Here is a 288358-nt window from a genome sequence, read left to right as displayed (position 1 = left end):
TATGTCTATCACATGCATGCTTTACCTCCATCACGGTATGTCTATCACATGCATGCTTTACCTCCATCACGGTATGTCTATCACATGCATGCTTTACCTCCATCACGGTATGTCTATCACGTGCATGCTTTACCTCCATCGCTGTAGTAACTTCTAGCTCTTCTACTGCAAGAGTGTTCCACTTATCGACACCTTCTCAGTAAAGTAAACTGGATTAAGAAAACTCAACAGGTTACAGAATCGACAACAACAACAACAGGCTGCTGCTTGGCCAAGGTATAGAAACAAAGATCTAAGAGATCAAACACCAATAACTTTACTGCCAAGTAGAAGACTTCATGTAGAGGTGCGTCAGGTTCTAGGGCTCACACCCTGAGCAGATCTTCAAAATTAAAACTATTACAACCAAAGCATACACAATCCAGAGGGATCCTATTGAAATAAACATATTCCCGGCAGGTTCAGGAGGGCAGCAATTTCTGGCCTTCTTAACATTTACCAAACGTAGAGCCGCCACCAATGAAATGAAACGATATCTATTTTAAATAGCTCTTTTATCAAGACATCAACCTTTTTCTACTTTAATATATATTGTGACCAGTTGCTGTGGAATTGTTCTTAGTTCCGATCTTTTATTTATCATTTTGGTAAAAAGAACACATCTGTCATCAGCGGTTTTTGAATTGCAACTCATTATATCCGTAAAGCTCTATTATTTATTTAGGTGATAAACCTGCACAGCAATAGAAATCTTTAGCCCAGAGCTTTCTAAATTCCGTCTAAAGGAACACTGTATCCCTCAGGTATCACAACACGGAGAGCTTATAAAGGGTTCCATTTTTTTCATTGCTTTAATGGTAATTTGCAAGAAGAGCAACTGGTTATTTCTTATTGTTTGCTTCAATAACTGTCCCGGCAATTTTATTATTTGCGTAGAAGGCTTTCATCTTGGAACACACAAAAGGGACATCACCGTATTGTTGCCAGAGAGGATGATCCCAAATAGTTTGTAATACCTATTGTCACTGTCCCGGCTCCGGATGCCCCCGGAGGAGGACTGGCCGCGGTTCTCGAACGCCGGCCGTTCGGGACGGCGGGCGGTCCTCCGCTCGCAGCACAGGTGTTAGTAGCCTGAGGACGGTTGGCCGTGGGTCCCGGGAGAACATCTCCCCGGGCAGCGGACAATCCTCCGCCCGAGGTACACGACGATCTGGGGAATCGGTCCTTTCCCTAGATCGTCACCCTAGGAAGGGGAGATTCAGCTCCGGGAACAGCAGTTCCCGGAGCTTGAGTACTTACCCGTCCTCTGGTCGTCGGTCCGCCTCCCGGGCACGCTTCGTGCTGCTGGGGAATTGATGGACAGCTGGGGGGCATGGTTTTTGTTCTGGTCCGGGAGGGGCTTGTGGAATGGCGCCAGTTTTAAAAAGCCGGCTGTGCCTTTCACAGGCACCCTGTTGTGGTCTTTCCAGTTTTGTGAATTCTGCTTGTGCTACCAGTCTCGTGTTTTGACCTTTGGCTTGCCTGATACTCCTTTTACGCTACGATTTGGTACCTTCGCCTGTGACTTCTGGTTTTGACCCCTGGCTCGTCTGACTACCTGCTCTGTGAATCTGACCCCTGGCTCGTCTGACTACCCGCTTAGTGAATCTGACCCTTGGCTCGTCTGGCGTCCCGCATTGTGTTCCTGTCTTGTGCTGCGCCCTTACAAAAAATTACTGCACTTTTTCTGAAGTAATACTGCAGTTTTTTGGACATGAAAAAACTGCAATACTGCACTTTTACTGCAGTATTACTGCAGTTTTACTGCATTTGTACTTCACTGTACTGCAGTTTTACTGCACATTTACTGCACTTTTTTTTTTATATTGCAAACCTACAGTTGTACTTCAATGTACTGCAGCTTTATTGCATTTGTACTTGCGTACAAAAATAACTGCAGTAAAACTGCAGTACAGTGAAGTACAAATGCAGTAAAACTGCAGTAAATGTGCAGTAAAAGTGCAGTATTGCAGTTTTTTCATGTCCAAAAAACTGCAGTATTACTTCAGAAAAACTGCAGTAATTTTTTCGTAAGGGGCGCCTTGCTGCTTCTGCTCAGAACCTATCTCCAGCTGGTGGGAGGTTGTCCACTGTTGGGATCATCTAAGTCCTGGACTGCTGCTGCCGGGAACTCCCCTCTCAGTAGCAGTAGTGTGGGCAGAAGAACTTCTGCGGGGACGACCTTCCTTAATAGTCCAGCGTAATAGTGACACCTATAAGATGAAGAAGATTCATACTGTAAAATGTTGTGAACCAAAAACTCAGAGGAGATGTCTTCTTTCATCTTTTCCAATTCTTCTGGTTAAAACTATAAATGATGTACCTTACTTAACACTAAATACATGATAGAATTAACACCCTCAAAATAATTTATTTCTAAGACACGTCCATTCCAGGAGACCATCTGCTAGAACAAGGGTCTCCAAAGAACTTACACAAAATGTTGAAAACCTACCCTTAATTCCAAAAACGACAATATTTTTGGCTCTTGGAATCATTCGTTGGCCAACCTTTATGAGTCTGCTAAGGTAGACTGGGAAGCTCTCTTGATTGTGGAAGAGCGGACAGGTATGCTTTGGTCATGAGTGAACAATCGTTTTGTTGTTTGTTTTGGTGATGTTGTCTTTTAATAGAGTCATATATTGTCCCTTTAAGCATGTTCACACATCATCAGTATGCATTTTTCTCTGTTTTCTACAAATAGCATGAATAAAGCACAGCATGGGGTGTGCCTCCAGTCTCTGAGGAATGAAAACCAGCTCAGTTTTTAAAGATTGTCAGTTGCTATTTCTAGCTACATTACCTCACTCCACTAGAATATGAGGACTGTAATCACTCTCATGCCGTGAGTTAGTCATTCACCAGGAAACATGATTTTTTATATCCTACTTCAGGTAGAATATTTGCAATGCTATAAACAGGTTCACCTCTCTGTCACTACCTATCCTTTACTCATATGTTAACTCTAGGCATGCTTCACCCATTTCAACAATCACTGATATTATTGACGCGACTCTTGAAATATTCATAACATCGCCTTCATGATGACGATAATTCATGGCTGGTTAGTTGTATTTCAATGCCTGGAGGTAAGGCATCACAGCCTGAAGGCTTCTTATACACAGCAGATGGTTGTAGACTGAAACTTAGCGATTTAGTTGTTAGTTACATATGACATTTAAAAAAAAAAAATACCCCCACCTACTCCTCATTTTCATTCGGTTTCTGGTCATCAAACACTGGTAGCAACTTTCCTAATGTTTGTTTTCTCCCCTTAAGTTAGACAGCCCCTAAAAATAAAACATCCCCTAAATCTCTACTCATGTCTCCAAATATTCTACTAGCCACCCAGTGTTCTGCCCCTACTTACACCTGCCCTCTACTACCTTCACCTCAACCCACTCATGTCTCCAAGGCATCTCCCATAATGCACCAGTGATCTGGAAACCTACCTTGTCACTCTCTTAGATGCTCTCCAGCTTTAAACATGAAAGCTAATGTGGAGCCTAACCAAATAGAGACAATTTCATTCGGTTTAATGCTTCCAAGGCACTGAGAAATGTATTTCTCCACTTTACTTTTGGTACAATCACTTCATACTTGTTCAAACAGTCCCCTTCCCTGCCAGGGCCATCCCCATCCATATAGGCAAACTAGGCAGCTAGCTAGACCACTAAGCTGGTAGGGTGTACCACGACGCGCTACTTCCATGAGTAAAAAGCAAAGTGTACGTAGGAGATGGTGCTGGAGACAGAGGAATCACCTAGGGTGGTTGACGAAGCTAAAGGCTGCTAGCGAAATACCCATATTTTGGTTGTTTTTTAGTTCAGACCTTTACAATTATTGAACCGTAGTCCGCGTCTTCCCTAATACTATCTGAATTACTGAGCCGTGGATAGCAGCAGCGGTCAAGGCGTTATTCTGTTACTAATTTGGTCTGTCATTCATTTTCCTAATGAAACTCAGCTACTCCTTCTGAACACATGTTGAAGGATAGAACAGCAAACCCTATTATGTTGTTCAATGGATTTCTCTCCTTCCCAAATCCCCACCTGATAGAGGAATCAATTCTGACATGATTTCGATCGATACATGTTCCCATTAGGTTATTGTGGCAATTTTGTTGAAGTTGATTCCCTGACAGCTTTTGATATAAGAGTGAGAAGGAGGATGGAGCAGCGCCAGGGTGAATCATTATAGGGGACTATTATTGTATTGAGGTCTGGAACTAGTTTATAGTGGCTTCCAACTTTTCTTCATTGACCTTATTTACTATTAAATACCTTTCCAGTAAATTGTACTTTTTAATATCTTTTCTTTTTTCTCTACCTTTTAGTTTACTTTGATAATTGTTGACTGTGCACTAGAACAAAAATAATAGTTATTCCTGGCTACAAGCATCTTCCTTTCCTCTAGATTCCAGAGGGAGAACGAAGTAATGTGTTCGTAATATTTAGATTATAGTAATAATAACGCATAGGTCATTAAAGTCCCGCTGTGTTATATTATTAAACAAAATATTGTTTGTATTGTAGGTAGAGTGTAAAAAAATGTTGTGTTCTATATCCCTGGGGGCTGTGTTATTCCCACCATAGAGTATAGGTAGATGCTGCTTCTCAGCACAGGTGACACCATCATCAAGAATAAAAAAGAAAAACACTTATTTGGAATTTCCCTGGAGGCAGACGTTTGGTACATATTTAATCAATGTTTAGACTAGCTTTCAAGGCATTAGAAGTTTAGGTCAAGATCTGCTAGTTTTTTTCCTTAGCTGTGCCTTCCAAATGAAACATTTAACAAAAATCCCCAAGGACAAGTGTAACTGGTCCATGAAGTGTAGTTTTACATCGTTCTTATACTATACTTTAATGATGCTTTTTAACAACGTTCCGAAGCATTATTCAGCCAACTGGGAGATCAGAAGTAAGGAATTCTGTTACAGGCTGGTTAACAATCTAATGTAGCATTTCAAATTGTTATTGTAATGCAAATGTTATAGATTTAGTATGCAACAGGTGCGCAATTATTTCCTAGGATATTGCTTAAACTCCAATGAATCGTTCTGAACTGTATCTGGCAAAACCCAAAGGGCTCTTCAGGGATTAAGCTTTGAGAGAAATGCTGGGAAGCTACACCTCACTGATGATGGCCTACTGAGACGGCAGGGGAATTTATCTTCTCCTTACCCCGCATGTTGTTAAGGGGGGGGGAGTACAGAATTATGACATCATAACCCAGTGTGTACTGGTTCTTTGCACATGCAAAATACTCTGGGGTCGAAGCTCATATTTTGAAAGCATTCTACAAATAATTAACTGAGCAAATAGGTCAGGGTTCTGTTTGATGGTCAAGGCTGGTATGCTTCCTACAAAACTCACTTACAGAAAATCATGGCTAATCTTTCAACTACATTTTCCTTGTATTTGTTCTGGATTCAACTCACATGTAACCTGTATTGTATTACTGGGGAATGCAAATTATGTTCTGCCATTTCTCTATTATTTTTTTTTAAACATATTCATGATTAACATCTACCTTCCAAAATAGAAACATTTGACGATTGTAAGCTTGCGAGCAGGGCTCTCTCCACCAAATGTATCGGTTTGTCTTAGTCTGTCAATTCTTGTCTTGTCATATCCCTTGAATTTATGTATTGTATTAAGCGCTGCGTAAACTGTTGGCGCTATATAAATAAAGGATAATAATAATAATAACAACAAACTGACCAACAATGCTGTGGTTATAATGCTGGTTGCTGTATCAATAGCCACATTAAGTTTACAGCTGTGACAAATGGCTGTTCCATGCAGCCTCACCATCAAAGAATGCATATTAAGATACTCTAATTTACATTTGTTACCTGTGTCTGGGAGTGTGGAGAGAAGCTGCAGCTCCAGCGTATTGTTTCATTCCTCTTTCAAATTTCACACACACATGCAGTCTCGCTAATCCAACTATGGAACTGGCTAGCAGTAAGTATGCTGCGAATGCACAACACCAAAGATGTGCTAGGCCAAAAACACAGCTCCTGGTGAGGAGAGATTGGGGCAAAAAGGGAAAGAAAAGGAGAAAAAGGGAGATAAAAGATAATGAGATAAAGAGAACAACCAGGAGGGCTAAACAGAATGGAAAGGATAAGGAAAACAGGGTAAGGGAAAAAGAAAGTTGAGAGATAAAGAGAGAGGCGAAGAGAAAAAGGGAGAGATGAAATGGATCAAAGGGGAGGGATAAAGACAAAAGGGAGAGATAAAGATGGTAGTGAGAAAGGGGAGAGATAGTGAGAAACATGACAGATAATGAGATAAGATAGACATCATGAGAAAGGGGAGTGTTTGTGTTTTGAATTTGTTTGTATGTTAGGGCAAGTGCAAGCTAGGATGTTTATGTAGGAGCAAGCATGAATGTATGTGCTTATGGGCGCACGCATTTTGAAAGGGTAGAGTATATGTTTGTTTTCTGACAGTCTATCCATTACTTTTTTACCTAAAAGGTATACAAATGAATAAAAGTTGTGCCTGAGCCAGACTAAGAGGAGCCCGGACTTAGACTCTGATAGGAGACCTGAGACTCTAAGAGGTCATCTGGGTGCTGGGTAAGTCCTGTAGATGTGGATTAATTAATTAGGAGTATATTTCATTTATTTAAAAAGGTTAGTTTTATGATCAGAAACTGGTGTCAAATATGACATCTTAATTAAGTGCATTGCAATTCTACATAAACTTCTTTGGTATGTTTTTCTGTTTGCAAAATACAAATTATGGTGACAAGGGATGGGTGCAGGAAAAGGCATGAGTTATGTGATGGTTACTTCATGAGTAGGTGTTCATCATGAAAGATCCAAGGTTTAAAAAAAAAACACACAATGAGATACCGACAGCCACCTCCCAGGTAACCATACATTAACTTCAATATTTACATTTCTACAAATATATTGAAAGGCTCTGTTCCACTTAAACACTTTAATCATACTCATTAATTAGTGTGTTAAGAAAATAAAGATTTATTTTTTTCCTTTCACCGAGGGTTTAATCACATATGGCAACAGTGTGAGCTTTTGTGCCACATGACTAGGGTGCCTAGTACAAAATCTGAATGAGGCAAAACATTTCTTGATTTGTAAAGAAATATTTCAGAGGAGGTTTTTGGTGTTCAATAGTACTGTGGATGAGGCTACTAATTCAATTATAATAAAACAAAAATCAGAACATGTGGTACAGCACATTATTATAAATAATAATTAAATATTTGCATGAAGAATAAAGCTATTTAGATAATCGACCACTAGATGTCACTGTGCACAATTTACATGACCCCATCTCTATAATAAGACAGACTTGGGTGACTACGCAAGTAACGCAGTACATCATTGCATTGGTTTCAAATGGAAGAGCTCAGCCTATGGCAAGTGGCAGCATGTGGGAGTTGCCTGGTTGCGGGTAGACAGACCCCTTATCTCTATAAGAGAGAGTTAAAGGAAAGGAGAATAAATTGTCATTCCATCCACTGTGTCCGCGGTACTGTGGGCTTTGAGGCGACATGTGGGAGTTGTTTGGTTGGGGGGACGTTCCCTGTATATGCTTTATAGCGAGAGAAAGGGGAAAAACATTTTCATCCTGTGCTCGAAAATGCACCTCCGTGTTTTACATTAGTACAAAGTTCCAGCAGAGCTACACATAAACTAACATTTCAGAAAAGTATCAGGGGTAATAAGATGTTTTTATGCCGTGCTGAAAACAAGAGATAACTTCAAATTCCTAAATAGACCCAGTCGACAGGCAACAACTTCTGCAGAATCCCTCCATATGCATTTGCCCTCCCCTCTTCCTAGCTCTTTGCTGCGCAGGAGATGCGTTTGGCCCGGCGCATCTCAATCGCAGTTCTGGCTGCACAGACCCACAGGCGCATGAGCAGAAACCGCTGCCCTTGATTTCAACCAATCAGCAGCAAGAGCCGCCGTTCCAAGGAAGAGCGCAGCTACACCTTCTACCGCCGCTAAACGCTTTATTTTACGAGAATGCATATTTAAGTACCTACTCATACTAAGGAGTACGTTAAAATGTATTCTTTTATATGGAGCGTGTTATATATAAACTGTCCCTTTAATGCCCTTAGCGGCAGCCAATACAACTCTCAGGTCTGCTTGAGTTCCAAACTTTAAGCCCGGCTGCTTGCTGGATCTCCACGCTGCTCTTATGTCATAGCCGCCACTATCCGATGAGCTGCTTTTTGCAAAACCAACTTCCCTCACTCGTTCCGTATTCAGATCACGGGCGTTCAGACTCCGCTTCCAGACATTTCCTGTCTTGCGTCCCAAATTTTGTTCCTGTTTTTTCACATGGAGTCTTCGCCCCGATCTGTGTCTGTTAGCGCCGAGTCCATTGTTCCCTATCCTGCTTGTATTATAGTCAATTAGGATGAAAGGGCACAAGTCTCATCCAGTTCTACCTGGTATTGGCCACAGATGAGAACAAAAATAAATTCTGCCATCGACGAAATAGATTCTACCTTTCTACTGCGCTATGGAATCTGCCGGCGCTATATAAATGTAATGTTCCTAAATACACTAAACACATGGCCCAGGCCTGTGTCCAGTTCCATTGCTTTTTAGAGGTTAGGCCATGTGACTTGATGATAATTTGTGGCCCAATGCATACACCTGGGGGCTTTCTAAAATTGCTGACCCAGGGGCCCTTCACATATTAACCCTTTAATAGCCCATTTTGAAGATTTTTTATAGCGACTTGCCAAATGTGTTACCCAAATGCCTCTAAAACGGGTCCTCGTGGAAACCTGGACTTGTCATTATTTAAAGATACACTCGAGTCACCTACATTCAAGCAGGGATATCAATAACATACTGGTAACTAAATCACCAACGGGGAATTATATACGATCACAGCAGAGTAAAACAGGAGGGAGTCGGACCCAGACTGTGACCCTGAGAATCTGCCCTTTCACCCCCCTGACATTTGGGGGTCAAACCCTGAGTGTTGTCGGATACGCAGTAGACAAGATTACGGAACCAAAAAAAATGATTTCTTCTTAGGGCATAAGCTTTAGGAAGCTTCTCAAGCCCCGCTCTCGCCCGCCAGCAGCAGGACCCAGATAGCCCCCTTCTCCACTCTGCTGTCAGCGGCGTGGAGAAGGGCGGTGCAAGCTCTCGCGAGATTTTCTGAGTGGGGCGGACCGGGAGTTGCCGGGCGCTCTAGATGCTGGGTAGTTTGTGCCACTGGCTGCCATTCTCAGACCGAGAGCAATAGGAAACGTTTATCGGTAAAAAGCGTGACGGGAGCGGCAGACAGCACTGCGCTTTGGCTTCCGAGTGGGGAAGGAAGAGAAGGCGGGTGTGGGTCTTCCAACGCCTTCTTAACGAGGTGAATGTACGCCGCGCTCCCGGGTGCCCCCACTGTGCCACCCGCTTCTAGCAAGGCGCCATCTTGGGCGTCTAGTACCCGCCCTTCAAGTAGAGGCGGAGACCCAGGGTCCGGTCACCTCTGCAGGCCGCCACCATTACCACCGCCCCTCTCCGCCTCCTTCCCTGAGTTCCCCGCCCACACTGCCCCGGGCCGGCCTTTGTTTCCGGTGCTCGGAGCGCCCTCCTGCCGCCCCTCCCCAGCTCGTTTCGGGATCTGTCCTAGGCCGCCCGGACCGTGTCCAGGATAAGGTAAAGCCTGTGTTTCTCACGCTGTGAGCCGGGGAGCAGAGCTGGAATCGGCAGTGACCCGCCCTAGCATTGTATACTGCGAGTGACACATGACTTGCTCTTCCCAGGCCCTGCCATGGAGAGAGGATGAGGCCTCGCTCAGATGCACTGGTTGTCGGGGTAAACATGGGCAGCCAGCAGGCAGGGTGCCCCGGGAGCAGGCGCCTCCCCAGGCCTCCCTCCGGTCTGTTCAGGGCTTGCTCCGGTTCCCTGTGTTGACAGCTTCTTGGCACTTGGATCTGTCTAACAGCACGGACTGCCCCTGTTGTTGTGAGATTAGGTTGTGGGTCGCTGTGTGTTATGTTTGTTAGGTAGTTATTGTAACAATGCGTGCTGATTATTCTACAGCATAACAAGTTAAAGGGCTTTATTCACTAAAGGGATTCCCTCACATCGCTTTTCATTTCATACAGCCATCCTTGGCAAAGACCTCTAGCATGGAGAGCTAAACTGGCCCTTCATAATTTATAGTTCAGTAAGTAAGATTGAACTATCCACCATTCAGGGCCAGCCAAGCTCTTCCTGCAGCAGACTCTCACTGGTGCTGGCCCTTCATAATGTATAACGAAGGACCTCAAACACAACTCTCCCTTTAGTGAATAGACCCCAGAAAGTATGGGAAACGATCTCACTTAATCTGCCTGCCCCGGCGGATAATGCTGGTTAATTCTTTGTGTTTAAGCACAATAATAATAATAACCCGGTTTGTTTTAGGCCTTTCTGTCCATAATTAGATCAGTACGTTATACAGCTTGACGTCCCCTATTTACTAAATCACTGACAGCAATATGGATGACAGCGTCCGGCGATGCAGCAGACAGCCTAAGCTTTTCATGGCCGTCAGGATAAAGATGACCTGTCCGTGGGTGCTCGTCAGTCATTCTGTCCTTGGCGTCAGACGTTTTTTCCCCCCTGTTCTAAATCAATAGCCTCTGTTGTTTGGTAATTGGATGGGTAACAACGTACAGGAAGGACGTGTATTTCAAATGAGGAGAAATGTCAGGACAAGACGCCGCAATCAAAAACTAGAAGGTGAAAGGCTTTAGATGTAATGTGAGGGTGTTAGATACACGGAACAGCTTCCCAGCAGAAGTGGTGGAGGTTAATACAGTGAGGGAATTTAAACATGCATGGGACGGGCATAAATCTATCCTGAATTGAACTGATTAAGGTCTGAGTCACTAGATCCGACTGGATGGGCTGCATGGTTGTCGGATTCTGTGTTGGGGAGCGTTTCCTGCCTCCCTTCTGCGTTTGATCTGTTTCTGTGTTGGTTGGGAGTGCTGCAGTGCTGCGGATCTCCACTATCCTCCCTGACAAACAGCCTGGATGTGTGTTTGTTACTGTAAATGTTATTGAAGGGGAGGAGGGGAGGCCTGAAACGGCAGCGGAAGGAGCTTAGAGGAAGGTTAGTGGCTCCACATACTTGCGCTTAATAACAAAGACAAATCATTCTCATTGTCTCTATACTGTACTGCTTTCCAGCCCCACCTCTGCTCGCATGTTTCCCTTCGCCTGTGTTCATGTGGTGTGTGATTTCGGTTTGGTGTTGCTCGTTGTTTGCCGGTGAGGCTCTGCAGATGTGTAGGGATCTGTGCCATAAGCTCGCCAGGGTGTCCTGTAAACACGCTTGGTACGATAGTACGTTGCCGAGTGGTGTGAGTTTAGAAAGCGGTGTAATAATGCTCTGCCTTTTTACTGTCTGATGTTTTCTGAACGTTAATCTGTGTCTTCTGATATGTGGGGACTATGTATTAAAGCAACTAGGATGAAAAGTGTTGTAATCACCATAGCAACCAAAGGAATGTTGAGGATGATGAATGCACTAAACGTCAGCCGTGCCTTTCCAGTGTCACCCGAGCACAATTCATTGACAGGGCTAGTTATTTTAATTGGAAAAACGTGTTTGTCATTTCTAATAAATGCCCCATATATATTTTGTAAAACATAACGAAACAAGTTATATCAGCGGCACCCGAATTTGACAGCAGATAAGAACCATTCGTGTCTTCTAGTCTGCCCGTTTTTCCTGATGTAAAGCCGTAGCTTGGTGTTGACTTTGGATAGCCTTACGCCTGTCCCATGCAGGTTTAAACTCCCTCCCTCACGCTATTGTATATAATACACACACACACACACACACTTTTTAAGAAGACAAAAATTTTTTGGTATATAAATCAATAGTCACTATTTGCAGACCCTCAAACAAAGGGTTAACAGGGTTTGCTCTTCTATTGTGTGCAAGACAACAGTGTAATTAGTGCTTAGTTACTAATACTTAGTTGCCGTACGTTAATACCCTTTACCAGCATTATCTTTTGTCGTTAATAGTTCTGTTGTCGCCTTTTAACTAAACCAAATTTGTGAGAGATTTCAGAGATGTGGTTCCTGCACTAGATGGTTTTTAACATATTGATGAAACAAGAGGAAACTTCAGTCTAAAATACAAACCATACATATCTTTCTTGGCGTTTCTGTAGTATAATAATACTATTCCCGGCCTTCCGCCTGTTCTGTTGGGTGTTTTCATGTGAAAAGCTCCCGGACTCTGCCTCTTTTCCTCTTGTTGGTACATTAGCCTGTTTCCGAGTCTAGCGTGCTATTAAGCCGGAGGGCGACCAACAGGGTTCAGTGTCTGTCCCGAGAGAAAGCATTTGGAGCAAACGCGTGTCTCAATGCCTGTGTCTCTGTGCTGTGATTGCGCAAGAGGCCAGGATTAAATTAGATGAACAATTCTTCAATTCCCACTTGTTTCATTGAAAATAAGGCAACATTTGGGTTTATACACTAAAGGGAGTTGTGTTTCTGCTCCTTGACTTCACTATACGTCATGCTCAAGGGAAGAGCTTGGCTGGCCCTGTATAATGTATAGTTAAATCAGTCAATGGTCTCATTACACATTGAACCATGCAGGGCCGGCTCAGCCGTTCACACAGCAGAAACTTGGTCTATAAAAATAGCCACCCAGCCTCTTTAACTGTATGATCGTCGTCTTAAAAATGTATGACAGTTTATTAATGCCTGCTCAGGTTTATCTATACATAAAATACATCTAAAATTCATTTATTTTCCAAGTTTACATATTCGTTCAGGGCTGGACAAAGTTATTTTGAAGCAATTTTGGCACTTATTTGTCTTTCCCCAATGCGGTAAGAAGGGAATGCGTGTATTCAGGTGTGTGTATGAAACGCAGGGTTCCTTAGTTTACACGGTGCAATTACATAATCAAATAGCAGACATTTGACAGCGGGTAACCACATTCAGCCCATTTTAATCTGCCCATCTGTCCTGATGTGAAGACTCTGATCTTAATCAGTACTTGGTCTCCTCTTAGGTTCAGGATAGCTCTTTGCCTGCCCCGTGCATGTTTAAATCCCCCTTACTGTATTAAGCCTCTGTCACTTCTGCTGGGAGGCTGTTCCACTTTTCTACCATCCTCTCATTAAAGTTAAATGCCCTTACCTTCCACCTAAGTTTTAGATTATGGGCTCTTGTTCTAACATTTCCCCTCCTTTGTTTCTATCACATCCACCCTCTCTCTTCTTCCCTTCCAAGCTATACATCTTGAGATCCCTTAGTCTTTCCTGCACACCCCGCTGCCATTTTTTTGTTAGATGACCTAATAGGCATGATATGGGATATACCGCAATCCCACGTACGTTATGAGTCTGACACTAAGACCTATTCCCCTCTGACTAATTCCGGTCTAGATAGTACTAGTTAATTTGTTGGGTTGATAAAGCTGATCTGTCATGTGCAGATAAAATGTCTAACGGTATCTGTAAATTGCAGGCATGAATGTACATAAAAACGTATGTTTAAAATGTTCTTGGTGTGCCGTTGTGTGCCGACAGTGTGCTTTGTGTTGAATACCTTGTGTGCTCTAGTGTGGATATGTCCACGGCTGCGCATGCAGGGATCTGGATGTCACTGGAAACTGTTTGCTGAGAAATAAATGGGTTCGTATCAATTTAGGTGTGTCCCTTCATGAAGTTAATAAGGTAATATTCAAATGCAGATTAACCGGCACACTCAATATGACCTCACTTATTTGCATAAGAGGATATCGTAGAGGTTTCAGGGTTCGAGTCTTTCGCCTGCTGTGTTTGTTTATCGTAGGATATTGTAAGGGTTTGTAGTGTTATCATTTCTTCATTGAGTTTTAATCGCTAATGATTTACTAATTTGTATGCTAAGAGCAGAGCTACCATTGAAAAGCAGCAGCCAATCCAATTGATGCTGTCTGAGCACATGCTTTGCCAGCACACATATGACTGGCTGCTACGTCAGTCGTCGGCGACCCACTGAACATGTGCGTTAATGCTTCCTGGTCTCTCGAGAAACTAGTTTCCCTTTCTAATTCCTGTATTATTTCTTATATAGTGCCATCATATTCAGTAGCGCTGTACAAAGGTTAAACAGGACATAACAATATATAGTAGTATATAAGAGAAACAACAGGTGAGGAGGGCCCTGCTCCAGATTACATGCAGTAAAATGAGGGGTTATTGTTTATGTATTACACACACTCTTAATTACCTCACCAACATTTTACCTCTCTATGGGTGTGCGACAAAGTGATGGGCTGCTTGCTCACCAAAATGAGAAGTTGCCTTATTTTCGTGTTCTGTAATTGTCTGGGGACTCTTCACTTGGATAGCACTGTTGGAAGGTGATGTATATTCATTAGTTTTGAAAGTGCCTTTTATTTACTTTAATGATAGAACGCCCCCCTTTTCACTTCTTAGTGCTTTCTTGGGTGGTTGTTTCATTGGACGGTTATCTGTGGTGGGACATGCTTTATATGCCAAGAATTGCATTAACCCAGACCAGTACATGGTCCGAAGTGATCTGTTGATTTGGTTGGTTCTTCTGTCATCAGTAAAGATTTTTTTAACAGTTGGGTTTTAGTATGACTACTGACTGATTTACAGAATAGCGTATAATACTGTGATTATGCAGAAGATGAAGCTTGGGAATTCACAGACCGTGTCTCGGCCAAGGAATTTGGGAACGCAGCGGAGTCTTCCACGACTTCTTATTTGGGAGGCTTTATCAGAATACCATTAATCAGCACCGGTTAGAGCCTCAGTCCCTCGATAATTGATCACCTATCATCTACCAAAGCTTGACACATGTAGCTTTCAAGCTGTTGTAGACTTACAGTTTTCTTGATGGCCATAGCAGCGTCATAGTAGATGTTCTACTCATTTGGAGGCCTCTTAAGTTCTGACCTAACCAACATCCAGGCCTTGGTGGTAGAAATGTCATGATGTTTAATTATGTAAAACTTAAAAACAAAACCCCGGCAATCCTGTAAATAGCAATTTCTTTACATCCGAAAAGTCATGTTATGTGTTGCTGCTTCTATTCCGAAGACTAAAACATGCACGTTGTTGTTATGATCTGGCAAATATGTGGCATGTAATTCTAATCTGTGCGATAATGTGAGGCCAGAAATGCAGCCTGATCTGAACTCCTTAGTCATTCGTATGGCATTTAATCAGTTTCTTTGTTGGAAGATGGTTTCTATTGAGATGCAAACCACCATCGAGTCTGTGGAAAGGGACAAAACATTTAGAATCTCTGCTCTGTCTTAATTGTTCCCATTTTGTTTTTTAAAACAAAATATATGCGGCAACCTTTTGTCTTCTGACAAACGGCCGTAAATGCATTTAAGAATGAAATTTCTTCTCTGGATACAAGATGGAATTCTCAGTTTATAATTTTATGTGTATGAATGAGCTGGAAAAACATTACATAGGCTAGTGGAAGTATTTTCCTGCCTGGAATTACATACATTTTGGGGTTTATTCGCTGTAGATTGTCATAGAGAAACTCAAGTGAGCTTCTCCTGCGTGAAGGTCTGGGTGGGCCATACATAATACACAGGTATATGGAAGATTCCTTAAAACGCATCAAGCTAATTAAACTATGTATTATATAGTGCAAGCTCAACTCTTCTTGCACAAGAAGCTTACCAGGGATTGCCCTTTGTCACGTATAGCAGTACCAGCGAGTTGAAATGGTCAGCTCTCCTGCAAATTTCCTCCAGCAAACAGACCCGATTGCTGGGAGTCGCTTTGGTTAACGTCCGTGTAATAATTCACTTATTACACTGTAATGTAAGCGTATTTACAATTAAACAAGTGTTTGCACCACTCTACAGTCATAGTGTCGTAACCCAGCTGGAGTATTCCTCAATATGTTAAATGGGCACTTCAGCCGTTATATGCACTCAGAGGTCCCATTGAGTTTACGTGGTGTCCCTCTTGCAAATGCATGTGAGTATTCTGCAGAATCCCCTCCATATACATTTTCCCTTTTCCTGCCCTCCAGCTACTTTCAGCGCACAAGATGTCAACTGAACGCATCTCCTGGCATGTGACATACTTACCGTCCGTCATCCCCAGCACTGACACGGCGAACTCTTTTTGGGTGAGGGTCTAGTGAGACTCCCGTGCACTTGGACGGAAAACTCTTCCATTGATTTCAGTGGGGATGCTTTCCTGCCCCTGGTTGGCTGCTTCAAGAGCCAAACATAGGTCTATAGAGAGGGTGGGCAGATGCAGCTTCTCACTTGGGTATGCATTTTTTATTTATTTTTTTGAATGAATCTCCTGGTCTTCCTCCAGAATATGACCTAAAACCGTTTAGCATACAAACTCTGCATAGCCTTCCATGTGAAAAAACTAAATCTGTACCAATCTGGAGCTAATCTATTAAACATTTGTAATGAATAGATTTTCAGAAATGCGTTGGAAGGGCATTTAACTAGAAATGTTAAGCCGTTGTTTTGTGGTGGCATAATCAACGTACGGACATGTACTTTACCTGGTGTGAACGGCACATTTAATCACGCTGGTGGGTTTTGTATGTTGGGATGCACGGTGGCTTTTGAATATAATTACAATCCACTTCTGCCATAATACCTGATGGGGCGACTATGACATAGTACAGGGCTGTCCAACATGTGTCCCTCCAGCTGCTGCAGGACTACATCTCCCCTACTCCTCAGCCAGCCCCTTAGCTGAAAGAGCATTATGGGAGATGGAGTCCTGCAGAAGCTGGAGGGCCGCAAGTTGGACACCCCTGACATAGTATATAAGTTCACAGGAGATGAAGTCTGGGATGTTAACAGTCTCTGCAGCCATTTGCATCTTAGATCACTTTCCCGTTAATAACAGAGAAGTAGGCGCTGATATAACCCTTCTCTACTAGCGCAGCAGCTTTTATTGCATGTGTCCATTTTCAGGGGCTGAAGAGAAGCTGCAGCAGGACGAGTGGAACCACCTATATGGCCTTTCCACTATAGTGATGACAGAGTATATGTATATATATAATAATTTATATATACATATACTCTGTCATCACTATAGTGTATATGTATATATAATAATAATTTACTATAAGGGGGTTGTCACTGCTGAGCTTTACACTCATGCTTCCTCCATTCTGTGTGTCCTTTAAGGCAAGCAGCTGCACTAAAATAGATTTGGAAAGCAGAAAGCATTTCATGCAGGGTTATTCATTAATACAGGGCGTGGTGTATTACACAACCCTTACTCATTTTTGGAATAAAATCTTGATACCGAGATGGCTAGTATGCTCAGAAGGATTCCAGATCTGGTCCGCTGAACGTTGTCACATAGTTATTAAGACTTTAAAAAAAACATTTTCTTCTCGTAGTGTTTTCTGAAAGTTTTGCTTAAATGAAACAGCAACGTAAATATCCGATGGCCATCACAGATAATGAATCACGGGTTTGACCTTGCAATGCAATAGCTTAAATACCGTATTTGCTCGATTATAAGACGAGGTTTTTTTCAGAGCAAATGCTCTGAAAAATACCCCTCGTCTTCTAATCGGGGTCGTCTTTTATAATCAGACCTCAAATAGAGGTCTGACTATGAGACTAAGATCCAGATTCCCCGCACCACTGCAGGGGACCTGGATCCTCCTGTCTCCCCCCCCCCACACACACACACACACACTTACCGGTGCTTCCAATTTCCTGTATACCGGGGCAGCGGGTTGACGTCCACGCGATCCGCGTAGACCACTTACGCTGCGGCCGGAAGGAGGTGTGGCTAGCAGCGGGGGTTGTCTGCGTCCATCGCGCAGACCTTCCCCGGCTGTCAGAGATGAGAGTACCCCGCACCGGTGCAGGAAATTGGAAGCACCGGTAAGTGTGTGTGTGGGGGGGGGGGATTGTTAAATGGGGGGGAGACCGAAGGAAGACTGCTGCCCCGGTATACAGCAGGAAATTGGAAGCCCCGGTAAGTGTTTGGGGGGGGGGGGTGTTAAATGGGGGCATAGGGCATTTCTGGAGGCAGAGTGCTCTATGAAATGCCTTTTAACCCCCTGAACGCCACTCTGCCTCCTGAAATGCCTTATACCCCCCTAAATGCCAGAGTGGCATATAGGGGTATAAGGCATTTCTGGAGGCAGAGTGGCACAAATTAACATTTACTGGTGAAACTTTTTTCCTATAGGGTCGTCTTATATTCAGGCTTTTTCTTTTTTTCCTAAATTAATATTCAGATTTTGGGCGGTCATCTTATAATCGAGCAAATACGGTAGTTCATGTGTTTTCATTCTGAAACATATGCAGTCACATTAAATGTACATTCCATTCTACTGTATGCACTATAACACATGCCATAGTGGAGTACAACCTTTTTTTATTACCTTTTTGTTTTGCATGTGTAGAGGGATTATTCAGAATTATGCTTTTGCTATCTTTTATACCCCTCTCCCCATTTTATTAGCCATGCAGAATGCATGCGTCGCGCAATCTTGCGCAAGAGTTCCAGGGAGCCTGAGACCCCCAACACACACATGTGGATGATGCTGCAGTAGCTGTGGCCATGCTGTGCAGTACAAGCAGTTGTATGGGTACTAAAGTAGTTGCTAAGTACTTTATTCTGCATGCACACACATTATGAAGCTGTTGGGCAGCAAATTGCCCCTTTAAAAGGCAATGTTTACTTAAATAAGGATATTTCTGGGAAGGGGCAAAACACATTAAAGTGCATACAATGGCCGTTGTGTCCCCTTAACAGTGGGTGTTGGTTTACCTCTTGTTGATGTGCGAGTGGAAAAAGAAATGGTGGTAGAAAAACTGAATCTCTGATGGCTTCCATGAAGCTCAATGGGTAGACGCTCCTATCTTACTGGAGCAATCCAGCGGTGCATGTCTGCCCTCAATTCATATAACAGCTAATTGCCCCCTTTAAATTACCCGTTACTCCCCTTGCAAATGCATAGGAGTCCAGCAGAGTCCCTCGCTTTTAAGTCCCTCTCTTTCCGGGCCTACGAACTCATTGGCTTGCAGGGTAAGTTAGGATGAACATATCTCCTGCTTGCCACTACATACGTATGTAAGGTAGCCAGGTGCAGCTAACATGACCATGCCTAGAAAGATCCCATTAATTTCAGTGGAAAGTGCTTTTCTGCCACTGCCTGCCTACTCCAAGCAGGCATTCCTTTCTACATACAGGTTTATGAATACTTTTCTAACAAACTTACAACATATTTCATTGTGAACATACCACCTCCTTCAGTCCGATACATCTATGTGTATGTAAAGGGTTTCGAATTGTCTGTGCCGATATAACAGCTGCCCCCTGTGCTTGGTTACAATACCATTCTATGGACTATCATCTCTTTATCTTATTCCCAGTCCATACTGTTTGGGGTGTAAGTCTATGCAGGGACTGATGCTGGCACTGCTGACTATTTTGCCCCATTTCTGATGCCGGTCCTTAATTCCTTAAGGCCAGCAAACCCAGTTGCCTGCCTCTCTGGAAAAGTAGAGGTTGCTATTCCACATGGCGTCTGTAAGAAGAATAAGAGAAACCTATTTCTTAATAGTGTTGTTTTTTTTTTTCTTCTTCTCTCATCTAATAATTAATAGAAACACAATCCTGCTATTGGCTGATCTTTCATGGGAGCTGCCAACTTACACTTGTATATCATGTTTTGTTCGCAGTCAAGCACTACCTCTATCATAAAGAGGAAGACAAACACGTGTGCTGACACAGCGTGAGTAGAGTCCGGCGAGAAAGTTTCACGTTCTGCATGTGCTCGCAGCAGGCTTTTAATGCGGTCCTTAATGAGTGATCATGGGTAATAAAGGGACATTTCTATAAACCGCCCCAGGTTTCATGAAGGTACATATGGCGCCAGAGCTGAAAGAGATGAGGCTGAAATACTTAGGCACAAACAATAACACGAGAATGGTTTTACATAAGATGCACTAATTCATATTTAGCAAGGGAGATAAGATATCAGCTGTTAAGGGGGAAGAATAAGATAGCGTACCTGCACATTAGGCAAAGCAATAGGTAAATGGTCACTCTTTATTTACTTGTGCTACACTACTAGTCCTGTTTTTATTGATTTCATCCGTTGGTGGATTTGGTATTAAAGACATCGTCCATAGTCCCGCTACTTTACGTGCTAAACGCTGCTGCTCCAGTGCTGGAGCTTCCTGTGCACGCCTGGTGGGGACTCATCAGGCCCACTTGGAACTCAGAAAGTGTCAGATCTGCGGGGGGATATTTTATCAATCCCGCCGTGCATCTGTATACAAAAAAGGTATGCTATAAAGTGCATATGATGGCTAGGCTGTGCCTCTAATACAGCGCTATATACAGCAGTTAAGCATTGATGATAAACCTGGTTTTATCTCATTTTGCCCAAGTAAAGTTTATCAGCAGGCCAGGAGGCAGCCATTGTTGTCAGTCATGTGATGTTTTGGGTGACTTTCACCGCTGAGCTGATTCTTTGTCAATGACTTCTGTCGGCTTTCTTTATTTAGATTGTCCGACTGGGGCGAGTAATGTCACGGTTTAGATTCGGGATAGCTTTACGCCGGTCGCATGCGTGTTTAAATTCCTTCACTGTATCCTCTACCAGTTCTTGTTATAAAGAAAAATCCATTGATTCATTGTTTTTGTAGATTTTTTTTCATCTCGGTAATGCTTTCCAGTGCTGGGATGTTTGTTTATATACATTTTATTCTATGACACCATAACAAAGGGCATTAATAACAGAACGGTGACACAAAATAGTGAATCTGCGTTTCCCATGGGCCATAGTTTGTGAGTGGATCAGACGTTTTTATCATTAGCCCCCCCCCCCCCCCCCCCAGCGCAGCTCTCAGCAGTTTTCATCAGCACAGCAAAGTTGGGGTATTCTTTACCCCTCCTGCGCTGTAGGTTGATCCAGTTTTTAAAATCAAGCAACTTCAGCTTTAAGTAAGCCAATCGACTATGGTGTCAGATTCATGAAGAGCAATGCAAGTTCACCCTACTAAAAAAAGAAAGTATTATTGTGAAGGGTCATTGTTTAGAACTGCTATACAAGGGGTTCTTTATGGACCAGCCATGAGCGCGATTCCTCCCCACTGGGACCTGATCACTTGAATCCTGAGCTAGGCTTCTCTGCATTTGAGAATCTTAACAGCAGTTTTTCATAGGGAACAATAGTTTGCAGAAATGAAATCATCCTCCGAGATTGCTCTATAGCAGAGAAAACTAAAAGATATTCAACAGAGTTAGAAGCTGGCGGAGAGTCAAGAAAGAAAAGTAAAAACAAATCGTATGCCACCATTTCTTTTTATATAAAAGGGGATGTAGTACATGGATCACAAATCTGATTACAATGATTATTTCTAAATTCAGCGTTGGTGTGAAGGAGCCGGTCGTGAGCTGTGACGTTACCCCACACGGTGTCTTGCGCTGTAGGAGCGCTCCTTGATCTGGGGTCTGTGTGCGTGATGTGTGAGCTTGCAGTGTTCGTTGAGAATACTATGTACGTTCTGGTTGGGAGAGGCATGTGGGTTTCAGTTTGTCCATGTGGCTGAGGGTGGTCTATATCGGTATACATCAGTGGGCCTGAATGTGCATAAATTTGGCTGAGAGTGATTATTGTATTTGGGTTTGCATCAGGTTGGCTGAGTGTCAGTCGATCTACCCCAAGGAACGTGACTCGCCGGCTTCATTCACTAGACTCGTGGTGTCAGGAGGCAGCTGTTACAGAGCAGTCTTTTCACATCATCCATTTAAAACTGGGCACCAGGTATTACCTATTGTTCAGAGCGTGTGAGTTGTGTGATTAGGCGTATGACAATATAATTATACCTCTATCTCTCGTAAATTTAAGGGAGTATTCATGTGAGAATTTTTTTCTTACGCTTTTATTTATTTTTGCAGCATTCTTTACAATGTTGGCAGAGCCTTCACGCACACACACACGCTTTTCTGCAGCAATACATTATGGTGGCTGAGAAGTGCTATTCTTTGTGTTTAAAAACCCTTCCCTTTTAATGCATCAGCAGCCTGGCCCATCCACAGTGTCCACACTATCGTGTTGGTGGCATTGATGCGGCATTGATGGGTGGTTTGCCGAATCAGCCATACGAGCGTGAAAGTGCTTGGTTGTACAGATACCTGGAGCCGCTTGGGTTATAGGGAGATGGAAACAGAGAAGCAAAGATTGCCTGAAAAGAAATGTATTGCGTTTAAAGGACCAGACACCCAAGAGTTGTATGTAGACTGTCTACAGGGCATGCAAAATCAATGTTGAGGTTTAGAGCTCTTTTTGTGCACATACCGTATTTTTCGCTCTATAAGACGCACCTGCTGATAAGACGCACCTAGATTTTAGAGGAGAAAAAAAAGGAAAAAATATTTTGAGCTAAAAAATGGGCTATAAAAAAAGGACATCATCCTCCCGTCATGCCTGCACAGAAAAAAGCTGGTCAGACATGATGGGAAGTGTAGTTGGACTACAAGCGCCGTACTGCGCATGCGCCGGCGCCATACGTGACACTGTCCTCCCTCCCCGAGATACGCTGCCACTGTCCTCCCTCCCCGAGATACGCTACCACTGTCCTCCCTCCCCGAGATACGCTGCCACTGTCCCCCTCTGCCCCCCCCTCCCCAACTTACCGGAGCAGACTCCCGGGTGTCTTGCGGGGCCGGCGGGGGACATCTACGCAATACAACTTCCGGTGCGGCACATCCGGCACCGGAAGTTGTATTGCGTAGACGTCCCCCGCCGACCCCGCAAGACACCCGGGAGTCTGCTCCGGTAAGTCCGCGGGGGGTGCAGAGGTAAAACGCATCCGCACGATGCGCTTAGACAACCTCCCGTGCCGGCACCCCCCCCCCCCCGTGGGAAGTGCTGGCAGGGGAGGCTGTCTGAGCGTATCGGGGAGTAGGATGCAGGTCCCCTGCACCGCTGCGGGGGATCTGTATCCTAACCCCGCTGCATGTCCCGGGCGTCGGGCGCTAGACCCCGAATATAGGCCGCACCCCCACTTTAAAGTCTTAAAGTGGGGGAAAAAAAGTGCGGCCTATATTCGAGCCAATACGGTATATCGTTGCCCCCCCCCCCCCTCCCTGCCTGCATCTTCGCTCCATAAGACGCGGCTGATTTTTCATCCTACTTTGGGAGGAAAAAAACTGCGTCTTATGGAGTGAAAAATACGGTACATACATCTATCTATGCATGTATGTATATATATGTGTGTGTGTGTGTGTGTGTGTGTATATAATAAATATATATATTTATTTATTTCAATTCCAAACCAATATGGAGGTATTTGTTGTGCTCGGTAAGTCCCACACAAGACGATTGTATGTGACACAGCTACTGGACCTTATTTGAAGGCTATTTAATATACGTACTGCTTTGGGAAGATAAATACACATGTGAAAATGTGCGAGTCGGTGCGGCAGTGCCTCCTTTTAAATCGTGCCGAGTAATACACAATAGATCCTCGAGGAGAGATTTTGTTCACATGAGAATTCCCATCAGGGAATCTACGTTTCTATGAGCTTGAAGTATCTATGTGTTTTGAAAATGGTAAAAATAAGTCTGTTTTTTTTTTTTTGTGTGTTCCTTTCTGAGTATTAATATAAGTTAGAAATTGGAGGGCGAAATTCAGGAAATGTAGATCTGTAAGACATTTAAAATATGCGTCTTTGTTTTAGCTTTCACACCGGCAGCAGTGGGGTGAAACATACAAAGACACGCGTGTGCTTTACGACCTTAACGCGTAAAATCGGATTCTGGTGCAAAGTTTGAAGCCGCCTTATCTCTGTAGCAACCGTTTCAATGTTCTGTGGATCAGGCCATTGTCGATTGAGTGATAAAAGGATGTGACCAGTACTCGTTGTTATGAGCGAGTAGCAAAGGGTGTTGGACACTAAGTATATTTCCCTAATGGCTTCTTCCCGCAGCAAGGTGACGCTTCCACACAAGAGTGTCCTACAGAATGTATTTTTGGACAGTCTTAGACACACATTTGTATTGTGTACGAGAAGAAATGTTGCGATGGAACTCAATATCTCAAGTAATGGAATAATTCATGCTGGTTTACAGATGTGGGGTCTGGCTGAGCCTATTAGTCCTCATATATTGAAGAAATCTTCCAAGGTATGGTTATGTGGAACAGTCACTAAAAAAACCAGAGGAGTCTTCTGATTGTATTTCTTATTTCGTACCATATTATGACGTCATAAATATGCAGTAAGAGGTATAACTGGTGAGCGACTATCTACACTCATAAGCATAAGTAACTTTTCTTAACTTTTCTCAAAAAAAATGTCAGGTTTTTCCATAGTTTCAAGATCAGACGTGTGAGGTGTAAGCTTTGCACTCGCGTTTGATATCTTGTGTGACCCCCCCTGGACGAGGGACAGCTTTTATGAATCAATATTTTTTTCTGGAAGGATAAAGCGTTAGTCTTGGTTGGGGGTGGGGCAGTTAAAGGAATTATGGCAAGAAAGGGAATTCTCGGTTGGCAGAATCTTCCAGCTTCGGGAGGCTTTGCTTTCTGTGGCAGCGAAAATCATCCTCCAGAATTTTGGGTTTTCTATCTGCGTTCTCCAGGGCGCCCGGGATGGTGGATCAGAAGAGACAGAAGAGACGCTCTCACTCCCTTCAACTGCCTCTTTCTCTCCCCCGTCTTTTAAAGAAAAAAATGCAACCTGGTGACCAGGGAACGCCAAGCACAAGTCTGTTTTGGGAGGGTCAGTCCTAGCAGAAACCGTCTGGCATTCTCTTTGTTTAACTTGAAGGACAGGTAAAAAATATCATTTGCTTTAGGGACGTTAAACAGTTTTCGTTGTTCTGGAAACCTTTTGTTTAAGGAATAGTCTCACCCTCGGCATACTCCTTATCTATCGTGCGCGGTAAGGTAACGGGCCGCTAGTGTCCCAGACAGCCGGCTCAACCAAGAAGTCATGTTAAAGGACTCTGTAAGTGCTTGAATATGCATTTATTAAACCGGTAGAAAAAATATTTACTTTTAATCAGAAGCCGGAAAGGGCTCCTTGAAGAAGAAAAAAATAAATATATATATTTTATTTAGACATTTTCCTGTCAAATCATTTCGTTTTGATGAATGTTAATGTCACAGGCAGAGTATGTCTGAAAGTGCCTTACAAATTACACACACACATACACACATACACACATACACACATACACACATACACACATACATACATACATATACAGAGGAGCCAAGAATTATCATGTTTTTGGGGGGTTTTTTGCCTTCATTGCATACCTTCGGGGTGATAAGGAATAAACCTTGTCATGTCCCCATAATTGTCTGGAGTATAGCATGACCACAAACTTGGCCAGAAATGTAGAAAAAGATAAACACGTTTAACTCGGTTCCCTTCATTTGCGTGCCTGGGCGCTATGCGCGGGTGCTTTGTTACCTGGTGTTTGACGAGTAGTGTAATGGGTAACCTCGCGATGATGTGTTTTGCTGCATGCCTCTCATTCCTCCAGCACCATCCCTGATCTGTTGACAAACTTCGTCACCCGGACTCCAAATAAATATCCAAGTGGTTGTCAGATTTAGACAAGTAGATGGCGTTCAGTGAATCCCATTGTGTAATGATTAGGCATTGTTCATCTTCACGCTCGGCTTGGTTTCCTCTGAGCGCGTTCTCTCTGTGTAAGGCAGCGACTCCCTGTATCGCTGCTTCAATTACTGATAATAAACGAAGCTTGAAAAGGGGTTTTTAGGTTCAAATTATTGTTTGGAGGCGAAACGGTGCCTTTTTTTTCTAAAGGGCAGCCATGTCTGTTTTTCAGCGCTCAGTAAAGTATACCGTGTTTACTTAACAGATCTGTTAAGCAAAGAAGTGGCATTTGTCTTGCAAACATCGGTCATCTGGTGTCCCGGTGGCAGGCAAGCAGTACTAATGTATCTCTGCGCATGTTCATGTGCGCAGGCACTGGCAGTAGCCACTCATTAATTTCATTTACCCCAATATCTCCTCACCTACAAGATCCAGCTGTTGTCATATGTGCCAGTAAATCTGCATGCTTGGCCATTTGGTGATTATTACTATTATTATTATTATTATTATTATTAATAACCTTTTATATCGCACCAACAATTTCCATGTCGCTTCCCACAGTACATTCATTACAAAACTAGAACTGACGGACTGAGTAACGGGTTCCAGTAATTTAAAGTTACCGTCGGAACAGCAGAAGCCCTAAATTGATTTTATCGTCACGTGGTCTTTCTCGCTGTATATTAAGTTCCAGTTGATCTAATCAGTGCGATATATATTGAATTATAATTTTTTTTTTTTTTAACTAGTTTTCTTTAACGTTGTTTTGTTCCCCAGACATTATTGGGAGCGTAAAACATTGTATAGGAGAGCTGGGTTTGCAGTTCTAGTAACGAGTGGGATTCACATTAAACATCCCTGCGCCCGTCATTCTATACAGATGACCCATATAGATGGCTGTAAAAGTTGTGTATTTTTTCTGTGTATTATATAACATACAATACAATGCAACGTGAGTGGACTTGATGAATATTTATTCCTATATCCTAAATAAAAAATGCATTGACAAATTTAGTAACTCGCTTCTCTGCTTCTTAATATGTGAAGGGAACGTCCCAAAGTGCTGAATATAATGGAGCTTCTCTTCAGCAGCCCCATCTGCGGTTTGGTTTAGGAAAGAAACCCCATGAAGCAATTATTGACTTTGTCATTATTCATTAAGATTTATACACCGGCTTTTGTCATCAACCCAAGAGAGTGAACCCCTTCGCTTTGCTTGATTTGTAGAGACGGTGGCTTAACCCCTTTCACCCCATAGTTTTTGGACACTTTTGAGTTTGCCTTAAGTTCTTTTGAGTTTTTACTTCTCAATCTTGCACGAGTATCTTATGAAGAATGAGGAGGAGTCTTTGAAACAGAATACACTCGGGCATTTTATTGCCGCCAGATGTTGGGAAAATAAAAGAAACGAAGCATCAGAAAGCTGAACAGGGTGTGTTCACAGGGTCACAGAAAACATATTTGCAAGTTTCATTCATGTTGCTGTAAAAGTATACATTTCACCGGAAGCGCCCAGTGATACAGGCAGATTCAGAACTGAAGTATTATTATTATTTATTTTAATTTTTTTTTTCTTGTAAAAAATGAGTTGCCCCTCGTTCTGTTTTTTTGTCACACAGACTGTTAATAATAATAAATTTTTGGATCTTTACTGAAACGATGGAATGAATTAGCCAGGCTTTGAAAAATATTTCTGCCCTCAATAAGCCATTTTGCATTTCACTCTAGTCGAAGAATTTCAGATGAACAGATGTTGAGTGCGATGCTTTGTGGGATCTTTGTAGTCCTATTCCAACAATGTTCTTTTTGTAAGACTGACGTTTCTTAAGAGATGGAACAGCATGACATAATCGCTGCTCACGAGAAGAACATTCTTTCAGTGACCCTCGGCTAGCTCTCCCGGCTACTTTTCAATTGTTGTTGAGCTTTGGACTTCTATTGTTAATTGTTACTCCTTTTTTACCTTTTATTTTTTTTGTACTCGAGATTTCTCGACATTTGTAAAATATATTTCTAAATAGTTCTTCTCTCTTTAATGCAAATTCTTCAGTTTATTTCACAGTGATTTAGAAAGAAGGCTGCGTTATTGTAAATGTCTAGTTCCCGATTTAAAAATATTACCGGTATTCACACAAAGATGATACCTTTTATTGGTTTACTGGCGTATAATGGATATGCCTGAAGAAGAGACCTTGATAACTTGCGATCTATTATATGTCAGTTAGCCAATAAAGGCGTCATCTTTACTAAATCTGTACACTTCTGCATATTGTTTGGCGCTGTGTAGGTGAATTGTGGAAAAAAATGAAAACAGCCTGAAACAATACATCGGGTACTTCCCAGATTATAATTTTTTCTTTGTTTTAGCGCATACTTTAGAGAGAGTGGTGTATATTTGCTCACTTTTAGATCATACATGTCTCCAAAACTGGCCAGGCTAACATGCCTTCTCTCGCTTTCTTCTTCAGTAATCCATGCTGCCGAGGTGCCATTCACACAGATGAACCAAGAGCTGATAGGACAGTGCGAGCCCAGATAGTTAGACGGCACGATGCCGTCGACGAGTCGAGCCGGAAGTCTGAAGGACCCAGACGTAGCGGAGCTCTTTTTTAGAGATGATCCTGAGAAGCTTTTTACGGATCTTCGAGAAATTGGCCATGGAAGCTTTGGAGCCGTTTATTTTGTAAGTGGCAGTGGATGTCTGTATAGCTCTTGTTTTTGGAAGAGGACATTTCTTGTCTGTAGTATTATTAGTTTTGTTCATTTAAAAAAAAAAAAAAATGAAGTAGCTTGAGTAAAATATAACATGAAGCTTTTTATAAACCTTTTCACCCTGTTGGTTGTTTACTGCTAAGACCCGCGTTTATGGTCCCAAACTGACATATTAGACGTATATATTGCTTGCAAAGGTTCTCATATCCCTTTCCAACAATCCCATTATACTGAGTAACTAACCCTAGCCGCACCTATAACCACAGCCCTCTGAATGAAACGGGGTCCCTCTTTGGTCGTTTCGGGTGTTCTGAGGTATAATATAAATTATTAGAGTTTAGCATATAGAGCAGTGCTCATAAAACCTTTTCCCATGACCCAGCGCAGTAACATCACAAACTCAAATGCCTCTGTGTGCTAAAAGGGCTGGGGAGGAGTAACTTTTGACCCATGGGTTAAGCCCATCCAAGTGGCCTGCAGAGATAGCGGCTACACATGCTGCAGCTCAAACGCTTATCCCAGGTTTAAAGAACCTTGACATAGAGTATTTTCCTGTTTTCTAGCTGATTCCGATTAAAACTAGATGTTTTGATCTTTAAGGTCAGAGTTACGTATACACATAAAAAAAAACAATGCATATTTATCATTAAAAAGGAAAATGTCTCAACTAGGGCAGAAACAATGAATCGATAAAATCTATAATAATCGATAACGGAAATCGTTGTCGACGATTTCCGTTATCGATTAATTGAGTGATCGATTAGTTGTTGGAGAACTTGGCTCGTTTTACCTCCTCCGCGAGCGTTTCCCGGCTTCTGCTACGCGCGCTGCAGTCTCCGCCTTCTTTGAGCTACGTGACGCGCTTCAATGTTGGTCTGCCGTTCGAATAAAGTTTTCAACTTCTTGAAGCTTGGAAGTGGAACGAGTCCGTAGCTGAGGTAAGTGATTCTCTATGTGTGAATGTCTATGTGTGAGAGTGTCAGAGTGGGAGACTGGGTGCCGGGCTGGGTATGAGTGGGGATGCAGGGCAGGGCAGAGTGTGGGGGTGGGGGTGCAGGGCAGAGTGGGAGACTGGGTGCCGGGCTGGGTATGAGTGGGGATGCAGGGCAGAGTGTGGGGGTGCAGGGCAGAGTGGGAGACTGGGTGCAGGGTGTGGGTGCAGAGCGGAGTGGGAGACTGGGTGCGGGGCAGGGTGTGAGTGTGGGTGCGGGGCAGGGTGTGAGTGTGGGTGCAGGGCAGAGTGGGAGACTGGGTGCAAAGTGCTGGGTGCAGGGTGCAAAGTGAGTGGTTTAGGTATTAAAACTAGTTTGATAAATATTGTGTTTGGGTTCTCGTAACAAAATAAGAATGTTAATGTAAATTTTAAGTTGTTTTTTAACATCCAGTTCATTACATTTTAAATAAACGAAAAGTTTGCATATTGGTTTTTTTTTAATCCGATTAATCGAAAAAATAATCGGCCAACTAATCGATTATTAAAATAATCGTTAGTTGCAGCCCTAGTCTCAACCAGTTCCTGCTTTGTTGTCTTAATATAAGCTTTTGTGGTTCATACAATGCTCTTAAATAAAACTGGACCATCCTAGGATTGTAGAACAAAAAATCACTATTCTTTTAAAATGAATAAACACGATTTATAGCAGGCAGTAGAATTGTAAGAGAGGGTAGCGCAAACATTGGTCTGTAAAACAAAGTGGTGTTTTGTTTTGTTTAGTTATTTTGTGAGCGGCTTTTTAGGGAAAGGCATCGCATTGCTAAATGTTTAGTGTGATGTTTCTAATAATTGTAATTGTATTCTTTTCTTTTTTTTGTGATTCCAGCAGAAGGTTAACCTCACATTTTAAACTATTGTTTGTCTTTTTCAGGCACACGATGTGCGTACCAATGAAGTGGTGGCCATCAAGAAAATGTCCTACAGTGGGAAGCAGTCAAATGAGGTATGTAACGTCTCATGCTATGTATCAACCGTTGCCTATTTATTCTTCTGGACCATTTGTGTTTGATTCCTTGTACTTCTTTCTCTGTTATTGGAACAGAATTTGATGGCGAATAAGAACCATTCGGCCCATCTAGCCTGCCTACATTTTTTATTTTAAGACTTTATGTATTCACAGAATGTATTCACACATTTATTCAAGCAAAGATAGCAGAACTCTATCCTCTTAAAATCCCTTGTTTGTTCTGCTTTCCAGTGTGTGTGTGTGTATAATATATATGTGTGTGTGTGTGTATATATATATATGTATATGTATGTGTATATATATATATATGTGTGTGTGTGTGTACTCTGTATTAAATTCTGTAATTAGAAAAGAGGAAGATTATATGTGGAGTATACACTTTCCATAACAATAACGTATCATACAAAAAGTGCGCACCATTTTGATGGTCACTTATACTAGTATTTAAAATAGATTGTATTTTGGGGTTGACTACTGTGTTGAGATTTCATTTAACCTTTATGGGAACATTAAGCACAAACTGAAACTTTGTTTGTAAAAGATGAGCACCATGTCAGGTGTTTGCTGGTAAAGGTTCTATGCACCAGGCAAGCCATTTTTAATATTTTTTGTTTTTACATAAAAAAACCTTTGTCAGGTGATATCATAACTTTACAGACACAGGGCTCAGTACAATAGGTTTTCCAAAGAGAATTTGTGATGAGGCACGGTGCGCTTGATTTAACGTCCTGCATCACTTGCATGAAACCGTATGTTGACAAGACAGTTATTGGGGAAAGTGAGTAAAGCATACAGTCGTTGTCATGCTACAGTTGTTTAACAATAAATAAAGCTTGAAAAATAATGCTTGAAAGGAACAAACCAGCTGCCGTATGTAACCTTGTGACCCACATTTCTCATTGCATGACCACCCAGGTACTGCCTCAACACCTGACATGTCCTCCTCCTGTAGTACTAATACTAAGGATGGGGTGTTTGCCTTGCAATAACTGCGAAGAAATCCATATTCTGTCTCAGAATACAGCTAAGAGGTCTTAATCTAATGTGTCAATGTAGGGGTGCTATTCAGTAATAAAATAATTCGCTTTAAATTCCTTATCCAATCCATCTGGAAGAGGATTTTAAGTCTGGAAAGCACCATTTATAACGTTGGTGGCTGTGAGTGAACCCACTGTGACAGAAACTCCTTTTCTTCCACCGCTGAAAAGACCAACAATATGTTTTCCCCTTTGCTGAGAATACTATGTATGTCTTGAGACAGAATTCCAAACAAAATCCAGCTTCAGGGCTTGCTTTATGAACCCCTGGACCCCAAAAGGGTTTAATGTTCTGACAAGTCCAGATGCAATGCGGCAGTTTGGCACCATTCACTCTGCATTAAGGACATCTTTGGCACTCTGGCCACTCTGAAATCTCAATTTAGGAGTCGCATAGGCCCTATATAATTTTCAAAGCATTTCTCTGTAAGATCTAGACACTAAGATTCGGGAAGCTAGATTTGAGGCATCTATAATTATTCAACTCATAACCAGGTAGGTCACCCTCCACGCAAACCCTTCTCTTGGGCCACTAGATCTAATGTGGGTCTGATAAGGTTGGTTCGAGGTTCTAGTCATTGTGGTCATCTGCTTTTACATTTTAAAGTGTTTATTACCCTTCATCATGGTAGATCTACAGCTGTTGTCAACATAATTTTGCCAAGTTCTTACAATGAGATTCATGGGAAACACAATAGCAGCTGAAGGTGTAACTTGTGGAACACCGGGCTCTGTGTACTCTGTTCTTGTTGGGTCGTCGTGGGATGAAGAAAGGTTCCTCCAAATGGGCATAAGATGTATGGGTTCTCAAGTAACTGCACAGGGTTAAACTAGTGCTGGCATGTAGTTGTGAAAATGAAACACCCAACACAAGGATGTTGTAGTTTTGTGTTTGTGTGTATATATATATATATATATATATAATTTTGTAATGTGTGTGTGTAGTAGTGTGTGGTACTAAAGAAATGTGTAGTCCGTAGAGGCAAATCTGAAACATTTGAACCCTGGATAGCTTGTATCTTCTGAAATATTTTAGAAGGAATGGCTACTTGGCTCCTGGGATTTCTTCAGCCTTAAAAGTCTGTGTGTATATTTTAGATGATTAGAATTACGAGTGACTATTTCCCTAGAGCGGGCAGAAGTTTCCCAGTGCAATTTTCGAAGGCCTTAGTCCTGTGAGATTGTAAATGAGAAGTAATCATTCTACGAACGTTACATTTCTATTTATAAGTTATCTTTCCCTAGGGTTTCAGACTTTAACCATAGATCAGTCTTTCCAGCCTTTAAACACTAGTGTTTCCATTTACCATTTACATTATTGTTATAAATTGCTGTTTGAGTTACACGTGTTCTTTTAAGGCAAAGATTACTGTATGTGTTCCATACTGTCATCTTTTTTTTTTTTTTTTTATCCCACCACAAAAAAGGTTAAATATATGTGGTGTTGGTACTCATTCACTTCATAGGCCCTTATGAAATATGCAAAATAATAGTAGATACATGCTGAAGTATGTGGTTGTAAAATGGCTGATTTGATTAAAAAAATACTTTTTCTCCCATAGTCATCATAGGCATAATCATTCTTGCCTGCCTGTGTACCCTCTGCTTGACATCGTTTGGTGAAGCAGATTTGCAATGTATGAATGTGTTCTTCTGCTGGTATTGGCTTTTAGATCAGTTCACTTAAGACATAAGTAAACTTATATTCTATTCAGTTATTTGGATGTATTATTTATTTTGTTCCCTGGCAAGAGTCTTGGGGAGAAACTGTTTGTTCTTTTAATAGAAGTGGAAAAACAGCATTAATATCATCTTTTGTGTTTAATCCTGGACCTTTCCTCCCCCTTTTTGTGCTTTAACTGGCCAGGAAGTAGTCTTTCAGCATTTTAGTTTGTATAAGAAATACAATAGTTAATTTTTAGTTATAAAAACAACTGTGATGCAAAGTTGCAAATCTGGGGTGATCACCGTGAAAATAATTTGAATGTTCCTTCTGATTGATCTCTATTTGGGCTGTTACGTTATTCTCTATACATGTTGCTTTTAGCCATCCACATGGGCCAAGAACAGGATTTGTGACCCGGACAGATTGTGTAACTTAGACCTTTTGGGCCCTGCCAGGTTCAGTGTCTAAAGTATTATGAGATGCTACAAGAATTTTTGCTCCTTGCAGTGTGCCCTCAAACCCATGTCAACCATTATAATTTGTGAGGACTCTTTTTTTTCTTCTAAAATAAAACATCTTGTATACATGCAGCTTGGATTATAAGTGAAATTAATTTAAATTAAGTGGTCATACCCCAGAGCACCTTAGTTACCCCAAGGTTTGTGTGGCTTCAGTTGGAATGGTGTATATATACCTGGTTTTCTGAATTAATTAATCTGATCTACATCACAAGTAGAGACAAACACATGTGTTTAACCTATTAACACACAAACAGTGATAATCTTTCATGTCTTTATTGAACACACTCATTAAACTAGGGCTGCAACTAACGATTATTTTAATAATCGATTAGTTGGCCGATTATTTTTTCGATTAATCGATTAATCGGATAAAAAAAAACAATATGCACATTTTTTGTTTATTTAAAATTTAATGAACTGGATGTTAAAAAACAACTTAAAATTTACATTAACATTCTTATTTTGTTATGATGTAATAAAAAAACAATATGTTCAAAGTACAAAAACCCAAACACAATATTTATGAAACAAAATAACCCCAAACATTCTGAAAAGAGGTGGACTATTACTGTTCAAGAAACTTTGCCCCAGCCCTGGCACTTTGCACCCAGCACTTTGCACCCAGCACTTTGCCCCACCCCTGGCACTTTGCACCCAGCCCTGGCACTTTGCACCCAGCACTTTGCCCCAGCCCTGGCACTTTGCACCCAGCACTTTGCACCCAGAACTTTGCACCCAGCCCTGGCACTTTGCACCCAGCCCTGGCACTTTGCACCCAGCACTTTGCCCTGGCACTTTGCACCCAGAACTTTGCCCCAGCCCTGGCACTTTGCACCCAGAACTTTGCACCCAGCCCTGGCACTTTGCACCCAGCACTTTGCACTGTGCCCCTGCACCCAGTCTCCAACTCTGCCCTGCACCCAGCCCTGCCCCCACACTCACGCCCTGCCCCCACACTCACGCCCTGCACCCACACTCACACCCTGCACCCACTCTGCCCTGCACCCACACTCACACCCTGCACCCACTCTGCCCTGCACCCAGTCTCCAACTCTGCCCTGCACCCAGTCTCCTGCCCTGCCCCCACACTCACACCCTGCCCTGCATCCCCACCCCCACTCTGCCCTGCACTCAGTCTCCTACCCTGGCCTGCCCCCCCACCCCCGCGAACCGCTCTGTGCGAACGGAGCCACTCGCACAGAGCGAACCGCTCTGTGCGAACGGAGCCACTCGCACAGAGCGAACCGCTCTGTGCGAACGGAGCCACTCGCACAGAGCGAACCGCTCTGTGCGAACGGAGCCACACGCAACTAAAAGAAGGCGGAGAGTGCAGCGGAAGCGGGGAACGCTCGCGGAGGTAAGTAAAAGGAGCCGAGTGCTCCAACAACGAATCGATCACTCGATTAATCGATAACGGAAATCGTCGACAACGATTTCCGTTATCGATTAATCGAGTGATCGATTCGTTGTTGGAGCACTCGGCTCCTTTAATCTCACCAGTCCACCAAACATTTTCCAAGTAGTGTTGTGGAGTGTCGAGGTGCTCTTTTGCAAACCTCATGCGAACAGCGATGTTAAATTGGAGAGCAGCGGCTTCCTCCGTAATGTCCTGCATTGGACTCCATGCCTGTTTAGTGTTTTGTGTATGTTATACTATCGAATGGAGATTTTAACCGGTTCCAATGATTCCTTTAAGCCCTTAGCTGTTACCCTAGGGTTCTTTTTCGCTTTATTGAGCATTCTGTGTTATGCCCACAGTATCATCTTGGCTGGGCATCCACTTCTAGGGAGAGTAGCCACAGTACTAAACCTTCTCAATTTATAAACAATTTGTCTAACGGTGGATTGACCAATATCAGCAGATGCTTCTTGAGAATAAAACAAACTCAAAATTTTAGTTTTTTAATGTTAAAGTAGCTCTACAATACACATCCAACCTTGTTTCATTAAGTGGACTGCAGATTTGCTCACTCCTGACTCCAATTGGCTTTTGTTGAAGTGATTAGCATAGGGTTCACATACATTTTCTAACTCACCCTGTGAATGTGTGATTGATGTATTCAAGACAAGAACAGTGCAACAAATTGTAGTTAAACATATTGTCTGTTCATTATTGTAACTATATATGAAGATCATATCATATTTTAAGACAAATTTATACGTGAATGCTAGTAATTTCAAAGTAGGTTCTCTTACTTTTTCTTGCCACTGTAGATATACATTGTGTCTTTGGTCTCCTCCTTTTGAATCATGGCATAATATATGTATCCTCTGTATATGCATTGCAGAAATGGCAAGACATCATCAAAGAAGTCAAGTTTCTTCAAAGGATACAACATCCTAACAGTATAGAGTACAAGGGCTGCTATCTGAGAGAGCACACAGCATGGGTAAGAGGCTTTTCTATCCAGATCCAGGGTTATATATACATTTTTGCTCGCAGTTGTAAATGATACGGTATCTGACAAAACGATTGTAGTTTTAAGATTTTCTCCTCGCCTCGTTTTCCTCTCTCCAGCTTGTGATGGAATATTGTCTAGGATCTGCATCTGACTTACTAGAAGGTAATTATTATTTATTATTATTATGACTTTACTGTTGTGCAAGAAGAAAAAAAAATATTTCTGACATAATGTTTTATGGATGTAACCGTGTTTTTTTTGTTTGATTCTCACAGTACACAAAAAACCGCTGCAAGAAATTGAAATAGCCGCTATCACTCATGGGGCTCTGCAGGGTCTAGCTTATTTGCATTCACATAACTTGATCCATAGGTACGTATATTGGTATGTGTGTACGTGGTTCCAAGTGTAAATTAGTATCCCTTTTTATATTACTGCTTCAAATGGCACATTTTAGACCCCCCCTTCTTGTTAGGATTGACCTTAATCTTTACACATAAGTACTCAGAATGGCATCTTGCTGGCTGCCTGTTAACTGTATAGAGTACCAGACTTGGAAATTATGTCCGTTTAGCAACAATAAATGTAGAAGTCATCAGTTTATCTCGAGATTACGTGATTGAAACGTTGAGAACTATTTCGTGACTAACGTAGCGCGACTTAAAGGGTGAACCTTTATAACTGATGGTGTTACGAGGCTTGTCTCCCTTCATGGCATCAATCAAAACAAAGGAATACAGTAATAAATGCTGATACCTGAAGCTGCTCTTCCTATCGTTTAGAGTTGTTTAATGTACAAAAACCTTCACAAAGCTGTATTAAAATATATATATTTTGCGTGAGTTCATTTTTCCCCCCAAAAAATATTTAAATCCACATTTGGCTATTTCATTTAGGGCCCAAAAACGGTTGATTTTTTTTTTTTTTATTGCTATGTATGCGAACATCATCCAAAATACACATTTTGTCCTTTACCGTTTCTAGCCAATACAGGAAATACGTTTATCTTATAACTTCCGTGTTCCTAGAACAATTTCCCTGTCCAAGTAGATGTTTAAGTAATACATTCATTCCGTAACCGTGTTTTAATCACACGCCGTAATATAGGTTTGTGACAAGTTTATAATCGTGCAGATTTTATATACACATAGACAAATATAATGGCCAGGTAAAATATTAATTAATTTATTGAGCCATTAAATTGAAATGCCTGCGCTCTGTTGACATTCATAACCGTGTAGGTTATAGGCTGTAATTTTCAAGGGTGCTGCCGGTCTCCGGTACTCCGATGAAAAAATTTTGATCCGAATGGTCTACTTTTTACTATTTGTAACAACATCATTTCCTCCTCAGAGATATCAAGGCGGGTAATATCCTTCTCACAGAACCAGGCCAGGTAAAACTTGCTGACTTTGGATCTGCTTCAATAGCTTCTCCTGCCAATTCCTTTGTGGGGACACCATATTGGTAAGAGAATTTATGCCATTTTATTTTATTATATTTTTATTTGCATTTCTTTCTTTTATCTCAATGTGACTCTGTGCACTTGGTATACTGTCCAGAGCCTGTATATTTCAACAGTTATCGCTAGTCTGTTTTGTATGCTTGTCTGCTACAGTCTGATAAGAGTGCTGAGCATCGTTCCACCGTAATATCTGCTCCTAGAATATGACCTCGCATATAAACCAGTGGCCTCCCAGCAACGACGAAAGACCAGAGAAAGAAGCGAGGACTGATCGAATTCTGTAAATGCAGACGTGTCGCTACTCTTCTTATGAATCAGTATTAGAATTCACAGTGTGTTTTTGTATTATATTTTGCCATGTCTGCATGTGTACCAACAGGTTACAAACTTCTTTGTTTTAGGATGGCCCCAGAAGTAATCTTAGCCATGGATGAAGGGCAGTATGATGGAAAAGTGGATGTATGGTCTCTGGGGATCACTTGCATTGAGCTTGGTAAGTCCCGACAATCTAGATAAATATTCAATAAAAGAGCAAGACAGACTGAATAAGGTAAACATTGATTGCAGAGCATGCTTAATGCCACCGCACAGAATGTGTACAGGGATAGAGGACTGATATCCCGGGACACATGCAGTTGGGTTTTATGGTTTTTAGTCCAGAATTTGAATGAGGACTCCAGACCCTTTTTCATGTTAAATGCATTTTGAAATTGATTTTGGATGGAGTTCAGTGTAATTTACCGCATGCAAATCAGTGCAGACATTCTTTAGTTATCAGATTTCCAAAATGAGCCGTCTGTCTCGTTTAAAGGGCCGGTTTAGTGTCCCAGACACTCCGAATGCATATTAAAGTTATTTTGTATTAAAAAAATAAAAGTACAACTTTTGGGAACTAGACTGTTGCTTTATTCATTATTTCCTCCTTTGGTTCTGTAAGTGGAATTGTTAGATTTTATATACGACTTGCTGTGTCCTGTTTACCCTGCGTACAGCACTGCAGAATATGATGGTAGTATAGAAAACTATACGTAATAATAATTATGCAGGGCTTCTTCCACACGCCTCAACTGATGGCCTTTTATAAACCAGAGTGCAGTTGGTGAGCGAAAATGTTTCTTCTCTCCTCCCGCTCACAGTTTTTAGTAAATATGGCTTTTTGGCCTCTGACATGATGCTTAAACAGAAACCGTTGTGATTCGGAGAACTCCAAATGCTTGCCGGTGTTGCCGGTGGTCCCTCCATAAGCACAGATGACGAACCAACCTGTTAACACACAATGTACAGTTCCAATAAACAGACATTCCCATAAACCGTTTTTAGCCGCTTTCCCTGGGTTATTCATGTGGTCATCTATGTTTCCTTACTCTGTTGGAATTGTTTCACTGAATTCCATCATGAAGTTTATTTTATTATTTTTTTGGACAAAAAAAAGAACAAATATCTTTTGGGTGACATTATCCAAAGATAATATTGTCCTCGTTTGATTAATGGCTCGCTGGCTGGGTTTCGGAGGTACTGGAATGTAGTGAGTTCATAATGGGAACAAAACCCTTGTTTGCTGAAGTTTCTGTATATTTTTTTTTTTAATACAAGGAACATGTTTTCTTCAGAATAAGCCTAGACTGTTTTCTCATTCCCTATGATGGCTTTATGTCGCTCCTTTTTACTTTTTTACAATTTAGATTTTGTGTTCAGTATCATCAATAACTGAAAAGTACACTGTGCAAACATGGATGAGATGTAATAGATATTCAAAACGTTCATCCAAGTGCCCTGTACATATTAACAACATCAATACCCACCCCGGTGTCCTTGTTTAGTTATGTAGTGATGGTTGGGAAATGTAAAGGAAGGATGAATGAGAATTTGTATGGATATCATAGCTAGCCACTCCCTATCGAGCATTCATGAACACGAGCTAAGCTACGGAAGTACCTGTGAATGTTTCTTAGTATTATAGGTAAAGCCATTAAACGGTTGATTTGTGTTCATTATTTGTTTTTACATTTTTATGCAGCTGAAAGGAAGCCTCCTTTATTTAATATGAATGCAATGAGTGCCTTATACCACATAGCGCAGAATGACTCCCCTACTCTTCAGTCTAACGAATGGTGAGTATGCCACATTATTAAACGTATATTTTTTTAAACGGCCCTCAATGCTGTTTATTCTGTAAGCCTTGCAATTCAACTTTATGCTAGTCGAATGCGATACCATTCAAAGAAAATGCTTTTCAAAAAGACAAAATATATAACCTGTTCCTGTCCTTTCTGACTTCAAAGAATTAGGATTTGGGATTGGCATTGATCTATTTAGTTCGATTAATGGCAAAAAAACTGCTATCGACATTTGAAACTTTGAGGCTGTAAATGAGTGTGAATTTAAAGTAAAAGGTTTAACGTGGTAAACGTCATTCATTGACCTGGAGCTCCTGCTTGTAGGATAGCGTTCATAAACTCAGATTATATTTATGTAGATTTTCTTTTGGCCTTTTTCATATATTTTATAAAGGGATCCTCAGTCCCTAATTTTGAATATTTTTTTAATGTATGATGGAGTTGAGTATGAATGGACTTCAGTGTATTTCACAACTAACAACCCTGTCTCTAACAAATTGGAGATAATTGGTGTCCGCACAGAAGGGAAATCCTATGGTTTCATAAAAATATGTTTTTTGTGTATATTTTCTTTAAATTGGTGTTAATCTGTGACGCACACGTGTTACCTTCCGTACACCATCTCGGAGATGAAATGTGCGATGTTTTATTTTCTTTGGTTCGGACTCGAGTTGCCACCCAGAGCCCTGTGAGGTTCATACGCTCCGCTGCCAGGCAGCCAGTCCCTTTCCTGGAAAGATGACTCGTTATAACACGCTGTCCGCAATACGAATACAGCCTTTAACAGCATGTTAACTATATGTTTCCTGACTGTGCAGAGCATTTAGGTATTTGGAACAACCTTTCTGATATGTCCAAACTAGATTACGCATTTTTTATTCTAATTAAATATAGGCTTAGTATACCGTCTTCTATGGTAACATAGCTTACCAGAAACGCACCTCCTTCCCTTTGTCTTCCACTGTCCCGGTTTGATATGGATTATTGAGAGGACAAAATAATGTAATAGTAAGAACGTTTGTGTTTTCAATCCTTGCATGTAGGGAAACATTTATGTCAGTCTGCATACAATTCTAAATTGCAACTGTATAAAGACTGATCACGGTAGAAAAAGAGAGTTTCTTATCCTCTAGAGTTTAAGCTCTCAGGGATATTATAAGGCGGTTTCCAGTAGTGATGCTGCCTAGTGAAAGATGTATACCTGTGTGTGTGTGTATGTATGTATGTATATATATGCGTGTGTGTGTGTGTGTATATATAGATATAGATAGATAGATATATGTGTATGTATATGAATAGATCAGACCTTCTCTGTGTGCGCGTGTCTATATGGCCATGAAACACAAATTCTTTTTTTGTAATTTTTTTTATATATCTGTCCCCTTGTTCTATTATCTGTCTTGATTGTTTGCACCACTTGTTGCACTCAACGCTATGATGCTTATCAGAAACCTTTCTCATTTGTGTTTATGAAAGAAAAAACATGTTTGATAGACAACTTAATCAATGCATGCTGTGCATTCATGCAAAATACATTTGGCAATGAGCAAAGAGAAGGTCCAGGCATTCTGTAAATGATGCCTAAAATGCTGCCTTCCCTAGTGGCTATTTGTAGAACTGCAAGTAAAAAAAAAAATTAGTTGTTGACCCAGATTCTTTGCATGCCCTTCCTTGATATACATGATATGGTATTTGCCGGTAGTAAAAACAGTTATACGGAAAATGCGATATTTTTTTCTTAAACATAATTGAGAATTTTCCCTTACGTGTTTTGGGGTTGTTTATTTTTCTAGGTCTGACTACTTCCGGAACTTTGTAGATTCATGTCTTCAGAAAATCCCTCAAGACAGGCCGACATCAGATGAACTGCTTAAGGTCAGTGTTACTAAAAAGGAAAATATAAATAACCTTTGTATGCGTGTTTTTTCTTTTTAAACTTCCTTTGTGAAATGCCTGAACATTCCAATCTTTACTGTTGGTAACCTTTTCTCAACTGCCTACGTTTATTTTAGCTTAATTGTTACAAAATTCCTATTTTCCCTCCTCCCTGCCAAAACCTAAAGTAGATAAAGGCATTTCATAAACCCACCTGTAACTTGTGGTTTTTGCTTGTCTATCAGAGTAATGGTTTTAAAGGTTTTGGTTTAAAACCAGAGAAGTACATTTCTTTATAAATCTGCGGCAGAACTGGCATATTTAGTTTCCTGTCCTGGTGTAATTTTCCCTTGCCACCTTTAACTAGAGAGGGTACAGTGGCGATAACCCCCTCTACCGGCTTTAACTTCCAATCCCACTGTTTTTATTTTAAGCCCCATTGAGAGGCCTTGAATATAGCATTGTACATAAAACTTCATTGTGGAATCTGTGATTATAACTATCAAAATGCAAAAAAACAGTCTTGTAATACCTTTTTTATTGGACTAACAGTATTTAAAATAATAGACGAGCTTTCGGGAGTCCTCCCTTTATCAAGTCAAAAGCATTTCTGACCAAGCAAGTGAAAAACACAGTTTAAAACTGACCAGTACATGTTCTGATACAGGGTTAAAACAGGGGTTAAAACAACAAGGTAGAGAATTTGCAGACAAAAAACTAAGAGGGTCATAAATAGTAAATAGTGGCATATACTGCACAGATAAGGCTAGGGGGGGAGCAGGGGTAAGCGTGTAGGAGAGAGAGAAGAAGAGAAAGAAAAGAAAAAAATAAACAAAACACACAGGTTATAGGAAGTTTTGATAGTGTGCCAAGAAGCTCAAATTTTTGGATTTTCCTAAAATATGACGTAAAGTCATGATTTTATGAAAGACACGGAGGCGAATATTGTGCTTAACCCTTTCTTTACTCCCATACAGCAGCAAAGAAAAACTACAACAGTGAATAGAAAAAACAAGTAGGAGTGTACATACAATAACCCCTCCCACATAACCTGCATCCCATAAAAGGTGACACACATCCCAAAATCCTCCTCTTTCTAGGCTGCGACGAAGACCGGATAACCCAAACCGGAACCAACAGGCAACATGAGCCAAACAGGAAACCGACTCCGTCGCCAAAACCACTCGCAGAACGCCGAAGGACAGGAGACTGGTCGCATCGAAGATCAACCACCACCACGTAGGGGAGGACTAAAAGGATGAACCTGAAACAGAAGACGAGGAAAAAACATGCGGACACGAGTTAGTGATTCAGTCAACAAAACAACCGCAGAGGCCAAAATATGCAGAACAACCATGAAAAAAGGCACAGAACAAAGACACAACAGCAGTCATATAAACAAATACATAGATACACAGTACAAGGAAAAAACAGCCCAACCGCAGCACGGAGGAAAAGAGAAACCTACCAGACCATAGCAACCTCCCAACCTGCCAAGAAAAACACACTGCAAAAAACCCACAACCACGGGGGGGAAAAGAAACGGGCAGGGAACAATATTCGCCTCCGTGTCTTTCATAAAATCATGACTTTACGTCATATTTTAGGAAAATCCAAAAATTTTAAGTCAAGACACGGAGGCTCATATTGTGCAAGTTCAAAGCTAGGGAACCCCGGAGGAAAAAACATGATCAATAGGCTTGAAATAAAAATCCCGAAAAGTGGATTCCCTGGACCAATCCGCCGCACGTAAAATATCCTCCAGGCGGCCCCCCAGAGCCAGGGATTTGGACGCCGCAGCACTCCTAGTAGAATGCGCCCCGAACTTGGAGACATCGACACCAGCAAGGGACATAACCCACTTGATCCAGCGAGACAAAATAGCTGACGTCACCGGAGAATGAGGGGACCGAAAAGAGAGAAACAGCTGAGGAGAAAGAGCAGAACGGAAAGCCAAAGTGCGCGCTTCATACTCCTGGAGACAAACCACAGGACACAGAGCAGCATTAGCCGGGAAGGCCGGATAAGTGACCGACATAATAGAGGTCTTAGTGCGACGCGAGATATCGAAACGCACCCCCTCAGGCACAAAGGAACGAGCGTCCCAGTCAAGAGCCCTAACATCAGAGACGCGTTTACACGAAATGAGACAGAACAACATAGCCAACTTAGCTGACAGTTGCCGCAAGGACAATTCAGAATTAGGGGGCCACGAGAGAAAGAAGCGAAGAACCAGAGACACATCCCAAGTAGAAGAATACTTGGGTCGAGGCGGCCGAGCAAACCGGATACCCTTAAGAAGACGGCAAATCAACGGATGCTTGCCCAGAGGGACCCCGTCAAACCCAACATGAGCCGCGGAAATCGCCGAACGATACAGGTTGACCGTCCTGTAAGCGCGACCCAACTCAAACAAAGAGGTAAGAAACAGAATAACAGAGGTTAGAGGAGCTGAAAAGGGATCCAGACCCCGTTCCAAGCACCAAGCAGACCAAGCTTGCCAGGCTGTACCATAAGACTTGTGGGTACCTGGAGCCCACGCTCCGGCCAGGAGCCGCTGAGCCGAGACCGAAAGGCTGGCGGACTGTCCGGATTCCCGGAGACCAAACAAGCCAGGAGAGAAAGACTGCCGTCTTGAATCAACGGGTGAGGAGCCCCTGAAGGGTCTAGAAGAAGAGGCCCGTGAGAACGGAGCAACCGCGGCACCTCTACCAGAAGGTCCAGGAGACTGGGGAACCAAGCCTGGGAGGGCCAAAAGGGAACCACGAGCACCAGAGAGACCTGTTGCCGGCGGACTTGAAGGAGCGTCCTGGGGATCATAGCGAACGGAGGAAAAGCGTAGTGCCGGCCTCCGGACCAATCCTGAAGAAAAGCGCCCACCGCCAGCGCGTCCGGATCCGGCCGCCAGCTGAAAAAGAGAGGGAGACGTGAATTCAACCGGGAAGCGAAAAGATCGATGCGGAGCGGACCCCAGAGCTCCATAATAGAGAACACCCCCCACTCCAGGGTCCAGTCGCTGGCGTCGGAGAGATAGCGCGAATTCCAATCCGCCACCACATTGGAAAGGCCGGGAATATACTCTGCCTGCAACGTGATGTTGCGCTCCAAGCAAAAGGACCATAGGTCCTTGGCCAAATCCGCCAGAATGGCTGACTGGGTGCCCCCCAGACAATTGATATAGCGCACTGCAGAGACATTGTCCATGCGCAGGCGGATGCAAGAATTGATGCGATCCTTGGAAAAACTCCGTATGGCAAACGAGCCCGCCAGAAGCTCCAGGCAATTGATGTGGAGACCCGTCTCCCTCCTGGACCAAGGACCGCCCGTGGAAATCTTGCCACATCTCGCGCCCCAACCGTGGAGGCTGGCGTCCGAATCGATTGACAGATCCGGGGCAGTGCCGAAAATCGCCTTGCCGTTCCAGGCGGACATGTTGGCCAACCACCAACGTAACTCCGCTGGAGAGGGGCCGGAAAGATTGCCTGGATGGAGGCTGCCAGGAGGCCGATAATGCGGGCTAAGTGGCGCAGCGAAACTGTCTGCAAACGTAGAACCCGCCGGATTTCCTTCTTGATGGAGTGGATCTTTGAGACTGGAAGACGAAGAACACTGCCCACGGAGTCCATGACGAAACCCAGGAACTCCAGTCTTCTGGACGGGATGAGGTGAGACTTGTCCTCGTTGATGAGGAAACCCAACTGTTGGACCAACTCCAGCGTCCACTGGGTGTGCAGGTGGAGGATCTCCCTGTCCTGAGCCATGAGAAGCATATCATCGAGATAAATAATCAGACGAACGCCCCGAGACCGTAGGAGCGCCACCACAGGCTTGAGTAGCTTGGTGAAGCACCAAGGAGCTGACGAAAGACCAAAAGGGAGACAAGTGAAACGCCAGGAGACATTGCGCCAATGAAAATGAAGGAGATTCCTGGAGTGCTCCGCCACGGGAACCGTGAGATAAGCGTCTTTGAGATCTATTTTGACCATCCAGTCGTGCGACAACAGGAGATCCCGAAGGAGATGGATGCCCTCCATCTTGAAGTGGCGGTAGCGAACATAACCGTTGAGGTGCCGGAGGTTGATAACCGGACGAAGGCCTCCACCTTTTTTGCGCACAAGGAAGATATTGCTGAGGAAGCCTGGGGTGTCCGGGGGAACCCGTTCTATGGCGTTCTTCTCGGCCAGGGAGAGTATCTCGGCATCTACCAGCTCCGCATCGAGTTGGGAGAAGTGGAAAGGCCTCGGAAGGGAAGACATCTGGGGAGACCCGACCAGCTCGATGACATAACCCCTGACCGTCCGTAGTACCCACGCGTCGGAAGTGACAGCTTGCCAGGCCTGTAAAAAATGGGTGAGTCTGCCCCCGACAGGATAACGGGAAAAATGGTGAGATAGAGAGGGACTTACCGGATGGACGGCGTGTAAGCTGGGATCCACGATGACCTCTGGAGCGCCACGAGCGTCCGCGTTGTGGGAAGAACGGCTGTCTGCCGGCGTCCTGAAACTGAGGTCGCTGAGAGTGGAATGGAGAATAGGAGCCTCGACTCGAGCGACCCGAGCCCGTGAAGGAGCGGCCGGACAGACGGCTCCTACCTCTGCCGGCCCTGGGGGAAACCCGAGGGTTAAAGACTTTCCTCATAGAGGATTGAGCCTTATCCAGAGCCGTGAAGGCCCCTACATAGCGCCCGAGGTCCTTAAAGGAATCCCCGAACAAGAGGCCCTGGGCCTCGCTACCCATCTCCGTGAGGGCCAAATTTGACAATTTTGGCTCAATCTTAAACAGAATGGCTTTACGCCGCTCAATAGAGAGGGAGGTATTCGTGTTGCCGGCAATGCATATCGCTCGCTGCATCCAGCCACGGAGAACCACAGGGTCTGGAGGGGAACCGGAGGCCACCCATTCTTCAATGATTTGGAACATCTTGGTCAAGGGACCGAAGATATCCAGCAGCTTATCTTGTGTGGCCCTAAGGGCTGATTCCAGGCCTTTACGGGGGTTCCACCCAGACTTAGCCAAAAACTGGACCATCTTGGGGTCAACAACAGGGGTATCACAGACCTTGCCCGGGATAATAGGTCGCGGGCATTCCGCGCGAAGTTTACTGCGCAAACTTTTGCTTAAGGGCTTACGCACCCTGGATTGCAAATAGCGGGCCACATGGTCCGAAGGAACCCACTCGGCAGAACGGGGGTGATGGAGTTCCTCAGGGTCGAAATATGGCTCACCAAATTGATCAAGGACTGCCGTGTCCTGAGTTTTTGTAAGGGGACCTGACTGCGAGGAGCTAGCCTGCGCAGCAACCTCAGAAGGTGGTGCAGAATCGTTAGTTAACTGCTCCTCCATACTGGAGTCAGATAAATCCCAAGCCTCCTCAACAGCTTCTGAGTCAGAGTCAGAAGAGCTAGAGGAAAGTGCCCTGGCACTCCTCCACTTCCTCGCCTGTTCTGCCCGGCGGGTAAGGGCTCTTTTGCGTTTGTGTGGAACGCTATCATGGATGGCAAAATCGTCATCTGTCTTAGAGGTTCTGGAGGCAGATATATTAGTATGGTGAGACTTAAAGGACACCTTTCTTCCCCCAGATGTTTTATGGGAAGAATCAGAGGGAGGATCTGGAGTTTGAACAGATACAGGTAGTGATTTTTTAATGGCCTGAGTCAGAGAAGCTGACAAGGCCGTAGTCATAGAGGACATTGCAGAAGCAATGGCCATGGATACAGAGGAATTTAATTCCTGTAAAGGATCAACAGAAGGTAGATCAGCAATGTGATCCTCTCTGGGAGAGGACTCAATATCAGACAAATCTTTTGATGGGGAGTGGTGACCAGCCATAGTAAATTGTATATAAGATCAATAGCAATCAATTTGAACAAGAATAGCAGAACAGGGATATGCCCCTTTAAGAGAGAAATGGATAAAGCAACCGACAGGGAGAAAGAATCTACCCTAGCGAAGCTCTGGGGAAACAAACTCAAAAGCTCAAGGGTTCAAGAAGAACACCTAAACGCCAAGCTACAGGAGATGGAAAGACCGAAAGGCAAACCGAGCAGCTACCGGACTCTCGACCCGAGGCTCCTATCCAGAACGCGTCCGAGGACTAAGAAAAAGCCCGCGAAGCAGCGTGGGAGGAGCCAGGGGCATGCGTGAACGGACGAGCAGAAGGACGTCCGTGACGCGAGAGAAAAGCCTAGAATGCGCCCGAACGAGCAGACGCACACGCGACCGCCGAAGGGGAAAAGAAGAGAGAGCCGGAGAAACGTAAGTAGAAGAACCGCCGGCGCGAAAAAGTCGCCGGCAAGAGACAAAGCCGCACGATACGGGGAAGGGAAGGGAAGGGGGCCGAGGCCACCCAGAAGGATCCTCGGCCGGCCGAACAGCCCGAGGGCACGGGGAGAACCAACACGAAAAACACACGCACACAACGATAACAGAATAATCAACAGTAATAATCAACAGTAAATGGTAATAAGTCACGAAAAAACAGCTAGACCACACGGAATCCCATAAGGGGAAAACCGCAGCCCAACCACAGAAGCCAAAAGCAAATTAATAGAGTAAGAAAACCGGGAATACTTATCTGCTGTCTGGGAGCAGCAAAGAAAGAGGAGGATTTTGGGATGTGTGTCACCTTTTATGGGATGCAGGTTATGTGGGAGGGGTTATTGTATGTACACTCCTACTTGTTTTTTCTATTCACTGTTGTAGTTTTTCTTTGCTGCTGTATGGGAGTAAAGAAAGGGTTAAGCACAATATGAGCCTCCGTGTCTTGACTTAAAATCCACATTAAGTCCTCTGTTTTTACAATCATAAAAATGTATCATTTTGGCTTCAAATGTCTTTCTTTCTTGGGTGTTTTTGAAATGTCCTCTCAGTGTTTTGATTTTAAGGTCACATATGGAGTGACCGGTTTGGGTGAAGTGGTGCCCAACTGGAGTGCAAAGGTTTTCTTCATCATGATGATTGATGGAGTATCTGTGCAGATTCATCCTTTTATTGAGTTGCTGGCAGGTTTCACCGATGTAACACCCTATAGTACATTTGGTGCATTGAATCATGTATTCAACATTTTGTGAAGTGCATGAGTACGATCCTTTAATATTGTATGTCTTGTTGTTGTGGGTGGCTGTGTTGCTGGTACAGATGTGTTGGCAAAGTTTGCATCTGGCTTTGTTGCATGGTTTGCTTCCATTATCTGTGTGTGTTGTTTCAGTATGTAGTTTGCTACTCACCAGCTTTTGTTTGAGATTAGCTGGTTGTCTGAAGGCCAAGATGGGGGGTTCAGGGAGAATTTCTTTTAACACCACATCCTCTGCTAGCATTGGCTGCAGATCCTTGATGATGTTTCGGATTTCTTCTAGGGCAGGATTGTATGTGGCTATTAGAGGTATGCGTGAGGATGTTTGTCTGTGTATTGCAACAGGTGTTCACGTGGTGTTTGTAGAGCAGAGTTAATTTTCTTATTGATGATCCTAGGTTTGTATCCCTTTTGTTTGAGTGTCTCAGACAGTGTTTTTAGATGCATGTCTTTGTCATCAGTGTTGGAGCAGATGCGGTGGTACCTGGTGGCTTGGCTATGGATGATGCCTTGCTTTGTGTGGGATGGATGGAAGCTGGATTTGTGCAGGTAGTTGGATCGGTCTGTGGGTTTTCTGTATAGGGATGTATGTAGTGTGTCCTTGTTTATTGTGACAGTTGTATCCAAGAAGTTTACACTTTCTGTGGAGAAGTCCATTTTGAGTTTAATAGGTGGGTGAAATGTATTAAATGCGTTATGGAACTCTCTGAGGTTTACTTTTCCGTCCGTCCAGACAATGAAAATATCATAAATGTAGCGATAATATTTGTAGGGTTTGTGAAGTTGTGTTTCGAAGAATCGTTGTTCCAGGTCAGCCATAAATAGATTGGCATATTGTGGTGCCATTCTCGTCCCCATGGCAGTGCCCATGGTTTGCAGATATATATTGTTGTTGAAACTGAAGTAGTTGTGTGTGAGGATGAATTCTATGAGTTTAGTAATGGTTTGAGGACTGTATTTCTGGTTATGAGTATGTTCTGAGAGGAACAGAGAGCAGGCCTCAATTCCATCTACGTGTGGGATGTTGGTGTATAGAGATTCCACATCCATGGTTACAAGTATAGAATTGCCACCCACAACCACAAGACATACAATATTAAAGGATCGTACTCATGCACTTCACAAAATGTTGTATACATGATTCAATGCACCAAATGTACTATAGGGTGTTACATCGGTGAAACCTGCCAGCAACTCAATAAAAGGATGAATCTGCACAGATACTCCATCAATCATCATGATGAAGAAAACCTTTGCACTCCAGTTGGGCACCACTTCACCCAAACCGGTCACTCCATACATGACCTTAAAATCAAAACACTGAGAGGTCATTTTAAAAACACCCAAGAAAGAAAGACATTTGAAGCCAAAATAATACATTTTTATGATTGTAAAAACAGAGGACTTAATGTGGATTTGAGCTTCTTAGCACACTATCAAAACTTCCTATAACCTGTGTTTTTGGTTTTTTTCTCCTTTCTCTTCTTCTCTCTCTCCTACACGCTTACCCCTGCTCCCCCCTAGCCTTATCTGTGCAGTATATGCCACTATTTACTATTTACGACCCTCTTAGTTTTTTGTCTGCAAATTCTCTACCGTGTTGTTTTAACCCCTGTTTTAACCCTGTATCAGAACATGTACTGGTCAGTTTTAAACTGTGTTTTTCACTTGCTTGGTCAGAAATGCTTTTGACTTGATAAAGGGAGGACTCCCGAAAGCTCATCTATTATGTTAAATACTGTTAGTCCAATAAAAAAGGTATTACAAGATTCTGCAACATTCTGTTTTTTTGCATTCTTATACACTGGACTAATACGGCTACCCCAAACTACAGTAACTATCAAAACAAATAATATATTCTCCTTAAGCAATACCGCCTCCTAGTGGTAACATATATAATTGTAACTGCATCTGTATTGTAAATATGTCTCTACCTAAAACTCCCACCTACTCTTATGAATTCAGAGCAGGACTCTTTGTAGATGAACTCATACAGACGTGTATTTGATTTTTGCTTTTGCTGCCTTTATCTTTTTGCTCACGATAAGCAGATTGAATAAGAGGCATGCTGCTGATCTTGAACAGTTTAAGTTCTTTCCTACACTACATTCATGGGATTTAACAAAATCAAGATCGCTGTAAGTTGGTGGAAAGCTCAGTCTCATATAGTTGCCACTCGGTGCCATGCTCAAAGCAATGTATATAAAGTATACACTAATAAAAGAGCTTGTGTAATAGTGGGTTAGGAATCGGTGACCTACCTCGTGTCCTTGCCTGCACGTCTTAGACTAGGATTTACATTGGAAACCTATTTGGTTTTATTGCAGGGTTGTTCTCAATATTACTATATTGCTATAAATGTTTTACTTTCTATGCTTTATTATGTAGTTTAATATTAATATATTTCACACACAAATTTTTTCTCATTATCTAAACATTTTGTACTGTTAATACTTATGATGAGCCTTATTTTCTGCGTGTCGAGTACGCTGTCCGTGGAACATACGTTACGGTTGTTAACTGTAATACAGTGATTTTATGCGGTTTGTCCGCGTTCGTTTTGTGTTACTGTGATTTGTACTGCCTAATACTCCTGTTATTTGTATAGCACATGTTTGTCCTGCGGGAGAGGCCTGAAACGGTGTTAATTGACCTGATCCAGAGGACAAAAGATGCTGTTAGGGAGCTGGACAACCTCCAGTATCGCAAGATGAAGAAGCTGCTTTTCCAAGAGGCTCACAATGGGCCCGCTGTGGAGACGCAGGAGGAGGAAGAGGTACCCGACACACACCTTAGTTTCATTCCGTTATCATACTAGTCAATGTTTCTTTATCTTGAAATTGATAGAACTCATAATTTGGGCGCTTACAAAATACTAGGCCAACACATCTAGAGAGCAACCCCTACTGCATAAGGTATAGCTTAAAACAGATTATACTATACATAATACAGGGCTAGTGGTATCAGGGAATTGAAATAATAAACTGTCCAGCAAATCTCCTGCCAAATGTTTAGCGAGTACAGTCATCTGCCTCACTATAAAAACAAAACTCAGTGGTTGTTCTTCAAGGGGTCTCGTTATTCAAAACAACGATACCTGTTGTTGGTGACCCTAAACATGCCCGATTTCTACAGCCGGCAGCATTAGAAAAGCGACTGTGGCTGAAGTGCCACCTCGTTGTATTTTAATGTGCTATGATGTATTTGGAAATGTTTTGGGTCATGTAGCCGTTGGTCATATGTGTAACACTCTTATCATCTTATATTTCTACCAGCACAGTATACAGATCATGTGTAGCCTTTTGGGTAAATTGAGGCAAATGGGGGACCTACAAAAAACGGAAAATAATGTTTTTAAGTGTATATGCATTGCGTAGGGTGTAAGACCAGAGCTCGGTGTTCAGTTGCTAGGTTGCAAAGTTTTAATGTGCGGGTAATTTTTTCCAGGATCAAGAACATGGCATTGGCCGATCAGGGACTGTCAATAGCATTGGTAGCAACCAGTCTATTCCCAGCATGTCTATTAGTGCCAGTAGTCAAAGCAGTAGTGTGAACAGTCTTCCTGATGCCTCGGATGATAAGAGTGAGCTGGACATGATGGAAGGAGATCATACCGTGATGTCAAACAGCTCCGTCATTCATTTAAAGCCGGTGAGTATACCCGCCACGTGTATGGATTTTAGCCCTGAAATACCATGTGAGAGGCTATTGCTAATTTTTCTTTTTGGTTTCAGGTTTTACATCCCTTTATAGATTGATTGTCGAGGCCTCACATTCACTGTAGTAAAGACATAAGTTGACTAAACTACTGTTTTATAAAGTTTTTTTGTTTATTTTTTTGTGTTAAGGAGGAAGAAAGTTACCCAGAAGAGCCGGAACCTAGAACGCGGCCATCAGAACCGCAGTCTCCTCCCCAAGTCTCTCGTCATAAATCTCACTATCGCAACCGCGAACACTTTGCCACCATACGCACAGCCTCTTTGGTAACTTTTTAATTTGTGATTTAAATGAGCTTTAGTCTCTGATCCCCCGAATGGGAATACCTTTACGTAGCAGTATCACTGAATGTCTACACACGTGAAGTGTTTTTCATTGTGGGCAAAACAAGCCTTACCTTTGTGACGTTACTGTTTGTGCTTGCACGTTGTCAGATTGTAATTGTGTTTACATGTAGAGATTGTAAGTATGCTTGATGAATCAGGGCTTCCACTCCACATTGTACTGTTTCTGGCATTAATTCAAGGTGATCATTTAAGAACTAAAATGTAGCCACCATATTTGGAGACATCTTGTATCACTAAATTAATGTACATGCTGAGCAAAATGGCTGTTACATGCATTGGTTGTTAATGTACAAAGGATTACCCACCCAATACACCCATCCTTGTTTGATTTTCTGCTTTTAGGTGACGAGGCAGATTCAGGAGCATGAGCAAGATTCTGAGTTGCGGGAACAGATGTCTGGCTACAAGCGCATGAGGAGGCAACATCAGAAGCAGCTCATGGCATTGGAGAACAAGCTTAAGGCAGAGATGGATGAGCATCGTCTTCGCTTAGACAAAGATCTAGAAACACAGAGAAACAACTTTGCCGCAGAAATGGAAAAACTTATTAAGAAACATCAGGCGGCTATGGATAAAGAGGTGAGGTTGTGAGTCTTTCGTGTGCTCTCAGCACATAACAAAAATACACAGCATTTGCTATGTATTGTATACCAGCTCAATGTAAATATTTCTATGCTAACCTCTTTGTGACCCTTGGAGACAGAGGACGTAAAAGTACGTCCTATGATCTTTGCCCTGGTGGGAAAACAAGAAATCGGTCTGTTAGATAGCCTGGAGTCTCCCCTGTTCGCTGGAGCTAGCACCACCAACTTTTGGCTCACTGATCTGATGTAAAAATGCTACAATAAAGATATCAGGCCCTTTTACTTCGTGACTAAATCTAACTTATTTGTTATGGCCCCCCCACCACAAAATTGCTCTCTGATTTCTGTATCCTCTTTTTTTCTTTCTTTTTTTTTATAGCTAAAGCTGATGGCAAATGAAGAGAAGAAATTCCAGCAACATATCCAGGCGCAGCAAAAGAAAGAACTGAACAGTTTTTTAGAGTCACAAAAACGAGAATATAAACTTCGCAAGGAGCAGCTGAAAGAGGTGAGGTCATTTGGAAAGTGTGAACAACTCGGTCTTACTCAAGTATTTGTCACTTCCTTGAAGTTGGAAGAAGTAATAAAGTTTTTAAGCTGGAGATACTATATAACAAATATCTGGAATTACACATCTTATTATGTTGTATCCCAAGGCTTTTCTTTTGACAGTAGAATGGTACAGCAAAGCAGTGGGTTTTTCTATCTCTTTAGAAGGTACCAAACTCTAATCCTTAAACAAATCACGTTCCGTGTTATTAAACGCTGTACTTATTGCTACCTTGAGACCTGTGCTCAGTGGTTCATGTAGTGCTCTTGTTGAAAGTCGGAGCTAAGAGGTCAGTACACCCCAGCTTGTATATTTGCTTAGAATGAGCCGTTTGCCTGTTTAAACTTTATGTGCAGTTGTACTGATGCGTATGTTGTATTACTAGGAGCTAAATGAAAACCAGAGTACCCCAAAGAAAGAAAAACAGGAATGGCTTTCCAAGCAGAAAGAGAATTTCCAGCATTACCAAGCTGAAGAAGAAGCTAATCTCCTGCGACGACAAAGGCAATACCTGGAGTTGGAGTGCCGCAGATTTAAGAGGCGGATGCTGCTTGGCAGGCACAACCTGGAGCAGGATCTAGTGAGAGAGGTGTGTGATAGGTTCAGATTGTTATACTATGAGCTTTTTACCTATGGACTGCAGCCACCCAGACCCTCCGTCTGAAATATTTTGGGCTTACATTACATATTGTTGTCTGTTTGGCTTCTAGTTTACTCGTTTGCATTCCAAAACAACTGTTTTATACAGAGGATCTAATTTCCACAATATATACTGTCTGTTTTTTAGGAGCTCAACAAAAGGCAGACTCAAAAGGATTTAGAACATGCAATGCTGCTTCGACAGCACGAATCCATGCAAGAGCTGGAGTTCCGACACCTTAATACTATTCAGAGGATGCGATGTGAACTCATAAAGCTGCAGCACCAAACAGAACTCACAAACCAGCTGGAATACAATAAGAGACGCGAGAGGGAACTTAGGCGCAAGCATGTCATGGAGGTCCGACAGCAGCCCAAAAGCCTCAAGGTAACCAGCTTGTTGGGGGAAAAGCTATTGTGGATTTGCTAAAGTCTACAATAAGAAATTCCCTAAAGAGAAAGCAGGTCTTTATTTTTCCCTTTTTATTTTATTTTGTCTCGGGGTGTAAAGATAACAAAATATATTCAAATTATGATGATTATGATTGTCAAATCAGGCTAATTGGCTACTACTACTTTCAATATTATTAGGACCGATAACATCATACTGATTTGTGAGCGAGTCTAGAATAGTGTCGTTCAGTCCATTTTTCTGACTTTCTCTTTAATTCCTTTGCAATTTTTCTATTCCCTTATGTGCTGCCAAAAGAACACTGTCCATAAATCCAAAAGAAATCTATTCTTCTGCTGGAAACTGAGCTAAGTTTTACTCTCAGGAAACCTTATTTGCCAGCAAATCAATTTGCTGTTGGAGACGGCCTGAGATCCCGATTCTGCCTGATCATAAGCAGCTTCCCATTGAGCAGTGACAGATGTTTGATTTCTGCCCTGTTATTAACTTTCCTTGTACTAATTGGTCATGATTTTTTCTCGGTGCCGAGGCAGCTGTCCCCGTGAGATTGTGTGCATTTGGCTGATTACCCTCTGAGGCAGAAAATGGTTGAATAAATCCATCCATTCCCACAATGAATTATGAATCCTTCTCTCCATAGGGGTTACAGGATTATTTCTTCCCATTTGTATAGAAATGCACGTTGTCAGCCATTGTCTGATACACATCTTTATCTACAGTTCCCCTATTGGTTTTCTATAATCTTGTGATTGCTTTTCTGCTCATGTAAAACAATGGTGGTTTGACATTTATTGTTACAACCCTGGCTTCTTGCGTCAGTGTCTACTAATTCACCCAAGGACAGAGGTTTGACATTTTCCTAATTTCTTATACTTTCTCATTTTAATTGAAATATTTGTTGTTGTTTCTCTCTTCCGCTGATACTGCGGCAGTCGTGTGTGTGTGTGTGTTTGTGTGTGTTTAGAACATTGGGGAAGGTTCACGCGGCTACCTCACCTGGTCCCATTGCTGGATATGGCCCTTGTCTAGAATATGACCAAGTGTTCTACCTACAGTGTGGTGACCAGCTTTGTCATTGTGTCATTTATAAACCTTTTTTGTATCATGTAATTAATGCATGGCTGCTTCTTATGTTCAGTCTAAAGAGTTACAGATAAAGAAGCAGTTCCAGGACACATGCAAAATCCAAACACGCCAGTATAAAGCTTTGAGGAATCACCTCTTGGAGACCACACCAAAGAACGAACACAAGGCGGTGCTCAAACGGCTGAAAGAGGAGCAGACCCGCAAACTCGCGATATTGGCTGAGCAGTATGATCACAGCATTAATGAAATGCTGTCTACGCAAGCAGTAAGTTTCTTTGTCAGCCTGAATTTGGATGTCGTAAGCGATCACTCGTAATAAAATTCAGTCCATCTTTTTTTTTTTATATAAATGTAATGTAGATCTAGATATTATCTGAGAAGGCAGCGGGCCGTGTGTAAGTAAAGGGAGCTGTATTGTGTTGTGACACCCTATCCTTACCTGGTTTGGCAGCTGCGTCTGGATGAGGCACAAGAAGCAGAGTGCCAAGTTCTTAAAATGCAGCTGCAGCAGGAGCTGGAATTACTAAATGCCTATCAAAGCAAAATCAAGATGCAGGCGGAGGCTCAGCACGAGCGGGAGCTGCGGGAACTGGAGCAGAGGGTTTCACTGCGCAGGGCCCTGCTGGAGCAAAAGGTACATAGCATTTCCATTATTTCCTTCCTTCTGGATGTGGCAGATTCATATCGTCAGTAGGGTACCTAAAATAAATAAATTTAAATAAAATTAAAAAAAAATGTGCCAAGTAGGTTTTTGTTACTTGAAGTAGAGTAGCACGCTTGCACAAAGTTTTGTATGGGCATCCCTTTAGTTTCTGGTTTTCCCAAGGCATCTAATCGCAGTACATCCATTATTGGATACAGCTGAGTGTCACCTGAGCCAGACTTCAGACGCTAAGGTGCTATTATCTAGGGATACATGTCTTGGGTAAGGACATATGACAAGTAAATATTTATGTGAATACATTGCACGCTGCGTCGGGGTACGTAAGAGATGCTGCACTTCTATCTCCGAGATGCTTTTAGTTCGTAAGAACTAGCTTCTCAAATAGCAGAGTATCTTGGGCAGGTAAGAACTCGGGAATAAATGATGACGTTGCTATCCATGCAACTTCTTGCATAATATGACATATGTTCCTTAAAGCCATGGGAACATCATAAAAGTATAGTGGGCATTGTCCTTTAACAACCTGTGCTCTGTAAAAACATGGGAGGTGAGACTATGATGAGGTTTGTGCTGTTAACACTGTTTTGTTGTATATAATGTGTGTTTTGCCTTTTTTTGTAATTGCTCTTTTTTTCCTATTCGTAGATTGAAGAAGAAATGTTGGCTCTTCAAAATGAGCGCACCGAACGGATACGAAGTCTGTTGGAGCGCCAAGCACGGGAAATTGAAGCGTTTGACTCTGAAAGCATGAGGCTAGGCTTTAGCAATATGATACTCTCTAATCTCTCCCCCGAGGCGTTCAGCCACAGCTACCCGGGAGCTTCTGGCTGGTCCCATAATCCCACTGGTGGCTCTGGATCTCAGTGGGGTCACCCCATGGGAGGCCCACCTCAAGCCTGGGGTCACCCAATGCAAGGTGGGCCCCAACCATGGGGTCATCCTTCAGGGTCCGTACAAGGTGTCCCCCGTGGCAGTACGATGGGGGTCCGCAACAGCCCCCAGGCTCTGAGGCGGACAGCTTCTGGGGGACGGACAGAGCAGGGAATGAGTAGGAGCACAAGTGTTACTTCACAGATATCCAATGGTTCCCATATGTCTTACACATAACTGCAAAAAGAACTTATTGGCCATTCCTTTTGACCATTCAACGCAAACTGCCTACAGATGTCCTCACAGCAGCTTTCTCAATGGTACTGAGCAGCTGCAAAAATAAGGCTTCCTACACATGATGTATTTTAATCAGTTTGTACAGGGTTACATGTTTGTGTTATCTAACGTATGATTGTATTGGCTGCTGGATTTCTATCTGTAAAAGATGGATGAGTGCTGGAAATTAAAGCATGTGATGAGAGTGGCTTTCAGCAAAGATGATTTTAAGAGGGTCTTTCCAAAGCATTTAAAATAATTAGATTACAATTTATGAAAATGTACATTACACCAATTCCTGCTCCTCAAAATCTTGGCTCATTCCCTGGTTATTAGAATGTTTTGGAACGCAGGCATTAAGGGTATGTTCTAGTTCATGGTTAAATGAGAATGGCACCTTGTGTGTGATACCCTGTGCAGTCAATACATTTTCTATCCAGATGTTTTTGGGAGCATCAATTTTAAATCTGTTGAAGGTATGCAAGATTACTTTCAGCTTTAAATGGGCCAAAAAAAACACACATCAGATTCAGGTATTCATTAAGTTGGTGCTTAAACCAGCAAATGAGATTTCAGAATATTATATCAAGGGTTAGGCCAAGTTGTTATTCCTTAGCTGATTTTTTTAAATGCATCATCCTAAATTAACCTGGATAGAGCTAAATTTAAGGAACGAATGATGAGAATTGTTGAGATTAGTTCAACAATAGCCTGAGAAACACAGCTTCCACTCCTACCTTTCCTCCAACACCAAAGGGTAGTTTTCATATTATTTTCTATCATGCGATGTGGCTGTGCCAATTAGTCTTTTATCCCAAGCTTTTTATTCATTGATCTCAAACTCAAAACTCATAATTCCGACCCTTATGTCTATACATTTATAACCCATTTTTCATTCATGCACATTTCCTCAGCATGCAGTTGTAATAATTTTTACTCTTTCCATTTCCACCCATGGTGTATGCAATGGTATATATAAATTGAACATAACATTTCCCTTTTCTCGCTAATATATTTAATATTTTAACAGTTGGTTGAAGCTTGGCAGCCCTTTGCTGAGAATATTTGCAAAGCTTTTCAGAGCTGCTGTGATTTTGGTTTTAACAGGTTTCCTTTAACTGGTTTGATGTTCGTATAAAACATAATGGCGTCGTTATTCCTCCTATTCCCCATAAATTTCTGCATGTGCTTCTGGTAGTTCATCTACTGTTCCTACGTGGCCTCACAGGTATAAACCAAGAAGTAGGCTAATTGGAATCCATGCTTTTGCGTCTTTAGTCTAATCTTATGATTGTGCCACAATACTAAAGATACTGCTAAGAGCCAACCATTCGCTCGTCTTCTTTTTCCCCCATAACATAAGATTAACTGCTAAATGCTTATGCATTCCACATGCGAGTATGTCAAATCACTTTTTATGTTACCGTGTGTTCTGTTACTATGATTGATTGCATGTGATACAAGATGACATTGAAGTGTCACATGCATGTAATCCTATGAGCCAGATAGATGCTGATATGTTGAAATAAGGATCACATTTATGTATTTTACTAATTTTATCTATTTAGATGCTGGTATTGGTGCCAATTGCAGGGCATTTACTCCTGCGGAACCTCACAAGTAATATAAGAATATAACGATAAGGTATAAAGGTTTAGCGATACATGAGAATTGTTCCAATGGTATAGATTAAAGGAACCTAGTCCCCGTTTCAGAGTTTTAAGTAGATTGCCGAAAGATTTCTAACATTTGGTCAGGTGAACGCTGTTTTTCCGTACTGGCGCACTTAGTCTTGCATTGTATGCATTTTTGCATCTCTTGGTGAGTCCATGTGCCTAAACCTTAGTTTATCATATGGTGCCGGGCAGCAGGATCCTAAAGTCATAACTTCTCAAGAGGTTTGGTGCTACTGGACAAAATTGGTAATGTCGACCAAAATATAGTTTGTGAGGGGAAGCTGTCAGATCGTACTTTTCTTTTTAATCATGTATGCCAAATTAAAAATGGATATCTAGGGATTTCACTTTATTCTCATTGTTGGGGGATGTAATGCGCCCCTCTCCCGGTTTGCCTGGTATCTTGTGCTCCTGCGCAGTGCGTGGAAGAAAATGTTAAGGTGTTTTTAATACTTCCGTTTAAAACGGTAGATAAAAGGTAAACGTCAACACTTTTTCTTTCCAACCATATCCCTTCTAGAGGCAGGATTTTAGAATCGCCCGATAATTATCCCCTTGCAAATCGCTAACTAAGCCTCACCCGCAGATTATTGCTTTAGTGCAAAACATTGGTAGTGAATATAACGCGGCGGTGGTCAGATGCACGGGACCCTCAATTGTTTCAAATAAATAAAAAATAAAAAAATAACCTGCAAAATTTCATTGAATTAGTTTTTTTGGATCTCCACTGATTTTGCAGCAGTTAAAGCTGAGATTATGCGATAAACTTGTAGAAAAAACTGCAGCCTTTCTTATGTGGATTAAACACTATTTGAGTCAGGGGGATCTGCCCCCCCACCCCCCAGGGGATCTACTCTAAAGCTCTAACTGGTCAGGCATCCTAACAGTTTATCTGCTCGTTTGGAAAAGGATAACTAGAAATATTGTCTGATTAAATATATTTACTTGACATATATAACAATAACGGCAGGGGTAATATTCTGATGTCTGTCTCCATTTTCACTGACAAAATACTAAAGAATGGGATGCCAAATTCTTGTCCTTTAGAACTTTTGGGTGATTTTTTCCCCCCTGCCTATTTGCATGAAGGGACATGGACACAGACAATCCATAATTGTGGATCTCTAGAAAGACCTTACGTTATCCAACACTATTATTTGAACAATATTGCATGGAGTGCACTGGGCTTGTTCGCTCATTGTACGATGTTAATACAGGCTAAACCACTAAATTAAACAGCCGTGTCTTTCTATTTTAAGATGTTTTAATTATACCTGCGATATAATCATGCCAAGGCAGAAATATTGCTTTAGTATGCTAGTAACTACTATAAACATTCACCCCCCACTCTCATAGCTCGTTATTTTGATACTCAATTAAATTATAGTTATTTCTATCCAACACGTAAAATATTTTACAGAATGGTTTTCTATTGAGACTTTACCCCTATACACTTCTTAGGTCTTGATAGTTAACCTAAAGTGTGACCGCAGTAACTCTGCCTGTTCTGTCTACTTGGTTGGCCGTTTGGTAGCGAGGCGTAAAAATGCTTTCCAGCCGAAGGCGTTCAAGTCAATTTCTAATCCATGAGTTTAGAGCTTGACGTATGGATATAAACATTAAGTGCTTCTTTTTAAATGGAAACTCTGATGTCCTCCATGTTCTTGTGTTCAAGCAAAATATTATCTATCATGATGGCTTTACATTTACACTAGTCTCCCCTAGTATTTCACAGCTTCTACTAGGTTTTGATTTTGTCGTCGAAAACAGGGGTTTTCAGATGCCAACCCACCACAGAGATTCATTGCGGCAATTCTCCATTTATGTTTAGACTGATGGTCCGTAGTTGCCTAGGACGCAAACTATTTCATTTCTTCCGGATCAGATGGTTTGAATGAATGAGTTCAGAACAGTGTGTATGAAGAGAGGTATGGAATGTTGTGATGAAGCTGATGGTAAACGTTGGCTCTGGGGTGGCCCATCCTACCAACTTGGAATCCATAAGCTCTAGGAACCATCCAGCAACCCTTCATACATTCAACTAGTAATGTTATTGCTGGTGCTCTTGGGACTGCTGTGCTGAGCATTCTTAAAATATTCTTTATTGGACTCAAAAACCTGCCAAAATAAGTTTTTAAAATAATATTGCAAAATTTTTAACCCCATGTTCTCCACTCTGCTTGTGTCATGTTGTGATATTTGCTACTTCAGTTCAGTGAAATCATAACTTTTAATTAGTAAAGTACAAGTCAGTAAGCATACATTAGAGCATGCTATAAATTATGCAGCTATCATGTAAATGCTTCACAGTCATTGTACAATTAATTGGAATGTATTTTAGCCAACATTTTTTTGTTTTTTTTAGTGCACGTGGTTGAGGGTGGTATTACATTGTCAGTGTTAATTATGCCGTTTTGGACAATAAATAACTTTTGGAAGGCTTGTCTAGATTAGGCAGTTGGCTTGTGGGTCATCTTTAAGGAGGTATGTATGGTTGTTATGTATGAACTTTCAATTTGAAACGCCCAATTTAATCACCGCACTGTTCCTAGTAGAAGCAGGACTGGCTTACCAAAGTGATTAATATCATACCTGTTTCTAGGGCTGCCAATTTTCCCCCATCTGGTTGCATGAATAAAACACCGTGCACCGTGTTAGACGTGCCAATGCACGGGGAATGTGCAGAAAGTTGTAGGTTGCCAGAAGCTGTTGTGTTCAGCTGTTGTGTTCAGCTGTTGCGTGAGATAAGCCTATTGTGATGTTGCACTTTAAAGTTGCTAATGTTCTGAGAGGGGGAAAAAAAGATAGTACTACATACATACATAGTACTTATAACTAAATCAAGGAACCAAGCCATTTTAAAGAGTCACATGCATTCTGCTTCTTATAGTAGTTTCTTTTGAAATCTTTAATATTTACATACATGCTTGATGTTGATATATTGGAAGTACCATAAATACATTCCTGGTTTCTAGCTGCCATTATACACTACACTGCTCTGGTTTTTTGGCAACAGTAAAGTATTATTATTTTGTTTGATTGTCAAAGCAGCCGTAACGTCCTTGGGGGGTTATTACGATTAACAGGTAACCTTGTTCCACATCTTGTGTAGGGGCCATCCACCTGAAACGTGTTGTCAGTGTGGCCGTTGTTCAGGAATATATCTAACTTTGCTACAAGGAGAGGTGTTTACAACACAGGCAGTAACATCAGTGCCTTGATGGAAGAAATCTCTTGTACATTGATCATTTGACGGGTTCTGAACTGAAAGTCAGCAGACTAAATGTAGAGGTCGCCAGGAGTGTAGAAAGTGTTTGGTAGGAGGATACAATGTGTACTTCTCTGGAGTAATGTCCAGGGTTTGAAGTCCTATCTTTGCCACTTAGCCTCAGATTGCGCATGATTGCAGTTTGGAGTTACTAGAAGAGCTGTGAATTATATGGGAGTGTAATGCAATGTAATACAAGCCATATGTTTACATGTATAGTGACACATACATTAGTTAAGCCAAAATAAAAAGAAAATGTCTAGTCCATTTTCCATGAGCTCCAATACATTTTACTGCATTAAGTTGGAGCATTCATAGTTTTAGGGACTTCTGTGAATTACATCCCCACCTGGCTTCATCTACTGAAACCAGGAAGCATCAGCATGTTAACTTCATTCTCATTGACGTCATTGAAGCAGCAGCCAATCGCATGTGTGCTGGCAAAACATAATCGTTCACATGGGATGCATGTGATTGGCTACTTCTATTTCCATTGATTCCAGTGGGAAATCGGCTTCCGTGGAGTAGAACGAAGGGGGTTGTACGAAGCTTGGTTAAGAAGCATACCACGGTATGCTCCCCGCTTTTAGCAGAGGCAGCTGGGGGAGGAGTTGAACTAAAGAACGCCTGCATCTGTTTGCATGCATTTAAATGTACTGGAGTCCGTGCATAATTTACTTAAATGTGCATTTAACTTAAAAATAGGGCTGGATTACTCAATTGGGGATAGTGCAGTGATATCACAAGTGGAATGTCTACCCCTGGTCAATAGGGAAATTAGAAACTGAGTTGGTCAACAGGGCATGTGACAGTTTTGTTGTTTTTAGTACCGCAATATATTTTGCCTATCGCTGGTTCCCAGCAGGGGATAATTTACCTGTCGAATAAGAGGACGGTGAGAGGGCAGCAAAAACACTGGTGTAAATAAAAATAATTAAAAAAGAATTAGTGCATATTACACAGATATATTGACTTAATAAATTGTAAATGCTAGAGCCTTTTTTATTAACACTTAAGTTGCTAAACATGAAAGAAATCTATTTATAAGCGTACCCTTTGCCCATTTCAGCCAATTAAGAGGGACTTATATTATAGGACTAATATAAACGTCTAATTTGTAGGCTCATATTTGAGACGCTGGGGTGGGCAGTGGGTAGAATTGTGTATATTGTACATTTTAAAATTGTTACTTGTATTGTGAAGAAGAAAAGGTCAGAAAACAGTAAAGAAACAAGATGCTGTTGTCTAACAAAACAATTAACTCAAATTCTAACATTGTTGCTACCAAATAATTGCCTCCCTTACACACTTTTTTTCCTTAACATTTTCCTTTATTGGCAAATATACAAATTCTATAGGGAGGGGCCAGGAATGCATTGCGGGTCAGTTTATTGCTGAAAAATAAGGAATAATAATCACTAATGCTTTGAAAATAACCTTTTTTTTTTTTTTTAAGTAATCCCGTAAAGATGATTCGTTCTTATGACCGTAAACTGCATTTTCTTTTTCTTGCAATGCGTTCCAGGTGCTTCTGGCAGCTCTAGTTAAAAGAAAACATGCAATTTATCATTTTATTTTTTATTTTTTTTATTATAAAATTGTTGCATTCGAGGCTTATTTCCAACCCCAGCATGTTTGAGAATTTTTATTTGCACATTTATTTGTAGAACTTATACGTATGAATATATATATTTTTTTTCTTCGTTTAGAATCTCTACACCTTTTCATTCTATTTACCCTGTACACTCCCACTATCTATCATGTCTTTAGTGAAGAAAATGCTTAAGAACTGAATTTTATAGGGAGGATTTAAATGCACACCCGCAGGCACTGCCAAAAGAACCCACAGTTAGTGGTAGTGGTCTATATATTTTTTTTTTTTATTTTTTTTTTGCACTCATTCTTAGCCAAAATCCTATTTCACTTTTGCATTCATGTGACCGTTTGCACTTGAGACAGGCGAAGAAGCGTCAGACAAGTATTGACAGTTTAAAGAACTGTAGTGTGATGGATTTAAAACATTTTAATGCTCAGGGCCGTTGTGTTTAATATACAATATTGTGCGTATGTCTGTTTTATCATTTCTCCAAATTTTTATTTATAGTCATTCATATTATGTATGCTGCTAGCCCCTTTCCATGTTTTATGTGCTTGCCAATGTGTTTACCCACTTGCCCCGAAACCTCTCTGACACTACAATAATGACCACTGTTGCTGAATAATCCATTAGGTATTTGTCAATTTCGTTTTAGTTTCCCGCATGAAATCCATATACTAAAGGAATAAAGCAACACAATTATTCATCGGCGGAGGCTTCTCCTTTGCACGTGTTTATACGGGCTATGAAGAGAGTTGGTGCTTCCTTTTGTACCTGTGGAAGCAGCTCCAGTGGGCTTACTTGGGTCGGATATGGGGGCCACTCGGATTCTTTTGCAGTCTAAAAATAGGTTGAATGATAGAGAGATACTGTAGATGTTTTACATGCAGTTTTGAGGAGGAGAAAGTTACTAGGATAAGGAGTTTTTTTTCCCCTTTTTTTTTTTTTCTTCAATAATATTTCTAGAAGTAAAAATGCTATTAAATCAGGGCCTGCATATGATTAGTTCTGTAATTTCCAGGTTAACGTGTCAGTTTCTCAGTCGATAATCAACCACACTGCCGTGCCTTATAACCTCTGCATAGCAAAAAAAATAAATAATATTTCTTAAGGTCATGATTGTAACCATGTGAAGACACTCGAGTGTCACTACTTAAAGAACCAACAGGTTCCATGTTTATATCTGCCAGGATAGTCATACAAACCCTGCGTCAGGCTTGGGGCAGAGCTCAGACTTGGCGACAGCATTGAAACCTTTACATTATGAGATGGATCTGGCACTCTTTTTGTTCTTTTTATTTTTTTTATAGATATATAAAACTGTTACAACTTTGCCATCAGCAGAAATTTTTCTTGATCAGCCATGCATGCTTTGTAACGACACGAGCGTATATTATTGTCATTTAGCCAGCACGAACAAAAAGACGTTTTTGCGCGTTTTAATACACAAAGTTCATTTTAGGTCTTTATGTTCCGGCAGAGTGAGGTCGCGAGTTGCTTAATTCTGTGGTATGTAAAGGCTTAAAGTGACTTGGCTATGTAACATAAAGTGTGCTTTGTTTTCGATTTGCTCTGACGCTTCTGCCGTTCATCATTATATGACTAGTGAATGCAAAATGAAGGACTTCCTTTAAATGAAATTGATCAGCACAATTCCAGTATGCATTTCCATCCCATTCGGCTGCGGGTGTGCATTTATCTGCGGTGGGGTGCACTCGCCCCACCGCTTGCTGAGGTCTTGTACAGTGAGGTCTCTTGTACAGTGTAATGTCAGTATTCTGGTATTCCTCTGGTTTTACAATATATTATATAACTTGTATTAATTGTATAGACTGTGCATTTAAAGCTGTTACCAAGTTGTCCGAAAAAGGGGAGAAAAATAAATCCTATGTAAAATTTTGTTTGTAATTATCCTTTGTATCATAGCAAAGGAAATGTTAAAAAAAAATCAGACAAAAAAAAATCAACTGTAATAAAGTAATTTTAGTACACATGGAGCGTGTGTTTCTTTGTTTTTTGTGTAATACCATTTCTTGAATAATTATACGTTTTTTCATATGAACCAAACTAAGACACAACTTGCCCCTACTATCACACCAACAAATAAGAGAGAAAAGGGAGATAAATACACCTAAAGTTAAAATGTAACTTTTAATATGAAGGCACTAAAAAGGTAAGGAAAGAGCACACATTATTATTTATTGCTTTATATAGCGCCATCAAATTCCGTAGAGCCGTACAATGGGTAGACGGAACAGGTAGTATATAACATAACAATTTGGCTTACAGAAACAGGTGAGGAGGGCCCTGCTCAAACAAGTTTACAATCTAGAGGTAAAGGGTTAAAACTGCTAATGTATTTTACCCAAAGCACACAAGCTCCATACCGGAGGTGAAAGGTAGTTACTTGGCCAATTAATCCAGAATAGGGGGAATTATATCTTCCATGCTAAGCAGAAAAGCTGAATTTTTTTAAATTTTTTTTATTGTAATGATGCTTAGGCTTGGTGGATTTAAGCCCCACCCCTCTTGGTTTTAACTTTGTGTTAAGGGTTAACTTGGTGAGGCATTTAAACCTACCCCTTTCCTTATGATATGTATTTAAACAGAAAAGCAGAGGAAGTAAACCTCATGCTCGTGGAACGTTCGTAACAGAAGTCCTGCAGCAGCTGGAGGGCCGCAGGTTGGACGCCCCTGTTAATATCACCAAATCTGTTTATAAATAAAGAAGCCTCGTCACCTCACTATCTAGTGTATGACCTTTTCCAGCTAAATATCTCTTCGGGGTCTGTGTGCCGAGGCCGTCGTTGCAGTGTAGCTCTTCTCAGCCTACCAATCATGTTTGAACTCTGACGTCTGGACTGTCCCCTTGTTTTCTCTTCTACACAGAAAAAATCTGTAATGGATCTGAAGTAGTGTAAAGTAACTTCGTGACTCCATGATTCTAATGACCCAGTAAGGAAACCACAATGTCCTCCATGATGTGTCAATAAAAGGAAAAAATAAGGATTAGTCCGGAAGAGCTCAATGGGAAGAGTGGCCTCTGGAAGTCCTCGAATGGGGTCATCGGTGCTACAAATACATAAAACTGGTACAGCAACTTCATCCACGTCACGAAGGGGGTCGTTACGCTCCCAGTAGCTCTCCCAGCTTATGCTGTCGCTGCTGGTCGGGCAAAAGAAAAGCTTCTGGAATTCTTGCAGGGAAGAGCTTCGAAAAAGTTTATCAGTTGGAAGAACCTCTGCTAAAGCGGTGGAGTATCTGCAGTGAACAAGACAAGGGGGAACTCTATTAGTTACTTTACTAGACTATTTACCCGCCACACCACATATAAACACGCATGAAGTGATTAAAACTAAGGGTTTTTTAATATATAAAAGCCTTTTGATTGAAAATAAAATAGTAAACCGCTGAAAAGCTTTAAAATACAGATTTATTTATTTTTTTAGCGGTCTCAGAATATATGATAAAATATATATTTTATTTGAGAAGTAATAGTCCCAACTTATTCTTGATCGTGATTTTTGAATCGACTTTAACAGAGTTACAGATACCAAGCCTGGATCGATTAAAAAAAATGGAAAACTTTAACTACCGTGGAATCAACATAAACATCGGTGTCTAAAGTCCCCATTTCTGCCCTTTGTTCTTTTCCTTGTTGGGCTAAAGTTTCCGCTAGCAATACCGTTAGGAGGGGTATTCCTCGTGTACAGTTTTGGGCGAGTTTAATTGGTAAAGTGCACTTCTGTGTGTGTTTTATCAATACTAACGGGTCCCTTTAAATGCACAGCTAATTTGGACGGTTGCGTCCTGCGAGTGGGTCGGAAAGTAAAATGCTTTAGGAGGTAGCAGAAGATGCAAGGTGGGTTGTTATTCGCTTGCATCCCAGATAGCAGGGGAGGACAACTTTGTGTCCTGTAGGCAGGCCAGTGTTCTATGGTAGGTCTGTAAAGGTATCTCTCTGGACTTACCTGCTAAGAAAAACTTTCTGATAAAGTAGCAGAGCCCATTCATAGAAACAGGGCAGACCGGTCTCAAACCATTCCTGGCAGCGGAACACTGGTGATATACTGCAAGCGGCTGTGATATAGCTGGATGACCCACACTCTCCTAGATAGGAGAGCAGGAGTCCAGAACCCAGACCCTCACTAACCGCAAAGAGCAAGGACGATGGATGCTTGAAACGAATGTATGTGACAGCCTCTTTAAGGTCAGCAGGATCTCCAAAAGCTTGGAATTTTGGACTGGTCAGTGGACAGTCGTTTTGGCCTCTCTGGTTAAAAATGACTGGGTAATAACCTTGTTCTAGGGCTTGCAGAGAAAGTTTCTGTAGGTTTCTGGTCATCTTCCCAAATGAATTAGGAATTAGCAAGAGAAGAGGTGGGTTGACCACTGTGTTTGTACTTCTTCTAGGTCTGGAAGATGGTCTTGGGCCCACCACCCAGTCCAAAGCAACTATACCTCCATCGGTCATCTGCAAATGGTCCCTGGCCAACTCCAGTATTCTGTCAGCTGGTAGCAAGTGTTGAATAATTGTCTGGAGATGTGGCCAGTTCTTCCACCAACAGGGATTGGAGTCCAGATAAGACAACCGCTGGATATCTCTCCGAAGCCAGTTGGCAAGAGCTGACGGCTTACAAATCAACTGATAACCCCCAGGCAGGGACTCCCAAGTGCCTCTAAAAACATCTCCATGAGCCTCCTCCTCTTCATCTTCTACAATACTGTCATCCCCTTTCCTTTTGGTCCAAAATAATGTTGCTAAAAGAATAAGCAAGATAATTACACACAACAAAGCTATAGAGCTCAGATAAAGCACTGAACCCATATTCCTCCCATTTCACAGCACTGATCTGATATTCTTTCCTGTTTTGTCTTTGAACCCTTCATCAATGCCAATCTTTTTTTTTCTCAGTTACTTAGCAAATTATTTATTTAAGGGTTCAGCCACCTTCTAGTTGGCTTCAGGGTTTTTGAAAAGGTTGAGCTGTTCCCGCAGCGCACTGTTTAAACACTGATTCATGTTTGTGTTTAGATGAAGCCTGCCGTTCCCTCCTCCGTGCCAATGCTCCGCTGGGCTATGACCTGTTAGAAGTGGTAATATTTCCATTAATGGCTTTTATTGAAAGAAAGCACTTCTATTGTCTTTAGTGGAACGCGGTTACAAACTCAGGATACTCGAGGACAGCCAAGTGCTGCGAATATGTGCATGAAGATCGTGGGGTCAGATTACCATCTGTTATAGCTTCAGAACCAGAACAGGCAGAAGGAATATATTCGTAATAAGAGGACCTTAGAATGATGAGGATCAATTCATTATATGTTCCCTCAGTCTCTGATAATGGTACATAGCGGTAAAACACGGATACAGCATGCTGGGGCGGCTCGCCTAGAAAGGTATAGACTCCTATAGTGGGGGTGATCTACCTTCAGGTACCTGGCAGAGGGGCTACACCCCCAGTAACTGACATCACATGACAATTTGGGAGGGCCAAAAAAAAATATAGAAATATTGTATCTTCCCCCCTCCCTGCTAAGAGACCTCTTATGAATGTAAGTAAATGCCCTGGTTTTTTGTTTTGGTTTTTTTTTTACAAAACGTCGCCGCGCACAGTAACCTAAAGCCTGGAGAATCAGAGCGCACGAGCCTGGTAACGCGGGTTTGTGTTGGGTACGATAAGTTAACGTTACACAACGTTCTCCGGCGCTGGGAAAGTCACAATACAAACACTCTGAAGGTCATGTTTGAACGCTCAACTATAACATGAATAGACGTAAGCGCGGTTAGATAACCAGCAGCCATCCAGCACAGCTGGACCACAACTCCCATCATGCCGAGAACCATAAGAACAGTTCATGGATCACATTTTGTTGAAGATACAGTCACAGGAGCAGAGATACTCTGTACAGAAGGCTGCCGGAAGTCAGCGTGTGTGTGTGCATCGCATGCATGTGTGTGCATGCGTGTGCGCATGCGTGTGCACAAGCGTGTGTTTATCGGGGAATGTGACTTTATGAATTAACGTTGTTGTGACATTAAAGTGGCTGTATATATATATATATATATATATGTATGTATGTGTGTGTGTGTGTCTATGCATGGATAAGCCTTGGGTTTTTAAGATCTGTTCACTAAAGTAGAAGTTTGCTGGAGAGCTCAACATTTTAATTCAATTCAAAGAGTTTTAAAGAGAATACTCAAAGAAAAAGCGTTATTTACTGAAATCGTTCGGTATGAGCTATTCTGTGATTTGATTCTAGTATTACGGTTGGGCGCGACTGTTAACGCGTATTTTAGGTGCCCGGTTAATGTACTCTTTTGACGTATAGGTTTGGAAATGCTATTTCTTGGCTTTGTCAGTTTGTGAAACCCCATTATACGTTTTTAGCATTAAATAATAAAAATGCTGCGCAGCTTTAGCAAAATCGCAGCCAATGAAACATTCAAGCCGCTGCTAACGGATAGAAAAACGAGTGGTGTAAATGTTTACCAATATGAATTTTAATATTATTTATGCATGTTCCCTGCCATATTTTTCAGCAGGATAAATATTTACATATCGTTACAATGTACCGAATAATCACGAACCCCCGCCCCGCCGCACAGCGCGTTATCGTACGGGTGTACAGCCGTTCGCACGTGCGTTGGGCAACTATTGGGTTAACAATATAGAAAACATTCTCCACGGGCTGGATTTCGTTCAACGTGTGCGGGCGGGACCGGCTTTATCCAATCACCGCAGAGCTGGCGAGTTGTTTGTTCGCTGATTGGTGGGGATTTTCCTGGAACGCAGGCGTCACGTATGGAGCAGGCCGTAGTCCACGGTGTGGGAATTCTGTGTAACCGAGATGTGGCATCTGTGTGCCCGCTGCCTGCTGCTCCTGTGCACGGTGCTGGACTCCGGAGCTGTGTGCGATAACGGACGGGTGAGTGCCGGGTCCAGCTGCAGGCTTGTTCTCGTGTAAGACTCACACAGCAACCGGGACTATAGGACCGGACAGAGAACTGACAGAAGAGTAAAGCAGTCCTAGTCCAAACTCGCCCAAATAAAGTGCATTGCCGCCAATAGGCGCCTGTCTGATAACCCGCGACGGGAAAGTCTCTCTAAGAATTGAAGTCTTGTAATTATGTACAAACAAGCGAAACTGCGACACAGAACGTGAACATCAACAGCTGACCCGAGTGTGTACAGCGATGGAATCCGTATACTGTCAGTAACCAGCAGTATACCTGAACAGTATAAACGGTTCCAGGGGCAGAAAGAGTGTCCGCAGGGGTAACACCCGAGGACGGGGCGAGGGGTATTAATCCTCCTCCAGATGTGCCGGTTTCGGACAGCGACCTGTTCCCTCACCGGTGCCGCTTGGGGGTCTGTTAGTTGGGTAACGGTGTGTTAATGAACCAAAACACGAACTTTAACCCCTTCGTGACAAAGGCTGATTTTACTTTTTGTACCCTTCGTGACAATGGCTGTTATCGTTTCTGCGGTGTTTGTGTTTAGCTGTAATTTTCTCTTAACCCATTTACTAAACCCACACAAGTTATATATTGTTTTTTTCAGGACAAGAAGGGCTTTCTTCAGACACCAAAAATTTTTTCATATGATGTAATTTCCTATAATAAAAATAATAAAATATGACGAAAAATTTAAAAAAAAACACATTTTCTCACTTTTATTTGAAAAATCTTTTATTCATCATAAAAAAACTACTGAAAAAACCTGCTAAATAGATTCTACTATTTGTCCCGAGTTTAGAAATACCCAATGTTTTTATGTTTTTTTGCTTTCTTCTACACGTTATGGGGCAATAAGTACAAGTAGCGTTTTGCTAATTCAAAACCATTTTTCTCTGAATCTGGTAATTCTGTCTCTATGTGGTATTTGGGGCATCTTTGAAGCCAGCAAATTAAATTTACCCCACCAAACCATATATTTTTGAAAACTAGACACCCCAGGGTATTTTAGATGCTGATAGTTTAACCCTTTCCATGCACTAATCCTACCACCAACCCTTGTCAAAGTTTGGGATAGTAATTGTTTTTGGTGTTTTTTTCACATACTTTGTACTTCAGGTGTGAAATTACAGCTCCTGGTATATGTTGCTGTCACACAACACCCAGATATGTGTCCAGCAACATCTCCTGAGTACATTGATACCCCACATGCATGGGTTTGTCAGATTGTTTGGGGGCAAAAGGGCCACATTTGGAACATGAGCAATTCAAATTCAGTAGGAATTTTACATCTGGGTAAAGAAAAATGCTTGTACCCAACTATCAGTAGGGACAGGTTACAAGAAAGCCTGGCCTATCTCCAAGAAGGGATTTGATCTAGCACCTTAAGTGGTCCCTCATGCCACGGAATGGACACAGGGTTCACTTGACAGTGCAAATAAAAATGCTTAAAAATGGTGGAGCAAATAAAAGCTAAAAAACAGTAAATGTAACAAAAAATTAAAAAAAAATACAAAAATGGAGCAGGAACAAAAAAAAAATTAAAAATGGGAAACTGTGTGATACAGCTTGAAGCAGTCACCGACACAGAGTGCAGGTTTTCCAGGGCAATCTGGACAGTAAAATGTGGTGTCCTTTCTTTGCCCCCTGCTGTAGCATACCCTGCATCTCTTTTGGGGATTCTGCTTCTTTGCTGTAGGGGGGATTTTAAAAATAAAATGGGTAGCCCCAATTCTGTTGGTTCCCATCACTACTTGGGGACCAGGTGCATCACGGTACAAGATACCTGAAATTACTTCGAGCTGAAACTGCAAAAAAGACAGCTTCAGCCCAGTGTCTGCTTTTTTGTGCAGCAAAAAAGCGTTATAGGTTGCAATTTGCATTAGATAAATTGCAACCTTCTTGTACCAGGCCTTTGTCTTCCTCATAATGAGGTAGGGCTGTAGGAGTTGATCTGACAGATCAACTCCACCCATGTTCTTGTTATAGGCCCTGATGCACACTGGCTTTGTAGTGACCCCAGCTCTGCCACGGACAGAAACCTCCACGGTTCTCTCATCGTGGATGGTGGTCAGCATGCACACCTCTTTTCTGTCCCTGAACTTCAATGCCAAAAGCTCCTCTTGGCGTGGAGCTGAGGTCTCCCCCTTTCCTAGCCGGGTTCGTACCAGGCGTTGTGGGAAACCCAAGCGGTTCTTTTTTATAGAACCGCAAGCTACCGTATCGAAACAATACAGCAGCTTGAACAAAGGGACGCTTGTATAGAAGTTATCTACATACAAGTGGTAGCCTTTGTTCATAAGGGAATATTAGGTCCCAAACAATCTTGGCACTGGTGCCCAGATGATCTGGGCAACCTGGAGGGTCAAGGTAGCTATCCTTACCCTCGTATACCCGGAAGGCATGAGTATATCCTGTCTCGCTCTCGCAGAGCTTATACACCTTCACTCCATACCTGGAGCGCTTGGAAGGAATATACTGCTTGAATCCCAACCTTCCTTTATATTTCATTAGGGATTCATCCACGCAGATATTCTTTCCAGGTGTATAAACCTCTGGAAACCTGGCAGCGAGATGGGTAATCAGGGGGCGGATTTTGTACAGCCTATCAAACTGGGGGTCCTCCTTAGGGGGGCACAGGCTGTTGTCGCTAAAATGCATGAAACGAAGAATCATTTCATACCTTTGCCTAGTTATAGTTTGGGCAAAAATGGGGGTACTAAAGATGGGGCTGGTGCTCCAGTAGGAGCGGATGGAGGGCTTTTTTATAATGCCCATTAACATTGTGAGTGCCCAGAATTTAAGAAATTCTGGCACGTCAATGGGAGTCCATGGCTGTTTTGCCCAAAAAGAATTAGGGCTAGCAGCACGGTGCTGCTGGGCATAAATGTTTGTTTGTGTGACAATGTCTCCCAAGACATCGTCTCCCAAAAAAAACTGCACAAATTGCAGTGGAGTGAATCCTGTAACATCAATATTGATGCCAGGAATTCCAGAAAAAGGAGGGATAGCTGGCTTGTACCTATTAGGCGCTACCCATGCCTCTGGTGCACTGCCACGACTACGTGTGGTAGGCGTCCTAACAGCCACAGATACATCACTAGATGTATCTGTGAACTGACCAACGTCAAAATCTGACGCTGTATCAGTGGCCTCAGAATCTGTGGCCAAAAAGGCATACGCCTCCTCAGCCGTATACCGCTGCATGGTAAGAATTGCAGCAAAAATAGTGGGGAAGGAAAGGGTTAATGGCTATAATAAAAAATAAAAAAAAACCTAAAAAAAAGTAAAAAAACATGTAAAAAAAAAACAACCCAAAAACAATTGCCACTATGCAAGATCACTGTTTATGCAGTGATCAATGGCAATGAAGGGGTTAATATTATATGGGTGGCTCTTATAAGAGCCTTTGGATCAATATATATATATTTTTATTAGGGAATACCTGAAATACCAGAACACACCGATCTGTCTCTCTCCCTCACTAGAAGCAAGTGAAGGAGGGGGGCAGATCCAATACTGATCAAAGGCAATGTTTAGAAAACATTGCCTTTGATTTATCAAATCATGATCACTCTTATGAGTGATCTGACCACTAGGGGTGTTATTCACTGGATGTCCATGACATCCAGCAACACCCCCCCGATGATGTCAGCAGGCTCCGCCCCCCGGCTTGATGGGCGCCGCCATCTTGAAACACCGCGTGTGTTTCGAAGACACCGGCACCGGGAAGGTAAGTTGAGCATTTAGGAAGCGATCGCGAGTCGCTTCCTTTGCTAAACAGGTGTTGCAAAGATGCCTCGATACTGAGGCATCTTAGCAACACCAGCTAAGCAAAGGAAGCGACTCGCGATCGCTTCCTAAACCCGTTTTTCGGCGGCGGGCGCCGCCATGTTTGAAAGACGTGCAGTCTTTCAAACATGTTTTTTTTTTGCTCCTAGGAGCGATCGGGGGGGGCGGGAATGTTTTTTTTGGTGTTGCTCAATGCCTCGATGTCGAGGCATTAGAGCAACACCGTTTGAGTGAAAAAATCGATCACGGATCGATTTTTTTCACCCGTTTAAAGACATGCCGGTCCTGGCACGTCAATTGTCATAATCGTCACGATTTTCAGTGACGTGCCCGGACCGGCAATTGTCACGAAGGGGTTAAATATTATTTATTTGAGCCATGTGGTCATAAAGCTTCTGAATGGCGTGTATCTCTGCGCTGGCGGCTGCCGCACGTACACGCGTGTTTGCATGCTTCACGTTAAAGTTGCCGCTGGGATCCCCTGCATGTATTTGCCGTCATGTTTCCTGCGTCACGGCTCAGGCTGCGGCGTTTACATACGTGTTTCTATCCCGGATCCCAGCTCCTGACTTGTTTGTCTCTTACAGTTTAACATTGATGTGGACGTCCCGGATAAATCTGCCTACTTGTGTGCCGAGGAATACTGGCCGCCCCCCGAGGTAACCGACCACCAAAGCGTTATAGTAAATGGCTCTTTATCGCCCAAACCCCTGTGTGTTACAGGGTACCGTTAAAGTCACACTATTAAGTTTACCGGCCCCGGTTTGTCTTTCACTCTTTTTATCTTGTAAATGTTTGATTAGTTTTGTTTTATGTGTTACTTTTCCTCTTGCATCCAACTTTTTTTTTTCTTTAGTCCGGACGTTGGATATATATATATATATATATATATATATATATATATATATATATACTCTGAGTAGCGGTAGGTCAGAAATCTGTGATGATTCCTCCCAGGTTACTTAAAATCCGGCACATTCTGACGTTTACAATTCCTATTTGGGTTTGTAAATCTCTCGTAAAAAGTTTTTGCTATTTCCCCCCCAATCGTTGACTTCTTATTCTAGAATTCCATTGAAATAGCAGCTAGGAGAAATCAGCCCACAGCTTTCCAGCCGAACTAAACGATCCTCTGGCTGAGGGTGTTCGGTGCTGTGGTGTTGAATATAAAGGATAGTACGGCTGCTGTGTGATCCTTACGGCTTTATCTCTGTTTCTCAGGTGCTTCCGAGTATATCCAAGCGCTACAAGGAAGAGGTGAGAAGGGTTTTCCAGAAATGGCCTTTGTTCCTGTTGAGTTAACACCCCATTGTGTCATTTCGTGGTTCACTTTCTCCAAGGATATTGATGCTGAAATACAATTAGTATGTTTTTCTTTTCCCACTATGCTCAAAAATGGTGAAAAAAACACTTATGATTGTATTTTCCATTTTTTATAGTTGTATTTTGGCGTGAACTAATCTGTTCTTGTAAATACTTACTAATAAGTTGTGATTATTAACCACTCTCCATCCATGATAAATACATGTTTATAGAGAAGGTATACATGGAATAGTACAGTCTTTCTCATATATGTAATCTCTCCGTAGAAGTAATTGCTGGTGATTTGTCATTGATGGTGATAATCGGCTGTTAATGTGTATGTGTGTGTATATATATATATCTATATATATATATATATCTTTATCTTATAGAACTCCTACCACGCCTGTATGGACACCAAGATAGAGTACACGTCCCGTATCCCGAATAGGTGGGTGACAGCAACTACTGATAAGGCTGGAATGTATATTAAGGAGCATATGGCAGCGTGACAGCGAGGCGAATGACAGTACGTTTACTGCCTGGCATGTCCTGCTATTTACTGATTAGATGATTACCACTGTGTGACACACAAAGGGTTAAATGATGATTCCTATATGTTTCTATATATATATCTTGAGTTACAGTCTAAATGACAGGGTCCAAATATTATAAAGTCTATGCGAGCAGTAAAAGTACAGAGCATATACCTTCACACAGTCAACCGAAATCGGTATGGATCAGAACACACGCTAACGTTCAAATGTTTGGGGTCATATCTAGCTGTGACATAACTACAAAAGGGTTTTCTAACGATCAATTAGCCTTTTAAACTAAAACTTGGATCAGCGAGCTCAACGTGCCATTGGAACACATCTACGGTATGTGGATATATACAGCTCATTGTAGTAGTATGCTAGTAAAAAGTGATACAAACACAACAGAAGATAAGCTAAACCCCAACAGGTGATAACAGTGAATGTCTTATCTGAATAAAAGTCCAAAGGATTAGAGTAGTTATTTGCAAGGCGGCGTCTTCTCACATTCTCTGCTTGGTCTCTGTGCTACGTAATCATTTCTAGACCTTAACGGTTACTATAAGAACCTTTTATAACGACTGCTCAGTAACAGCATGGCCTGTATGTATATCACGGGTCTGTCTTAAATTCATGAATGCGTTATTTTACATAAAATGTGATAGCAGAACCGTTCTGCTATCCTGCTCATTCCCCTGATCGAAACGTAAAAATCCAAAGGCAGAATGTAGCGTGTCGGGGGGTGGGGGTCGGTGACAACACAACAGAGGGACTTAATGATGCCCTCCTTTACGGTTTGCCTTTATTTCCTCGGAAATAATTACTCTTATGTTCTGTTGTTATTGGGGTTCATATGGATATGTGTGTTCTTATGTTAAAGTGGGATGCACCGACCAAAATGGGCCAAGTATGGAGAGTACATCTACTGCCCACCCCAACGATGGGTGCACAACCTCATGGTAGGTCCCTCTGAGGGGGTAGCATGCTTTCTGGTAGTTTCCATGTGACTTGGTATTTGTCTGTAAAGTGTAGTATTTATGTATCAGTTTGGACCAGCAACAGGACACCGGTATTTGTCCCTTTCGCAACAACTGTTACTCCAAATGATTTCATGTTGATGAGTCCTATTTTAATATAAATATCCTGTAGCAGAAATGCAGTGGTTTGTGCAGATTCATAAATTTTTTGTTAATTTGCGCACATCTGCAATGTCGCCTTCTTAGAACATGCACAGATCAGTCTGCTTCTACGCTGTGTTTCTATAGCATGCGGCTGATATCTTGCACTTTAGATTTTCATGCTGGGTAATGCTTGAGAAACGTTGAACGTGTAGAGAGCTTCTTTCCTTCGTTTGTTTTTCCTCATCCATTGTATAATGTATATTTCACATTTTCGCTAAGGTACTTCCTTAAAAATATTGTTTATACACCTATTTTTGTAGGTTTTTTTAAATCACTTAGTGTCCTTTATGTTGACTATAATTGTCTGCACACCATGCAATTTCACCTCTTCGTTTTCTAGAAAGGAGGGGTGTCTTTCCTATATCACCCCTGTGTCAACCCACAACTGAAGGAAGAATTAGCCAAAGTGGCCCGATCCTCCATGTACAAGCATATCATCACCCCTCTAAAGAGCCTCTCAAGAGATCGGGTACATTTGTTTTGCTTGCCATATGCTTAACCTCTTAACGACAATCCACGTACATGTACGGGCTGCCGTTAAATAGCTGCGTCGCCGCTTTGCAGCATCCACGGAAGCCTCACAAGTGAGGCTGACCGTGGATCCGGGGAGGAGGGCCCTCCCGGAAGAAAAATGGCCGCCGCCGCACCGATCAAAGATCGCGGCGGCGCCCGGCTAAAGCAGCTTAGGAAGCGATCGGAATTGCTTCCTTAGCATAAACTGTGTTGCTGACATGCCTCGATATCGAGGCATGTCGGTAACACTACCCCCCTATAGCCTTGTGATTGCTCCAAAGAGCAACCACAAGTGCCATCCTGTAAATGACGTTGCCGTCATTCACAGGATGGCATTAACAATAGAAAATTAGTTCACAGAGGGTCTATCCAGACACTCTTGAGAACTCTCGAGCTCCTCCAGGAGCAGTTACTGCATCCAACCATGCAAGGTCAATGGAGCCCAGCTCACTGAGTTAAAAAAAAAAAAAAATATTGTTCAAAAATGTTTAAAAAAAAAATAAAAAAAATATGGTAACGTAAAAATCCCCACTGTCACCAAAAAAAAAAAGTTTTTAAAAAGCAAGTCCTAAAATTCTTTCTTTACAAAAATTCCAGCATGGAAAGAGTTAAAATATTGGCATTACAAATGCCCATAGGGTGTCCCGTATTAAAAAATGTATGATTTGATGGGGTAAATTGAATTGGCCGGGTTCAAAGATGTCCCAAATATGGGACATGGGGCAGGGGATCAGATGTCTAAATGGCATCAAAATACACACCTCACAAAGGCGGCCTTTTACCTCCCAAATAACCCAACAAACCCATGCATGGGGGGTATCACTGCGCTCAGGAGATGTTACTGAACACATATTGGGGTGTTGTTTGACACGGACATATACCAGGAGCGATAAATTTATACCTGAAGTACGACGTGTAAAAAAAATGTGCTACCATAAAGTTTCACAAAGGCTGGTGGTAAAATTAGTTCATGGAAAGGGTTAAAATACCAGCATTTGAAATACCAAAAACCAAAAAGACAAATAATCAACAGATGGAATGTTGAGATTGTTAATTTGCTTTCCTGGTGTCTACTTATTTCAGCCCATTGCCTTGGCTGCATGGTGTGCGACGTTGGAAATGTCTCGCTTACGCCTGAATGAGGTTAGGGACTGGCTGCAGGCCAACGTCTACCTGCAACATGATCGTGGAAAGAATGGCTTTTATCAGCACCTGCTCATCCAGCCGTCATTGATGATGTTTGATAAAGACGCACGCTCTGGAAATCACACAGAGGTAAGATCCAAACCCAATAGTCCCAATGTTTCAATCATTTCTGCCAATTCTTCTCCTTGCAATTAATTTTCAATAAAAGGTTTAAACATAGAAAAATGTTTCCCCATCTACACAATGAAAGGGGCCATCCTTGTCAGTCCACATCTTTGTACATAGCGGTTAATTGCTTGGGTTCATGAGTAGTGCCTCAAAAAAGCCAATATACTCTTAAAGATCATTGAAATTTGTATCCATAGAAAATATGTGGTCTTTATGGTTTTTTTGGAACGTTTCTCAAGAAATTCTGTTCGACCATTTTAATAAATTTGAGTCCTTCACCTTATCTCTTATATGACTAGGTGTTGAGCAATTCCTTTTTAAACCTTGGCAAATGGTTCAACAAAGCTCACCCGAAGAAGAGGAGAGCAGTTTCCTTCCGTGGGTCTCTGTTACCCATCACCCCTGTGGCTGAAGTTACCACAAAGCAGTCACAGAATGTATTTGAATCTCTCAAAACAAAACTTGGAATTCCAAACCTATCAGACGCTGGTACTGTAGTTTCTTCTACTACAAAAACTGAGCATGTAGAACCGGCCTCTTTGGCAGCTTCTCCTACGCCTGAACAAGAAGGTCATCTTGGAGGTACAGGAGGGAGCATTCAGAGCACAGGGTTTAATAAGACTGCTGATAGCAGCATTCCTGAGCATCCAGGACTGAAAGATATACCAGTCTTGGGAAATAATTCACAACATAGTAACAAGGAGTCACCTCCGATAGAAAACCGTGAAAATACCTTTGTCAAGTTTGAGGACAACGAGGAAAGACTGTTATCATCTACCCCAAGTCAAGAATCGAATGCTTCTAAATACCTGGACAATCGTGTAAACACGGTCCAGAAGGACAATGTTGGAAAACCAGATGTTGGAAACTCTGAAAAATGGACTGACCAACCTCCGAAAGACTTGCCAACTACACCTCCAAAGTCCTTGGAAAACAACATGGGAGCACAGAAAGAGTGCATATGTCAACACGAGCCAACACCACCTCCGCCTGCAGCCCAAAAGAGATCTGGGACTGGACTGCATAAGTCTTCTGATGACTACTTGCTCACACCTCGTTCAGAGGATGCAGCCTGGGCTGCCGCTTCTTTGATCTTCTTATTTGTATTATTGACCATTTGCGTCCTTTACACACAAATTTATAAGAAGTTCCGGAAGAGCCAGAGCCTGTACTGGGCTTCAGAAAGGCACTCTGAAGAAACCGAAACAGTGGCGTGTGAGTAAATCTTTTAAATTAAAATGAATTAAAATAAATTGGTGGCTTGTGGTTGCTTTGGCATTGTCCAGCCATGAGCACCCGCCACTTGTTCCAACAAACGAATCAGTGCTGGAGGAGAGCATTAAAGTGCAGCTTGCAGGCCCCCCTCTAAGCCCTTGGTGTTTTATTATCAGCTACACTAAAACTCTTTATTGTATGTAAACATACACCTGTCAATCTGAGGGCGAAGCAATCTGTTTTAAATCAGATGTGGTAACATTCAAGGAAATATAAGTACTATAAGAAAATGACATCATAGGACAGTAATAAGGTTTTTTTTTTTTTTATCTTATCAACAAATATTTGGTATTCCTGACAATTTTAAATTTTAAGGGACTTTAAGACTACAGAGAGTCATTTTGACTTTCTAGCAGGTTACTCAAACTTAGTGTTATGTTTTTATTGCTTATGAAGACCAATCATTTATTAATAAAGCCCGTTAGGTTGTTTGTTGGGTATACATATTCCATAAACATATTTATAACAGTTTTTTGTGTTTGTTTGACAGCTGTTATTAAGAGACGATTAATACAAGGCCACAGCAAGAGGAAGAAATGGATCAGACAGAAGAAAAGCCCTGTGCTGCTGTATGAAAGTTTAAGCGAGAGCTCTGACTAGGACGCAGGGGGTTGCACTTTAATTTATGGCTTAAGTGATATGTGTGTGGCGTCCAGTGAACATTTGGAAGGTTTACATGCAGATAAAGATTATAACTGTGGGTGAAGTAACGCCACCATTCCACTGCAATGTCCATTTCATCACGAGGCCCCCTTTGATGTGATTCCGACATCGTGTGGAGCGATACCGCCGATTAAAAAAATGCCTGATGATCAATCCTTGAAACCAGCTTAGAAACTCCATGGGAACAGAAAACAGATGTGGATAGATTTCCAATCGTTTACCAGATTTATCCTGAATAATCTTTAATGTTCAGATCCAACCTGATGCTTTTTTTCTTTAAAACATATATTTTACACACAAAAAAAATAATCCGTGTGCCAGAGAGCTTTAGTGTCCATTTTATTTTCCCACAGCCTGTTTCAGAAAGCTTTATATGGAGTGAATTCCAATGTGCCATTTATCTCCGCATTGGGACTTTACCTCTTGCTATTTAAGAGTATTTAATTTTTTTATGTTTGTGGAAATGTTTTAAGCTATTTGTACATGAATATAGTTTTCTTAAGTGCCTTCAACAAAAAGTATATTTTTTTATAATTGATTGTTGTAATTTTGCAACGGCTGTTTTATCATTTGTGGCTTCAAACTCTAAATGCATGTGTGTGTCCTGTCCCCTTCCATGTGTGCAGATCAAGCTTTTCATTTTGTATGTAGAATTCTGCTTTGCACCCAGTGCAGTAAACCGTATTTTTATAGATGAGTTGCACAGTCAGCGGCACGTATGAGTTATGGATGACCATTATTCCTCCTCTACCACCACCAAACGTTTCACTTTACATTATCCGTTCTGGTAGGTGGCATCTGGCAAGCATCGATTCGTCCATCAGACTTCCACACAGCGAAGTATCCTTCATCGCTTCCGAGAACATGTTTACACTGCTGCAGAGTCCGTAACGATCTTCACTATGTGCTGCCGCTTAATGGCTGAGCTTTCGCAATAGTAGTCACTGAGCTCCTCTGTACAGCCCGCTCTGCTGCCAATGTTTGTCTATGGAGCCGGCTGCTTCATTTTATACACCTGTTTGTTAGCAATAGGTGTGGCTAAAGAACCAAAACTCAGTGATTAGGAGCAGTGTCTGCATACTTTTGGTTAGACTATGCTTAAGGTTGGGTAATCACATGTTACAGACACACAAAAACTTGATAGCTAACCGTAGTCCAGCTGGCTTGATAAGAGCTTTATGGTTAACCCCTTAAGGTCAATAGGCAGCCTCTAAACCCATTGAAAACAATGCATTTTTAGATTAAGGGGTTAAAGAAACTCCAGAGTCCAAAAAGCCTTTGCTATGAAGCATGGCCTATACAGTATCCTGGGTGAAAGGCGCGGAGGTGTGTTTATCGGGGCAGGGTAAGATGTAGGAGACGCAAACAGAGAGTTCTGGTAATTGAACAAATGTTTAATTCCATAAATTAAGGTCATCTATACCTTTTTGCCGAGTGTGTGTCTTTTTGTCTGAAATGGTAACATAACATTACTTTTCTATAGAAATACATTAATCGGGATTTATTTACTAATGGGAGAGTCGTGTCTTATTAGACATTCTTAAGGACCAACTCCAGTGAGCTGTAGGAAGAGCTTGGCTGGCCCTCTAACATATAGAGTTAAATCAGTGAGAGTTATCCAGTCTCATATTGAATTATACATTACCCAGGGCCAGCTCAGCCCTTCATAACAGATAGTGAATTAAAGTGAAATGTATTGCAGGACAGGTGTGGTTCAAACACTGGGCTACTTGATGCCCAGGTCCTTGACATAATTGTGAAACAAAACGTATTTAAAATAATAAGCTGTTATATAAAATACGGCCAGGAACCGAAGCGGTATTTCTGCACTTTCATGTAGGTTTCCGTGTCTCTTCTGTGATGCCGCTGAACTCCATAGTATGGGTTTCTTTATTTTAATAACTAGCTGAAGCCAACTGAATCAAAACATACATATTAACCTCTGTAAGGGAACATTACAGTAACCATGGGAACGGTCCTAAAATAACATTTTTCTATCCATAAAGAGACTAGTACCACTAAACCACTAATTATAAGAATGGATGAATGTTATCCAAGTACAATGTGCCACGTATGTGCAGAAGGGGAAAAAATAAAAAGCAACGGGGCAGTTTCTTTAAAATAACATTAAAAAACCACATGACAACACGTTACTGGTTTAATTTGATACAAATGTACATTATGCATCTTTTGTACATAAAACACCCATCACCAAGCGTTCATAGCAGTACAGAGTATGGCATGTGTTACCAAAAAGCAGAAACACAACAAAAAGAGAGGAAAAAAAACAGTAAAAGAAAAGATGTTTAAAGGTGAAAGCATTGTACTGAGAAGCTCACTAGTGGTGGCGATGTACATTTTTGAAGGAAAAAAAGAACGGAACGGTTAATTTTTTTTAGATAGATTACATAATCATAATATTTTATTTCAATGCCAAATTATTATTGCTGCCTGTGAATAGTCTTTTTCCTTATTTTCCAGTTGAAACCTCAGCCAGTATTAGCTGCTGGTTTGTAGCCTGGCACTGGTGAGACACATGAAGTAGTGGATTTATGAACAGCAATTAATATATTTTTTTGCACTAGCTGTTGGTACGATATATTAAAGAGCTAAATCTTCGCATTGCTATAATTCACAGCTCAGACGAGGCGACAAGAGTAGAAATTGGCCGTGAATATCAAAAGAAAGGCAATGTAAATGACAGCAGGGGAAGAACCATGCCAAGGTGCCATTCACCGCCGTGCGAGGCTATGGTGTTAGAGGGGAGGACATCAGAGAGCGATCCGGCTAGCGTCCTGCAGGCTATGGAGCGTCTGTATTGTGCTACTCTGTAGGGTAACAAGCTTGAAGCGGTTACACACCAAATACTTAAAACAATCTTCTAAGTTCACCCCCCATATCACCCCGATAACAAAAAGAGATGTTTAGAATATATTATATATATGTATATATATACACGCACAATGATTCCAGTGTAAGTTTCAGATTAGCCTCACTAGTTCACAATAACCCCATAACGCTTTACAATGTAGTGCAGAGGGGCGCGCTGGCTGCTCGAGGGTTAGTACTGCATGTCTTCCGGGACGCCAGGCGTTTTGTGCTTGTGCTCGATGAATGACACGGTCTGATAACACAAGTGCCATCCGCTTCATAGGTGCCTGGGGTGTCCGTGTCTTTCTTTATGCGAGCCGCTGTACTACTAACCAGCTTTGCTCCATGCGCTTGGTGACCCACAACGTGAAGACAGACATGTAGACATCACAACGCTCCACTGCATAGTTTACGTGTTCCCAGGGAGGCATTTAAAGGTGCAGTCCCAGAGTAAAGCTTCTTTCCTTCTGATGTCAAAATATCTGTATCGAATTCAGACATTCTCCAGCGATGCCTTCTGGGGGTTTCTAAAAAACGTGAACGTTCTTTGGTCCTAACTGTGAAATGGTGAGTTGGTGCGCATTCTTTTATGTCTCAGAATAGTAAGAACATACAGGGTTCTTGGTGCCTACAGACACGATGTGCTTTTTGAGCCTCGGTATATGCACAGCGAAGTTGAAAATACATTCTTGTCTAAGTACAAATAAACAAGAGTCCGGTGTATAAACATTACTTTTGGATAACAATTTGGCAATTGCTGTAAAGCATATTGTATCGTAAACCAACTAGCTGCACTCCAATGCTTGGCTGAACAGCACAAAGCCTGAACCATAAAGTTAACTAACTGATGGGAAGGGCCGTTTTGCGGCTTGGGACTGCACCTTTAAGCCTTCCGCTGACAAAGGGGACCAGCTCTTGATGGATGACAGGAGTGTATAAATCCATATCCCAGTCTGTGTAGGTTGCACAAGGGTATCCTGATGGCTGTGCACTTCCAGAAGAGTACAGATTAGAAACACATCACAGGCTTTAGGGACTTGATATGAGAAAGTGGAAGGGCCACCAGGCTTCTGTAGGGGGTCACTGCTTCTTTTCCCGGGTAGTGATGGTGACCAGCTGCTTGGCTGCTTTGGCGATGTCGTAAGCGCACTGGATGACTTGTTGAGTGAGTAGCTGGTAGTCTACTGGGGCACCAGGCTCTGGCGGAACCGTCTTCCTACACTCGCTCTGCAGTCTGTAAGCGCTGGCATTAAGTAACCTCAGGGAAGAACGCACCGTTTCCAGAGCAGGCTTCTAAAACAGAAAAAAAAATGCTGAATATGGCAATTTTTCCCCAATCAATTTATGTAACGGTGAACTATCCTCTCTAGGTATTCACTAAAGTCTATTCACTAAAGGTTCATGTTGCTAAACTCCAGCTGAAGCTCACCGATAAATGTTAAGGCTAATGTAAATTAGCCTGTAGTTGTGGGAGGGGCTATGGTTACTTAACCAACGCCTCTCCTGCTCTAAACTACGTTTCAGCGTCTGACGTTGACGCTGTACGGAAGGTGATTCTCACGTGGATCGGCGGCGGGGGTTCCAGCGGCGGCGGTTTTGTCTCGGCGGCGGTTTTGTCTCGTTCCCGGCGGCGTTTCGGTCCCGGCGGCGTTTCGGTCCCGGCGGCGGTTCTTCTCGGCAACCGGCGGTAATTCTGCCAGGCGGTTAGGAAGCTGTCCGTCCTAGCAGGTTCCGTCGTTCCTGTTAACATCAGAAGCCCTTCTTCGGTTCAGGTCGTATGTTTCTATCGGTTTCTTTTCTTCTATACTCGAGTCTGGTCTAGTGCATATTACGGTCACACACCGCCATCTGCTGGTGGTTTTTCAATTTAATTTGGTGCTGTTTTTAAAGGTATCCTTTGTAATATGATTTTGGGATGTGGTATATTATTTTGGATGTCGTTCTTTCCTGCATACTTAGAACTGGGAAGTGTACCAGTTATTGATATCGCATTCACATTTTAGGGGCATACTACTCGGTTTACGCGATCTGCATATATAACTACGTGTTAACCCCCTCTTTTCTTCCTAACAACAGGGAGGGGTTTAAACCTCCTACTCTGGCCCTCGACATACGGTACTTACCTCACCTTCGAAATACGTGTTCCTCTCGGTTCTCCTATCTGGACCCTCACTTCGGCGTTTTGTTGTGAGTCCAATTCTATCCGGTAGCTCCGTCTTGTTGCTTTTATTCAGTCTGATTCATGGTCTCACGGCATGGAGCGCTTTTCTGGTGGTTTTAGGGTTAAATTCATTGTATGACTGTCCTGAGGGTTCTTGGGCTTAGGCAGGCGAGTGGGCTTCTTCATATGATCCTGCTGGGGGTTTTACTGCCCGCTATGTCCCAGCTTATCATTGTGTTATTGGGTGTGTTCTCACTATGTTGGTTTCTGTGTACAGCAGGTTATGTTTCTGGAGGGTTCAGGCCAGGGTAACGTATGGTTTTACGCAGGTAACTTGTTATATTTGGACCGTGTTCACGCAGTCATGTGGTCGTGTTTATGCATTTTACCTGCTGTAGGTGCTCAAGTTCATTCGGCGATAAGTTCGGTGGCCTAGACATTTCCCAATCTCAGGCCAGTTTTTGGTTGTCGAAGCTTGGACTCCCCGGCGAATTCATAGGATAAGGTAACTGGTTGAGGTCCCTATCCGGGGTTGTATGTTTCAGCAAGGTAGTTAGGAGGCATTAGAGAGTTCGTTTCGACACCGGTTAGGCAGCCTGCCTCGTGTACGTTAGCTATTGGCCCACCTCTCCCACCCCGAGGCAATTTCCCCTCCTCGCTTGGAGGTTACGTCACTCGAGCTAGTAATCCGTGCCTCACTGGTAGTTAGCTAGGCCGCCCCCTACGTTTCATCCCGCTCTTTCGCAGAGCTCGTTTAGCTAGTGGCTAGTTAGGTAGGTGCTTGGGTGTAGGGGTTCTAATAAGGCTCCTTCTCCTTATGTTCTTAGTATGTCGTTCCAATCCGACCAAGAAGACAGGCCCTCCATGCCTTGCTCACCTGCGCCAGGGTCAGACGTCGCCACCCCCCCTTCGCTCCGGGCATGGACAATTCCAAGATTAACGGCCGAATTAACTAGGAGAGGCATTCCGTTTTCGGCCTCCGCTAGGAAAGCGGAACTTTTCCGCTTACTATTCCCATCTCCCCAGTCTCCTGCTACTAGGTCCAGTCCGCGGCAGTCCACTTCCGTGGACCTGGCCCAAATGAGAGATATGCTTACCTCACTGGTAGCATCGGTCTCGTCATTACATGAGAGACTAACCAATCTAGAGACCCAGCCAGTGGCTACCATCCCGCACCTCCTTCCCCCCGTTCAGGTCCTGCCTAGCCCAGGACCACCCCTTGCGGGGCCCGCAGGGTCAGGTATGTCATCTGGTATTTCTCCTACAATTTCCCCTGCTCACTTTATCCAGGGTAATCTGAGGAAGGATATCCTGGAAGGGAAAGACGTTAACCTGGTCTCCCTTCTCCTAAGTTCCCATGACCTGGCGGAAAATAAAGCCTTCTCCTGTGGCGACATTTCTGTGGTGCTTAAAGCAAAAGACCCCAGGCTGGCCAAAAAGTTATCTATTCCAGAATTTGTCCTGGCCTTCAGCATGTATAGGGATGTCCTGTGTTCAGCCTTCCCGTCCAGAAGGGAGGAGCTGGATCAATATTTATATAAAATGGTAGAATTGGGCTATAAGTACGGGGGTAGTGCGTTTTACGATTACCACAGGTCATTTTCCGCCAAAGCAGCTGCGGCACTTGCCCAATTTAACTATGCGTCTGACTGGAGTAGAGTAGACACGGAATTGTTTTGCAGGCATTTCGCGGGTCTCAAAACCCCGGCGTGTCAGCATTGCCAGTCCACAGCCCATGCAGCTAACCTTTGTCCGGTTATCGACAACCCCCCTTCCACCAGCTCGGCTGCTTTGTCCGCCCCCTTTCGTCCTAGTCAACTACTTTCCAAACCCCATGATAAGTTTGGTAGACCGATCTCATTTCTAGGCAGATCGCAGATCTGCAACAATTTCAACGCTAACGGTTGCCATTTTAGTCAGTGCAAGCTTCTCCACATATGCATTAAATGTCATAGGGCCCACCCCCAGACCATGCGTCCGGGGACTTTGTTCCCTAAGCAATGACTATCCCCGATTAATGTAGAGGGTCTTTTGGGTATGTTACAGGTCCACCCCTCCCCAGATTTGGTAAACTTTCTGGTCCAAGGTTTAGCTTTTGGTTTCCATACGGGTGTAGTAGCCATGCCCCAGGAGTCCTGGGAATGCCCGAACCTCAGGTCAGCCTTATCGGACCCGGATGCGGTGGATTTACTACTATCCCAAGAACTGGCAAAAGGTTTTATCATAGGCCCCCTTCATTCCCCTCCCTTTCCGGTTTGGAGGGTTAGCCCTCTGGGTATTGCGGTTAGCAAGTTCTCTAATAAAAAGAGACTCATTATGGATTTGTCTGCCCCTTATTCCTCGGCGTGCCCTAGCATTAATTCCCTCATTCCGGCTGAGGAGTTCTCGCTGAAATACGCCTCCGTCGACAATGCCATTCAGGCTATAGTAAACGCAGGGAAGGGCGCTTGGTTATCCAAGGCGGATATTACGGATGCTTTCAAACTATTACCGATTCATCCTGATTTGTGGCATCTTCATGGGATTAAATGGAGGGGGGTTTACTATTTTGCTACCAGATTAGTTTTTGGTTCCAGAAGTAGCCCTAAGCTTTTTGACACCTTAGCTGAGACGTTGACTTGGCTCCTCCTGAATGTTTCCCGGTGCCCGGTTGTGATCCACTACTTGGATGATTTCTTGTTGGTGGAGGCCCCCTACGCTTCCCCGTGCAGTCTTCGGAAGCTATTAGAATTGTTCGATGAGCTCCACGTCCCGGTAGCCCAACATAAATCGGCAGGTCCGGTTACCGCTTTGGAATTCATGAGATCTGAAACCTGTTCCAAACTGCAATTGCAATCCCTTTTAGGCCATCTTAATTTTGCAATGCGGATTATTCCCCAAGGCAGGTCTTTCATTTCCCATCTCCTGTCTCTGCTGTCAGAGTCCCATGCGTCCGAGAAGGCAGTGGTCATAGACCAGTCCGCTAGGTCTGATTTGCGTATGTGGGCCAGGTTCCTGAAGACATGGAACGGACGTTCCATGTTTATTTCTCGACCCAGTCTGTCTTCCCCTAGGGTTTTTACGGATGCTACGCCGTCCCTTGGGTTTTCAGCTATTTTCCAGGATCTGTGGTTAGCAGAAAGGTGGCCGTCACAGATGCTTGAGATTCCCCGCTTTCAAATTACCTCGGCCCTATTCGAAATTTATCCTATTGTGGTTGCAGCGACAGTATGGGGCAACAGGTGGACAGGTGATACAGTCACCTTTTTTACTGATAATATGGCCACAGTGGAGATCGTAAATAAGGGTAGGTCGTCCTCATTCCACATTATGGGGTTGATGCGTAAACTCACGTGGCTATCATTATATCATAAATTTTTTATTAAATGTTCACATGTACCGGGAGAACAGAATATAGCAGCTGACGCATTATCTCGTTTCAACTTCCAGAGGTTTTTCGAGGTCCTACCCTCAGCGGCAGCAGCACCGACGACTGCGCCGCTTTTCGACGAACTCGTTCGAGTATAGAGATGCATCTGAACACAGCTCGCCATATTATCTCAAGAGCATTGTCAAAAAATACCAGAAAGGCATACGATAGAGCTTGGTCCCTATTTTGCAGATTTGTGGCAGCATCGGCCCCCAGGGACACATATTCAGTTGCCACCCTCCTGGCCTTCGCAGCATACGGTCATTCGAGCTTAAACCTCTCATATGGTTCAATTAAGCTTTATCTAACGGGAGTGCAGCATCACATATCTTTAATCTTTCCGAACAATCCCTCTCTGATCGCTTCACACCCAGTCAAGACATTTCTGAGAGGTCTGCAAAAAACCAAGCCAGTTAAAACCCCCAGTCGTTTGCCGATCGATGGGGAAGTTTTCAAAGCCTTGATAAACTGTCTAGATTCTCACCCATTTTCTCCAGCCACTTGTGTTGTGCTTAAAGCCGCCATGTTTTTAGCTTTTTATGGTTTTATGCGCCCTGGGGAACTGGCCACAACACCTTATGCGACATCGTTTCTGAAGGTCTCTGATTTGCATCCTGTTGCTGATTATTTTGTTCTATCCCTCGGGCATACTAAAACCAATCAGTCCGGGCCGAGTACTCAAATCACGTTCTTTCCAACAAATTCTGCTTGGTGCCCAGTTGCAGTCCTGTGTGCCCTTTTGGTGTTTTTGTCTGGGAAACCGGGTAACAGTCCTCTTTTGCCCTTTCCAAGGGAGCCTTTGTCATCTGTTACATTTGTCAGATATGTGAGGTTACTACTGGCAAGGGTGGGCCTCAATCCGCTGGCATATTCGGGGCACTCTTTTCGTATCGGGGCGGCCTCAGCATCTAAAAACAAGGTGCCAGCCCATGTGATTAAAAAGCTAGGCAGGTGGAACTCCTCCTGTTTCTCTCTGTATATCCCTCAACCAACGGCAGAGATGCGTAATGCCTTCGCGTCACTAGTTCTATAAGCTTGTTATGGTTTTCATGTTATGTTTTGTTTAGCAATAAAGTTATGGTTTTCTAACTTTGTGTCTTCTTCTTTTGCCCTCTATAGGCCTACCTGGTACGTCGGTCATGGCACACCTCAGACCGAATAGACCCTCTCTTGGTCTTTGCGTCTCCATTTCACTAATCCTATGCGGTTGCCCCTAACACAAATGTTAAGGCTAATGTAAATTAGCCTGTAGTTGTGGGAGGGGCTATGGTTACTTAACCAACGCCTCTCCTGCTCTAAACTACGTTTCAGCGTCTGACGTTGCCCACCCTTACCCCCCCCCTCGCTATTCATTTCCTTCCTTTTATTTCCTCTTTTTCTCCTCTATCCTTTCTTTCATCTCTTTTACAGGGTGGCCCTCTATAGGCCTACCTGGTACGTCGGTCATGGCACACCTCAGACCGAATAGACCCTCTCTTGGTCTTTGCGTCTCCATTTCACTAATCCTATGCGGTTGCCCCTAACACAACTCACTGGTAACTTGGATAGTGGTGTTACAAAGTTAAAGTGGACTTGCCACTCTTCCCAAACCCGACATTTTAAATTCTATATGCTACATATGAACTATGTGTACAGATTATTATATATATATATATATATATATATATATATATATATATATATATATATATATATATATATATATATATGTGTGTGTAGAAACATTTATATATGTGCCCATCTTTCCTGATGTAGAGACTTAAACCCTAATCAGTCCTCCCTGGTCTAGCTCTACCACTTCTACTGGAAAGCTGTAAAACTTTGTTACATTACATATAAACCTCTAGTTTGGATTGATATAGGCCAACCAGGCTTATTCCTAAAGAGGCAGTTCCAGGCAGGGTCATCAGCCCCTTGGCCACCTAAAGCGCAACTGCACAGTAGGGCACTCAGACTCCTGTGAGGGGAAATGAGAGCGTCCCCTTGTAACTGCCCTGAGTACGCTACGGAAGGAGTCTGGCACAGCCCTTATAGTAACCCTCCTGGCGCTGCATGTCCTCCAGAGGTGGAGCGTCTCCGCACAGAGATCCGGGGCTGTGGTCAAAAAGTCAACACCCCCAGCCAAAAAACTTGTTTATAATTTTGGGTTAGCGTTGATCAGAAAAGCATTTCACCCTCTTCCTTGGGGGAGTGCGTGTCAACATGGTTTAAAACAAATATTTAAATTGCATCTGGTGACGTCAGTAAACGCAAGTACAATAACTAGAGAATCGGTTCATATCTGTAAGCAAAAAAAAATAAATAACTTACTTTGGGGAAGAGCGATGCCATTTCTGTTACTGCTGAATGGATTTTCTCTGAGCAGGGAACAAAACTGCAGAAAAAAAAATAGAGAATTAGAATTTGCTCGGTCATACTGACTAATTTTACAAACCAAGGGACAGAATCCACTATTATTTATTGTTTTTTTATAACTAGTAGTATATAAAATAACAATTAGACTTCGAGAAACAGGTAAGGAGGGCCCTGCTCAGATAGTTTACAAGCTAGAGTACATAGTTCCATGTTCTCTGACATCACCAGGCATTTGATTAAAGCCCCACACATGATAAACCTCTCATAGACATAGTTCAAACATGTAATCTATGGATTCTACTAATGGATCATATGACACTTATATTTCTATAAAACCTTAGCGTCTACAGGTCTGTACCTCAGTGACTCTCCCATCAGGAGTTATGAAATAACGAGATTACCTGTCGTGCTTGAACTCCTGCGCAGCTCTCAACAGCTCCTGGATGTTCTTGGTCACTTGCTCCGTCCTAAGGATGACATCCTCTGTACTCGGCAGCGTAGGGTCCAACTCCAACTCCACATCTTCAGACTCTGGATGGAGGTCCTCATCCCGAGATAAGTCCAGGAACCTTCTCCCATCCACTCTGTAGAGGAAAAAACAAAAAGCTGCCTTTACTGGTTATTTCAAGCTCCCAAATCAGCCAGATTTCTTGGGAAAACTCCAAACAACCATGAAAGCAAAAAACAGCGGCAGGCTATACAAATACATCCGTCCTGGGGCCGCAAATGAAGGATCATGGGTATGTACAAGACATTCATCAGCTCTAGATATAACCTAGTACTCAAACAGCAAGAGTGCAGCTCTTTCATACAAAGCAAGTCATTCTTTAAATAGGCATAAAAAAAAAGAAGACACACAGACGTGGATACGATGATATATTATCTTTACGTACCCACTGCCTGTGTCAGCGCTCTGGGTGTTGTCGTAGTCGCTGTCCGTGCCGCTACCATGTCGATCGGCTTTAACTGGCTGCAGAAAACACAAACTATTAGCCGTCTCTTTCCTGCTCATACAATCCATTATCCCGTCCTTAACGCCCTAACCAATATACAACAGTATACGGACGGCTTCATACAAACAGGCAGCCACGATATGGCCAGTAAGGTAACGTTGCAAAGGGTTCAAAGAGCGTGAGGCTATTTTGCGATTAGAGCCATAGCTTTACCATACATTTGTTAAAGAAAAAACCCTCATTATTAACATCATTATTAATATTTATTGTTTTATATAGCGCCATCAAATTCCATAGCGCTGTACAATGGGTAGACAGGACATAACATCATGAGTTAGATCCCATTTTTTTTACATAAAAAGTGAATACATAAGGAAGGGGGGATACGTCACCATGTTCCGAGCAGTGTCCAGGGGTCCAGAGAACAGAGGGGAGGACAAAGGGGGAAAGGGCACAGAAGAGGCTGAGATGCCTTTCCGGATCTAGAACAGGAAGGGGACTGTCAAGGAGCATGCAAACAAACATTAGGAGAACACGGATACTGTATAATCTATAACAGGAGAAACATAGGAACTACATGAGACATTTACCTCCACCAGGACGCGACGGGCAGACAAGACAGACACCCGTTTGGCTACTACTAAGATCGCTACATAATGCCCGGAAATTAAAGGGTGCAAAACGACTCACGGGATTGGCCAGTTCCACTCACCATATGGCAGTAGATTTACCTAGTGTCACTAAGAACATGTTCAGTATTATAGTTTCATCATCTAAATTGGATGTCATAAATGGGAAGGTTTAATGGAACAAAAAGAAAACTCTTGGTCTTGTACCCTACAAGCTAGGCATGTATTATGACATTTGTTTCAATACACACCCAGTGTCTTGTGTTAAACAGGAATGCTTGCATGTGCTGGTTATAGTACATGTAATAAACACCCAGAAACTGGGTTCAATAGCCTTCAAAACCCCTGAACATCAGCAAATACGCTCGTTCACCCTTTTGTATTTTTTCCCTAGACAGCATAACTGAAATTTGGGGAGTTGATGAAATCAGTAAGTGGGGCAACGGCTCATCACGACAAGCGAGCATTCACAAAAAAAACAGGGAAATTAGGCAATACATGGATCAATAATTGTGTCTGAGAAGGAATTCCATAGTACAATGGAAAAAAGTTTCTAATGCCACATTTAGTGGAATCTTAAAGACACCGAGATAGGGAAATGTTTCCACGTGATGGTTGGAAGTAAGATTCACGTACCCCAGAATGGAAAGGTTGAAGTCTGTTGCCCAGGTCATCTGTGGATTGCCCGAATGGTTTGAGGGCTGATCCAGGCTCGTACATGGAGAACGCCTGGCGGTCCCGCCGGTGAGCGGCTGACACCTGGTGCTCAGTCCTCTCTGGGTTTGCTGGCGGAGGTGGCGAAGGGCCGGTGTGATGTCTAATCTGTGAGTTCTCCGATTGCAACTTATGAATCTACAGTAATGGTAATAAAAGAATGATGTATCACTTCGTCTTAGTCCGTCAGTGACTGTTTTGAATGAATGTTCCATAAGAAGATATAAAGAAAAGATAATATACTGCAACATGAAACCAGGGAAGGGCGCTCGCGAAACATATTTATACTAATTGCTAAAGACGCATATATATATATAAAATGCTTAACATGGTCTATGCACTTATAAATAAATTCCCACACCTGATTAACCGTTACAGCATAAGGAATGAATAAAGCCTGGTACCTCTCTCTGCAGTCGGCGCAGCTCCTCACTTAGGTTGCTATTCACTTTCATCAGTTGCTGCACTTTGGCATCAGATGTGGCGAGCGCTTTCTTGACTTCCAGGTACTCCTGAAGAGTGATGGGGCCATCAGAGAGGTCGGACGAGTCCATACTCTGCGCAGAGAGTAGAGACAGACCGGAACGAAGAATGATTAGACACTAAAGAGCCTGAGAATTATATTCTAGATACCAATGCAAGCCAAGCAGTAGCATGACGCCAACTCCCATCACCCAAATTTTATGGGAAATGCAAGAGCAGCTGACTCACTAGTCACTACAGACACTCAGACTCACACCACACCACGCAAGTAACAGTTAAATACTAGAAAACCATTAACACGGGATGGCGAGGCTGGAGCACGCTGCCGCCCGTCTCACCCTGGCTCGGTTGTTTCTGGAATTCCTGAGCAGCTCCTGGTCCGTGTCTTCATCAGAGGCTACGCTGTCATAGTCGTGCTGATCATCGCAGTCATTCGCGTTCCGTAGCGAGTAGTCTAGATTGTCTGAAAAGCCCAAAGAACCCAGAATTTTCATTTCTGCTTGGGTCAGCTCCTGGACCGTCTTTTTAAAGGATAGGTTTATTTCACGTGATTAGGAGAATAAAAAACGTATTAACCCGAGCAAGCAACACACTTTGTATCAGCTGCCTGCCAAGAAAGAATAGCAGCTGCAGGACACCGAGAAAGAATATTAAAAAAAAGCATGGGTATTTACAGACATGCGATTTATGAGAAATGCACATTGGAATTGAATACTTTTCATGAATCAATTGTTAACCGATTAACATGATTTTGTATCTTTATACAATCAGTTAATTTACCTGTGGGGATAATAGTGGTCTTGCCCTGCTGTCGCCTCTTGGCTTCACTGAGAATATCAATGATCAAAGTGGCAAATTCCCTGGCGTTGAAGCGTGCCAGCTTCTGGCGCCCCTACAAGACAGACACCAGTTTGGAAAAGATGCCACGAACTACTGATTATTGCACAGAGCACAATAACGGGGAAGAAATCACATTTTACGGTATTTATGCATAAGTTACTGCAATCTTTCGGGCTGAAGAACACGAACACTCTCATACCCAGCAAACATTCTGAAGTCCAAAGAGAGGAGGAAAGAGGGACAGGGGGGGGTTTGTATAACAGGGTCAGGGTAGGCGGTATGCCCAATATATTTAACACTGAGGTTTATTTGTCGAACTTGTAATTATTACGCTTATCAGTTAAGCTAATAAGTTCCACCATATGTTTCAGCATGAGTAGTTTTGTGATCAGAGCAGCTAAACAGTCAACAAGGTAAGATCAGTTCAGGGACCTTTTTCAGTTCATGATGATATATCGCGTTTTTAAATCACTAATCTAGACTGACAGAGGTCACAGACCACATCTGTTCCTTCCTATAGCTTTGACTGAGCCTTCTTCATATCACATTTTAAGCATGTCAGGAAAAAGCAGGACTGCTACCTGTTGGTCAGTGAATTTTGCAAGTAAGACTGAAGTCAAGACTATCTTTATAAGCACTAATTTTGTGCTTACCTCTATCTCTCTAACTTCAAGAAGAAGGTGAGGTCACTCAACATCGCCGGGCAAGTTGCATCAAAGACAGACTGAGTTGTGTGTATGTGTCTGCCTGGGTATGCGTGTAAGCATGCGCCTGGGTATGTACATAGTATAAAGTATGTATATAGTGAGAAAGCGAACGATTAAGGGGGGAAATAATGAGGATAAATAAAGGGGATATGAGAAGAGAAGAAAATGAGAATTTGAGATGGGGAAAAGCTGTAGAGGTAATGAGAGGGAGGAGAGATGAGAAGAAAGGAGAGATACAGATAGAAAGAAGGAGAGATAATAGAGATAAGAAGGGATGAGAGGGAAGGAGAGAGGGAGAAAAGGGAGAGATATAGAGATGGGACGAGTGCTGGGGCCGGTCCTGGGTGCTGGGCCGGTCCCATTAATGCAGTCTCAGTGCTGGGGCGAGTCCTGTGTGTGCAATATTGGTACAAAGGGCTGGTCTTTGGGTTGAGCAACCTGTGATCTATGTCTGCAATGTAGGTGCCCTCCACGCAGCGGAGTGGGTCATGTATGATGTGCTCACGTGACTCGGACTCCAAGGGGGTGGTAGACAAATACATTTTTGTCTAGGGCGGCAAAAATCCATGCCCCAGCCCTGCATGTATTAAATACGTTGCTTTAAGTTTTGGTTTTGAATAACCAGTTCTAGTTAGGAGATTCTGTTCATCAACTCACCTGGTTCCTAGTGGCAGAGTACTCCGGATTGACGGGCAGGAAGGGTACAGCACTGCGCTCGGTGACCAAAGTACTGTGGTTCTGTGTAGTCAGCCAAACTATAAGAGAGAGAAGGCATGGATAAGGAGAAGTACATTACAGCCCCGCCAGGCTCAAAATGAGGCATCAATGTAATAAGACCTTCTTTTTTCCACTCCCTGCTGATCACTCCGCAAAGTATCTCTTTGAAACTCTGCAGCCGCCATCACATCACGGTTTAAAGTCGCCTATATCACTTCCGTGAATCTTCATTCTAACACTTTCTTGATGAACCACAAATTCTCTGGACTATTTCTGCAAGCTCTTTATAAACTGCAGGCACGAGGTTTGCTATATGGCTTTTACCTGCATCTAAGAAAAGTGCCAATGCAAAAAAGAGTATGCGTAGTGTTTGTGAAAACAGGAAGAGGATAAAGAGGAAAAGGGTAGTTTTGTCTCATAAGGCTGGGAATCCAGAAATGCACCTCTCTTTCTCTCATTATATATATATATATATATATATATATATATATATATATATATATATATATACACACACACACACACATACACACATACATACAGACTTTAAAAATCTCCATGACTTTAAGGTGGAAGCATCTAGGAGTAACTGCTTAGCCACAAAGCAGTAGACCACACACACTCACAGTGGGGCTGCTAAAGTATGGAACATGTTAAAAAAGAAAAAAATCCATAACAAAAAAAAGTTTTTTTTTGTTTTTTTTTTTTGTGAGGTCAAGCACTGAAGGCCTGGCTCGCAATCTCCGTTCTAGTTCATCCCAAAGGTGTTCAATGGGGTTGAGGTCAGGGCTCTGTGCCCCCTGGTCAAGTTCTTCCACACCAGACTCAAGGCCATGTCTTTATGGAGCTTGCTTGGTGCGCTGGGGCACAGTCATGCTGGAATAGAAAAGGCCTTCCCCAAACTGCATGCGTGCACAACTGTGCTTGTTGTAAACATGACAATAAATAAAGGCAACTCAATGTAACCTTCTTTCAAACAAGCAAAACCATATTTTGTAAGATTTTAAACCACTCCTAAGCACTCCGACAGGCACAGACATGCCCATACGATCGGAGATTCACAAGGTAGGCAGCAGTGCCCAGCTCACGGCGTCATCACACACAGTGGGGAGGTGAAGGAAGAATGATGAAAACACACAATGGGGAAAGAATGTCCACAGATTGTAAATAATAAAAGTATGCTTAATTTGTGTTTGCAGAACCTATTGTTCCCTTGGGCTATACAGATCGATTCACATTTTTAGCATAGTTACCCAGCCATTTCATACACTTTTCAAATATACGCTACACATTTTTGCATTGAAGGTATACTATGTTTAGCACATTTGTGAGCAGCACATCCAGTATCAATTTTGTATTTTCTTCTCTCGCCACCCGAAAATTTGGTTTTGTGGTACTGTCACTATTTTTTTCATTTTAATTATTAGATATTTTGCCAGCGTTTTAAGCTGCCATTATCCGTGTCTGTAGTAAGTATGAAAATTACAAATATTTTTCCTCTCCCTGCTCGCAGAAGTCTTGCCAAGTTGGAGGTTGGTTTGACTTCAAAGTGCTTAGGGTCTCAAACAGGGACTGGCAAGACCAAAGTTATTTTTCCTACGTCATTAACAAATGTGGTTGTTTTGGGTTCACTTCAGCTTAAATTCCTTCTTAATTGCATACAAAGATTTTTCCAGTGGTTCTTGGACTTGCTTGGGCCTAAAGGAGCTCTATTAGTACAACTGACTTCACAACAGACACACACTGCCCCATTTAAATCAGGAAAAACAGGCATACTAGAGCGGCCAATGGTTCTTATCTGCCTTCAAACTATGCTTCTATGTCCCCTTACTGCCTACAATGGTGAAACACCAGATACGCTCCGATAATGTAAGAACATGGAGCATACAATAGCTGGGCAATGTAGTCCTGGTTTGGCCCGGCTCATAAAGATTAGTGGAACGTGAGCAGGAGCCAAGCTGGATCAAACTCTTACCCGCCATAGTGTCTTGGCCCATGTGAGGATTTACGCAGAGCTGGTGCCGCTAAACCTTTTGCGTCACAATAATGATCTTTATAGCTAAAACTCAGCCTTCTTCTTAAAAACACAGAACATTTACATTTCACTTATCTAACAGAATCTGGTTATAGTCAGAAGACACAAGGTTCTACTGTCACATTGTTCTAACATAAGGGTTCTATGTTTTGTAAAACATGAATGTCTTATCCAACAGCAACAAGGAGACAATATCCCTCGTGGCAAAACCTGAGCACCTGCTCTTGCAACATGTTCATTTATGCCTACTCAGCATTCGTCTGTTTTTCTGGGCACCCAAGCGCTAATTATACGGCTCATATTAATCCCACTTTGTTTTCCCAGCTGCTGCTGTTGGAAAGCCTAAACACAAAAGCACATTCATACTTATCGTGAGCATTACAGAGCCCTGCCATCTCACGAAAAGCTCTATCACACCGCTGATATAAAGAATATTTAACATGCTAATGGACAATATGCTGGTGTGTCCAACATGAGCATTAGTGTAGGCGCGGGGCTTGACATCACATGTGTTACCGAAACCCAAACCAGGGAGCATGCCAGCTTTTATCCATAATCCCCTAACATGGCTCTGCTGGGAAGCCCCCAGGTATGTGGGAAGCCGGGGGAATCTTCATCAGCTTTGTGTCACGAAATCACAAGCAGAAGACACTGCGCCCCTTACCCAGCTTAGTCAATTGCCTGATCTGGGCCAGACAAATCTATCTAGAAATGAGTGGCCATCCATGAAGAGGTAGAGCTGTAGAGATCAATATAAAAAAAAAGGCACTTCTACAGGTTCTACGCTAATTTTCTTAATATTGATCAAACTATATATGTATCCCAAGGAACAAAAAAAGAAAGAAAACCATGAGAAAACCCACAATAGTCAGTTCAAGTAAATTCCATAAAACATTAAGAAAAAACATCAAACTGTGACTTCATAACATAACAATAATTAAGAAAAGAAGGCTTAATTAAAACTATCCTCGATACAACCCTTAGCAGAATACAGAGAATCAAAGAACATTATATATAAATATATATAGCTCGTCTAATATATGGTTAACCACTCAATATTCTACTGAAAGTAGAAACACCAGAAGCTCATTGTAAAGTGAACCTGCCTGAGTCAGTGTGAAGATGACAAACAAAACTGTCTAGCCTTGGTCTTTGCAGTTTTTCAAAGCAGTCAGTGACATTGGATCTCATATTAGCTCTCTTAGGTGACGTTAATGTAACCCCGGCCAATTTGAAACGGAGCCCACCTGCGGCAGACATTTCCTGTGCTAAAGAACGGAAGACCAGAGCTGTAAAAACACAATGCTTTAACACAGGTGCAAGAAGCAGGGATTTATTTTTTTTAATATTTTTAAAAAATAACTATAAGAGGATGAAATAGGGAAGGATAACAGTGGGAAGAGCAGAAAAATACCCAACACTGAATGCAATAAGCACAAAGAAGCTAATACGTTCTAAACCTGGCCGAGATTAGCAGCACACAAACACTCCTATGGTAGGACTCCATGGATGTTGCTGTCCCCATGCTCCTAAAACTCAGACGGGCTTCTGAATAAAGCCGACTACAGACAGACACGAACATCAATGGCCCCATATCAGCCATCTGCACACCAGCGTGGGGTTTTGGCTCTATCACTCTGCGACGATCATTATTTCTGTGTATCTACTAAACTGGGACTTTATACAAAAGTTGAATATTTTCAATTTCCCCTTCACACGTTATGACAGGCCAACCCCCGTGAGTTTCTCCTACAGGATAGGTAATGCAAGGATATTTCTTTAAATTTAACTGTGCATCATGTCAGGCCAGCTCAGCCATTCTAGGATTGGTCCTCTAGAATGCATGAAGATATTAAGAATGAGAAAATCTGTTTAATGGATACATAATACACATCTCAATCCACCACCCCTGCTGTGGAGCTTCTGTCATGGTCTATACCCTTTTGTCAACTTTTTATTACTGATACACTTACAGCCCCAGCTCGCTTCCGACACAAAACAAAACACTGCAACAGGACTTGGAACAGACAACCCCTCAAGTAAAGCAAAAATGATCTTAGAGGAATGGCGTGTTTAGTCGTTACACTGGGTGATTCAGACAAGTAAGCAGCTCTGGATTATCGCACATCACCTTGATAGACAAGAAACATCTTCAGACCAAAAGAACATTATAAATACTCACTGTTAGTATACAGAAGGCAAAACAAGTACGGACATTAGAGGACAAACAACGAACTATTGCAAGCCACACACCCTTAAAGGCTGTACTCTTGAACCTCAAGCATGGATGATGTTTGCATACCTGGCAGGGGTTGGCCTATAGGTAGCACCTCTGTCCACAGCAAGCAGGATCTGACACACAAGACACAACTTGCACCCAACAACAGGCAATCTGGAACTCTGGGACCACAGCAAAGGAGCAGAGCGTGTCCTTAGCTCGGGGTGGAGAATGTGTGCAGCCTGCTGGTCCGCTGTCTCATGAGAACTGGGTTAAGCAAGGAGACAGAATAAAAGACTCGGTCTGCTTCCTTAAGCTGAAAACGTCTTTTAACGTCTGCTTACACTACTGAGGAATTGGCAGCCGTATGGAATGTGGGTTGGGCCAGGAACTGTTTCGGGAAAAAACTGTATCAACCACTTTTGTGAGTTGTTATTGTTGTCAGGATTAGTCACTCGCGGATTCCGCTGTGCTATAAATTGTGTGTTCTGGCAGTCAGGACTATATTGGGTTAACCCCGTCTGACTTTAGAGCAATGGAACGGGCTTATTATTAGGTGGTTGTTCTTCCCACATTCTCCTGGCAGCTCTTACATCTGACGTCCCTGTCTGGAATAAGCAGGGTGGGTTGTGCTGGGGCAAAAGAAAAACTTTTGTTGACTGGAGTGTTTAATACAGCTCCAAGAAACACAGATATGGATGGAATCTGGGGGAAATGTCATAATTGAGACTTGTAAACACGCAAAAGAAGGATCAGACTTCCTCATAGCTTGTAGGGCACACACATATCACACAAAGTTAATGTCCCACCAAGATATGACTCGTTCATAAAGGAATTCCTCAGGTAGCAAGGTTAAACCAGGACCCGTGCTATAGTTATAAACACGCTTGAATGTGCTTACTTACATTAACATATCTCTTTGTCAATAAGGAAAAACAGCTCAAGGCCTACCATTCAATAAGATTAGTGCTGTACAAAACCTCACTGGAGCCATCATGTGCATTAAAGCATCTCTAATGCATACGACAGCTGTGTGGTCCCTTTAACCCCTTAAGGACAGAGCACTTTTTTATTTTTATTGTACCCTTCGTGACAATGGCTGTTTTAAAGTTTCCACAGTGAAAAAAAATTTACTTGAAAAATATTTACCTCATCTTCAAAACATCTAAATACATTCTAATATTTCTCCTGAGTTTAGAAATGCAAAAAAAAGCATAAAAATGTTTGGTAAGTCATAGGGCAAAAAAATACAAGTATAATAATGCCATTTTAAAAACTTATTTTTCTTCATACCTGGTCATTCTGCCCCATGTCCTATTTGAGACATTTTGAAGCCAGTCAGTTCACTAGTAACTTTGTTGCATTTTTTTTCCACACACATTGTACTTCAAGTATGAACTTACGGCGCCTGGTATATGTCACAGCCAAATAACACAGCCAATATGTGTTCAGCAACATCTCCAGAGTACAGGGATACAACCCATGCAAATGTTTGAGGGCTAGAAGGTGCGCATTTTTCAATTTGGAATTTTGACATCTGGTCATCCTGTCCCATGTGTTATTTGGGAGATCTTTGAAGCTGGCCAATTCAATTTATCCTATAAAATCATAAACTTTAGAAAACTAGACACCTCATGGTATATCAGATCCTAGTATTTTAACTCTATCCATGCCAGGATTTTTGGCACAGTGCCAATTTTAGGACTTCTACATTCTTTTTGGTGTTCCGAATGCCTTGATGTTGAGGCATTGCAGCAAAACGAAGAAAGCAATCGATTGCTTTCTATGCTCGTTTAGCCCCATGACATGCCAATTGTCGTTAATGGGATGCATTTCTGTGACATGTCTGGAATGTCAATTGTTGTCAAGGGGTTCCATTTTTTTGCAGAACCCCCCCCCCCAAAAAAAATTTATATGCCCCTTCCCCACCCTCTAACTGAATGCATCTCCCTGTATGTGACTCATCTCCAGTCAAATCCTGTGCTGCATGCAGGGATCTGTTTAGCCCCCCATAGCACGTGTGGCAAGAAATGTGAGATCATGGAGGAAGAAGGCATCTTTGCAGCATGGCTAAGAATTCTGTGTCAGGTAAGTGCTTCATTTTTTTTTATTTTTTTTTAAAGAATGTATTAAATTACTCAAATGGTTGGGTTTATTCACAGAGTGCTTTAGTATGCATTCTTCTATTGTAGATTGTCCCTTTAAGAACAGAACTCCTTCAAATTAAAGGGAAACAGACACCGTTTTTACTAATGTTATAAAGCATTTAACATTGTATTTTTTCTAAGAACTCTAGTTTTTAGACGGCAGAGTACTCATTATATGCATGTGTTCTAACTATTTTATCTTAGACCAACTAGACGATGAATCCTTTTTGTACTGCCTAAGCAGAATGGCTCAGACTTAATCTCCCATCTGGATGCTGTGACTAATAAAAGCTTTTAAAGGGAAAAATTAACCAGGACTTAGCAGGGCAATTAGCACTTCCATAACGAATCAGACCGCATTGTTTGAACTGGGACAAATCACTCAAAATATCACAAACAAAATGAAATAAAATCAAGTTTTCTTTAATGCAAAACTACATTACTGTATTGGGCACTTGTTTTTCCCATAGATTTCCCCTTTATAAGAAGTTGAGACCAACACACTGCCTAGAGTCTGCCTTGCCCTCAAACGTGCTTACTGTCACCTAATTTGCTAAAGATGTATTGCTAGGACCACTGCACCTTGCTGCAGAACATGTTGATTCCTGTCGAGTAAAGTAAAACTTCAGACACAGATTGCTTATGGCTCATTGGAATCTGACCTGGCTCAGCAGAAAGAAGAGGAACGCCCCAAAAATTGCATTTCTAAAAAAAAATAAAAAAAATGTTCCTGTCAAGCCAACTGGGCTTTTAGTAAATTACAACAGATTCTTATGGGAAATGTATACTATAGGGCTATAGAACTCCCCAGCATTTCTTTTTTATATATGTGTGCCTAGTTACTGTTTTTTTTTTGTAAGTGGGACAGCACCTTTAATCTCTAGTACGTAAGGAACCTCAACAGATCCGTCACGTCACTCTTTCCTTTTAATGTTTAATAAAATACAGAATCTTAAAGAGCCTTTTCAGTTTTTATGGCATTTATAACATGAGGAAAACATGTTTACACAACTGAATGTTAAATTAAGTTACAAGAGTGCTCAATTCACCAGTGGAGGTGAAAAAGCAGATTTAAAAGGATCCACCAGAAAGTCAGAATCACACTTGATCTTTCATATTTTACGAGAGGGAGCATTGTGTTCAAAAATAAAATACTATAAGGACTTTAATTTCAGAAAACACTCTAGATCCCTGCGAAATTATGGTAAGAGTATCTTATCCATGACCACATTTGACTGGCCTGTAAGTTTCCGAATTAATCCTTATCGGCATGTGCTGAATCAAAGTACCTTTTTACACATAACCGGTTATTATAGTCACTATTATAATACATTGGATCCAGCATGTAACTACACTTGCTCACTGAATGGTTATCACCATATTAATAATAAAAAAAAGATGAAAAATAATAAATAATAAGTTAACTGGTAAAATAAGATAAAAAGGTGCATTACCACTTGTCTTATGAATGAAAACGGTTTAAAAAAAAAACATAACTGGAAGTGTTCACAGTACCATTAAATTAAGGGTTTTAACTTTTGTGCTACTAGGTAGATTCTTAACCAAATACTTCGTATTGTAATTCCATAACAATCCTAAGACATTGTAAGTTATCACTTTTCGGTGGCACGTGTTAAATCGCTACAGAGGCATATAATATATCTATAGTTACCTGCATCATTTTCTCTCCGATCCACTTCATCATAGACATCCATGGCCAGTTCTTCAAAAAGTCTGTTACTGAGCTGTGAACACAAGGGTCCTGTTAATCATGGAGGACGGGGGGGGGGTGTAGAGAAAGTGGCACTCACACAAAGACAGAAGTCGTTAACAGAGAGATAATCATATATATATATGCAGAGGGAGTCATCCAAGCCAGGTAATTATAACGGACGCTCGGGGCTCAGGCAGACTCTGAGCAGTAGGTGCAGATGAACATAGAAAATGTCAGAATAAAAAGGCAGAAAAGAAGATAGAGGAATGACTGTCAAAAAAAATAAGTAAAAATAATAAGAGTTTCTCTGGTCCCCATGTATGTCATTATGGAAGAAAGACTTACTGCCTGAAGTTTCTTTTTGGCAGCTTTAGCGAGCTCAGACAGATCCAAACTACAAAACAAAAAGAGAATAATAAAGAGGTAAACAACCGGTAAACATCAATGCAAACCGTAATCACACGGTAACAGAACGGAGTGCAAACAACCGTCTCTGCATGTGTCAGGCTTGGGTGCTGCTCAGATCTTACACACAACAACATGTCTGCGCAGGCAGTTGCCATCAGCGACTACAAGAACCACAGACAGCAGCAGTAAAATAAGAATATAGACATTAAAAGGGACAATGCTACAGTGCTTACGACGCCTAGAGTGCCCCTTGAAGAACATTGGAATGTACGCCTATTTGTCAAAACATCCGACAACTCTTATTGACATCACACATAGTGAGCCAGGTACACATCTGTATGGGATGGTTTTGTGCTGGCAAGGTTATAAACTTCAAGTGAAGGTAATCCTCATATCCAGACAATGAATTTCGGTGTTCATGCCCCATTAAGAAAGTATAGTAGGGCTGCAACTAACGATTATTTTAATAATCGATTAGTTGGCCGATTATTTTTTCGATTAATCGATTAATCGGATAAAAAAAAACAATATGCAAATTTTTTGTTTATTTAAAATAATTTAATGAACTGGATGTTAAAAAACAACTTAAAATTTACATTAACATTCTTATTTTGTTATGATGTAATAAAAAAACAATATTTTCAAAGTACAAAAACCCAAACACAATATTTATGAAACAAAATAACCCCAAACATTCTGAAAAGAGGTGGACTATTACTGTTCAAGAAACTTTGCACCCGGCACTTTGCACCCGGCACTTTGCACCCGGCCCTGGCACTTTGCACCCAGCACTTTGCACCCGGCACTTTGCCCCAGCCCTGGCACTTTGCCCCAGCCCTGGCACTTTGCACCCAGAACTTTGCACCCAGCACTTTGCACCCAGCCCTGGCACTTTGCACCCAGCCCTGGCACTTTGCACCCAGCCCTGGCACTTTGCACCCAGCACTTTGCACCCGGCACTTTGCACCCAGCCCTGGCACTTTGCACCCAGCACTTTGCACCCAGCCCTGGCACTTTGCACCCAGAACTTTGCACCCAGCCCTGGCACTTTGCACCCAGAACTTTGCACCCAGCCCTGGCACTTTGCACCCAGCCCTGGCACTTTGCACCCAGCCCTGGCACTTTGCACTGTGCCCCTGCACCCAGTCTCCAACTCTGCCCTGCACCCAGCCCTGCCCCCACATTCTGCCCTGCCCCCACACTCACACCCTGCACCCACTCTGCTCTGCACCCACACTCACACTCTGCCCTGCACCCAGTCTCCAACTCTGCCCTGCACCCCCACCCCCACTCTGCCCTGCACCCAGTCTCCTGCCCTGCCCTCACACCCTGCCCTGCATCCCCACCCCCACCCTGCCCTGCACTCAGTCTCCTACCCTGGCCTGCCCCCCCCCACCCCCACTCTGCCCTGCATCCCCTGAAACCCCACCCCCACCCCCGCAAATCGCTCTGTGCGAATGGAGCCACTCGCACAGAGCGGTTCGCTCTGTGCGAACGGAGCCACTCGCACAGAGCGGTTCGCTCTGTGCGAACGGAGCCACTCGCACAGAGCGAACCGCTCTGTGCGAACGGAGCCACTCGCACAGAGCGAACCGCTCTGTGCGAACGGAGCCACTCGCACAGAGCGAACCGCTCTGTGCGAACGGAGCCACTCGCACAGAGCGAACCGCTCTGTGCGAACGGAGCCACTCGCACAGAGCGAACCGCAACTAAAAGAAGGCGCGTGTAGCGGAAGCGGGGAACGCTCGCGGAGGTAAGTAAAAGGAGCCGAGTGCTCCAACAACGAATTGATCACTCGATTAATCGATAACGGAAATCGTCGACAACGATTTCCGTTATCGATTATTATCGATTTTATCGATTCGTTGTTTCAGCCCTAAAGTATAGCTTTCGGTAATACACGAAACTCTTAAATAAATGACCTATGTATCAAAATCATATGTTGGTCCATCACTTTTAGGGTAAATCAATGTTTATTGAGATTTCCAAAATTTTCAAAATATGTGGGATACAGAAAAGAAAGGGTAGGGGAGCAAACAAACCGTGACATCCAAGTTGGTACACATCAGAACAATGGCATCCCGACAATCCGCCCCCCGACAATTACCCGCCTAGCGACAAGATAACATCAGAAGACCCCTGACAGACACATGTCTTAAATAGCACACCTAAGAGAGGGAGTGAGGAGCCTCAAAGGTTGCTGACTTCAGCTCTGAATGGCCTTAGTGGCCTTAAGTGCTAAATGAGCGCAACCACCAGCGTAGAGGCGCCAGGGATGGAGCAGCCTGTCAAGGGGGATCCTTGCACGGGCATACGGCCCATATAACCGCAGAGGAGAGAACGGGGGTCGAGCGGGTCGAGTCAAGAGCGGCATGCGAAGGAAGGCAGGCCACGGGGGAAGGGAAAAAAAGGGAGAAACAAAAAAGGGGGGGAGAAGAAGAGAAAAAAGAGAAAGAAAGAGAAGGGAAAAAAAAAAAAAAAAGGGGGGGGGGTTAGAGGAGGGGCCACAATATCGTCGGGCAGGGGGGTCAAGATATAAGGGCTGTAGGTAAGTCCGCAGGCGCCTGGGACAGTAAGGAACGGGCGAGGGGACCAGAGGCATATGCCAGCCAGTGGTACCAGGTGCGTTGGTATCTCTCAACCGCATTCGAAGCCGACAGGGCCAATTCCTCCAATGAGCGCTTATTGTCCACCCGGAGGAACCACTCCCTAAAAGAGGGAGGGGAGGGGTCACCCCAGTGGAGAGGTATGAGGGCCTTAGCGGCCGTGATCAGGTGCCTAACAACCGTCCGTTTGTACCAGGAGAAGGAGAACGTCATATGTTGTAGGAGGTAGAACTCCGGGGTGAAGGGGAGGACCCTGTCAGTGAGGGACTGAGCACAATCGTGCACGGCGGACCAGAAGGGAGCGATACGAGGGGAGTTCCACCAGAGGTGAAGGAGAGAGCCCGGGGACTCCCCGCACCTCCAGCACTCGTCTGTCGACCCAGGCCGGTAGCGAGACAACACCGAAGGCGGGCGGTACCAGTGGGCTAGCAGTTTATAAGACATCTCCTGGTCTTTAGCGCTGAGAGAGCAGCGATGTGCGAAGATGCACATCTTGCTCCACTGTTCCTCAGTAAGGACGACCTGCAGCGCCGTCTCCCACCTCCCCATGAACGCAGGGGGTGAGGGGGTCAAGGCGGACAGGAGGAGGCTGTAAAGTTTGGAGATACCGTGGGATAGAGGGGCATCCATCACACACAGGGACTCAAAAGGGGAGAGGTCACGCAGCACGTTATGTTTCCGAGCCAAAGAGCGGTAAAAGTTTTGCAGTTGCAGGTAGCGAAGCCTAACCATCAGGGAGGTCGTCCCCTGGCCGACAAGGTGATCCTTGCAGGGGTCACAAAAGATCGTAATCTCGGGACACCCTCCGGAGTCGCTGCAGGGAAAAGATTGAGTCCCAGCCCAGGCGGAAAGTCGGGGTTCTCTGAGTGGGGTGAGTGGGGAAGGGACAGAAGAAAGCCGTGTAGTGCGGAGCAAGGAGTGCCAGACCCGTAGCGTAGCACACATGAAGGGGTGAGGGGAGGCAAGACGACGCGCCGTATCCACAGCGAGCCAGGGGAGAGAGGAGATCGGGAGGCCCAGCAGCGCGCTCTCCACTCCCACCCTGGTCCATCACTTTTAAACCCTTCTTATGTTAATATTGGTTGATTATTAATCTTTAATGCCCAAAGCAATGCAGAAAATTGGAAAGGGGCAAATCATTTTCTACTTAAGAGCGTTTGAAACAGAAAAAAAAAAAAAAATGTATCAAGATTTGAAGAAACCCAAATCTGCTGTGATTTCATAAAATAAAAAACAGATTTCACTTCTGATAGGCAGACTAGATGGGCAAAGTGGCTCTTAATGGCTGCCAAAGGATTGTAACATCCTTGTTCATGCAGTGGTATCCCAGGCCTGTGTGGCAGGTCACCATGCTGTGGGCACAAATGGGCACACAGGAGCTAAACGGACACCGGCTACTAGACTTGTGCATTCTGATTACTTCATATTTTAATTTACCAATGTTGTCAATTTGTACAAATCTCCAAGAAGGGACCCCCAACTATACAAACGGAAACAAAGCAAAGAGGTCAGAATGTTTGTTTCACTCACATTCTCTCATACAGGCTCTGAATCTCTCCTTACCTTCTCCGCTGACCACTTCCGTGTCCTTGCCATGCAGCTCCGCTCCTTCTCTTGCATCTTCTGTTCTTCTTTCTTCATGCGCTGCTCCTCATGTCTTCTTTCTTCACCTCTTCTCTGTGGACATGGCCTCCCTTTGAACTTCTGCAAAAGGTTGGAGCCACCAGGCACACTCTCCCCCCAACTGGCAGAACGGGAGAGGCTGTCCCCATGGTTCCCCTCTTTTGCACAGAGGCCATAATAATACAGATAGATTTGCGGAGAAAGAGGTGCAGAAACAGCTTTTTTCCTCAGCAAATTGGTCTTCATTATTCTGGCCTCTCTGGGAACTTCCGCAAAGTGGTGGAGCCATTGGAGGAACAGGTGGCAGTTCTGGAAATGAATGCATTATTGGTTCCTCTGGCTGCTCAGGGTTTCTGGTTTGGAGCAATGAAACAGTTTCTAGGAACAGATTTGCCCAAACCGAAAGAGCGGGGACAGGAGTACATATTGTTGCAAGGAGACCCAAGAACACATTGCCAAACCCGGGCATTGCAGGGCATTCTCTAAATTTACTAGTATCCAGTGCAAATTACCAAACACCAGAGAGCCTCAATCATACTTCACAACTCTCAGGGTTTGACCTGGAGCGTCTGGGTTTTTCTCCCAAACTCAGGGTGTTGGGGCACTTTCTCGGGGTCACACAGTCTGGTGTAGACATCTTCCTGTTCTGCACTCATGTGACCATATACAAGACTCCCAATTGGTGCTTTTGTCGCCAGTATGTTATAGTTGATATTTCTGCTTGAATGCAGGTGACTCAATTAGGTGTATCTTTTAGCAATGACAAGTAATGTTATCCATGAGGACTACTATTAGCTCCATTTGGTTAACACATTTAGCCAGTAACTACAGCTTCAATGCGAGCGCTGACAAAGGTCTCAAAGGAACGAACCGTGAGATTAAGTGCATCGCCGTGAACTTAAAGTTCATCATCTGGTTGGCAGCAAGAGCTTTACAGTCTAATTAAAAGCCAATAGGCCTTGTATGAAATACCGAAACGTGTTAGTGCTCTATGTCTGGTATAATCCAGGTATTCCACAAGACTGCGTTGGCAAGAGTAAAATATTACATTTATTCTTCTCAATGCAATTAAACTAGATTAGGATGTGCTGCTTAATGAAAATAAAAGCAGTGCTCATAAACATGTACACCACTAGGGGCAGTGCTGAGCTCAGCGAGTGTGGTACATGAACCAGTGCAACACTAGCAGGTGCCAGGTAAATGTCCCTATACTATAGGTACGCAATGCAGGACATAGCCAATGAAGATCAGCTGTCTGGAATACACAGGCAACAATAACTGCGATACAAAGCTAGGGGAGATAAGGTGTGAGGTTGTACTAATGCTTCAAAACAATTCTCTGCTGAGCCTATAACATTTATAAGAAGCACACAGGGAACAGCTGGCACCGAAGAGCTGTGGAAGATAAAATAGTCTCCTTAACCAGAGCACGTACATCTAGTATGGTTAGTACATGATCCAGGGCAAGCCACCCATGGACTGGCAGGGCACAACAAGAGGGTCAAAACTTGCCAGTCCTTCCATAGAAACCTGCAGCGGCCAGTATGCTCATACGACACGCAGATCTGTGCATAACTGACCACAAGGAGAGCTGACCGGCCGGCCTCATGTTGGGCTCAGACTACAGCGAACAGCTCTAGCTATCACCGATACAGGAGATGAGGCTTCACCCGTCCCGAACAGGGCTTTGGGATGTGCCGTGAGACACTGCTGGTTCATTGGTACATGGTCTGCCAATCGCCAGTCAGATTCCAACACAGTTTTCCTATTGGCTGAATTTGGATAGGCTGCTGGAATAGATATAAACTATTTCATAGTTTCAAATATTTGTTTCCCCTATTAACTGTGTTTTTATCTTTATATACCCCAATCCTCATTAACGATGAGCTACGTGCTGTGATTGACACACAGCTATTCTTGTCGTCCCATATCACCGAACGGTCTAGAGATTCATTACATTTCACTTTGTATAACAGAACCACATTAAAGGGTATGATCCGGCCCAAGTCACAGTACCTCTGGGGCACACCTCGGGGACGTGTTCTACATCCAGGGCAGCGCAAGAAAGAATAGAAGAAAGGAGGAGTTAAACAGCAAGTTATCTTTACAATCAGAAGCAGAGATGAGGAACAAAAACCATTAAACAGCAAAATAGGACACTTAGCGTATATATCCAATAGTGTGCACACATTAAATCTTTACAATACGGATTCATGGTAAATACGATTATTCCCTTACCAAGCTACCACACACATCACGGCAACGCTAGAGAAAAAAGTCAAGTCACCGCAGGTGACATCATTTTGGCTTAAGTGAGACATGACTTTGCAAAATTAGAAATTAAATAATCGTCCAGATCTTCCTAAGGTGAATAAATTATGTGCGGTATATATATTCTTTATATTATTAAAACACTTCCAAAACTTCATGCTAGAATATACTTCTAAGTGCCTGCTGATTGAACCATTCCATTGGTTGCCATGGTAATGGGAACATTTCACAGTTTGCACCATGACCAATTTTTTCATGTGTTTAATTTTCACAGTGAGGGCATAACTTTCTGAGATGCTTTTTTTATTCAACATAATGAAATAGTCACTCTGTATTTAATCCATCCATCAAAAATTCAACGGAATGAAAGAAAAAGGTTTGATTGCTTATTGAGTTTATTTGTGAGTATAATCCACGTATACAATAGAGCATAGCAATTTATCTCTAGTGCCCATCTTCAAGTGATGACAATCGTGTCGAATAAGGCAGGACAGAAAAAAACTTTCAATCTTTATTTTATATATATATATATATATATATATATATATATATATATATATATATACATATATATATATATATACACACACACACACACACACACACACACACACACACACAGCAGAGTGGTGTGGAATGGTAATTACTGTAGAAATACAAAAGCTGGACACAGGGGTACACATTTTGAACAAAACCACAGAAAGCTGAAAGCACACATTAAATAAAACAAGGTATAAAAAATAACCGCCTGCATTATGTACAGTACGTACTCCGTTGTAACTTACAAGAGCATGTTTATATTGTCCTTCTGTACAAGTATTTCTTAACACAAGTTAATGTTATCTTCAATTTTGCATATGGTCTCTTAACATTACGGCTAATTTTAACCCTTCCTATTGCACTACAAGATGTCTAACTAAAATATAAAATAGCCTGCAGTACTCTATGCTACCAAGAGATGGAGATCTTGTACTTGTAATCAGACATTTTTCACTGCATTACATGTGGAACATTTTAAAATGGAATGTACTTTTAATGTGCGTTATATACAGTATCCTTACACAAGTCGCTCTTAAAATTAATAAAGTACATTTTTATATTATGCAAATGCGGAAGCTAACATTATATGCCAACATTTTAACTTTATCATCGGGATTGTGCAGCATACAATCCCGACCTGATGCACCTTCACTACATACTATGGGATCCGTGGTTCAGCAACCATCAGGGAGGTACGGTACAGTAACAATACAATAGGACTTTGTATAACTGGGATTAATGCCAGCGATTTCTATTACAAGCGATTTTTGGGGACAAGAACAACTAGATGAAAGAAATTCCTGCAATCTGCTTTACTTTCCTCCTTACAGAGGTAAACTCCAAAAATACTGTTTGTATAAAAAAGGCTGATAAGATTAATATTTCCTTCAGTTCTTTGCAGTATATATATATATATAATATATATATATATACACATGTATACAGGATGCTCTCACATGACTACTACTTCCTAGACACTGATCAGAAGTCAATGGGACTTTAGCATATCCAAACACAACGACCACAAGTGATACGTGGGAGGTATTTTATTGACTTGCATAAGGGAAAGTCTGAGATAAGGACACGGTTACACAGTCATTTCGAAATGTGAAACACTTACTGGTGGACTTAATGGTAACTGAAAAGGTTAATGTCTACATGCAGCATTGGTGGCAGTCGTAATGAAACACTTGAAAAAGTTACATGTATGATATAGATGCTTTGATGTAACAAAAGGGTATATTGTGCAAGGCTTTCTAATCATCACTAGGCTAACGAAGGGTCAAACAAGTCTATTACTTGACATTTGGAAATCACTCACCTGTCAGCCATCTGAGGAATAATATAATGCCCATTTTTATGATCTTGAAAAGAAAAGAAAAAAGGAATTATCTACTGCTTATCAGGGTATTACTCATGTACAGTAATATATATATATATATATATATATATATATATTACACACACAATGCAGTTTTAAGTGTACATAGCATGGTGTACATAGCGACAGCTTGCTACGTTACTGTAGATTTCTCTCTCTAGATGTTATGACTTGACACCTTCCATTCTCACTAATGCTTTCTGAGCATCATTTGTCGAAGCAAGCTGCACGATCAGACTTTTCCAATGCGTTAAATGTACATCAAAGGGTCGGCTCATTTGATAAACGCAATCTAACAAACCAAAGTGCCAGCGCTGTGCGGATCCATTCCGGGCTAAATTAAGGGTTCATTGGATTCTAAAGTGCTGAAGCAGACATGTGTTCTATTTAGCTCCAGAGAGCAGTTTATTTCCCAGCACAAAGTTCCACCTACAATACGCTGGTTAATTATCGCACTTACCATAAATACCATATCTGCCTTCATATGGAGGACGCGTTTTTGCTACCGCACAGTTTTGCGAATGCATGCTACAGATGGGCACATTATTTATGATTCCATCTCTGACTGTCAGAACCCAAAGTAAACAAAGCCATCATCATCAGGGATAATTGAGGTTTTTTTCAACAAAATTAATTGTATTGCATTTTCCAAGTATAAAAAATCTTCCTGATGGTTGAAATGTATACATGTGCTCTTCAAAAGATACTGTTTTTCGTACATAAAACGATCAGCTAGGTACATTCAGGTGGCTCAGTGATGAACTCACCTGGTTTGCGTCCGCAGAGGTAAAAGGCCAGCCTGTCTGTAAGCTCGTATTGACACTCCACCAGTCTGTCCGCCAGATCATGGTGACCCGCCTGCCTGCAGAAAATAAATATCTTTGCTCACTCTCATGGGAGGATTGCGGATCAAGATATAAGATCTGCGAAATCGCATGCAGAAGAGTGAATTGCCCTCTCAGTAAAAAAATGGAGATAAAACATTTTTTAGATATATAAATGAGAAAAGGAAAGTTAAACAAGGATTAGTTAGACTAAAAACAAAAGGAATGTATGTAGAAGAGGATAAAGGTTTAGCTGACTGCCTCAATGAATATTTCTGTTCAATTTTTACAGATGAAAATGAGGGAATGGGACCTCAGCTGGGAAAAAAGACTGAATCATTTGAAATACGTGAGTTTATCGAGGCGGAGGTTCTGCTTCAGTTGTCTAAGGTAAAGACAAATAAGTCGATGGGGCCTGATGGGATACACCCCAAATTATTAAAAGAGCTTGGGGGTGTACTAGCAAAACCGTTAACTGATTTATTTAATGAATCATTGGTAACGGGAGTCGTCCCTGAGGATTGGAAAGTAGCGAATGTTGTGCCCATTCACAAAAAAGGCAGTAGGGAGGAGTCGGGCAACTACAGGCCAGTTAGTTTTACATCTGTAGTGGGGAAATTAATGGAAACAATGTTAAAGGAAAGGATTGTTGAACATCTGAAGTCACATGGGTTTCAAGATCAAAAACAACATGGGTTTTCCTCAGGAAGATCTTGCCAAACAAATCTTATAGATTTTTTTGATTGGGTGACTAAAGTAATTGATCGCGGTGGTGCAGTAGACATTGCGTATCTGGATTTCAGTAAGGCCTTTGACACTGTCCCACATAGAAGACTTATAAATAAACTGCAATCTCTGGGTTTAGATCCCAATGTTGTTGAATTGGGATTAAGGAGTGGCTGAGTGACAGACTTCATGGAAAGGGATGTTTATTTGCTGACGACACAAAAATTTGCAACAGGGTTGATGTTCCTGGAGGAAGAAGCCAAATGGCAAACGATCTAGGTAAACTGGAAAAATGGTCAGAGCTGTGGCAATTGGCATTTAATGCGGATAAATGCAAAGTAATGCACCTGGGGCATAAAAACCCAAGGGCAGAGTAAAGAATATTTGGTACTGTCCTAACCTCAACGTGTGAGGAAAGGGATTTAGGGGTAATTATTTCTGAGGATTTAAAGGTAGGCAGACAATGCAGCAGAGCAGCGGGTAATGCGAGCAGAATGCTTGGCTGGATAGCGAGAGGTATTAGTGGTAGAAAGAGGGAAGAGCTCACGCCGTTGTACAGATCACTGGTGAGACCTCACTTGCAGTATTGTGTACAGTACTGGAGACCGGATCTCCAGAAGGATATAGAAATGTTGGAGAAAGTGCAGAGAAGGGCTACTAAAAAGGTTTATGGATCACAAGATAAACCTTACCAGGACAGGTTAAAGGATCTTAACCTATATAGCCTGGAAAAAAGACGGGACAGGGGGATATGATAGAAACATTTAAATACTTAAAGGGAATCAACAAGGTAAAGGAAGAGAGTTTATTTAAAAGGAGAAATACCACAACAAGAGGACACAAGCATAAACTAGAGGGGCAAAGGTTTAATGGTAACATCAGAAAATATTACTTTACGGAAAGGGTAGTGGACACATGGAATAGCCTTCCAGCAGAAGTGGTAGATGTTAATACAGTAAAGTCATTTACGCAAGCATGGGATAGGCATAAGGCCAAGCAAGATATAGGATAAGGGCAAGTACTAAAGGAAAGTACTCAGAAGTGGGGCAGACTGGATGGGCCTACTGGTTCTTATCTGCTGTCACTTTCTATGTTTCTATGTAAGATCATCAACACATAATTAGCATCAGCGTGAAATGAATAGTTTTGGGAGGTTAACAAAAAAAAAAAAATTGGGAATTTTTGGTAAAAAGTTCAAGAGTGGTCTTTTGGTAGCACAATCAGTAGGATCATTCTACTAAGGGCAGAAGATCACATTCCAAAGAATAGAAACCCGCCAGGATGCCCATACCTGCTGTAATCAATGGGTGTCCTGCCATTCACATCGGGCGCCCCAGGATCAGCTCCGTAAACCACCAAGAGCTCAGCCTGGAGAATCTGTCCAGCTTTAGCTGCTACGTGCAAAGGAGTAGTGCCTTTCTCCTAAAATAACAAATGTAGCGTTTCAGTCGTTCTGAAGACTCAACAATCAAAGCATTCTCTGCAAAAGACAGAACGGAACTGTGGAAGATCACAAATGTCATTTAATTCTGTTGGGTCCTCTGCCAGTGAGCATTAAAGAAGTTATTTCTGCAGCAGATTTACCTATAACTGCAACTGATGTGCCGGGATATGTTGTAAGGTTTCATCTGAGCAGTTAATTAAAAGCAATGTTTTATATTACATACACATACACAAATTGGTGTAAACATTGTCAATTGAGACAACTGTTATTGCTTTCCTAATGACAGGATGTCAGAGGCTCACAAGGATAACCACCCTTTATTAAGACATTTTCAAGCAAAAAGTAACCTCATACATTGAACTTTAACACACAGAATCAGACGGCAGAGAAGCATTCGGTTTATCTAGCTCACGGATTGTACGCAGCAAACTTCAAGGACGTTATTACCGGGTGAAAAAAATTGGCTTGAGCACCAAGAGAAAGCAGGCGTAAGCAGGTCTCCAGGTTCCCAGTTCTCACGCTGGAATGAAGTTGCTGTTAAAATAAATGAAAGAATTCAACATTAAGTCAACAGTACAACCCAACGTCGTATACTCCAAGCGAGGAGCCCTCAGCGTGGTCACATCAGAGATGATGAACCAATCCTAAAACCATCCATGGACAGCACTAAGACTACGTTCTTTATGTAAAAGCTAATGTATACAATTTATTAAATGTGTGTTGGGATATCACTAACAGGACCTTTAAATAGCGCATGGTCTAGCTCGCTTAACAGCAGCGACCTGATCACTTGCTTCTAAAAACGCTAATTCCAATTTAACATTTTATATTAAAGATTGTATTATTGTACATAATCTCCAGATGTCAAGTTAAATGTGAAAACATGATGCGAGTTTGCTCCAAACTATCACACGCAGCAGTCTCTTTGGCACTGCAGTGCTAGCACACCCAGCTGCCACGCGGATGAATGAGCATCTGAATGAGCATCTGAATGCACTGCAGAGGAAAAGAATGGCGCCGTTACAAAGCTTCCGCTAAATGCAGTATTGTGTAGATCTTATTAGCAATAGTAACACACAGTTGTCTGTTCACTAAACAATAGGAATACTAAAATCGTTTGGATTCCATATGTGCAGCTTTATATCAGCAGAATTTATTATAATTATAGCAAAGATATAAAGCTGGAAATTCTATAACTCTACCTGCAAATAAACACCCCTAATTTGACACGCCTTTAATTGAAACTTGGTTACCCAGCTTTAGTAAAGAAGATGACATTTTATTGGTAATTGCCCTAATTATTTACTACTAGATCTAGAGGATCCACTACTTCCACTCCACTCCACTCCTGTCACGCTCAATACTAAAAATGCTACTCAGCTGCACTAAGAGGGGCACTTCAGACATCATAGGCACTTTAAAGCGTATGATTGCTGAGTGGCCTCATTATATGTCCCTGTAGTTCACTCTTGCACACATGCTCCATCACCCAGGGACTTGGCTTGCAGATGTGTTCTGGCCAAACAAGATTTAAACTACCGGCCACTGATGGCTTCTTTACGATGGAGCTGCGGCTTTTTCTAAATGTAAGCAATTTATTTTTAATAAACGCATGGTAAACTACTTTGATATGTATTCTTCATTGAGGAGGCTGCCTAGATGTAGGCGCAACGGGCCCTTCATAGCATTTATGGTTTGCCTACCTATGGTTCACCATAAGGAAAGTATGGCGATTGTTCCCCTAGGAGACACATAAGAGGAGGGGTTCTAATACATGTGCCCTGCTACTTTTAATTTATGAGCAGCATTAGATGGGTTCATTTAGACTGCTGACTTTAATGAACGACCAGGCTGCTAACAATCAGGAAACCTACTCTCTTTAACAAATAGTCCATATAGGAGGGACTTGGCATCTAACTTGGTGAGACCACATAACATGGTGGAACTGGTTGCTTCTTTTTCTACCTGTTAAAAAAAACTTATATCAAATTGTCAGACTGGAATTAAAATCCCATGAGTTGTTAAGCTCTGCGAGTAATTGAACAACTCGGTTAAGAGTCTGTACCAGATGTTGTCCGAGAGATGGCTTAACAGTGAGACATAAGACGCAACTTTGTGACTATCCTGGTTTTATAAAATAAGTAATATCTTTTTAATACCAATATTGATGTTTGAATGAATCATACAAAATAAAATCAGGGAGTTTATAATAAGACGTAAAGGGCAAAAATAAAATGCATCAATATTAAAATGTAAGATATGGGGACCTGTACCAAATTCACTTGTCAATGCATCAGAAGATCATTTCTGTGTAGGCACAGCAAATGACTTGGAAATGAGACTTAATCCTGAAAGGAAACAAATGTTACCTTGCTAAGGTCTTTAGCAGTCACTCCGTCATCATCACGGCACGGTAATTTGTGTACAAAAGCAAGCATCTGATACTTGGCACGGATGAATTCTGATTTTGTTGGGCTGGGTGGGAGAGAGAATTTAGGACAGTTAGATTGTTTATGGTTTCCTTCTGTAAAGCTCAACTATTAATGGGCTCTGATACTTACTGTAGCTTGTCTTGGGGATTGGCCTTGCGTCGACCACTCTGAACCTGCGCAGGATCCAGTAGAGAGTGCTCCCAAATGGAGTTGGCGCCATTGCTGGCCAACGTGTGCACCATCTATCAGGAGTGGGAAGGGGGGTAGATCAGTGCAAAGAAACACAATAGACTTTCCATACAGGAATCCCATTGACGTCAATTGGAGTGACATTTGATAGTGATGGGATCTCATTTGACCCTATTACTATCTTGCACACGTGAGCCGATATGGGACGGAGCACATGGCGTGTACACAGTCCCAAGCGGGTGATATATCCGCTGAAATCATCCCATGCATTTAACACGGGAAACATGCTAAACGCATAAAGCAGATTCTGCATACAAAAAACGTAAATTACAAGGTAACGATTAGCTACCACACAAAAAGTACATACTTTTGCTTATACATTTTCATATTCACTTACATTTGAATGAGAAAAGAAAAAATTGATACACCATGCAACGGTTCAATAAAACTTCATGTGTGTGTGTGTGGGTTTTTGTTTTGTAACGAAACAGTTTCTCCACTTAATAAGGATGTGGAAATACTTACTACCCACATGCATTTACCGAGATCGTACATGTTGGAACACACACACACGCTTTCTTGCCAAAGCACTGTTTACCAACTGTAAATGAATGCGTGGCTGTTTCATTGAAGAAAACCTGGCATCGGTGGCATTATGATCTGTTTGTGAATATACAGTACCGCTCAAAAGTTTAGGGTCACTTAGAAATATCCTTGTTTATGAAAGAAAAGCACATTTTGTCCAATAAAATAACATGAAATGGATCAAGAATACAGTGTAGACGTTAATGTTATTCACGTTTAAGTTTAAAAGGCTAATCGATCACTAGAAATAGTGGATGCAATTTTGACAGGCACATATTGTAGTTTATACAATAAGTGTGATTTCCCCCAAAACAGAAACAGCATTGTCGCACAGTAAATTCTGAAAAAGTAATATAAAGCATGGTTATACAGCTCTGATACATAGCTAGGACTCCTTTCAGTGAACCGGGCAAGACGAGAGAACCCAAAGGCTGCATCCAACTAGAATACACGATTGTATACATACTTGCAAGAGAGAAGATGGCCACATGCTGTGCCGGAGATGTTTCACTATGGAGATGTGTCTTCCCAGGCTTCGGTGTACACTGCAGCACTCATCGCAGATCAGGACGCCTCGGTTTATGGAAGCCCAACCGGGATCTGCACATTAGAAAAAGAAACCAGATGTTTTCAGGCAGATAGAGGAGATTAACAAGTTGGAGATACCCATAGAGAGCTATGTGGCTACAGCATACTCTTCACAGCCAACTATCCAAACCATCTGTAAGAAAACCCTAACTAAAAGTCAGAACCCTTAATAATCCCTTGTGATTTGTCTATGATACTCCCAAACCTTTTTGATTTGTGCTCAATTCATCTATATGGACGAATCCTTTGATGACCTCTGAAAATCCAGCAAGTGCTTAAATTCTATATTATTTTTCCACATAGATCCCACAGGACACAATAATTACCATTATTCATTTACATAGCACAATCATATTCCACAGCGCTGTACAATAGGTAAACAGGACATAACAGGTAGTGCATAACAATCTGTGATCTTACTTATAATAAATAGATCTCCAACTCAGTCACTAAAACCGTAACATTAAAATACTTGTGATCAACATTTTAAAATATGCTGTACTTAACAGAGAAACTGCAATCAACTCCATTTCATTGCATTGATTACCATCAGAACGGCTGCTAGAAATGTCTCTAGGTTGTATCTGACAGATCCCCCCCAAACAAGTTGAAAGTTACAATGTTAACCCCTTCGCAACAACTGATGTGCCAGGCCCTCTTCAAAAAACCACAGTAAATGACACTTGACATGCCTGGAACGTCATGTGGTGAAATGATCTTAGAAAGCGATTAACAATTGCTTCCTTTACTCAGCCAGTGTTGCTGAAACACCTTGATATTGAGGCCTTCAGCAACACCAAAAAAGAATGCATGGTCGCCGTACGATCGCTCTCTGTATCTGGCATCCCTTTTAAATATGGCGCTGCCCTGTTGCTGGCAAGAGCGTTGGGGGAAGTTGCTAGTCACAAGGGGGGGGGGGGTGACCGAGATTCATGACATATCAATGCTACAATGTCACCATGCATTTTGATTAAAAAAAAATCAACCTCATCTTATAACTTTGATCACTCAAGAACGCCCGCTCCTATTTTAACACAGTAAAATGCACTGGAGTCCATGCAAATTCAACCCTAGCATGCATTTAAACTCCACAAACTAGAGGACTAGACTATAACTTTAATTCTAATAAAGTATCAACATTGTAATATACCTAACTCTATACAGTGGTCTAGTATTAGCACCCACTACTTTAGCACTGTACAAATGTGCATATGTTTTGTAAAAAGTATTTTCAACTGCATTGCCTGAAACAAAACATTAAAATGGCTCCATTTTGGGCCAGAAACATATTACAAAACCTACACACTTTCCTAAAACTTACTTGGTAAGGCTATTGGTGCTAAAGCAAGAAGCAATCCAAAAGTAGGGGGGGTCAGCAACTATCTGCCGGGGAGGGGGGAGTCAAATGGGCTAGTAACAGACCACTCTCTACACATCAAACACTCCACTCCATACATTCATTCAAAAGGGACATAACTGAAGCCCATAAGAATGAGCATCGGGTGGATCCAGTTGTTGCGTAAATGCTGCCTACAAGTCCACATTACTATCTCCACCCAACACGGGACACAAAAAAAGCTAGTAGTAGACTCAGATTAAAGCAGTCCAGAGGGTAATTGCCCTCTTAACCATAAGGAAAAATAGTTGGCCTTTACAGCAAATATCTAAGGTTAGAACATTACAGAAGGAAGCGATTCAGTATATAGCGCATGTCTATATGCACCCAGCACACCTTGGGAGACACCTTGCTCCTTATAGCTGAATAAACTCAGATGCTTATATTTTGCACAGGCAGTACCCATAACTTTGGACATATAGGATACAAATAAATCAGATTAAACCACACATTGATTTTTTTGGTATTTTTGTATTGCTCAATTTAACTCTTTATTACTAAATTCAGCATTGGAAATACCATTCATAATGTCACTGAATGCCTAAACAAGAAGGTATGACGTTACAGAGAGGGTGGTGGAGAGTGGAATCGCATCCCGCCAGGGGTCGTAAAGGTTAACACTATGAGGGAATAGGCGTTTGACTATCCTGTATCCAAGACAAGCCCAGTGACTGATGATTAATGCCAGAGTCTTTACAGCAGGAGAAACAGGCAGACTAGATGGGGGGGGGGGTTCTCCCAACAAATTCTATGTTTCCATGTAAATTCATTATTAAGCATGTAAAACGTTGCCTCAGTTGTATCTTTCCAGGGAATGACTTGTCATGTGACACAAAAGCAGGCACTGATAGGCTGTTGGCATGGAAACCACCTGTTTTATTATATTTTTTTTTATTTTATTTTTTTAAACAAACACTGCGAGGATCTGCCATGGTTTGTTTCCTTAGTATATTTGAGTGCAATGGAATTAAACTTTCTTCTGTTATACCAAACTGCTTGGGAGTCGTCCAGGTCCCCTCTTTAGAACACCTCACAGTTATTTTATTTTAAGGAAATGTAACAATATTAACTGTAATAGAATGAATTCTTCGTTTATCCAAAGCCTTGGTGTGGAAGATATTGCCATAGAAACACAAAATTGCACAAAGAAACGTGCAACGGCATAGGGAGAATCGGTAATCCTTCTATATAGAGATGCAGACTTTGAGATGACTCTTCATGCCATATAGCGTTTTAAAATAAAATACATATGAAAGCCAATAGTTTTGCGGGTACCGCATTAAAAAAAATACAAAATATGGCAAAAAAAAAAATTAGCAGCCATTAGCATTTTTATAATTCTTTTTGTGAAGTTTCAAGACACTGCAACGCATTAGTGCGGCAGCCTTCTGAGTCTACTCACAGAATGATTATTGCTTTGGCAAGTCATGGCAAGTTGCGGACAGCTTAAGCAAAATGAGACTCAAATCAGTTCTTGAAAGTGTAAGAAACACAGCAAACTGTGACAAAGGCACAAAAATCAAAGGATTACATTCAGAAACCTAACAATACGATCTGGAGCAACTTGCTGGTAGGAAAGGGGTTAAATTAACCATATATTATGTTCTAAAGGACATTCTACCCCCGTTTTTTTTAATTATTTTAGCGTGTATTGGATTCTAATGCATTCACATTTTGGATGTTGCGGTCAGAAAATAAGACTTCTGTGTCAACACATCCCCCCCCCCCCCCGCAAGTCTGCTTTTAGTTAAAGAGGAAGCATACTTAAGTATGCTCCCTGCACCTTCTATATCAACTACCTCAAGCAAAATCGGAGCTCAGCCTGTATTATACAAGTGGTAGGGCAGTGGTTCTTTACACTTCACCCTATGACCAAAGGTACAAAAAATAATGGGAAGTCTGTGCGGCGGAATGAAAGGCTAATTAAAACCGTACAGAATTTTGTACAGTTTTAAGACATTTTAAACAATGAGGTGATTCAGAGTGACCAGCACTAGACAGAGCCTGGTTCTTCTACTTAATACAATGTAAGGATTGTGGGCAACTTGTCAAATTGCCCAAAATAGGCAAGTGTACCAAAAATTACAAGCAAATCTTTTCTATGACTATTAGCACACATAGCAGTGATGGACGAATCCACAGACAGAGGAAATCACTTTCTCTGAGATTCTCCATTGTCAGAGTCTTTAAGGAACGTATAGTAGTTTTTTCATAAAATACTGAATATCCCCTATACTCCTATTGGAAACGTTATAATTTTCGTCTACCACCATTGTAATAATCCGCGATCTTGTCTAAGCAGACAGCCACTTACGTGAAATGAAAAATAACCCTTAGATTATTGAGAGGCAGGAACAGTAGAAGAAATGTATTCTGCATTAATACCCCCTGGAGATCAGAGGTCTGGTAGTTGTAAATTCTCATTACTTTTGATACTGGGTGAGAAAAGCTTGAGAAACACTTAGTTGAGTCGATGTTCTAGAACCTTAACAATTCCAATAGAGAAGGCAAAAGGCAAGAACATCAAGGACAAGAGCTACCACAGCTCATAGAAGACATTACAGACTATACAATATTTTATGAAAAGGCATGTGCTAACAAGAAGCACCATGAAGTAGAAGGAATACAAGTGTTTGAAAGTAAAATAAAACCATCAAACACGACACTGACCCTATGACAAAGGGGATCATTATTCACAGAAATAAGATTTCAGCTGTATTACTAATGCTCCACACGGAGGACTATTTATTATGGCACATGATGCAGTTTGACATTTCTAAGAACCCCTTGTCCTCTACATTTGACTAGAGAGAACAGGGAAGAACTTAATTAGATTTTAAAGCGAAAGTAGGGAGAAAAATGCATATGAAATCGGGAATTAATCTTCTGACAGACTTTAAATCAGGCAAAGCATACGGGATAAACTTTTCCAGGTCAGAGTTTAATGGAATGTGACAACAACTACTGGCAAACATGGAGCAGATCTCATTGTAACAGGTCCACTTTTGATAAAAAGAAGCACTTTCCCGAGATAGAAGCTGCAGCCCTGCAGCCGCCCTCCCCATGCATGGAGGAGCCGGTGCTGGAGCGGACTGGGAGTATGTCCCGTGCAAGGTGATGTGTTCAGCTGAGACATCTACTGCATGGAAAAGAGCTGGAGGGCAGCAGAGGGGTGAACGCGTTACACGAAGATTCCGCAGAAACCCCCCCAATACATCAAAATGTAATGAGACCACACGGCTATTGTATGCATTAAAGTGCATTTAATGGCTGGAGTGTCAGTTTAAGTGGTGGTTGTACTATGTCACACACACACACACACACGTTTCCTAAAACAAATCCCCTTCTTATTATCCTGAAGACCTCCAGTCATTGGGTTCTGCTGACTGTCCACAGACTGTGTGTATTACAGGACATAGAGTACAACATAATATCAAATATGGAATTAGGTCCACCAATTTATGAAATGCAAGAAACACACTTTGTATTTAAAACCTATTTTAACCCTACATCTGTTCTGCGGAAAAAAGAACACAGGGCATTCGTCATTAAGGTGTTTTTTGTGAATGTTGACAGCTTGTGCAGTCTTTACATGACAAAGCACGCATTTCTGAACTTTAAACAAACTTGCTCGGGGTCAGAAAAACGCATCAGCTCCGTCTTGGATGCACGCTGTGTATATTGAGCGATGTATTCACACATAATGGAGTCATTTCTAGGTAACCGTGGAGTGACCTGCCCATCCCTTACACTCCATCAGTTTCCAGCAACAGCCAGGAGTTATTTTCCAAAGCAAGGAGTTCAGGCATATCTGAAAAACGAGCCATGACAGTTACTTCCAGTCCTACCTTCAGACGTTCACGCTGAATACCATGCCCAACACCAATCATGCCCAACACAAGTAAATGCCCCCCCCCTCCAAAAAAGCTACAGAAACTGTGACGAACACCCATAGCAGAGTAAATCAATATAACAATGATGTAAAAGAACACTCCAGCCCATCATATGCACTTTAATGCAGAAGATAGCGGAGAGGTCCCTCTTTCCATTGCCCCCCCCCTTGTTGCTACAAGTGAGAGTCATGTAGAATCACCCATATATATTTGCTCCATTTCCCTATTTTCCATCTGGGACATATGTTTGGCCACACAAACCTCCTAGTGTGTGACCTTACCCCCAGTCAGCTCCAGCGCCGGCTCCGTGAATAACGAGCGTGGGGTCTGTTCATAGTCCTACGTGCATGCAAGGAAAGCGCGCCAACTGATTTCAATGGGATGCTTTCCTGCCACCGACTGCCTGTTTTAAAGCAAGAGGGCAGCTGTAGCTTTGAAATGACCGCTTCTATCTTGCTTTTGAAGAATGCATATAAAACTACTAACAGAGTACTATAACATGCATTCTCCTTTAGTGGGGCAGTCAGGGACAGTTACTTATCCATGACATCGTAATGTCAAAACATGCAGCCAGCAATTACTATTCTACTGAACTGCACAGTATCTATTCTGCTAGCGCAGGCTTGCGATCTTTTTATTGGGCTCCACGCACCTGTTTATAATTCTGGCAAACACCATTTAGGAGACCGATCCCATTGAAGTATAGTCCCGGTGAAACACAACGAGCTGCCCCATGGATGTCTGCAGTACACAGAACCCTCTGGGACATAAAAGGTTAACAGCACAAAGTATATTTTTGGAATCTCTGTGTCACAAGGCAGGAAGCTGTGAAATCAATGCAGAGCTATTCCATCAGGAAGAAGTCGCTAATTGCATACTAACTGCGGCAATAAGTGCTGCATATTCAATAATGCATTGTTTATTTTAGTGCCATATTGGAATCCTATTAGAACAGATCTTGAAATGCTGTTGCTTGCGGCAGCTTGAATGCCACAGGACAAGCAGGGAAGCACAATGGGGGTTTTTTGAAATCTCAGTTGTAATAAAGGTATCCGGTGGGCAACGACTTATTTTTCAGCAATACCTACCATACGTTATTAAATGAACCTTGCCTAAACACAGTCTGTTCCCAACCTGGCAATGTCACCACTGCTAAGATGATAGAACATTATATGATCAGGGCCTGGGTTCCAAAAAGAAGTAGGTGGCCATTTGGATCATGGTGGAAAGCATGCATGTATTGGTGTAAATTCGTACAACTTGGCAGAAATACACTTTTACATCATGACAAAAAAGTGTGGTGTCTAGGCAAGCAGCCCTTTTAATTTCACCAGGTCTAGACGCCCTCTCTGTTAATTGGAAATCTATCTCCCACCATGGGCGTAGGAACCCCTAAAAATCTGGGGAGGACAGCATTTTCCCCCATCAGATCCCCACTTTCTCCCCATCTCTCACACTATCTACCCCCTCCCTACTCACACTATCTACCCCTCCCTTCTCACACTATCTACCCTCTCCCTACCCTCCCTTCTCACTAGCTACCCTCTCCCTATCGCCCCCTTCTCACTAGCTACCGTCTCCCTACCGCCCCCTTCACACTAGCTACCCTCTCCCTACCGCCCCCTTCACACCAGCTACCCTCTCCCTACCCCCCTTCTCACTAGCTACCCTCTCCCTACCCCCCCTTCTCACTGTCTACCCCAGGGGTGTCCAAGTTTTTTCTGCAGTGGGCCACTTCATCAGAATTGTATACGTTTTTCACTGTGAGAAAATATGGCCTTTAATAAAATATGCAGATTAAAATAAAGTAAATGACACAAAACCTTTATTTTTCCTCTCACTGATTTCTGGGCCTAGAAAGTTTTGTGACTACAAATTCAGGACTCATGATAATTAAAAATGAAATAGTTCTATTTATTCTAGGGATGCACCAAAATGAAAATTCTGGACCAAAACATTCACGGTTCACTTAACCAAAACCGAAAGTGACCCCCCACCTTTAAAAACAATAATAAAAACTCACATTTTTAATAAAAGTAGGTAACACACCACAATTGGACAAAAAAAATTAGCAATATGACTTGGCATGATAGGAGTGTGATTGCTAACAGCAATCACACTCCTATCATACCCAGGCAGCCAGTACATGCTGGTAAAGGGTGGCTGTAAGTGATGTGCAGACCCCATACTGCTGGCAACATCAATACACCAGGGGGCAGCTAGCTAGGTTTCAGCATGTACTGGCTGACTTAGCAATCACACTCCTATCATGCCAACAGCAATCACAGTCCCATCATGCCTAGATTTAAGCACTTACACATCCATGCTATCACACACACACACTCATTCATATACTCATTCATTCCCTCAATCACACATACTGATTCAAACACCCTCCCCACCCCCTTGCCTGCACTGCAGCTCCTCGATGCCGCTCACAGACTTCAGAAGGCACGGCCTCCCTCTGCGTTCTCTGGTACTGCACAGAGGAAGCAGGATGTGATGTCACGTGAACTTTGCTGGGTTCCGCTTCCTCTGTGCAGTACAAAAGACCCTCCCCACAGGTAAGTAGCAGGGCTCGAGGTGCGGACCGCGTAAGATCGGTCATACAAACCTGTATGTAAGTTTACATCTATCTTAATCCATCTACTTTTGCAAGGGTGCATGAACAATTACACTCCCACTGGTACCGATTCTGAACACGGGCATAGGAACCGTGGAGGGACGAGGGGGGGATGGAACCCTCACCAGGAAATCATCCGGGGGGGTATGGATAATGGGGAAATCCCCCAGATAAATTGGCAGGGCCGCAGGAAGGGTGACTCGCCTTGGTGTAGCTGCGAGAGGGCGGGAAAAGCAGCTGCCCAATCAGCAGCTGCAGGGCTGCAGATCAAAATCCCCCCTCTAACTGGCCCAACATTAGGGAGAGTGAGATCTGTCACTTCAGACCTTAGCTTCCGTGCTCCCTAATCAGATGGGGAGAAGGGCAGTGTATGTGTATATGTGTTTGTAAGCATTGTACGTGTGTGTTCATGGGCAGGTGTTTGTAGAGGCAGTATGCATGGGCAGTCGTAGGTTCAGTGTATGTGTATACGTGTGTTCATGGGCAGATGTGTGTTCATGGGCAGGTGTGTGTCAAGGTAGAGTATGTGTGTGTTCATAGGCAGTTATGTGTAAAGGCAGCGTGTATGGGCAGTTGTGTGTAGTGTAGTGTATGTGTATTTTTACGTGCAGGTGTTTGTAAGGGCAGTGTATGTGTATGTGTGTGTTTATGGGCAGGTGTGTGTAAAGGCAGTATATGTGTAAGACTCAGGGGCAAGATTGAGAAGAATGCTATCCCCGCGATTCATACATAAGTGATGCACCTAGCATGGAATGTCTGCACCTGCTCAAAGACAACAAAACTGCTGCCAACATGCAAGCATTCTTACAGCTGGAAGAGGGAACGGAAGGGTTACTGTGGACTCTAACGCAGTTTTCACACTGTGAGAATTAATGGAAATGTCTTTGCTGAGAAACAAACTGTTCTCCATTCTCCCACACAATGCTGGGCCTTCCTCCCACCTACTTTATGGCAGCTTGAATATTTCAGGGTGATAAGAGACTGCTTTGAGATTTTAGGATGGATAGGATTAATGAAAAAGCCTTTCGATTATATATATATATAATGCAAGCAGAGGATCAACCTGTAAGAAAGTCTAAGATTTTACCTATAGACAGTATAAACCTTAATTATACACATCATATAAGAACATACAGTCCACTGGGACATTAAGAGTAAAAATTGGCTTCCTAGAGGTTTGAATGATAGGTCATAAGAAGCTAAGGGGGGGGGGGGATTAGCAGACAAGCTGAACATTTCAATTCACATGCATATTAAAAAGAGCCAGCCTCTGTAATTCTCTCTAACACAAAGCCCTAAACTGGTATTGCTTAATAAAACTGGAGAAGCGACCCCAGAAATCTCATTTTATTAAAGGGACACTCCAGTAATATGCCCGATAGCATTTGTGGTCCCTTTAAATTTGCCACAGAATCGCCCCCAATATGCATTTGCCCCTCAGCTATTTTCTGTGCTGAAAACATCTCCTTTCCACATGATATATGTCAGCCAGTTAGTGGCAAGAACAGTCATACAATAGAGGAGGAGGGCAGCTCCAGAGCTGCAGCTTCTACCTCAGTTATGTTTGCAAAGAGCAAACCAGCCATATAACTGGGCATTATCCAGGGCAGCTCAGCCCTCCTTTCCCCGCCAACGTCATAATAGATTGTAAGCTTACAGTAGCGAGAGCTCAGTTTAATAAGCCCCTTTTCTCTTTGGTTCTCACACTTATTCTTCATAGAAAGCTTCCCACTAACCATGTCGCAAGATTTTTTTGACACGATATTTACAGATAATTCAAAATGATGGTTTCTCGCTGCTGTGATGTCATCAAAAAGGTAACTTCCAAAATTCCCCCTTAATTTATTTTTAGGATGGATTCCAAATCTTTCTTCCTTGGCAATACACAACTTCACAAAAGGGCATCTTAACGTGCTCATCATACCTGGGAACCAGTGGGCGGCCCCGTGACCTCATTGGGGGGGGGGGCACCCCAATTTAAAGGTGAAATTGAAGTGTCAGGACCCGCTCCCGCAACCCGGCGAGTTCCCAGGTATAGCGATCATGTTTCATACTATGTTACGTGCAACGGCATCGCTGCAGACTCCTGAGCTCCAGGAGGCCTCCGGATCTTGAGGAGAAGAGGAGTACTTAAACAGAAATGTATAGAACATTAACAATGTACCAGTTACATACATAATGTGTTATTAAATATGGTGCTTTAAAGGGACACCCCAGCCATCATACGCTGTTTAATCCACGCGATTGTCGTGCTAAGAATGCATTCGTTCTTATCCCATTCACATCGATTTACATGCTTACTCCACGGTGCTGAAAGAGCATCTAAAACGGATGCCAAATCTGGACGCAGGAGGAGTTCTGCTGTGGCTCTGAATCTGCGCATGTTTTATTAACGGGCAGGAACACACATATTAAAATATTTATGCATTCTTCATTGGCGCGGCTGCACGAGGCATTAGACCATCCCTTTAAGGCCTAAGGCTGGCATTAGTTACTGTTTGTTGAGACTATGACAAGCTGGAAGCCATGTGACAATGACCTGACCTAGATTTTCCACCTGACATCAAAACTTGAATCGGAAGTAAGTAATTTCCATTTGGATGATGACTGACTCGGTATATCACACACACCAAAGGAAGAAAAACATGGAACAACAGAGCATCAGCACGCTAGTCAAGTCCCTGTAGGCGCCAATAGTAAAATTCACTTTCACATTTTTTTCCTCCCCTTTTTAAATCCATGTTGTTTCTTTGAAAGGGGAAGACAGTGGTGCAGGCATGCAGCAAGATCTTTATATGATGCTTGGTCAAAAGAATTTAAGCAGAGGTCTGAATTAAAACTCACAACCCTTATCAGTGCCGGGTAAATTACCGCGTGTGTTTATCCCGACCACTTATTAAAAACAAGTAGGAGTTAAACAGCTATTCCTAGCCAATTATAAACATATAGAAACATACATTTTTCTGCATACCCCGAACATTTCAAATGTCCGAAGAGGGAGACTTGCTTTAGCGGAGTGGCTATGAGCCCACCAACAAGAACTTTAATCTTCGTTCATGACTTGGGTTCTACAAGCTTCCCAACTATTCTTCAAAAACTTTCAGGTCTTGCAGATGCCATAAAAATGTATAGACGGTTAGGATGACATCAGGGTTACGAGGGGCCATACATTATTAAAGCAGAGCCTCATTGCAGTTAGCTCTTTATAATGGCACATATTATGAACGTCCAAGACCAATCATTTAATGCTGCAGGGACCGTTGGGACCGCTTGGTCTGATATAAAGCATAGTGAAACCAGTAGAATCCTTCAAAGTCTCCTCGTCCATCATCGTTATCCAGAACCAGCTCACCCTCCTAGCTTGAGGAACATGAACTCGCCTACAAACTCTAGATCTTCCTCCAAAGCAAAGTCAGTTGGATGAAGATGCAACTTTAACGCTAACTCTCTCCCAACTTTCCTTTAGCTAATGGAGCCAGGGGACTAATTAAACTGGACCACAGATAGTAAAGGCACAGTTTGCATATACTGCTGTATCATCATTCATTTCTTTAATAGCACATTGCAGAGGTGGGAAAGGGAAGATTATTAAAAGTTGACACACTTTTGCGGTGGGTACGCATTTTTAGCCGAGCCGTTTTTTCTTTAATGTTCTGATCGTTTCTTTAGTTTCTGGGATTGTCTCCTTTACCAGCTGAGGTGGCACCGGCCAGCGTATTGATTCAAAAACACAATTGGATATTCACACATCAATATTGGCATAAGGACATTTGTTGCAACTTGCAGCATGAATATTTCTGCAAATATATAGGAATTATTTATATAGTGTCATCTTATTCCGCAGCGCTGTGCAATGGGTAAACAGGGCATAAGCTCTGATCTCCAAGACGCTTGTAGTTCACGAAAGCTAGCGCTTTATTAGAGGATTATGGGTAGGTGAACAGTCACATGAAACGGTCCATATCGAGGGATCTGTGTAAACCAATACGACTTTTTCCTCCCAGGAACACATAATATAATCCAGCTGTTTTCTGTGATAAGCCACCTCCCTGTTATCAGCTATGCTGCTGCAGATAACGCACATTTTCTATTGTGTCATTTTCCACCAAATCAGCACGCCGGAGCCAACGGGAGAAAACAAACGCTGCTATTGTCTCGGAATCAATACGGGATATCAGACAAGTCTCAGCCCTTCACTAAATAGATAGATGTGTACTTCATTCCTCACGTCATGTGATGACTTAAAAATATTCTTAAAGCAAATATTAAGTCCAGTATATTAAGTAAACCTATGTAATACTCTCCATAAATAAAACAAATTATATATACACACACACACACAATATGCACGCATGTACCCGGCACGAAAGGACTAATTTTGTGATTTTAATATATATCTCACACACACACACACACATATATATATATATATATATATATATATACACACACACACAAACATTTAATGTCTACAATGTGTCTATGCTGAGATGAGCTAGCCATTAATCTACATTTGTACCCCTCAATACAGTTGCCGTATGAGACATGTGATTTTTGGGGTTGTTGCTGACTTCCTATATACATATATACACACACACACACACACACACACACACAATATAAAAAGTACAAGAAACGCTAATCGACAAACAAAAGTGAAACAAAAAACAAAGTTAAACAGGGCCTAGCTAGTTAACCCAGCAGGTAAACCTTGAGACACGATTTGCTTTATTAAGCACTATCAAGAATTTCACATCTTTCCAGTAACATAGAAAGGGACTCACAGCCCAGATGTAAAAACTAATGATTAGAGAAGTTACAAGTGATACCCCATTATTGTACACACAGTTACTGGTTTTTAACAACCCATTTTTAAAGGGAAACGCCAGCATTCATATGCATTTTAACGCATATGACCATTGCGCTGTCCCTTAATTGTCGACCCCCACCCCCCAACGCATACACATTTGCTCTTCCCCACCCTACAGCTAAATGCTGTGTAGAAGATGTGTTTGGCCGAACACGTTTTTCTGCACGTGATATAAACTATATGACCAAATGTATGTGGACACCGGACCAACACACTCCCAAAGCTTGTAGGACATCCCATCAAAACCCACAGACATTAATGTGTAGCTGGTTCCCCTTTGCAGCTATAACAGCTTCCGCTCTTCTACGAAGGCCTGGAGAGTTTCTGTGGGAATTTTCACCAGTACAGCATTTGCGAGGCCAGACACTGATGTTGGACGAGAAGTTGGCTGACCTCCGGTAGGTAGCTGACAGACCTCCAGAAGGTAGTGTTCTCCTGGCATCTGCCAAACTCTGATTCAGCCATCAAGACTTCCAGATAGTGACATTCATCATTCACTTAAGTCTAGAAGTCTAGTGGAGCAAAATGAAAGCCATTCTTTCAAAACATATCTATATCGCTGTAGACAAGATATTTCACGCTCAACCATTAGACTTCCATATTAATCAGCTTCCTGCCTCAATGTCCTCTCGCTTCCTGCAACCCAATTCTTTTATGCAGATCCGTGAAAGCAGAGAGTCCAGCTCCCTGCTCCGGGTGGTACAGAACATGGGATTCTAACACGGCCATTACTTCTTCCCATCTCTAAACATCATTGTATAGGTTTATTAAGGATTTTGGAGAAGTGGCAAACGTCACCTGTCATCGGACCACAGCATATGGCTTTGTGGGACTCCTGGACTTCATTCAGTTATCAGCACAGACGGATGGTAGGCGTAGTAATTCAAGACAAAGGAAAATACATAGAGAACCCCGGTGAATAATTGTTTTTTAAATATTGAAGTGCGTGTGCAGGAGCATTTTGTGCTCGACGGCACTATCATTAATAATCCCAGATGATGTGATATCGCCAGATCAAGGTTTGGTTTTTTTGCCCAGACAACACCCTTATTTAACTATCAAATCTACATTATACTTTTTCTTCCTTTGAAGTTAAACAGTGCTGTTTTCCATGTCCCAGATTACGTCACCGCAGGCTTGATCAAGAGTCAAAGGTTTTCTGACATACGAATCCCAGGAGCAGCAAAGCTTGTGCACCAGCTGTGAGAGTCACGCTGCCCCACAGCTTTCTAGGAACTGTCATGTGTAACAGAGATGACATGGACTAATAGGAAACGCATGCTCTGAACAAGCATTCTGAAATGGGGTTTTTTGTTTGTTTTATTTTTATAAACGTATGTTTTTTTTCTTCTTGCTATAGCATGGTTGAAGATAATTATATGGCATTTAAACTCTTTCCCGGGTTGTAAATTATGAAACTAGATTCTTGTCATGGCTAAACAAATCTCAGTTTCACGGAACCATACCTGGAAAGCCTCTGGTTTCACCCCGGAGACTCCAGGTGAAGCGTCACTTCTCAAGTTCACTAATTTGAAACTCTCTGTCCCAAAAGCTGCTTTGCAGCACACCCCACCCCCCACCCCGGCCGCTTCCCCATTAAAAATAACATGCATCCTGCAACACCGTCGTCAGCGGGACCCCATACCCACATCCCCCGAAGGGGGTTCCAAGTAGCCCAAGCCGGAAAGTTCCTAGGTACGCCTGTATCCATAGGATGACCACATCAGCCTCACTCAGAGGAACTGGTTACACACGGCGCACATTGCAGGGCAACAGCACATTAAATGGACACTCCGGTTCATATTAAAATACTTTACCATGCATTCTTTAAACTTGGAAGAAAACATTTCTCACCTACAGTAGAAGCTGCAGCTTCCCACTCCTCTATGGTCCAATGATTAATGCCACCAAAGTAGCCAATAAGGGCAGAACGGTGCTCCCAAAAAATGACATAGAAATAGGAGTGTTTCCTGTGCATGCACACAGGAGGTCTCCTTTGCCCCCCGCCCTCCCATTGCAACAACGCCCCCTTCATAATGACCCCTTTAATCCATACACAGGTTTATCATATTCTTTCAAATGTACAATTCCCTGTTGAACTTTGTTCAACCCATTTACTCCAAGTTTTACTTGATGAGTTTCACCTACCTGCAGGTTCACTGCCAGGGTAGGCCTCCCACCGACGCCATGGGGTCCCAACCTCATCTTCTTTGGCGGGGCCCTCCACCAGCCGGTGTCTCTCTCCACCAGAGGGGTCGTTTCGCAGCAAGAACCTCCAATAGCCCATCTACTGTTGCTGCTGCCCTGGCTCCCTTAATCTACAGCAGCCTTGCACACAGCCTTGCCACACTCAAGATGGCCCCGGGTGTATGAATGTTACAGAGCAATGTCACTCCTTTTTGAATTTTGGTGCCAACTCTGATTTTGACTCCTTTCCTCTCAGTTCATTACACTTTGGCCTCTGATGGTTGTACCCATGCTTGTCATAGTGTATCCCGTCCAAGCGCATCATTACTATTGATCCAGTGTTTGACCTGACTTGACCTTGGCTCTGATAACTCCGGCTCCCCAACTATGGCTTGTCTGGACAATCCTGCATGTGCACCTCTAGAGTCTGTCCCCATTTTGAAAGGATCATCAGAATCCCGTGACTGCTCGAACCCAAAAGGCACAATCCGAGCAGGAACTCTTCTGAGGCCAACGGGCTCTCTCTTGTTAGGAGAATGACAATGAATGGTACGCTGAGAATGACAATGATGCTTAATAATTTTACAAATGACCAAGTAGCTGTAAGCATGTTGGTCACATCACACCGTCTCTACCCATTTCCACTCAAATCCTGCCAAACGCAAGAAAAGAAAATCCTTATATAATCAATGTAATTTACACATAGCTAACAGGTCATCAGACAGGGAGCTTTTCTCCTGCTACAATCATTTCTTGTGGTTTTATCACAGCAACAGAAGGGGAAAAAGTGCAAGAGCGTCCCTAGTTCATCCGACGCAGAGGCCGTTAAACATTAATATATCTTTACTTGCGGACAGACCGATAAATTGTTCATGGAGCCGCAGCAAGGCCAACAGAAGAAGAGAACTGGTTTTCTTCGCTAGTTGTTTTCGTACCTGCGCTAGCTTTACCTGTAACAGGGCTAAACAAACCACTAAAGCCCTGGAGCATACGGGGATCCCTCTTTATCAGGTCAACAATTTGAAGTGGGTTCCAAGCGTCGGACTTGGGGGATCACTATATTGGCGTCATCGGTCCTTTCTGTCAGATATAAGACAGCTTGGTGAGAAACGCATGTCGTTTACCCATTGCACGCCATCTGCCTGCCGTCACAGAACGAGAAGAAAAGGCATGTCGGGTGTGCCAGGCATCTGCTGTCCAACACAAGTACTGCAAGTTTACTTATAAACTTATACAGTTGGCAAATAAACCTATTACAGAAACGTAGGGAGTTCCCCTCTCATAAAAACATAGAATTTGACGACGGTAAAGAACCATCTAGCCTGCCCAGTTTTCCCAATGTAGAGACTCGGACATTTAGCAGTCCTTGGTTTTGTCTTAGATTCAGGTTAGCTTAATGCCTATCACATGAATTTTAAAATTCCCTCACTGTATTAGCCTCTACCACCTCCACTGGGAGGCTATTCCACTTATTTATTTACCACCCTCACTACACAGTGGTAAAAATGTGCTAAACCACTCATAAAAGTATTTAATAATTAGAACACAGTTCATTAACAATGGTAGAAAAGTATCACTATTGAAAGACAACAAGAACAGAACACTTTTTAGAAGAACTTTTTTTTTTTCTTTTTAATAAAACGCTGGAGAAGTAAATTATTACATGATTCGCTGCTTAATCTGACAGCTACAACAGGATTTCGTCATAAAGTAATTAGACAGTAAACTAAATTGATGACTGCCCCTTTTTTATTCCTGCAATAGCCTTTCAAGCAATCAGATTTTAATTTAATCTATAAAAAAAAAAATGAATAAATCACACAAAAAAACTTCACAAGATGTGTTTCATCACGACGAGTATATCAGACGATGTGTAAACGCAAGCAGCACAGAAGACTCTTGGGGGCAAGCAATAAAAACTCCAAGCAGCGGCAATCTCTGCTCGTTCTCCGACGCTTACAAGTCCCATCGTGCTCAGCACACTTATAGAAATGTATATAGAAAATGACATATCACACAGCACAGACACTTATAGAAAATGACATATCACACAGCACAGTATGATGCAGGAACTTTAAAAGGTTAATAGAATCCTGATCTGTGATGTCATCTGATTTACTATCCTAGGTAGAAATTGGTTATATATACATACTGCGTGCGCGTAATTATATATATATATATATATATATATATATATATATATATATATATATATATATATATATATTAGTAGAGGTTGTAGCCATATTAGTCCAGTGGTGTCAATATCAAAAAACAGATGAAATAAGTATCTTGTGATAATACCTTTTTTATTGGACTAACAGAATTTCGGAATGACAGGATTTTGGGAGCTCTTCTCCCTTTCTCAAGTCTAAAACATTGTCATTCCAAAATTCTGTTAGTCCAAAAGGTATTATCACAAGATACTTATTCCATCTGTTTATATATATATATATATATATATGAGAGAGAGAGAGAGAGAGATATAGATAGATAGATGATATACAGACAGGAAAGGTAGGAGCAATCCTTGTGGGAGAGAAGCTAATTCTGCATGGAAGCACTTATTGGGAGAATAGAGGTCTCTTGTAACACTTACAAGCGGAGTAAACTAACCAACAACCGATGATTACAAAATCACACAAATGAGAAATGCATATCGCTACATAAGGCATCCATGCGCAAAGGGCCAAGATTCACGTTGAGGTTGATTGACAAGTATATTTCCAACATAAAACCATTAAGCCATCCGGCCTACCTTCTAACTAGGAAACTCTCCATTAACATGGAGCTGCGCTGTCCGAATATCACGCCGGGCGCTCCCAAGAGACGAGTACGGACCCGGCAAGACCCCAAATTTACAACACAGATCTAAAGGGGGTCTTGGCGACCACGTAACAAACCTCGACTGAACGAGAGACTTTACGACTTTCTAAAGACTCCTTTGTTAACCCTTTCAGGAGCAGTGGAAACATGTGCTAGTTTGTGCCACGCCGTATGAGCCTGCAGGTTGTTCCCCGCTCTTCTGCGCAGGACAGGAGCTTCCTCTCTATTAAAGAAATAGTTATGAAAAAAATAGCATTGCTGTTCCTTTAATGCCACAAACCACCATCACTCAAAAACAATGCCCCTTCATTCAGACAGAACTTTGGAACGGATCTCCGGGCTTTAAAAAAAAAAAAAAAATCACATGACATTTAGTAGCCAGACAGATTCTTTTTAGGAACCTAAAAGAGGAGATCAATATCCAAGAAATCAATACAACACAGCACACACCGTTAGGCTCGAGCAGGTAAGCTGGAACAGCCGTAGCTATCACCCACCAGTTGGCATCACTATTGCTGCCAGCTCTACTGGAATGCACCCCTTGTAACTACTACATATAAGAGCTTTTCAATTGACCCTGACTTTCTTTCCCCATCTGACACTTGTCCAGCTTCCTAGAGCTAAACAAATTAAAATACAATGTAACGCAGAACATTGCTCATTTAACAATACATTATACAGGGTCAGCCAAGCTGTTCCTGTAGCAGAAATTCACTGGGGTTGGATCCCCATAACGTATAGCATAGGTAACCCTTGATCTCTACAAACGCTTCATTTAGTGAATAGCCCCCCCAATGAGTATGAAAGATTCTGTATATCCAGCCTGTGAACAGAGTAAATGGGAATTACCGAGACGGATTATTGTGTAAAAGCCATTGAAGGTTTCATGAAAGCCAAGACCTAACCAAGTCTCTACACAGACCTCCCGGCCAAGAGCTGCTATGCTAAGAATCCCTTTTTATACATAACCCCAATGTCCCAACCAGAGCCGTGATCAAAGACAAAACTAAAGAAGTCCTTAACACGGATAACTGTCAGACCCTGGAGCGAGCATAATTTACGACAAATGCAATCATGCATTCTTTTTACGTGCAATTGTAATTTGGGAAACATACCTATTAAACAAAAGCCATTAATGCATACTGCTTGCTACTTTTACATACGTTATTCCACGTGATAACATCATCTAAAGTTCTGTGTAAGCTGGAATCTAAACGATGTCGGTTTCCTAGATGTTCCCAAATTATCCCAATATTCCAGAACTAACTTTTACAGGACGTGCAAACAATATGAAATGACATGTGGATGTAATGCGGGTCCTATTCACTAAAGGGAGAGTTGTGTTTCAGCCCCTTGACTTCACTATACATTACGAAGGTCCAAAGCCAGTGAGGTTCTGCAGTAGAATTTGCATGGGCTTGCCCTGTATTATGTATAGCTAAATCACTGAGCTATCTTCAAGTTGACCTTGCGCATTGAACTATACATTGTGCAGGGCCAGCTCAGCTGGAGAAACTTGGCAGCGTGGTCCTTTCATAATGAATAGTAACAAGATGGAGCCACAACTCCCCTGCGAACTCACCATTTAGTGAATAAACCCCCTAAGGAGTTCCTGTAAGGAATAAGTACATCCTAGCTACTATCACAAGCAGCTTCCATGATGACGAGGTGATGACATCATACATGCTCAAGTCCAGGTAAATTACTACATGGCACTAGATGCACAAGGAATAACTGTATACTGCAATAAACACCCATCACACCCGATCAAACATCTATTAGAGGGAGACACAGGCCTGCAACAACACCCAGGGTAGTAACCCCCTGCCGGCACGGTTAGGGAGAGGCACTACAGTGGCATGGTTACCTTTAGCGCCCTGTAGTGACTCCTGACACCCGTAAGGCGCCGACATACAGCGAATCTCTAACACACATGCACCGCTGACTCCATTTACAGGCCTGAGGCACATCCACAACCCCTCCTTGTATCAGGCCCGTGGAAGAGTCACTTGGATCCCGGGCCCTTGTCAGTGATGTCACCTGCCTGCCTGCAAAGACTGCCGTGTGCCCGGCGCTGCGCCTCTTACCTGGAGCGCTGCAGTCAGCACACACCTCGCCCCTCTGCACCTTCCGAGACATCCTCAGAGGAGAGGAAGGGATCACCTTCTGAGCCACGGTGCTGATTGCAGCCTGCGCCCAAAGCCAGAGAATACGGGCAGATGCTGCCGGCTGGAGGCGGGGGAGAGGCCTGCAAGCCCCGGCGGCCTCCCGCGCCCCCGTATATTATCACCGAAACGGGTTGTTAGGGCGCTTTGCCCGGGATGTGATTTCTCTCCCCTCACTGAGTCTCAGCTGCTGAAGCCAGGCTGCAGGAAACTGAATGAAGGCCTGCCCATTGACAGGGAGGGGCAATATCCCAGGCTTCTCCCCCAGGGGATGGGAAAAGGAAATGGGAGAGAGAAGGAGGGAGGAGGAAGAAGGAGAGAGGCTGCACGCCGAGCATCTTCACGGCAGGATGTCCGAGAGAAGTTTCAGGGGTTTCAGATCTCACATGTGTGCAGCTAGCATGATGACTGACTGCCGTCATACATGTTACAGGCATGTTAAAGGGACGGCCCTGCCTTCATATGATAGCTGCCTGGTCCCTTTAAATGTTTGTGGTGTCTGCCTTGCAGAAGCATGGGGGGGTCTACAGAATCCCTCTATATGCATTCCCCCCTTTGCCTGCCCCCAGCTACTTTCTGCGAATGAGGCGTGTTTAGCCGAATACATCCTTAGCCACCCGATATATAGAGTGGGTAGGTGAGCGCACATGCGCAGAAGGAACTTGTGTTGACTTCCCTTCCACTGATTGGGACCATGAAGGAGCTTCTCCTAATGGTCAGTAATTATAATTTGCCCCGTCCCCTGCCCCCCTCGGCTATTTTCTGGGCAGGAGATGTTTTCGGTTAAACGCATCCCCTCGCCAGTCATATAGTGACCTGCGGTCAGCTCCAGCACTGGCGGCGTTTCAGACCCCTCATTGTTACAGACCCCTTTACATTGTTATGGTGTGCCCCTTAGCAAGTGCTTGGAGAGGGGATTCTGCCAAATCCCCCCCATATGCATTTGCCCCGTCCCTTGCCCCAGCCATTTCCTATGCATGAGATGGGTCCACACGCATGTGAGCATGAACAGAAAGTGTCCCCTTTGATTTTAATGGGAGCTCTTTCCTGCCACTGGTTGGCTGCTTCAAGCAGCCAATCAGTGGAAAGAATCCCCAGAACACGGAGGAGAATGACCGCTACAGGGCTGCAGCTTCCCCCCCCCCTTTTTTGTTGTTGTTCATGAAGAATGTGTATTAGAGTCATCACAGTGTACTCGCTTTATTATCGATTCTTTAATAGGGCTGCCAGGGAAACTAAACAGTACATTGTCACGTGACATAAAAGCACTGGTAATAAACGTTAATTAAAAGTGTCTGGTTTTATGTGGTTAAACCTTCAGAGGAAAGAATAAAGTGACAAATCTGCGAAGGTTACTTTGTTAAACATACTAAAGAGCGCACATAATATTTTCCTGAGTGGCACCCAGGATACTGTAAAACCGCGTGGACGTTATTGTATTAAATTCCGTTTACAGCCTTTGGTTCTATGGCTTGTAATTCATAAGGGCAAGTACTGTAGCTCCCTTCATTAAAATACTCAGCAGCCCTGGAGTCCTCCCAGGTACCATAGAGCTTCCCCTGCAGATGTATAAATGGTATTAGATGTCACGTTGACTTATGTTCAGTGAGCCGCACTTTGGCTACTACATTAGAGAATGACTTGGCTCCGTGCGATCTGATCTGTTTCTACCTGACTATAATATTGCACAACCTCATAGTCCATAGAGCTTGTAATTACAATGAGTAATGCTGCCATAGAACTTTCTCTTACTCGCTGTATTGGAGCCTCTCCCATGAGCCATAATCCCGGCTCTGCCTTTTATTAAAGCCTTGTTTTTAACTCCCTAGCATATGTTCCAATTTGACATGCCTTGTTGTTTCACCCAACCCCTGTATTTCCAGAACGTCACTAGATGGATCCTTCACACGGCCACCCATCGTGCAGTATAATTAACACTTTCCAATGATTATTTTTAATCAAATGCATAATTACACTAAAACTTGGTGTTCTACAAGAATAAATTATTAGCACCATATCAAACACTTTTCTAAATGGAGGGGGGTAGAGAAGAGAGTTACCCATTATTAAATCGTCACCTATGGTCTGGCAGCATCAAAGCATCCAATGCGGTTCTAGACACCCACACCCCACAAACTTATATGTCTCTTAGTATGGCACCTAAGGGTTAAATGTAGTTAGGTTAGGTATAAAAAGCCATTCTATGATACTTGAACCATTTCCATCCCTTTACACCAGACCTGCCCTTATGACGGCTACCATTTTCTATCTAGGTCATTGCTCAAAGCACACGGTCAGAACCTTCAGTCATCTTCGCACCCAAGGAACAGGTGGGTAATAGGTAAACTCTTCTGATAATGGGGAGCTCCACCTCCCGTAATGATCAAGTCAGCTACGCACCATGAGCATACCTAGGAACGCTCCAGGGCTCAGAGACTCCGTATTCCTGGCTGTTTCAACAGGAGAAGGTCATCGCTGCAGATAACTTGCAAGCAGAACCGGGATAGCCACCTTCACTGTTGCCAGCCATCCAGATATGTGTTGCCGTGAAAACATACATACATACACAGCCACTCTACCGCCCTACACTCACACATATACGCATACACACACAGCCAGTGTTACACCATACACTTACAGATACACACAAAGCTCACACATACATACACAGCCACTCTACCACCATACACTTACGCATACATACGCAGCCACTCAATATACTTACACATACATACACAGCCAGTCTAACACCTTACCAATACTATGGCAATCAATATTGTTTGTATGAATTTATTACACAAATTAAGAATGCAGCAGCGTTTTATTTTGGGACGGTGGACCATTCCTGAAAGTTCCCAGGTGTGACCGTGAGACCTGTAGTTATACAGCACATTGATAGCTACTAATTTGCCTGCTGTGCTCGTTAAACATATCTGCAACGAGTTATGGTGATAATCTTCGTGTAAATGCAGTAGTCGGCTTAAAAAGCTGATATGTGGATATGGTGCAGTCAACGACGGGCTGGAAAAAAGAAAACAAAGAGACAGAAAGGAAGGTGTGACCGAGTCTGCCTGAAAGATGATGTCATGTTTCTTGGTAAGGAGGAGTTCAGTAATGAATGGAGATACAGCAGATGGGGCTAGAGAGAAAGCTTCAGTACTGAGGAGGGAGTTTTAAATCCGGCTGAAGAGAAAAGACAGCAGACTTTATAATTATTACATTTTATTTATTACAGCATCGGCAGTCTCTTACATTCACGCGGTATGACAGAACTAGAACTGGCAGAAGACAAACAGCTACATGAGCTAAAGAGGCCCCTGCTCGCCATCTAACAATCTACGAGGACGCATTAGTGCAGCGATTGCAGTCTGTACTCTTAAGGCTGAGTACATAATTCCGCTTCTGCACAGACAATTGGTTATTGGTTTTCATATTTGTATATAACTGGTAGCAGAGATAGTGGTAGAGGGTAGTAGATAAATGGAACAGCTCCCCATCACTAGTGGTAGAGGTGTATACGGTGAGTCATCACAGAAAATCACAATGTATTCCTGGCATGGGTGCAACAGTAGACTCAAGCATTGCATTGGGGACATGCGCACTCTAGCTATGCCTCTACAGGCATTCTCAATGTATGAAAAAGACGTCTGGGTTGACGAATGGGCGTTTTGCCCGGGCTGTTAGTTGGTCGAGAATAACTGACTTTTGAGTCCCTAACCATGTCCTTTGAGCTGGCTCAGAGGAGTTACATGATATGTTATATCTCACTACAATTAATCTGCAAACTCCCTCTTTAGTGTTTGAACGCCAGAATATCCCAATGTTCCGAAATTATAATGTGAGATGTGCAATCGCAGGTAAATAATAATGGTTTCATTGTCCCACATCACAATTACACAGAATATTTCTCTGATGACGGCTCTAAACGATCAGCATGCTTCTAGTAGAAATGTATTATGTGCTGTGGGCCATTTTCTTTTTCTGTGAGCCATCTATTGTAAATAATGACCATTGTTTCATACGTTGGATTCTTGGAAGTATGGAATTAGGTAGAGGGGGTTATTTTAAGCACCGTAAAGCTACGCTGAGGTCGTGTAGGGACACGGAATCGTCCTTCTTTTCTGCATAGTTCACTGTAAGTGCGGAATTCCAGCCTCAACAATGGAATTTACAAGGGGAGAGCAATCTACGTTTTATCTTTCAACGTTTTATACATGAAAGCAAGACGGTAAAATGCAAACCATGAAAGGTGTTCTAACCTTTTCATTTTTTTGAGTAATTAGGCTTTTATTTATTTTCACATTGGATATAATTTCTAAAAAAAAAAATATTTGCATTAACTGAGCTGCCGTGCAAGAGTTCATAAAAGTCTCTAATGGCCAGTTTGCTTGTTTTTTTTGCTGTATAATTGTCTATTACAGTTTTTATGCCTTTATTTGTTTTGGGATTTAGCACAAAAAAATTGGAAAATATTACAAAGGCGCTTGCTTGTTTGGTTTACAAGGAAACACATTGAGCTTATTTTTAAAGTAGGTCAAAAGAGAATTGCACCATATTGTTTTATTAATGCTCAATAAATGTTCCAGGAAGGCTGCCAATATGGTCATACAAAAGCATTGTTCTATTCACAACAATGCCTGTAGTTTATCCATTAAAATACCGTGTATACTGGCAGATGAGCCGACCCTCGAAGTTTCAACCAAAATACCAGAAAAATCAGATAAGCTGGTTGCGAAAATTTAAACACACACACTTAGACGCTCAAACAACCAGACACTTACACATCTAGACACTCACGCTAACACACTCAGACACACACTAACACACTCAGGCACACAGTTACATACCAGGTCTGGCCAGGGTAACACGAAGTGGAACCCGATTTTTTGTGTGCATTTTTGAACCCCATAACCTCACCTTGTCTTCGAGTATATAGGGTACATCTAAACTACTACCTTTTTTGCTTCAATCTGTTTAGGAATGAACAGAAATATTTACTTCTTATAGTTTGAATTCAAAGTTAATATGGGTCAGAGTAACATGGACATGATTTTATTAGCCATTCAGGGTGCTAAGAACACGCCATTGTTTCATACCGCCTAAGTTTCCCTGTTGTGGAGAGACAGTCCTTCTTTTTCAGCCAAATATTACTTATGTGTTAATATATATATATATATATATATATATATACTGTATAAGCTCATGAGTAAGCGCCAGATGGGCGAGAAACGAGATTAAAGAAGTTTATCGGAACAAAATGAGATAAAAATATTTTTTGTCAACGCTAACCTACTGTATACAGCATTATATTTTATGCTGCATGGGACTTCCCTTTTAATGATGATAAATGGAGAAGATCCTGGCAACTTTTGGCACATGTTAAGCCTCCTAAATTAACGTGAAACATCATAAAATGTGACTTTGGTTCAGAGGTGGCCAACAAAATTATGAAAAATTAGGTACTTTGGGTCATAATCATATCTGTGAACTTTCTTAATGAGCTTACCCTGAGACTTTAGAAATATTAACCCTTTAGTAGCCCATTGTGATGATTCTATGTAGTGACTCTCCAAATGTGTTAACTTGTCATTATTTAAAGATACACTTAATTGAGTCACGTGTATTGAAGCAGGGGTATCAACCACAACATACTGGTAGTAAAAACACCAATTCGGAGCCTTAGATATTATCTACGACCATGATAATCTGCCCCTCCACCCTGACATTGGGGCAAACACTGGGGTATGGTCATAATATATAGAAGCTGAGACCATGATACTATATGCAAGTGTACAACAAAAAGTACAACTAACATATTCGGATGTATGGCCAAACCTGAGAAATCTCTGGGTTTTGGCTAGAGACTCTGGTTAAAGTGCCGCTTCTCCGGTACTCTATGGGGAAACCCTGGGTCACAGGACCAGCGCTGCGGCACAGGGTCAGAGAGACCGCCTGCAATGTCAGCGAGATGGTCTACCAACATCAGCGGGACCTCCTACCCGCATCCCGCAAGGGATGGCTCTGAGTAGCCACAAATTTCCCGGGTATGTGTATAGGATAATCTGTTACCCATTAATGATGCTGACACTATTTATTAATGGTGGTTTGAGACGAACAGACATATAATACCACCCAATAACCTTCAGGCTTTAAAAATCCTCTGCAAGTTAACGCCAGAAAGCAGTAGCAGGGTGCCCGTTATATATAACTCAGGCATCCTATTTATAGTTCATTGTGTGAGGGTGACAGTGTCAGCAGGAAAAGCGTCATGAAAAGGAAATGCAGAACCTTCGCTGCTCCATCATTACTTAACCCTCTCCTGCCAAAGGCCTAGAAGTATTAAAGATCGTAAGCTCGTTTGAGCAGGGCCCTCCTCGCCTGTTGTCTCTGTTAGTCAATTTGTTATGTTACATACTACTTGTTATGTCCTGTCCACCCATCTTACAGAGCTACAGAATATGATGGCGCTATATAAAACAATAAATAATAATAATAATAAAGGGTGATTCTGCATAGTCTAGTAACTAAACACTGGCATTACAAATGGATATCCACCGCAACATGGTCTTCCTAATTCCTTCTTGGCTCTTTTTGTTCCACTGATTTGAATGTGAGCTCTGCCCGTTTCTATGCTTCTATTACTAGTATCAGATAAGAATTACCGGTATCAGATAATGTTTTGTGCTGTTTCCTTTTTTTTCTGAATCAATTCTCTTTTATTGAAATATTAACCCCTCACATTTACATACATACATTGTCAGTATTGGGGATTTTGTACAGACATATGTCATGTAGATAAAATATAATAGCATAAGTTGTACAGAGTGATGACAGGCAAAGTGGCCCAGTGAAATAAAATCCAGGCATCAGTAAGACCAAACAAACATTAAAATGACAATGTCAATTGGTTCGTATACAATGAAGTTCAATTAAATGATCAGGGGACGTAGGAATAAAGGCCCAATGAGACCTACATATTACTGGCAAACAATTTAGCCTGAGTATAGGCAATAACAGGTAACAAAGAAGAAAATAAAAGAACTAAAACTAAATGGCGAAAGGTGCGACTGCCATTAATAAATAAAAATAATAAGAAATAGGCAGTGGTAGAAGTAACCATACAAACATATAAGCGCAGAGAGAATAATTTATATCTGTTCAAGAGACAAGCGGGGCTTCAACCCCCATAATTGTCTTGAACCTCGAGGAGAAGATAAATTCCTTGCAATATAACCATTTGAGCTCATGTCTATGAGCCAAGCCCCAGGAAACCATCACCAGGTACGCCATATGGTAAGTGAAAAGTCACCTTTTCAACCAGGCCTTTATTGGAGGAGTGGACTGAGATCTACAAAATTGTGGGATCTCAGCCCAATATATTTCCCTATAGGGAAAGTAGAGGCCTGCAATAAAACCAATTGAGGTGTTACCTGAAATTCAGGTTCACACACTTCCCTAATCACCGCCAGCACCCTCAACCAGAAGGGGGCACTCCCACCACATATGAGTGTGTAATTCACTCCTCCAGCAATTTGGGGAGACTTGTGGCAGGCACCGGTGCAAGTCTGCTGGGATCCTATACCATCTGGTAAGTATCTTGAAGGCTGATTCCTGTGTTTTGCTGGAAATAACCCCCTTTTGCGTTAACTAAACAATATGTCTCTATTCCAAGTCTGAAAAATGAATGCCCAACTCACCCTCCCAAAAGTTAAAAAAGTAAGACTTGGTCGAATGTTCAGCTGTCAGAAGGGCAGAGTATAAAAGAGAGAGTAGATGAGAGGTTTCCCTCTCAGTATCACAAAGCGTCTCGAAACGCGTGAGAGGACGCAGCACCCGGGTTTTCCCCAACACACAAGAGACAAAATGTTTCAATTGTAAATAAAATTTAGGTAGATGTTTTGGTATGGGATGCATCCTACTAAGGTCTTAGAGAGGTTCCAGGGTGGAATTATCCAGAACATGATGCAATCTGAGCACAGGAATGCCTGATGGGAGCAAGGCACTCATCTGCGCAACTTTACAACCTGGAGGAAAATCAGAATTATGAAAAATAGGCAAAAGAGGGCTAGGATGTGAAAAGATAGCACCTTTCCGCAATACTCTATTGAGAACCCGTAACGTAGGAACAATGGTTGGATGGTGAGGAATGAGAGGGACTCTAGCTCGCTCGTGTACCCAAGGTATGATGGAAATATGTTGCCTTAAAAAGAGTCCTCGACATGCACTGTTTCCTTTAAAAAAAAGTTTTTGCTTAATGTTTTTAGGCAGCTGCATGTTGGCCATTTGCATGTATTCTAGCAGTGTTATCTTAGACCAATCTACATCACAAACAATATGACTTGTTATCATTCTGCCTTTGGTAAACAATATAATGGCATACCCAACAATCTGCCAGGCTGATGTATGTTTCCAAACAGAGCCAGGTTTCAGCAAGGTCCCAGAAAGTTAGAAGCATGCCGCTGTCCAAAAGGTCTTGGTATACTGGAGGGGGGAGGACAATGCCATGCTTCCATCTTTGTGGGAACAGTTTGGGGAAGGTTTTTTCTATTCCAGCATGACTGTTCCCAAGTGCACAAAAAGGGTCCATAAAGACAGGATTGGATGAGTTTGGTGTGGAAGAACTTGACCGGCTGCACAGAGCCCTGACCTCAACTCTATGAAACACCTTTGGGATGAACTGGAACGGAGATTGCGAGCCAGGCCTTCTTGTCCAACATCAGTGCCTGACCTCACAAATGCTCTACTGGATGAATGGACAAAAATTCCCACAAAAACGTTCCAAAATTTTGTGAAAAGCCTTCCTGGAAGATTGGAAGCTGTTATAGTTGCAAAGTGGGACTAACTATTATAACTATTATTGTCTGTGTATGTCTATGAATGTAATACCATTAAAGTCCCTGTTGGTGTAATGGTCAGGTGTTCCGATACTTTTGTCTATACACACTAGTGTATATGTTCAGGGCCGGCCCGACAATGGAGCCAAGTGGGGCAACCGCTCCAGGCAGCACTTTTGAAGGGGCGGCACTTTGCTTTTTTTTAAAAAGCGAAAGAGAGAAAGGGGCGCCGAGTGGTTTTCGCTTACCACGCTGTCAGTACCCGCTCGGCGCCCCTCTCTCTCCTCTGCGGTGAGTCTCCCTCTTCGGTCTCGGTGCCGGCTTGTAATGCTGAGTGCCGGAAGATTTCCGGAGCTCAGCATTACAAGCCGGCACCGAGACCGAACAGGGAGACTCGCCGCAGGACTGCTGAAAGGTAAGTACAAGGGGGGGGACGGAGGGAGAGGAAGGGTAGATAATGGGGGAGCGGCAGGGACGGAGGGAGAGGAAGGGTAGATAAGGGGGGGGGCGGCATTTTAAAATTCGCCCCAGGCGGCATTTTGCCTTGGGCCGGCCCTGTATATGTTTACATTCTGTCAGTTTAAATGCCATAATGCCGATTAATGTGCTCCTTACTTGACGTGTAGCTGTACTGCAATATGCAACAGCATGTCATGGTCGTGGGATTAGCTCTGGAAGAAACAGGAGCACGTCTCATAATGTAAAATCAATCCCAAGCCTGCAAAAGCCATTAAAATCAGAAAAAAATTGTACATATATTGATTTCAAGTGTAACCAGGAACGGCCGCAGTCAGCATATTTATAGTAGGGGTGACAGCTTAGCCAAGACATCCTGGTTAATGCTCCCCTTTGTAATTTAAGTATGAAAGCTATATGTACCAATATAAATCCAATGTATCTGCTTTCCTAAACAAGTGGTTTTCTTCATATTTGCTCAGCAGGACTAGGTAGTGCGTTTCCAGACAGTACCCAGCTATGCCGAATTATATGTCATGATTTATTAGGCAGGCTGTGATAGAGACTGGAAAATGTGAATCCTAAAGAACTGCGATTAATGATTATATCATTGTTTTATTAACCACTGATTAGAACAGTGATTCCCCAAGGACAACCAACATAGGTTATCTCTGTTGGATAACAATTTTACAGGGGGCTCTGATATATAGCATGTTACCTAGGGCCCCAATATATCAAAAGGACAAGCAGTCCGGCCCTCTCTGGAGAATTAGGAACAGCCCAGGGGGCAATTGCCCCCTACTTCCTGGGCCAGCTTGCCCCTGATAACACAAATACTAGATGTTTTTTAATGTTAGATGCAGTTAGATTTTTTCACAAATGTAAAAGCAATATTACTTAGATTTCCACAAAAAACTACATACCAATACATCATCATCATCGAAAAATGTAGTTCATCTTAGATGAACATAAAGAATGTGTTCGAGTCCAAAGTGAGGAAAGGTAAATTTCTGCCTTGGGGCTTTGCGGTCCATGCGCTGAGCTATAATATGCGTTATGGCTGCAGGGTAGAACTTTCTACCAGACTGTTTACATTCCACTTGCTTTTCTGGTTGATGCGCACGTTACGGTGACTTTCCTATCAGGGTTTGCGGCATGTCACTAGAATGACTGCACAGTATGGCTCATATATTTCTTATTTGATTGTGACATGGTCTCTGCACTTGCTAGTTTGTGTTGTTGATACCAGTGTATATAATTGTGTTTTAATAATTACATTTATGCTTTAAAGGGACACTCCAGTGTCTCTTTAAAGCATGCATATGAAAGTACTTTGTAAGTGCTCAATCCTTTTCTCCCTGTATCTCACTCAGCACACCACCTTCTCACTAAAGCTCACATGCTATCATCATACACTAACACTCACTCTAACACCATACATTAATACTACTCACACAATCTAAAACTGTAAACCGACTCCCAAACACATACGTGCACACACACACATTCTAACACTGTACACTGACACCCATATGCATTTGCTCATTTCCCCACACCCAGCTAAATGCCATGCGTGCCATGCCACACATCTCCCTGCATGTTATATACTCACTTCTAGTCAGCTCTAGTGCTCTGTACAGGGGTCCCCTCAGAGAAGGAGGGCAGCTGCTGCAGCAAGGCTGCCTCTTTTGTGTCAGAATACATATTAAAGTAACCTCAGAGTATTTTAATATTCATTCTTTTTTAGTCGGTGCAGCAGGGACATTAAACACTCCTTTTCCTAAAATAAGTTAACTTTTCAGTTTTCTTTATAATGACCAATTTACCTTCAGACATAAGAAAGATTTCAGGAACCAATTTGGATGACAAACAGGAACTCGTCACGAAGTGTGAATAAGGATACTATGCTGGTCTGGTCCTAGACCAAATGGCACCACAAGCAAAAGTATTCTCTAGAGTGCCACCCTTTATAATTTTTTTCCCATTTTTTTTGTACTTATAAGCACATTTTCTGTCTCACATTGCCGTTTTAGCTAAACTTTTTGTATTGTATAACACTCTAATACAACTGTAACAAACATTCCAAAATCTTGGAAAGAAGGCAGATCAGGGGAGGAAAAAGACACACAAGGCTTGCGGTCCCTATTTGTCTCTAGTAAAGCTGTCCAAGCTCTGCTACCACTTCGGAAGTGACCCCATTTTAAAAAATGAAGCTGTGCACACTGCGGGTAATATAAGGGGTGCGAGAGGGAGTATGTCTGCAAGTTAGAGTAAGAGTGTATGTATAAGTTTGTGCTAGCATAAATGTATATGTGTGAACATGTATGTGTAAGTGTTTATGTGTGAGCATTAATGTATGTGTTAGTATGTATGCATTAGTATGTATGCATTAGTATAAGTATGTGTGTTAGCATGAATGTGTATGTGTGTGTTTGTAAATATGTGTGCTAGTGTGTGAGTTACCAGTGGGCGGCAGGGACAAGAGGCTGATGGGGCCACTTGGTTTTACCTGTCCCAGGGCCAGAAGGTTCCAGCCTTTCCCTGTATACAGGGACATAACGAGTTATAGGGACAGGAGTAGTTATAGCTTGTTGATCCAGTGAGATATCAGCTTGCCAGGCAGGAAGAAATTGTTCCCCTTTTTCAAGCACAATTGGAATAGATTTTTAGCTTTCTTCTGGATTAACTGCAAGGTTGAACGTGATGGACTTGTGTCTTTTTTTCAACCAAAATGATGATGTTATATTAAAATACACTGACAAACTCACATTGATCATCGAACACAAACTGATGTATACACACATAAACAAACTTCACTAGGACATCTATTCCACCCACTTAGGCCTGGCCCTGTGGTAAAAACGTTTACTATTGAAATCTTTCTGTGGAAACTAAAAAAAAATAACCTTTTTGTTTTCCCAGGACATTTTAGTCTAGATTTTTTTATTCTAGTTTACAGGATATTTTGTTATGAACAGAAGCAGAACAATCAATGCCTTAGAGACGATCTGACAGAACTCTGACACGAATAGCATTGCTTGAACTGTACATATTAGTGAGTGAAAGAAGTGGCGACCATTGCTAAAGAGTCTCATGCTGTGTGTCAGCAGTAGGGGGCGCCCATGCAAAGACAACTATTGCGCTCTGAGAACTTTGCACATGTAGATTATGTTATGTAAAAATGTGGTCATACCCTTCCACCTTTAGGTATCTCATTTACATATGTGTGCCCTGAATAACTGTACACAATAGTTACTTTGTAGCCATACAGTAAGTGATCTTTAAGTAGATAATATGTTGCTCTGAAGTCTGACGTTATTTTCGATAATGATCACATGCTTATTTATACCAGAATCAGAACACAAACAACCGCACTGACATTGATTAGGAGGCAAGTGACGCACAACTAAATAAAAAAACTACATACACCATACCTCCCATCTGTCTCCCTTTAGAAGGGACAGTCCCCTTTTGGCCCCAAATCCCCTCAACCCTCTTTTCCTGCCCTTACTATTTTTTTCATTATGTTTGTTGGTTATGAGTGTATCCCAGTGTGCTACAGCCCTAAAAGCTACAATAATATGTATAGAAACAATGGGAAATGTTATTCTTCTATATTCCTTACTTGGTTAAATAAATATCTAGACGTCACAAAGTTACACAAAAGACTTGGTAAACCCCCGTTCCCTGGTTACTCTATAACAACATCTTCTAAAACAAAGGGGTCCCTCTTTGGTCACCTGAAGTGTTGGAATGTGTAAGTATACTATTCAATATGAAAACATTTATACAAACTTTCACCCACAGAATAGAGTTGGGTGGTCTGGCCTTGGGGTGGCATGTGTCATCTGTGGTCTGGAATGAGCCAAACGCCCCCTCGCCCAGTTACCCTCCATGCACCCCCTCTCCTCGTTACCAGTCTTTTGGGCTCCCTGTGTGGCCAGTGGCATAACAAAAAATCTACCCTGCAAGTTGTGTTATTATTATCTTTTATTATTTATACATATATTCAAGGGGTCTGATAAGACGAGAATTGACAGACTAAGACAAACCGATACATTAGGTGGAGAGAGCCCTCCTTTCAAACATACAATCTTGAGGGAAGCTTAGGGGCTCCTCCCGATACATGTACCTTGTTTTTGATCTAAATATCATGGGTCAAATAAATGCAATTTCACTCCAAATATGAGCCAATGGTATGTTAACAAATGTTATGGCATGCTCAGTAATAAAAAGAATAATGACATAATTAACAGGAGATTTGGGACAATTTCAAGGGGTGCATTGAGGCCCCAAGGACTTAGAGGCCTCTTGCACCACATGGGCTGTAGGGGCCTTTGTTATTCCACTGTGTGCGGGGCGCCTTGATGTAACTTAACATCCTGGTGCACAGTATGTGAGACACAAGACTGGCCAGGGTGATTAGAAGAAAAAGTTGCCTCATTGTGGGACTAATCTCCATTTCGCAGGATCGGATAACTTTTGTGGGAGAGAACCCCATATTCATGACGGTTCTATGTTAATCGGGACAGTTGGGAGGTATCCCTTTGCAAATTCTCCCTGCAGCACCCCCTCATGCATGCAGTTTTTCAACAACAAACCCTTCCAGTACGTAGATCTAGACAGAAGTCTAATTGTCTTATATGGCAGGGCTTGGACTTGCCCACCATATTCTGGAAGTCCTCATATGCCTCCGTATGACTACTAACTATGGGTATAACATACCTGTCAAATGACAAGCATACTAGGGGTTAAGTTTACAATGTAAAATTTATTTTACTCCTTCTTCCACTTAATTATACGCTATTTTTCAAAACCATAGGATTAAAAATACACTGATCACAAGGACTGTTTTGCAAGTATTAAAATATTACAATAACTAACAAAAATGGCATTTATTTCAATTGTGTATTTACATTATTTACATAATAGACATGCCACGTAAATAAAGATACTCAGTGTATTTTTTTGTATGGCGGATGTCACTGCAGGAAGCTTGTGATTTATATACAAAGTATATTCACAAGAATCCGTCTGTAAGATCTTGCTTGATGGGGACAGCCATGTATTAAGAGCCACACCTGCTGCTGGAGCCAGACACCGAACTACAACCCCCATAATGCAAATCTCTCCTGCCTGTCACTGGCAGCATCCAGCGCAATGCACAGGCAACGGAGCAGGGGCAGCGCTGCCAGGGAGGAGTCCTGAGCCCACCAGGAGCCCCTGGCACTGCCTCTCCTTACCCTCCTAGCTGCCCTGCAGGCTCTTCTCTGCCTGCCAGGGGTTACCCCTCCCTGGCATGCCCAAACTTTGCCCCTATAGCCAGCCTCTCCCTTCCAGTCCTTGCTGCTGCTGGGTGCTGTGAAAAGAAAAAGGAACTGTCTGCTGCCGCTGTGGATCTGCGCTGAGCTCCTACCCTTCCCTGCACGGCTGCTGTGTAGGGGGAGCAGCACATAGCCATACACACTCAGGCACATCCACTTGCACCCACATCTCCGCTAACACCCACCAGAGCCTCCCCACTCGAGTCCCCTCTCCCACACGGTTCTGCATGACGATTTTGGGAACAAGGGTGGACAATCCAGCATGAGACGAGGATGATGCCAGGAAGAAAAGGTCCGGAGAGCAAATACCCCCTGCACTACCTGGTCTGGCACAATAAATACAGGGAGCTGGAGAACGAGCTGCCGGAGAAGCAGGTGGGTTCTGGGCAAACTGTGACTGTGAATGGGGTGCTATGTGGGTGTAGGATGAGGCATCAGCGTATGGGTGGCTTTCCTGTAGCGGTACAAAGTATGCATATGCAGGTGCCATATAGAAATACATTCTGCACAGAAGACATATTGATGTAGCAATGTGGGGATTTATACAAACATTATATTATGTTCAGGGGATATACTGTTTAAGGATATACGTGCCCAATGTAATGTAATTCAATGTACATTGTGTAGAACACTCAGATTCTGCATTATGTAGATGTACAAGAACCATATGTAATTATATATTATATAATATAAATTGAATTTTATGAAAACATTATGGCTTAGGCTTATCAACCAGTCCATTGACATCAAAAGCCATCTATATAAAAGTTAAGGGAAAAGGGGATTAAGATCTACTATAAGCAGAAGGAGCTATAGATCTACAATGATGCCTTGATAAGACAAGGTATTGAATGAATGCTTCTCCTTGTCCTCAGGTGGAGGAAGCTAGGAGATGTGTCATGACATGTAGTAATGTGTACTGCTGCCTATTAAAACTAGCTTTAAAGTTCCTTCAAATGTTTCAATGCATATATGTGTTTAAAATAATGAATTTGGCCTTAGATACCCATTAAGCAATAGGTGTATGAACTGTGAGTTATGTTATGTTGTTGTGCTATTCAAATCATATCATCCTCAGCCAGAGGTAGACTGAGGATCCTGACTGTTGTAGCACTACATCCCATTTACACAGTATTATGCCACTATTAGTGCAAGGTGTAGGCTAGACAGACGTGAAGACTATAGGTCTGTATACTATAGATAGAATCCATAAGGGCTTAAAGGAATTTAGGAACCACGCCTGTGATTAGGTGCTTGGATGCACCAAGCAATATAATAATACATGTGATAATATAATAATAGCTAAACATGTGTGATTGTGGAAAGCTTATTAAAATGAAAGGTAAAGGATCATAATGTATCGGTTGACAGTGTACAGCACCGTGATACCTGGTGCCACCTTACCGTGAAATCATTCAATGGACTTGTAGGTGAAGGCTATGCACTCTGCACTGGTGAGAGTGAGTGGGTGCAGTCAGCAGTGAGTAACCACATCACCTCTCTTATCTTGTAGCGTGTGACCAGTCTGAAATAAACAGGGTAATTAGTCATATTTGTAGTCAGATGTATGTTCATTATTAATCTGTGCATTTAGAAAGCTCCTGGATTTACAGGAATCAGGGATAATAAGCACCTCAACGTGGAGGTTGTCCTTATAATGGTTAGAAGGTGCAAAGCTACAATTCTGTGTAAGGGTGTGCCATTTTAAGAACATGATTTTATATAAATATATAGTGTCATCTTAAGGAATTAAAGGGACAATCCAGCCATCATATGTATTTAAATGCATATGATAGCTGGGTGGTCCCTGTAAATTTCCATTTAATCCCTGTTGCTAATTCATGGGGAGAAGTCGGCAAAACACATGCATTTTCCCCATTCCCCCATCCCCAGCTATTTCTGATGTAGGGGATGTGTGTGGCTGAACGCATCTCCTGCCATGTGATAAGCTCCAGGGCTGGCTCGGCGGGTGCGTCTAATGAGAAACCCTGTGCACATGCACAGAAAGCACTCCCAATCAATGCAAACCTATAGCTCTTAATGTACTTATGCCTGTGACGTTAAAATGTCCCTTTAATTTATAACGTGTTAATAATTCTTAGGTTCTCTGACGTCAGAGACATGGGAATTGACTGGAGACATCAGTGTTAGCCAATAGTACTAGGGCATGTATTGAAATGTACCTAAGGGTTCTACAGGGTTTCAAGTTAAGAACAAGAATGTAATGGTATTTTGTGAAAACTCTTGTTCCAGGATAACAAGAATGCGCCTTGACCCTCTGTAGGGTATTTACACTACACACAGCGTTGATATACATCTGATGTGTCAATAGTGCTTTCCATAGGTTTTGGTCATTCATCCCTTATAGAACAGGACATCTGGAAACGCTCCACCCTATTAAAAACTCAGGTTCATGCAATTAAGGCTACCTATAGATAGTTGTATGGCAGGAAAACGGCTACAGAAGCTCTGCTTTGGAGATTCCACTTGGTGAATTTGGTGCTTCCAGTTGATCAGCCAGATACTCAAGACCCTCTTGAAAAATGGGACAATGAAAAAATTGGAGTGGGCTTCCGTTTTGCCCTCGTATATACTGCAAGCTTAATATTATCTTTGTAGCCTACAGATCACGTTCAATGTGCTCCTGGTGGTAAATAACATTTTTAATTAAATACCGTAATCTTGTCCATTTGAAGTGCACCAATCCGCACCCCTTTGAAAGACTACTAGCCTTCCGAGTGCCCCTAACAAGAGACCATCACTAACTACAAATAAAGACATATGTTAAACAGGCACTTACCTTTCTTCCGAGTGAAATGTTTTCTATTCTTAGCTTTCTTCACTTGGACAACTAGCTAGTCTTGCTGCCAGAAGCTGATGGCAATCCATTAGGGAGGAGACTCATATTTTCTATCTAAAGATATATTTTACAGTATCAAGATTATTTTAGAAAACTAAATTATTTTGTTCATATTGAAAAATAACCTTGGTAACATCTAGGTTAGACTGGCCATCAACTTTTAGAATTAATTTTATCTACTTTTAATTATTCATCTTTTTACTGCATAAAAGTTTAAAAAACAAACAAACAAAACACCTCATTGCTGCAAAATACAAACGAGGAACTTGGTTTTGTATGGAACAGTCTAGTGTAAGCCCATTTGTATGGGAGGTCAGATGAGTGTATTGTGTTGTGCTGGAGCATTATTCTGTATGCAAAGCAGGGTATTCCTTGGAGATTGTGAGCGCTTTGACATTTGTAAAGATAAAAGTGAGTACAAAGTGTAAAGACTGAACGTCTGAAAGTTTGTGCACTGTGTTCTAGATATGATCATAGTTGCCAACTGTCCCATGTTTTCCCTGTTTTTTCTGTGTTCTGGGACATGTTCCAGAACATGAGCAGTTGTGAGTGTCAGGTGAAAAAGAGACAGCCTCTCCCCCATTCCTCCAATCGGGGGAGAGGGTGTGCTCGGAAACTCCTCGGTTTTGCGGAACAGCTCTGGGATGCCTGGTTCACAGAGCTGGTACCAGGGAGAAGCATGATGAAGAAAGAAGAGAAAAGGAAGAAGACAAAAGAACAAGAAAAGGCAAGAGAAAAGGCAGGGAAATTTTTAGATTACACAGAAGTGGTCGGTGGAGAAGGTAGGGAGACATTGAGAGAGAGCATGAGCGTGTGTTATTGAGAGTGTGAGTATGCATGACAGTGTGTGTGTGAAAGAGCGTGAAGGGAGGAGCTATACTTGAAACCACAGCGCCCTCAAACAGCTTTCCTGTGCCTTCTTTGCCATAGCTTGTCTGTGCATCCAAACAGCCTGCCTATGCCATCTTTGCCACCAAACAGCTTTACAGTGCCTCTAAACAGCCTGCCTGTGCCATATCTGCCCTAACCAGCATGCCTGTGCCTTTTTTGTACCCCAACAGCTTGCCTGTGCCATCCTTGGCTCCAAACAGCTTGTCGGTGCCAACTAGCTTGTCAGTGCTACCAAACAGCTTGTCAGTGCTACCAAACAGCTTGTCAGTACCCCAAACAGTTTGTCTATGCCATCTTTGCCCCAGCTTGTCTGTGCAATCTTTGCCACCAAACAGCTTGTCAGTGTATCCAAACAGCCTGCCTATGCCATACCTGCCCAAATTGCCTTCTTTGTACCCCAACAGTTTGCCTGTGTCATCTTTGTCCCCAAACAGCTTGCCAGTGTGCCCAAAGAGCTTGTTAGTTCCCCCTTTGCCAACAAACAGCTTGTCAGTGCTCCAAACAGCCTGGCTGTGCCATCTTTGCCACAAACAAGCTTGTCAGTGCTACCAAACAGCTTGTCAGTGCTACCAAACAGCTCTCCAGTACCCCCAAACAGTTTGTCTATGCCATATTTGCCCCAGCTTGTCTGTGCAATATTTGCCACCAAACAGCTTATCAGTGCCATATATGCCCTAACCTGCCACAATTTGCCTTGTTTGTACCCCAACAGTTTGCCTGTGCCATCCTTGGCTCCAAACAGATTGGCAGTGCCCCAAAATGACTTGTCTGTGCAATCTATGTCCCCAAACAGCTTGCCAGTGCCCCCCCAACAGTCTGCCTTTGCCACAAATGAGTGCTACCAAACAGCTTGACAGTGCCCCCAAACAGCCTGCCTTTGCCACTAATAATATAAATAATATTTATATAAATAATAATGGGGATTTTGGGCAGAGGGTGTGGTAAAATTTCAAGTAAGTAATTGATAACTGTGTGTCCTTGAATTTTTTTTCCAAATATTGGCAACTTGTGTGAAACCAGTTCAGTACCGTGCTGCATGTAAAGAATGCTTTTTCCACAAATGATGTCAGAGATGACCTCAGGTGCAAAATAGTGGGCATGTCCACCTCTATGACATACCACAAATAAGTAATCAACAAACCAACTTAAAGAGGCAATAGCATTGACATATTTTTGAGATGCTGGTCACCTTCAGTTGCTTAAATGAGCAGGTTTACACTTCCTTTTGGAAGCTGGGTGTACTGTACATGTACAGGCATTTTAGGCAAATGCGCTTTCAACGCTTTCTTCCTTTGTGAAAGGGATTAGGTTTGAACCTTCTTATATCGAAAAAAATACATAACTGTTCCTTGAACAGTGAACACAAGAAGGAAAGCTAAAAAGATTATAAATATGTAAATTAACAGTGACCAAAAACAAGATATCAACTAAAATATTCTTAATTTTTTTCACAATAATTCACATTGAAGCAGATGGATAACAATCTAAGAGACACATTCTAAACCTACTATTAGATGGAAACTGGTGAGTGAGTGCTACTGTGCTAGAGACTTATGTAAGAGAGGTTGTATAAGGAAGGAAAAGGGTGAGAAAGAATATATTTCAAGTATCTGATTATATGCATATTGTTTTTTTTGCAGTGCCTGGCAATTGTTACTATAGTAACAGCCAGGAAATTGTGCCAATTTAGATATTTTGATAAATTGTTTGACAGTCTCACACAAGGCAAATAATTTTGATACAGTTGTTTCAACGTTGAGAGAACCAGCTGCATATCAGAGTCACTCCAGATAATGTGAACATAGGAACATTCGTGCAAAAAAGATTATTGTCAACTTCACAACTATTGTGAACAGTCATATTCCTAATAATCACCTAATTATGGAACACCTACAGTAAAGGATAGTTTTATCTCACTTTATTTTCTTAGGAATCAATATAAAAATGCCTGCTATTTTTTAATTTATAAACAGAATTTGCCAGCAGATGAGAACCATTGAGGCATCTAGTCTGCCAGCAATATTCTTGGATTCAGGATAGCCATATGCATATCCCATGCATGATTAAATTAGCTTACTATAGGTATATATATATATCTATATATATCTATCTCTCTCTCTCTCTCTATATATATATATATGACAGCTACAATCTTTATATCGCATCACATCTTGTTCTGCACACATAAGAACAACTTTACAGAGTAACCATGAGACTACAGACAATTTCTGGTTATAAGCAATGCATACAGGAAGCGTGTTACAACTTCCTGCTTGTACTAATAATAGGATTCCAATAGAGTTCATTAACCCCAGAGACTGCTGAAGTGTTATTATTATTATATTTTATTTATATAGCGCCAACAATTTACGCTGACAATGTAATGGTGCTACAGATCTAAATATATATATATATCAGTGGCGGATCTACCGGGGTCGCAGGGGTCGCGACTGCGACCGTGCCCCGGCGGCAGGGGGGCCCAAGCCAAGGGGCCGCCCGAAATCTTTTTTAAGTTTTTTTTTTTTTTTTAAATAAGGCAGGGGCGTCCAACATGCGGCCCGCGAGACCTCGAGGTGCGGCCCGCGTAAGATCGGCAGCCAGGGCAACCGATCTTACACGAGCCGCACCTCAAGCCCTGCTACTTACTTGTGGGAGGGTCTTCTGGACAGCACAGAGGAAGCGGAGTTCACGTGACATCCTACTTCCTCTGTGCTTTAGCAGAGAAGGCAGAGGGAGGCCGCGCCCCCTGCTGAAGTCTGTGAGCGGCATCGAAGGGAGATGCAGTGCAGGTAAGGGGGTGGGGAGGGTGTTTGAATGAGTGTGTGTGATTGAGGGAATGAATCTGTGAATTAATGATTATATGAATAAATGAGTGTGTGTGTGTGTGTGATAGCATGGATGTGTAAGTGCTGGAACCTAGGCATGATGGGACTGTGATTGCTGTTAGCAATCACACTCCTATCATGCCAAGTCAGCCAGTACATGCTGAAACCTAGCCAGCTGCCCCCCTTGTGTAGTGATGCTGCCAGCAGTATGGGGTCTGCACTTACCCTGTACCAGCATGTACTGGCTGACTTGGCATGATAGGAGTGTGATTGCTAACAGCAATCACAGTCCCATAATGCCTAGGTTCCAGCATTTACTGGATGGATGTGTAAGTGCTGGAACCTAGGCATGATGGGACTGTGATTGCTGTTAGCAATCACACTCCTATCATGCCAAGTCAGCCAGTACATGCTGAAACCTGGCTAGCTGCCCCCCTTGTGTATTGATGCTGCCAGCAGTATGGGGTCTGCACATCACTTACAGCCATCCTGTACCAGCGTGTATTGGCTGACTTGGCATGATAGGAGTGCGATTGCTAATAGCAATCAGAGTCCCATCATGCCTAGGTTCCAGCATTTACTGGATGGATGTGTAAGTGCTGGAACCTAGGCATGATGGGACTGTGACTACTGTTAGCAATCACACTCCTATCATGCCAAGTCAGCCAGTACATGCTGAAACCTAGCTAGCTGCCCCCCTTGTGTAGTGATACTGCCAGCAGTATGGGGTCTGCACATCACTTACAGCCACCCTGTACCAGCATGTACTGGCTGACTTGGCATGATAGGAGTGTGATTGCTAACAGCAATCACAGCGAGCACAGTCCCATCATGCCTAGGTACCAGCATTTACTTGTTGCCTGGGTATGATAGGAGTGTGATTGCTGTTAGCAATCACACTCCTAGCATGCCAAGTCATATTGCTAATTTTGTCCAATTGTGTGTTACCTACTTTTATTAAACATGTGAGTTTTTATTATTATTTTTAAAGGTGGGGGTCATTTTCGGTTTTGGCTAAGTGAACCCTGAATGTTTTGGTCCAGAATTTTCATTTTAGTTCATCCCTAGAATAAATCTAGGGAATCCTGAATTTGTAGTCGCAAAACTTTCAAGGCCCAGAAATCAGTGAGAGGAAGAGTAAAGGTTTTGTGTCATTTTACTTTATTTTAATCTGCATATTTTATTAAAGGCCATATTTTTTGTCACAGTGAAAAATGAGTGCGGCCCGCGCACGTATACAATTCTGATGAAGTGGCCCACTGCAGAAAAAACTTGGACACCCCTGGATTATGCCCTTTGTACATGCGCCCCTTTTTCTTTGATTTTTTTACAGATATGATTCAATATGAAAATTGAATTTGTTGAATTAGTTGAAAAAAAATTGTTGGGTAAAAATCATGTTTTTTGGGGGGGGGGGTGGGGGGTGAGCGGGTGGGGGGGCCCTTAACAGATTCTCGCACCCGGACCCTGAGGCGTCTAGTTACGCCCCTGATATATATACGTAGCTATATATACTTATACAGTACTGTGGAAAAGTTTTAGGTAGGTGTGAAAAAATGCTGTAAAGTAAGAATGCTTTCAAAACTAAACATGCCAGATGAGCGAACAGAAGAAAACTCTAAATAAAATCGCTATTTGGTGTGACCACAAGAAAGCATTTTTTGGCACATGCCTAAAACTTTTGCAGAGTACTGTCATAGCCGGGAAATTTCAGGCTCCTGCTATCCAGAGCCCACCTTGCGGGATGCGAGTAGGCAGCCCTATTGACGTTGCGGGTGGTCCTGCTGGCGTCGGTGGGCTTTCCCGTTGGTGTTGATGGGAGAGCGGGGCGTACTGCAGTGCCGCCCCTGCCACCTTCTGTCTCCGGGTTTCGTTCCCAGCTATATATACTGTATATATTACCTGATGTGGGTAGCATGGGAACCATCTTTGGATAGTGTTTGCCAATCTCTGAATTAATGGCGGTACTGGGTTGCTGGAGGCTAGATCCAACCAATCCCAATACTACCACATGTAAGATTGAGTTAGCAGAGACGTAGGTGCTAGGGTTTGGGAGAGACAACATGTTTATATTTTAGTTATGAGATGATATATTAATTTAAATGAAAGTTTTCCCTGTCCTATGTTTTTTAGCGTTGTAAAAGGGTAAGAGTGAGAAATCCAAATCAATATTGTATATTCTGTGTGAAAAAACAAATTTTTTTGCCAGCAATTTGTTGTGCCACTTAGTTTTTATGTATTCACTTTTCAATTAAATATCCTTTATTGGTATGACGTTAATGCCCTGGTTCCATAGGAACTAAGTTAACTGAATTAAGGACTCGCTATGTGTTGTGTTTCCCTTATATGGTAAAATGACTTAAAATAGAGCCAAATCCTACTGTTCTCATTCAATTTTTCCTCTGGAATCTGAATAACTCGAAATCTATTAGCTTGTGGAATTATGGTGTTTTATGACCCTAAAGTGAGACCCAAATGATATGTCAACCTCGGTTGTTGCCCACAGCGAAAAACAGAGTGTGGGAATAAATTTGTATGCCTAGAAGTTATTAGAAGAAAACAACTAATAATATATGTTACTTTTATTGCCTTAGTAAGCAAACTATCTCTTAGGTAAGTTATGTGTGTTTTTTTGCCAGTACCTAAAAACTAACATTGCTATTAAGAAATTAAAAATTACTAATATATATTTTAAATAATAATTGGCGTTTATCTATTTATAGTTCTTTGTACCTCAACTGTTCTAGTGTTTTTGACTTCTGATTCTGTTTTCATGGTGGAATTTTGTGAACAGATGCCTTTATATCCTCATGAAAACGCAGTAGAAGCAGCTGGCAGTGGCAGAGAGCTGCACATCTGGAGTTATTCCAGACCATTTAGAACGCAAAGTTCAGGGGCTATATATTTTTATATTTAATCCTTTGCTATCTCTATCACAGTGCGTAAAAATAAATAAATCCTATACAATTGTTGTTGAGAGGTCCACTTAAAATTCTTGGGGTGCAGGATACATTGAAAGAGGGAGTAGTGTATTTTTGTCTTTTTTAATAAATAGTTTACTATTTTTATATGCACTTATCTTATAGGTAATCAGTTATGACCCCCTTTCTGTGTGGTATTTTCTCACTGGGAGTCTTGGTGTGAAACAGACACTGGAGATGCAATGCGTGCCTTGGTAGGCTATATGCACCTCTATGATACCTTTTTATGAGGAATTAGCTCTCCCCTTTAGGAACGCCACACATGCCAAACAACATTTAGAAACTTAGAAACGGGGACATGTCTTTGTGTGAGTTTGATATCTATTTATTCTATAAAGTAAGGCACTTAAAATGCCTTTTCTGTGGTGTCTATACAGTGATGTGACTGTAGGGCTGTAGAACATGCACTCATACACTAGAAAAGAAAAACATCGGGGAGAAAAAAGGTGACAGAAGGATTTGAGTCCTAACGGGTACAATTGGGACCTATGCAGCGATGGATCAAGACCTCTTCAATACAGGAAACCTCAGCATGAACTATTAGATGAGTGCTGATGAAATAACATGACCGCTCATGTAGGATGATGAAAAAAATACAGAATCCATTTCAAGACATTTTTTCAATCATATTCAGGCAATTAAGGTGGTAAAATGAAAACTGACATGCTCTTTGTAGGAAAAAAACATTCCTTCATAACATTAAGAAATCTTATTTTTCAGTGGAAGACTCATTGGGATGATTGCTGTCCCTTAACATGGTTGTTAAGGTCTCTCCTCCAGAAAATAGTGTGGCTAATTTATTTAGCCTCTTTGAGCAAAGCTGTATCATGCTTTGCATTCAGTACGACTGCTATATGTTACAGGCCTAGGGTTTTAGTCTTCCTTCAAAGCCATTTAAGCCTCATCTATTAGAGTAATTGGAATAAGGCATTCCACAGATCAGGTTACTGTTTGGCAATCATTAATGGCTTAACTCAAACCCCCTTTGAAATTGAGAAGGCAGAATTACATTGCTGCATTAATATCAAAGATTTTTTATTTTTATTCAAGTATATGTGCTTGACACTGAGTGATTTAAACCCCAGTGACAAAACCAAGCTCTTGAATATGTGCATTTTAATAAAATAACAAAAAAACCCCAAACATATAAAAGCAAGCATATGCTCTTTAAGCCTGTACACATATCAGGACCGGTGCCTATACCTTCTTAAAACTAGGAGGTGCCAGGTCATACAATACATTGAATAGAACGTATCCTGTATATGCAAAAATATGCTCAAAAATTGAATTTACTTGTGCATTAATAAATAATATGTCACTTATATCCCATGCTCAAGTGAGTTTACGCTTTGTGACCACAAATCATACATAATCTTTGTAGAACCATGTCTGCCCATTCTTATATCTACCATATACAGTATCTGCATGTTCTATTCCCTGTTCTCCTTCTGTTGTGTTTGGGCTCCAAATCTCAGCAGTCTGAATCAGCCAGGACACATTTTCTGGAATACATTTTCTCTTTTGGATTAATCATAAAGCAGACATCGGAATTAAATTACCGGCTAACCCGATAGTAATGCAACTGAGTCTCGGCCACATTGCAGATGTCTAATGTCTACATTCACAGGAAAATCAGTTAAAAACAGTAATTGGGTTCCACTTGAATAAGGCAAAATTAGTAAGTGGGGGACACTGAGCAGAAGGAAAAGAACAAAGCTTAATTTGACTGATTCTAATATGATTCTAGTAGAATATTTGTGCCTTCATTATTTTTTATAGATAATCTTGCAACCTATGTCACTGTATATCCAATATACAGAGGGTCCTAAAATATGATTAATGATCAAGGGTAATTTAGCTTTCTTACTAAACTAAAAAAAAGAACCAATCTACATATTCTGTCAAGGAAAGCTATTCCAAGTAGCTCTAAACAGATGACTTTTAGATGCCAATCCTTTAGAGAATGCAACAACACCTTTTGTCTTTTGGTACAAAGCATTGGACATATTTAATTACAACTGTGACATGTTTTAAGTACATGTTGTTTTCTTTAAGCATTTTAATTTCTGTCTCTCAATTTAGTTCAATTATAGCAGTTAACTTTTATTTATTGGTTTCATAAAGATCTCCCTGATGTTCACCAGTTTGTGTAAAACTAACTGTATAATGTTTTAATATAATTCCCTTTTGAAATATTGCTTCCTTATATATGTATCATTTTATGTTTACCCATGTCTTATGCCAGGGGTGTCCAAGTTTTTTCTGCAGTGGGCCACTTCATCAGAATTGTATAGGTGCGAGGGCCGCACTCATTTTTCACTGAGAGAAAATATGGCCTTTAATAAAATATGCAGATTAAAATAAAGTAAATGACACAAAACCTTTATTTTTCCTCTCACTGATTTCTGGGCCTAGAATGTTTTGTGATTACAAATTCAGGACTCAGGATAATTAAAAATGAAATAGTTCTATTTATTCTAGGGATGCACCAAAATGAAAATTCTGGACCAAAACATTCACGGTTCACTTAGCCAAAACCTAAAATGACCCCCCATCTTTAAAAATAATAATAAAAACTCATATTTTTAATAAAAGTAGGTAACACACCACAATTGGAAAAAAAAAATTAGCAATATGACTTGGCATGATAGGAGTGTGATTGCTAACAGCAATCACAGTCCCATCATGCCTAGGTTCCAGCACTTACACATCCAACCAGTAAATGCTGGAACCTAGGCATGATGGGACTGTGATTGCTGTTAGCAATCACACTCCTATCATGCCAAGTCAGCCAGTACATGCCGGTACAGGGTGGCTGTAAGTGATGTGCAGACCCCATACTGCTGGCAGAATCAATGCACAAGGGGGGCAGCTATCCAGGTTTCAGCATGTACTGGCTGACTTGGCATGATAGGAGTGTGATTGCTAACAGCAATCATAGTCCCATCATGCCTAGGTTCCAGCACTTACACATCCAACCAGTAAATGCTGGAACCTAGGCATGATGGGACTGTGATTGCTGTTAGCAATCACACTCCTATCATGCCAAGTCAGCCAGTACATGCTGATACAGGGTGGCTGAAAGTGATGTGCAGACCCCATACTGCTGGCAGCATCAATGCACAAGGGGGGCAGCTAGCCAGGTTTCAGCATGTACTCGCTGACTTGGCATGATAGGAGTGATTGCTAACAGCAATCCTCGAGGTCTCGCGGGCCGCATTTGGCCCGCGGGCCGCATGTTGGACGCCCTCTTATGCCTTCCACCTCACCAACGTAAGGAGACACATGAGGCCATCACTGTTTACTACTTTGAGGTACATAGAGGTGACTGATGTATCAGTGTTGGTGGTATGCCATTGCATTGAAGTTTGCCCTTATTAGCTGACCCTAGGAATTGCTCTCCTACAATATGTCACATCTTCTGTGTAGGCAGTCTACTTGATTCAAGATGGATAGACTGTCAGGCAAAGGAATGTACCCCTCGATAATAGAGTTTTTTTCAGTCAAGAATAGGAACTAGCTGAGCAGGATTGTTGAAGTCAGAAATGTCAATACAGCAACAGAAGATCTTAACCATGACACGCTGCTGCAAACTAGCCGCTAGCCCGCACAAGGGTAATGGCGATAAGGAGGAGCAGCCTTATATAGGACCGGGGAATAACTCTGCTGAGGTAATGACAGGTGAGCACTTCCTGTGGCCATAGTCCAGCAGGAAGTGCCACCATAGGAATAGCAGCTATTGGTTCCAGTGGTGTCACAGCCAACTTTCTAAATATATTTGAGTTGGGCTAATGCAAAAGCATAGCCTGGAACAGGGTCCTTACACAAGTCACATTATCCCCTTTAAACCCAAGGATAATCATAATGGTTTAGCCCCCTTCCAAGCTCCCAATCTTGTATACATGGAGCATGCCATGCTCTTTCAGCTAAATGGCCCAAATGTATGTTTTAATATAGACAAAAACACAATTAATTGCTAGAAGGATTGGGAGCTACATAAAATAATGCATTATAGAAATTCCCTTAAACTTTGAACTTGGAATTTTGTTAAAGGGATGAATAACATTGACATTCTCCAACATAAGTTATTACATTTAACAATACAAATAAGTCCATCCGAAATTCTCACCATACACAAGAAGGAAAACATCAGGAAAGATCTTCTGATGAATGAGATGAAAACGATTAAAAGCAGAAAATTTAAGTTGACAGAGCACACCGTGGTTGAATAAAAAATATAAACCTGTCAAACAGTAGAAAAGTAGAATATGCTAGCAAATGCGTAGATCAAGAGACAAATGATCAACAACAACGTGGGATGTCTGTAGTTGTGATCTTGTGCAGCACAACATTACATTTACAAAACTGATCTAAAAAGGACAAAATGTCTTATTTATTACACATTTTTTCCAAAGGATTTGGTGTTTTGTTCCCCAAAATAATCGCATTATCACTTTCTGAAGACTAGATAAGATCTTACTGGTAAAAGGTCATGTGCATAGTAGCAAAATAATATTTGGCTATTTAAAAGAAGATCAATGGTAATTTAGGCTAGGGCCTAATGAATTGGTAATTAAGTCTTCATTTTGTGATCGACATCCTACAGGGATAGGCCAAACCTGTAAACGGAAAAAGCAGTCCAGGACGTAAGCCAAGATTGGAGGCAACTGGGGTGACTCTGCCAGAGGAGGAAATATAGGTCAATAGAAAAAGAGTGTTAAGTGTGCAAATCACAAATGGAAATGTAATGCGTTAACTTAAAATGTTTTGGGAAAGTGTGTAAATGAGAAAAATATATAAATGTCGCAGTATCAAACATTCAACTAATGCATTGTGCAAGCTTGCATCCTCATCATCCTGACCTCATACGCAAATGTGCTTTTCGGATGAAAGATTTGGTAGATGACATCACAGAGGAAGTTATGACTGCTCAATTTAAAATCCAAGATAGATATTCATTCGGTGCTCTGCGTTGCTGAAAAAAACGATCTCAAAGCAACACTGTGTACAAAGAAAACTAATCGGAGAAATGTGTGATTGTAAAGGGAATTAACAATGCAGTTCGGACTCCTGCGGCACTAACAGGGTTAATAGGATGTGTACAGTTTAGAGGAAGTTTCTAGGTTACAGCTACTTGCTGAACCTGTCAGTCTGTACACATACAACCAACGCACACCTGAAAAACAAATTTGCACATTGTTTCTCAAATTGGGGAACAACAACAAAAAAAAGAAAAACTGTGGTCAAAGTGGAATGTTAATTTTATTAGCAAACATTCTAAAGTAATGCGTAAGATATGTAATCAGAGAGACAGAGGTAATGCGGACCATGAAGAAAAATATATTGATATGTGCCAGCATAATTCAATCCATAAGGAGACTTTGAAGTAATAAAAACATTTTTCCAGCCAAGCTCTTCTTGCAGACCTTCCCCGGGGGTTGGACCTTCATAGTGTAGTGCATTCAAGGAACCGAAACACAACTCTGTCAACTCTCTTTTAGTGAATAAATCACATTATCCCATTTATCGATTCCTGTAATATTTGTGGTTGTGGATTTACGAAGTTATCCTATTCCATGACAGCAAGACAAGAAGAAATAATAAAATAGCTGTCTTGATAGCATATTCATTGCCTTATGCAGTGCTCTTAACTAGATATATCGCATACAGAGAACGTTGAATGCAAAAAAAAAAATTTGCATGACAACACTGAAACCTGCAAAAGGTCTAGAAGAATCAGATGGCAAGGGTGACCTTTAGGCAGGTCACAGTACACTTTTGTCAGTTCTGATATGATAAATCTATTGTTTACCTTTAGAACAATGCGTCGATATAAAGCAAAACTGAATATGAGCCGGACAATAGAGGCTAGAACCATTTGGGCTTTTGTTATTTCTCTATAAAGATGTTGATTGATCTTCGATAAGCCATCAAAATCAAATTTACCATTAAAATGAAAAACAAAACAAGGTTTGTTGAAATAAACAGAGAAATAAAAAGGCTGAAGTGGCTTTTTCAGTCATTTATAAGAAAACAAAGCCTTCTATTTTCATAAGTACATGGTGTCTGACCATTATCGGTACTAAAATTATGTTTGGTCTTAAATTTAATTTAAATTAAAGTAGAGTAAAAGCTTCTTTGTTTAATTGCCTTACTTTACAACAAATCTTTGCAAGAATACTCGGGACTCTTCTAGCTTCTGCATGGTGTATTATTATTATTAGCCTTTATTTATTAATCATCAAAATATTACGGAGCGCTGTACAATTACAAATATACCTAACAAATATGCATTTTTACATATAGGCACAATAGGGGTGAAGACCCGTGGGCTTGCCCTCTAGCCTTATGGTATTTTTATACCAATGTTCCTAGCAAGAATGGTGGTCTTAAAAGGGCCATGCTCCTGAGTTTACAATCTAAAGGAATTATATGAGTAATTGAAACAAATGAAGGAGTAAAAAGAGGGAACAGTAGCTCTCTTAGCAGTAATTAGGGGGGAATGGTTTCATGATGCAATAGAGAATGTATAAATAAAATGAATAGCGGGGTGGATGGGCATGGAGAAGAGGGGTGGATGAAATGAACACTGGCGTCAAATCTCACAATTCTATGGTGCTGGAGTAGATGGGAAAACTAAACCCTTCCGAGTTCCCTAAATTAATAGCAGTTAAACCGATGCTATTACTATTTTATGAGAGATTATATCTTGGGGTGCTAATTTGCTTCTCGGTGCTCATGAATATAGTGCTATTAGAAAACATCTTTGCCTGGTTAGAAATCCAGGACTCCTTTCAATTAGTCATCTAAAGCTTAATTGATGTTAATAATGGTTAAAAATGTAATGCTAGCAGTTCATTACTAAAAACATAGCTGACGTTGTAGAATCTAGCCTGCAACTGTTAAAATCAATCAATAGGAAACAACTTTACTCAATTGATTGAATGGGGTGCGCAGAGTATTAACACCTCCAAGACTGATACTTTTTACACCTACATTCTCGATGATAGAAAAAAACTATGTCTAGAGTTGTTGACAGTTCTGAAACTAATTTAACACACCATAGATCAGTGAATATGTACCAGCCAGGGGTGTACCTAGGGTATTTGGCACCCGGGGTGGATCCTGTAAGTGGCACCCCCCCCAAATGTAAAGACATCTACAAAATTATGTTGGCAAGAATATTTATTGCACCAATTTGTAAACTGTATGTCAACTGTAAACAACAAGAAATCTGAAAAAATAAATTAATAACTTATAAGTAAAATAAATACGTTTAAATAACATTTACTGAACATATAATAGTGCTTTCTTTAATAACCCTCCAAAAAAACCAGCGTCCACATTGCCCACATAGAACCTGACCAGCACCCAAATTACACACACATAGGACGTGCCATCTTTTCCCCCAAACAGCCCAGCATGAGTCAGCATTGTTCCCAAACAGCCGAGTGTACGCCATCTTTGTCCCATGAACACGCTACCTGTGCCATCTTTGTCCCATGAACACCCTGCCTGTGCCATTTTTGTCCCATAAACACCCTGCTTATACCATCTTTGCCTTTTTGACAAATCAACTATACACCTATGATTAACACAAACACTTTTACAATCACTCACTAATTCACTTTCATTCACACAATCATTTATTCTTTCACACAAATTATTTACACATATTCATTGATGCATTCTCACAAATTCATTAATTCTCTCATTCACACAATTCATCCACACATTAATCCATTCATTTTCGCTCTCTCATTCTGACTCTTTATTTCAATATTCTTGCTACCCTCCTTTCTCCCTATCTACCTATTCTCACCCCCTTCTGCCCTATCTACCCCTTCTCACTCCACTGTATGGAACAGTATAGAGTGATGGGAGTTATGATGTACTTTAGAGCATAATTATATAATGAAAAAGACATTGGAAATGGTACAGCATAACACCCATCACTCTCACACATTTACCAATCCAAACTTACCATTCCACAGATTCCACACATACCAATCCACTCTCACTGTCACTCTCACTGAATGATTTCCTACCTTTCCTCTTTTCTTCTTTCAGCACTCAGCTCCTTTTCTTCCTCTTCACTCCTCTTCTTCTGTCTACTTCCGGTTCAGAGGGCACGGACAGCGGTGGGCGCGGCTTCAGTAACATAGTAACATAGTTCATAAGGTTGAAAAAAGACCAAAGTCCATCAAGTTCAACCTATATACATATTGTGTCCCTACTGTGTTGATCCAGAGGAAGGCAAAAAAACCCTTATGAAGCAGATGCCAATTGCCCCATACCAGGGGGAAAATTCCTTCCCGACTCCAAATATGGCAATCAAAATAAATCCCTGGATCAACGTTCTGTCCCTATTAATCTAATATCCATAACTTGTAATATTATTGCTTTCAAGAAACACGTCCAGGCTCCTTTTGAACTCTTTTATTGAGTTTACCATTACCACTTCCTCTGGCAGAGAGTTCCATAATCTCACCGCTCTTACTGTAAAGAACCCCCGTCTGTGCTGGTGTAGAAACCTTCTTTCCTCCAACCGTAGAGGATGTCTCCTTGTTATAGATACAGTCCTGGGTATAAATAGGTCCTGGGAGTGATCTCTGTACTGTCCCCTTATATATTTATACATAGTTATTAAATCCCCCCTAAGCCGTCTTTTTTCCAAACTAAATAACCCTAATTCTGATAATCTTTCTGGGTACTGTAGTCCTCCCATTCCCCTTATTACTCTGGTTGCCCGTCTTTGAACCCTCTCCAGCTCCACTATATCTTTCTTGTACACTGGTGCCCAGTACTGTACACAGTATTCCATGTGTGGTCTGACTAGTGACTTGTACAGTGGTAGAATTATTTCCTTGTCGTGGGCATCTATGCCCCTTTTGATGCACCCCATGATTTTATTTGCCTTAGCAGCAGCTGCCTGACACTGGTCGCTACAGGTAAATTTACTGTTAACTAAAACTCCTAAGTCCTTTTCCATGTCAGTCGTCCCCAGTGTTTTCCCATTTAATACATATTCCCAGCCTGGATTTTTCTTCCCCATGTGCATAACCTTACATTTATCTGTGTTGAACCTCATCTGCCACATCCCAGCCCAAGCCTCCAACCTATGCAGATCCATTTGTAATCGTGCACTGTCCTCTATTGTGTTAACCACGTTACAGAGCTTAGTATCGTCTGCAAAGATTGATACTTTACTATACAATCCCTCTACAAGGTCATTAATAAATATATTAAAAATAATAGGACCCAAAACTGACCCCTGTGGTACCCCACTAGCAACAGTAACCCACTCAGAGTATGTACCATTAATAACCACCCTCTGTTTCCTATCACTGAGCCAGTTACTTACCCACATACACACATTCTCCCCCAGCCCAAGCATTCTCATTTTATGTACCAGCCTTTTATGTGGCACCGTATCAAATGCTTTGGAAAAATCAAGATATACGACATCCAGCGATTCACCCCGATCCAGTCTTGAGCTCACCTCCTCATAAAAGCTGATCAGGTTAGTTTGACGGGACCGATCCCTTGTAAACCCATGCTGATATGGAGTCATACACTTATTTTCATTGAGATACTCCAAAATAGCATCTCTTAGGAAACCCTCAAACAGTTTACACACAACAGAAGTTAAACTAACAGGCCTATAATTCCCCGGGTCACTTTTTGTCCCCTTTTTGAATATTGGCACAACATTTGCTATGCGCCAGTCCTGGGGAACAGACCCTGTCACTATAGAGTCCTTGAATATTAGAAATAGGGGTCTGTCTATTACATTACTTAACTCCCTTAGAACGCGGGGGTGAATGCCATCTGGACCTGGTGATTTGTCTATTTTGATTTTTTTTAGGCGGCACTGCACTTCTTCCTGGGTTAGACAGGCGACATGTACTGGGGCAGTTATCTCATCCTGCTGTATATTACCTGGCATTTCATTTTCCTCTGTGAATACAGCAGAGAAGAATATATTTAATAGATTAGCTTTTTCCTGATCCCCGTCTATAACTTCTCCCTCATTACTTTTTAAGGGGCCAACGCTTTCATTTTTAACCTTTTTACTATTTATATAGTTAAAGAACATTTTGGGGTTTGTCTTACTCTCTTTGGCAATGAATCTTTCTGTCTCCACTTTTGCTGCTTTTATCTGATTTTTACATATTTTATTTTTTCCACGATAGCTTTTTACTGCTTCCTCACTGCCTTCCTGTTTTAGTAGCTTAAATGCCTTTTTTTGCCATTTATTACCCCCTTTACATTTTTATTTATCCACATTGGTTTTCTCTTGTTCCTGACTCTTTTATTCCCATACGGTATGTACCTTTCACAGTGAGAATTTAAGATATCCTTAAAAATCTCCCATTGAGTGTCTGTACTCTTGTTTTTGAGGACATTTTCCCAATTTACAGTGTTAAGGGCTTCTCTTAGTTGATCAAACTTTGCCTTCCTAAAGTTCATAGTTCTTGTGGCTCCTCTAAGAGTTCCCTCTAAGAGTTCCCTTATTGAAGGACAAGTTATAATGTATCATATTGTGATCACTATTTCCTAGATGCCCCCTGACCTGCACATTAGTTACTCTGTCAGGTCTGTTGGTTAATATTAAATCCAGTAGGGCGCCCCCTCTGGTCGGGTCCTGTACCATTTGGGACAGATAATTATCCTTACTTATAGTCAGAAACCGGTTTCCTTTATGAGATTCACAGGTCTCGGTTTCCCGTTTTATGTCGGGATAGTTAAAGTCCCCCATAATAACCACCTCATTGTGATTAGCTGCCTTGTTTATTTGCTTTAATAATTGATCTTCTGCTGCTTCCATTATATTTGGTGGCTTATAGCAAACCCCGATCAGTATTTTATTATTTTTCTTTCCATATATTTCTACCCATAATAACTCCACATTATCATTTCCCTTACATATATTCTCCCGCAGTGTGGCCTTTAGGCTGGACTTTACATAAAGGCAAACTCCTCCCCCTTTTCGTTTTTTTCGATCCTTCCTGAATAGACTATAACCCTGTATGTTAACCGCCCAGTCATAGCTATCATCCAACCATGTCTCTGTTATACCCACTATGTCATAGTTTTCTTCAGAAATTATTAACTCCAGTTTGTCAGTTTTATTGGTCAGACTTCTGGCATTAGTAAGCATACAATTTAGAGGTGTATGGTTTTTTTCCCTATGAAGCCTATCCCTATTGACTATTCTAACCCCTCCCTCCGCTCCACCCCCAGGTACATTTATAAGCCCCAGCTTTCTATCTACACTATCTTCCCCTTCTATATTGTAGTTTCCCTCCCCCCCTTTACCTAGTTTAAACACTCCTCCACCCTTCTGGCCATCTTCTCCCCGAGCACAGCTGCACCCTCCCCATTGAGGTGCAGCCCGTCCCTACCATAGAGCCTGTATCCGACAGAGAAGTCGGCCCAGTTCTCCATGAACCCAAACCCCTCCTTCCTACACCAGCTTCTGAGCCACTTGTTTAGCTCCCTAATCTCCCGCTGCCTCTCTGGTGTGGCACGTGGTACAGGTAATATTTCAGAAAATACTACCTTGGAGGTCCTTGACTTAAGCTTGCTACCTAAGTCCCTGAAATCATTTTTAAGGACACTCCGCCTACCTCTCACTTTGTCATTGGTGCCAATGTGCACCATGACTGCTGGGTCTTCTCCAGCCCCCCCCCAGTAATCTGTCAACCCGATCCGCGGTGTGCCGAACTCGAGCGCCAGGCAGACAACACACTGTTCGGCGATCCCTGTCTTTGTGACAGATCGCCCTGTCTGTCCCCCTAATAATTGAGTCCCCCACTACCAGCACCTGTCTGGCCTGCCCTGCGCTCCTCCTTCCCTCCTTACTGGAGCAGATACCCCTCTGGTGGTCAGAGGCAGTGACTTGCTGCAGTACTGCTAACTCTGAACTAACATCCCCCTCATCTGCCAACCGGGCAAACTTGTTGGGGTGTGCTAGATCAGGACTAGCCTCCCTGGCGCTTTTCCCCCTACCCCGCCTTCTAACTGTAACCCAGCTAGCTGCCTGACTGTCCTGTACCTCCATCCCGCTATCCTCCCCCACCTCTACCCGCGAGAGAGCTTGCTCAGTGAGCAGCAGACTCCTCTCCAAGTTGTCAATAGATCTCAGTGTTGCCAGTTGCTCCTCTAGTCTCAGGATTTGTGCTTCCAAATGAGCAACCCGCACACATCTCGCACAGCAATATGCACCCTCGAAGCGCTGATCAAGGATTGCATACATTGAGCAAGATGTACACCTGACCGCATTGTCAAACATGGAGGACATCTTGGCAATGGGGATAGCTCAAATAACTGGCAAAAACAGACAGTAAGGTGCAATATATATATATAAATATATGGAATCACAAGGATTTATACTTTACCCTCCTTCTTGCTTTTTAACTCCTTCTTTGCTTGTAACTCCTCACTTAGAGATGTCACTTAGGAGATTCGCCCCAGCTCAGGATTCGCTTGTGTGTCCAAGCTAAATGCAACTGCAAAAGCCAAAAGCTTTTGCAGTGTTATGCGCGGATTGCGAGGAAGCAGTATCGGAGGTCTTTAACAGACCTCCGGCTCCCTTGAGTGATTTTAAGCCGGTTCAAAATCAAGACCTCCGATACCGCTCCCTTGCGAGCCTTCTCCTCCAGCGGCGGACATTACTGTCTGTCTCTGGAGGGGTGCCGGGTGCCGGCAAGTTGGCACCCCCCTGATGAGCGGCACCCGGTGCGGACCGCCCCCCCGCTAGGTACGCTACTGGTACCAGCAATAAAATTGAAACATTATTTACTATGAAAAATATCTGTTCTGAATAAAAATTACAATATCAATGTTATTTAATTGAACTGCCTGTTACAGATATATCAACTTGGCAGAGGTCTATCTATCTTTTTTAAGAGGGGTTTTGTATATGTATTTACTAGGGTTTTAGTAAACTTTAAAAGAAAATGTAATTATGTAATTACTGGTTTAACAAATAATACTTTTGTAAGGATCTCAACACATTCTGGTGTTGTTGAACATTTTTTGCTAAGGTGAACTTGAATTTTCCTATTATCTTGATCCCATTTCATGTGCAGAGGTTTGCCTTGATTTCTTTAGACTTGCGTGGTTTAGGCTTCAAGTTAGGGCCTGTTGTGGTTATGAGATATGCTCAAAATGTTTAACCCCTTCGCGACCTTTGCCGGTATAACAAGAAGGTCACTAAATGACCTTTGACGGTCCTGAACCGTCAAAAAATTAAATAAGCTTAGAAAGTGATCAAGGATCACTTTCTTCGCTTAAACGGCCTTGCTGCAATGCCTCGATGTCGAGGCATTCAGCAAGGCCGAGATCGGCATCGGGGGCCATGTCGGGGGCCATTGTATGGCGGCGGACGCCCGTTTTAAAAGCGTTTAGGAGGCGCTGGAATGCCTCGATCAGGAGGCATCCAGCGACACCAAAACACTTACCTCTGGGTGGGCTGTGACCGCTCCGGAGAGCGGTCACAGCCGCCGCTGCCGGTGATCTTCGCCATCAAGCAAGATGGCGGCGGCCCGGGAAATAAAACAATAAAGACGAAAAAGTTCGCTAGAGGGTCTCCAGACCCTCTAGAGAACTGGCTCCACTTGCTGGTTGAATACAGGTACTGCATTCAACCATGCAAGTCAATGGAGCCCAGCTTTCTAATCACTATGTGATTAGTAAAATATTCAAAAAAAATAAAAATAAATAAAAAATGGAAAAAAAAATTATTTATTTGTTTAATAGCCATTACCCTAATAGAGATCATCTCTAGCAAAAGGAAATGTTTGATTTATGAATTTTCAGTATTTAATTATTTGTTTGTTATTAGTTACTTGTTATTGCTTCAATGACTTTGCTTGTTTGGGAGGTCCTAGATGTGTTAATCATCCAGCCAGACACCCACTTGGCTGGGTGAAAGTATATGGAGCATGTCACATGATTGACGACAAAGATCTGCCTCCAGGTCTGCATATTTCTATTCAGAGACCCCCCTGGGGGGGAGGATGGGGAGAGGACATCACTGCAAGCACCCAATATTGTCTTTTGCTGGCACCTTCTGTGCTGTCCTCTTCCCTGATTGGATTAGTAGGGAAGACATCACAGCAGCTCTGCCATTTTGGAGGAAGTTTACTCCAAGTACGGGTTATGTCTGCGGAGATTCGGATGAAGAAAGAATATAGCAGAGTAAGGATTGGAAATAGAATAGAAAATAGAAGGGAGAAGATGGAAGATGCGGAAAAAGCCTCCTGGTCTTATTGGAACAAAATAAGGTAAATCTATTTTTTTTGTAAATGCTAACCTACATTACTGTATATACAGTACTATATTTTATGAGATTTTTTTTTAAAAAGATACATTTTTCCCTCTAAGGGAAGCTTAATATAAATTTGGGGGCTTTATTTCAAGGTGATTAGTAGTGGGTTGTTTCTTTTCAGGAGTCCATTTTAAGGTGTTACAGATAAACCATGTAGGAGTCCTTAACATGAGTAAATGAATAATGGACACATTAAGTTACACAACACAAAAAAATAAAATCCATTGTCTTATTTAAAAGTAAAATACAGTTATGTAAAAATATGATAAATCTCTGTCACATTTAACTCGTTTTCCATTAATAGATCTGCTTATATGGTAGTGCTATCTGTGTTTGCTTCACATCAGACAAGAATGGTATCTGCAAACTGTGAACATGAAGTGGATCTGTCACGTTTTCCAAATATTATATTTTACCGTAGAGTTTGCTAAATATAGCTATGTAATGGTGTTCAGAGATTAAACACAATATATATGTATTAGAAACCCAACAGATGTCTTAACCCACTAGGGACCAGGGTTATTTTAGCAATTTTTTTGCTATGTCTTTATTCAACTGTGATTTCCCACCAGCTTGTGTACCCTACAAATTATAGATATCTTTTTTAAGTATGGTTTTTTTTAAGTCATAATTATTATACTGTATATAAACCATCACGTAGTATGAAAAAAATGTATCCATAGCCAGTGCAAATGAAAAAAACAAACAAAATTTTTTGTTTTTAGAAACACCCCATGCTGCTGTACTTCTGTTTTTAAATGTGATATACTGGGAGTTGGGTCCCAGTAACCAAAAACACAGAATATATACTGTATATATATATAACATATATATATATATAGACAGATTATTTTGCTGGGTTCATGTCTCATTTATTAGTCCCATATTTAGATGTAACCTCATAAAATTATACATTTGCAAAAACTAGACAGCATAGGGAATGTAATTAGGGTCATATTGACCGGTCCTGTTTACACCTTTCAAAGTTGCTGTAAAAAAAAAAAAAAAAAGCATTTTTTACATCCACTTTGCAATTTCACCATTTTTTCTGTGTCCACATGCATCTGTCTTGTTTCGTAGACATTATGGGTTCAAATTAGGAACATGCGCATTTCGGTTTTCGAACTTGGAATATCAACAGATCAGATTTACTGGTCCTATGTTTTATTTGAGGCACTGAAAAGGTCCCATATTTTAATGTAACCCCATAAAACTAGATATTCCCTAAAAGCACAAATCTTGAAGATTTGAAGGACACCCCATTTACCTTCCTAGGTTGCACACTGTAACCGCCAATCTAAGTGGAATACAAAAATGTGAGGTGTTTTTTTTGCTCAACCGTCTCACCTTTCAGGCATGTTTTTAGGTTTTCGTTGGGCTACCTGGAACAAGAAAGAAAACAAGAAATAATCTCAGATACCACATATATGTGCTATTTCATCGTTACATGGTCACAAGACACTCAAACCACAGTTTTTTTTTTCTCTCAAACGTTTTACATGTCAGGCATATTTTGGGATGGAAGATGCGTGCTGCACTACGTAAGACAGAAAATAATAATAATAAAAAAATAATTTCCGCCTCTCCTGAGAACATAGATACCACAGACTGTATGTGAATATAACTAGCAGTTATGTTAGGGGTTGGGGTAGAGTAAGGGTCCTGTTTGTGGGAGGGCGAGTGGTCATCAAGTGGCTGTCCTAATGATCAGGTAACTCCTGTTGGTCATGACAGATTTGATCATCATCAGCTCATTCTGGTTTGAGCTGGAAGCACCGTTGACTATTATGTCATGGAGTCATCCTGCTGCTGGGGAGGGTCAGGGGTAAAATAAAAATAGTATCTGAAGCTGCCTATGGCTTGGGGGTTAAGTCTGCACGCTCTCACTGATTTCACAGAGGAAGAGGGCATTTGCAGCTTGGCAAGGATATCTACCATAGGTAAATCTCGTTATTCGTTATTCAGGTATTGGAAAGAATATAAAGTGCCTGTCAGTAACGGAGCCGGGTAGAGAGGCAGAGCGGTGTATGGGAGGGGGGAGGAGTCAGAGGGGTGTATGGGAGCCACCCTCCCACACACCACTCTGGCTCCTCCCCCTCCCATACACCACTCTGCCTCTCTACCCGGCTCCCTGGTGTCTTGTGAACCTCCGTTGCTGACAGGAGGCAGAGTGGAGTATGGGAGGGGGGAGGAGGCAGAGTGGAGTATGGGAGGGGGGAGGAGCCAAAGTGGTGTATTGGAGGGGGAGGAGCCAGAGTGGTGTATGGGAGGGGGAGGAGGCAGAGTGGAGTATGGGAGGGGGGAGGAGGCAGAGTGGAGTATGGGAGGGGGAGGAGGCAAAGTGGTATATGGGAGGGGGGGAGGCAGAGTGGAGTATGGGAGGGGGAGGAGGCAGAGTGGAGTATGGGAGGGGGAGGAGCCAGAGTGGTGTATGGGAGGGGGAGGAGACAGAGTGGTGTATGGGAGGGGGAGGAGCCAGAGTGGTGTATGGGTGAGTTATAGTGGTGTATGGGGGGTATTATGAATTTCAGGGCATATAGGGGGTATAAGGCATATCGATATTAGGCATATCAGGGGGGCTTAAAACATATCTGGGGATAAAACGTATATCAGGGGGCTCAGTGGCATATAGGGGGTATAAGGCATATCGATATTAGGCATATCAGGGGGGGCATAAAACATATCTGGGGGTAAAAGGTATATCAGGGGGCTCAGTTGCATATCACTGGCATATAAGGAGTATAAGGCATATCAGGGGCACAGTGGCATATCAGGGGGCACAGTGGAATCTGGCATATAAGAGGTATAAGGCATATATGGGGCAGAGTGGCAAGCTGGGGGTCAGATGTGCATAACCGGGGGCAGTTTGGTAAATAAAAAAAAATTTAAACAGGGCTTTCTTCTCATAGTTTTTATTAAATATGAAAAAAAGTTAACATATGAATTAATATTTACTAATAACTTTGCATTAAAACCTAGTTTGAGAAACACAGTGTTTGGGTTCTTGTAGCTTTTATTATTATGTCAGTAAAATAAGAAGGTGAATAGAGAGAGAGAGAGAGGCCATTGCAATAAAGAGATGAAAGTGTAAATTGTACGTTTTTTATTACATTATTTTAAATTGAAAAAAAATTGCATTTTTTTAATCGATTAATCGAAAAAATAATCGGCCAACTAATCGATTATTAAAATAATCGTTAGTTGCAGCCCTAATAACAAGGTTCCATAAGCAGAATAATTCTCTGATGGTACAATAGTCGTCTTCCATTCCCCTTTATGTATTCTTAATGGATCACACGCAGAAAAATAAGAAATTTGCCTTATATTACACATTATATTTCTTTGTCTAGTGCAATCCTTCATATATTGTTGTACACTATAATTTCAAATACAAGCTTCTTCATATGTAAATTATCCCATTCTGCCTATAGGCCAAGTAGGCATGATAATCAGTTGAAACAGTGTAGGATTAAACAATTCCTATGAGAAAATAAAATGATGCAATTGCTCTGATGAAAGTCTTTTGCAAGGAGCATAAAAAAGTACAATAATATTTTTTTTAAACTATTTATGTAAATGAAAGGGTGACCTGTAATAAAAATATTAACTAAAAGACCCCTATTGAGTGGTAGCAGAGTAGGCATTAGAGTAGCAGAGCGATGGGGAGGGTCAGATCCTCCAGTGAAAGGTCTCCAGAGCAAGACAAGTCTCAGGTGACGTGCAACCATGACTTCTAGATGTTTACATTTGGCTCGTAACCTATTTCTAACATTTTGTATTGATCCCTATGGACATATCCTTATTGTCTTCCTACAAATATTAAGATCGCTCATTTGTTTTTCATACATTTGTCCATCCTCATCTAATTGAGACACACCTGCTTCAGAGCCCTACCTGAGAAATGGCTGTGACTCCTAACAGTGATAAATTGCAGACTGAACATGTCCCATGCTTTGGGATTTGTGGCTTCAGTAACGTGTTTCTGCCATAGCACCCAGGACACGTGAAAAATAATTCAACACGGAGCTTGCTGTTTGCTACTGGCAGATATAGATTATAGTACACCTGTTATAACACAGATAAAAAGATGTCTTCAGACAGAGGGTACATCTTTACTAGGGCTGCAACTAACGATTATTTTAATAATCGATTAGTTGGCCGATTATTTTTTCGATTAATCGGATAAAAAAATGCAATTTTTTTTCAATTTAAAATAATGTAATAAAAAACGTACAATTTACACTTTCATCTCTTTATTGCAATGGCCTCTCTCTCTCTCTGTTCACCTTCTTATTTTACTGACATAATAATAAAAGCTACAAGAACCCAAACACTGTTTCTCAAACTAGGTTTTAATGCAAAGTTATTAGTAAATATTAATTCATATGTTAACTATTTTTCATATTTAATAAAAACTATGAGAAGAAAGCCTTGTTTAAATTTTTTTTATTTACCAAACTGCCCCCGGTTATGCACATCTGACCCCAGCTTGCCACTCTTCCCCCATATATGCCTTATACCTCTTATATGCCAGATTCCACTGTGCCCCCTGATATGCCACTGTGCCCCTGATATGCCTTATACTCCTTATATGCCAGTGATATGCAACTGAGCCCCCTGATATACCTTTTACCCCCAGATATGTTTTATGCCCCCCCTGATATGCCTAATATCGATATGCCTTATACCCCCTATATGCCACTGAGCCCCCTGATATACCTTTTACCCCCAGATATGTTTTATGCCCCCTGATATGCCTAATATCAATATGCCTTATACCCCCTATATGCCCTGAAATTCATAATACACCACTATAACTCACCCATACACCACTCTGGCTCCTCCTCCTCCTCCCATACACCACTCTGGCTCCTCCCCCTCCCATACACCACTCTGCCTCCTCCCCCTCCCATACTCCACTCTGCCTCCTCCCCCCCTCCCATACACCACTTTGCCTCCTCCCCCTCCAATATACCACTTTGCCTCCTTCCCCCTCCCATAATCCACTCTGCCTCCCCCCTCCCATACTCCACTCTGCCTCCTCCCATACACCACTCTGGCTCCTCCCCCTCCCATACACCACTTTGGCTCCTCCCCCCTCCCTACTCCACTCTGCCTCCTCCCCCCTCCCATACTCCACTCTGCCTCCTGTCAGCAACGGAGGTTCACAAGACACCAGGGAGCCGGGTAGAGAGGCAGAGTGGCGTATGGGAGGGGGAGGAGCCAGAGTGGTGTGTAGGAGGGTGGCTCCCATACACCCCTCTGACTCCTCCCCCCTCCCATACACCGCTCTGCCTCTCTACCCGGCTCCGTTACTGACAGGCACTTTCACTGCAGCTTCATAGAAGCCTCAGCGTAAGTGAAGGTGAGTAACGGAGGCTGTCTGTGCGATAATGGAGGCTGACAGAGAGGATGATTCTCTGTCAGCCGGTAAGGGTCTGCACGATGCGCACAGCCAGCCTCCGTTACTGCCCTTCACGTACGCTGAGGCTGCAGTGAAAGTGCCTGTCAGTAACGAGTCGGGAGAGAGGCAGAGTGATGTATGGGAGGGGGGAGGAGTCAGAGGGGTGTATGGGAGGGGGGAGAGAGACGGAAGTGAGAGACCGGCCGACAGTGAGGGGAATCCAGGTCCCCTGCAGCGTTGCGGGGGATCTGGATTCTAGTATTATAATCCGATCTCTGTTTGAGGTCGGATTATATAAGGAGAGGAGTTTTTCAGAGCATTTGCTCTGAAAAAAAACTCTTTTTATAATCGATAAAAATCGATTCGATTAATTGATAATGAAAATCGTTGACAACGATTTTCATTATCGATTATTATCGATTTTATCGATTAGTTGTTTCAGCCCTAATCTTTACCTTAACTGTTCCAGCCTTTATTTGTATGTCAGTATAGACGCCATCTAACATTACATTTATTATACAGTATATATATATATATTTTTTTTTTAGCTCCATAAATATTTGGAGAGCGACACTATTTGTGGCTCTGTATGACTCCACTACGGATTTAACATGAATCAAGATGTGATTGAAGGGCAGACCCTCATCTTTTTTTCTGCGTATTTACATCCAAACTGGGTGAATATATTAGGAATTGCAGGATTTTTTATTCATATTCCCCCCATTTTCAAAGGCTCAAAAGTAATTGGAAAAAAATAAAAATAATCATAAAGAAAATTATAATTTTTAATACTTGAAGTGAATTCATATATCTGGAATCCGTAGGCATCACCAAATTCTGGGTTTCCTCGCTAGTGATGCTTTACCAGGACTTTATTGCAGCTGTCTTGTTGCTGCTCGTTTTCTGCCTTAAGTTTTGTCTTTAGCAAATAAAATGCATGTTCAGTTTGGTTGAGGTCAAAGCTGGAAGCAAAATTCTCAGTAGACTGCTTGTCCTCCTTTAAAGGGTTAACTAAAAAATAAAAACCCTTTGAAGAATTTTGGGAAGGCGTTTATACCTTCTTTTCTGACTACATTCTTTTGGTCCTATTTATTTTAATTGTAAGTTTATTCATTATTTTTCACTTTATGGTGGTCTTGCTGGGTTGGGTGCTATCCTTGCTCAGGATTATACATTGTAGTTTGTTTATTTTGTGTTTCACTTGATCACTTTTGCAGCAAGTTTCATTATTATTGCATTATTGTATTATTATCATATATATATAAAATGATATTTTATATTTATATTATATGTTCGCTTTGGGTAATATATTCACTGGCCACTTCTTATATATTTATTTTGGACTGTGTCCTGATAACTGTTTTTTTCATGTCAGTGGCTGGCAGACTGCAGTTTCAGGCTTGCATGTGTCATTCAGTTGATCTATACCTGCAATGCAGGGTTTAGATGTATTTAATCTCTACACTGCATGTTTTTCCTTGTATTGCTTACTTTGGATAGTCGAGACTTATTTGGCTGACATACATTCACATATATATATAATGCTCTTCTATATGATTGTCCTAAAAGAGTGGTCTGATGCTGAGTTCATACACACTTTTGATACCAGACTTTAAACCTCGGTAAGCTTTTTATTTCTGAATATATATGAGAAATTATTGTTTGGCTTTATCACATCTAAATGTTTCTTTTCACTATTTATCAACTACTGTTTCGTGTTTTTATGAGTAATTTATATATGTTAATAGAATTCTTTTTTCTGACAATATTGATTGGTCTGACCCATTTGAACGGGATAATGGTCTACTGTAATATTAGGAACAATTGGGGCTCTACATAAAGAGCTATTGTAGTCCAAGGTTTTCAATGTAGTCTAATCACCAGAATAATCAATGGACTGTTTGCTGATTGCTCCACTTTTACCACTTTCCACTGGAATTCTCTCTTTATATATAAACCCCCACGTGCTTTCATATTTGTCTTATCTATGAATAATATACTCTTTAAATGTGTTTTAAAATCCATGGTTTTCCATTTTTACGAACAAGAAAATAATGGTGTTATGCTAAGGGTCTGGTATAATGACACAATGGTATGTATGCTATGAGGCTGGTATGCAATTATTTCCAGGTCCTGGTTAAGGTCAGGTGACTGACTTGGCCATTGAAGGATATACCGCTTCTTCGGATTGAACAGCTCCTTGATTGCTTTTGCAATATGTTTTGGGTCATTATCCATTTGTACTGTGAAGTGTCATCCTATCAATTTTGCATTATTTACCTGAATCTGAGCTGACAATATAGCCCGATATGCTTGAGAATTCACCCTGCTGCTGCCAGCAGTCATACAATCATTAAACGCTAGTGACCCAGTTCCATTGGCAGCCATAGATGCAAATGGGACAAAAACGATTTGGACAAATTCTCTGGTTTGTTTTTGGCCCATTCGTTTTCAGGCAACGAATTCCGTTTCTCGGCTTCTTTATTTCGTACAAATTTTAATTGAGAAATGAAACTCTTTGTCCGACACCCACATTTACTCTCAATCTCTCATTTTCATTTACTCTCATGTTCTCTTAATGTCTCATTCAGAATGTACCCCATTGTTCATTTAGCCACACCTACTATGTCTAATATTCTCTGATGGGTTTGTTTTGTATTTTAGGCTAATGATGGCCCGCTTTACCTCTATTGACAGCCCTTTGGGCTTCATATTCATAACTAGGAATGCTCCGGGTTTTACCCAGAGAAGCTCCGCTACTCCAGGTCTCTCGGTCAGTACGGGGAAACTCTGGGTCCCCACCAACTTCCCCTCCTACAATGGTGTGTGTCCTGTGACATCAGAGGGATCACGCACTGACATCAGTGGGACTGCTTGTGAGGTCAGCAGGATGACCCACTAATGTCAGCGGGACCTCCGACTTGGCAACGGGAGTTTCGGGTAGCCCGAGCCAGAAGGTTCCCAGGCAGGCCCGGACTGGCCATCGGGCACACGGGGCATTTTCCCGGTGGGCTGGGCGGCCCAGGGCCGGATTGACGTAGGGGCTGATGGAGCTGCAGCTCCAGGCCCCTACCTTAAAATAGGCGGCCGCATTAACGCAGGGCATAAGGGGCACCTGCCCCTTAAGCACGCAGCAATTGCGACCGGGTCCGCCACTCTAGGGGGCCTGGCAGCCCCAACCAGGGCCGGCCTTAGGGGTGCGCGGCCGCACAGGGCTTAAATTTAAACATCGTTTTTTGGTTTTTTTGTTTGCTTTATTTAACATCCTTCATGTTAAATAAAGTTTGTTTAACCCATGAATGTTTAAGTGATTTGGGGAAATGCAAAGATGGTACATGAAGGGTGGGCTTTAACAAAAAATAAATAAAAAATGGGCTGCTCAGTCTTAAATGCCCGGGCCTATTTTTTGTCCCAGTCCGGGCCTGTTCTCAGGTATGCTTATATTAAGAGCTCACAGCAATAGCTTCCAAATGCAAATGTTGCACTTGGAATCAACACCAGGCATTTTCACTGCTTGATTGTTAAAGAAATAATGAGGGACCAGCCCACACCTGGCCATGAAACAGCTTCTCAGTCAATTGTCCAATTAATTTTGGTTCCTTTGAAAAAGGGAGGGCTACATATTTCAAGTGCTGTAATTCCTAAACCATTCACCCAATTTGAATGAATACCCTCAAATTAAAGCCGAAATCTGCACTTCAATAACATCTTGACTGCTTTTTGAATCCATTGTGGTACCGTAAGACCTAACTGTATATATGATCGTAATTGCCTGTAGTGTAATTTGTAGATAATAGGTTTCTTTTAATACACTGAAAAGGTGGTACCCATTAAATAGGGTTCACAGGGAGTTTGCTGACAATAGGGACCCAGGTCCCCAAAATTCCTGTACACGCTATACCCCCCTGTTCCTCATATCCTTGTTGTCTTACAGAGTGAGCCTGAGATCTGTGCCTCCCGACAGGTATGCAAACTGAGTGAACGAGAGAATTGATGCGGTGCCCCAAAAAGTTCTACACAGAGCCCCACAATGCTCAGTGCGGGTTACTGTGTATCTTGCATCTTTCTACAATGTGCTCCTGGGCTCCAGAGCATATAGCATAATTCCCAAGGGCCCCTCTTTTTTCCTCTCTCCTCGATCCTTCCTTTTCCTCTGATACTGCGCGTTTACAGCTCTGAGTGTTTGAGTGTTCTACTGAAACTAAACACACAGAATTGTGCGTGTACACTGCAGTGAAAGTGCATATAAATTAAGTTGCATATGCTAAAATATTCTCGAAATAAACATCTTATGACGTCAGTACTAGTCACAAACTGAAAAAGCATATTTTTGAGGCGTAGTAGGAAAAAATAAAGATTGTGCTGCAGGCGTCAAGAAAGGGAAGGAGGTGGATGCAGTCTAGTATAGTGCAAAATAAAAAGAAGGAACTGGGGTTTTTAGAAATATTACTTTATCACATGGATTCAGTTTGAGCAAATTTGTTTTAACCCAGTAATTCAAAAGCAGTCCTCATGACCATGTCTTTAATAAACTCTTACTTGCGTCACCAATTTTCCCATCTTCAGAAACATACAGAACAGACTAAAAGAGCCAGATATTTTGCTCAATAAGGTATTTCTGTCAAAAGAGGGTTTTTCAGTGCTGAAATATATGAATTTACTGCGAGTACAATAATGATTCTTTTCTCATTCACGATTCTCGTTCCCAATTAATGATTCTACCTCATTTACAATTTTTGGTGAGGACACTTAAAGGGCCGCTTCAGTGACCTACACAGCCTTACCAACAAAGATTGCATATAAGAGTACTTTCATATGCATTCTTCAACTTGTTAAAAATAAAGGGACTTACCTTAGGAGAAGCTGCAGCTCAACACTTCATCTGCAGTCCCATTTGTATGCCACTAATTGGCTGCTTTATGTAGCCCATCAGTGGCAAGAAAGTGCTCCCATTGAGATGGGAAGGCATACACACAGGGGTCTCGTTAGACCCCACCCTGGAAAACTTGCCAAGCCGGAGCTGGAGATGACTGGTAGTGAGTATACCAAGAGGCCTAAAGCAGCAGAAATGAAGACATCTCCTGCAAGCTAAGTAGCTGGGGGCAGGAGAAAGAAATTCAGGCAAATGTATGTGAGGGTATTTTATAGACAACCCCATGAATTTAAAAAGGAGACCACATAAAACTGTAAACGGACCACTAAACTATCACATGCATTAAAACATACATATGATGGCTCGAGTGTCCCTTTATTTGCCATCTGACACTAATTGGTTGTTTCTGTAGAAAGGGAAAAATCTTTCGTTCTGTATTATGTTATGTTGGAGAAAATGATCAGTAAAGCTTGCAGTTAAGTTTTTGATTAAGTGGGACAGCACCTTTAAATACTCAGTGTAAGGCCTTTGTGGTCTGCTTAAGCCTGCATTGTAATTCAATCCCCAGCAATCTGTCGTTGCTAATGATTACCATCACCTTTTAATTATTAAATCTAAGTTAAAGTTATCATAGCTGCCGTCAGATGGGTGAATAGTTATGTCGTAAGCCCTGTGTCTGTTGCTATATTGGACTGCGTATCCAACAGATTGTTTACTTTTGTGGTAACTGGGAATTGATGTTTACAAATGAGGCATCTGCTAACATATTATATAAACTGCATCAGACTGTTGCATGAAGGACCCACTGGGGACGTTATTCCTAGGACTCCCATACAGTGTTTGGGGGAAAAAATTCAAACTAACAGAAAAGACTAAAGGATCCCAACATGGATGTGTTATGGAAGCATTTAAATACCTAAATGAAGTATGAGAGAGAAGTCTATTTCAAAGGAAGAGAAATGTTAGACCTGGAGCTCATAGCCTAGAGGGTCAGAGGCTTAGATGTAATGTAAGGAAGTTTTACTTTACTGGGAGGGTGGAAGATAAATGGAACAGAAGTGGAAATATTTAATTCAGTAAGATAATTTAAACATGCATACAATAGGAAAGGTTCAAGGTTTTCACAGCTGGAAAAAGTAACAGTCTAGATTGGTCAAATGCCAGGAAAACTTATGTTACACATTCCCATAAAAATGTATTAAATGGAATGCTCAGGATTACAAAAAGCAAAGAATATTGCAAAGAATTTGGTAATCCTTTTCTATGCATTCAAATGCCTTTATAGTCTTTGAATGCAATCGTCAGACTTTTCTCTGGCGGGCTAGTGAGACAGAGAAAATATTCTCAGTGTGGTGGATAAAGGAGGCTGTTGGGAACAAAAGTGAGGGAACCAAGCAACGCTGGACTAGGCAGATAGAATACAAGGCAAATATACTTTGATCCTTTGAGCCGGAGCCTATATATTAGTTACCGATAAATATTAATCATATAACCCATGGGGTTCTTGTGCTTTAAATACCTTGGCCAATTATAGGCTGTTGTCCGGCTCTGGAACCGAGGATCTGTCAGAATCACAATATTGAAAGCAAAGTATTCTTAATATTGAGATCTAACAGCAAGGTAGCCAAATTAAAACTGTTTTCAGTTACTATGTCATCAACCTATCAATTTCTGATTTGTGTCACATGGCAATCATTTTGATTGAGGCAAAGAATTCCATTGAAGGGTTTGGTCATTCGACATTGCTAGGAATGACGTTTGTAATGTTGCATTCACCCACAAGTTGGAGATGTAGAAAGGAGAGAGGAACGATCCTCCATAAATGGTGAGCTAATTTAAAATACGAACTAACACGTTTGATTGATTCCCTGTTCTCCATGAATATTACACTTTCCCCACAAACCTTACTGCTCCTCTTAGATCTCCCAGAAATAAATAGCAAACAGTGAAATCTGTTTACGCATATAAGTTCAGCGGCTAAGATATGTATTACGAGGAAATGGAGACAGGCAGAGGAGGTGGAATGGTGGGTTCAATTGTGACAAATCAATTAAATTATCAGTACAATATGGAAAAAAAGGTTCTACTTTAGGGATGGGAGAGTAGGCCATTTTAAGGAGACTTGGAATATCTGGGCGCAGAATAACAGTTGTTCCTACCTAGCCTCAAGTTAAGGAAGCAAGGCTTAAGACTAATATGGGAGATAAAGGGACATACGAACCAATTAGACAGGCAAACGACCCCTCTACAAAAAGGCTTCCCCCAGCATGACTCCCCAGGATATGATTATCAATCTAGATTAGAATTCCCCTACTCCCAGCATGAATGGTGTGAATGCTAGAATAGATGCATCATACGTTTTATTGAAACTGGAGTTGCGCCTTTACAGATCAATGAGATGAACTTATAAATTGGACATGCCTGCTCAAACATGTCATCTATGCACGGTTTTGATCTGTAAAAATTTTTGTTAACTATGTCTACATTATGTATTGTAATATGAAAACCAGAATAAATATTAAATGTTAAGTGTTGAGCAGTGTAACAGCAGAGAAGTTCAGCAGAGTAGGTGGGACAGCACCTTTAAGTCAATATATAGCTTTATTATAAGATCTCATAAGGCAAAATAAATGCACTCATGACGAAATGATGACATTATAGTAGCAGAAAACCCTCTAGCATATTATTAGGCCTCCAAAGACACTGCATAGATAGCCTACAGAGCATGGCATGGCTACCTCGGCCCTGTAACGGACGGATAACAACTAGAATGGCAAACGTTGCCGAACAAAGTTGTATTTCACAGGCACAACTTAATGTATATGTCCCATTCTTCTTTATTACTATTACTAAATAGTAAGCCGCTAAGAGGATGGCAATAAAAATAATCAAATGTTTAACTTAACATTAAAATATCTTTAACAATAAAATATTTTAATAACATTAAAATGATCAGTTTGTGAATTTTGTGAATGAGTGTTTTGACATTCCTACTATTATCTTCATAGGAATAAAGGCTTTACCATTATTTAAAGGGACACTACAGCCATCATTTGCACTTTAACCCCTTTGTGACAGAAGGCTTTACCCCTAGGTAACCAGTGCTATATCTTTGTTCCATTGCGATTCTTCTTGTTCCTGTTTAATGTACACAAACTAAGTACAGTACTGTTTTTCCAGGAAAGATAGGGGTTTCTGTTGATACATTTTTTATAACTGTAGCACAACATAGATTATAATAAATATATATATATATTTTAAAAAAATGTACTTTTCCACTAAAATAGTTGACAAAAACACCCTGTGTCTTGATTTTTGAAAATACCTAATTTACGTATAATTTTTATTCTATTTGCTTCTGGCAATTACAGGTAAGATTTGTAACATTAGAAGTCAGCAAAGTATCTATGAAATATCCACAACAATGAATAATTTTGGTTACAGACAATCTGAGGTATTTTCCTAGGAGCTTATATGAACACCTGCCATGCAACCATTTTACCACAAATTACCTGTCAAAATTGTGTGTAATATTACTTGTGTGTTCCTTAGGATTTCTTGCACAGGTTAAGGGCAACCGCAGAGAAATACACCAAAACGTGTCCACCAGCTTTTCCAGATTACAGAAATACCCCATGTGCATAATTGTTTTTGCTATTTGGACCATACAGGCCAGAAATCACAACATGCCCATTACATGTTCCAAATTTTTTTTTGCTGTACCTCTGAACCTGGAATGGTTTAACAGCCCACCAGTTTAAATTAACCCCACTAAGTATATATTTCTAGCCAAATATTAACATCGTCATAATCATTTTTCTGTCTTTGTTTCTGTAGAGAAGTACACCAAAACATGTTGAGCTGCATCCCTCGATTACGGAAGTACTCCATATGCATAGTTTTTTTGTGATATTTAGATGTTACAGAGCACAAACCAGAACATGCCTGTAGAGTTACTTGAGGTTTGAATGCAGGTCATGGTCCAAGTCAAATTTCCCCCCAATCGATCTTTTGTTTGATCAACCCATGTATTGGCTGCAGAAACTAACATGAACTGCAGAATAGTATATATATTTTAAAATAAACCAACAGTATTTTTTTACTTTTTAGATATGTATTTTGTGAGTGTATAACTGTACTTGTCACTGTTTCCTTTGTTCCAAAAAAACCCCAAAAACAAGTAATTAAACTTAATAATCCAATTTGGTATGGAATTCGCTTAAACAATCCTGTTAGAGAGGGGCGGGAAGGGCAGTAGTAAGTTGAGTCACTCCTGTCCCCATTTTTCGTGCACTCTGCGTCGCTTCTGGGTATTCCTTTTGGATGCATTGGGGAGGAATCATGCTGGGAAAATGCCTGCCAACAAGCCTCAGGATGTTTTTTTTATTTCATTTTTTTCACAAAGGGGTTTTCAAAAAGAAACCCAATTTTGGACAAATAGCAACTTTTTTGTACCATAGTACTAACTTTCTGTGTACCTGGTACAGCTTCAGGTCATGGTCGGCCAGTTTTCCCCCCTCCCCGGCTCCCCGCATATATTTGTTGTATTCGAGGAAGCAGTGTGCTGGCTGGATCCTCTCCTTTCCTGGAAGTCACTGGCACTGTCCATTTGGTTTGTACGGTCGACAGAACATACACATCCTTTGTTTCTTTGTAATTCAGGGCTAGCACTTCTTCGTTGTGCGAACCTGTAACCTGGCACACTTTTTTCTGGGAGAAAGTAGCTGCTGGGGTAAGCTCTTTCTATTTTTATGCGCAGTGCCCCGGCCAAGGTCTCAAACAGGTAGAGATTCCTAAATAATTCAATGCTGGTGTAATAATTATCCATCCCGAAGCGATACCCTTTATTTAGTGAGGGCAAAATTAGGTCCCAAACTATTTTTCCATTTGTGTCTTTAGAATCAGGGCTGCTCTGGGGTGAACACCTCTGAGAACCTTTTTGACAGAAATGTTACCAGGGGTCTAGTTTTATACAGCCCATCTACATAGGCGTTGGGCATTGTTATTAAAATGCAAAAACGTACGAAGGATTTCGTAACATACCGTGTTCGTGACACCTTTAAAAAGGCGGTTGCTAGAATTGGATTTTTGCACCAGTAAGTGTAATCCCCATAAATAGAGTTAGTGCCCCAAATTTTCGGATCGCTATCAGATCAATGGGGTTTTAGAGGGCGATCAAGAGGTTAAAGTGCAGTGGAACGCTGTGGAACAATGTATCACAATGTTTTGTCTCGCTCCACTTTCAGTACAAAGTGAAGGGAGAGAGCGGCAGAGCATGGAGACAAATGTTTACATAGATACCGGCAGGTGAGGACTGGGTCTTCGGCAACCCTCATGGTAAACTAGCGGGTTTGTGCTGCTCCATTTTCCATAGGGTCATCTAGCGTTTATAATAGTACATCTTAGGGGTCATGATGGGTTAATGCATAGGATATCAGCGCGGTTTCTTTACATTTTAGTGGCGTCTGTTTTGCAAATGTATGAGGCGATTCTGCATTTGCCCCGTTTCTCTCCCAGCCGCAGTTGTTGTGGTCGTGGCCTGTTTTATGCAAAATTATGCTAATATTTAAATACACAATTTAGACAAAACACATCTAACAATACAACAATAAATTTGATTCAGGAATACAGTTAAATTATGTAAAGACGAATACCAACAGATGTTATGATATATAATGATATACTTTATTAATACCTCTAGCGGTACAAACAATATATCGAAAAAGGTTACCATAACAAAGTTACAGACAGTCAACAATTATATTCTAATAACATTGTAATAACATATGTACTTAACTTCAGAGAGTATCAGCATATCAAATGACTCCTTTGGTGTTCAGTTTCCAAAATGGCTCTAGATACCAGGATCATATAGAAGACTTTAAAGGATTCTTTCAGTAGTTGTTTTCTAATTCTTAGTTACAATACTAGGCACTTAACTAGTCCTAGCTTCTTGGCACTTAACTAGCCCAAGATGGAAGAGCAGCTTTCTATTTCATACTTTTCTCTGGCAAACTTTCACAGCTCCCTTAGCTTCTGCCATGCTGCTTCCTTCTTGTCCTTCCAGTCTCCTCTGCTCCTCCCCCTTCTTCCTGGAGTTCCTGATATCCCATTGTTCCTGGCATAGCCCACATGGCTTTTCATGTAGGTAGCCATTATCTATGGTCTAGATAAACAATAGATGTACACATCACTCACTCTCTAGTGCTACCTGGTGGTAGAGGTAAGGCACTTCTTAAACAATAGAACTAATTGGTATTGTAATGTATGCCACAGTTAGGGGAGTGGTTTATCCAAAGGGAGATACAGATATTGCGTCTGTGACGTGAATCACTAATAATGGACGATGCAATCCATGTCCACAACAGCAGTGAAGTAGCAAGTTCCCAGGTGTGTGTTTGCATAAATATTCATATATAGCAACACTGAAAAAGAAAGTGTTAATAGCTGATAATCCCGTTTGCTACCCACTGTCTAAAGAGTGAAAATCTGCCTCTCATGTTTTTTTTACCTACAAACAATATGACGGTTACCTTCCCGCTCTCATCTGCTTCTCATCAAACATTAACAACTATTTGAAAACCGTTTTCTAGGTTTGCCACACGCAAAACTATAATTAGGTTTTAAGCAAACAAAAATCCCCCACAGTTGATAGATGACTGCTTAGCGCATTTTATTTAAAGCAGTAATTTGTCAAATCTTTCTCATGGAAATATTTTAAATGAGATCTAAAATAGCTAATATTAATTTTGCATGAATTAAACAAGCATATGTTTTTTAATGGATCAGCATTTTTAATATAAACTACCTTCAGTTGGGAAGAATGATACCTACCTCCTCTTGTCCAGCTTTGAAGTGGCCTTGTTATATGGGACATAGCTGTGGTGTGAGGCTTACAATCAGCTTACAATTACCAGAGCCCTCCTTTCCATAAAGGGGTAGGTAGTAGTAAGCGGATGGTGGGCAGAAGTGGTTGATGATTAGGAACGGGCAAACCTTGGCTCTTCTCTCCATAAGTTTTTGACTCCATTTGATTCCAGAAAAAATAGGCATGTTTTTTTTATTTTAAGAAAGTCAAAAGCTTTCTAGATATTATGCTGAGATGCACCATAGGACAGGCTATGAAGCAGCTGTCTGCTCTTGGTGCTCTGCTCTTTTCCTATGGCATTTCACGCTTCGGGGATCTTTTGGGGTTCACCCCTAGTGTAAAGGCAAGCCCTGACCTTGACCTCCTATCTCTCTTGTGCCTTGAGGGATACCAACTAGAGCCCCGCGCGGGACTGCTTTTTTAATCCCGCTCCCGCCTGTTCCCGCTGATTTTTTGCCCAATCCCGCCCGCTACCGCAATGTGGGTGTTCCACTACCGTCCGCTCCCGCCACATGACTCCGCTTTGTTCCTGGGCGGAGCAAGAGCAGAGACACTGTAAGGGAGCAGCGAGAAGGCAGCCTTGCGGGACTGCGCGGGATTACCGGGACCCGCAGGTACAGTGCCTGACCTCCCGCTCCCGCCCGCAACACCAGCAAGACCGCCCGCGCCCGCAAGTTTTTTGGCGGGACCCGCCTCCCAATGCAGTCCTCTTATACCAACCATAGCCTGACTGATGAGGCCAATGACAGCTGAAACGTAGGTCTGGGGTTGTTGGTTCCTGTGTAGAGGAAATTTGCCTCTCATTTCGGTTCTGGACTACCCTTTTGGACTGGATCAGACTGACATGTTGATGGGGATTTGTCCTCTGTTATGGCACAAGAGAGCTAAACCTTGAGATGCTCCCAATCCAGGACTGACTGCGGGACAGGCTATGAAGCTGCTGTCTGTCCTTGGTGAGCATCTTTTTTTATTCTTTTTGTATGGCACTAGAAATTATGTAATTTATAATGCTATTACGGCTAACTTGCAGAATTAAGAGCACCCCCTCAACCAAACTTTGGTTGGTTTATATTTTTGCTTTAAAAGTCCTTTATATATTCCATCCTTAGTTAGAAGAAGGTGTGATTAGGGCTACCATATTGTTTATTGCATGGCAAGAGAATAAAAACCTGCTTTGTGGACCTGCTTTATCGGGAAAAGATAACAGAGCTAAAGCACATGCATAAGGCAAAAATACAGATGTTCTTCTGTAGAATTTGATTAAAACAAAAACTTTATTTTAAAATAAGCCTTCATTTTATTGTTTTTTTTTAAAATAAACAAATGTCACGGTTCTCCTACAAAAAAGTTAGAGAGACAGACAAAAATCTTGGGTTCCAAAATATAAATGGCTAAGATCAACAATGTTATTTTGTTTATTAACAGTGTTGGCCGATTTGGCCGATAAAGAGACCTATCCTGAATTATAATACCAGTTTGTTTTGACACTTTGGTTAAGCATTATTTTAGGCTGTGATGCATCCAATGAGTTCTTGTTAAAAAGATTAGAAGGTCGGCATATTGTTCAGACCTTTCTCCTTCTATAGATTGAATATATAACCCTTGTATAGGATAACCCATAGGTATGAGCTTTGATGTGTAGTAGTTGTGAGGTTTTGTCTGTGGTACCATCTCCCTATCACATTCAGATTCTAAAACATGCCATTTCACTCCTTCTGAACCCATCTGGTTGAGCTTCGTCAGTGATCCATCATTTTGAGGTTAGAATAACTGCAAAAAATAATTCATATTGGATAAAGTCATTCCAGGATACATTTCATAAATACTGCATAGCTACACATAGCAACTGCAAAAAAAAGCCTATAGAATGATTGTGGAAGCATAGCTCCAATGATGCTTTGCCTAGTCAAGGCATAGATATATGGTATGTATGTATGTGTGTGTGTATATATATATATACACACATAAATGTGTTAATAAGCGTTAAAATAACAAAATGCTCTCCGTCAAAACACCAATACTAATTTTATACACAAAAAACAATAGTTAACAAACTAACACGACAAACCAAATATGAACTATGAAATGTACAAAAAATATAAAAAATTATATATATCAATAAAATGAATACATTGTTTAAAGTGAAATACATCAGTGAAAAATGTATAGAAATAGTATGCTTATATTGGCCTTGTATGCTTTTCTCTAATATGGGTAGTTACTTCCACAGCTTGTATGCGAGGTAGAGAAGACTTTAATCAAGTGATATGCATGTATAGCATATATCAAAGGATGGCAGTTGCCCTGGAGTTCTGCCCCAACCATTTTATAAGCCGGTCTGCAGTGGGAGAAGTGCTTATACCTAGCTTTTCTTTTTATGTAAATCTGTACCCGTATACGTGTTTTTTTATTTCACATTTTTGTTCTGTGGACTATAATGGTCAATACCGTTCCTTAATAGCAAAGTGCATACTAAGTAAATGTTCAGTGAATACCCAAAAGCTAAACAGAGTTTCATAGCTGTGGCATTACACAAAAAATAGGGAACATTATATGTGCCATTCACAGCTGGGGTATTAGAAATGTGATAAATGTCTATTTGTGTGAAAAAATTCAGTTATGTAGAATTGTCAGTGCCTTTTAAATCAAAGGATGGTGAGTTCTACTTCTGGTGCTCAAACGGTTAAAGAGTGTTTGTGTTTGTTGGTATTGATATGATGAACCAGCGGAAATAAATGTCAGCTCCTTAGAGAGCTCTGTCCATCCACAATACATGGATCCACTGACATATTTACATTTAACCTTTTTAAGATTTGTTCCAGGGTTAATGTCAGTTCCTTTTGTCTTGTGATATATTGTTGTCTTGGATGACAAAACTAGTTATTACGGCCTTGCTATGTTATAACATTCATGTAGCTTCCAACTGTCAGGTATTGACCAAGACAGAATAGTTCTTTTTGTGACATGCTCTAAGATCAAATGTCTCCTCTTGGTACAAACCCCCCATCGCACTCGAATGTAAGCTCAATCGATAATACGTGGGTCCTGTGTCCTTGAATTTGGTCGCGCTTTTAATAAAAAAAAGCCTTCTCCTTCCTCTGCACCAGTAAATTAATAAATGTTCCAATAACAAAACCCCTATTGGGATATAATATCTTGTCGTCCTGTGGCCATTCATACATCTTCTGTCCTGTTTCCTATTACTATTGAATTGTTTACAGATTTTCCTTTTCTAAAGCCAACTCCTCAAATGTCAAGTGAACTGATTTTTTACAATCAATTTGTATAGTAACTTTTAAAAGAAGTGCAGGGGCAGAGGAAGGGTGAGGCGAGGGGGCGCACAGCTGCAGCCTGCAGGACTAGTTGGGAGATCTCCCTCTAGTCTGCTCAACATTGGGGAGCACAAGGTCTGCCTTCAGACAGGTGTGTATAAAGGCAGTGTATATGTGTGTGTAAAGGCAGTGTATGTGTATATGTGTGTTTATGTAAGGTGAAAAACTGCTTGTGTCAAAGTGAAGAATGAAAAAATAAATAAAAATAATAATACTCTTCTTTCTTTATCGGTATATACAGCAGCAGCCCTACACAACACTCTCCAAATGTTGAAATCATAAAACAAAATCCACCTAGGGGTGCTTAGTTCACAGCTAGCGTCTGCAGCTTTACTGTTGCTGCACTTCCCATGACGCTCAGCCAGCATCATGGAAGTAGTATGTCTGGCTGACCCTTATAGGAATTTAATCTGTTGGTTATTTTTAATATGCATGACCGTGCTGACAAAAATGTGGCGATGCAAGTGGGACATTTTAAAGTGCATTCGCTTGTATTAGTGAGTTCCGCAAGATTAAAAAAAAAAAAAAGTGTCCCTCTTTTTGAAATGTTGGGAAGTATGGTGTAGTCAGTTGTTGCTGACTTAATTAAAGATGAATGTGTCTGCACTGTAGCTCTTGATATAGTGATGTGCACATATTTTATATGCTCATGTATAATAAAGATGAACATCAACATGATAACGATCAACAAATTAAGTACATGCAGTTGTTTCCACTGTCCTTGGCTAGAGCTCACGTGGCCGTGTCTCATTCCACCGTTTGTAAGGCTAACCAAGGTCACCACAGAATCTAAAATTAAAGTAAGACATCGTGGCAGCGTCAAGTGTGATAGATTATCTGATGGGTACTGACTTTCCAAATATCCCTCCTGCTTTACACGCTTTGAATCATAAGGAACCGTTTCCAAAGATACTTGGATGTGAATGCAACTCCATAGAGACAGTCTGTCTGCTTTGTGTGAGTCTGACAGCTAAACTGCTGAGATGTACTGCGGCAGATAACAGCTTAGTCGCACGAGGGGGAGGAAACACACTGCAAAGCAGCCTCTCTACCTTTGTGATACCTCTTTTAGTAGACACACACTAAAAATAAACAAAATAGAGTGAAGGGCTGGACTCTCGTCTGAACTCAATACTGTGGACTGATGCCGATATTCCCCAATATTTTTCTGCATGTATTATATAAGAAAAACATGCGATGCATTATACCTCCCAATAGTTTCTGTAGGACAGTCCTGATTTTCAGGTACTGTCCTAGGTAGCTGAGCCGCTGACACACCTTTGTGGGCAGTGGGAATCATGTGCCAGCTCAGAGAATCCTTTGATCTCACCTGACTGGCCCCAGGAGCTGTAAAATCAATGGAAATCTGTGTTATTACAGCACAGACCTGCATTGTAGTCCCCACGTGACCTGCTCACAATATTATGAAGCTGAGTGAAGTGAGGTAGCTTAATTTGGGTAAGGTGGGTGTCATTCCTCAGAACCTGTCCACTTCCATAGGGAGCATTCCCCGCTTCTGATGTCAGCCTGGTCTCTTGATGCATGGCTCAACACAGATGTCCACATTTGGATACCTGAAATGTTGAGGGGTATATAAGTTGATTGAACGCATCAGTATCCCTTTTAGATGTTTAAACAGTGTTCAAAAGTCAATTTTCTCATTGAGTTGAGCCAAATGTTTCTAACTGCAGGGTATGGCAGCGGCGGACTTTTCCAATAGTGATTCAGAAATATACAAGTAGAAGCGCATATACAAAATATGAATTGGCACAAGTGCTCACTAGTTTCTTGTTTAGTTGCCAAGAGCTCTGAACGAACTTGCAGTTGGAAGATAAGGCTCAATAGTTCCATACATGGTTGATAAGCATATGGAGATAGCTGCAAACAATGTGTACTCCACAGCCTCTATAGTATCTGTTTGCAGCTGAGGGATATAATATATATATATCCCTCTCTTTTTTTGCATGAAAATTCAAACCGCTCTAGGTGGGAAAGCTGGCTTGTTTTTGAAGTATTCCAGAATGACTGAGCCCTTTCCCATTATAAGAGTACAGATTACTTGGAAGTTGATTTTAAAGAAAATATTTTCTGCCAAGAGAACTCCTTATCACCATGCTTGATCTGCACAAACCACATGATGATGATGCCCAACATTAGCCACATAATTATATTACATTTATTTATATAGCGCCAGCAGATTTCATAGTGCTTTACAATCAGAGTCGGTAGGATAAATGTAAAATCACAAACAATAAAAACTGCTACAAGAGGAGAAGAGAGCCCTGCCCTTGTGAGCTTACAATCTAGGAGATATGCAAAGTATGGCAGTTTACTGCTGTTTTTCAGGGCTCCAGGTGGTAAAGTGGTGGTAAGATCTGGTCAAACTCTTTGTAATTATGAGAAACGACTTATTTTTCTATACCTAAACAAGGGTAATGTTTCCATGTAGACCAGCAGAAGAAAAACTATAATACTGACATAATGATCTCATTATTCTTTATTGAAAAGAACATAACGTGAAACCGAATCATTGGTTAACCATGATGTAGAAGAAAGGAGTCACATATGACTAATGCTTTTGAAATTGCCCAATTAATCATATAATTATGGTGGTCCAGCAAACAGAAGTTAATCAAAAAGGAATGTATAACTATCGATAATGAAAATCTATCCCTTGTGGAAAATTATGTTACTCAAATTAAGAGGATGACTAACTTGTAAAGGCAAGAACTAAGACCCAGTCTCTTGTTAAGAACTCTAATTTCAAGGAAAATTCTCAAAATCACAAGACCAAAATACAGTAGCAGCGAAAATGTGAAGCTGTAAGCATCCACCCGGTTCCCCTGTGGGTAAATTGATTATAGAAAATGTAGATATAAAACCAGTTAAACCTTGTGTAGGTCGTTTACAGCAGCCTTATGTATTGACAAATTAATTGTTAATATTTGCATTTCACTTTGTGACTTGTAGAGCGCAGTAAACAACAATTATACACCATTGTGTTCATTTGCCATTGTGTTTAACACAATGACTTTGATTAACCATATACCTTGGTACTACCGTATTTGCTCGATTATAAGACGAGGTTTTTTTCAGAGCAAATGCTCTGAAAAATACTCCTCGTCTTCTAATCGGGGTCGTCTTCTAATCAGACCTCAAATAGAGTCTGATTAGGAGACTAAGATCCAGATCCCCCGCACCGCTGCAGGGGACCTGGATCCTCCTGTCTCACCCCCCCCCCCCATCATACACACACTTACCGGTGCTTCCTGCTGTATTGCCGGGGCAGCGGGTTGACGTCTACGCGATCCGCGTAGACAACGTCCGCTGCAGCCGGAAGGAGGTGTGGCTAGCAGCGGGGGTTGTCTGCGTCCGTCGTGTAGACCTTCCCCGACTGTCAGAGATCTCTGATCTCTGACAGCCGGGGAAAGTATACGCGACGGACGCATACAAACCCCCGCTGCCAACTCCACCTCCTTCCGGCTGCAGCAGAAGGCGACGTCAACCCGCTGCCCCGGCTGGAAGCACCGGTAAGAGAGGGCTGAGAGGGGAGAGAGGAGAGAGGAGAGGGGAGGGGAGGGGGGGGAGAGAGTGTGTGTGTGTGTGTTAGTTAAATGGGGGCATAGGGCATTTCTGGAGTGGCGTTAAGGGGGCATTTAATAGAGCACTCTGCCTCCTGAAATGCCTTATACCTCCCTATATGCCACTCTGCCCCATAATATGCCTTTTAACCCCCTAAATGCCAGAGTGGCATATAGGGGTATAAGGCATTTCTGGAGGCAGAGTGCTCTATACAATGCCTTTTAACTCCCTTAATGCCACTCTGCCTCCTGAAATGCCTTATACCTCCCTATATGCCACTCTGCCCCATAATATGCATTTTAACCCCCTAAATGCCAGAATGGGATATAGGGGTATAAGGCATTTCTGGAGGCAGAGTGGCATATAGGGGGTCAAAAGGCATACCATGGGGCACAGTGGCATATAGAGGGTTAAAAGGCATATCATGGGCCACAGTGCCATATTGGTGTGGCAAGCCTGGGGGCAGATGTGCGTAACTGGGGGACAGGCTGGAAAATACAAGAAATAAAAACAAAAAAAATATTTTTCTCAATCATAGCTTTTATTAAAAAAAATAGTTTACATGAATTAACATTTACTGGTAAAACTTTTTTCCTTTAGGGTCGTCTTATATTCAGGCTTTTTCTTTTTTTCCTAAGTTAATATTCAGATTTTGGGGGGTCGTCTTATAATCAGGGTCGTCTTATAATCGAGCAAATACGGTATTTTGATAACCATCTCCTGGACTCCCAAGATCAGAGATATCTGTGAAAGGATTGGTTATTAACCTTCTGCTTTATAATTTTTTACTGGCCCATTTGGAGCTCAACGTCTTAAAAGAATAAGCTTTTGTTTGTAGGAAGGTTCATGAGAGGTGGCGATATTGCAATTACTTCATTAAAATATGATATACCTACAGATCAAACGGTGATGGATATGGTGATTATAAAACAATTACTCTCTTATAAAGCATAAGTGAAGCAAAGACACAGGGCAGCCTATGGCAAATGAACAATCAAAGCTATTTTATTCACTTAGACTTTGATATTGCATATATCCTGTTTGACATAAAATTAGCGCTTACCATTATTATAAATAATCCATGTTGTTCCATTACTGTGGATGTGGCTGCTTTAAACTATTTGAGCTTATTATATGAAAGCTGACCCCCAATACAATCAGTCTGTTAGTAATTAAACACAGGTAGTTTAGTTAATGATAAAAAACAATCCTATATATTAAAGCTGTTTTCACAGTTACAATATGAATATATATCTTTATTTGGCCACTTTAATACTAGCACATAAGACAATTTGTACATATGAGAGAAGATACATGACGTGGAACTTGCAGGAACAGGTTTATTTTGTTCTCAAACCCTTTTTACATGTATGTTCTTCTGCTCATCTAGAGCTGGATTCCCTGGTAATGTGGTCTTGTCTTGTGGTCAGATGAATCTCGCCTTTTAATCCAATGGCTATGGATGGGCGACTGCTATAGAGAATATGCGTCCGGTTTTAGGCTTCGCCCCTGGAATGCCATTGCTTTGTTTTAGTAGTTAACTCAAAAGAATCCATGAACAGTGGAAATATTATTTCTGCACAATTAATGAGCATTTTTCTTATTCTATATTTTTAAGTAGAACGCTAATAGGATCTTTAGGTATTATTACATGGCTTTCCTCCAGATCCATTTAATAATTTCTAAATAATACGCATTGTTTATGCATCATACCTGTCAGTAGCCTAAAGATGTACCAATGCACTGGAATTCCTAAAAGCAGGAAGGTATCAGTATACTAATAGGTGCTGATTATTAAACATAGCTGGTGTTGGATAAGGTCATGATAGCTTTTCCTGGAATAGCTTCCAAACAATATGTATTTCTATAGCAGATCTGCTTTATGATCCCTTGAGGAATAGGACAATTCATCACTCCTACACACAGAGCCGAGCCGGTGGCAGACTGTCAAAAATTAATGGCTTCAGGCACATCCGAGTAATATAAACTGTAAGCATCCTGGATCGCAGACATGTAAAAATGCACTAGGAATTTGGCTCTTTAGCCCACGAAACCCATGGTTCAATGTATCATTCCTTTTTCATTTGCATTACTATTGTTATCATAACATGGCACAGAGAATTAAGAGTTTGTAACAAAAACTGTAAAAAATAGAGATAAAAAACAGAAATAAGATCATTAATGGCCGGTAATAAAATCTAGATGTTTTTGTAAATCTTTCACTAAATCTTGTAATTCCTTTTATTTTTTAATTACCAATGGCCTGTGAACTCCATCAGCCTTAGAGAAACATTTTTCTCATTAGAATTTATTTACTGGATGAGCGCTACTAGAGACCCACAAACTTACCTTATGTATTCCAGGCCGCGCAGACGCAGGTGGCGGCAGGGAGCGGAGGGGAGAGCGGGGCGCTGAGCGGTTTGTGAAAACTTTTTCATGAATGAGCCGCTTGTTCATGAAAGTTTTTGTGACTGGTGGGCGCCCGCACCCTGCCGCCATGGGGGCTGTGCCCTGTATGTATTCATTTACATACAGTATAAGCTTTGATTTTCGGCCACATTTAGGAGTCTTTTATAGGTCTTTCCTTCCGATGGAATGCAAACTCAATGAAATCGGGAAGTGTAAGCAGGGAGTATACTTGAACACGCTTCCAGCTTTAAACATTAAAATCAATAGAAGTACCCGTAGCTATTTACATGCACATGCTACTTGAACATTAATGTTTAGCTAGGACACGTGTTTTGGCTGCCACTAATCTCTCATTGTTTTCAATTGGATCTGAGCTCCCATTGACTTTAGTGGGAATGCTACAGAACATGTTCAGGAAGGGTAATTAAGTCCACTTCTTTCAAAAAGATGCAGTGAGGGCTATGAAGAAATTGAAAACTAGAAAACAGAGCCCAGGGGTGGGGGAGGGGACAGGGTAATACAATGCCATACCATATCAGTGGATCAGATATAATCAGTGTTATCAAGAATGGTGGAAATGGAAACACACTCAAGTCAGATCAAGTGGTAAACTCGCTCGGAAAGGGGGGGGGCAATATGCTGTTGAACCCAGTCCCTGGGCAACAATGTAAATACAGACAATGCAACACCACAACACATTAGCTATGGACTCGGAGATAGATGGTTTAACATCATAGCCATTTGGCTGAAGTCAGAACAAATTGATTAATGAACGGAAGGAGAGGAAGGTGGGAAACTGAGTGGGTCATTGATCCTTTAATTGGCTGTATAACATGATGTCTTAGTGACTGACCATTATTTGTTTAAAGTGAAGCACTTAGTCATTCGTAGCTTCTCTCCCCAATATTGTTGTAAATGTCCCGTTTATAGGCTCGCAGCAAAAGCAGCTTTCCAACATATTTACATAATGTTAAGGAACATTTGCATCTGCACGGGATGTATGAAACACCTGTTTTGACATGACTTTTGTGCACAGTGAGGACAGTTGGATTTTTTCCCAGCAATTCCTTAACTACAACTCCCACTATCCTCTGCGAGCCTCTGCATAGAAAATGTTCATCTTTAGCTTATAAGCTATGGTTCCTGAGAGTTTGTGCAGGGTTGATCCACGACCTTGAAAGTATTGGCTGCTTTGGAGGAAATACAGTGGATGAAATACAGCTCAATCCCTTGAGCACAAATGACCACTAAAGGTGCTGTTCCACTTTTATATTGATTTGCCTCTATAGCATGTAAAGCAAATAAACATCAGCGGATCAGTCATCTTGCTTTTTACTTAAGGTTTAATTGCCTTAGAATGATGCAGAAGCTTTTAGGAAACTCGTTCAAGTTCCGTTGCCACAAACCTACCCATGCTTGCTTTTGTGTCACATGTCAATTTGCGTGCCTGGCAATATATTATATATATTATACACATATAATACTACATCAATGTTTTGTAGGAATATTTTCATTTTATTAAATATTTTGAATATCCTAAATTTCTTTACAAAGTATATAATATATTTTAATGTGCTTCAAATAGTTTAAAGGTCTTTTTTATATGGGTTGAGTCATAACTGAAAATGTTATTTTTTTTTAAGATTTCCTACCTCTAGCATATTAAGCTTTTAATATTACGTGATCAGAGGCAGCCTATGACAGGTCAGGTCAACCCTAATATATCAACTTTACCGAAAAATGAACAGCTCTGGTTAGTTTATCAGATGGCAATGAGCCTGTAATTCATACTGGTTAAAGATTGTGATGATACACTGAATAATGTTCATGTTTATTGCATAGATGCATTTACTACCCAAATTGCTAGCATCTATGTGTATTTTAAATTCTGACAGTGTCCCACAAATTGATCACTGGTGTGAATACAGTTGTGGTGCATGTTTATATCATCATACGCATCATACACATAACTTTACAGTAGCCTGGAAAAGAGACTTTGTGAATGAGGCTAATATGTGAAGTCACTGTGCTCTGTGAGTAGGCAAATTTGATGTAAATGGAGTTATCAGCATTTCACTGTGAGACATGCCACTCAATCAAGCAGTGTGTTCTGTGAATTGCCCAGACATTTTTCTTTTGCTGGAAATGCTCTACCCATAAATTCCCCAATAAATTATTGTCCCCCTACGATACATTAGTTGCTCTAGAAACAATCAGACATATTCTGGGTTAGACTACTGGGCTTAGGGTGGCAGGGCCAGGAGGGCCACATTATACCACTTCTCAATGGGCCAGTTACAGGGGAGATCAACATCGGGTCTACGGTAGTGCAGAAGGTAAATGCATCACTGGAACCAATGCCTACTAAAACAAGAATGTCTATGTCAATATATATATATATATATATAACCATACATTTTTTAGTATTATCTGTACAAAATTTCACATTGGTTTACACATCCTACCCAGTATGTGCCTTCGCATTGGCTTATGTAATCATTCCCTAAAGATGTTTAATGACATTAGACTGTGTTGATCATACTAAATGTGGATTTATTCCCATGTACACACTCAAGTGTCACACACAGTATTGCCTCACATCTGCATTCTTTCCCGGAGTGCCCCTCGATATGTAGAAGTCATATATGTGCTGTTGGGAATTCCATAATGCAGAGTGCCCGGCGACATAATAGAGTCACAAAGAAGACAATTCCCTGTGGTTCATGTTATTATGGCAGTTAGAGTTATTAGGAATTTTCTTGTTACGTAATGATGGTGTTTCAGCAGCACTCCAATATTTCAGTGAAATGCTTTTTAGGATGGCCTTACCATTTTGTACTTTTATATAATTACCTTATTTCCGTAATTATTCTCAAACATGTAGGCAGACAGAATTAACGTTTCAGCCAATTAATAACATAGCTTTCTATGAGCAAGCTCTTATCATGTGTATTGTCTGATTGTTGAGACAGCAAGAGATGATATATTGGGATACTCTGAACCCCTTTCTGAGGTCTGTCAAAATCCTCTGTGTAACATGGAGTCTATCCAGCACCAACCTAACCTTTCTAAGCCAACGTGTCCCCAGGTTACACAACTCAAATGGTCCAAGGCTTCAATGACTGAATGAGCTGTTTGTAGTAAGAATGAATGCACTTCTGTTATTCTGATTGCTGACAAACTGGTTTGACTGTTATTGATACAAAGCATGTACTGTATGTAACTATTATCAGCGTTACGCTTTATTTAGAGAGTACCAGCAAATGCTATAGCGCTGTCACAATCAGAGGAGAGTATATACAAAAACAAATATAAAAGTACAGAAGTGGTTTGTGTGTGGAGTGTGGTTACAATGTTTTAGCAGGTTGAAGGAGATCGAGACAGAAGGCGAGGTACTGGTTCTTTGAGGATAATTTTATTGTATTGAAGGTCAAAAGGCTGGCGTGGAGATATTAAAGAACAAAGGTTTTTGGGTTATTATTATTTATTGTTTTATATAGCGCCATCACATTTCGTAGCGCTGTACAGTGGGGTAGTATGAGGATAGATTTAATGCTTCTCTAAACACTTGGTTTTTTTATTAGTTTTCTCCAGTGTCTGTCAGTTTTAGTCTTGCCATACCCCATAAATACATGTGTTGTAAAAACAGTGTATAGTTAGGTTTATCTGCTTGGAGATCATCTTTGTGGGATGTCCCTTTCAGCCCCATGACTCCATGACTGTAGTAGGGAAGTATAGACTCCAGCTCTGTGTGGTCAGCCCGACCCTGGCACCGGTTCATTTGGCTCATCTGCTACTAGGTTTCTGCTAGGTTTTCATCTTCAGTTATGTGAGTAAAAAGGGAATGAAGGAATTCTGTGCAGTTCAGCTCTAGTTATCCGTACCTCAAGGAGCCATGCATTAGGCTTGAGCTCACATCAGTTCATAGGAGGTGAAGTAGGCTTTCTGAGCTCGTAGGGCTTGTATGGTAAAGTTTTGTGGGTTTTATCTAGCAAAATGAAGCTAGATTTCAATGTTATACCGACTCATACCATCTTGTGACACAACTGTGTAACACTATAGGGTTAAAAACCTAGACCTAGAGGTAAGGGTTTACCACTTGTGAGGAGGCAGGGCAGATGGACGGTTATTTTATTTTTTATCCTGTAAACCTTCTAATTAGGACAGGATGGTTTCACTTTCTCTAATGAATCTCTGGAGCTTGGGAGAAGCTTAATGCAGCACTCCAGCTCTAACTAGTAATTTGCTTCTTGCTCTCCAGGTGTTAAAAAGAATTTCATAAACAGGATAATTATATCACATTAACGGATGATTTTGTCACATTAAACGGATAGGAAGATGGTTGTGTCAAATGAGTTTCATACGATGGCTATGTCAAGCCAGGTTTTGGAAATTCAAGTGTCATATATTAAGTAACACAGCTGATATGTCTTGCATGTCACATATAGACAATAGTAGAATTGGAACATCTATTCTAGCACAATTGGGATTCTATCAATAAATACACAGGAATTGCAATAAGGAAAGAACTTGTTGTCGAGCAAATGTATCCCTTTTGGAATGCTTATTTAGTGTATTGGTGAAAAAAACCTTTTCCTACCTTTCATTTCTATAAATGAAAATCATTGGTGCACACCAAATATTAAAAAGTACAAGTAGTAGTTTACCAAACATAAAGTGTTTATTGACAAACCACAAAATGAAGCACCAGATAATATCAGTGGAAAAGGAGCAGAAGTATGTACTCAGGAGCAATTATTTCATATATCGTCATTTTCCTTTCTTCCTACGCTCACTCTTTTTTTTGCTTCATTCCTGCTGAATGCCTGCAACCTGTGATAAACCAATATACACTCCTGTTCAAAACTTTGGGATCACTTAGTTGTTTTTGTGAAAAACAAGAACGTTTCTAGTTTTAACATAATTGCAAAAAGGTTTAGTTAATAATTAGCCTTTTAAACTTAAACTTGGATTAGCGAACACAACGATGGAACACAGAGTGATGGGAGTGATAAAGTGTCTCTGTACGCCTATGAAGATATAGCATTAAAAATCAGCTGTTTCCAGCTACGATATTTATTTACAACATTAACAACGTCTGTGCTGTATTTCTGATCAATTTCATGTTATTTTAATGGACAAAATTAGCTTTTATAAGTGACCTCAATCTTTTGAACAATGTCTGTGTGTATGTGTGTGTTGGGGCAGAATATAAGTTAGAAAGAAATGAGAAATGTAATAATGTAAAAAGCAGACAAGATAGAAGATAAAAGGGGAAGAAGATAGAAAAAAATTGTCAAAGGGCTGTTCATTATGCATGCAATACGTCTCTTTCCACCTGTGAGAGAAGCAACTTGGAATGGTAATGTGATATGAATTCTGTCCTGTAGTGAAGTACATGTTCTCCCAGTACACTGAATGGCCCGGTTAAACCTGTGCCATGCATGCTACTAAATCCGCTCAGTCATTGTGCATTGTCTTAAATGGTCTTTAGACAATAGCTGACCATTCAGTCTGCCAGAGTTTCTAGGCGGTAGCCTGGGTTTTTCTTTCCCACGTGGTTAACAAATCCTACTGGGCTTTTTATTTGCTGTTCTCGTGTGATCAAGAGATATTTCTGGTTGTTGTTTTCTGGAGCAATAGCACCATAGAGATAAAATACAGAAAATTAAATCTGCTTCTCTTTAAAGTGGGAACAAAATATATTTTTCATATATATAACCCAGCTATAATAAAATGAATAAGTTTAAAATACCAATTAAAACAAATATTAGTATATTTGTACAAAAACAGATTAGGGAAAATCTTGCATAAAATGTTGCCCATCTTTTTATTTTTTTCGCTAGGCGGGTGACTATGGCTCAATGGCTGAGGGTGCTGTGGATCTTAGGGCCGGACCTGTTCCGTGGTATGGTTAGGGACATGGCTAGTGGACAAGTCTTTACCAAGCCTTTTTATGTGACTCTTTGACACATTGACTAGTATTGATGTTAGAAGCAAGGCATTTAGAAGGCGCATAATGTGTTCTTCAAGCCTGAGCTCTGAAAAGCGAGGCATCGGAGATGAATGGTTGTTTAAGCTAAGAAGGGGAACATTTAAATCATGTTTATTACTTAAACCCTTAAATATATACTTAACCCTTTGCATACCAGGGCAGTAAGCTACAACCTGGAGAGTAGTGTAGTTCTTAATGGGTGACAATGAAAGGGTTAAGCTCTGGAGGCATTCTGGTTCTCACAGTTCAGCTACTTCCTCTGCTTTATGGTTGCTTATATTTTGGGAAAAATTTGTGCTGGAAGAGAATCTGTATTTTTTTTTTGTGCATCAAAAGAATTTTGCAGCTTCTAGGAATTCTGTTTACCCCGACACAATGCAAATCAAAATATTTCTGTATATTTCTGTATATTTCTGGAAGCCTATAAAAAAACCTGAAGTTCACAAACTGAGCAGCAAAGGATTATTTCAGAGACACAGGTCTCAAGAGCAGAAAAAAAAAAAATCTAATTTCACCATGAAATCCATGGAGATGGTGTTCAAAACATCTCAGAAAAAAGGATTTTATGTTACAGAGAAATAACCGTGTAAATATCACAAGAACAGAAACTCATATCTTGTATGAGGCAACAGGATTATTTCTGGAAAGGATTTGGGCATTCAGCTAGCATAAGGCTTCTAAAGTCATCTTTAGTTATAAAAGTGTTACATTCAGCAGGGTAAACTTTTTTGGTGGCCAAAAGTGTAGGTAAAAGTATAACACAAAAGGTAGCAACACCAGCAGACACAATAGTGTTGTGATTGTTATGCTAGATCGACTTCAGTATACATTAATATATATAAAATATGATTTACATTAAGGGTGTAAGGCAGGCATGCACAACTCCTGTTCTCAAACGCTGCAGATAGGCTTGACTTCCGTGTATCCTTGCCTAAAAACAAGTAGTTTAGAAGGGAACCATGCCCAAAGTTTTTTTTAAATAAAGCATAGCCTACTTATACTTCATGATTTATTGTAAATAATTGTTAATAGTTACTTCTACAATGCAGAATTGGCATTGCACACACAGTAGTATACAATGGTGTTGTGCAAATAGTCTACAAATGGCATCCAATGCTCCATACTCAAGCTGCGCATTGCCCAAATTGTAGCAAAATGCAGCCTTATCCTTGCCGTTACGTGGCTTTGTCCAAGGGGTGCCTGACGTCATTGGAGGATATCACAGTCATGTTTGGTCCGGCTAGAAGAGGCAACTGTGAAGGAAGAAAGACATGGTAACCTGGGCACATAGAGGGAACCATGAAGCAAGGACTCCCATTGAAAACTTCATGTAAGCTTTCCAGTTCACGGCCTAACTGAACACCTACCTAGTATGCAGACTTTACTACCTTGTCACGGACCGGGTGATCAGGTCTGATAGGAGCCCAGGTGCAGGAGATACGAGGGGCTCCGTCTGTACCCCACGATGCATGATGGCTTGGGGTTATTACAGACAGGTGCAGGAAATAAATCACAGACAGAAGATGCTGATAATAGCTATATTGCAGATGATGGTACAACAAAATATAAACAAGGAAAGTCTCTTGGCTGGAAGCCCTCTGGACGGGGCACACACAGCAGGAAGCCCTCTGGACAGGGCACACACGGCAGGAAGCCCTCTGGACGGGGCACACACGGCAGGAAGCCCTCTGGACGGGGCACACACGGCAGGAAGCCCTCTGGACGGGGCACACACGGCAGGAAGCCCTCTGGACGGGGCACACACGGCAGGAAGCCCTCTGGACGGGGCACACACGGCAGGAAGCCCTCTGGACGGGGCACACACGGCAGGAAGCCCTCTGGACGGGGCACACACGGCAGGAAGCCCTCTGGACGGGGCACACACGGCAGGAAGCCCTCTGGACGGGGCACACACGGCAGGAAGCCCTCTGGACGGGGCACACACGGCAGGAAGCCCTCTGGACGGGGCACACACGGCAGGAAGCCCTCTGGACGGGGCACACACGGCAGGAAGCCCTCTGGACGGGGCACACACGGTAGGAAGCCCTCTGGACGGGGCACACACGGCTTGTGGCTCGCTGGCCATAACTCAGGAGCAGATCAGGAACCAAACAGGAGCAGATCAGCAACCAAACAGGAGCAGATCAGCAACCAAACAGGAGCAGATCAGCAACCAAACAGGAGCAGATCAGCAACCAAACAGGAGCAGATCAGCAACCAAACAGGAGCAGATCAGCAACCAAACAGGAGCAGATCAGCAACCAAACAAACAGGCAGTCCTAAAACATCAATGTCAAGGCCTAGACTCAAGGGCTGGGCAGGTTTATAAAGGCTGTGATGTCCAGGTGCACCTTGTTTCCTGGTTATGGCAATCAGGTCTGTGTGCAGCTGGGCTTGATAATCACTCTGAGGGCTTCAGAGTGACAAGAGCGGCCACTAGAGGTTGGAAACGGGAAATGAGCAGCACAGAGTGAAGATAATTCCTAATTGCTCAGGGTGGACGTTACATACGTTCCCTACTGACTACACAACTACACACAAAAAATGACTAGGATCAAGCTTCAATATCTAAAAATTGTGGCCTGTTGTGGCCTTTTAAATATCTTAATTTTTTGCACGTGCTGTTCTTGAGCAGATTTAGACACATCAAAATGGCTTCCTCCTCGGTGGATAAACCATAGACCATGGTAATCTCAATATTTAAAATATAATCATGGCTTGTTAACTTTTAGATATGTATTGTGAATGTTATACATTATTTTTATGCGTAACCGGGAAGTTTTTCAGCTGCAGTTTATTCCATTTTTAAATAAGACCTACGTGACTGTACTGTAGGTTTATGGAGACTATGGCAACAGTCCGTCTCTATGTAAGTTTCTTTGCCAATAATTGTACCTGTGAGCTATTTTTTTGGGACAAAGGTCCTTTCTTTGTGTGCGTGTTCTCTGCACCGTGGGAGCTGAGTACAGCAGCTGTACCGAGGAGGCGTCTGATCCAGTGACTGCCACAGACTCCCCCATCCATCTGATACCATACACAAAGTACAGGTTATGATCACTATTAGTTTATTGACTAGACTAGATAAAGTTTTACCGTATTTGCTCGATTATAAGACGAGGTTTTTTTCAGAGCAAATGCTCTGAAAAATACCCCTCGTCTTCTAATCGGGGTCGTCTTCTAATCAGACCTCAAATAGAGTCTGATTAGGAGACTAAGATCCAGATCCCCCGCACCGCTGCAGGGGACCTGGATCCTCCTGTCTCACCCCCCCCCCCCCATCATACACACTTACCGGTGCTTCCTGCTGTATTGCCGAGGCAGCGGGTTGACGTCTACGCGATCCGCGTAGACAACGTCCGCTGCAGCCGGAAGGAGGTGTGGCTAGCAGCGGGGGTTGTCTGCGTCCGTCGCGTAGACCTTCCCCGACTGTCAGAGATCTCTGATCTCTGACAGCCGGGGAAAGTATACGCGACGGACGCATACAAACCCCCGCTGCCAACTCCACCTCCTTCCGGCTGCAGCAGAAGGCGACGTCAACCCGCTGCCCCGGCTGGAAGCACCGGTAAGAGAGGGCTGAGAGGGGAGAGAGGAGAGAGGAGAGGGGAGAGAGGAGAGGGGAGGGGGGGGAGAGAGTGTGTGTGTGTGTTAGTTAAATGGGGGCATAGGGCTTTTCTGGAGTGGCGTTAAGGGGGCATTTAATAGAGCACTCTGCCTCCTGAAATGCCTTATACCTCCCTATATGCCACTCTGCCCCATAATATGCCTTTTAACCCCCTAAATGCCAGAGTGGCATATAGGGGTATAAGGCATTTCTGGAGGCAGAGTGCTCTATACAATGCCTTTTAACTCCCTTAATGCCACTCTGCCTCCTGAAATGCCTTATACCTCCCTATATGCCACTCTGCCCCATAATATGCATTTTAACCCCCTAAATGCCAGAATGGGATATAGGGGTATAAGGCATTTCTGGAGGCAGAGTGGCATATAGGGGGTCAAAAGGCATACCATGGGGCACAGTGGCATATAGAGGGTTAAAAGGCATATCATGGGCCACAGTGCCATATTGGTGTGGCAAGCCTGGGGGCAGATGTGCGTAACTGGGGGACAGGCTGGAAAATACAAGAAATAAAAACAAAAAAAATATTTTTCTCAATCATAGCTTTTATTAAAAAAAATAGTTTACATGAATTAACATTTACTGGTAAAACTTTTTTCCTTTAGGGTCGTCTTATATTCAGGCTTTTTCTTTTTTCCTAAGTTAATATTCAGATTTTGGGGGGTCGTCTTATAATCAGGGTCGTCTTATAATCGAGCAAATACGGTATTTTACCGAGATGGTGATAAATAAATTGAACAGCCTCCCATCAAAAGCGCTAGAGATTAATACAGTGAGGGACCTTAAACAAGCATGGGATAGGCCTAAAGCTATCCTTAATCCGAGACAAGACCAAGGACTGATTAAGGTCTTTCAGGGAAAATTGGCACACTGGCCAAAATGGTTCTTATCTTGCCTTAAGTTCTGTTTCTATGACTCTGCAGGGCAAATATTATGGATTGGGGTTCTCCACAATATTCCACTATGCACTAAACCAGTTTATAAGTGGACATGTATATATATATAAAAAAAAAGAAGAGTGTTACCTATCCCTTACATCAACATTTGCTTTATGCATCTTAAGCATTTTGGTTCCAGAGGGGCCTGTACCTCGTTGCTCACGTCCCACGTACAGTCAGGAATAATCCGTCAAATTTATAATGAGCGCAAAGCAGTGGGATCTTTTGCAATTTACTTGTCCTATGAAAAAAATGACTTAAAGGTGAATTAGAAGTCTCTTGGGAACGGGGCTGCCAGATGGTTTCTTTAAAAACAAAAAAAAAAGGATGTAAATGAGAAATAATTACATGCAAAATATGTGTATACGTTACAAGCAAAGTGGGAGATCAGGTATACACATGATTGTAGTAGAACGTCAGCTGTTTCTATGTTATTTTTTTACAAACTACCCCACTGATAATTAATCTAGATATTAATTTGTTTCATATATAGATAAGATTTATAGAGGAGAAGCCTCAGAGGGCTGAAGCCCAAGACGTCATATGCCGGTACCCTGTATCACTTGGTAACAGGAGAAAGCTCCCTCTTGGTATCTAGGGTTAGAAATGAGATTCATTGGTCTTCCCAAGCAACCCACAGCTAAGCCTCAAAAAAAACAAAAACATAAAGTGGTGTATACTAAGCCTGGGTGTTCTACAGAATACCTAATTATATGCTTTTTTGTTGTTTTACAAATTAATGCACAAATTATGTACTATTCCAAAGACTAATGAAATCATACGTATAATAAGAGAATAGAAAAAGCTGCAAGTCATTGCATTGACATCACATTCCGTTTAACTTTTTAATGTTAATAAGCGTTTGTGTCACTATGGTGTCATATTCTCTGTTTATTTCATACTATGTCTAAGCCTGTTTATAAACTGTATATATTGCCTAGGCATTCCATAGAAATTCCTAAGTATGAAAGAAAGATCAGATTCCACTCTTGCCACAAAGCACTCAGATGTTGCGTAGAATAGCCAATTTTCACATTCTGTCTGTGGCATACATATATCAAAAATATTGATATGGTACTGTGCAAAGGTTTTAGGCAGGCGTGGAAAAAGATACTGTAAAGCACGAATGCTTCTCTCTTTTCATGTAATCCCAAACAGACTTGATGATGTTGAGGTGAGGGCTGTGTGGGCACCACACCATAACTTTAAGGACTCCTTGTTCTCCTTTACACTGAAGATAAGTGAACTTTTTTAGGGTCATTGTCATGCTGCCGAATACATTTGGGGCCAGTCAGATGCCTCCCTGATGGATAAGTATCTGCCTGTACTTCTCAGAATTGAAGAGACCATTAGTTCTGTCCAAATTCCCAACTCCATTTGTAGAAATGCAGCTCATAAATTGCAAGGTACCTCCACCACGATTCACTGTTGTCTGCAAACGCTCATTCTTTTACCGCTCTCCAGCCCTTGGCCGACCACTGCATCTACAGTCCTCAACATTACCTATTTCTTTGGCTTCTTCAAAAGAGCTTGGAAAGAACATCTTGAAACCCCTGTCTGCCTGAGAGAGACATTGTGTCTGGTTTCTGTGCTCAGTCTTGCCGTGGTGTGTGACTTTTGACATTAAATTGTCTTCATCAACCTCACCTTGTTTAGCTGTTCCTCACCCAGTTTTAGTCCTCATACGCAGCAGTCTCTGTTTAGGTTAATGATTGTGTTTCAACCTACCTATTAAGTTGATGCTCATTAGCACCTGTTTGGTAGAATTGCTTAATCATACACCTAACTACATGCCTACAAAATTCCTGAAGTCTGCCTAGAAGAATTGATGCAGTTTCGAAAGGGTGGTCCCACCAAATATTGATTTAACTCGCTTTGCATTTTATTAAATGACAAACATAGACTATTAGCACGTAAATGTTAGAAAATATTCTTCCTTTACAGCATTTTTCACACCTACCTAAAACTTTTGCACATACTGTAAGTATGCTAAAACATCACATTTGCGAGCATTGTATTCTCAGAGTGTAACATGAATAGTGCAGCTATAGGCTATAGTCCCCCGTGGAGACCTTTATTTTTCATTAGAGACATGAACTTCAAAGAACACAGTAGTACAGCTTCTGCTTGTCGATATTCAGCATTTCTGTCCGTTTTAGCAGTTTTACTTCTGTAATGATCAATCAGCTATTCCACAATTGCTAGCTATTTGGCTATACTAAATAAATGTTAAGACTGTGTGGTTCTACACATTTATTGTTCCAGTATATCAAACCTTGTACTAGCATTGACATATTTTTGTTATCCCTTGCATCTCTGCTATTAAAAAAGGGATCTCCTATAAATTCTATATACTGGAGGACAGTTTGTGGTGAGCGTAGCTCTGTAGAAAGTAGAATCAATATAATTACATTAGTGAAAAATGTAATTAGTTGAGTTTATTAATTTATAGGAATGTGTCACTATGTTTGCACACGAGTGTGTCAATCTATATGTATGTCCAAATGCACACAATGTATTTTTGAATGTTTGAAAAGTATCTATATGCTTTTTTGGAGGGGAGGGGGTCAGCTTTGGATTTCACATAGGGGACCTGGTATCCTAATGCCACCCCTGGCATTATTCCCATTTCCTCCCTCTTCCAAAACCCTGTGCTTGTTTTTATTTCAAAATTACCTGCTGCGGTATAATTTACACCGTAATTACACAGGGATGGAAATAGAAGTGTTTTTTTTTTTTAAAACACAAGGTAAATTATGTGTCTAAAGAAATGACTATATCCCTAATGGACACTGCTAACCCGGCATTAATTAGATAATGATAACGGAATTATTCCTCCCACTCTTTCAGGGCTAGGGCTGTGACATTGCCTCTGAACTTTAGTATGTAATTGCAGTGTGCTCAGAAACTGGAAGTGTGGAAAACAGTGCAAACAAACATTGTTTCACAAAGGAAACAGTCTATCTTATTAGTAGTATTAAGGAAATTACAACCTGTACCAAACACGACAATAACCGTTTATCAACGTAGCCCCGTGCGTTGTTTAGTTTGTGCGTATTTACAATGAAACTGTCGTCGACACCAATCAGCAACTTAACAATAGGGCAGAGATAACTTAAAGGGACACTCAAAGTATCATATGCATTTTAATACATACAAAAATAAAAAAAGAATACACAGTAAATCCATACAACAAAACATGATATTTACTAAGCTACATAGAAATATATAAAATGCAACACAGTATCTAATATTTCAGTATTTTAGTTATTTTCTAACAATGTTTCAATGACTTTCTGGAACACGAGTTGAGCGCATCTAACAAGCTTATTGTGTTTCCAGTGTTCGAATGAGCAGCAGTCTCTATTTCCAGGGGGCATTTTTCGTATTGATGACTTAGTCGCATGATAAAATCATATTTACAAGTAAGAACATAACTCATGGAATAGCTTTATCTTCAGTCTGAATCTTCCCGGCCAAAGATGTCTTTGTGTCTATGCGTTTGTGTGATATAAATATCATGGGAATTACAGAGTGCAGCAGCCGGTGTGCCAAAGGTTTCTTACCCTCGTGCCCCTCTCACTGCTATTTTGGTATTTTGTGCTCGGTGCACCGCTGCCCTGATAGAATGTGTTTGCATCGTTCTCCCATGTGGCATACAAAGTCCTTGCCGAGCAATAAGCAGGCTGAGCACGCTTGCAGTAGCTTGGGGAGTTATTGAAGAGGCCAGGCTACAGAGCAACCCACGTGCCCAGCCGTCTGTCATACACTGGAGACCACTATGCTGGCAAGCCCAGGTGGTGGGGCTCCTCGATATTTGTGTCTTGTTCATAGGGTGTCAGGCAGCATCTGCATCGTCTTCTGGAGATTTTGCACATCATGAATAATTAAACCCTAAAAACTGTAGAATTCATTATGATTTTACATCTGAAAGGTTTGAAGAATATATATATATATATATATATATATATATATATATACCCACTCTCAAGGTTTGGAAGGTTTGCAAATCTCCTGGCTACGACTTAAATCCAACAAATGAAATGCATAGAGCTTATATGCTTCCTGCGCTGTTGGTATCGTGCCCTTTATACGCATGGATGCTTAGTGCTCTTAGCAAGTCAAGCTAATGAAAAATTAACCTGTTTTCCATTTCATGTAAGTGGTCTTTGCAGGAACTGGGGAAACCGAGAAAGAGAAATAACAAAAAACCACAGGAGACGTATTCTGTCTGGTATCCGTTTCCATGACACTGGAATGTCTGCATGTAATTACCACCTTTATGATGGCGCTATAATACTTTAGGCTTGCGATCATACAATGCGATAATGATGATTCCATGTTCTTGGTGTGTTTCAGATGTGAAATTGCAATTTGTCATTTTATTACATAAAGTGATTACTAAAAGGCAGTATGGCAGGTCTAAGGTTAGCATTTTGTGGCGCTGTGAAATGGTGTTTATCCAATGGGAGAGTAATTAGGGTTAGTGTGTTTAAACCATTGCTCAGTGATGATGATACCACATAAGCAGATACAAGTTAGCCAGCGACAGTAATGTACCCTCCTGGTGTCACACAGAGTCTGTTTCTTTGTCCTTGGGCAAGTAAGTTGCATTTATTCGCACATTTACCCACCCAGGTTCTGCCAATTCCTTGCCCAATAACGTCTGACTGGGGCCAGCCCTGGTGTTGTGCATAAGAGGACGCGCTCTGGATAGACTACCCTCGGAAGCTCAAAATTATGCCTGCACTGCTAACTTTTAGATATGAAGGTGCACCTTCGAAAAATGTTCTGTTTACCTCTCGCCCAAAAAGTAGAGCTGCCAGTGCCTTGCTTTTTAATTAGGGAGATTTTTTTTTCACTCTCCAATACTAGGAGGAAAGTTATCGTATGCTCATTTCAGGGCTCTAGGTGCACAAACAGCAGTCTATAGAGATGTTTGATATATGCTACAGCACTAACATGTACCCTGTATCTAAAAAATACCATGTTTACTGCCTCAAACTAAAATAAATGAATGGAACAGACATGCCTCTTTACTGATCCCTGAAAAACCTGGTATTAATGCAACTTTACAGATCCAGCATCTAATCTCCAGTTTACGAAAACCTCACAGATTGCCAAAGAAAGCCCAAACTATTTTGTAATTACATCAAATGAGACCTTACTTCTTATTATTGTTTTATGTTAGTTTACTTGTTGTCTTTAATGAAAATAATATCCGATTTTTTTTCCTTGGAGGATGTCAAAGATGGGGATCTGTACTTTGTAATTTGGTACCTATAGTGTGTTGTTGGAAAGTTGTATATTAAATAACCCATGTGTGATATGGACTATGGTAGGTCTAACGTTGAACTGACACTGCATTTTCCCTGGTACAGGAGCAGATTGAGCAGGTGGACCCCAGGGGCCGGACCCCCCTTCATCTTGCAACCACACTAGGGCACTTAGAGTGTGCCAGAGTTCTGCTGACACATGGGGCCGATGTCAGTAAGGAGAATCGCAGTGGATGGACAGGTGAGTGGTCTCAGTAATCACCGTGACATATACTATGTGGAGTAATGTGGCAAGATGAAGATTCAAGTTTGGGTGAAGTCTTGGTGACTTATAACAGACAGCTGGTGTGTAAAAAGTATACACTTTGTGGTCAGCAGGACCCACAAAGATAAACTTTACAGTTCGCTGAGGTCCCCTTTGAGTCACGTTTCAGTACCTTGGACAGGGATTGTATCTTACACTTCTTTTCAAATCTACTTTAAAATCAATGTATTGTAAAAGAGTCTGAAATTACATGTTACAGCCATCAAATTGATCAATCCCTGTCTACTCAGAGTGGAAAGAAAAAACACCCTGATCCTTACTTTTTCATTTTTTATGCTATACATTGTTCTAAGATCCCGAGTAATGCATTCACAGTGTATGCACGAGCTGATCTTGGATAATCTCAACATAATGGAGTGTCCTGTATATAAAAATAGCCTTAAGTAATAGAGTGTCTGGGCATTCTGTGTAAAAACCCTGCAGTGTACGAGACAGAAGAAGCCCCAGTGCAATTACATTACACTGTCTAATCCATTGTTACAGAAAGCATGTTCTTCTAAGCATCTTCTACATAATCATATTTAATAATAATTCACTATATTCACTTTATGTTTTCTAGGTAAGTATACAGCCTGTCTATGAATACTCAAAGACATAAAACAGTGTGCTCTTTATATATTCTTACTGCAGTGCTATCAAATCCATACATAATGGACATATCCATTATATTAAATTATAGTATAATACGTATGCGTAATGTTGCTCTGTGCAAGATATCATCTGTATAGTCATACAAAGAGCATTGTAAGATGTATATGGTCTCATCGGCCCATGTTTGTAGGCAGGTTCTCTGTAAAGGATGTCACCTGTATAATCACTTTGCAGAGATATCTTATACACTGTCAGGGCTGGTCTTAGTGCTGGTCTTAGAACCTTGACTCATAGTTGAGTTGGCTGTTAATCTTGATAAGTTTCAAAATGTATAAAAGTAGGTCTTTTAACTGTTAGAGGTAAAACGGAAGACTGGAATTAATGTTGACTGCACAAGAGGTCTGTGTCTATATTTGCATGTTGTATATAAAAAGATATGGAGTATATATGTGGGGGCTACTCGGAGGCTTCATTTCCCCCAAACAACTTGTCTGTGCCATCTTTGCCCCCAAACAGCTTGTCTTTTCCACTTGCCTCCCAACATACACTCACATCTATGCTAACACACAAACACTTCCACATTAATGCTTGTACAACCACTTCCACATGTACATGTACACAAACTTATACATACACATTCATATTAACACATTCATGCTTACATACACTTATACATAGACATCTATGCACATATACATTGATACATACACATTCATGTTCACACACATTCATGCTCACATAAACGTATGCATACACATTAATGCTCACATACGTACAAAGATACATAGCTATACATACAAACATACACATTAATACTCACATACATGCAAACATACATAGCACTTATATATACATATTCATATTAACACACGCATTCATGCTCACATGGAGTTATGCACAGACATAGACCTCTCCTGCAGCTTTTGGTTCGCTGTTCACACACTATGCGAGCAGCCTCGGTTTCACCACAGGGTCACATGATGTAACATAACGTGACCTCGCTGCGTTGCTGTCTCCTCATACCAGTTCAAAATTGTTCAGAAAGGGTCCTTCCGACACGGGCCGCTACGGTCCAAGACAGAAGGGCCCTTTCTGAACGTTTATGAATCGGCATGAGAAGACAAACATAAGTGGTCGCAGGGGCTGCCCAGGCCCCTAGAGCAACCCCGGGGCGGTTGTAGTTACACAGCTGGTTTGGATATTACTGTTTGAGAACAAAAACTAGGTTTGCATGATGGTCCCCCTAGCTCACTGGGGAATTCAAATCCCAGGCGGAATCGTTCTGGGACTGTTTATTGTGTAAAGAAAAAAAATGTTCCAGAATTGTAGAAAATGCAGAAAAGTATCCTAGAGCCTGTTAATACACTAGCAATGTGATTTAGAAACGCATTGTTAACGGCAATGATTCAGATACATTTACTTGAATTATACTTGCAGAGGAGCCAAGAGAAATGGAGCTAAAACACAAGCCAACGGCAAACATTTTGATGATAAAAATATGTTATGAAAAATTATATTCACCAAAAAGCAATATAGATTGTTGGTATACTATGTTGATTTTGAATGGTGCAAGCCACATGCAGTTTCTTTGCTTGCTCTCTTGCCACTGCTTCTTGTAAAAATGTTTAATGTAATCACATAATAATTGTCTCCCGTTAGTGCTCCAGGAGGCAGTCAGCACACGTGACCTAGAACTAGTGCGGTTGGTATTACGGCATCGTGATTACCAGAGAACCATAAAACGGCTGTCAGGAATACCAATTCTCCTGGAGAAACTACGTAAGGTAATCGGAAACTGATTAATGGTTTTGGTTAATGGACTACATTGTTGTCTTCTGGTGCCTACAAATAACTCAACCATACTTATCAGAGGTGTGAATGTTTCCCAGTAAGTATATGTTGGTGGCTTTCATTTGGTCGTCATATATTTTCTTACTATCATTTTTCGTATAATTTTTCTTAACCTGCTTCCAGTTTTTCACCTTCCCATCACTAAATGTCTCTTTTTGCATCAGGCTTATTTTTCAACCTTCATCATCTTTATTCTGAAGTCAGATTGTCTTGAATGATGTCACCCTTATGTCATCATCCTTCCCAAAATCTTTACCCACATTTAATCTACTTTTGTGTCTTTGCAGGCCAGTCTTATGTTTCATGATCTCTTTTTTTGTAGTCATCATTCACTTTTTCTCACCACAATTACTATTGTAACTCCTATCATCAACCCTGTATTTGCACCTTTGCAAGGCTTTTTCATATTTCCTCCCCAAATGATTTCCCCATTCCATCTGTGTCGGTTACTCTTGCCTCCTCATCTCCACATCATTATTTGTTTAATTTTTTAGTTCTCATGGAACCTAAAACTTATGCTCATCCTCAATGGGTTTATTTAAGAGTGTTTGCAGGAGAGTTGTGGCTTCATCTCCCTCACTTCACCGTTCATTATGAAGGGCCAACATTGGCAGGTTCCTCCAGCAAGAAGGGCTAAACTAGCCCTGTATATGGTATAATTCAAAGAGATTTTTTACTTATATATTATACAGGACTAGCCATGTTCTTCCTGCAGTAGAAGCTCTCTGGGGTTGGCTCTTCGTAATATAATGTGACGTCAAGGAGTGGAAACCACAGCTGTCCTGTTACCTTTAGTAAATAGACTTATCTCCATTTCCAGGCCACATGTTATATATTTTCCAATTCTTTCGCATTCCGATTATCTTACTGGTGAATAAACGTCTTCCATTAATTAGATAAACCGCATATCAGGAGTAAAAATCACGTGCTCCCACCCTGAAAAACATCAGCAGATCTTTACAACATTCAGACCACAACTAACCTTTATGTATTCAGTACTGTTTATTTCAATTATATTTTTATTTATTTCGGAACACCAACCATCACTTTGTTAACCCCCTTTGGTTTTACGTGCAATGCATTGTAAAGGTAACATTTCCATCTCAAGCTCCCTTCTGTAGGCCATGGGGGTATTCCAAGTTCACAGGATGGGACAAATTTCCTAAAATGTGTATAGATTTCATTTTTAGATTTTGGCTCTTGGCAGCCATTTTTAATGCCTACTATGAACTCCAGAACTGACTTAGTTTGAATACAAAATGGTGCATACTAAGTGTCATCAGAATTGTTGATATTTTGTTACTATTATATACATAACAAATACAAGCAATAATAATAGCACGTGTGACACCTGTTCCTAGGGCAGTTTAGTGTCCCTGACACACCCATTATAAAAAAACAAATATATTAAAGAACTCGGCGGGTACTTTTAATAAGCTTTGTTCCAAAATGAAAACAAAGTAAAAATACGGCACTTACCTGACCTAGAAGTTGCAGCACTGATGCAGCAGCTGCCCTCCTCCTCTGCGGTCCGACATATCTTGTCACTGATTGGCTGCTTGACCGGTTAGTGGGTGATAGGAAAGTGCAAATGCTTCTATGGTTTTAGTAATTATTATATATTTTTATTATATGTCAACTTACAATATACCACGAGGATGTAAACTGACAATTATTAAAGACGCACTGTGGTGTAGTGGTGTCTGGATCCCAGCTATAAAGAGTCCAATATCTCCATCCACTCCTCTTTTTTCCATGGAAATCCAGTGTTCAGGCACCCGGGGATCTCCTTCCTCCTGCTGCACTGTAAAGTGAATTCAGAATGTAGACTGGAGGTCACATCAGGCACCTTGATTCATGCATAAGTGAAGCGTGCGACAAGCAGAAGGAGATGTGACGCCAGGAAACCCCACGGTATCCTGTGTGAGACCCCTCACCCCCGAGCCAGTTTTAGTGTATCCTGTCTTTAAGTACACATGTATTCAGTAATTTTCATAAGTTTAAAGATGAAGGTCCCGCAAATTAAAAGTGATACCCCGGGCTCTGCCGTATACCCTCCCATTTTTTAAGCTCTTTGGTTGGCAGCATTACTGAATGAGCGTTAGAATGTGTGTGATTGCAGAGGCAGCTCCCCCTTGTATAAAGTGTAAATCACAGTCTATATCACGATGAGTTTGATCACATTCATTACATCTTAATTGAATGTAATTACACAGACTTGGAAAAAAAATGTGAAAGGGACATGATTTCAAATCCCAGGCTGAAAGACACAATTCATTTGCTATGGTGTTCTGTAACAGGGATAGATCAGTGGTGTCTCTAAGAAGGTACAAAGAGGTCCACCAGCAGGGCACGTAAAATGGAGCAATAACAGAATAATAATACACACACATCTATATAACCATGCTCATATCCTCACAACATATATATATATATAACAAAGAATCTGACAGTGAAGTCCGCCAGTCATGATGGTCCTTGGGCAAATGCCATCAAGAACACATTGAAGTGCAAAAAGAATGTTTATTTTGAACTGCATGCTATCCGAAGAAAGAAAAATTGCTTTTCCTACATGTTTACACATACTTTCAGGATTAAACAACCAACATACAGTGCTTTATATATGTGAGCAAATCTACTCTTTTCCAACTCAGTCGTGTTCTTTATGTTTCTCTCCCATTCTCTGCTTTATTCCCAAGGAACTTGCTCCATCTTTTACCTGCTTTCTGTCTGGTTTTATCCTTAGAGCATTACTAGTGCTAATGTGTTCTCTGAGTTATTCCATTTAGTCATTGATGGGTTGGTTTATCTTACTCTGCCAGTAAATGGGTTAGGTTTCCCCTGATAATTCACACAGCGAATACAATTAATATTTTACATCTTATTATAAGGGCCATTTTAACCGATATATATATATATATATATATATATATATATATATATATATAAAAAATTCTATGTGACTGGTCAATGACAGTTTATTAGTTTGTTTATGATTGTTTTGCTTGATATTATCCTATATAAACTTTTTTCTGTATTAACGAACATTGACAGATTGTGTATCCTGTGAATCTGCCAGATAATGCACTGTTCAAATGTCTTAAAAATCATAGGGAAATTGTCTTGACAGGTATATTCGAAGCTGAGCATGAAATAAGTATGACCTCAGCATGTAAATCAAGGTCGAATGACCACATGCGACTTTAGACAAACCAACACCTTCAATTATTAATTCTGTATTGGAAATGGGTTGATAAATCATTAATTCAAATGATTCACTAATTACGGATGTAATGGACGCAAACACTTATAGCCCAGTGATTAGAGAAAAGAACACAGCCGAAAATATTGGTTTTTTTTAATAGTCACACTATAAATACCTTCGCAGATCGCATGGTAACCTACAACGCAGAGATTGCAAGCCAGTAGATATGGCTTAATGTCTTTTTAATCAAGTAAAATGCTCACTTAGCTCAGCAGTGTAAAACTCAGTCCTCCTGGTCCAAAATCCGTTTCTAGGACTTTCCTACCTAGTGTTTTACTTAACAGGGTGCTCATTGGTATCAAAGATGGGCTTATTATTTCAACTCAAGTTTTTTATAAGTTGGTAAAAGAGCAGACATGTAATAGGTTTTTTCAGGGTTCAATGGTTCTTCACCTATCCATGTTTTACCATAAAGACAAGCAGTATCTCACTTAAAATACTCTGCTCATACCCACTACTCAGACAGCACCATGCATTTGAAGTCATGTTATAGCTGGGGATAGTCATTTCCATTTCACATGTTTTCGTTATTGGAAAATTTCTGTGATTTTTGGAATTAGATAGTTTTGGAATATTTAAATAAATAATCTATGAATAAATAAATAATAGTAGAACCGATGACTACCAAAATATTAAAAACTAGCTCCCTTCCATTATTTAAATGCAACCTTTTTTTTTAGCTATAATTTAAGTTAAATCCAAATAGACTAGGCACAAAGATTTGTTTTGCTAATATTTTTCCTTGTTCCCAGGCACAAGACTTTTATGTAGAAATGAAGTGGGAGTTTACAAGCTGGGGTAAGTAGAAAAAAAGTGATATTGATAATTCTAGTGTATATATAGTGTGTATATAGTGTGTATGGTACAGTACGGTGCAAACGTTTTTGGCAGATGTGAAAAAAATGCTGTAAAGTAAGAATGATTTAAAATTGGACACATTTATTATTTACACAAGTTAGTGAACAGGAGAGAAATTTAAATCAAATTAATATGTGGTGTGACGACCCTTAGCCTTCAAAACAGCATCAATCCTAGGTACACTTTAATGAAGTCATGGATTTTCTAGGCATGTAGTTAGGTGTATGATTAAACCATTATACCAAACGGGTGCTAATGATCATCAATTTAATATGTAGGTTGAAACACATTCATTAACTGTAACAGAAACAGCTGTGTAGCAGGAATAAAACTGGGTAAGGAACAGCTAAACGCACTAACAAGGTGAGGTTGCTGTAGAAAGTTTAATGTCAAAATCCATACAGCATGGCATGACTGAGCACAGCAACAAGACACAAGGTAGTTACACCGCATCAGCAATGTTTCTCCCAGGCAAAAACTTCAAGCCAAACAGAGGTTTCCAGATGTTCTGTTCAAACTCTTTTGAAGAACCACAAAGAAACATGAAATGTTGAGGACCATATTTGCACAGTTCTGCCAGGGAAAAGACAATGATAGGTACATCAAGACACATCAATTCCCTTTACAATCAGCTTCGCCGATGGGCTGGAGAGCAGTACAAGAATGAGTGTTTGTAGGCAACAGTGAAGCATGGTGGAGGTTACTTGCAACTTTGGGGGTGCATTTCTACAACTGGAGTTGGGGATTTGGTCAGAATTAATGGTCTCTTCAAGGCTTAGAAGTACAGGCAGATACTTATCCATCAGGGAGGCAAATTTATTCTGCAGCATGACAATGACCCTAAAAATAGCCAAATCCATTAAGAAGTTCACTTATCTTAAGTGTAAACGAGAACAAGAAGTCCTTAAAGTGATGGTGTGGTGCCCTCACCGCAACATCATCGAGTCTGTCTGGGAGAAGTCTCAATGCTGAGAAGCACAGGCAGATACTTACCTTTCATGCAATACCACCATGGAGGCAATTTATTGACCCCAAATTTATATCAGTGTTAAGAAGACCAATGATTCCTGAAAGTGATTGTATGGTCCCCACGCAGCCCTGATATCAACATTATCAAGTCTGTCTGGCATTACATGAAAAGAGAGAAGCGATTAAGGTGCAGGTGGAATGGTTTCCATTAGTATAAGGCTGTGCACTTGAACATGAACTAGATTAACTTGTGATAAGCTTTTATACCAAGATAACTAGATTTGGGGTTTAAATCAGGGGAATATGAAGCTTTCAGCAGCAAAAGAAATAAGCTGCCTTGTACAGGCATTCATAACAATATACTTCAAGTTGCTTTCTTTTAAGTATTATTGCACAGCAAAAGTCGACTGGAAGGGCATGAGTATCTATGGTAAATGTTAAAACCTCAATCCTTTCTCATCTGATGAAATACAAAAGGCAAATGATTCCACAAAGCCTCTTCACTCTGTATCTGTCCTCACAGTTATATTTTATATTCAACCATAGAAATCAGAATTTCATACAAATCACTTTCTGTGTGAAACTTTAGAATAATTAGGGAAATGTTATTAAATACAATTCATTAAGTATCTAGAACATTGTTAAGGCAAACTTTTTTTCTGTTAAATATGATTCTTGCATCTTTCTCTAGAATAAATACAAAAATGAATGACTAATACTTTTCAAAAGCTTTTGGCAAAATGCACAGTAATCTACAACGAACATTTCAATTCCATGTCATTGTTGTGAAATATATTCATTGTCATTTTGAACAAATGCACTAAATGCTGCAGTAAAATGCAGCCCATCAACATACATGTTATATTAATAGCGGCATTTTATTACCATAATGTATGTATAAGATCTGCAGTGATTTACAGCAAGAAACATATCAAAATCTGGGTGGGGTAGTTTATTTAAATCTAAATCATGATAAACCATCATGCATACTGCACCTTTAAGTAACTTAGTGTCCATTGCTTCTCTAGTGCCCTTAGTATCCAAGATCTGCCCCAGTGACACTTACAAGGTGTGGAAGAGCGGGCAGAATCTGCGAGTAGACACCACGCTGCTTGGGTTTGATCATATGACCTGGCAACGCGGGAATCGCAGCTTTATCTTCAGGGGACAAGGTGAGTGGCTTTATAAACGTATACACTGATATATGCGTCTTCTACTGTAATTACATGTTAATGAAGTTAATGATATATGAGCGAAACATAATACATCATTGATCAGAGGAGGGGAACAGTATTCGTACTGTAGTGATGTCTTTATAGATTAGTAGGATTGACGTTAGAATTTTCTGTGCAGCTTCTTGGCATAAAACCAGATCCTCTTATGATTGGCCTTTCAATTAGGTTTATACGTCAAGTTTCTTAGCAGAAGCACACCGCTGTTTATCAGTTGTACAATAGGGTCCAAATGTCCACTGCCACAATGTGCTTTTACTTTAGTGTTTCTCAAAATATGTCATTCTCACTAATAAAAACTTGAATGTTTCCTGCACCATATTTCATTGAACACGGTAGTGTTAACCTCTCATGGGACCATCTCCTCTCTTGAACCCAGCGTTTGCAACCAAAATTGATTTTGATATCAGTAAGGGGGTATTTATAAAATATCTGTATAGTTTGGCCCATACTAAGCGTTTCGATAGTCCTGGTTCAGATCGGTTTTAATTGTGGACATAGATGCTGTTCTATTCTGTGCTGATATAAGCATGATATAGCGGCCTTCTGATGGCGAGATCACTTTAGGTCTGCCTGGCCTTGCTTTGGATGAAAATCATATGGTTTTTCAGAAAATCTTTTTTGTGTGTTGTACTGCTCCCTTGTTATAATCAGTTTAGTGCTGGGAAAGTTCTTCAGCACTCAAGAGAACAACCTGTCCTCAGTTTTCTTTCACTAAGCTCTTTTTGACATGACTACAAAAGGTATTTCAAGTCATGTTCCTCTTTAAAGACCCTTTAAATAAAAGGTGTGCTAGCAGAACAATACTTATAGAATCATTGTCAGGTGTTAATGGTTAAATGAACAATATAAATCAAAGTGCTAGGAAGTCGCAACAGTCACAAAATTTCTAAGCAAATGGTGTGTGAAGATGATCGTATAAATAGCAATTCCACGTAAGGTTTTAACAAAGAGATAAAATATTGATTTAAGTGTTAAATAATGTATTCCTAAATCACACGTGTCAACTGATTATAGTATTGTACTGCTTTTTTATAAATGATCAAATGAAACCAGTTGCAGATGGCGGACTTTTGCACCCTATTGTATTTTATTCATTTATTCATATGGCTTAAACACATAGGGCATTATTTCGTGCTTAGGGGTAATTCATAACTATTGATTCTGGCGTAAAATTAGAACCCTTTTCTAATCACATTAGCAATAGGCTTATCTAATCAGCAAGGATATTCCACTGATTGGTATAGTAATAAAACATTATTGTAATTATGCATATTTACGAAAGCTAATCCTGAAGCAAACCCGGAGCTATCGGCAAGAACGAAATGCTGGCTACTATGATGATTGCTCTGGATTAAGCACTTTACTTAGGATGTGTCAGTATTTTTCTCTATACTTATATTTAAACCCACTGCAACATAAAACATATAAGGGGCTGATTAGATTTAATGTGGTGATTAATAGCTTGAGATTTATTTGACTCATAATCATAAATACAAGATTTACTAGCTCTTTGGTCTTTTTGGAAAGGAGTCAAATATCTGGTTTCATCAGAGAATAGATTGCTACTGCCCTATGAGGCTGTTAATCTAACCATAATGAAAACATTCTAGCTCACTCTGTAATGTGTGGTCTGCCAAAGAGTGTTTGCATTCGCGGCTAAAACATATAACTTCCCCTACCATATGTTAAAGGCTTACTCTAAGCGCCTGATAATTCTAGATTGTAAGTACTGAGAGGGTGGTAGATAGATGAAATAGCCTCCCATAAGAAGTTATAGGGGCTAAAACAGTGAGGGAATACAATACAGGGAAGACAAACCCAAAGAACTGATTAATGTTCGAACCTCTACAGCATCAAAAATGGACAGATTTCTGTTGGTTATTCCAAATCTTATACTTATCTGAACTTATCTCCTTAAGCCTTGTTATACAAAGTCCAATTATTTATGTTTATTCTGTCTTTATTTATTTACATGCTTCTGGGTAGCATTTGACAACCTAAATATTTTTAAAAAAAATCTAATTACTGAAAAAGTGTGTAACAGTCTCATTGTAGAGCGGAAGTAGTTTGTTATAATGTTCCTGTATAACAGTGATAATGCTACAATTAGACCATGATAGCCTTATTAGAGATTTTTGCTGTTCTAAGTAGACTGTGATTAAGGATCAAGATCTTTCGTGAAGGTAGAAAATACCATACGGTGGCTTTTATCATATCGGTTTGTTTGCTTTGATGTTTGGTCAGCCCGAGTTGTTTCTAAGTGTAGGCTTAGTTCCAGCTAGGTATAGGTTAAGATTAGCAGTTTTGTGATATTTACAGGACCAAAATATCCGTCAATTGATTCATATATTATCATGTATCTATTTACATGTTTTATTTTGGATTTTGTTTTGGTTACAAAATTATGTAGCCACTTGAATTTAGTTGATTTTAGTTTGACACTAAATCATTTAATGGGGCAAAGCATAAGGTTACTTAACTTCAATTATTATATTGGCCCTTACTTGTTTATATCAACCTAGACACCAGCGCTGTGGTAATGGAGATTGATCACGACAGGCGGGTGGTCTTCTCTGAAACTCTGACTCTAGGGTCCCAGGACCATGAAGTTCTCCTGGCTGCTGTGCAGCCCACTGAAGAGCAAGCCATGAGTCGCCTGACTGCCCCTGTGGTAACCACACAGCTGGATACCAAGAACATTGCATTTGAGAGGTGAGTTGGTGGAGGAGCCAGGCTTTATCTCTTCTATAAGTCTGATAGAGAACCTGCATTTGATAGGTGAGTTAGTGGAGGATTCTTTATGCAGATTATTCTCCTATTTTTCCTCTATTCATTTTATAGTGGAGAGAATATTCATCATACTTTAAATGCCAAGGTTAGATTTTAGAATATGGGGAAGAAAATATACTCCCATTGCTCCAGTATTTAACATTAACCATAATTTTACAATACATCTGGAGATCATGTGCATTACCGCCTTCCTGTTATGTATTAACGCTGTTAAGTGATGATAATGCACTGCACTATTAAAATAGGAACAGCTGCTCCACCATAACATTTAAACCAGACTACTCCACAGGTCTCATAACTACATTTTATTATGAGGCATCTCATAACGATGGCGATAAGCCCATCAATGTATTGTTTTAGTAGATTTTGGGGAGTTTTAAACTGAGCGAAAGTTATGTTCGAAAAGATGGATGCAAAATTCTAGACATATTATGATGGAAGGGCTATGTGAACTTCAATAGTGCATCTCGGCAGATTTTGATCGTATTAGAAGCTTTTAGCTTTTAGATAAACTTTATGACATAATCATCCACTGAGATACTGCCCGGGGCAGATAGAGATTTCAAGCGCTTGCTTTGTCTGTTATTAGATATTTATACCCCGGCTGGTTCTCAGTTTCCCACTGGGCACAAAGTGTATTTGTGCATTAGGTCTATAAAACCTAACACTATGCTTAAAATCTGACATTTCTGTTTTATAAGGTAGGAATAATTTATGTTCACATTACCTGTATTTCCAGAGTGAAAATAAGTTAACTGCGAAATACATATCCAGGCCTACAAGCCATTCTAGGCTAAAAAAAGTTTATTAGGGATACGAGAAAAAAACACTATGCAGTACATAGAATTTCTAGAGGAGGAAAGAATGCAAAATTATAGCAATAACTGTATCTGTCACCCCTTCTTTGCGCTATTATATTCTTTACCTGACTCGACCCTTTCATTATAGCTCTTCATTTTTCAATTTTTTACGCTGCAAAACAACTAGCGCACACATATTTCTTTCCCATTTTAAAGTATTTAAGTAAAAATATATCTTACCAATTTAATAGTCTAATCTAGGATTGGGTTTATTTTTTTATTTGATCCATCAATCGTAAAGTAACCACCAATTTCCTGGCTCGTAAAAATATGCTGGCTTCTAATTTCTGCATCTTTTAGTGCAAAACAGCCATTATTAATGTCTAATTTTATAGCTGTCATAAAATTATTCTCTTCTTATTGGGAAATATTTTATAGGCATCAAACCACATAAAGTTATTGTTAAAGCAATAGGCTTGTATAATCATGGGGTGGATTTAGGCACAGGAGGAATTTATTTTTTATAGAATTGCTGTGTATATAAGGAAGAACCTCCCAGCATAGTTTTCCAGATGTCTTGATCACGCAATAGAAATAATGATTAGTTGATGATTGTGCTATATTGATGGGAAATATGCAGGCTAAATGGGAGAATCTGTTTTTAAGTCTAAATAGGGTATGTAGAAAAGGTAATTCTAGTGCAAAGTGTGGAAACATATCCTATCACCAACCAATGCAATGGTGCCTTTTGTTGTTTGCTATGGGGATAAGACTTTTTTGCACTTTTGCATATGGCCCCTTGTAATTCTGCATGATTTTCTAAATTGGACCCCGTGTCTTCCCTTCTGTAGGAACAAATCAGGAATCCTGGGGTGGAGAAGCGAGAAGACTGAAGTTATCAACGGTTATGAAGCAAAGGTTGGATGAAATTTTGGGCAGACATCATATAGCGCAAAATGAATTATAGAAAAAGTTAAATCCTGTTGCGTCTTATCACTTACAGGCCCATTAGTATCAAGTAACAAGCTTTTAGGAAACTCTATACTTAATGGTTATATGGGATTGCAAGATGCAGATGTGTTCAATAGAATGTTGATCAAACGGCTTTTCTAACCAAGTTGCTAGAAACTGTATAGCTGGTGAATTTTAAATAATATAACCATATAACTCTGTGTTGACGTGTGCAAAAAGTTGTATTCCACTGGGTATTCCCCCAAAATTTAAAGGGGTTCGCTGGAGTGCACATTGGGGAAGGGTTTTCCTACTACAGTCAGTGGTTGCATTTGAGATAGGGTATTATATGCTTAAAACCCCTTCAGTCTCCTATGGATGTACATGTACGTCCTAAAAAGGCATTCAATAAAGCTCTTTAGAATGTACATGTACGTCCTGAATTCCCTGCCGCTGCACGTGAGATCAGACTCACCCTGTCTGCCTAGAGCCTGCTGGGATATCTGATCAGTCCTCCTACTGGCCGATCACACACTTTTCACTCCCCAATGCTTGGTGATCACAGCGTGATCAGTGCAGGGGGATCGCACGGAAGAGAGTGAGAAATGCTTCTCCCTCTTCTGAAAAGTGAAAAGGGTTAAAAAAAGAGGGTTTTTTTAGGTTTTTCTAGCACTATTATATATTGCATGTTTCTATGGTTCCAATGAAAGCCCTGTTAGTTCTGAGGGGGGGATGTGTAATTTCTGTGGATACATCAAACACAGAAAATAGGAACCTTAATATAACCCACATCTGATAAAAGTGGCAAAAACTGTACGGTGTAAGGTACCAAAACCCCCTCAGACTGAGGGGGCTAATAAAGCATAGATTATTTGTACAAATACAACTTACTATGATGAGAACATTGCTTATCTTATTCTGTAGCAAGGTATCATTTGGTGTCTCGGTAGATTTTATGTTCTGTGCCCTATGCATCTTGCCTTATTACTAACCTCAAGGGCTGTAAGCCCACGGGATAACATATTCTTTAGATGCACAAACAAAGGTTTACATTTGAAATCTGGATGCCACATGATGCATCTGCTTCTTGTTTTAGGTATACGGAGCTTCCAATGTAGAATTAATTACAAGAACTCGCACAGAGCACCTATCAGACCAGCACAAGGGAAAAAGTAAAGGTATTAACACAAGTGCAAGAATATTATTAGTATTATATATTGGTTTATTATTAATTAGCAAATACAATTAAGCATAAATGTAATTATGTTTTAGGGAAGAAAAAAAGTCATTGCCTAGCCCAAGTCTAATATGGTTCCTCTCTCACTTTATAAGCTCTATCTAGAGTTGACACCTTGGTAGCCTTTTTTTAGGTTATTAGGCAATGAGTCAGGCACTCGCCAAACAAGCATATTAATACAATAGTTTACAAAAGTCTCAGATTTGCTAAACTGGGCATATATAACTGAAAAATGTTCAGATATCACTTATAAGACATTCATACAGTTTACACTTGTTGAAAATCCTAAAGCATACATATGTTGTATAGTTACTGGAATACGTTACAATATTAAATGTGTGATTACATTTATACAATTATGTAATTGCACTCTTTAGTAAAAACAATAGACTCATTTTCCATGGCAACAAACTATCAGTATCTATTAAAGAGTCATTTTCAAGAAGGGTTTGGGCTTTAGGAGCATTGAGGTTGATTTAGTTGTAATAGTATTCAGCTCAGCAGAGAAGGCGACACAGAACATTTTATATAGTAAAATAAATTCACATTTATTTCATTTTATAAAATTAATGTCAGATGTGAGACAGATTCAAAACGTTTATCTATACATTTTGTCTTATTCTTTCCTCCTCTATTAACTGATTTTTCCATCGGTAAGCAGAATTACATCCCATTTAACAGAATGCTCTGGCAAAGAACAAAACTGACTGTGACATACTGCTTCTAATTATCATCATCATTTCAATCTGTCCTTGTGTCTCTTATTTGCCTTCCAGGCAGTAAAACGCCTTTGCAATCATTCCTGGGGATAGCTGAGCAGCATGTGGGACCAAACAATGGAGTAAGTATGGATGTGCTCTTAGCACAATCTAGCTAGCAGACTCACTTGTGTTTTCCTTTCTCTTGCCGTCAGGAATATTGCGTTGCATAGTTCTTTATCTCCACTGCCAGCACCAGCTTCTCAATAATTAAAGGTCCTGTAATTCCAGGGTCCACCGCTTTCCAAATCGCATGTCCACTTCACTTAGGATAACCATAGCTCTTTTACAGGGAAACCTGTAAAAAATAACTTATAGAGGAGCATTGATTGGAAAATAGCCCTCCATTACATTTTCCATTATCATACTGCACCCCAAGGAAAGTGAGGGTGACTGCTCACCATTAAAATGATAGTAAAGATTTTTTTTGTTGTTAAGAACACAATTAAGTACACTTTACTTATATTACATTTTGCACAGTTGTTCTCTTAAATGATTAAGTGAAAAAGCCCCTTAACGTGTAAATGTTCACTTCCTCCATCCTTTCTCTCTGTTCTGCACAGCCGGTCCCAGACAGTCCAGGAACGGGTTGTGTCCATAAAGGGCTGGTTGTGCAATCCTTACTTTATTGTTTTAATCATCTTCTTAAGAGAAGAAAACTTTACTGACCTCACAGATCTAAAAGAGCCAAGTTACATCAACAGAACATGTTTCATTAACATCCATCACAATAATTAATTACAAAATGTATTGTGTAATGTGTAAATATATAAAAAAACTGTTTCTTTGTCTCTTTTGCTTATAAACTGTTTGCCTGGCTACACATTACTGTATTTTTTAATTGTTTTTGATTTATAACCGATGTAATGGAAATAGATACATTCAGAAGTGTTATATATAAAAGGTATTATGGCCTTTTTCTATGGGCACCCAGGTAGACCATTAAAATATCCATGGAACCTTGGCTGAAACTTGGTGCATAAAAATCCTTTGAAAATGCTAATATAATGTGTTTTATGAACATTAATGTGAAGTTGATTTCAGGTAAGATGTGTCTTAAACCCAAGTGTGTAAACTTTTGTATTAGATATGCACTGATTCCTTTTACAATCTCTACATGAAACTGAGTTTCCTCACCTTGTTGCTGTAACAGAATTGAAGGGATTTTACTTTGAAGAACAGTTTATTTAACTGTATGTGTTAGATGATGGTACAAAATGTAAATAATCGAATTTAAATGAAGTACTGACACTTATAAGCTGTGATATAATGCATAAGGATCTATCCTTTTGTTTGTAGCTTTTATACACCTGCCAACGGTGGAGACACTTGTGGTTAGAGGTGTGGGGCTTCACTAGTACAATTTATGGGGCTTTGTCAGCAATTGGTAGCCGTTTACCCAATGTAAAGTCTAATTGTGACTTTTAGAGATGTAGAACACTGTGATCCAACCATACCCAGCAAACATTTTGAGATTCTGAAAAAAGAGGGAGATCAAGGGAGGAAAGAGGAGAAAAAGGGGCTTTGGGTCTTAAAGAAGGGGACTTGGTAGTTATGCTTTTACAGTTCTGAATGTTGATGCCTGTAGATGTACACTGGTGAGCCACAACAATTGTGTTCATCCAAGCTGACTTGATTTGAGTTTAAAAGTTACATAAATTAAATTTGCCTGTGTAAAATGCCCACAAAAGTTTAGTAAACTTTCACTTTCTTTTAGCAGACGTTAATCACTCAGACCTTCAGTCAGACGAACCCAACCTCCATCACACCAGATGAATATTTTGACCCTAATTTTGAGCTGGGACATCGGGATATGGGACGGCCCATGGAGCTCACGACCAAAACACAGAAGTGGGTTATGTCAGCAGCAGGAGACACTCTATTGTACCTTGTTTTGGCAGAGCTCTTAAAAGTTCTTTATTGTTCAGGGGCTCTTATTGACTAGATGCAAATCTAGATCCGCCATTTACTTTATCTGATTAAAATATTTACAGTAATAAAAAATACATTGCTATGTTGGTGGTGCAATATATACACAACGTTTGTGTAATCCAAAATACCAGACAAAAAAAGAATCACATCGTGGTCATTGGTAAACCTGTCCTCTTATATATGTTTTATTTTATCTTGCAGGTTTAAAGCCAAGCTGTGGCTGTGTGAGGACCATCCCCTGTCATTGTCAGAACAGGTGGCTCCAATCATTGACCTCATGGCAATAAGCAATGCACTTTTTGCGAAACTTCGTGATTTTATCACTCTCAGGCTACCCCCTGGTTTCCCTGTCAAAATAGGTTAGTGAAGATCACAAATGAACTTATTTCTTCACATGAACAGATCATGTAGAATTACAGGTCCAAGGGGACAGAATATATACTGTACAATACTATACATGAATGTAGTATCTCTTTTGTGCTTGTGTAAAAAAGTGTAATTAAAGGGGATGGATACATTGTCTTAAAAGGGAGTTGTTTGTTGTAAAACAATGTGTCTTTCTGCAGAAATTCCCATTTTCCACATCCTGAATGCCCGGATCACATTCGGCAACCTCAATGGATGTGACGAGCCAGTATCATCCCTACGCCAGAGCCCCAGCAGTGAAGCGCCTTCCCCGAGCAGCGACTCCTGCAGTGTTAGCAGCACCAGCTCTATAAGTATGATGCCACACCAGGGGGACACGGGACAGAGGGCTCCCAACAGTATGTGTCAGTCCTCAGACGGGCAATGCACTGAGGAAGTCTTTGGCTGGGCTGGCAGAGCGTTGTACCATAAGCCATGCCTAACCTCACCCTGAGAGTGTGGGAATTCTGGCTCAGGTGGCATGATCCTCATCAACATTTCAGAAGGTCTTCAAGACCTCCACCCTTCACTGCTTTGCCCGCATACACTAAGAGCTTGCTATCTGTTGTGTTGTAGGTTATCACTGTTTATTTTGCACCATGAATGAGTATCGCGCATGTTTTTCGTTTCCAGCTTCTGGACGCGCCTGTGAAATGGATCAATCATTGTTTGAAGCTCCAAGAGGTTACAGTGTGGTCGGGAGTTACCGGGAAAGTATGCGTGAGGAAGAAGATGACCTGCTTCAATTTGCTATCCAACAGAGTTTGCTAGAAGCTGGAAGCGAGTATGACCAGGTAAGATGTATTGCTTGCTTCCCACTCACAGGACCACTGACTGTTACAAGCCACATAATTCCACTATGGAAGTTATTCACTAATGGATAGGTTTCATCGACCAAGTTACACAGCCAAAAATTGCCACCAGCACTATTTTACTGGACATCTTATTTTAAGGGAAGGTCAACTACGTGATCCGTTTATTCATAACTTGGCTGGGTGGAAATTGTCAAGGAACCCACGTTATCACATATTGTTTGTACTTGTTCCATTTTGGCCATTAAAGAATAAAAGTAGCGAGAGGTTATCCCATTAATCTAACACCTAAATTCCATCAATTTGTATAAATATACACACTGGTAATTGGGTTATTTAGACTCAATGAATTATATCTGCTTCTATTGTTATTTCAGTATACAATAAGTGAGAATTGATGAGTCAAAGGTAATCTATTCAGATAGGAATTTGAACATTTATGCAGAAAAGCATTATAGCAAGCAAACTTCATAATCTAGTCTTCAAGTGCATCTTGTGAAATAAACCTAAATATCTTTGAGCCATGACATTTTTTCTAACATTTAATGAAGGGGAGAAAACTTAACGAAGGGACACTAGACCTCAGAATTTCCACAACTGCACCTGCATGTATGGATTCTCAGGCATCAGGGCAAGTGTTCTTGAGCATTCATGGTTTCCCTGCCGGCGTCGGTACCCTCAATGTGAAAGGAGAGCTCAGAAACGCTGTGTATAATGAGATGGGGTCTGATAGAGGATTATTAAAATAAAATTTATATTCAAAAAGGACATTACTATTCCGTTAATAAACTACTAAAATGTGACATGTAGTAGCACAAATCAGGTAATTTATCAGGAAAGGGGAAATTTTAAGAAAATGTAATGCTGCCTTGTCTGTAATGACTTTTCAGGTAACAATTTGGGAAGCTCTGACAAACAGCAAACCTGGAACACACCCAATGTCCAATGAATCCCGGAAAGGAGACAGGTATGTCTGACCAATTATGTTCATGGGGTATACGGCATGCATGGAGGGGTCAGAAGATGGTCAAGCATAGAGATCTGAGTGTCCAAAGACAGACAAAAATAGGTCCTAGGAACTATTAGCCAATACAAAAGCAATAGACTGCAAGAAAACTATGAAGCCGTTTAAATTTGGCTTTGCTTCCGTTCCCACATTGTATGTATGAAAGGTTGTTTAATTACCAGCTTGATTTTTCAGGACACCTCAGCACACACAACCCTGCAGCCCTCCTCACACTGGTTCCAGCAATGCATTCACCACCTACCAGGAGCAACTGCGATTAGCCATGGAGCTTTCAGCTAAGGAACAAGAAGAAGAGATGAAGTTGAAGCAGCAGGAGGAGGAAGAGCTGGAGAGGATCCTACAGCTCTCCTTGACTGAAAAGTAACAAGACTTCCATACAAGCGCCCCAGGTAGTCCAATGAGCCTTTTAGTGGCTCACCTGGGAAGCCAGAGATCTTGATGTGTTCAAGGAGGATTCATTGGGACGAGTGAAGACTGGGCTTCCTGTTACATTGCAACATAAGCCAGACAAGGTGATAAAAACACTAATGTTGCAGGTCATCTGAAATTCAACACGAAATGAAGTCACTTAATAGAAGCTCAGATGTTGAAGAGTTATTATAATTGTCTGTAAAGTTTAAGATGATTTTTGAAACCCATTTGCTGGTGGCACTGACTAATTTAAATACATTTAAAGTCAATGAATTGTAGGGGGGTTTTTTTAGCTGTTTTTTTTTTCCAAAGATAGGAACAGGGCCCAAAGCTGTTGGCTTGCAAGGAGGCTCGTGGTATATAGTAATTCTCAAAATACAATGATAAATGCACTGTGCACTGCTGAATGGAGCTCAGGGCACCCTGGAGTACTTCTAACCTTCCCAAAGTCACCCCTGTATCTAAAACAACTGGATTCTATCACGAGGAAGGAGAACCGCACAAAGATCTGGCTACCAAATTTAGAAAACCCATCAAGACTTCGACAATAGTAGGAGAAGGAATAGAGGAGAAGGAGTCTTTAATTATCTTGCTGCTAGTAAACAGTAAAAATAAGATTTTTGTTATTAAGGTTAAAAGTTAAAAATACTAGTAATATAAGTTGTTTCAGTATCAGAGGGAAGTGTGTGTATTTGCTGAACTGGTTAAGTACTTTTAAAGAAATAATACTCGGTTCTATTTGAGGTTCTGAAGCCCTCTTGTGATTTTTTTTGCCGTGGCCAACATTTTTGCATGAGACGGGTGTCAACACAACTAGTAAAGTGGGTCTATTGCTCAATTTTCATAAGAGCATAAATGGAATCTATATATACAAACCACATTGCAAGCGGCATCTAACGATGGAAATTGTATGTAACTTGTGTATGAGCCTCTGAAAGGCAAGTGTCAGGAGAAGTGTCATTTTTTATTTAGTTATGCTCTCTTTTGGACAGCCCATGGCACTGGGAAAAATGTAGGTACCGCTAACTCCATTCATTAAAACCCAATCAAGAATTCCTTTTAAAGAAAGATACAAACAATAATGTGTGTGAAAATTGGATATATTATATTTAATGTAGACATGTAATAGAAACTACCAAGTTCCTAAGTAGACATATTTGAAAACATAAATTTTTTTGTTTTATTCTAGAAATGTGTCATGTTTTATAGACTCCCCTTCATTTTAATATGCGTATCCTTAGATGAGTAGGCAGGGAAGCAGAAATCACTTGATATAAATGTGTATTCATGAGCCCTTGCAGCCTGTTCTTTACTTAAACTTCACACTGTATTTTAATGAGCATATGTACCAAGACTAAAATTATTCTTATTACCTAGCACCTTAAAAAATAGTGTTTTCCGTCTCAAAATGGGTGATAAAAATACATAATGACGTGCTTCTTCCACCAAAGGTACCTAATCGGCGTAACTATGTGGCAGGAGGCCCACATCTCTCCTACCCCCATGAAACCATCTTCACGAAGGCCTGACCATTATGGAATGTAATGTATCTGAGATAGTCACTCGTATCTACGGTAATTGAGGATCTACCAGCGAGTTAACCAAGATCTGTGAGGGTCCACTCCACTAACATATGACTGATACTGGATATAAATTAGATTGAGCTGAAAGCCATTGCTCCGTACTTTGTGTCATTTATCTAAGCAGCTTTCCTATTGTAATATGATTATGTAGAGCTTGTGTATCAGCTTCAAAATGAGCCTTTAGAGGAAATTATTGTTTTACATTTTCCAGATTTTCACTGCTTATGGCGATAATTGAGTCTCAGGCTCATTGATAACATTTGGAAGGCTTCCCTGTCATTTCTCTTAGTAAGCATATTCATAGATGCTAAAGCGATTACATCTAAATACTTTGTGTGTTTTTGAAACATTATACTGCCAGTGTCTATGACACACTGCGGGTTCTACGCTGTCCCCAGTGACCGAAGTTATTTCAGATGTACAGCTCGGCACATATGGTATGGAGACAGCCAACCAGGCCCTGCCATGTGCGACATGAAGACAGTATATGACGGATACCATTATCTGCCTACCACGGCTTACCAGTGATGGGACTCTCTTGTTGGAAGCAAAATTCCAATGGGAAGGGGCTATGTATCTTAAAGTAACAGTAATGCAAATGTAAATGGCTTTTCTATTTACTGTAACAGGGGGGATGTTCAGAAAGACACCCAACATTTATGCTGGTCTATCTTCTGCTGAGAAAACCGGTATAGTTGCAGAGGGACAAACAACAAAATGCAGCAGAGATTCAATTTCTGAGCAGAAAAATGCATAGAAGAAATAAACTAGTGGCATCCTCCTGTCTGCAATAAATCTCACATTATACGGAGCAATACAAGTTAGACATGTTCCATAACAAAGGCCAAAGCTTTTGTATCAGCTGTACTTTTTGTACATTACTGTCTCTTATATATGGCACCAGTCAACATTCTGGACCTTAGCAGTTGTTGCATACTTGTAGCATATTAAGTTTGATTTATTATAAACATACCATATACTGCCCAGAAAGAAAGAGAGGTTTTAAAAAGCACATAAAGCCACAAAAGCTGAGAACACAGGTATTGGTTTTGGAATGTAGATTATTGAGTGAATTTTTGAAAAAAACATGTGTCTGGAAAGAAACTATATGGAACGCTATCTGTCTTTCTTATGGTTGTGAAAAGTGCAGTCAATGCTTTATTAAGCATTTCATCCCCCAAAGGGCACCAAATGATTATGCTACCTCATTGCCAAATGGGAATTTGATATCTATCACCCCTTTAATGGCAGAATTTTAAAATTATTCACATGGTTAGAAGACGGATACATTTAGCATGTTATAGCCATCAGAAAACAACTTGATAATAGTTCAGATCTGAAAGTATCATTATTGGGCTACAGCAGTTGAAGGAACATTACAGTATCTGTGTAATTGTTTAAACTTTTTTTACAAGGTATTTTTAATGGCCTCTGCCCTTTGTAACGCGATCAGAAATAGTTACGCATAACACCTGTTATTTTATATGGATTTCAGTAACTCAGCTATAAACCTCCTAAGGTGAGGGAAGGGAACAGCTGTTTTTTGGGAATAAAGTCGTTTCCAGAATTTCAAAATGGTAACCCTCTATTAAAAGAACATAAACAAGAACGTTTATTTGAAGTATACTTACTGAAACTGCAAAGTTAACCTATCTTCAAAACTTACTGAAAAAACTGAGTTTAATTGTACATTTTTGAGTGAACTAAATGTTTACACATGTCCTGATCATGAATAAAAGAATGAAGAAAGACGGTGTGGTCACGTTTGAAAGATGGCGTCCTATCTAAAAAGACCTAAATTTCCATCATGTAAACATTTTTCCTTATTATATTTAGGTGTGTTTTTGACACTAGGTTCCGTTTAAAGAGAATATGTATCAGAAACTTATATCCGTTCAGAAAGCTCTAAAGAATGGAAAACTTAAAATGCTTCTAGTCCTATATTTATGGATAACATGATATGTAATGGGACCGTAAATGAGTACTTTGGAACCACTTAGTAAATCTGGACTTAAATGTCACAAAAATGCAGTTTTGTTTCACTTTTTGTGTGTCAGAGGGGACTGTGTAGCATGGGTTGGTGTTTAGACTCAAATGGTTTTGTAGTATCCCTCTGCCTTGTATGATAACCCAGGGTCAAGACTTCTTGTTTGTCTTTAGAACACTATTGGATACCTTCACTTGATGTAAAGAAGTTCTCCTTTCTCTGTAACTGACATAACTTAAGGTAAAAATAACGTAAACGTAAAAAAAAAAAATGAAAACATTGGTTGGGCATTACAATCTCAGAATTCATACTGAAGCACCAATCATTTACATCCCCCTGTTCTACGCGAAATAATCTGTGTGGCCTGGACATTGGGAAATATCTTTTAATGATCAGGGGATTACCTGATTTTAACCTCAATAAAGTATCATTTAAACTCTGCTCCTGCTGTATTTCCTTAAGCCTACAAAATAACATCATTTTGTTAACACTCATTTTTTTCCTGTTTCTTGTACGTGTTAAGTCACTAATTTTCACCTTGGCAAACACATACCTTCAGATCATAACACTTCACAGATGCCCGCAAAACACGTCTTGTGTCTACGAAACCCCTACTAAGGGTAAAATAAGACATATTTTGACTATTTTTCACAGATCATCTGGAGGTGTGTAAAAATATTTGTATTGGTTATGCCTCATTTGGATTATGTAGTTGAATTTCGGATACCAATTGATAATTGTCCAAAGAAGAGCACAAATTAATAAGGGCAATGGGAGATCCCAGCCATGATAAGCGTTTAGCTAAATTGGATTTATTTACTCTACAAAACAGGAGCTTTAATGGGTGACCTTATCATAATGTACACATAGATTTGAGGTCCATTTGACAGAACAAATAACAAGAGGTCAATATTAAAATTAGACAACTATGCTTCAATTTTAAATAGATTATGTTTCCAGGTATGCGGATAACGTAAAAATAAAACAAGGAGCAGGGTAACCGGCTAAAGGTATGAATTGATTCCAGAATCTGCTGGTGTACTATACTGTAAATGTAATGTATGCATTATGGATTGCCACACAGCAACACATAATACCTTGAGTTTGTTGCCTTGCCTCTTTTAGCTTGCCCCAAAGTTGTGTGGCCTCCGTTTCACCCCCTTGGGTATCTTCTTCCTGCTGCTGACATGATTCTCTCTCCTTCCTCAGGAACTTTGAGTTGTCTCCTTTTTCATTAGCTTCAGGACCCTCAACCCCTTTGTGGTGAATGAGGGGACCCAAAGGCTTCTGTTTGTGGATCCTTTGATTTTTGTGTTGATGATATTTGCTGCTAATGAATTTTGAAATTATTTTTTTTTATCAGGAATGGGCAAGGTGTTTAATTTAGAAAGCACCTCAGTTTTATCAGTTCCGTAATATGAATGAAAATAATTTACATCATTTGGATCCACAATAGGATAGATAAGTGAAGAAAGGGGGTATGTAACAGCTTGTGGGGGGCAGAATATTTTCTTGACCCAAATCCTGGTAAGGACAAGTAGGATTCTTGGTCCCTGTAATTTTGCACAATGTGTATAAAATTAAGATGCTGGGAAAAAAACTGAGCTATTAAGTTAAAAAAAAATTACAGGTCTGGAGTAATAGAATTTAATGAAGATAATTTAAATAAAAGGCTAAACTGGTTGAAATAAAGGCTGATATGAAAAAATAGAGAGATATTTCTACTTTTTGCCTCTTGGAGACATATCTGTACACATGCCAGGAGAGTGAGCTATTAAGAGGGTGGGGGGGGTCATGTTTATAAAGGGATAAGCTAAGTAATTCTGTGACAAATTCCTTAACTCGGGTGATGGGAATGATAAATAATATAAGAATAAAAATATGCAGTAGTCCAGCCTCTTTCCTGGAGAGGATGGACAACAAATCCATTCTGGTTATAATCCAAGGCAATGGTCACCCTCATTGTACATGTTCAGGGGCAGGAACTGACCTAGTGGGACAGTGATCACAACAATTGGCCATTTGGACACAATGATGAATGGATAGATCGATAGATGATATAAAGATTATACTCATTTAACATTCTTTATATTGCTCAATCTCTGCAAACATCTTAAGCACGCGTCCGCACATATTAAAGGATTGACAACACACACATATGCTCAAAGGGGTGACAAACTACCGCAAAAATATTTTCTAGCTTTGTTTCCAAGGATCCAACAGATGCTATGAGATATGAAACCTTTTATAACCAGGGAATGCTGAAATAATTGATTTTTAAATCCCTTTTTAGAGCTGGAGGGGCCTGTAACAGATTGCAAAGCATAAGGCTTGCATTAAAGAGACTTTCAAATACCCCAATGAATAACCATAGGTACAGTAATTAAGTCATGACATATATCTGACTAGAATAACACTTTGGAAGATGGAAAAATGTGTGTCCCGGTTTTTTAGGGAAACCAATCTGTAGAGAATGCTCAGAAAACAAGAGGACAGGTAAGCAATTGTGTAAATACGATTAATGCCCCTTCTCCAGATATAGTGGGGGGAAAAAGTGCGGCCTATATTCGAGCCAATACGGTATATAGGTCTAAGGAAACTGGGGGAAGACAGCCAAGTGCTTGTGGTTTGTGACTTTAGCAAAAAAGATTTGAGGTCCTACGTTTAAGTCAGACGATGAAAGGTAAATATATAGCAAACGGAAATGCGTGAAAAACACACATCATGAAGATTCTGTTTCTCAACCCAGCCAAAATCTCTGAGGAGGCCCTTAGACTTTGGGCCTTAAGAAGCTGCTTAACCTGTAGCACAACCTTTGATTTAAAAAGCTGTGGCCTTTAAAACTACTGTGACAGCTTGGAACATCATGGGCAAGTAATGAGAGCTCCAGTGATCACTTCTATCCTCCCCCCATGGTGAAAGAGACTGCTTCATAAGTTCCATGGGAAACTATCGTGAGGTAACGTGACAGCTGTGATCCTGCGTGTTTCTGACACTCCATATGATAAGCGTTTAAATTACCCTTGGGCGCAAAAGGGTTTAAAACATTTTGCACTTAACAATAACCTCTAGTTAAACCTGCCCAAAGCCAGCTCGTACCATCTGTGATGGACAGCATTGGAAACCTATACTATACCTAAACTCAGGGCCAGATTAAGGAGTCACTCTTTTCTTGTGCCCAACTATTTCTCCCACATCATTACAAATAAACAAATGTAAAATAAAACAAAAAAAAATATTGCGGATTCCTCTATGTTCGTTCATGATGTCAGACTCATCGCATCATGGTGTAAGTACCATAGAAATGATAAAACTTTGGCGGAGATGCTGCTAAAATCTTCAATACAGGGTTCTAGATGCTATTTGGTCAAAGTAACTAAAAGGCAAATAAAGGGCCGGTGGACAAAATCATTGAAAACAGATTAACCCCTTTTTTGACCAGTGAACATTATTTACTGTCTGAAATCTCTTGGAAACCTGCTTATATGGCAATGCCACTTCAGTTGTTTTTTTCAGGTTACAGAAAATGACTACAATACAATTAACTTATACTTAACCTGCGTTCACCATCAATTTTCTAAAAACAGAGAAGAAACGATAGTAATTTTTAGCAGTATTATTACAGAAGCCAAATATGTCAGAAACTATGTTTCTCTGCGTTCTATAATTTTTTTTCTAATATTTTTTTTTGTATGATCAGTCCCACTTAAACCCAAAACAACCCAACTGTCTTCAATGAGTTTCAAGCCTCCGCTGTATCATAAAAGTAATGTTTTACTGCCCTCTTGCGGTGGGTGCCGGTTTAGAGTGCCAATAATGCAAATAAAAATCTGGAAAAGTCTCCCAGCTATAGGGGGAATGGTGTAGGTGAACTGTCCATTAAACATTAACCATTCAATGGCATTGTTTGTCAAGATTCTGCCCCAGATTGTTGGGACAATATTTCACAGCAATAATAGGTAATTCTATCGCTTTTCATGCAGCCACTTCCCTACGATCTCTCCTAAAGTCTGTGGTGAAAATAAAACTATGCATCTGTTTGCACACTCTTTACAATTTTGCTCAGGCTTTTTTCTACACGATATGATTAACAGCTGAAATAAATAATAATCATTTGGTAACATCCCCTGCGCAGTAATCAACATACCTTGGTTTTTTCACACTGTCCAATTTTTCAATGTTTTAAAGATATTTTGAGGTTATCTATTGCATCTGCTTACTGGGAGGCCTATAGGAAATGTTTAATTTAATACATATATTTTAATATAGGAAATTATACTTTAATTTTGCTTTTTTTATCTGACTGTATGGGGCTCAGCTGTTGGAGGGGTGCTGGGGCCACCACATTCCCACGCCGTATCCCTACCTTAAATACAGGCAGTTGGCTTTATAATGCTTTATTTCCTATCATTTAAATTAATCACAAACAATACAATATAAGTAACAATTTACCAAGTCCAACACATTTTAATTTACTTTTCATTAAAGAGTTTTGGAAGTTGAATGGTTTTTCTCAGTTGAAGGAGGCACAATCTAATTAAATCTGGTGCTAGACCATCAGGAGGGCACAGCGAGTACAACTATATAACTATAAAATTCTAGTGTTTTCAATGTAGGGGCTAGAAGGAGATTTTGGGGAAGGGGATGTTGGCTTTTGGACATGGAGGGCATCTTGGAGTATTACTGTGATACTGGCCATAAAAATCTCCGATGAAGATCCTAAAGCATACCTTGAAATTTCTAAATGAGCTGACGCTCAGACTCTTGAAATATTAACCCTTCAATATCCTCAGAGTTCCCAGATATGCCCTTAAGGAAGAAGAAGCATAAATAATTTTCAGCATCTATGTAGAGGTCATGTGTAGGATTAGAATGGACTCAAGGTGTCCCCCCACTTTTACCTTTATTAGTATCATTTGCCCATATTCTATGCATTTACGAAATATTTTGTGAGAACATGGCCTTACTGCTAGACATTTGTAGCAGACACTGTTGCTTGACCACAGTCTCTACTGTTTTCAAACAAATAGATTTTTTTTCTGCATTTTTGATGTACATCAAAATTATTTTTTTTCCTCTTTAATAAAATTATACACAGCTTCACAAATAAAAATTATCTGGATATGGACACCAAGAAATTATTTAAAACATATAATTTTTGTTTTTCTCGAGTACATTTTTTGTATGTGTTGTACATACTGTAGATGTTTCTAAGCATTATCTTTTCCATACTCTATAATGTAAACATATATATTATGAGTTGGTGCATAACATTTTAGATTTTGCGGTACAGAGATAATGCAGTTAGCTCAAATTCTGCTCTTAAAATTGTATTCCTTGTCCAAATCAAATTCTATCATGTCCAATGACTAATTTTAAGCATTGTCATTGAATAAAAAAGCTCCAAAAAACAGCAATAAAGGGGAGAAACAAATGTGTGCTTCTAATATATGGGAAGTAATATGTTCCAATATTCTCTGCATGAGAGCTGGTGCAATAGAGACTTTAGCTTTGCTTCCGGGTAGCTAGATCTCCCCATTCATCATCCAAAGCAGCAATGGGACCAATGAATGTGGTCACAAAACAGAAGAATCCTTTAGTGATCTGAAAACATTTCCCGTTTTTCCCCAGTGACTGATAACCCTTCCCCTGGGTCTTTAGAGATGCCTTAAACAATGAATGGGTAGGATAGGGATGATCTGTCGGACTCCTTTTGTTGGCTCCAGCCTCTCTGGTCAAACATAATCGGTTTCTTGGTAGGAAGGGGGGAAGTGGGGGTCTTGTAGTGCATTGTGGGAAGGATGGCACAGTTTAACACCGCAGAGCTCAGTCTGTGCCATTGGCAAGTTCATGACACAGCTCATGCAGCTGGTTTTCCAGAAATGAAATCCGTTTCTCCTGGGACTCAACAGTTGTTCTCAAGCTCTTGATTTCTTCCAAAAGTTCTTCCAGGGTCACCCGCTAGGTGGGAAAGCAGATATATCAGTCAGTGTACAATACGAATGTGTAACATATCACTGGTCAAAGTTTGGCAGAGATTATGTGTACCGCACTCTAATTGCATTACAAACCCATCAGTTAAATAATCATCTTTCATCATCATCATGAGACAAAAGAGCCACTAATGCTATACTTTTATGACCCTATTGCCATAGCATGCGCAGTTTGTGACAACCTTATTTCCTTTAAAAATCACCAATATGAGTTGTTGCAAACTGACCGAGAAGCCTGAATCGCAGGAAGAATAGCTTCGTCGTGGCACAGTTGGAGGCTTGTTGTCCAGAATATTTTTCTTGGTAACCTTAAGCTCTCTATTCTTTGCAGGAACATAGCCATCTCTCAGCGACACTAGTAAGGGGTCAGCGTTCTCTCCAGAAAACCAGTCATCAGCTTCGAGGGCTGGTTCCAGCCCTGGAGTGTCTGGATATAGATCATCTTGGAAGAGGTCTGACTGTAAGAGAGGGAAATATATGTTACACAGAGATATATGGTTCTATCAGACAAACAATGATATCTGTCACCAAACTGTAGTAAACACCCAAGCGTGCCTAAAATGACTACCTTTTGGTGGCACTGGAAAAGATGACAGCAGAGTACAAACAGAATAAAGTATGTGAGCTAGAATTGGAGTTGGCTCCAGAATGGCCCCTGACTGGGAGGGCTAATTAGAAGTTCTCTCTATCTCTATCTACAATGGAGCACTGATTTTTCTGTTTACAGACATGAATTTTAGGTGCAAATTTCAAAACATTAATCATTTTCAGTAATAAACCATTTTGCAAAACAGCAAAACATACTTCAGTAAAGCCACTTTGCACACACACAAAGACAGAAATGGACTGGGAATGAAAGTCACCCCCGGCACCTTAAGCATAGTGGGCGATAAATGAAATGGCCGCACACTACGCTCCACCAAGCAGTGGTGGGATTGTATGTATTTATCTATACTGTAGATACATAGTATTAATACCTATGATAAAATCATTATTAAATTATTACTATATTAAATATATTTTACAAGTGAGAAGAAGGACATCCCACAACAGCCAAACTGGTGGCAGGCATACCTTTCGTGGAACAGTCATAGCAATGGGTTCACATTTCCTCTCGTGCAGCTTGTAAAACCTGTAAAAATCAATATATCAAACTGAGCAAGGCTGCCATGTACACATGACTACAGGAAACGCCAAGCTCATCAACAGAAGCCAATGAAGTCTGCTAACCATAGTATAAATGTTTACAATCCTTGTACCCAGACCACCTCTACTCATCTACAAAAAATGCTTTCAGATACATAATTATAATTATGCTTAGGAAAGAGTAATCAGATATTTGAGCATGAGGACATAAGGACATGTAAACTCTATGACCCATACTGTGCATAGGTATCGGAGAAGGATTATATTTTAAGAGCACTCACAGAGCGGCGAGGTACTATATGGAAAGATAAGTGTTTTGTATTTTCTCCAGAACAGACCAATTCTGTTTTTAATTATGAAAGCTAGAAAATGTTCTTTTCATAGAGAATATACTTTCATTTCAGCAAAAACAATATTCTTGTCTTGCAGTTTTGTAAAAACTAGCTGGAATCAGCAGAATAAAAAAAAATGCCTGAACATAATGTTACAGGTGTGTCCATGTACACGTAGGAATATAATGCAGCACAATAGGTTTATTAAACATGTCTAAGATCTCTACCTAGTCTTACCTATGTAAATGTCAATGACAATTTAGTTGTGTACCTCACATGTTCATTACATCTTGGTATTAGCTTGTGTATGTGTTTGCAAAAACTGTCAACAGTGTATAAAAATTGTAGGGAGTAGAAGACTTAGTCTAGATCTATCTGGCTCACCTTGCTATTTCACATTTACTGACGTCCAGACCCCTCTTGGGCATGAAGCCCATCCCTCTCTGAGGTTCTTTGCTACTGTAAGTGTTCAGATAATGGACATAAGGTGCTTCATCCGTAATCTCGAAGTATCGGACACTGCTGTCACCCTGGAATGGAGATATATAAAGATCAAAGATACAGTTTTTTGGAGCAAAGATCAGCAGCATTAATACACATTCAGAAATTACTCTTGCACATAAGCATCTAAATGTCATTTTTCAAATTATATTGAGTTAAAAGTATGGTATCTAAGCTGGTCTTAATACCCAGTCGGCAGGTTCAGGGAGCCAGGAGCACATCTGCTACCAAACAAGGTGCAGATCAACCTTTGGGACAATCAGACGCCACAGTGCCTTCTGCTCAGTGGGACAGTTATGAGGGAGATAGCTCCCCAACAGACTGGCGCTCAGCAATAGGGAGGGCACCTGCAGAGAGGCTGGCTGGGGCTGCTGCTCTGGGTCTGGCCTAGGGCATCAATGAAGGTAATTATGTTGCTGGGAATATCTCTATGTCTGTGTGTATTAGTGCAGTGTGCACATCTTTTCCAAGCAACATATATGAAATACTCCTAGTCCTCTAATGCAAACTTTAAAACATCTTTGTTCAAACCATTATATATATATATATATATATATAAATCATTATTCAAACCATGTAACTTAACGGATGTTTGAATTAAGTGATGTTACCTTTCCACACAGGTAGACGATGTTGGAATCAGCATCATAAAAAGGGAGCAGCACGCCATTACTGGTGTCCATTTCTTGTAAGGCTATGGGTTCGTCAAAGTTACTCTACATTCCAAGAGGCAGGAAAATGTTCAGAACAAAGCATTTCAGCCTTAAGCGTTAGGAACACAATGGTCACCGCACACGTTATATAATTCAAACAGAAGAGGGTTTTCCCACACAATTATTTTATTTTACTGAAGCTTCTAATACTGGGATGATGGGGGCATTCATTAGATGCATCAATATTTTACTTGTAATTCCCAGAAAACGTATTTATTTACCATCCTCGATGGCTGTCTGGAATCTGTCAGGAACACTCGTACTATCTTTATGCTGAGTGTTATTATATATTATATTTAATGACATTGGGGCTAATGGTATATTAAAACTTTGTTTAATACGGTACTACCACTAAACAAGCTTAGCATTACCACAACAGACCACACCACAAATTAATACTATTTAACAAAATACTACTAAGTCCAGGATTCCACATCCGATTATTTGGTTATTAGCCAATCCCCATCATGCACCACTACATTAGACAATATTTACTAAAGAGTAAAACTGTAAGTTTGTAAATATCCCCCTTATTGACCCTCCATATAGTATTTGGCTACAATTGGATAGCTGGGGCTGGTTGGAGTTGTAATCAAACATAAGCGATTGATCTATAAGGTGGCCATCCGTGGCATTGGACTATGGTTCTCCGTACACACCATGCTGAAACACTGCACTGCAGACCCGAGAATCATCTTGTTACTGTCAAAGTATTAGCTGCACGAAGTTAACTAGGTCTGGAAACTCTCATCCCTTTAGCCAGTTGCCTTCCTCATACTGCTGGTTGGTTCTTCCTAAATGAATTGCAGTCCACAGTTGCTTAAAAATATGCAATACCCTAAAATGCACTATAATCTCATATAAGTAAGGGGAAGCCAGAATGTGAAACTAGTACTCTGATGATGTTGATACTATACCTGATCATATGCCAACCATATCCATTAAATGTTGCAGATGCACAGACGTTACTTTCTATGTTTAACAAAAGCTACATACTAGCATCCATGGCATATTCAGATGTGCTGGGGGCCTCAAAAATGGTAGAAGGGCATGTAGTGTTTGGCTTTCAGGTGAACAACAATAAGATTGAATACATTGATTCTTACAATGACTATAATCAATATATTTTGTTGCTCTTAGGACCAGAAAAACAAGATATTTTTCAAATTAGACATTTAGTTTTAAGTAGGGTTCAGATGATACTTCCAGAGGCAAAACAATTATGGGCTCGTTAGCAGGACATCCAGTCTTAGAGTAGCTTGTGTGATTTAAGTCAAACAAATCAAACAAAGGTTCACTGTTATAATCCTATTTTATACTATTGTCTATGAAATAAAATAAAAAAGATGATGAAGGGAGGTACAGTCCCAGCCCGGTCCTTTGTGCTTTGCAAACAGTGACAATAACATAGAAATTCCCAGGACTAAGCATGTCTGCCATTACCGGGTCCCATAAGCCCAGCTCTCTCTGACTCATCCGTGAGAAACCAGTTGTAAAGATGTTTCCATCTCTGGTAAAGATAGCTCTCATAGGTCTCATCCCCTCATGGGGGGCTAACCTCTCCTGCAAGGAGGGGGTGGTAGAAAACAAACTGGTCACAACATGATTATAAACACAAAAGCTCACTGTCCTGGCAGGACACACAGGACACGGTGTTACTGGCTCCAAGATCTCGGCAGCTTTAGTTACCAAGGTGACCCTGGACGGAGAAAGTTCAGTTTAGCCTGTCAATAACTTCTTAACTGCTAAGATATATACCTTCCAATACAGTGCGGGTCATTGTCTGCATTCATGACCTCTAAACAATCCCAGAGAGTATTAGAGAGAACTATATAGAGAAGGATTTGCTCATCTCCAGTATCTCCAGCTGAGGCAGCCAAGTATCATAAGCCTGGAAAGGAATCGCACTGGCTGGTTGCGACCTCATGTCATAAAAGGCTTTTCCAATGGCTCAATGACATAGTCCAGTATCTGTAAATATTATTAAACATGTCCTATTTGCGCTAAAATGGCAATAGACCGGGTAATAGATATCTGGAATAGAGATACCATTGAGCTTGTATTTGCTAACACAGTTAATTAAGTAAATACAGAAATTGCCCATAGCAGTACCTGAGACAAAGTAGGGTATTTTATATTAACTGTCATAAAAGCCGATTTTCCATCATTCTATTTTAAAACATTTTTACTAGTGTAGGTTGCATCCTGCAGATCTTACAATCAGTTCACAATGTTGCACAGGGCGAGATGAAATAACAAGTAAAGAACTACATCTAATAAATGGCCAGCTAACAGACTAGAGAGAGAGAGAGAGAGAGAGGTAAAGTACTTTTCCCTAAAATAACAGACACCAAAATTATAGATTGCATAATTTTCCCTAAACAGGCTAAAACTGATTGAGCCACCAATAAAAGTGATTAATTGCCAATCTTCACTGTTCGGAATGCTTAAATACTGGAGAATCCCATTCAAAACCACAGAATTGGCAAACTTAAGAATACAATGAATTCCAGGGGCACTGGCAGCATAATACAATCTGTATCAGGGATACAACAGGTACTTTGATGAAACTCTAAATAGATTACAATATCGTTCTCTCTCTCTTTCTCTCTCTCTCTATATATATATAATTCTCTATATAGTTCTCTCTAATACTCTCTAGGATTGTGTAGAGGTCACAAATGGAGACAATGACCTGCACTTGTATATTTCACTGTGGATAACTAAACAATGTGCTATAGAATATCCCTCAAGAGTTTAACACTCCGTGGTTAATTGATTGTAAATTTAGATTACATTTTGGATAAGCTCCTTCCAAACCCCTTAGGCCACAATGAAGTCCATCGATTTGTCCTGCCACTATGGGAACACTGCAAATCTCGTGAAGCCAGTATAACAATGAAATGAATGAGAAAAGAAACATGCAGAACACCTTCTCATACCGGATCCCACAGTGCCAGCTGTCGCTCGCTCATCTTGCTGAAGCCGGTGGTGAATATTTTGCCATCAGACAAAAAGATGGATTTGATTGGTCGGGCTCCTTCATGTGCCCCGCTTTTCTCCTGTTTAATTAGTGGTTAGCAGGTTAAGTTGACCACAGCAAAAACACAAACACACGCCGGTTAGTTTCACTATGGTGAGTAATTCACATCTCTGTTCAGTTGAATCACACTCCATCAACACCTGTTTCTAATTTATTAAATGTATTACAATATGTTGTGTAGAGGCTGTGGGTCTAAATGGGGGCAATACTGGATTTAGATACCTGGACCCCATGGTTTAATATTAAATGGACCCTGCTTGCAAGTTTACAATCTAGATTACTAATATAATAGTTTATAAATGTTGTAATAAAATTATAATTTGTAGATCCACCGATTCCGATATAGAATCAGAGCCCAAAGGTGATTTGTGTCCCATTTTGAAGTCCTTCAACTCCATATTGAAGACAACAGAGACAATATAAAAAAAAATTTGAATAGAGAAAACAATCAAAGGAAAAGGGTCAGCGAATTCTTACAAGTGTGCTCTGCCTTTTTAAGAAAGTGTAACAGATATGTCTGTAAAAAAGCTAGTGCAGGGTGAGTTATATGCTAAGGCTGCATGGAGCTCTTTAATGCAGGGCAATTCTTTTCTTGCTCTTCTGCATAGAATAACTAGCACAAAGTATTACAATTCACCAAAGCACTGGAATTATGAAAGATGTCTAAGTGGAAGGTAAATTATTTCCATGCTATGGTAAAAAAAACATCACTATAATATACATGACCTCATGCACAACATATCACACCCTTTATACTGGCAATGGCTAACCTCTGGCAAGCCGAGCTGGATTTGGACTAAATCAAAGATGACGCTTTACTAGCTAGTACCAAAAGTTAGCCTTCGCTGCATTTTGCAGAAAGACAGAAATCATGCAGAGATGGAAAAGTGAGGGGAAAGATGTGGAGAGAATTAAAGAAACAATGAAAAGGTTTACCAATATGATGCTAGTTAGCAAGTGATGACTAAAAAAAGTCTTTGCTTTTCAGAACTCTGTACTGCATTGTCTAGAAGAGCCTTGTATTAAATCCAGGTGTGGTAGCTAGCTCCATATCGAATAATCTACCCCCTGTAAATTATTACAAAACATATTGCCTAGCACAAGGCCACCATCAGGAAATCTGGGCTCAATATCAACTAAATCATCACTGGTGCCCATCATGGTAATCCCCAAGGTGAACTCCATGTTAAAAAGCCACCCCAGATATCCCCATTCTCCCCAGTGTTTAAAAGAAATCCCATCCACTCCTTCCCCCATGCCCATATATTACAAACTCCCTACCTCGAAAAAACAGTGTATCAGTATATAAGGTAGGGTTGTGGGGGAGTGCATCAGCTGGTCCCCGTATAGCTGTAATGGCTGTACCTTCCTGATGGTAACCCTGGCTTATCAAAGCAGAAAATAGATGGTGCTTCCTTGAACTGAGACAAGCCATTCATCTTCCAAACCTCTTCAAAATCAGGCTCAAAAACCAAATTAAAGTTTGTTGGAATAGGTGAATGGCTGAGTTATTTTACTGTAATTTTGATGATTACTCTAATTTAAGTGATGGGAAAAGCAAGTGCGTTAAACAATATGATAAAAGATCTAGGGAGAGGATAACACTTACAGCAACTATTCCTTGTTTCCTTGGGTCAATGACTCTGACTTTCTTATCCTTACAGGTAGTTGTGATGAGGCTTCCATTGTAGTTCCAGCAGACACTGTAAATGAGGTCACTGTGAAGCTCATCTAGTGAAATCAGAGCCTCACCTGTACCCACATTCCAGATAATGATTACGTTATCGCTACCTAACAGCAGAGACAGAAAGGAACCGATACAATTAAAGCATAAGAACTCAACTTGTGAATTGAAGGCACAAACTTCTCTTCCTCAGAAATAACCCAAACCTATGTACAAGATTTGTGCTTGCTTTTACAAAGCCTTACTGAAAATACTACAGTGATTGCAGACTTCCAAAAATGTCTTAGCATTGGTAATCCTCAACAGCAAAGTGCTGGAAAAGTCTAGCTATAGATACATGCAAAAGGGCACAAGGATAGATCAAAGTCAGTACTGCAGGGTTCAACCTAATACACGTCCTAGAATCTCAGCTTGGTAAGGGAAATTCCAGGATGTAAATAGAATTTGAGACAGCAACTGAAATGCAATATTACATGATTGCTATTGTAATGTTCTTTTTAAAAAAGTATTAATAAAACTGATCTGTGAGAACCTCATTTAAAGCATTTATTCTTCACTGAGTCTCAACGATTTTCAGCAAGATGAAAACTTTCACCTTACAGTATTAACCATGCACATGAAGGGCTAGCATTACTGCAGAGTCAGGATTAGCTCTGTATTTTGCATAGTTAATGTTGTGAAATGGTCCATCCTTCTGCAAATCACAGTTCTGTGAATATGTAACCAAGATTGCACATTATGATGCTTGCTATGGCTGACACTGGCAGATATCAGATGTTCTACAGGCCTTATTCTGCTAAACGCCTTAATCAAATTAATAGTTGAGAATGTTCGCAAGTATGCAATTATTACAGAAATCATAGTCGCAGTCTTACTCAAATTATTGAATTGAATATTTGTTCCTGTTTTTGAGCTTCCTGAATTACACTTCAAGGTTTTAGCGCAAGAAGGTATTCATCAGTTGACCACAGACTTTCATTCCATGGTGTCTAAACTATTGTTTACGCAGTAGTCTTTTTAAATGACAACCTTTTAAGAAACCAAAACATTTCCGATAAATAAGCCTAGGTTAGATGCCGGTAACAATCTACAAACGTAATGCATACAAATGGAATTAGGTGGCTTATTATTTGGCATATTCAGATGACATAATTACAAGCTTCTTCTTTCTAATAATAGCACATAGATATCTTGGCTCAGTATTGACGTTAATACAGAATACTGTAAGTGACATCAGTATAAAAGTAGTATTGTGGAAAATATATTCCCAAGATACAGTGGTCTACTATGATTCACAAACAATCCACAGAGATTTCTTAGAATATTGGACTTCTTTATGGCCAACTATACACTGGATTGGCATGACAAGAAAGGTGCGCTATTTACCAAGAAATTTTATGCTTTGCCTTGTTTATGAAGCCATAAACCTTAGGATTCTTAAAAATTCCCCTGTCCAGAAATATTACCTGCGCTGAGTAAAATATTGCGAGCTGACGGGTGCCATGTGATAATTCCCACTCTTTTGGAGTGACCCTCGAGTGTCACAATAGGTTCCGTTATCGATCGTATGGGTGTATAATCTGGAATCTGCCAAACCTGGAGGAAAAAAAAAAATATATAAAAAAAAAAGTCAACGATGACATTGTTATCGTGGCAACAACACCACAAGAGCACATCTCTTTTAGAAAATGTAAGTCCTCTCTATCACATAGCTATTTGCAACTATGACATTTTTGAATGTATGCTGCGATGAAGAAAGCCTTAGGTTAGACAATGAATCTTGACACCATAAGGGGAATATTGGATGTTGTTGGTGTGTTTCAGATATGTATCTATGCAGTAGGTTACTTGGTTTGGTTATGTTATGGCACACTTCATGGATTAAATACTCATTCATTACAGAATGAATCAAGTTTGACTCTAGGTTGAAGACATAAATTGGCAGTGTGCCTGGTAGGTGGTTTCCTCTGTATATATGTATTTCGACAAATACAGAAGTCAAGGCAATATCTTATACTACTATCAATAAGGGGTAAAGGCGCATCACCAGAGTTGTGGAATAACATTATAATCCTTTGAGCTGTGACCTGCACAACAAGGGAGAACTGGGAACATTTAATTTTTGTTGATTACACTAAATATAACTTTATTGAGTACATTTAATGAAAAATCTAGAGAAAGAACATACACAGAAACAACAATCGATAAGCAATCTAAGAACCTTGCATTGTACACTTTAAAAGTCATCATTTTGTCAGCTGTAATAAATAAATCATTGAATGCATACAAACAATAAAGACAGAAAAATTAAATCGTATTCTGCAAACAGAATTCATTAAAATTAACTGGCATAAAATATTATCCAACTCCCCAATAACTATGTATGATGGTTATTATTTATTATGATTCTACATGGTAACAGTATAATGACATTAAACAACCTGGTAGCCCGGGAACCTAAACATAATCCATCATATACTAAGTAACTAACCAATTATTCAGGGGTGATTTTCAAAAACAGAATATATTAGGTAATTTTTTTTTGAGCCATCACTTCGCATTGGAAGATCTTTGTATCCACCCAATTGCTCCTTCATGACCCATGGGCACTAAGGTTTGATGTATGCAGATGAGCACATAACTCTTTATTGCCAGGTTGCAGACAAAATCAGTGATTAGATTGCTTCATTTAATGTTTCTTGTCCCATGGGCGTAGGAACCCTTAAAAATCTGAGGGGGGGATAGCATTTTCCCCAGCAGATCCGTCCTTCTTTCTCCCCATCAGATACCTCTTTCCTCACCATCCCTACATTTTATAACCTGAAACACTGGTAAAATAAATGTACTTTAATACATTAAAAATAAGGGGAAAAACAGCTAATCTTTGTAACCAATGTTTTAAAAAAATATTAAAAATTCTGACCCCAGGAAAGCATTTCCTTGGGCCCGCTTTACGCTCCTAGCAAAGGGGTTGACTGTGAGTATCAGTGGAGTCTTCCCTCCTTCTGACCCTTCTGTGACTTTAAGAGAACCTCTTCCCTAGAGTCTCTTTGACCCCCAGAGTCTCTTTGTCCCCTCATTCAAAGCTACACCTTCCTTCCTCTCTGTAGTTCAGGTATAGATCAAATAAACAACACATGTAAACAGCATGTGCATGTATAGATCAACTGAATAATACATACAAACGCTATATTTGCAAGTATAAATAATGTATGGAAATATAGCATAGCAGGTATAGATGAACAGAATAACACACAAACCCAGCTTTGTATATATAGATCAATTGAAATTCACATGTGAACTCAGGATTGAAGGTATAGATCAAATAAACAGAATCAGACATACAAATCCTGTATTCGCAGGTATACAATAATAATGTATGGATCAACCGGAAATCACATGTAAACTCAGCATTAAATGTATAAATAAAACCCCCTAAATTACAGACACAGATCACAGGTTGCACACCCAAAAAGTCAGCCCTGGCGTCCACATTCTCCACATACAACCTGACCAGCACCCAGATTACAGTCCAGAGTGAGCCAACTTTGTCCCCAAACAGCCCAGCATGAGCCAACTTTGTCCCCAAACAGCCCAGCGTGAGCCATCTTTGTCCCCAAACAGCCCGCTCTGTGCCATCCTTGTCCCATAAACACCCTGTCTGTCACATAAACACCATGTATGTGCCATATTGGTCCCCAAGGCTCAAACACACTGCTTGTGCCATCTTTGCCTTTGCCTAAATCACATCCATGATACACATATCCATTAATGCATTCTCACAAATCATTCAAGCAATTCATCCACACATGAATTCATTCGTCCTCTCACTCATTCACACAATGCCTCCACACACAAATTAATTCTCTTACTCAGTCACACAATTCATCAACATACCATCTATGCCCTTTCTCACTATCTCCCCCCCTTCTCCCTATCTACTCCATCTCACTCCTTACTATTTACCCCATCTCACTATCTACTCCCTTTTCCCCACTTTGTAGTTCACTTACCTTGCTGAAGGCCTGTGGTGGGAGCGCAGGGCCTCAGTCTGACGTCATATTCCGGCGCTTAGCGTGAAGCATCGGCACCGTGACAGACGCCTCACGCTCCCACCACTGCAGTCAGGGCAGCGCTGAGGCAGGTGGGGCGGCTGTAGCGGATGAGGCAGAGGGGTGCCGAGTGGTTGCTGAAAACTCTTTCATGAGCGACCACTCCGCGCCCTTCTCTATCTCTCCTCTGCCTGGGTGCCGTACAGCGTTTAGATGGGGGGGGGGGCAGGCTGCAGCTGTTGATCCCTGGGGGGGATTTCTTCACTTTCGGCACCCCCCTCATGATTTCCTGGGGGTGCCCCCCCTCTGTCCCCACGGGTCCTACACCCATGCTTGTAACCCATTTTCATTAACTGAAAAATAAAGCTAAAAAAAATCCCAAAACAATTACCACTGTATATATTCTGAATTTTATTGCAAGACAGGAGGCTCATATTTGCATAGACTTTATTTACTGTCACCCTAGCAGCAAAGACAAAAATAGAACATTGGTAACCAATCATATAAAAGTTCAACAATATAAACGTGGAAGCAGCCCCTCCTTCTTCCTCTTTCTTTGCTGCTCACCATGTAGCCAGGTCAGCCCTATTACATTTATATTTGTGTGTGAATTTTGGATTTATATGGGATAATTATATAATTTATTGTCTTCATTTATATGTTGTTTCATTTAATTCATTTGTCTATTTGTATTATGGGTTAATTTTGGCTCATTTGGTTCCATTTTTATCCTATTTATTGAGGTAATTTTTCTGTGTGTACTTATCCGATTTTTATTTCATTCGTCCGTTATTTCCCTCCTTCGTTTTTACCCTCTATCGGCTTATTTTACCTTGCCTTTCACCGGGAGCCTGTCTCGGCTCTCCAGCTGTGTTTTCCCTCTTGCTTCTTGCTTCTAACGTTTCTTTTTCGTACTTCGCCGTTTGCTTTCTTGTTATTGCGGGCGCCATTTTTAATCTCGTTTCGCGATCTCGCGAGTTTTCCGACGCCATTTTCTTTTTTTCCCTTCTTAGCGGCAATGCTGCCGCGCAGTTCTAATTTGGTAGACTGACGTGCTGGTTCTTCTCCATCAGTTGTGCTTTTATTTAGTGTCCCGGCTATCTCCTACCACTCGTTTTTGTTACCGGAGGTATTATTTAGCTTCCGGAAGTTACAAAGGACATTTTGACATCATTTAAAAAAAAACAAAAAAAAACTTGCAGTGTTCTGGTATTCTGCTCTCATTCATACTAGGTGAGCCTTGGTTTTTCTGGATTGTTGGCACATTATTATTATATAGCAGGGCATACCCTGATTTAAAGTGAGCATTGTTGCAGGTTTTTATCCTATAGCCTTTCATTGCTGCACTACAGCATTTACATAATTACTAAGCTTTATTACTGTGTTCTAAGGGTATACCCCTTTTTACTCATATCGCTATGTCTGAGGATCCTAGTCCTTCTCAGTGCCCTACTTCATGATTCTGTTTTAGATCCTCGACTGATTAGAGACTGGGCCCTAAGGGTTGTTTGCCTGCCAGGCAATGCAAATGTGGCTATTTCCACTGAACGTAGAAAAGCGGCACTGCTGAGGATGGATCCTAGCGGAACTGGGATCCAAAGAGTTGGGCTCCTCTGCCAATGGACTCTTATTTGGCGATACTTTTGTGAAAGAATTGAACAGATATGTTTTCTGTCATGACATCATGGACAAAAGCCAAGTCTTCTATGTGGAAAGTCTTCAACCCAGACACCCGTTTTTCCGCCAGGGCTGGACGACAGAGGGGCCGAGTCTCCAGCCGATTCATTCCCACAGGCTCCAGAACTTTCCAACAGCAGAATGCATCTTTCTATACAGGATCCTACCGTCCATGTGCTTCCAACACCAGAGGCAGTTTCAGAGGCAGAGGATCCACACCATTTTCCAGAGGTCGCTTCAATTCCGGTAAGTCCTGTCTATCATTGTTATCATGCTTCTCTTCCACAGATGGCCAGCAGGATATCCCGTTCCTACCAATATTGGATGAAGATCCTTGGGTTCTTCATACGGTAAGGGGTTATCTCATAGATTTTGTTACTCCTCCCCTTCAGAGTCAGTTTCCTCCTCAGGTTTTCAGAACTACTTCTGCTTCCGACCTTATAGACAAGGAATTGTCATCGCTTCTGGAAAAAGGGGTGATAGAGCGAGTTTATGGCCCTCCCGTTTTTGTCAGCTCAATTTTTCTGGTAAAGAAACGCACAGGCGATCTCCGCCCAGTTATCAACTTGCGAGCTCTCAACAGGTTCGTAGCCTACCATCATTTCAAGATGGAAGGAATTCATCTATTGAGGGACCTCATGAAAAAAGACAACTGGTTCACTCGTCTCGATCTGAAGGATGCGTATCTTTCGGTCCCCATTCATCCTCATCACCGCCAATTCCTTCAATTCAATTGGAATCACCAATTATGGCAATTCAATTGTCTTCCTTTCGGCCTCAGTTCAGCCCCTTGGTGCTTTACCAAGCTCCTCAAGCCAGTAATGGCTTTCTTCAGGTCCAGGGGCATAAGATCCATAATTTATTTAGACGACATCCTCCTGTTTTCCCAATGTCCAGGACTACTCCAATCCCAAACCTCATTTGTCATAGAGACTCTTCATCTTTTGGGATTTCTGGTCAACATGCAGAAATCAGAGTTGATTCCAACTCAAAAAATTTGTTTCTTGGGATTCGACATCGACTCTGTGTCCGCTCTTCTTTGCCTTCCAAAAGCCAAGATTGCCAATATCAAGAAAGAGATTCGCGCTTTATTGCGCATCGAATTTTGCCCCTTACAGAGACTATCTTGTATGGTGGGCCTTCTCTCTTCTTCGATCCAAGTGATTTTCCCAGGTCCTCTGTACTACAGAGCGCTCCAAAGGCTGAAAGCATCTTACCTCAGACGAATGCCATCTTACGACCAACCAGTACATCTTACTACAGAAGTACGTCAAGAACTCCAATGGTGGTTATTCCACATGCAAGCCTCTTACGTTAGATCTGTTCGCGTCTCGCATAAACCGTCAGACTCAAAATTTTTTCAGTTGGCTTCCAGATCCGGAGGCTCTGGCCACGGATGCTTTCTTACAAAATTGGCCACGATCGGGAGCTTATGCTTTCCCTCCTTTTTCTCTCATTCCCAGGGTCATCCAACACCTCCTCAGGACACAGATTTCTGTGGTTCTGGTGACTCCATTATGGCGATCCCAACCTTGGTTTCCAGCTCTTCTGGAAATGTCGATCAGGGATCCTCTAGCGCTCCCTGTTTTTCCATCTCTTCTCTGGGGGCCAGACGGTCAGTCCCATCCTCTGATTCTAGAAGGCCATCTCTCCTTGGTTGCTTGGACGATTTCCGGGGATTTCACCCTGTCCAGGGATTATCGCAGGATGCTAGAGAGTTGCACAGAGACTCTTGGGCTCCAGGTACACACCAGGCTTATAGAGCCGCTTGGAAATCCTGGTCTGCTTGGTGTGTGGGACGACAGACTGATCCCCATTCTGCCCCTGTAGCCATTATATTAAATTTTTTTGGCAGATATGTTTTCTTCTGGAAAATCTTACAGCTCCATTAATTTGTTCTGTTCGGCCATTTCCAGCGGCCATGTTGGATCCAAGGACGGTCCTATTGGTAAGGACCCTTTAATTTGTCGTCTTCTCAGAGGTATTCGTTTACGTAGACCTCCGAATGCTCGATATGATTCCTTCTGAGATGTTTCCATACTCCTTGATTTTTTTGCGGCAATGGCCCGACAATGATTCTTTGACATTACGTCAATTATCGGCAAAACTTACTTTGTTGCTTTGTTTACTCTCATTTCGTCGTGTGTCCGATGTTCGTGCTTTGGATGTTGGACCTATTTCCTTTTCTCCTGAAGGAGTCATTTTCTCCATTCATAGACGTACGAAAACTTCTTCAACTTCTATTTCTTATCCTTACCTCACCGAGGATCCCAAACTTTGTATCGCTAGATGCCTTCAGACTTACTGTCAGGCCCCCAGCCCCTCATCATGCCCCTTACCGGGGTCTTTGGCTGGACGCCGTGCTCCGTTGCGGGGCGGACTACGTCCTCGTCCTCCGGTGCCTCCCGTGCCGGCAACCACGCGGCAGATCATCCGGCCATCACGGCCGCCAGCGGCAGTTGCTGCGAGGCGCTCCCCCACGCTGTTGCGGCCGCGCACGGCAATTACAGCAAGGCGCGCTCCCGCACAATCCCAATCTCAGGCGCCCTCTGCTGGCCGCCGCACGGTAGTGCAGGGCAGACTAAGTTAACCCCTAATTAACCCCCATGGTGGGGAATACTTATGCTCTGGGGGGGAGGTGTAACACCTGTGAGTCAGTGGGAGGAACCTGGCCTGTAGAATATAAAAACCCAGCTCACCCTTCAGTCTGGGCTTAGTTATTGAGCTTCTAGTGCCTTGTGTTCTGCTCTGTGCGATTCCCCATTTATCCTGCCTTTTTGTGTTTGACCTCCTGGTATTCGACTTCGGCTTGTTTCTCGTTATTGCTCCTTCGCTGCCTGCCCTGACCCGGATTTATCACTCGGACTTTGTATTTGGCTTATTCTTTCCATCTGGTGCTACCCTGCTCTACGCTCCCTACCTTTCCAGCTAGCACCCCGACACTTACCTTGCGGTTACCCGTCCTTTACGTCCAGTATCAGCTTCTCAACTTTTGATTTCTTATTCTAATCCTTTTCTTCCGGTTTCTTCGCCAACATTGGCGAGATGGATTCGTTGGCTTCTCACGCTTGCGGGTATCGATCGTCATTTTGGGGCACATTCTGTCCGAGGGGCAGCGGCCTGGGGTGCTTTCTTCGATGGAGCTTCTCTCTCAGATATTCTTCAAACAGCTGATTGGTCTCGTGCATCCACTTTTAGGTCTTTTTATTTTCGACCATTATCTTCGGTTGTCTTGCCTTTATTGGCCCGACGTTAAAAGTGCAAATATGAGCCTCCTGTTTTGCAATAAAATTACACAATTATTCTAGACTTGATGACCGAATAATTGGAATTTTAATAAAGACAGGAGGCGAATATTTCCCTCCCTCCCACCCCTTTTGATTGATTATTCTTATCGTATATTATGTATGTTTATTGCTACCTGGTGGGATGTTCTCTTTTTCTCATGTTATTTTAATATTCCTTTTGGTATATTGATTATTTTATGCTTATGGCATTCAGATGCTGTCATGTGTCTCCCTTCTTTTTTCAGTGTAAGCCATTATGTGAGGTGTCCAGGTTCCAGTTATTCCTGATTTCTCGGGCTTAACCTTGATGCTCCGATCAAGTTTTCTTCAGAGGGTTACTTACCTGTTTCGTCTTCCGTTCCATGGTTTGCGTACAGCAGAAATAGGAAGAAGGAGGGGCTGCTTCAACGTTTATATTGTTGAACTTTTATATGATTGGTTACCAATGTTCTATTTTTGTCTTTGCTGCTAGGGTGACAGTAAAGAAAGTCTATGCAAATATTCGCCTCCTGTCTTTATTAAAATTCCAATTATTCGGTCATCGAGTCTAGAATAATTGTGTAATGGTAGCAGGACTTTTTTTTGGAATGGAAATGCTGCAATGGAGATAGATTTTGATGGGCCTTTTGGTCTCCACCTTGAAAATTTTAGTGGGGCCCTTCTTTGGGGAGGGTCATAGAACCTCTAGCTCTTGTTTGGGCAGCGGCTTTAGAGAGCATATCCCCACACTGGAAGTGAGGTCCCTCAAATGGAAGATTGTGGATCTGGTTTCCACCGTGGCCCTACCACTTTGGATTTCAGACATTTATATTCATTCAGCAAACAAAAAAAAGTAAGAGTTACCCCATGCTTCAAAAAAACATCAACTGAAGGCTTGGTATGTGTTGACCTAGTGGGTACCATCCACTTTCTTACAGTGGACGAAGCACACAGCTACATTTTTGCACTTAGCCATTAATATTCATTTTACGCTGTTAAGAAATATTATTACCCACGCAATAAACTTTTACCTATCCATACATTTATATATGAGAGCATTTCAGATGATACAAATGATATGAAGCAGGCATCGTCAAACATATGGTCACTATCTCTTCCTAGTAGTGTCTTTCATACAGAACTCATGACTGCAGCATAAGAGCTCAGTCCTATCAGATTTTGCAGATCTATCCGAGACTAAGAGGTTTCCTGTTCGTGTTCTATATCACTGCAATGCCATGTAATTTGCTGTTCCCATCATTTTCCACCCTGTAATTTATAGTGCTTCTCTACCCAGTATGAAGTACAGCAGAATAATATATTGATGATTTGTCTCAGTCTTTACACTGCTGTGACACTTTAACGGCCGGCACATTCACACGCCAAACCTTTGTTTAATCTCTGAACAATCCAGAGTGTATAAAACATTTTATTAAGTCTATTTCAGGAATTAGAAAGCATATGATACTATCACAATTACAATGTTTTACCATAAAAGGTTTGTAAAAGAAAAAAAAATACAGACATGGGAAAATTTCTTTGCTTGACCATTTTTAAAATGTACTATCCCAAAATTTTTCCTGTGTATTGTGTAATTAAATTGAAAGAAGAAATAGATGCTTCATTTTTTTTTGTTTTAATAGCCTCTTTAAAATCATTTGTCTGACCTGTAGATCCATTTCATCTTTATGCGGTAGAGGTAAAAAAATAGGCTTTTCAAAAATAGCCTAGATACATAAATTTACATAGTCTACCAACATACCTGGGACAGTGGGTTTGGCACAGTGTCTCCAGGTTAAGTATTGCTTCCCCAGGTCTCTGAGTTAGTTTCTCCAGACAGGCCATGCTCACTCCCCACCACTTTCTCTTCCAATCCCTGCCCACTTAAGGATGTCTGCCTCTAGCCTCACCACTATACATTGCTAGTTCTGCCTCCACGCACAACTAGCCCAGCCTCTTGTGAAGCCACTACCCCAGAAGAGATACTTTACTATGCATTTTTTAAAAGGGGGGCAGGGACATTTGACTGTCCCTTTAAATGTCCTGCCTAGCTTTAGATGGGGGTACATGTGATGTAATAATAATATACAATAATTTAAATAACCAAAAACAAACAGATCACAAAATAAAAACTACATAAATGGATTTCACGCTGGATTCAGTTATGGTTTTATCTCACATGCGAAAGTTCCTCCTTAAAGGACAGAAACGAATGTGTCTAAAAAAGTACAGAAATCAAAATACGGTATATTTTGAAACTTTTATTCATATAGGTCGCTGCTCCCAGAGGTATTATGCTAAGGAAATCTTTCTCCTCCACTGTGCATGTTCTTTATGCAGAGTGCTGCCATATGACACCATGCACCAACACTCCCCATTAGGCTGCTCTGAAGGGATACTGCATATATGTGCCCAGACCTCCTCATTTTAAAAGGGGCAGCTTCAAAGGAGGTTTCCGATCTCCTCAACCAGTAAATTAACTAGTAAATGACTTAGTGGCTGCTACCCCTCAACCTGCCACCCTAGGACTAGGGTTAGTTGGCTTTGACCAGAATACACCAATGCCTCTCTCTTTCTGGGTGAACACAACATGGTAGTGCTAGTGGTGTAAATGCTAAAGGATCTTCCAGGGCACATGATTTATACATTTTACACATGTATTAGTACTAGTAATTGGACATGTAATATTTAACCCTTATGGATCCAGCTGAAGTATTACTAGATTGTAAGCTTGTTTGAGAATGTTCAAATTGCTATGTTATGCACCATTTACTGCAGCGATGTGGAATATGATGGCGCAGACTAATTCAATAAATAATAATAGTTAGTATTACTAAAATAGTTAGTATTACTATTGACAATTTCCACTTCAAATTATATAAATTGGTAAAACTACAAGGCAAGTGGACAGAGTACGGTTGGGATGAGTTGAGTTTCAGCCACTCACTAGATATTTTAGATCCTAACTCATCATGTTGATATTGTCCCCACCCTTTCCGAAGCACAGAGGTGTTGTATACTGATAAATGAGACGACTGGACTTAAACTTATTCATATTGCATTCCTCTGGCCCTCTTCCCATATCTGCTCACAAGAACAGAACAAAAAGGACGCCGCTCTTCCTGAGTCATAATAAAAAGTAAAATCGCAGATCAGAGTGTGCCTATGGCTGAATAACATATTACTGGAATCTCCCCAACCCTCGTCACAAGGCTGCCTCTGTTTTTAGTGTCTGATTAGCTGCTTCTCCGTCCACTTTCCTTCTAGTGACTGGGGTATAATTAGAACAAAATGCTGCATCACAGCGTGGGATCTGGGCGCAGTGCAGACACGTGGCACTGTGTTCTCTCTTTTTATATATATATATATATATATATTCACTGCATTGCTTCAAGATCCTTCAATTCACACCCTGTTTTATTGCTTTTGCAGCCATTACAACTTACATAAGCTTTGTTGACCCAGCACAATATATAGTGAAATACAATATATAACATTAAAAGCCTTACAGACTTAACCATGCATTGCATCTGCGCCATCTTGCAAGAGAAAGTGGCTGTGCTGCATTTTTAAGAACAGTTTCATCTCACCTAACAACTTATGTTGAATAAGAACGCTTCTCATTGGCTGAAAATACCAAGATACCAATTACAATACAGTTGGGCTGAATGCTGCCCAGTGTGGACAGCTTGTAGCAATACAAAGCAAAAGCTCCAGTCTCATAACCTTTACCTCTATTTAAAAGCCATAGTGGGCTACTTTAAATAAAAGCAATGTACATCAAGCTAAATTCTGGGTGGTCTGGAATATACAGTAAGACATAACAAAGCCGACGGAGGCCAGAATGGGATATAGTGGCCCCTGGCAGAGTGCGGAGCACGGCTAGGCTAAGGCGGCAAATGTGGGCTTTGGGGGAGAAGTTTTAAAGGGCAGTTATTTAATGTTGTGTGATGCAGGGGTAAGAAACCATTTTGTGGTAACCTTACCTGGTGTTGTTTGTCCCACCATCCCTTCCCTTTTTTAATGGGGGTTCTGGGTCGGGTTGTGGCATTTTGTCTCATTTGGAGGGTGGTAGCTTGCCAGGTATCCAAGGGGTTAAAGCAGTGGTATGATCATTGGTGGTAATAACTGGTGGGAGGCTCCGGGCTGGGTGTGATGCTTGGAACCCCATCGGCCTATGTCCTTGGTGTGTGGTATGGTACCTGGATAACATGGCAAACTTGGCTGGGGTAGTTGTGTTGTTATTATTACGTTATTAAGATAAAAAGGTAGCCCACGAGTCGAGGCTACAACTGCCAAACATTTGTTCTCAGCCAAAATATTCCGATGGTGGTAATACTAAATTATCTTTGGGAAAGTAAGCATCATGTTCTTGAGGAGGACCCCTTCTTCCCTAATTCCACAGCTGATTATTAGTGTATTATTATCTTTTATTTATATAGCACCAATAATTTACGCAGCGCTTATTACAATACATATATTCAAGGGGTATGACAAGATGGGAATTGAGATACATTAGGTGGAGAGAGCCTTGCTAAAGAATATTTTCCTTGGCCATGGAGGGCAACAGGAATGTAGTATTTTTGTATTTTTAAAATATAAAATGAGTAGGTTTATACTGAAATGGAAAGGTTATTGCATAATTTTCATAGAAACCATTGCTGTTGTCTTCACAAGGCAAGTTACATATGAGAAGACTGGGCACTTACCATGATAGTGGTGTCATCCGAGGCACTTGCAATGACGTTGTCGTTGTGTGGACACCAATCAATGTCCAGTACGGGAGCTGTATGACCACTGACCGTGGGGTGGTTTTTATCCACACGACCTGTCTGAGTCAGAAAGAAGCAATACTTCAACAACAGTGTAGATTATTCCATTTATTATATTAAACAATTTACCAATTTATTTCTACAGACCTTTACTTTGTACCACCAACAATTAAAAGAACACGTTATAGATGCAAGAACTAAAGCCCTGTCTAGCTTCTCCCACTCTGTACCCAGTGCTCCTCACTTCCTGGCCTTTCCACACCCCGTTGTGGGTAGTTATACCCCTCAGGAGAGTTACCACCACCACCACCTCCCACCTGGCATTGTCCTCTCCCTGCTCCCTTGGTCTTCAGGAGACCATATCTGGGCACATGCAATCCCAGTTTGTATCTTTGAAAAAAACAAAAAATATCGCAATGCCTTTGTGGAATAAGCATAGGCATAAAATAAGGCAGAGCATCAACAGCAAATGGCTGGGAGAGATATAGCAATCAATAATTCAACACCTTTTTACCTTACATGGCAGCTCTGAAAACATGGTTCCATCGGGATATATTTGCAAACAAAGCAACAAATATAAAGGCCTTGTACATTTCAAAATGTATTAATAGATGCTGACATAAACATACTTTAAATTGAATGAGTTCTCAGGTCAGGAAGAAAGTGTCAGTAGATCAACAGCATTAACTGTGCTTCTGTATACTAATACCGAACATGTGGTGCTGCTTAGCTTCCTAAATATTTAGGATGAAATAAAATGTCTTTCCTAACTCTCATGCCAAATAAAAGTCATCATATTGCTTTGAAGATATGTTTTGTCTATCATTCAGATCGCAGCTGGTTGAGTCTTAAATAGATAAAGGATTCTAGGTACAGGGCTCATCTTTCTTTAGCATTGTTTGTTGAGCATTAAAACCTCTCCAACGAGAACAAATTTTCCAACATTGCATTCTATAAAGCTAATTTAAAAAAGGTTATGTCCTACGACACTGATAGGTGCCTAGGTCACTCTTCTTAAACTATACATTTTATACACATACACACTATATGACCAAAAGTATGTGGACCCCCGACCATCACACTTGTTGGACATCTCATTCTAAAACCAATAATATATGGTTGCCCTCTATAACGGTCTCCACTCTTCTAGGAAAGCTAGCTCCCACAAGATTTTTGGAGTGTTTCTGTGGTAATTTAAGCCAAAAGAGTGTTTGTGAGGTCAGGCACTGATGTTCCAGTTCATCCCAAAGGTGTTCAATGGGGTTGAGATCAGGCACTGTGGGGGCCACTCAAGTTTCTTCACCTCAAACTTGTCAAACCATCTCTTTATGGACCTCGCTTTGTGTACGGAGACAACAGTGATGATGTGAGAAAGAGAGAGAGAGAGAGCGAGCAAAAAAACCATAAAAGGCATACCCATTCAGCAAATACCATTCAAGAACACCTACCTAAGGTATACATTTTGGGGATTCCGTTACACTGTATGGTAATATATTGCTTAGCGCCACTACATCAAAGTACCCGAAGTTTGGTACATTCTTGCCCCTCACCTTAATCAAGGCTCAATCTGCCCACACTGGCGCACACTCACTCTCACTACCCCAGTGCAGACCTACTCTATCTTGAAACTCAGAAGCCCCAGACTTTATGGATAAATCAAGGCTGTTGGGAGATATGGAAATACGCTATATATCATACTGAAGGCATAAAAAAACTGGAGATGGAAACGAGTGGCATTAACAGCAAACAAGTTACCTTCTGATGCAGGTATGATTTGTATATTGAGAGGTTTGCATGTCATGTGTGCACGTTACCTTTTTCCTAGTAATTGCACTATATTTCTATGTTTTTCTTTTCATATATGCTGCACGAATGACATTGACGGCTTGCTTGGGATAAATCTATAAATAAATCAGAGAACCTACAACAACAGGGGCAAAGAGGGTCAAACAAATAACAGGACATAAGTGGAAAGAGGAAGACAGAAGTATCACTGGGTACGGAAAAAGGTTTCAGGATGAGGAGGAGGCTGGCCGGGCGGTGTCCTACAAGCTATAAAGTGAACAAAACAAAGTCCAACACTGGAAAAACTGAGTACTTTAATGGCCCTCTGAGCACTTCCTGAGACTTTTCTATTGTGTGATGCATGAGGTCATCCTTATTGGACGCACAGGATAAGAAATGAAGTGCTGCAATCCAAATGCCTGTACAGAGACCCTCAACATTCCTCCCGGGGAAGTGGAATGCAGGAATGAGAGAGAGAGGCAGGAACCCTTTGCACAGGTCAAGGACATTGCCCCAGGTCCGAGGAGTGAACATGTGCTGAATGATATCCCCAGGTAAAGGAAAAGATTTGGAATGAGAGAATGTGGTCATATTGGCTTGCTCTTTGAACCTCTAAATCCCATTTGTTCCAGAACACATTAATCTATCATAAACCATTGACTTTTGGATAAGCACTTGTTGTGTATGTAACAACTAAACCAATAATAAGAGAATTAAACTGATTGAAGATGGATATGACGGCTGATTGGTTTGTCATGACAAAGCAGTCACTAGGGCTTCTGGTTCCTGAGCAGGAACAGAGGTTCCATCCCACCGTGATGTCACATCCACTTCTTTATTCCCATCAGGTGGCTGGTGGGTCGCCCACCTTGCCCCATGGAAGTTATGCTCCTGTGTTATGATTGTTTTTACATATGTTTGGAGCGCTATCGTTGCCAGGGTTTGGTGATGGTAAGTCCACAGTCCTCCACCTACAACTATATCCAACCATGCCCCAAACGACAGCGTCCTGATTTGGGCACCTAAAATGTAGGGGAGATATGACCTACTAATTGAGGGACAATTCAAATGCTCAACTGTGAGCGGGATCATTTTTGTTCCCTTTCCTAAAGGTAGAAAGATACTAAAACCCAGTGCTCTCTCTGTTCATATCAAAATATTTTGGTTGGAAGATGGACAAGCCACCCAACAAGTCAGGAGTCTAACCAACAAAAAAAAGTTAATACATTTATTTTAAGTGCCCAGTGTTCACTTTCCTCATCAATTTTAAAGGTGAGTTTCATGAATTGTACTCTCTAATATGTTAATTGTATAACTGTTATGAGATCTGTCATTTTATTCTTTCTTCTATGTGTTTAATCACAAAACAACACCAAAATCTTTATGAAACCTTTTCATTTCTATGGCAAAAATTACAGATGAGACAAAAATGTACATAGTCAAGGAATTATTTATAGCAATGGTTTTGACATTACACAGGACCAAAATGGTGCTTCTAATACTGCATTTAGCTACAAAATGTTAAATTCAGTGGTTGGAACCGCACCTTTAATTTACAACATTCATACTCTTTAAACTTATACAGAAACAGTGGCAGCCACTTTTGAGTCAATACTTGGGAGAGGAGGTTTTGATATAATGTATTCGGTCTGGTATTTACTGATTGGATTCTTGCAGGGGTGGGCTGGGCCAGGGGGCAATTGCCCCCCCAGGCCGCCCTAAATGTTAATCAGTGAGCAGAAAAGTGAAGGTTTTGTGTTATTTAATCTATTTCAATCTGCATATTTTATTAAAAAGAATTAGTTGTGTTAAATTGTGGCTTCTGGCATCCCGTGTAGGATGACTTTTTTTTAGTGTACTGACGTACTCCCAATCCCATCACATTACATCAACATGGGTTCCAAAATCAGGAAAAGATGGGCATGGATGGATGGATGGTGGGCTGATTCGGTGGCGCAAAGGGCCACTTGACTAGACTTGCCCCCCAGGCTGTGGTGGGCAGCCAACCCTCCCCTGGATTCTTGGGTATGATATATATAGTGTTGTATAAACTGATTGGAGTGTTTGGCATAACGTGTTCATTAGTATTTGCAACTTCATGTAACTTAGTGTGCAATATAAGTCTAATTAGATTTCTACCTAACAAATCATTAACATATTTTACATAACAGATGGGACATGGAAAAAGAAACCTTACTTTGTCCTAATTACCTTTTTAATGGGAAGAGCACACACTTATTGAAAGTAGTGAATTGGACACCATACTCTGTTAAATAGACAATGTGATAAATGATAACCATAGTTTTTCAACAATTTTCACCTTTTATGTGCTTCTACCCCATATTCTTTTGGCATGTTCAGCATTAATAAGTGGGTATTTCAGAGTGTTGTTGTTTTAGAAGGATAAAAATATACCGTATTGATTTATTTAATCCGACGCCAGCTGGCTTGATGTGATTATCTGGAAACAACCCAAGTGTGTATTCACTACACTTTTCTCAAGTTAAAGTTGACCCAGTGGAACGAGTGGAAGGACTTTCACATGAATTTAGTTCCCCGGCCAAGTTCCCACTTAAAATTAACCTTGGCATCACCTAAAAAGCAGTGAATGCCTGGTGATCAGTACTAGTAGGTGATTAGTACGCGTGCTCCCAAATTTTACTCTACTTTAATGTTCACAACTGTTAATTATTTTTCCATTTAATATTAAAAAAATGGTTGCATGGGCATTTGCTAAAATGTTCTAGCTGGAGATGATGCTAAAATCCAAATTTACAAACAATCCTGTAAACTCGGTACTTCAACAAACCACGAGACGGGTGTTATTTTATTATTATTATTTCTTGATTGATTTATATAGCATTATCATATTCGGCAGCCATCAATTAGTGCATAATGTAACTTTAGACTTATAGAAACAAAGGTGAGTAGGGCCCTGCTCAAATGAGCTTAAAATCTTATTGGTATTCCATCACATATAGGGCACCATTTCAGTTTAAACAGGACCTTTATCATGCCAGGCTGAAAAACAGACTATATAGAATACTGTATTATAATTTATAATTATATTATAAGTTATAAATTGTATATCAGGAGTGTAAAGGTAACAAGATAATTAATTAAAAAGCTGCGACAGGGTCCTGGCAATTAGCTCAGATACTTAGAGAATCTGAGGAAAACACTAAAAGTTCCTAGGTATGTTCCAGATAAGCCATATGCAGAAAAAAGCGACTCGTACCAGTATCCAAATGGAATCTCAATACTGTCTTGGATTTAGTTACAAAAGTGGAATCTGGATAATGAAATTTGGAGGAGGCCAAGAGGCCTTCTCTTTTTCCACCCTGCATTCGACCATGAGAGTTAATGTCCTGTTTAATTAGATTATCTTTTTTAATGTATCAGGCTTAATTTAACTTTCTTTTATTTATTTATTGCGGTCGTCACAGTTTCTAAGTTACATAAATATATTGGCCCATTGGATGGCAAGGGCACCGCTAGATCAAAATCTAGTGGGACAGCATCCAGCAACATAGTCTCTTGTTTACAGAACACACGAAAATGTCTTATACTGTGTACACAATGCCAGAAACTCTATTCCTCCAGGCCTTGTGTTATTATATACAAAGCCTTTCTTATTTTCTGTCTCTTGGATGTATCCAAGGAAACCAGGGCAGATGGATGACCATTATATGAAAAATAAGGCCCGCTATTATTATTTTCAGTCTCCAACTCATGAAATTCAATGTGAACAATAACAATTTTATGATGTATTTTACTGTAGAAGCTCGGGTTGAGATGTCCATAGATATGACTTTGGTTTACGGTTTAATGAAAGGTTTTTCAATAAGCCTAGCAGCTGGATAATATTTTTTGATATTAAAACCAAAAATATATTAAAAGGAAAAAGTCAGGCGCATATTTTTGGCTTATTCAGAATTTTGTAAAGCAGCATGACAAAGACTATTCTATTACTGGCCAAACCCAGAATATAGAAGTTAAATCATATGAAATTATGCCCCATAATAGGCCGTGATAGGCCATTGCCATAGAAATGGAAAAGGCTTCTTCTTCTAAATATTGTAATAAGTAGGTGTCCTGGCCCTGTCCTACCTTAATATCCACCCAACGGACCAATAATGCACAAATGAGACCGTTGCTAACAAAATGATAATGTTTAAAATTTCTGTCACTTATTTACATGAGCAAATAATAAAATAAGTTTTCAATGTTAACTTTATTAGCATACATTTCTGTAAGTGGAACAGCATTTTTAAATTATGTCCCCAATAAAACGGTAGCGTTAAATGATGTCTTCCACATTGAACGGTCTGAACCATTCAACATCTAAAGATTCTGAAAATGCAGACATCTCCACATTTTCCTGATGAAGAAGACATTTTCGTTTAATTATAATGCTCATCTTTTTTGTGAAAAGCAGTTAATTGATATTCTACCTAATACACAGTTGTTAAACAGACATTCTAGGGGCCCTTCAAGCTGTGTTCATGGGTCCCTTCACCATGTATGTGCCCTGCTTTAAACCACTGTATTTAAGAATAAGACCCGTAAGAAGTGTGAATTCACATTGTATGTTATAAGCCAGCTTTTCATAAATATCAGGCAGCGATAAGAATAACATACATTACCTGCTGGCCTAGTATTGAATAATTACAGAAGTCATTAGCAGGATACATCATTAGTGCCGGCTTTAAAGAATCCACTTGTGCATCAAGAGAACTGACTAGATAATTTTGTCTTTAATGTCCTTGCTGGAAATTTATTTCTTAGAAATTTAAATATTATTTATTCACTAGTAGGCAAAGTAAAAATGTTATCTGTTAGTGGATAAAGGATACTGGCATGCTTCAAGGGCCAGTTTATCTATATATAGTACACTATTTTGGGATACAGTTTAGCACTGTCTTCAGGGCATGTCAGATTTGCTCACTGTCTGTAAGTGTTGGGTCTACAACTGATACTAAAATAACTTATCGCAACTATTAGGTATATAAGGTAGAGGAAGAATGCGTTCCCATACTAAGTATTTAAACTTACAGTCCTATTCAAATAAAAACATCTGTATTATATAGACATCTACTTTCCACCTAATATTTTGGATATCTTCCTTTGGTGGCTTACCTTGGCTAAAGGTAACACAATAAAGGCACCTCCTCCACTGGATTCTATGATAATGGCCAAAAACTTGGGGTTCACTGCACAGAATGAGCTGTCCCATGTCACCTTTGATATTCGGATGTCTTCGTACATTTGGTCAGCTTTTACTGGCTGTCCAAAAATATGCCTGAATTTGCTCTGGCGCACAACTCTTTTGCTCATTGTGGAAATGCTGTAGAAACAACAGAGGAAGATCCATAAGATACAACATGTATATTAATATCAATTCATTACAAAACAAGAAAAGATAAGTGAACTATTTGGAAATACCAGCATTTATGCATAAATTTGTCTTAAAATATGATCTGATCTTTTTCTAACTTACAATAATGGACAAACATTAACTCATAAATTATTGTATTGTTCCATATTGAATACACAATACACATTCACAGTGTGGATTGGAAATTGGCATGGTCTCCCCAGGCCAAGTTCCGCCGTCAGGAGTTAAATGTCCATAAGAGCGACTCTATTGGTCGCCGACAGGGGCCTCCTCTGCCATCAACCAATGAAGTGCACCAATAGAGTTGCTCGCAGGGCCCTTTAACTCCTGATGTCGAACCTACAGATTTCCGCTTCTGTTAACCCCTGCGATGCCACGTAGATAAATTAGGCTAGATAGGGAAAGGGACCAAGGAGATTAGTAAACAAAAACGAACACTAAGATTCTTTGTGTCGTGTGTCTTCGTGTATGTTTTGCCGCCGCCATGGTAGTTTCTTCGGTATTCAGGCTGAACAACGAAAACGCACCCTTCCTGTTCGTTTTCATGTTCGCCCGAACACGAATGCACAATTCTAATCTTCAACAAGCATCTGCTGATGTGAACTGTACCTCACAAAAAAGGAATCTGAGATGACCTACAATCAAAAACTGAAAAAATTATTCATCAGTTGTTTATAAATGGAGGCAAGGACACAACACAGAATGCTCAATGAAGTAAAAAAGAACCCTGGAATATCAGCTAAAGGCTTGAAGAATCATTAGAACTGGATAGCATCTACACTATATGGACAAAAGTATTGGGGCTTTTATAACATTGCATTCTAAATACATAGACATTAATATGTAGTCGTCCCCCTTTTGCAGCTATAACAGCTTCCATTCTTCTGGGAAGGCTTTACACAAGACATTGGAGTGTTTGTGTGGGAATTTTTGCCCATTCATCCAGTAGAGTATTTGTGAGGTCAGGCACTGATGTTGAACGAGAAGGCCTTCCTCGCAATCTCGGTTCCAGTCCATCCCAAAAGGTGTCCAGTCAAGTTCTTCCATACTATACTCACCCAACCATGTCTCTATGGACCTTGTTTTGTGCGCTGGGACACAGTCATGCTGGAATAGAAAAGGGCCTTTCTCAAACAAAGTTGGAAGCATAGCATTGTCCAAAATGTCTTGGTATGCTGAAATCTACTACAGAATGGTTTCAAAAAAGAAAATTATTTGGAGTGACCCAGTCAGAGCCTAGACCTTAACCCATACAGATGGAATACCCTCAAGAGAGTCGTTCACACCAGAAATCTTAAGAATAGGACTGAGCTAGTTAGAAGCAGTTAGAAAAATGGTCTAAAATCCTGAACGTTGTGCAGGTCTGATCTGCAGCTACTGGAAGCGCTTGTTTGAGTTCACTTACTTTTTCCAACAGCCCTGTGAATGTTTAATGAGTGTGTTCAATAAAGACATGAAAGATTATTTTGTGCTTATGTATAGTTATCCTGGATATGCTTGCAATACACAATATATACAAACAGTAGATTTTCCTGTTCTCCTAGTAGAGACTGAGACGTATGTAACAATTTTACTACAAATTACTCAAAGATTCATTTGAGTGCTGCATAAAAATACTCTTAGAGCATTGGCCAGTGGATAGGAACATTTGAAGTTAAGTATAAAACCTAAGACATAATAAGATATTTCTCCTGTTTGGATTACTTAATTAGTTTCTATTGTAATACGACCACATAATCCATATTATTTTGGCACTTATAAACAATAAACACACACAGCCACATACTCTTCAGTGAAATACCAAGATTAGGTTAGAATACATCTCTTTCTTGCTTTGAATTTAAACACTTGAGTAACCAAAATCCTCAATTTAAGCAACACAGAATAGGCCTCCACTTTCTAATTTAAAACCACTCAACAATCAGGAAATAAAAAAGCAGACACATGCCCAAAGTGCCCACAACAATGTATTTTTTTTATTACAGATATCTTAAAATTGGCATTTGGTGTATTACAAATGATAATGTAATAATAATGCAGTTTTTAGAACATTGTGTTAACAATGAAAGCTTCATTGCATCCTCTACATTCTCCTGCCAGAACATTACTGTGTCATGTTACCTAGAGCTATGACCCAAGCAGTAATAAAAAGGGACAAAGTATTTCAGGGGATTATGATATGGTGTGATATTGTAATGGAGAAGCCGCTTTGGCAGTGTATTAACAAGTGTCTCAGCAAGTCTCAGTGTGGTATGCTGGGAGGAAAGTGTGACCCAACAGTTCTAATTATTAAAAGGGTTAGTGCACATAGTCTTTCCTCTATGTAATGAATTTCCTGCATGACATTTCTCCAGCTTCTGCTATTAGTTGGACATAATGAACTTGCCTGTGTTCATCTAGTTTAAACATTTGGGGAAACTTTTACCAAGACATGTCTTATCTCTATCCACTAGACAAAGCTGTCAAATATATAATGTTATATAAGGCGAGTAAAGCAAGTTCAGTAATATTGAAGAAGGAACAACCAGCAAAAGTTCCAATTTGTGGACCTCCGTAAACAGCTTGGTTAAGATCCCTCTAGCTTTATACACAACAACCATACTTAAACCGTTGCACTAAACCCAATGCAAAAAGGGCCAACAATGTAGGAATGTGCCTCTAACAACCCACACAAAGCCCTACGGTTGATCTGCCTACTAACCCACAACATGTATCATAACTACATAGTACATAAGTACATAAATAGGCAATCAGAACATTTTAACAACTCCCCATTTCCTTGTCTACAGACAGTGGATCCCTAGGGACAAATTAAATGTGAGAACATACTTATGCCATTAGGTTTGAACACACAATAATACGACTGATATGAACACACAATGCAGAAAGATCCTAGATGTGAGTACTTAGTATTGCTTGAGGTTGGGTTTCAAAGTCTGATGAAGCTAGCTGTAAGCAATTAGTAAGTGAGATACTCTGTAATGAGTTGGTACCAGGTCCATCAAAATATATTTTTTAAAAATAGGGACCTTGTGACATACTCTACCTACACACAACCAAATGTCAAAAAGTCATCACAGGGGCCAATGAGCACCGCTCATCAGTAGAATTAAAAGTCTTCCTAATGTAAACGTTGGTCTGTGGCCCACTCAGTATATGTAAGAACGCAAACAACCAGCAATGAATGATCAATCGCGGTGTAAAAAAAGGAGCAGGTTTCTGCATCATTATGGGGTAAGACTGTTTTAGGTGACTTTTAGGTGTTATTTTAAGTACTGAAAAAAGTATGGTTGCAGCTATGTAGAAATCGTGTTAGTGCTGGACTCACAATTTCCCATGCTTATATAGACTTATATATAAGGTTCTTCCAACCATACTGAATTGTTCTAGGGTTATTCTATTTTCTGAAACTGAATGAACATTTCTAGTAAGAATTCTTGCAGTCTGGTAATATTTAAAATATCAATATAATACCAAAGACTATTGATGCACCGTAAGAGCTCACATAAGGGCGGATTAAAAGATCAGCGTTAGTCATAAATCTTGCTATTGCTGTACTTCCTTTAGTGGAAGGTGTTATGTAAAGCTAACTCATTGATAACTAGTCACTGTTGCCAGATTTAGAATTGCCTGTAGATTAAGCAATGAGGAGGCATTTCCAGGAATAGAAGTAAGAATAGCAGCCGGCGTTCCAGAAGTAGCTTCTGTTACAGCTGCAGGTGTCTCAAGCATGTGTACAATCTACCAAGTGTATTCACCAAGGGCGTCTAGCTGGAGACTTACTGTGTGTATGTGGCCCCCCAGGGCACCCCAATGACCTTTGCATTATTTTGGAAAATCTTTTTATTAGTACAACCAAGCTCTTGCTTATATCATCCTTAAATCATGTTGCCTTCCCCGTGAAAAAGTGGAATAGGTTATTAGTATAAACTATAATTTGAGTTCACCCTCTTTATCTGGCATAATCTTAACTTAAAGGTCACTTTCAAAGTAAAATTTTCTCTACCAGGGGCAGGTTGGCCTCAGATGCAAGGGGCAGTTACTCCCTGGGCTGGTCCTAATTAGTTCATAAAGGGCTGTTTCACGACCCAGTCCAAGGTGACCGCTTCGTGGAAGAGGGTCTAAGTGTGGTCTCTTAAAGTAACATGGCAATAGCTGCTCTGAAAAGAGGCTCTTTTCAAGAGTGTGTTACAGTAAGTGAGTTTGTGTTACAGTGCGCTTGTGTTTATGTGTTAGATTAAGTGCGTGAGTGTAAGAGTGAGTATGTGTGTAGGATAATAGTCTGTGTGTGTGTTACTGCATGTGTTTGTGTGAAAGTGTGTTAGTGTTGGGGGATGAGTGGAAGGAGCTTGGTGCTATTTCTACTCTGTTCTCTACTCTTAAAGGAGAACTCCTACACCAAAATGTTGCAATCTACACCTGGTCAAGAAATTAGTACACCAAGATTTTGACAATTTCATTGATATTTACAGTAAATTAATGGGAGATAACAGTAGGTCCTATGCCTGTCAAAAAAAAAAGCAGTGACTTCATGCCAACGTTCTCAGACAAGCATCTGTGTTTTGTTATGTGTCCCGTTAGTGTACAAAATTGCACCAACCAATGTCCCTTAGAAATGGTATATGGAAAAGATGAATAGTTTCCAATCCCTATTTGTTATGTGGCTTTTCAAATCCTGGATTTGGTTACAATCTGGGAATTCTGCCAGTTCTGACTGTTTGTAAACATTTCCCAACATTATTATGTAAAAGGTGACCCATAATAAACTTAAATGCTTTAATGGTTTCACAGCTAGTCTCAGGTGTTGAGGTTCTAACATAAGAAGTATTTATTTAACAAATTCATTTATCTTTTAGTCTTGATACTAAATAACCTGTATGTTTCATTAGCATCATCTAACCAAATGTAGAGATCAAATATAGAGATGACCCCGGAAATTCTTCAGGCACTACAATGCCCTGTTACATCATTTTCATCAGCGCATTTAGGGTATGTTACTCACGTTTCCTATGACCCACCATATTTAATTATTTTGGCTACCAGGCTACCAACAGAATTTGAGGCTACAAGCACTGAAAATGTAAATTCAGCCATGTATTGAGTAATTGCCCTCTAAACAGATTGCAACGAGCTTCAGTATATTACAAAACATTAAGAAGAAAACCAAAAACTTCAAGATATGATTTTCAAAGAAATAAGTAAATATGAACATATTATTTTTTTTCTTAGTTTGGTAAATTAATATACATAATATACATGGAAGCAGATACACATCTGTGCCCAATTAATCCCAAGTAAGGCTACAGGTCTGATGGATAGAGTGCTAGATACTTTCAGTACTGTGAATGTATGTAGTTTTCTCCTTTCACTTGGTATTTAACTTGAAGTTGCGATCTTTCTACAAATATGAACGTAAATAGTAAAGGCTAAGTAATTATCAGATTGAAAAAGTCTATATAGAATATTAGTGTCAGCCTATATCAGTGTTAGGGGCTACCAGGAATTTGTAAGGAACAAGAAAAGGACTTATACATAGTGAGAAATAAAGATAGCTCAAACATAACAGGGGCAAGGGGGCAGCTGGTCGAGAAACCGTAATGTGGGAGCATTTCCAAAAGTGGTTGAGTGCCAAGATCCCCAGTTATGGCTTTGACATGACTCTGTCAGGCTATATGTGTATGAAGAGCTGTGTATACATTAATCATATTGCCATCAATTATATAGATCACTTTACCAGAAAAAATGTGTTTCATTGAATTCATGATATCCTGTGACAATAAGTAGGTGGTAGTGTGACATCATGAGCATTCTGCAGGCAATGTCATTTCATTAGAGAAAGTGGCTTGTAACCTCAGAAGTACGAGGTCCTTTGTCAAAACACTAAGCACACTCTAAAAAATATGATATTTTAAAGGTTTAGCAAGACAAATGACACACTGATTAGCATAAAGGTGTACTGAATAGATGTTTTGATGTTTTATAAAAATAAAGTTAATTAAGTTTAACAATAATTTCACGTTTTTTTTAAAAAAAAAGTAACATAACTTTTATGATTTTTGTTGATTATAGCCACCCTTTTTCCCATAACCCCATTTTGTTTTGTACACACACAGATATTTTCCATTTTTCAAAAAAATGCATTGCCACCATAACGGTCTTATGAACCAATGTGGCAAATCAATGCAAAAGACACTACAGCAATACAATTAAAGTAATTATCCTTGGAGTTCAGATTGGTCACAAAACGAATACCCCTCAGTTTAAAGCCTGATCCAAAAAGTAAAAAATATATCATTCATGCAATTTTCTTTCTTTAAAAAGCTTGAGTGCATAGATCTCAACTAGACTCGCTTCATACTAGCCACAAATTGTAGTCAGCATAAATGAATAGATGAAAAGGAAATACCTATATCCTTTTTATTTAATCACTTGACTTCCAGTAACTCTGCTTTGCTTTGTGTGACATCATCAATGGCTTGACGGGAAGTGTTGCAAAACAATAAAGGGGTTTTTTAATGCTAAAGAAACAATCGCCCTTTATTTTTAAATAATTGATGTCCCGCACTCTCTCTCTTCATAAGAAACATATAGTGCTCCTGAACACCTCCCCATTTACTCCAATGGTTGGGTTTTAAATTTAAATGAGCTCACGTGTAAGCATGCTACTAATTTATATGGTCAGTGCTTCTAGTTCATTGGATTTGTCTAAGGTAAAGGCCCTTAAATGCTAAACCCTTTGGGTATTCCCATACTAGTTAGTAGGAGATGACTTTAACCCCAGTAACTCTGTTTTAAATGGCTGGAGATCCATTTCAGAAGGGAATGTCTAAATAGAGTGAATAGTTATAGCCATAATTTCTTTTTCAATCTAATCCAGTTTATAGATTTGTTAAAATCCAGTTAACATACTGTAAAAGTATCTAAGAAGAAATATTGTTATTACTATGGTTTTATGTAAAATGTGTCAACATAAACTTCGACCATAAATCTAAAGATGAATCAGAAAGTAGAGCATGCTAACAATATTTAAGTGGTACAAATTTTGCATATATAAATAAATGATAATAATAATTATTACTAAATGCCATTACTAAATAGCATTCACAAAATGTGGATATCTCACACACTATTCCACTGAATGAGAAGTAAGTCATAAGTATAGAAGAATCTAAGAACTGTCTCTGATTTCAATGGATCTGCTGGTGTAAACATAGTACTGTTTACCTTATGAATCCAGAGTTTATAAAAGTAACCACCAGTCACGTATGTAGGTGCTTTGAATGGATTCTATGTCACTTAGCAATTACAAATATTTCCATATGTCCTTGAAAACACATGTTCTCAGACAATCTAGTCGCTCAATGTTGTAACCAGATAGCCAAGATGACTTGAACCCGTCTTCAAAGTTGGAAACATTAGCTAATACGGCGGATAAGACGCAATCGGCCCTTCTAGTCCTAACATGCAATTGTTTATGTAAATACTAAATACTCATTCCTCTGTTCTTTATAAGCCCCTGTTTCCATCTAAGGCAATTATTATGTCTGTGGTAGATCTGAGGGCTTTCATTTATAGCAGTGGTTCCAGTTCTCATCCTCAAAAATTAAGAATTTCTGGATAACCTCCCACATGCTTGGGGTATTTGTTGCAGATGGACTGAACTGTTTGTATTGACATAAGAAGGAAATTAAATGGCAAAGCTTTGCAAGGATGGGTGGTGGAGGGAGCTGCCACTTGGGATGCTCAGATTAGAAGGGTTCGGCCCACTAACGGAAGTTCTCCATATGGTCACCAGGTAATAATGACTTTAGGTAGCATTTCCTATGCTTGTTTTGTTAGCTTTCATACAGTTCTTTTAGTGAATATATGTTTCGCAAGACATGCACATGTTTTACATTATATTACATTTATCTAAATAGCGCCAGGAGATTCCATATTGCTGTTACAATAGGATAGAGTGAAAGTAAATAAGACAACTTAAGTATCATTAGCAGACGTTAAACATACTGGTACAGACAGAGCCGGCCTTAGGTGTTCTGGCGCCCTGTATGGACTACTCTGGCGCCCCCCCCATCCCAAAAAATGAAACGAATAAAAACTTGTAACAAAACCCCAATCACTATATACTACGCCAAACATTGATGTGGTGTAGGCCTACCACTTCATTGTCTGGCTTAGTAGTAGGGATGCACCG

The 288358-nt window shown here is 41.0% G+C and overlaps 5 protein-coding genes and 1 non-coding gene across 12 annotated transcripts; 2 read left to right on the top strand and 4 right to left on the bottom strand.

The window, feature by feature from the left end:
* Positions 1 to 28189: 28189 nt before the first annotated feature.
* Positions 28190 to 57572, top strand: LOC149286091 (serine/threonine-protein kinase TAO1-B). 2 transcript variants are annotated; one of them, XM_089494359.1, is made up of 19 exons: positions 28190 to 28321; positions 30216 to 30287; positions 35824 to 35925; positions 36054 to 36099; positions 36213 to 36309; positions 37291 to 37404; positions 37804 to 37895; positions 39420 to 39513; positions 41313 to 41394; positions 51075 to 51242; positions 51914 to 52117; positions 52315 to 52449; positions 52873 to 53109; positions 53494 to 53622; positions 54050 to 54253; positions 54452 to 54691; positions 55854 to 56066; positions 56253 to 56435; positions 57111 to 57572. In XM_089494359.1, the coding sequence occupies exons 1-19, from the start codon at positions 28190 to 28192 to the stop codon at positions 57570 to 57572; spliced, it is 3006 nt and encodes a 1001-aa protein (XP_089350485.1). The 2 variants fall into 2 exon arrangements, with proteins under 2 accessions (XP_089350485.1, XP_089350486.1); XM_089494360.1 differs by lacking the exons at positions 54050 to 54253; positions 54452 to 54691.
* Positions 57573 to 66896: 9324 nt separating this feature from the next.
* Positions 66897 to 69623, bottom strand: LOC149286090 (protein ABHD15-like). The gene is made up of 3 exons (XM_089494425.1): positions 69590 to 69623; positions 68124 to 68913; positions 66897 to 67413 (listed from the first exon to the last, which is right to left on the bottom strand). The coding sequence occupies exons 1-3, from the start codon at positions 69621 to 69623 to the stop codon at positions 66897 to 66899; spliced, it is 1341 nt and encodes a 446-aa protein (XP_089350551.1).
* Positions 69624 to 72415: 2792 nt separating this feature from the next.
* LOC149286089 (small nucleolar RNA SNORA35) lies at positions 72416 to 72545 on the bottom strand. The gene has a single exon (XR_016277696.1). It is a non-coding gene; the product is annotated as a small nucleolar RNA SNORA35 (small nucleolar RNA).
* Positions 72546 to 85634: 13089 nt separating this feature from the next.
* LOC149286088 (ARF GTPase-activating protein GIT1-like) lies at positions 85635 to 136322 on the bottom strand. Its single transcript, XM_089494424.1, has 21 exons — positions 136184 to 136322; positions 121132 to 121265; positions 120021 to 120133; positions 119829 to 119934; positions 117907 to 117993; positions 117307 to 117437; positions 115233 to 115327; positions 114406 to 114448; positions 112290 to 112316; positions 105982 to 106030; positions 105595 to 105667; positions 97463 to 97560; positions 96039 to 96150; positions 95597 to 95721; positions 95180 to 95332; positions 94698 to 94913; positions 93825 to 93914; positions 93373 to 93449; positions 92881 to 93063; positions 92435 to 92498; positions 85635 to 85847 (listed from the first exon to the last, which is right to left on the bottom strand). Exons 1-21 carry the CDS (start codon positions 136320 to 136322, stop codon positions 85635 to 85637), a joined length of 2328 nt encoding a protein of 775 aa, XP_089350550.1.
* A 19778-nt stretch (positions 136323 to 156100) lies between these two features.
* LOC149286087 (ankyrin repeat domain-containing protein 13B-like) lies at positions 156101 to 242185 on the top strand. The gene is made up of 15 exons (XM_089494423.1): positions 156101 to 156220; positions 222124 to 222256; positions 224591 to 224715; positions 228800 to 228845; positions 230903 to 231046; positions 233632 to 233821; positions 235551 to 235617; positions 236747 to 236828; positions 237664 to 237728; positions 239366 to 239496; positions 239779 to 239936; positions 240144 to 240296; positions 240616 to 240776; positions 241685 to 241761; positions 241996 to 242185. The coding sequence occupies exons 1-15, from the start codon at positions 156101 to 156103 to the stop codon at positions 242183 to 242185; spliced, it is 1842 nt and encodes a 613-aa protein (XP_089350549.1).
* A 9443-nt stretch (positions 242186 to 251628) lies between these two features.
* Positions 251629 to 280103, bottom strand: LOC149286086 (coronin-6-like). Of its 6 annotated transcripts, XM_089494367.1 has the most exons (11): positions 279906 to 280103; positions 272919 to 273041; positions 260681 to 260810; positions 259140 to 259321; positions 257430 to 257549; positions 255931 to 256050; positions 254386 to 254490; positions 253658 to 253803; positions 252870 to 252927; positions 252023 to 252253; positions 251629 to 251763 (listed from the first exon to the last, which is right to left on the bottom strand). In XM_089494367.1, exons 1-11 carry the CDS (start codon positions 280101 to 280103, stop codon positions 251629 to 251631), a joined length of 1548 nt encoding a protein of 515 aa, XP_089350493.1. The 6 variants fall into 6 exon arrangements, with proteins under 6 accessions (XP_089350493.1, XP_089350494.1, XP_089350495.1 ...); XM_089494368.1 differs by lacking the exon at positions 255931 to 256050; XM_089494369.1 differs by lacking the exon at positions 257430 to 257549.
* Positions 280104 to 288358: the final 8255 nt, after the last annotated feature.

This window comes from Sceloporus occidentalis, unplaced genomic scaffold (assembly GCF_023333645.1).
Source record: "Sceloporus occidentalis isolate IW3139 unplaced genomic scaffold, rSceOcc1.0.p SCAF_72, whole genome shotgun sequence".
Classification (NCBI taxonomy): domain Eukaryota; kingdom Metazoa; phylum Chordata; class Lepidosauria; order Squamata; family Phrynosomatidae; genus Sceloporus; species Sceloporus occidentalis.
The sequence above is the reverse complement of the archived record's forward strand: the minus strand, read 5'-3'. Positions and strand labels throughout refer to the sequence as shown.

Bases quoted from the DNA above. Each gene is read 5' to 3' on its own strand.
- LOC149286091 (XM_089494359.1), top strand. From the start codon at position 28,190: ATGCCGTCGACGAGTCGAGCCGGAAGTCTGAAGGACCCAGACGTAGCG. The intron at 52,118-52,314 runs GTGAGTATACCC...TTTTGTGTTAAG, and splicing joins CCGTCATTCATTTAAAGCCG to GAGGAAGAAAGTTACCCAGA. The intron at 54,254-54,451 runs GTGTGTGATAGG...TCTGTTTTTTAG, and splicing joins AGCAGGATCTAGTGAGAGAG to GAGCTCAACAAAAGGCAGAC.
- LOC149286090 (XM_089494425.1), bottom strand. From the start codon at position 69,623: ATGTCAGTTACTGGGGGTGTAGCCCCTCTGCCAG. The intron at 68,914-69,589 runs GTACCTGAAGGT...TTATTCTTTTAG, and splicing joins GGGTGTAGCCCCTCTGCCAG to CAACATTATTTTGGACCAAA. The intron at 67,414-68,123 runs GTAAGTCCAGAG...TGTTCACTGCAG, and splicing joins CAGAAAGTTTTTCTTAGCAG to ATACTCCACCGCTTTAGCAG.
- LOC149286088 (XM_089494424.1), bottom strand. From the start codon at position 136,322: ATGGGCTATTGGAGGTTCTTGCTGCGAAACGACCCCTCTGGTGGAGAG. The intron at 117,438-117,906 runs GTAATAACGTCC...TTGTTATTTTAG, and splicing joins AAGCCAATTTTTTTCACCCG to GAGAAAGGCACTACTCCTTT. The intron at 112,317-114,405 runs GTGAGTGATTTC...CCCTGGATGTAG, and splicing joins ATTCCTCAGATGGCTGACAG to AACACGTCCCCGAGGTGTGC.
- LOC149286087 (XM_089494423.1), top strand. From the start codon at position 156,101: ATGATGCCAGGAAGAAAAGGTCCGGAGAGCAAATACCCCCTGCACTAC. The intron at 156,221-222,123 runs GTGACTGTGAAT...CTGGTACAGGAG, and splicing joins AGGTGGGTTCTGGGCAAACT to CAGATTGAGCAGGTGGACCC. The intron at 239,497-239,778 runs GTGGGTTATGTC...TTTATCTTGCAG, and splicing joins CTCACGACCAAAACACAGAA to GTTTAAAGCCAAGCTGTGGC.
- LOC149286086 (XM_089494367.1), bottom strand. From the start codon at position 280,103: ATGAGCAAAAGAGTTGTGCGCCAGAGCAAATTCAGGCATATTTTTGGA. The intron at 273,042-279,905 runs GTAAGCCACCAA...TTTCTGACTCAG, and splicing joins TTGTGTTACCTTTAGCCAAG to ACAGGTCGTGTGGATAAAAA. The intron at 254,491-255,930 runs GTAATGGCAGAC...CTTGGAATGTAG, and splicing joins AGCTGGGCTTATGGGACCCG to AGTAACTTTGACGAACCCAT.